The sequence below is a fragment of the Pleurodeles waltl genome, chromosome 4_2 (genome assembly GCF_031143425.1).
Source record: "Pleurodeles waltl isolate 20211129_DDA chromosome 4_2, aPleWal1.hap1.20221129, whole genome shotgun sequence".
NCBI classification, from domain to species: Eukaryota; Metazoa; Chordata; class Amphibia; order Caudata; family Salamandridae; genus Pleurodeles; species Pleurodeles waltl.
The window spans coordinates 501417410-501705767 of NC_090443.1; the positions used below are offsets into that span (position 1 = coordinate 501417410).

The 288358-nt window shown below is 45.6% G+C and overlaps 1 protein-coding gene across 4 annotated transcripts; it reads right to left on the bottom strand.

Moving 5' to 3' along the window:
* Nucleotides 1-55917: 55917 nt before the first annotated feature.
* On the bottom strand, nucleotides 55918-239064 carry GCDH (glutaryl-CoA dehydrogenase). 4 transcript variants are annotated; one of them, XM_069231968.1, is made up of 13 exons: nucleotides 238955-239064; nucleotides 189017-189132; nucleotides 180923-181024; nucleotides 171234-171269; nucleotides 168283-168423; nucleotides 154562-154624; nucleotides 153711-153881; nucleotides 121683-121812; nucleotides 81565-81781; nucleotides 73566-73669; nucleotides 72892-73017; nucleotides 68362-68522; nucleotides 55918-57423 (listed from the first exon to the last, which is right to left on the bottom strand). In XM_069231968.1, the coding sequence occupies exons 1-13, from the start codon at nucleotides 239038-239040 to the stop codon at nucleotides 57350-57352; spliced, it is 1527 nt and encodes a 508-aa protein (XP_069088069.1). In that variant the 5' UTR covers nucleotides 239041-239064; the 3' UTR covers nucleotides 55918-57349. The 4 variants fall into 4 exon arrangements, with proteins under 4 accessions (XP_069088069.1, XP_069088070.1, XP_069088071.1 ...); XM_069231969.1 differs by lacking the exon at nucleotides 238955-239064 and adding an exon at nucleotides 238055-238206; XM_069231970.1 differs by lacking the exon at nucleotides 180923-181024.
* Nucleotides 239065-288358: the final 49294 nt, after the last annotated feature.

Genomic DNA, 288358 nt, shown 5'->3' on the forward strand with positions numbered 1-288358 from the left:
CACATGAAGTACTCTGAGAGGACCTTTTGGAGTGCCAAGGTCAACCAAATAAGTGACCTCACCCTTTTTCTCCATTATGATTTGTGGTCCACTCCATTTGACTTGGAGTGCCCTTGGTGCCACAGGCTCCAGGACCCACACGCTCTTCCCTGGTTGGTACACTGTCAGGACAGTCTTCTGGTCATGCCATTGGTTCTGCAATTCTTGGCTTGCCTGAAGGTTCTTAGTGGCTTTCTTCATGTACTCAGCCATTCAGGATCTTAGGCCAAGCACATATTCCACTATATCTTGTTTAGGGGGCTTCAGGGGTAGCTCCCAACCCTCCTTTACAAGAGCTAATGGACCCCTAACAGGGCGACCAAAGAGGAGTTCAAAGTGGCTGTAGCCCACTCCTTTTTGGGGTACCTTCCTGTAGACAAAGAGGAGGCATGGTAACAGGACATCCCAATGCCACATGAGTTTTTCAGAGAGTCCCATAATCATGCCTATGAGTGTTTTGTTAAAACGTTCAGCCAAACCATTTGTCTGGGGATGATAAGGTGTAGTGAATTTATAAGTTACACCACAGTCTTTCCACATTGCTTTCAAGTATGTAGACATGAAGTTGCTACCCCTGTCTGATACAACCTGTTTTGGGAAACCCACCCTGGAAAAGATCCCCAGTAGGGCTTTGTCCACTGCAGGAGCTGTAGTGGTCCTAAGAGTTATGGCTTCTGGATACCTGGTGGCATGGTCCACCACCACCAGAATAAATCTGTATCCAGAAGCTGCGGGAGGGTTAGGTAGGCCAACAATATCAACCCCTGCGCTTTCATGGGTAACCCCAACCACTGGCAGTGGGATTAAGGGGGTCTTTGGAGTGCCACCTATCTTGACAAGTGACACAGGAGAGACCTTTGTATCTTCAGACATGTGATGCCAGTGAATGTGAGGGACTAGTCTGACCTAGGTTTTGCTTTGCCCCAGATGTCCAGCAAGGGGAGCATCATATGCCAAGGTTAACACACATTCTCTGCATTGCAAGGGAATGACCAGTCTCCTGGTTGCACCAGGTTTGGGTTATCTTGCTTCAGAATACATGAGATTGTTCTCCCAGTATGCCCTGTGGGTACCACTGATATCCCCTGCTCTTCTCTGACAGCTTGCTGTCTTAAACACTCAAGTGTGGGTCAGGTTTGCTATTCCACGCTTAACTCCTCCCTGGCAAGCTCCCCTGCTCCTAAGAGTTCCGCTGTATCAACTTGAAGTTGTTCAGGTGTAGGTTCTGTCCAAGGAGTTGACTTCTCTTTCTCAAAGGGGGAATCATCAGTAGAGGGAGGGATAGGGGATAACTTTTTACCCTTCCTAGCCCTGCTTTTGGTAAGCTCTTGGTCCATACTTTCAGGATCCAAGTTTCCCTGATCTCTTTGCTTCTTAGCCTAAGCCCTGGTTAAAGCAAAGATATGCTCAGGAATGCCCAGCATGGCCGCATGGGCCTCCAACTCCACTTCAGCCCAAGCTGAAGTTTCCAAGTCGTTCTCTAGTTGACACTCTACAGGTAGGTCTGTGGATACCACAACTTTTTAAAGACCAGTACCCCCCCCCAGTTGAGATCAACAACAGCCATAGGGTGGCTTACTATGTTTTTATGGGCATCAGTCACTTTGTACTGATGACCAGGTAGGTGTTGCTCAGGGACCACCAGTTTTTCAGTCACCATGGTGACACTGGCATCTGTGTCCCTGTAGGCCTCAACCTTAACACCATTTATTAGGGGTTATTGCTTGTACTTATCCATATTAAGGGACAAGCAACAAGGGTGGCAAAGTCAAGTCCACCATCAGAGACTAAAACAGCATCAGTGGTTTCCCTAACTAAACCACCCCCACTACATTTCCCAGAGTGAACCCTGTGACACCCTGGAACTGACTATTTGTAGTATTAGTTATTCCACCACCACTGCTATTGCTAGGGGCACTAGTTGTAGCAGTCGGAGTGGTGGTGGAGGAAGGTTTAGTGTTTTTCTTAGGGCAAGAACTGTCTCCTCCCTTATGTATAACAAATATAGCACCAAGGCTTTTTATTCTGATTGGAATGAGGACGGGGTTTAGACCCACCCCAAAATAGTTTTGTGGGCCTGATGAAGACTCATTGCTTTAATCTTTGTCCCCACCTTTGTCATGTGACTTACCATCCTTCTTTTTCCCCTAGTCAACCCTGTATGAGCTTATCACCTCACTCTTGTTCTGACCCATTTGACTGCCTTCTTTCCCAATTCTTTGGGGGAGGTCAGATCTGAGTCTACCAAGTATTGGTGCAACAGGTCAGACACAGTTATTTAAAATATGCTCTCTCAGTAACAGATTGTACAAGCCCTCATAGTCAGACACTTTGCTGCCATGTAACCAGCCTTCTAAAGCTTTTACCGAGCAGTCCACAAAGTCAACCCAATCCTGTGATGCCACTTTTATGGTCTCCCTGAATTTGATCCTATACTGTTCCGTGGTGAGACCAAAACCTTTCAAGTGTGCTGTTCTCAAAATACTGTAGTTGTCTGCATCCTCTTCTCTGACAGTGAGAAGTCGATCGTTTCCCTTGTCATAGAAGGACAACCAGAGAATAGCAGCCCACTGCCTTTGAGGGACCCTTTGAACTTTACAGGCCCTCTCAAGTGCAGCAAACCACTTGTATATATCATCCCCCACTTTATATGAGGGAACATTTTTGTGCAGGTTCATGGAATCTATAGAGTTGTTCCTGACTCTATAATCCCCGAAACTGCAGGTGCTGCACCATGCGGTGCTAACCCCAAACCCTGGCTTTCCCTCTCCACTGCCAAGGCCTCCCTATCTAGGGCTAGCTGCTGCTGCCTCAGCCTGGCCTCCTCCAGCTTAAGCTTTCTGAGCTCTCTATCTATAGAGTAATCACCTGGAGTTGTGCAGTGTGACCCCCCTCAGACACTGAGGTAACATGGGAATGGGCAGAGGTGGATCTTTCCCTAGTCTTTTGGACTCTAGCTACCTGTCCTCTGGGTGTAAAGGGAGCCCTACTTGAGTGACTTCCCCTCCCACTACCAGCTACACTAGTTGGTCTACTAGGCACAAGATCCTTGGAAGAACCCCCTTCACAACCTGGAAGAGTATCTTCTAAATCAAGGGGGTTATAGTCTCCCCCCTCCTTCTTCTGGCTACCAGCATGTTTTTGGTCATCCTGGAGAAGGAGGCTCAAAAGGAAATTCTTATTTGGATTTTTCCCCGTGTCTAGCTTCCTCTCTGAACACAGCCCGTTCAATTCCTTGAAGGTCAGCCCCTCACAGGGAGAGTCCATGACCTCAGAGCTAGGTCCAGCTTCAGAGATGATGTGTGTGTTAGGGTGGTGCAGGATGTACCTAACCTACCTAAACCTTAATCTCACAGAAAGAAAGGTAGAGACTAGATTCCTGTACTAGGTATAATGTATATATCTACGTATAGAGTAGTCTTTCCTGTGGAAAGCACCAGGTGACAGAGTGATAAGGCATTTGCAAGTAGTTAACCCACCACTGCCACCAATGTAGGAGGCTGGCCTGGTTTGTAGTGGGTACCTATGGTACTTACACCATATACCAGGTCCAGTTATTTGTGAAATGTAGGCAGTGTCCAGAAGCCAGGCTCTTTAGAGGTAGCTGTGGATGAGCAGCCAAGGCTTATTCTAGGAGACATGCAAAGCTCATGCAATACCACTGTAGTCACACAGTACTCACACACAAGAAAGAAAAGTGTTACAAAAATATAGGTACTTTATTTTAGTGACACAAATACCAAAAATACCATAGAGACTATACTCCCTTAAGAGGTAAGTAATACTCAAAGTATATACACTAGTATGCAGAAATAGGCATAGAAACAGTTAGAAAACTGTGCAATTAGCGAAAATCACAATAGTTAGAAATGGGCCTAGGGGGAGCACAAACCATATACTAAGAAAGTGGAATGCGAAAGTTGGTCCCCCACCTAAGCAAGTGTAGTGTGTAGAGGGGAGATGGGAGTACTAGAAAACCCCACATTTAAGTACTAGAACCCATCCCATTGACCAGGAAAGCAGGAGTAAAACACAGTAACTTTCCCGGAAAACACAGAAGTAAAACGAAGAATTATGCAAGAAGGGACTGCAAGACACCACCAGTGGATTCCTGGACCAGAGGACCTGTGGAAGAAGGGGACCAAGTCCAAGAAACGCAGAAGAGTCCAGGAGGAACAGGAGCCCCTGCTAACCCGGATGAAGGTGCAAAAGAAGAACCACCGGTGAAGAAGAACAGTCAGGACTGTACCCAAGAAGACGGAGTTGGGTTCCTGATTGGTGAAAATGATGTCCCACGCCAGATGGAGGATTGCAGTCTGATTTGAGTCGCTGGAGTCCGCCAACAATCCTTGACACACGCAAAGCTTGCGGTTAGCAGAAAATGGCGCTACCCGGGACCAGGAAAGACCAGGTGGACTCTACCTAAGAGAGGGAGCAAGAGGGGGCTCTCAGGAACTCAGAGAGCCCACAGAAGACCAGGCTGTGTGCACAGAAGTCCCACAGCACGGGGACAAGGAAGGTGCAAAAGAGATCCATGCAGCACTACGACAAAGGCTTCCACGTCGCTGGAGAACCACTCAGGAAGCTGTGTGTCAAAGGATAGAGTACTGAGGCCGAAGCTGCAAGATGCATGAAGAACTTTGTGGAAGGATGCCAACAAGCCTTTGCAGCTGCAAAACATGCAGTGTACGGGGGTACTGTCTTGCCTGGGGAGGCAAGGTCTTACCTCCACCAAAGTTGGACAGTTGGACATGAGGACCATCGGGACCATTTCACTCCACCACCCGTGATGCAGGATCCATGCAGCTCAGCAAGAGAGGGGATCTACGCAGCCAGTTGTTGTTGCAGTCAGGGCCTGCAGAAGCAGGGGAGTGACTCCTTCACCCCAAGGGAGATTCCTTCGCTCTTCCAATGCAGGCTGAAGACGGGCTGTGTTCAGAGGATGAATGACTGAGAAACAGTTGCAGTTGCTGGCAGAAGCTGGAGATACAATATTGCAGAAGGTGTCTTGCTTCTTTGTTGCAGTTTGTAGAGTTCCTGGAGGTTCCAGATGCAGTTTCGTCAGTGAGAAGTCGAAGTTGAGGATGCAGAGGATTCGTGCTGGAGTCTTGCAATCTGAATTTGAGGAACCACTCAACAGAGAGACCCTAAATAGCCCTGAAATGGGATTGGTCACCTAACCAGGTAGGCACCTATTAGGGGAGGGCTACGATGTCACCTGCTGGCACTGGCCACTCAGATGCTCCCAGAGTTTCCTGCCAACCTTGAATCCAAGATCGCAAAACCCAGGGGCCCTTTGGAGGAGCTCTGAGCACCAACCCTGGTGTGGTGATAGACACAGGAGTGGTCACTCCCCTTTCCTTTGTCTAGTTTCATGCCAGAGCATGGACTGGGGGTCCCTAAACCGGTGTAGACTGGTTTATGCTAGGAGGGCACCAAATGTGCCCTTCAAATCATTTCCAGTGGCTTGGGGAGGTTATCCCTCCCCAGCCTGTAACACTTATTTCAAAAGGGAGAGAGTGTGACACCCCTCTCCCAAAGAAGATCCTTTGTTCTGCCCTCCTGGGCTTGAGCTTTTCAAGCAACAGGAGTGTAGAAACCTGTCTATGAGTTGGCAGCAGCTGGGGCTGCCTGGAAAACCCCAGAAGGCTGAAATGGCAATACTGGGGGTCCTCTAAGGAGCCCCCAGAGTGCATGGAATCAGACAACCAATGCTCTCAAGAGTCTTGGGGTATGATTCCAACATGTTTGATACCAAATATGCCTATGTTCAGAGTTACCATTATGTAGCTGGACATAGGTAGTGACCTATGTCCAGTACTCGCTTAAAATGGCATCTCTGCACTCACAAAGGGGTAATGGTCCTGGAGGTCGTGGGGGCACCTCTGCTAGTGCAGGGGTGTCCTCACACACAGGTATAAGTGACCTGGTGCCGTGAAAATGGCAGTGAAAGGGTGTTTGCACCTTTTCACACAGACTGCAATGGCAGTCCTGAAGAAGCCTTTGCATAGGCTCCTTATGGGTGGCAAAATATATGCTGCAGCCCATAGTGATCCCCTGGAACCCCAATGCCCTGGGTACTGAGGTACCATATACTAGGGACTTATAAGGAGGCACTGGTATGCCAATTGTGGGTGAAATACTGTTCTGATTAGCAGGATCCCACAAGCACACCGACATCAGGCAGAAAATTAGGTAACCATGCCAGAAAGAGGGTACTTTCCTACAGTTCACATAAACGTTTAAATGCTTGTGAGATCCCAGAACACATATGAGCTGGCAATATGTTGCTGAGGCTCTATGCATGCCAGTACAGGGCAAGCTCCAGATACAGGAGACTGATCCTAAAAGTATCTCCTGTCTCCAAAGGAGAATGAGTGCCTGCTTTCGGAGGTGATATTTCAGCTGGTGTTTATTTGTGCCTAATAAATTGCAAAACAAATTTCAACCCTGTAAGACATTTCTCTCCTATACGTGGACCTTTGTCGGACAATTAAACCACCGCAAAATGGCTGTACCAATAAATTAGGTTTGCGGTGATCCTTTACAGAATTTGTAGAAATACTAGTTTGTCGAATATCTAAGGAAACAGAATGTTGCATAATTAATTTTTTTGTCCTCTTTCATAAAGTAATCTGGAAAAAGTATGTCATGTCAATTGATACCAGAAATACACACAATTCATAATCATCGTGTTTTTTACTGTTAATAGTCAAGTAAAAATAATCATCAACATGTATAATGATTCAGTCTTGTGGAGTGGTGTGGAATAATGGAGAACAAATGCATAGCAGGAACCATTTGCTTTCAATATTTGTAAATATGTAATACCTAAGTGGGTCTACTGAACTGAATCATGACTCAATTTCACAGTCAACTACAGATTAATTTTGTCATATACAGTTAATTCAACAGTACAGTGGATTGTTACAGTATATGCATAGTCTGTCTCATGCTGCCTTTCACCAGAGACCCTAATTCAAAACATAAAACACATTGAGAAGCACATATGTAGCTGCATAATGATAATATTTAAAATTTACTGAGTTAGAAAACCTTGACTGTAAAGAACAGGTCAATGTTAAGTAGGTATCATATAGGAGGTCTAGTTATGAAACAGACATATCAAGGATTGGACACTTTAGTTGTGAGCTGACAGTACCTAAAGGAATTGTTATAATTAGGTACTAGTACAGAATACTCCCTTGCTGGGTACATAGGTGGTCATTACATTACAACACTGGTGGTCGGTGTTAAAGCGGGGGTAAGACCGCCAACAGGCCGGCGGAAAAAAAATTGAATCACGACCGTCTTTAACCTGACTTTAACACTTCGACTGCCAAGGCGGTACAAACAAACAGCGCAGCGGTCACCGCCAACAGACAGGCGGAGGACAATGTACCGCCCACCCTATCACAACCTACAAATCCGCCACTTTTTCTGGGGCGGATTCACCGCAAACAACAACACGGCGGAAACAGGACTTCGAAGGGAAAATGCTCACCTCTACATACCCCATGAGGAACCAGGACGCCATGGAACCAGAGCTTCACATTTTCCCTGCCCTTATCTTCTTGCTCCTTTACCAGGAGCACGAACGCCGGCGGCGAAGACCACAGTGAGTACTGCACCTACAACACAGGGGAGGGAAAAACCAGGGACACACACACGCAACACGCAACACCCCCACTCACGACAACACACACACTAATACAGCATGATACATTACAGTTACACCCCTCAAACCCCCCGGAAGAATGCAAAGACAAAAGGAAATGAGTGTAACCAGTACGCAAAAATATATATACACTATTAACAAATATATACACCAAGAATAGTAGTCCAGGTATTGCGCCATTGAAGTCCGTGGAACACTGGGCCCACACTGCATGGGCGAGGCCCACACTCAATACTCAAACATGACAGAGAGAACACTGCAGGGGCATCAGATAGCAATAAAACAGGCACCTCAGAGGGAAGGGAAAGGGGGGGCACCTCAGCCGGTTGAGTGCACGACGCCAAATCCAGGAGGGGGCCACATGCCCACTGTTCAATCCTGGGTAGTGCAAAGCCACACTCTCAAGTCTCTCCAGTGGGTGGTTTGGCCACTGTTAAATCCTGGGGAGTACAAAGCCACAGTCTCTCAAGTCTCTACAGTGGGTGGTTTGCCCACTGTTCAATCCTGGGGAATGCAAAGACACAGTCTCACAAGTGGATAAGAGTCTCCACTGGTTCTGGAGGGGGCTTTGTGCCCAGAGTGCTTCATCCTGCCAAGGACTGTGTGAGTGGATGCCTTTCTCCACTGGTTCTGGAGGGGGCTTTGTGCCCAGAGTGTTTCATCCTGCCAAGGACTGTGTGAGTGGATGCCTTTCTCCACTGGTTCTGGAGGGGGCTTTGTGCCCAGAGTGCTTCATCCTGCCAAGGACTGAGGTAGTGGATGTGATACTCCACTGGTTCTGGAGGGGGCTTTGTGGCCAGAGTGCTTCATCCTGCCAAGGACTGTGTGAGTGGATGTTATACTCCACTGGTTCTGGAGGGGTCTTTGTGCCCAGAGTGCTTCATCCTGCTTGTGGCGGACTCAGTAGCGTCAGTGCCCTTGGCGATCATGGGCCAGCGGTGCTTGTGGCGGAGGTGTCCTGTTCAGCGGTGCTTGTGGTGGCGGTGTCCTTGGCAGCGGTGCCTGTGGCGGAGGTGTCCTATTCAGTGGTGCTTGTGGCGGAGGTGTCCTGTTCAGCGGTGCTTGTGGCGGCGGTGTCCTTGGCAGCGGTGCTTGTGGTGGCGGTGTCCTGTTCAGTGGTGCTTGTTGCGGCGGGGTCCTTGGCAGCGACTCAGCTGCTGGCGGTCCTGTCTGGCCCAGCGCGGCTGGTGCTGGCGGTCCTGTCTGGCCCAGCGGGGCTGATGGCGGCCCTGTCTGGCCCAGCGGGGCTGATGGCGGTGGCCTCCTGGCCAGCGGGGCTGATGGCTGTGGCCTCCTGGCCAGCGGGGTTGGTGCTGGCGGTCCTGCCTGGCCCAGCGGGGCTGATGGCGGTGGCCTCCTGGCCAGCGGTGCTGATGGCGGTGGCCTCCTGGCCAGCGGGGCTGGTGCTGGCTGTCCTGTCTGGCCCAGCGGGGCTGATGGCGGTGGCCTCCTGGCCAGCGGGGCTGGCGGTCCTGTCTGGCCCAGCGGGGCTGATGGCGGTGGCCTCTTGGCCAGCGGGCTTATGGCGGTGGCCTCCTGGCCAGCGGGGCTTATGGCGGTCCTGTCTGGCCCAGCGGGGCTGATGGCGGTGGCCTCCTGCCAGCGGGGCTTATGGCGGTGGTCTCCTGGCCAGCGTGGCTGGTGCTGGCGGTCCTGTCTGGCCCAGCGGGGCTGGTGTTGGCAGTCCTGTCTGGCTCAGCGGGGCTGATGGCGGTGGCCTCCTGGCCATCGGGGATAATGGCGGTGGCCTCCTGGGCAGCGGGGATGATGGCAGTGGCCTCCTGGGCAGCTGGGCGGATGGCGGTGGCCTCCTGGGCAGCAAGGATGGTGGCGGCGGCCTCCTGGGCAGCGGGGCTGATAGCGGTGGCCTCCTGGGCAGCGGGGATGATGGCAGTGGCCTCCTGGGCAGCGGGGCTGATGGCGGTCTTCTCCGCCGTGCTGCTCTTCCCAGACTTGCCGGGTTTCTTGTGGCCCTTCCCCACCTTGGAAGGTGTCGCAGCTGACTCCACACTCCCACCTGTACCCCTGGAAGCGGCTTTGGTGGCTGGAGTCTTCCCCCTCTCCTGCCCGGCACTGGCCAACTTTTGATGCTTGACAGGTGGGGGACTGTCCGTGCTGTGGCTCCTTGCCACACTGGCTGCCCTGCTGCCTGGTGCACTCCAGAATCCGGTGACTACTGGCACCACTGGTCCTGGAGATGTTGTGGCTGAGGTGCTAGGTTGGGACCTGGAGAATCTGGCCCTAGGAGACTGACAGGTGGTGGAGGTGAGGGAAAGAGGTGAAGGGTGGACAGGAAAAGTTTCTTGGGAACACTGGGACGGGTAGCTGGAGGGGGTTTGGGAGTGGAGGAAGAGGTTGTGGTTGTAGGAGGTGTACGTTTGGTGACTTTGGGTGAAGGTGCATGCGCTGGAAGCTGTTGTGAGGTGGATGGCTGTTGGGTGGGTGTGTACCTGCGTTTGTGTATCTTGGGAGGTGGCGTCACAGACACACTGGGAGAGGACACAGGGGACGTGTGAATGGTAGTGGGGGTGGTGACTGCACGTGAGTGGGGTGTGGTGGTGTGTGTGCTGGTGATGGAAGTAGTGGCTGTAGATGTACTGCATGCAGGTGTGACTGGAGACGAGACTGGGAGGGAGGGAGGAGGGAGACAAGGAGGAGGGGGACACAGTGGAGGCAGTGGATGTTGGTGTGTCTGCATGTGTGTGATGCTTGCGTGATTGCCTGTGGGATGTGTGATGCTTATGTTTGCCAGAGCGTCCCTTGTGTGTTGAGGTGTGTGCATGTTGGTCTGATGGTGTGCTTCGGGTAGGGTGAGGTACCGGGGTGTGGGTCTGGGTAAGGGAAGTTGGAGGGGGGAGGCTAGAGACAGGGACAATAGCTGCCATCAGTGGTGAGGCCAGAGTCTGAAAAGCTCACTGAAGGGGTGCCTGACCAGAATGAATGCCCTCCAGGAATGCATTTGTTTGTTGCAACTACCTCTCTACACCCTGGATGGCATTCAAAATGGTAGACTGCCCAACAGTGAGGGACCTGAGGAGGTCAATGGCCTCCTCACTGAGGGCAGCAGGGGTGACTGGGGCAGGGCCTGAAGTGCCTGGGGCGAAGGTGATGCCCACCCTCCTGGGTGAGCGGGCACAGGGCAAAGGCTGAGGGGCTGCTGGGAGGGCGGTGCTGGTAGGGAGGGTGGCGGCTGTACCTTTAGATGCGGGGGCACAGATGTGGCCGCCACCACAAGGGATCCGCCATCAGAGGACGAGTCCGTATCACCGGTGTCAGCTCCTGTCCCCGCCGTGGAGCTCCCCTCGCCCTCCGTCCCACTGGTGAATTCCAAGTCCGTAGTCTCACCCTCCAGGGCCATGTGGGATGCAGCTCCCTCCTGCTCCTGTGCCACTGCTCCTCCGCCTGATGATGCTAATGCACGCAAGAACAGGAAGACCACAAAAAGGGGGGGGAACGACAGAAGAAAGACATGTTGAGTGCATGCATTACCGCTGCCGTTGGCGGACACGACAGACACAGAACCCCTTGGCACTACGTCGCGCACTTGGGGTCCACTGTTCAATCCCTGGGACATGGCCTACAAGGCTTTGGCTGACATCTGCACACATGGATGCCACAGGAGTCTGACTAGGTGTAGTTGGCACTGTACACAGGTGGGGTGGGGTACCACAGGGTCTGCCAGAAGAAGGGGACCTAACTAGCACACTCGCCCTGGCCTAGGGAAACCCACAGCCTACCTCCCCCACCCAGACACCTCCACTGCGCGCTGAATCAGCTGAATGAGAGTGTACTCAGCCCCTTGTGGCTGCTGTGATGCCCTCAAGTTCCCATCCAACTCCGGGTACGCCACCGCCAGTATCCTGAACATCAGGGGGGTCATGGTGCGACAGGCACCCCTCCTACGTTGGGAGGCTATCCCCAGCTGGGCCTCCGCCATCTTCTTGCTCCAGCGGCGAATGTCCTCCCATCTCTTATGGCAGTGGGTGCTCCATCTGTGATAGACCCCCAGGGTCCGGCCGTCCTTGGCGATGGCACGCCAGATGTCCTTCTTCTGGTGGGCGGTGACCTACATGAATTGTACAGGGGAAAAAGAAAAGTTATTACCAACTGCACCGTCACAGTCATTGGCCCCCATCCCTACCCATGCCATGTGGCACATGCACTCACCGTTGTTTCATGCACGTCTCAATCTACCCCCCACCATCTTTCATCCACCCCACTCCACTCAGGCATAGCCCATAGAGCATGCTCCCAGTGTACTTACCTGTTTGTCTGGAGGACCGTAGAGTAGCGTGAACTGGGGGACGACCCCATCCACGAGTTTCTCCAACTCTTCTGTGGTGAAGGCAGGGGCCCTTTCCCCAGACGCACGAGCCATTGGCTCTTCCAGACTGAGGTCACAGCAGCACTTGCAGTGTAGGTCCTCTCCTGTCAAAGATCAGGTATCAAGTGATTGACCACATAGAAAATAGCCGTCACGTCCGCAGCGGTGCGTACCATCACCGCCGGCGTACATCGTCATTGGCTCCTGGGACCGATAGGGTCCAATGTTAACCAATGCAGAATTGCGCTGCGGTCTTAGACCGCCTACCGCAACGGTGTACAACGCCAGCGCAGTTACCTCACATCCCATTGTCCCACTTTACAGGTCAGGCAGCTGCCATTTCAGGGGCCCACATGGCGTAATTTTTAACTGCATCACACATACCTAGGCCTTGCCTCAACACACACACATGCAAATTTCGGATTATGAATCGTGTTCTGTGTAAGCTGTGGGTACGTACCTCTGAGTTGGTTGACTCTGTGCTCACTGTTGTCCTTCATAGGCACCGTCCGCTGGGACATGTGAGGAGATGGCGGCATCCTCCGGTGTACAGACTGCTGGTGGACCTTTCGACAATGGAGAAAAGACATGTGATCATCACCTACAGGCTTGATCGTGCCACAATCCAGGAACTGTGTGCCCAGTTGGAGCCAGACCTGATGTCAGCTATCCGCCATCCCATAGGAATCCCCCCTCTAGTGCAGTTGCTGTCAGTACTCCATTTCCTTGCAAGTGGGTAATTTCAAACAACAGTGGCCATAGCATCAGGGATGTCCCAGCCTCTGTTTTCCAACGTATTGTCCAGAGTGTTGTCTGCCCTGCTGAAACACATGCGGAGCTACATCGTTTTCCCTCAGGTGGAGGATTTGCCTACAGTGAAAGGTGACTTCTATGCCCTGGGACATATCCCCAACATCATAGGTGCCATTGATGGGAAACATGTGACTTTGGGCCCCCCCGCAGGAGTGAACAGGTGTACAGAAACCGGAAGAGTTATCATTCGATGAATGTGCAGATGGTGTGTTTGGTAGACCAGTACATCTCCCATGTGAATGCCAAATTCCCTGGCTCAGTGCATGACGCTTACATCCTGCGGAATAGCAGCATCCCTTATGTGATGGGTCAACTCCAGAGGCACCGTGTGTGGCTATTAGGTGAGCACCTGGAAGCAAGTCAGTTGGAATGGTTGTCTGGGTATATCTCTACAGGTTAGTGTGTGTCTAACAGTTGTCCCTCGCCATTTGCAGGTGACTCTGGTTACCCCAACCTGTCATGGCTACTGACCCCAGTGAGGAATCCCAGGACAAGGGCAGAGGAACGCTACAATGAGGCCCACAGGCGAACTCAGAGACTTATAGAGCGGACCTTCGGCCTCCTGAAGGTCAGGTTCAGGTGCCTCCATATGACAGGTGGATCCCTATTCTACTCACCAAAGAAGGTGTGCCAGATCATCGTGGCCTGCTGTATGCTTCACAACTTAGCTTTGTGACGACAAGTGCCTTTTCTGCAGGAGGATGGTCCAGATGGAGGTGTTGTGGCAGCTGTGGAGCCTGTGGACAGTGAAGACGAGGAAGCAGAAGAAGAGGACATCGACAACAGGAACTCGGTGATCCTGCAATACTTCCAGTGAGACGCAGGTAAGAATACAAACCTGCCTACTACATGTTCTTTAACACTACTACCTCTCTACTGTCTGTCGTTTTCATCCAGTGTATGGTCACTGAGTTGCCACTTTCCCTTACGATTTCACAGATGTGGGTCCCACTGTGTGACATCTGCTTTGTTTCCTCATGGACTAGAGCTGTGTGACATAGGTATGTTGACATTACAATTGAAAGAGCATTTTGACACTGTAATTGCTTATACACTATTTCAAAATCACAGACAGACTCCTGATTGTTTTATGCTTTAAGGATGTTTATTTAAGTACTCAATATTGGAGGGTGCTGTAAAATGGAGAGGGGTGATGGTGGAGGAATGTCCATGGCAGAGTCCAGTCTATTAGACTCACAGGTGCATTGCCCAAATGGGCATAGGAAGTTGAGCTGGGGCAGTTTGAGGATGGGCAGTGTGAGAAGGTGGGACAGAAGGATGACAATCAGGGTGGTCTCATTTCTTGGCGGGGGTCTTGGCATCGTTCTCTGTCTTTGTCCTGGATCTCAGGGACCGTTTGCGGGGTGGATCTCCCTCTGCAGGGGGTGGGGTGCTGGTGTGGTGGTCCTGTGGCGGTGCCTCCTGTCCTCTAGCGCCGGCAGAGGTGGTGGGCAGTTCATCGTCCAGGCTAGTGTCAGGGGCCCCTTGTGCCACAGTGTCCCTCCTGGTGTTGAGGACTTCCTTCAGCACCCCTACGATGGTGCCCAGGGTAGAATTGATGGATCTGGGTTCCTCCCTGAAGCCCAAATACTGTTCCTCCTGCAGCCGCTAGGTCTCCTGAAACTTGGCCAGTACCGTTGCCATCGTCTCCTGGGAATGATGGTAGGCTCCCATGATGTTGGAGAGGGCCTCGTGGAGAGTGGGTTCCCTGGGCCTGACCTTCCCCTGTCACACAGCAGCCCTCCCAGTTCCCCTGTGTTCCTGGGCCTCTGCCCCCTGGACCGTGTGCCCACTGCCACTGCCCCCAGGTCCCTGTTGTTGTTGGGGTGGTGGGTTAGCATGGGTTCCCTGTAGTGGTGGACACACTGCTGATTGACGTGTCCTGGGGACAGAGGTATGGGCCCGCTAGGTGGGTGCTGTGCTGGTGTTTCCAGAGAGGGGAAGCTCTGTGGTGGCCTGTGACTGTGTCAGGGAAACCAACTGTCCAGAGGTCCCAGATGGGCCGGGCTGGTCATCTAGATCCAGTTGGACAGAGCTGCTGTCATCACTGTGGGCCTCTTCTGTTGGTGGTGTGGACATGTGTGGACCCTCCTGTCCGGTGACGTTGGGTAGGGGTCCTGCAGGGGTATAAAAGGATGTTTATTGCATCTGTGTGTGCCATGGTGTGCAATGGGTGGGTGACCGTGTACCCCAGTGCTTGCATTCCTGTGTGGGACCTTGTTGGATGGTGGTTTAGGGGGGAGTATGGGTGTGTGCAGTGGCCATGCTTTGGTGATGGGTGTCCATGCTTTGTTGTTGCATGCAGGGCTTGGTGTTGGGATGTGTGGTTTGTGATATTGGAACATTTGTGAGGAGTTGGAGTGATGGGGGTGAGGGCGAGGGTGGGGGTATGTGATGGCATGCAGGTAGGGTGGGGGATATAGTAGTAACGCATTGCCTTACCAGAGTCCATTCCTCCATCTACTCCTGCGAGGCCCTCAGGATGCAGAATTGCCAAGACTTGCCCCTCCCATGTTGTTAGTTGTGGGGGAGGAGGTGGGGGTCCGCCGCCAGTCCGCTGAACCGCAAGGTGGTGTCTTGAGATCACATAACGCACCTTCCCCCGTAGGTGGTTCCACCTCTTCCTGATGTCATCCCTATTTCTTGGGTGCTGTCCCACTGCGTTGACCCTGTCCACGATTCTTCGCCATAGCTCCATCTCCCTAGCTATGGAGGTGTGCTGCACCTGTGATCCGAATAGCTGTGGCTCTACCCGGACGATTTCCTCCACCATGACCCTTAGCTCCTCCTCAGAGAACCTAGGGTGTCTATGCCGTGCCGTGGGGTGGTGTGGGTGATGTGTGGGGTGGTGTGTGTAGTGATAAGTGGGGTGATATTTAGTGGTGTGTTGTGTGAGGTGTGTGGCAGTTATGTGGGTGATGGTATTGTGTGCCTGCGGATGCTCGGTAGTAGTTTGTAGTGTCTTCCTCTGTGCTTCTTTCCCAATTGTGGTCGTAGGGGTTTGTGGGTGATGTGGGTGTGTGTTTTATATCGTAATGGGTGCGTGGGAGTGGTGTGTGTATGTGTATCAGGTGTGTGTATTTCGAATTGTCCAATGTGGATGTGTTTTGCATATGTGTGTGTATTTTGAGCGCGGCGGTGTGTACCACCAATGGAATACCGCGGTTAAAAGACCGCCGCGTGGATTCGTGGGTCGTGATAGTGTGGTCGTATTTCTGTTGGCGTCACAGTGGAGGTTTTGTTTTCAGTTTATCACTGACCTTTGGTGTGGCGGACTTGTGTGGGTGTCTCAATTTTGGCGGATTCCGAGCAATGGGTCATAATGACCGTGGCGGAATTCCGCTGCTGCGGCGGTGTGTTGGCGGTCTTCTGCACGGCGGTAAGCGGCTTTTGCCACCATTGTTGTAATGAGGGCCATAGTGTTTTGTAATATTCATCATTGTAGTAACTCAGAACTGCATACAAATACACATCAGTAAAGCCTCTAAATAGTCTGTGTACTTCCATGAATATTAAGTTGGGGATGTGACTGTTACATACTAGCGAGATGTTGAAGAAGAGATGCACATGATGAAGAATGAGAGTGAAACTCTAAGGGCTTTTGGTCTGGAAGAAAATAAATCATCCAAGACTCAATTTGGGCAGAAAAAATTTCACTTATCGGTGCCAGGTGGTTAATTCGCATTGGTTGCTGTTGTGGTCCCAGACTCTGTTAGTTGAGTCACCAAAAAGAAATCAATGCGTACCTTTACTTATACGCCCAAATCCAAGTCAGTATACGAGACTCCAGAACGAAACCACAAGTCAAGGCCTTGCTCCCACGTCATCCCCATGGAGCCTGAGCCTGTGTCCGTGTCATGCCTCCCTGAGTTTCCTGGAGTAAGGACCCAGCCCAACTGAAAGAATGTTATGAGACCATGAACCTCTTTTTTGGGCAGAAGAAATCTCCTGTGGAGGGCCTTCAGGCCCCATCAGTCCAAGACGGGCCCCCAACTGGGTTTCTGCCAGTAGGGTAACCTCAGTGCCAGTTGGCCCTCTGAATCTGTTTCTGGATCCAGACTGACCACAGTCTCAAGTCTACAACCTCCACCGGGGTGCCTTCCAGTGGTGCCATTACTGGTGGTGCTAATCGCATCATAATTCCTGACTCAGATATGGAACCAGGCCAGCCTCATACTACGCTGGTGCCAACCAGATCTAGACAGTCTGAACTGAAGATAGAGCCTTAGCTTCCTGAAAAGCCCTGCAAGGATTATGACTTGTGGGATCTGAGTGTCTCAATAGTTATCCCAACCTGCTAGAAAAGACCATGGCTGAGGATCACTAGTAGGAGGAACTGGCTGATGCCACTGGTCTGCATACTTTACCAGACACTGGTCTCTCTCCTCCTACTGTTGCTGTGGAGGAATAGGCCTCATTTGCACTGGTAGTGCAGATGGTGGTTGAGGCTCCGGACCTCTCACTACCCTTGGTGCTTCAACCCGGGTATCCAGCTCAGAACCCTTAGTCCCTTTTGATGAAGACTTCACTGATGTCCTGCTCAGAACCTCAGCTAAGCCCTGCAAAGGCACTCCTTGGCAAAGGACCATTGCACCAGGCCTGGGGATCCAGCCTTCCTCACCCAGCACCCCGCCCCTGAGAGCCTCGTGATCCAGGCCCCTATGGCCATGGGTTTCACAATGTCCAAGTTTATCCCTGGCAAGTTCCCTACCACATCACCGGATAGGGAATCCAAGAGGCTGGATATCTTTGGGAAGAGGATTTTCTCTTCCACTAACCTTGCACTGCCGTGTTTGAAACATTTGTGCTAATTGGGCCAATACTCCCATATGGTATGGAATTCAGCTGCGCAACTGCTGCCCATGGGCTCGTTGGAGAACCGAGCCATACTCTTCCAAACAAGTTCTGATGGCTGACGCAGCAAAGTTCACTATATGCTGCGGATTGGATACAGCGACTCGTGGGAAAGTCATTACTTCTTCGGTGGCGCCCTTCGATGGCACTCACCTGTTTGGTGACAAGGAGGATTCGGTGCTTGAGCAGTTCAAGGATGGCAGGGCCACTGCTAGGTCACTGGGGCTCACCATGGCCCTGCAGCAGCTGCATTCCACCTTCCACTCTGTCCATGGCTAACATAGAGGCTGTCCATTCAATCTTTTCACCCCCTAGCCACCAAGGCCAACAGGCTCCCCAGTCCTTTTGTGGTTGTGGAGGTGGCTCCTACAGACCTTGTGGGACCCTTGGTTAGAGGCTTACGCAGTCTGTCATCCCTGGGCAGCCTCAGCCTCAAAGCTCTTTTGATATACCCTCACAACATCAGGGAAAGCCGGTTGGTGGCAGGATCTAGCACTCCCTGTTCCAATGGCAAACAATAATATCGGAGAAATGGGTGCTTCTAATTGTTCAGTAGGGTTATGCCCTTCTTTTTACAGAAACCCCACTGATCTTGCCACTGTCCTCAGATCGACTGATAGAATTCCACCTTTCGTTCCTGCGACATGAAGTACAAGTTCTTTTGGCCCAAGGAGCCATCAAGAGGGTGTTGACAGTAGAAGTGGGTTGTGGTTGCTATTCCTGCTACTTTCTACTGCCGAAAAAGAACAGAGGCCTCCATCCTATTCTAGACCTATGCCTTCTTAACTACTTCCTGAAAAAAAGAAACGTTTAAAATGCTCATCGTGGCTCAGGTCCTGTCTGCCATGGATGCCAGAGACTGAATGATAGCACTGGATTTGTGGGATGCATATTTCCGTTATGCCAGCCCACAGACATTATCTGTGGTTCATTGAGGGTCAAGAGCATTTACAGTTCACTGTGCTCCCTTTCAGCCTTGCCCACGCCCCTCAGGTGTTCACAAAAGTGATGACTGTGGTTTTAGCCCACCTACAGAGGATAGAGGTGCCAGTCCTCTCCTATGTCAACAACTAGCTGTAAAAGGTGAGCGCACCGAAGGCAGTCAACACCCACCTCCAGACTTCAAAGGACCTCCCTCATTCATTGGGGTTCTCTGTCATTGTGCCAGTCACACCTGACTCCCTCTCATATTCTTCCTTTTATAAGAGCCATTCTGGATACAGTACACTTCCTCACATATCCTAATGAGTGGTGAGTTGAGGATATTCAGGTTATGATTCTAATGTTTCAGCCTCTATCCTGGATCTCGTGGGACTTACTCTTGAGGCTACTGGACCTCTTGTATCCTGCTGCTAAAGCATGCCCATTGGCATATGTGGGCCCATTGGCATATGTGAGCCTTGCAGTGGGACCTGAAGTTCCAGTGGACTTAGCATCAGGGGAAATAGCTCCAATCTGGTCCAGCTATCAGAGGAAGTGGTGGCTGATGAACAGTGATTGGGTCATCAGAAGTCTCTCTCCCTTCCCCACCTGCAACTTATAGTAGTCACAGATGCATTACCTTTGAGTTAGGGCGGTCATCTGAGAGAGGTGAATATCAGAAGACTGGCCTCGGCTCCACATGTACCTGTTCGAGTTGACAGGGATGTGCTTGGCAGTGAAAGCCTTCTGTTGGGATGGGAAAGTCCTCTGCATGGTAAGAGACATGCAGCCCTGCCCTGAGTGCCTAACTTTACTGTTGTTTTGATCCTTAATGTTGATATTTTTCATAGATAAACATAGATCATGCGTGTGCGCCAATGCAAAGGTCTGTCTCACAGATTGCAGTCTTATTGGACCAGGACGTGTGCCCAAAATGCTACCCTCATAGTCGTGGAAGGCTACAGCCTTCACCAAGAGTTAAGTAGTACATGCATGGTGGTAGCAGCATATTGTGCAGTGAGCAGTAGTAGTGAACATGTCCTTTTCACTCTGTGTAACTGGAGTGCGGCCTCCAGACTCACTCACCTTTTTAAAAGTTCTGCCGCTGTGTGCTTAACTCACCCTGACCTACATCAGGTAGCTGTGGATCGCTGCTCAGCACAGGAGTAGTGACTCTGTGCTGGATGTATGAATGCCTGGGAAGGGTACAGTTCAGGGGTGAAGCGGTGATGTGCACTATATATGTCTTTAGTGCATGCACTGAGCATATGTACGCCTGCTGGGAATACATAACATGAGAGATGCAGTGCTGCGCAGTGCATGCATAATGGAAGCATGTCCTGGGTGTATATATGCTTGTGTGGAGTTCAATACATGAAGGGTGAAGTGTTGTACACCACACACATGGTGAGTGTGTGTGCTGGTAGTGTGTGTGTTTGCAAACAGCACACCCATCATACAATACAGAAAAGCTACAGTACTTAACAGTGCACTCAGACAATGTGTGTGCTGATTGTATGTGACTGCATTGGCACAATGCATGGAAGTAACAGTGCAGGACAATAAGTGTGGTGTGAATGTACACTGATTGCAAATGTGCCTGCAATGGTACATTATACATAGGACCTACAGTTCCATTTTGGGAAGCCCAGGCCACCTGGTGAAGACATGAGTAGAGTAATCCCCCCAGACAGTTTTGTGTGTTTCTACATTACTATGAACTGGGTTGGACACACCAGAGGAAAGGAGGATGAGAGTTCCTGTTTACACTTCAAAAGTATGCCTTTTGATTCAGTTATAGATCATAAGGAAGGGGCCTGGGCATATCTCAGGAAAGAGATTGGGCGGATAAGGGAACCATTAAGAGTAGAGCTGGGAGCTTGGGATTAACCTTTTGATGCACATATCACTGTGGCTAACATCCAGGTATGAACTGAGGTCACTCCCATGAACTGTGTTGTGGGTCTATCAATTTCAGAGTCTTTTCTGCTGTGACAGACACCCTTTCAAGAGGGAAGAAAAAAAGATGACACTTTCAAAGAAGCAGAACCCCAACATAAAAGTTCAAAGACTCAGACCCTAAATCACACATGGGCCCATATTTATACTTTTTTATGCAAACCAGCGCCAGCGCTGGTTTGGGTCCAAACATTTACCGCCGGCTAACGCCATTCCAACGCACCAGGTGGGCGCCTTATTTATGGATTGACGTTTGCCGGTGCTGCGGCCTGGTTAGAGTAAAAAATCATGGCTCTAACCGGACTTGCGCCATTTTTGGCGTGCAACCCCCATTGAAACGACTCTTATCTTAGGAAAGACAGGAGTCATGCCCCCCTGCCCAATGGCAATGGCCAGGGTACTTCTGTCCCCTGGGCATGGCCATTGGGCACAGTGGTATGTAGGGGGGCCCAAGTTAGGCCCCCCCATGCCACTTAAAAAAAAAAAAAATTACCTCTAATTACCTGTACTTACTTGGGATGGGTCTCCCATCCATGGGTGTCCTCCAGGAGTGGGCGAGGGTGGCAGGGGGTGTTCCTGAGGTCAGGGAAGGGCACCTGTTGGCTTCTTCCATGGTCAGAGACCATGGAAATGAGCCCACAGGACCCTTAACGCCTGCCCTCACCCAGGCATTAAAAAACAGGGCAAATCAGGTTGGGTGCCATTTTTTTAAGGCCCGCCCCCTCCTGTGCATCAAAATGACGCAGGAGTATAAATAAAGCGCACATGCCTGAAAGTCATTTTTTGGATGGGAACGCCTACCTTGCATGTCATTAAGGCAAGGCGGTTTCACGCATCCAGAAAATGACGCACACTGCTGACTTTTGACGTTCGCGGGGTCGGGCGTCAAAGTATAAATATGGTGTTAGGTTTGTGCCAAATTAATTCAGCCCAAACAGAGTATAAATATGCCTCATAGTGTGTGGAAAAGGGCTATAAGAAGGGGAGGTTGAGACTTCAAAATTTGCCATCTGTCAAGCAGCCAGGCAGGCTGTTTGAGAAGGGAAAGCTTTTCAAGACTTCTGCCTGTCACCAGGACTGGGGCAAGGGCATGCTAGTCTCCCTGCTGGATGTGGGGCCATCACCCAGGGAAACCAAGATCACGTGCGCTAGAGCTTTTTTTGTATACTTTAGTTAGTCATCATAAGTGGGGTTGGTATGCCCAGATGTGGGCCCTGTGCCTCTGGAACCAAGCCGTACCCTGCTGATGAGCCTATAATTAGGGTGAAACTGGTGCTGGGTTGCTTGTGTTCTGGTTCAGTGAGGACCTGGCTTGGCAGTTCAGACGGGAGCTTTCTGATTGGAGAAGGGTCAAGAATGATTTGCATATAACTGGGTCCAAACTGAGGTGACATGGTGTGCAAGATAACAATGGATCGGGATGTGGCCTGGAGTAACTACCAGTGGCTAAGTGTAATTCAAGCATTCCATCCATCATGGTTTTTGTATACTTTAGGAGTCTGGAGCACCAGCGCCTGCAGCTAGCCAAAATCAAAGTGCCCTGTGAGGAAGAGGGCAGTGTTGGAAGCTGCAAGGTGCAGTGGGGAGCGTTAGCGAGAGGACTTTATAGCAAGTTGTGAGGGAACAGTTGTGCACCGATCGGGTCATTGCCTGTGTTCAAGAGCTATCTTGTGACCACCCAGTTGCCAGGAGTGGGTCATCGTGACCTTAGCTGTGTACTGAGGGCTGTGCGTGAAGCGCCAGCCCGCTTCACTTCACTGTGGTCCCAGTATGTGTGTTGAACTATTTGCTGTTAGAGCGTTGAGACTTGTGTCTGCCTTAATTGGTTAACGTCTACACCATGTGGGGCCCTTGTAGTGAGGGAGAGTGCACGGGAGGAGTCTGCACCTCAACTGGAAGTACTGCAGCAACAACGTATGCCAGAAAGAGCTGCCGGTTCCAACACTGTCAGATGTTTGGGACGGTACCCGGATGGAAGGTTGCTGCTGTGACCTGTACACCAAGACCTGAACCTGACTGATTCCCCCAAGGACCATTACGGATGCAGTTGGAGACATTTTACATTCGCTGGACTCCAGTTGGCAGTGGGAGGATTAACTACCCACCAGCCTCCCACCATAAGGCGAAGAGTGACCTCATCTTCGCGGAGTGGGAACAGCTATGAATCCTGGAACAAGACTGCAGAGCTTCTCGATGGAATAGAGCCTCTGCCATGTACCATGATCATCCTGACTTCACAAACAGGATCAGGACATGCAAACGCCCGTGGAAAGGGCCCTTATTGCACTGCTGAATGTTTCCATGCTACTGGAATGGGTAAGACTAGAACTGGGCCTGTGGGGCCCCAGGGGACTCACAGCTGATGGGGCTGTGACACCATAGACACTTTTGACCAATTCCTAAAGAGTCAAAGGGAAACTCATGAGTACAGACTATTAGTGAGCATTCCCTAGATTGGACCACCAGTGAACCCTGACCATGTTATAAGGAAGAGGATAGGACAGGGATTTGTTTGACAAGTACTAGAGCCCTGACCATAAGGCGATTGTATTTTTCTTCATCAATGTTATTTCTTTGAATGTGTAGAGTTAGAAATAAAATATTTCTTTTTCTTATAAAAGTAAGTATTTGACTGGACCTCAATTTATTATTAGTACTCTGTGCAGTTTGAGTTATGAGTCATGTTCACCCACCTGTAGCTACAATTCACCCTTCCTCCTCCCAGGGGGCCTTCAATTGCATGTCCACAGCAAGTCAATTGCAGAAGGGCTACTTAGCCCAATTGCTCGGGATCCATAGTAGGTCAGGCCCCAGGACATCAAGAGTAAAAGGTCTCAACCACCATGGTTGGGCCCATTAGCCTTTGTGTGCCCTGTGCTCATTTGAAAGGGGTTCTGACTCCTTCTTTCCAACTATCAAGGGGAGGCTAGTTCAGGTGTTCATGGATGAGAACACCACCGTGTGGTACTGCAGTGGAGTGGAGTGCTGGACCCTGTGCCAGAAGACTCTACACCTCTGTACATGGCTGGAACATCAGGACATTTTCCCAGCCGAACAGCACCTGGTGGGATTTCTTAACGCCGGGGCAGGTGAATTCAGCCGGCGATGCCTCACAGATCACAAATGTTGTCTCCACCTGAAAGTGGTTCAAAGCTTCTTCAACGATTTGGGAGCACCTTGGTTAGATCTAGTTGCCACCCCTGAGAACATGCAATGTCAGCACTTCTGTGCATTGACTTTCCAAGGCGGCTCTCACTTTGATTCACATTTTGATTCGGGTGGAGCTCAGGACTCCTGTACACCTTCCTACTAATACCACTCCTGCCCATAGTTCTGAAGAAGATCAGGACCGACTGGGCACAAGTCATCTTACAGGCTCCAGATGGATTATACATCAAGATATGCTATTCATTGGCCAAGAAACAATGCTTAGTCAGGCTTATTGCACCAGAGCTAAGGCCGGGACCACTGCATTTGCTCACGGTGTCCCAGTTCTGGTTATTTTTCAGGCAGTCACGTTGGCATCATTGCACATATTTACCAAGCACTACTGCCTAAACAGTCAGGTCCGGTGTGATTGGCATTTCGTCTGTTCGGTCCTCCAGAACTTTCTAATTTAACAGGTTCACAGACCCACTTCCAGGAAGGTATAGCTTAGGTATTTATTCTACATAAGGAATGTGTGACTTAAAGTTTCTATTAGATGAACAAGTTACTTACCTTCAGTAATGTTTTTATCTGGTAGAGACTTCAACAGCAGATTCCCTATTGACCCTTCCATCCTTCCCACTCTGCACACGTGGTTTCCATTTAAAGAGGTCCTTGAGGAACTCACTTTGGCACACTGGTCATATTACTTCTGTGCTTCTGGTGCAGAAAGTAGTCACGAAAATGAGGTCGGCCTCTGGGGTAGCACCTATATAGGAATTGCGCATGTAATTTGCGGCACGGATGACACCTACAACACAAGCGCAGAGCCGATTGGCACCACGAACTGGGGTACAAAAGGGACTGCTCAGAAAAAAACTGACACCTGGGGAATGTTCTAAAGTAAGGAATGTGCAGCTAAATAGGATCTCTACCAGATGAGGCTTCAATGAAGGTAAGTAACTTGTTCTTCTAGATCATTGGAAAATGCCTCTAAATGCACTTTCTGCACAAAAAGGAAAATACCAGACCCACACACCTGTTTCTGGAGATTCAAAATAAATAGCATAGGCTACTAACCAGAGGTCTTGTGGGAAAAGCAGGCAGCTTACCACAAGAGCAAAACCAACAGGCAGACGTTTTAAGCAGGTTTTATGAAAAAAATGACAACCAGGTGTTAGTTCTCTGTAAAATGCCATCTTGGTAGACTGAGCACAGACATTTCTTTAAGCTTTTACAACTATTCCGCTATTAACATCCTTCCTTTTGAGACTTTGGAACTCAAGCAGTGATTGCCCTCACTGCTCCGCAGTGGTAGTTTTCTGATGATCTTCAAATGTCACTAACAACACTCAAAGCTTTCATGGAAACCAAATCTATTGACTGGACTGCACGAACAAATATTACATGACAATCTTGTGTCACTGAAATTGACAGCATGGCTCCCATAGAGGATTAATGTGCCTGCACAGTCAAGCCTTGTCAGTGTTAGTAAGTGCTATATAAATACAATTTAAAAATTGTAGAGCGTGCAGGTCAAACATTGGTATGCTATTTAGATAGGTAAGTGGCTACTGCTATTCACGTTGAGACCATTTTGTTACTTCTAGTTCACAAGTTGTAAGCGCTCTAATATAGCAGTGATCTATCGGCAACAAGGAGAGGCATGCAAAGTGCAAGTCATTGGTTTAAATCCTTATTGGTGTTTTCTTATTCTGTTATTCTAAGACTGCAAAAAAGAGTTCAGTTGGGAAGTACAGACAACGACAATCAGCGTGTTACGTTTCATACCCTTTGTTTCCCCACCCATTCATCCTTAACATATAATGTTAACACGTATGGATGATATGTTCTTCCTACACCTGGTAATCCTCATTCTCTTATGTAACATTTCCTGTAAATTGTTTACAAACTTGTATGATTTATTGTGCCTCTGTGGGTGATGTAACGTGCTCTGACCCTCTATACTGTGATGAGTACCACCATAGAAGAATTAAATAAAAAATTGGCTATTTAAATAAATATTTGTATAATAATTACTCATACCGACCAGTAAATCCTGTATTCTTTCAGTGTAAGCACATCTTGCATAGAGAGTTGAACAGAGTTAAAACCCTGCCTCCGATAGTTTCCCTTAAGCACTTGCGAAGTGGCCCTGAGTGGTGCACCTTTGTTTGCTTCCATTTTAGTGGCATCTAGGTGTTAGGCTCCAGATAGCTCCGAGCACGGATGTTTGGTCCCCAGTGTAGGATTCCATGCATGTTAGGGTTTATAATTCATCATACGCTTACTAGAAGCCTTTAGTCTGATTCAAAGTACTCCTAACTTGGATAAAATGGAAAGAGAGAAATAAGGACTGGCTGGAAATGATCCGAGGTGGTTGTATGTCAAGATATAATTAAAAAAATATTGTTTTACCATAATATCACAGGGGAAATATTGAGCACTGAAATATCGAGACAAAAGGTGCATACTGATTACTATATTCTTGGGGCCTAATATAGAACTTGGTGGACGGGTTATTCTGTCACAACTGTGACAGATATCCTGTTTGCCGAAACCTAAACCCCAATATATCTAATTAGATTTTGGTGTAAGGGCTATCCTTCACTGTTGTGATGGAGTAACCTGTCTGCCAACTTCTTCTAAATCAGGTCCTTACTATTCTTAACTACATATCTTAATACAGTGAAGACATATATATATATATATATATATATAATTCACCAAAAATGATCACTGCACTCCATGAAGTCCAATTAGTGCCTATTTATTGATGGCATCAATAAATAGGCACTAATTGGACTTCATGGAGTGCAGTGATCATTTTTGGTGAATTATATTTTTCGAGACTGGTCCTCTCCGTCACGGGCACCGGCAGTGGAGTGCACCACCCAGCAACTTTTAGACCATTCTTTGTTTGAATATATATATATATATATATATATATATATATACATGAAGTTAAGCAAAGTAAAATGATACTTACCTGTATAGTCTCACATTGTCGAAGTTTTGGGGCTCAATATTATTCCACAGTATTATGGTAGCACAATATATATATATATATATATATATATATATATATATATATATATATATATATATATATATATATATATATTTATTTAAAATATATATATATATATATTTGAAATTATATTTATATGGAACACCCCACAAGGGTGGGCCAAGTCAGTGGTTTCTGGCTGAATCTGTAGTTAATACTTTAGTTTACTATTGGTGTCTGATGGCCTAAGACACTATGGGCCTCATTTGGACCTCGGCGGTCCTTTAGCAAGACCACCAAGGTACTGCTGTGCTGAAGACCAGCAGTGCAGGCGATTTTCCGCACAGCGTATTATGACTGCTGGCAGCCCTCCGCCCTTTTCCGGACGGAGAGCCACCACCAGCCATACTGGTGGTTGGCGGTGAAATGGAGGCTGCTCCACTCCAGCAGCCCCAATGGATCCCGTTCCCTCCCGGAGGATCACCGGAACAGGTAAGGTGATCGTCTGTTAGGGGAGAGGGGCAGGGGGGTGTTGTGTGTTATGTGCGTGCATGGGGGTGTGCGTGTGAGTGTGTAGAGGGGTTGTGTGAGTGCGTGTATGCATGCGGGGGTGTTTTGTGTGTATGGAAAATGTGTGTGTGTATGTCTGTGTGTATGTGTGCGTGTATGTGTGCATGTATGTGTAGTTATGTGAGTGTGCGTGTAGAGCGGGTGTGTGTGTCAATGTTGGAGGGGTGTGGGGTGGGGGGTCCTACCACCTTTGGGGAGTGGTAGGGGGCTTGTGGGTTTGGGGGAGGAATCTGGGGAGGGGGATGGGGGAGACCCCTATCAGTGCCAGGGAACATATTCCCCGGCACTGATAGTGCCTACCGCCATGGATTTTGTGGCGGTACAGAACCCCACGAAATCCATGGTGGTATGCGGGGTCGTGAGCCCAGCGGTCGTTACCACCCTGGCGGTCGGAGTGGAGAAGTGGCGGTTTTGCATGGAGGTCACCGCAAATACTGATTCGGTATTTCAAGTCGGAAATTGCGAGACGCAAAATGCGACACGCAAAACCATGTCACAATTCGATGCATCAAAAATTTGCAAATTGCAAATTTTTGCAGAATGGCCTTTTGCATATGCAAATTACCACGGAGTGAAACCAGGTGGTAACCAGGTGCAACCTATATAAAGAGGACCAGAATGCCTCAGACTCTTTTCCACAATGGCTGCATTCTATGTCATGGAGAGGAGAATGAGGATCTTGGCAGGTTTGAGGAGAGGGAGGAGGAGACAGGTGCGCATTTTCAGAGTGCGCATTACCCTTTTTGACCAGACTGAGGAGGAGATATATGATAAGTACAGGTTGAACTCAGCCATGATACTTGACCTGATAGCTGAGCTACAACCCATACTGCAGCGCACAACTCATAGGACAAATAGCATACCCACCCATGTGCAGGTATTATGCTCCCTCCACCTACTTGCCTTAGGGAGCTATCAAGGGGTCATAGCAGCAGCTGGAGGAGTATCACAGAGTGCCCTCTATAGATTTGTCAATGCATTTATCAACGCCATGCTGAGTAGGATACACCAGTACATCAGATTCCCCCACACCCCACAGGAAATACAGCAGACAAAAATAGATTTCTACCAGATAGCACAGTTCCCCCACGTCCTAGGAGCCATAGATGGGACACATGTTGCAATCTGTCCACCATCGGCCACAGAGTATGTGTACCGCAACCGTAAATACCAACTTTCCATGAATATACAGGTGATATGCAATGCCTCCTACATCATAACTGATCACGTGGCCAGGTAACCAGGGAGCACACATGATTCATACATCTTTCGTCACAGCGGTATTCACACGAGACTGCTAGCTGCGGAGTTTGGTGAAGGATATCTACTAGGTATTGTCCCTCTGTACACTGGTGCATTGATGGCGTTGTGACGTCAGATGGCTCACTTACTCATTATACCCTCTGTTCCTTCCAGGAGACAGTGCCTATGCAGAGCGCACCTACATGATGACGCCCTACCTAAATCCTACAACACCAGCAGAACAGAGATACAATTCAGCACACAGGGCAACCCGCAATGTGGTGGAGAGCACCTTTGGCCTGCTGAAGAGTCGCTTCCGGTGCATCCACAAAAGTGGAGGGGCACTACAATACAGCAAGGACACAACCTGTAGAATAGTGGCCACATGTGCAATCCTGCACAATATAGCTACCACCAGGGGCATATCTGTGGAAACAGCTGATTCAGACTCAGATGAGGATGATGATGATGATCTCATACCCCCCTACAGCCAGCAGACAGGACCAGTGCAGCAGAGGGCAGGCAAAGGCGTGCAAACATCACGCACAACCATTTCAGATGTAAGTAATTACAACACAACTTCACTGACATGTGTACTGGTAGTTAGAACCTTTATTACCTTAACGTCAGGTAACATAAGTGTCACTAGCAAAAAAAATAAACGGGTCATAAAATAAGCAGTTAACAGTGTCTCACTATTTATTCATAGTTCACTGTAAAACTAAAAAAACAGACAGTCCCCTGTGCCCATTATAGTCACTTATTACGGCCACGCAAGCCACTCGAGTGCGCAGTGGCCTCACCGGCACCTCTGGTATTTACCTCAGTGGCAGTGCTGTGCCTGGCACTGCGATGCCTAGGATCTGTAGTGGGTACTGCTATGCTGCTGAGGCTAGATGAGTCCTCAGTCTCCCCTAGTCCAAGTTCACTGGGTGTAGCAGAGCGGTTACCCAGCATATTATCCAGCACATTAGTTATCTGGACCAGTCCCTGGGCTACTTCCCTAATGCTTTGCGCTGCCTCCACCTGTGCGGCCACAGGACGCCGTGATATGAGGGACATTGATGTTGCAAGGTGATTGACCGATCAACAGAATCCACCAAACATGCCCATAAATCGCCTCTCATGCCTGCGGTGCCTGACTCTTTCATGCCTTAGCTCTGTGCAGAGTTCCCTCACTGCATTGGTCAGCTCCCTGGTGTTCTCGGAGGCTGTGATCTGTCCCTCATGCAGCTTTGAAATGTTAGAATCAAGGCAGCCCCCCCATGTTGGCATTGTGTGCCTGCATCTGCCTATGCATTGCCGTTATCTTCTTATTTTGCAGGCGCTACAGTTTCAGCATAGAGGATTCCAGGCCACTGAATACTGATGGGCCCTCTCTTGCTTCCACGTGCTGTGTGCATGCATACTGAGGCCTCCTGTGGGGTGTTGAGTTAAGCTGGGGCTGGGACTCCTGCATTACAGTGGATCTGCCGTCTGTGGATGGAGTGTGGCCGTCATCCCGCATATCATCTGAGTCCTGGCTCAATTCAGGGAGCGGTACAGCCCTTGCCCTGTGTCTGAGAGGCGCAATATTCACTGACTCACTGGTGTTGGAGTCTGATGGAGGATGGGTTTCAGCATCCCCCACAACGGCAAATGCTGATGCTGCTGGGCCTGGGCCATCTGCAACGACAATGTGCAGCATGTCATTTATGTATGTATCACCAAAGGCTACACAATGGTAATAAATGTACAGTTACATCATATCACTATGTAGTGGGTGTTGTGTTCTTCTGGGTGTCGCTCTACTTAATTACATTCTATGTGTTACTTTCAGCTCTGGGTTGTGGACTACCACTCCCATAAGGCATTGTTGTGCTGCTTCTAAGATGTGGAATGGACTACTTATCACAATGCTTTGCACTAATTGCTAATTCCTAAGGGGCATTTGTACATACACATATGGGGTAACATTTCAATATTGCACTTACCTTTGCTGGTGCTTGGTGTGCCGGATGTGTCTATGTCAGTGACCCCACTGACAGCTTCTGGGAGGAGTGTCGACTCCACCAGGTCTTCCATGGGGGTGGAGGGAGTCTCGGTGGATGGTCCGCCTCCTGTGCTCCTTGCCTCCTGTAGTCTTCTGGACACCCTCTCCTTGGCACAGGAACGCAGGTCGTACCACCTCTTTTTGATCTCCTCCACTGAGCGCTGCGCAACCCCCACAGCACAGATTTTTGTTTGTATGTCCACCCAGAGTTTACGCTTCTCACTCTCAGGGACCTGGAGTGAGCTCTTCCCGAACAGCCAGTCATGGCTCCTCACCACCTCCTCAGTGAGCACCTCCAGTTCCTGCTCACTGAACTTGAGTTTTCTTTTCCTATCTCCCTTCTCCTTTCCATTTGCAGAGTTGTCCATGCTGATGTGCAGTCCTGCCATGTTCACAGACTTGCTCCCTGTGGCTGGGCTGTGTCTCTCTCACTGCTCCTTTGGGTGTGGCACCTGCAAACTGCCTGGGATGACTCACTTCCTGTTTGTGATGTCATCAGGCTCTGCCAGGTGTGCGTTCTCGCAATTTGCGATTTTCAAATACTGAATCGCAATGTTTTTGTGATTCGGTATTTGGGACTCGCAAATAGCGATTTTTAAGAAATCCCTAATTCCGAATCGTAAATATGTTACATTGCATATTGCGACTCAGAAATAGCGATTTCTTAAAAATCGCTATTTACGATTAGCAAAGGTGTTTGATAATACATCTGGCCCCATATGAGCACCTTTTCTACTGCACTTCACAAATGTTTGTACGCCTTTGCCTTTAGTTATTGGGTGGCACTTGCATTTAGTTATTGGGTGGCACTTGTGCATTTTGCTAGTGCTTTATCAAATAATCCTTAAACTTGCCCTACCCGTGTGCCTATAAAGAGTCAGAAGAAATAGTCAAGAGCCTATGGCTAATATTTGCGTATAGCTCTTCAAGACCTCACATACTATCATGATCATACCTGATGGGACTGTGCTCAATCTGGGCTCCTAGGCTCCAATGGTTGATGCTTGTTATTCTTCGGTCTTCTTACCTACCATGGATGGAGACTGATAGCACATTAACAAGTGCTACAATTCCTAGTGTAACTTGGTGGCTTACTTGCATCTGTGATGTCTCCACTAATGCTTTTACATTAGTGCCGGCACTGCCTCACTACCATGCGCCATCAATGCCCCTCATCTCGGGGGCGTGTCTTGAGCAGCCAAGATGGTGGACACGGATTAGTGAGGCTCTGTGACGAAGCCCGGATTATCTGCTTTTTATCCGTTACCAGGCACGGAACCGGGCATGGCTATGTGGCGGGATGACATAGTTGAGCCTGGAGGGTGCATGTCGCGTGGACCAGCACCTCAGCGCCGAGGCCGAGAGAGGCACCTGACTTGCCGGCGCACACGTGGACGAGGCTGGAGGATGGCGGGGGCTGCGGCTGCCGTCAGGTACATCTCTGCTCTGGTCTTGGCTGGGACCCCCTGAGGCGGAAAGGCCTGCTGCGGGATTGAGGGCAGGAAGGCAGCGGTGAGGGAGCCTGCAGCAAGGGGCAGCAACTTGGGATGAGAGGCCTGAGGGGACGTGCACTCAGAGGCCTAATCAGGGCTGGAGAGCTGCCCCTGGGCCCTGTGCCATACAGTATCTTGTGCCTTCCCCGGGTCTTAATAGTGGGGGGAGCGCCGAACTGCTGCACCTGCCTTGCACTAGACCCGTTGCCCTGACGGAAGGCAGCGCACTTGGCCCATACTTCATGGGACTGGGGCCTGGACTTGTTTGACAGCCACTATCCCCCCTGCCTAATTGGAGTGCAGATGTAGACCCTCAGTGCAGATAGGGGGTCCTGGACAACCAGAAGGCAATCTCATTTCAGCCTCATAGAACAGGGAGATCGCCATGCAGGGAATGGAGGCTAGGTCATATGTGGCCATGGGAGCAGCCTTCCTGGCGGAGACCTGACCTGGGACTGGTTTGGCAACTACATAACAGAAGCAGATCTACGTGAGGTGGATCGCATAGAAGCCTACAGCGTTGACCCAAAACTTCCACCTACAGTGGGTGGGGTTTCTCGTACTGCTGCACCTCCCTGAATGCCACAGCGCGCAACCAAACGGGTCCCCGCGGCCCTGGACCCTTGTCACAGTGGCTGAATTCATCCTCATGCGTACTCGCAGCTGTAGAACTGTATGGGTGACCACCCACTTCTAGGCTGAGGACACTAGTTGACTGGCTTGTAGTGGGCAGGACACTGAGGCCCAGGTCACCGTGGGCCAAAAGCTGTTGCACCTAAATTTTTTAACACTTAGCCCCACCAGCCTTGGCCACTTGGACCCCGCGGTCAGTGACAGGGCCGTCTCCATTCTGGAACAGGCAGCAACCCTCAGGAGCTCAGACCTGATGCCTCAAATTCCGCTAGCCATAAGCTAGACTCGGTGCTGGCGGCGGTGGAACGCACTGGACCAGACACGAACATCACTAGAGAACAAAATTGATAAGGTGACTAACGACATCACTCTACTCCAGGCAGATCATCGAAAATCAGGAGATAAGACCCTCTCCCTTGGATTAAACTTGAACAATCTCGCTCCCAAAACTTTCCAACTGGAAACCTCAGTGCAGACATCACTTGGCAGGGTAACAGCGTTGGAAAGTCGAGCAGAAGATGCAGAATGTAGGAAAGTACCCACTTTCTTGGCATGGTTATCCCCATTTTCTGCCTGTTGTCAGTGTGTTTGACAGTGTTCACTGGAATCCTGCTAACCAGGACCCCAGTGATTATGCTCTCTCCCTTTAAACTTGGTTACTTGAACCACACACACCCCACATTTAGCATACTGGTGCTTGCCCCCATGTAAGTCCCTAGTATGTGGTACCCAGGGCATTGGAGTACCAGGGGATACCCATGGGCTGCAGCATGTATTGTACCTCCCATGGGGAGCCCATACAAAGTGTATCTGCAGACCTGGCATTGCACCCTGCGTGAAAGAGTGCATGCACCCTTTTCACAACAGGTCAATGTAAGTCACCCCTATGGGAGGCCTTTCTAGCCCAGATGGCAGGCTACAAGTGCCTGTGTGGGAGGGCACCCCTGCAGAGGTGCCCCCACAAACTCCAGGTCCATTTTCCTGCACTTCGTGAGTGCGGGGACGCCATCTTGTGCGTGTACTGAACATAGGTCACTACCTATGTCCGGCTACATAATGGCAATTCCAAACCTAGGCATGTTTGGTATCAAACATGTCAGGATCATACCCGAATACTGTTGCCAGTATTGGGTTATGACTCCATGCTCTCTGGGGGCTCCTTAGAGGACCCCCAGCATTGATCCTACCAGTCTTCTGGGGTTTTCCGGGCAGCCCAAGCTGCTGCTACCCCTCAGACAGGTTTCTGCCCTCCTGCTGTTTGATCAGCTCAAGCCCAGGAAGGCAGAACAAAGGATTTTCTTTGGGAGGGGGGAGTAACACCCTCCCCCTTTTGAAATAGGTGTTGCATGACTTTGGACGGGTAGGCTCCCCAAGCTACTGGTATGCTTTGAAGTGCACATTTGGTGCCCTCCTTGCATAAACCAGTATACACCGGTTCAGGGATCCCCAGTCCCTGCTCTGGCCCGAAACTGGACAATGGAAAGGGGAGTGACTACTCCCCTGTCCATCACCACCCCAGGGGTGGTGCCCAGAGCTCCTCCAGAGGGTCCCGATGATTCTGCCATCTTGAATCCAAGGTGGGCAGAAGCCTCTGGAAGCATCTGAGTGGCCAGGTCAGGCAGGTGACGTCAGAGCCCCCTCCTGATAGGTGGTCACCTCACTAGGTGACCAATCCCCCTTTCAGGGCTACTTAGGGTCTCCCACAAGGGTGGGTCCACAGATTTGGCTTGCAAGATTTCAGCAGGACTTCTATGCAACCTCTGCTTTGACTTCTGGCCAATGGAACTGCGACTGGACTCTCCAGGAACCGACAATCTGCATCCATGACGAAGACTCTGCTTGCAGCATTGTTTTCACTTCTCCTTCCAGCTTCTGCAACATTTCCCTGGCTGTGCATCCTCTGAGGACAGCAAGTCTTCAGCCTGCACAAGAAGGAAGAAGGAATCTCCCTTGGAGTGAAGGAGTCACTCCCCTGCATCCGCAGGCCCCAATTGCAACGACGACCAGCTGCATAGATTTCCCCTCATCCTGAGCTACATGGAACCTGCATCATGGGTCCGGAGTAGTCCTCTTGGTCCTCTCTGCCAGCTGTCCAACTTTGGTGGAGGTAAACCTTTGCCTTCCCACACAGGACAGTACCCCCATGCACTGCGTCTCTTGTAGCTACCAAGGCTTGTTGGCATCTCCTCCAAAGGATCTTCAGGTTCGTGTAGCCCCAGCCCCCAGCACTCTTCCCTGTGACACACAGCTCTCTGTGTGCTTCTCCTGCAGCGTGGGGCCCTTCTCCAGTTGTGCTGCATGGGCTCCTCTGTGACTCCTGGTTCCTCATGCAGTGGGTCTCCTGTGGGGCTACCTTTCCTTCTGTGGACTCTCTGTCTTGCTGAGGGTCCCCACAGGTCTCCGCCAGGGGTTGAGTCTTCCTAGACCTTGTTGGTCCCTGGCAGCTCCACTAACCGACTGCAATCTTCCATCCGACATAGGACGTCGACTGCATCCTCCAGGAACTCTTCTCCAGCTCCCGGGCTCCATTCCTAACCGTCTTTGTCCTACCGTCGACCAACTCCTGTAATCACAGACGGGTGGGTAGTGGCTCCTACCACCACTAGACACTACTGCGACTTATGGACTTGGTCTCCTTCTTCCACAGGTCTTCCTTTTCAGGAATCCACTGCTGGTTTCTTGCAGTCTTGTCTGGGTGGTGCATTATCTTCTTATTAGTCCTTTTGGGTGGTTTGGGGAAAATCCATTAACTTACTCCTTTCTTCCTGGTCACTGGGGGCACTGTGGTACTTACTTTTGGGGTTTTCTTTTTCCTCCAGCTCCCTGCTACACATTCCACTTACCTAGGTGGGGGTCCTCCATTCGCCTTCCATTTTTTAGTATATGGTTTGGGCTCCCCCTAGGGTCACTGTTGTCTGTTGCTGTTTGCACTGTTATCTATTGCTTTTGATGCCTATTTCTGATTACTAGCGTGCATATCTCATGTGTTACTTACCTCCTATTGGAGGTTTGCCTCTATAGTAGTTTTTGGTAATTGTATCACTAAAATAAAGTACCTTTATTTTTGTAACACTGAGTGTTTTCTTTCATGTGTGTAAGTACTGTGTGAGACCAGTGGAATTCCATGAGCTTTGCATGTCCCCTATATAAGCCTTGGCTGCTCATCCACAGCACCTCTACAGAGACTGGCTTCTAGACACTGCCTACACTAAACTAATAGGGGATACCTGGTATAAGGTGTAAGTACCTTAGGTACGCACCACATACCAGGCCAACTTCCTACACAGAAGGATGCACTAAGAAATAACATTCGCGTTGTGGGCCTTCCTGAAGGAGCAGAGGGTGCACATGCAGAAAAGTGTGTATGTAGAGAAGCGGATCCGTAAGCTGGTCCCTGCTGAGTCGCTTACACAGTTCTTCTCAGTTGAGCACATCCATCGCGTTCTTGCGTGGCCTCCGCCACCAGGATCAGGCCTGGACCCTTCTTGTTTCGGCTGCTACACTATGTGGACATAGACGCCATTTTGCATATAGTTAGATCGCTCCTGGACCTCCAGGTAGATATGCCGAAGTAATGATGTTCCCTGACTATACCATTGCTGTGCAAAGACAGAGAGGCTCCTTCTTATCCATGAAACGCAAGCTAGAAATCCTTAATTTGAAATATTCCCTCCTATTTCCCACCCGAGTGTGGGTTGTGGCTCAGGGAATGACACCATTTTTTGACACCCCTGACACTGCTTGGAAATGGTTGGAGTCAACGGGACTGGCTCACCAGCAGGAGATATCAGCGGAGAGTGAGGAGTTGTGGGTCTCAAGGCCTCACAAATGCAGAAGTAGTAGGTGCCACAGAACGCGACTGGTCATGCCCCTGATTTACAGCAGATCATAAAGGAGCAATGCTGCGCCCTGCAAACTGTGGCAGCTATCAGAGAAACAGCAGCTGCTTCAGACACTGAAAGAGAACTCAACGACCCTGGTAGCGAAGATGACTTTCTTGGTGGAGAACTTTCAGAGGCTGAGTCCATGTCCCCTAACTCCCACACCCAGCCCACGTTGTGACGCCACAGACGGCAGACAACATAATATGACTCTGCAGTTGTATTGCATGCTTATTCTCAGGCATGCTCTGTTACTTAGTACTGTTGTCTTAAAATGTTGAGCCTATGTCGAGCTGTACAATTACAACTATACTAGACTTCGGGGGGAATCGCTAAGCTTGCCTTTTCCTTCCATCTTTTCCTTCCCTCTCTCTCTCCTCCTCCTTTTGTCCCCCTCCCCTCTTCATTTAATCTATCACTTCCTTTTGCTCCCTTCTTCCCTGGCTGCGCTGCAGGTGATGGATCTGTGTGCAGCTTGCTGGGCTGTTGTGGGGCCCATCATAGCGCAAGCTCGGTTTCTGCTTGGGTATATGACGTAACAGGGGCATTTGCCACTGGGCATTCTTGGAGAAACAAACCCTCCCTCACTTTTCCTGCTCATGTGTATCTTCTTTCCTCCACTAGTTACGCCGGATTGGCAGGTTTGACGGTTTGGGCAGACACTGGTTTGCCCTCTGCTCTGATGGTATTCTATTGTTTTAGATCTGCGGCACTCATTTATTTTATGCCGCACTTGTTTGTAGTTGAATGGAGTCCGGTTTCCTACTATTCCCATCCCCTCAGCGGCCTGGCTCACTGTTGTGCAGCGCTGCTTTTCTTAGGGAGCAGTATTCTAAGTGTCTTTTACCCCTGTTAGAGGCCTATGACTCTCACTAATATCCTTACGTGGAATGTGAAAGGCATACACATGCCCACACGCAGATATTCCATCTACTTATACCTTAAGCAGCACTTAATCCACATAGCGCTCCTGCAGGAAACGCATCTGGCACTACCAGAGACTACTAGGCTGCAGCAGCACTGGCGGGGACAACTGCTCACAACTAATTCTCCTCATTTGATGCTGAAGGTTTGTTATGAATTTGTGTGCGCTATGCTGGGTTGGGGGCACACTGCTATTATGATCAATTTAAGCACCAAAAACAGACCAAACCTCTTTCCTCTGTCTGTTATCTGGCACTCTTTCTCGCTGGAGTGGCCTCCCGTGGATCGTGGGAGGGGACTTTAATAGCATTCTTGACCTGGAACTTGACCGTTCCTTCCCACCACTACCTACTGCACCAACAGTAGCCGCTGTGCGCTGGCTGCGAGAGTGGCTTCAGCATTTGCAACTGATAGACCCATGGTGCCAACGAAATGCTGCGGTAAGAGTCTATTTGTTTTTTTCAGCCCCGCACCAGTTGCATGTGCAACTTGACAGAATTCTATGCACAGTTACCTTGAGCTCTGCGGTACTACAAACCGATTACCGAGGCCGCAGTGACTCTGATCATAATCTGCAGCTCCTGCAATTAGGGTGGGACAACTCCACCCCCGCTGTCCCCATTTGGCAGTTACAACCTGAGAAGTTGGAGGATGCACCCTTCAGGACATTGTTGGGCACTGCCATGTCTGAATATGTTTACCATAATGATGGCACTGCATCATCCGGGCTGATTGAGCGGGATGCGTTCAAGGTCATCATAAGAGGGCACTGTTTGGGAGCTGTTAAAAATGGGGACTCTAGTTGACAGAGGTAAGTCACACACAATCCAAATTATCCTGTGCCCACCCTCTGGTAGCTTGGCACTAACCAGTCAGGCTTAACTTAGAAGGCAATTTGTAAAGTATTTGTGCAATAAATCATACAGTAACAGAGTGAAGACACCACAAAAATACACCACACAGGTTTAGAAAGATATAATATATTTATCTGGTTAAATTAAGTCAAAACAATAAAGTTTCAATAAGCACAAGTTGAAATATCACTTTTGCAAGATTAAAAAGAGTCTTAAATCTTAGAAATCAAAGGTTGTCTCTTCTTTGCACAAAGGACCTGGTTTGCCTAAAAAAATAACACGCACAGAGACTGCAGAGGAGGAAATGATTGGAAAAATAGGGTGCGTCCGATTTGCCGACACAGCACAGACGATGTGTTGTTTCTTTCCACGCTGCAAGGGACTTTGCGTCCATATCCGACGCTCAGTCTTGGTTCCTCACTGCGATGCGGGGATCTTTTTGATGCCCAGGGACCATGTGGGGAAATCCTGGGCGTGTGGGATGAAGTCACAGGCTTTGCGTTGATCTGGTCTGGCGATGTGCCAAATTTTCTGTCGCTCGGCAGGTGCTGCATCGACTCTTCACTCAGGAAGTTGGGCTGCGTCATTCCGGTTCGGCTGTGCATCGATCCAGTAGGGCTGTGTGTAGAATTTCTGGCCGCAAGGCAGGCGCTGTGTCAATTCTTCACTCGGGAAGTCAGGCTGCTTCGCTCCGGTTCAGCTGTGTTGCGATTTCTCGGTTGTACCACGGTTGTGTGTTGTTTCCGGCAGGCTGTGCGTCGATTTTCGGTGCACAAGGAACTTCCTGAAGAGATGAAGTCTTTTTGGCCCTGAGACTTCAGAAAACAGGAGGCAAGCTCAATCCAAGTCCTTGGAGAGCACTTCTCGGCAGAGCCAGAGAGAAGCAAGGCAGCAGAGCAACAGCAGGGCATCAGTCCTTCGCAGCAAAGCAGTCCAGATGAGTCATTTGGGCAGCCAGGCAGTTCCTCTTGATAGGTTGCAGGTTCAGGTCCAGAAGTGTCTGATTTGGTGGGGTGAGGGACCCAGTGTATATACCCAAAAGAGAAGTGGGGGAGACTTCAAAGAGTGATTTTGAAGTGCACAAGTTCCCCTTTCAGCACAGGTCTGTCTGCCAGGGTCCCAGTAGAGGGTTTGGCAGTCCATTGTATGAGGGCAGGCCGCTAGCCTTCGAAATTTAAGTGTTAGTGAGCGTTTTAGGGGTACATGGTAGTGTCCAATTATACACTTACCCTTCGGTGGCTACACCCACTACAGTGACCACTTTCCTATGGGAAGGGTCACTTCTCTAAACCTTATAGGACATTTTCCTGCCATCCAACGTGGAGGAAAAGGAAATGAAAGGTCCACTTCACCAGCAAGCCACTAGGGGTGGTGCATGCTCAGTGAGGCCACTCCTACTACCCTTTGTCTAGTTTCCCGTCTTTGCTCCTGCCAAAAGTGGGGGTTTGCAAAGGGGGAAGCCATCTGCTGCTAGCTGCAGGACTGGAGGCTCAAGTTTCTTGGGCATTAGCCTTTTGAAGCTCACCATCACCGGTTGCACATTCCTGAAGGAGGGGGTTTTAGCTCTTCTACCCAGGAAAGGCATTGTTTTACAAACCAGAGAGCCATGGCTCTACCCCAGGTTTGTATATTGGCTATCTGGAAGTGGCAGGCTGGATGGAACCAGTCAACAACTATGCCAGTTAGGTTAGCTTTTGCAGGGGGCCCCTCTAAGGTTGCCCCTGGGTACATTTAGGGTTAAATCCAATACTGGTACCAGTTTAGAATTATCATTCTGAGTAGTTTGATACCAAACAACGCAGGATGCATAGTGGCCATCATGTAGCTGGGGAACTTGTGTTTGACCAGTGTCCAGTACATGTATTTAAAATGGCTGCTCTGTTCACTCACTAAGTCCCAGGTTTGGCAAGGACACAGTGGGGGCATATTGCTCATGCAAATATGACTTCACATATAGTATAGTGCACCATGCCTTTGGGCTGTAAGGCCAACCAGAGGGGTGACTAACCCATATCGTATGCAGTGTAAGGTGGACAGGGCACACAGGGAATGTGCCATGTCTTTTTGGGTTTGCCCCAGTACACTGAGCCTGCACTTGCAGTGCTGGGTGCATCTGGATGCAGGGCCCTAGGGAGTGGCACAATCCGTGCTAATGCCCTCAGGGGCCTACTCATACTATTCCATGCCCTGGGTACTGGGTACCCATTTACTAGCATCTCACAGTGATATGTAAGAGTGTATCCAATTGTGCCAAGCATCACAAAAGATTTAGGAAAACAGATCTGGACCAGGGAACCTGGTTAGCAGGGGCCCTGGGCACTACCAACGTCTAGAACACATCAACATCAGGCAAGAAGTGGGGGCTAACCATGCAAAAAGAGGCCTCCTCTCACAGTGGATCCTCAGATTCGATGTACAAGATTCCAGCAGGACTCCTCTGCAACATTTACTTCATCTTCTGGCTACTGGAACTGCAATTGGACTTCACATGAACCTAAAATCTGCAGCCCCAGCGAAGACTTTGCTCTGCAACTTTGTTTCTCCAGCTCCTTACAGCAACTGCCACATTTCCCCAGCTGTGCATCCTCTGAGGGTGGCAAGTCTTCAGTCTGCACCAAGGAGCAAGAAGGAATCTCCCTTGAAGTGAAGGAGTCACTCCCTGCATCTCCAGGCACCAACTGCAACAATCACCGGCTGCGTGGGTCCTCTCTCCTGCAACTCTTCATGAATCCTGCAACACAGGTGGTGGTCTTGCGTGGCCTCCCAACAGCTGTCCAACTTGGAAGGTGGTGATTCTTTGCCTCTCCTTGCAGGACAGTACCCCTGTGCACCCCGACTATTGCTGTTACCAAGGCTTGTTGGTTCTTCCTCCAAAGGATCTTCAGCCTCTGTGTAGCCTCGGCTTCCAGCACTCTCCTCTGCAACGCGTAGTCTCTTGCCTGCTGCTCCAGCGACGTGGGACTCCTTTCCAAGTGTGCTGAGTGGGCCTCACTGAGACTTGTGTGCCTGCAGCTTGTGAGTTGCCGGTGGGGTCTGCATCCTCGACTTCTGTCTCTCCTTGCTGCTGAAGGTCCCCAGGGACTCCTTTCCTTGGGTTGAGTCCCCTCAGACCTTCCTGGTCCCCATCAGCTCTGTAACTTCTCTTCTACGACTCTTGCCTTTGCCAAGGCTTGCTGGTGGTTTTTCCACACCACTGACGGACTGCAACTCTTCTACTGATGTGGGATATGGACTGCATCACTTCTGGGAAAATTTCCTCTGCTCCTGTGCTGGATAGCTGACTCCTGGTCTTCACCGTTGATCTGGTCCTGCATCTCCAGAAGGGTGGGTAATGGCTCCTGCCCCAACCAGACACTCCAACTGGAAATTGACTTGGTCCCCTTCATTTGCAAGTCCTCTTCTGTCTGGGTCCATCTTCTGTTTCTTACAGTCTTGCTTCAAGTCTTGCACAGTCCTTTTACAAAGCTCCTCTGGGGGTTTAGGAAAAAAACAGGCACTTACCTCTTCTCTCCTGGTCGCTGGGGGGCACTCTAGTAGTTACCTTTTACGGTTCCTTGTTCCTCCAGCTCTCCTTTACATATTCCACTTACCTGGGTGGGGGTCTGACTTTTGCATTCCATTTTGTTTTAGTATATAGTTTGGTCTCCCCTAGGGCCTCTATTCTTTATTGTTATTTCACTGTTTTCTATTGCTTTCTATGCCCATTCCTGATTACTAAGGTGTATATAATAGTATGTTTACTCCCTGCTAATAGAGTATTGCCTATATAGTATTTTAGTATCTGTGTCACTAAAATAAAGTACCTTTATTTTTGTAACATTGTGTGGTCCTTTCATGTGTGTAAGTGCTGTGTGACTATAAGGGGTAGTGCATAAGCTTTGCATGGCTCCTAGATAAGCCTTGGCTGCTCAAACACAGCTACCGCTAAATGGCCTGACTTCTAGATATTGCCTACACTTCACTAATAGGGGATACCTGGCCTGGTATAGGGTGATAACACAATAGGTGCTCACTACACAGCAGGCCAGCTTCCTACAGAAAGGTTACATAAAACAATGAGGATTACAAGGTGTATAAGTCACATGTCACCAATACTAGTAGGCACTATATTTTAAGAGTGTTTGGTCTGGAGAAGCACAAACTCAGGATTTTAATGCATTTCTATCCAAATGAACCCTTTTTAGCATCATTAGGATGAGGAATAACTGAGGGGAAACATAAGATTCTAACCTATGCAATGCAGTTTGCATGCAGCTCTTTGATGACAGTTCAAAGCTCACTGTGCTATATTGTAGCTGCAACTTACGAACTGCAAGAAACAAAAGGATCTCTGTGACATAAGCAGTAACCCATTGAGCGATCCCCATAAAATACAGATCGGTGATTTCAGTCCTGCATGTGTTTTTGCAAAAGGCATATCAACTCTCTGTGCCACCTTATCATGCCATTAGAAAAACATCTGATTTCTCTCAAGCAGGAACACTAGTAGCCAGACTTACCTAGACATCAAAAACTTCTAAACTGAAGGAACTCTGCAGCATGTGCTTTTTAAACCAGTTATTCAAAACACGACGCCCTTCTCGAGGTCAGCGTCAGGTGCAGTCGCACCGGTGGCGCCGTCCCAGAGCCGCACTGTTTTACATAGACAGTAAGATGTGGCCTAAAGGCCCGAAATGACAACTTTGCACCTGGGGAACCAGGTCGGAGTCCCGGCGTTGGTTAAACAACCAGTGATTTTAGGTAAATCACTTAATCTCCCAGGTACCTAAAATAAGAATAATAATAATCCAGCTGCGTGTAAAGCAATTTGGTGCTCCTTAATCGCCATGGACGTAACGGTTACGTCCGTGGCTTTGCCTCTCAGGCGTCACGGACGTCACCATTACGTCTGTGTACCGGCCCTCAGGGGAAGCGCTAGCGCTCCCCCCGAGGACCACCCCCCACCCCTCAGGTCAGGGCTGGAAGGGGAATCCTTCCAGCGCGATTGTGGAAGAGAATGCTCAGCATTTCTCTTCCGCTTGGGAGGAGGGGGCCAGCAGAGGCACGGAAGGAAAGGAAAGACCTTTCCTTTCCTTTCATGTCTCTGCAAGCATTTCTTCTGCCCGATCGTGATGCGATCGAGCAGCAGCAATGCCCACTAGACACCAGGGATTTTAGTTTTCTTTGGAAATGGACATAAGGGGAGCGGACCCTTGGGCAAGGGCCGCTCCACAGGGGGGCAAATCTTTTTTAGGTAATTTCTGCCCTTTGGGGGGGACCGAAAACCCCTAGACACCAGGGATATTTTTTTTTTTTCCTTCTTTTATGTGTAAAGAGCGACCCCTTCGGCAAGGGTCGCTCCCTGGGGGCCCAAATAGTTTTAGGCCATTTCTGCCCCCCTGGGGGCAGTACAGCCTAATATAATTAGGCCGATCTGCCCTCGGGGGGGCAGAAACCACTAGATACCAGGGATTATTTTTGTTTTTTTTACTTTGAAATGGACATGAGGTGAGTGGCCCATTGGGCAAGGGCAGCGGCCCAGGGGGGCAAATCATTTTTGCCCCATTTCTGCCCCCGGGGGCAGATCGGTCTAATATAATTAGGCCGATCTGCCCCTACGGGGGGAAAAGAAACCCTAGACACTAGGGATAATTTTTTTGGGGGGTGTTTATTTTTCTTTTATGTGTAAGGAGTGACCCCTTCGGCAAGGGAGGCTCCCTTTTAGGCCATTTCTGCCCCCAGGGGGTGGGGGCAGAAACCACTAGACAAGAGGGAGTTTAAAAAAAATTATTAAGGATTGGTGTGTGTGTGTATGTGTGTGTTTTGTCTGGGGGGGCTGCCCCTTGGGCAAGGGTCGCTCCCCATGAGGGCACATTACTGTTGGCTATATCTGCCCATCTTGGGGGCAGATCGGCCTATTTTTGGAAGGCCCATTTGCCCCCAAAGGGGGCAGAAAGCCCACCAGAGAAGATTTTTTTTCAAAAATAGAGGGTGAGGGAATGGCCATACCCCCCACCCCAAATAAATGGGGCCAAAGGTGTTCTGCCCACCAGTGGTCAGATTGGGCAATTACCCCGATCCACATCCCGGGGGGGCAGAAAGTCTACTAGAGGGCATGGAATTTAAAAAAAAAAAAAAAAAAAAAGAGTGGGGTGTTGGCTACAAACCAGTATGGGCTTGGTTATGCCCCCACCCCAACTGAAGGGGGTGACAGTCTTTCAGCTCTCCCCGGCACACTAAAACATCTTACCCCACGGCAAGCAAGAAGACATTTGATTATTTTGGGTTTTGGTTTTACATTTGGGCCATGAGAGCTTGGTAACTCTCAAAATCGTCCCACTTGGAATAGTGAGGGCTGCACTTTTTTGACTTTGGGACGCTGCCATGTAGAAAAATTCACAAGACCCAGACACATCTGAAAACTAAACATCTGGTTTATTCCAGGGTGGTGTGCTTCACATGCACCCTGGTCCATTTTCTTACCCACAATGCCCTGCATCTCCAACTTTGCTGGAAATTACACATTTTTCCCACATTTTTGTGATGGAACCTTCCGGAATCTGGAGGAATCCACAAAATTCCTACCACCCAACATTGCCCCATCTATACTGATAAAAATTCTGCTGTACTTGTCAGTCTAAAAATGTTTTTTTTCAAACTGCCCTTTTGGACCCGCTTTGGTTCCCCATCAATTTTGACATGTTTTTGGCTCTTCCCTGTCACAGGCACTTGGCCCACCTACACACGTGAGGTATCATTTTTACTGGGAGACTGAGGGGAATGTTAGGCAGTAGTAAATTTGTCCTGGTGCGGTGATCCCACACTGAAATGAGGGGAAAAAAGTGATTGTTTAGCTAAATTTCAGGATTGCTGAGGATTCTGGGTAAGAAATCATTGGGGGATCCACGCTAGTCACACCTCCCTGGACTCCCTCAGGTGTCTAGTTTTCAGAAATGTCTGGGTTTGGTAGGTTTCCCTAGATGGCTGCTGAGCCCAGGACAAAAAACGCAGGTGCCCTCCCCCACCAAAAAAATCCCAGGTAGTTTTGTATTTGATAATTTTGATGTGTCCAGATAGTGTTTTTGGGCATTTCCTGTCGCGGGCACGAGGCCTACCCACACAAGTGAGGCATCATTTTTATCAGGAGACTTGGGGGAACGCTGGGTGGAAGGAAATTTGTGGCTCCTCTTAGATTCCAGAACTTTCTGTCACCGAAATGTGAGGAGAAAGTGTTTTTTAAGCCAAATTTGGAGGTTTGCAAAGGATTCTGGGTAACAGAACCTGGTGAGAGCCCCCACAAGTCACCCCATCTTGGATTCCCTTGGTGTCTAGATTTAAAAAATGGGCAGGTTTGGTAGGTTTCCCTAGGTGCCGGCTGAGTTAGAGTCCAAAATCCACAGCTAGGCACTTTGCAAAAAAACACTTCTGTTTTCGTTGGGAAAATGTGATGTGTCCACTTTGTGTTTTGGAGCATTTCCTGTAGTGGGCACTAGGCCTACCCACACAAGTGAGGTATCATTTTTATCGGGAGACTTGGGGGAAACGCTGGGTGGAAGGAAATTTGTGGCTCCTTGTAGGAGGCTGGCCTGGCTCATAGTGGGTACCAGTGGTACTTACACCTTGTGCCAGGTCCAGTTATCCCTTATTAGTAGATTAGTAGTGTTCTAGCAGCTTAGGCTGATAGAGTTAGCTATAGCAGAGCAGCTTAAGCTGAACTAGGAGACATGCAATGCTCCTGCTATACCACTTACATCATATAGGTACTATATCATAAGAAAGAATACTCAGGGTTACTAAAAATAAAGGTACTTTATTTTAGTGACAATGTGCCAAAAATATCTAAGAGGATATACTCCCTTAGGAGGTAAGTAAAATACACAAAATATACACACAAACCAAAATCAGGTAAGAGAAACAGTCAGAACGTAGTGCAAACACTGTAGACTACAATAGGATGCAATAGATCTAGGGGCAACACAAACCATATACTAAGAAAGTGGAATGCAAACCACACATGGACCCCTAGGCTAGTGTAGTGTGTAGAGGGTTGTTGGGAGTGTAAGAAAACACTAAGGGTGGCTAAGATTCCCCACCGCAAGACCCTGGAAAGTAGGAGTAAAGTACTACTATTTCCCCAGAAACACACTAGAGTTGTGATAGAGGATTTTGCAAAGATCACAACAGACTGCAAAGCACTGAAGACGGATTCCTGGACCTGAGGACCTTGAAAGGAAGGGGACGAAGTCCAAGAGTCGTGAAAGTGTCCAGGGAGGGCAGGAGCCCACTAAAATCCAGATGAAGGTGCAAAATGGCTGCCTCCGGAAGAAAGAAGCTGAAGATTCTGCAATAACGAAAGGTGCTAGGAACTTCTCCTTCGTGCAGAAGATGTCCCACGGAGGGCTGGAGGATGCAGAGTTGTTTCCTTGGCAAAAGACTGTAAACAAGCCTTGCTAGCTGCAAGAGTCGCAGTTGAAGAAAAAGGGTGCTGCCCGGGCCCAGGAAGGACCAGGATGTCGCCACTTGGAAGAGGAGACTGAGGAGGCCCTCAGCAACGTAGAGAGCCCACGCACAAGAAGGAAGCACCCGCAGAAGTCCTTGAACACGGGTTCAAGAAGTCTGAACACGGCGGTCGTCTCAACAGTGCAAAAGGGGGTCCCAAGACACCGGAGATCAACTCAGGGAGCTGAGCGTCGCAGGACAGAGTGCTGGGGACCAAGGCTTGGCTGTGCATGAAGGATTTTGTGGAAATGTGCACAGAAGCCCTTGTAGCTGTAGTTCACACGGTGCACAGGATTACTGTCTGGAGAGGGGAGGCAAGGACTTACCTCCTCCAAATTTGGACAGTTGGACCACTTGACAGTCTGGGTCACTAGGGTCCACGACCTGTGTTCCAGGGGCCACACTCGTGAGGATGAGAGGGGTCCCAGAGTACCGGTGACGCTGAAGTTTGGTGCCCGCTGAAGCAGGGGGAAGATTCAGTCGACCCACAGGAGATTCTTCGTGGCTTCCAGTGCAGGATGAAGGCAGGCAGCCCCTAAAGCATGCACCACCAGGAAACAGTCGAGAAAGCCGACAGGATTAGGCGCTATAATGTTGCTGGTAGTTTTGTTGCAGTTTTGCAGGCATCCTGGAGCAGTCAGCAGTCGATCCTTGGCAGAAGTCGAAGAGAGAGGTGCAGAGGAACTCTGGTGAATTCTTGCAAGTTGTTATCTGAGGAAAAGCCCTCTGGAGAAACCCTAAATAGCCCTCAGAGTAGGATTGGCCACCTAGTCAGGTAATCACCTATCAGGAGGGGACTCTGACGTCACCTGCTGGCACTGGCCACTCAGTGGCCTCCAGAGTGCCCTCACACCTCTGGATCCAAGAAGGCAGAGGTCTGGGACACACTGGAGGAGCTCTGGGCACCACCCCTGGGGTGGTGATGGACAAGGGAGTGGTCACTCCCCTTTCCTTTGTCCAGTTTTACACCACAGCAGGGACTGGGGGTTCCCTAAACCGGTGTAGACTGGCTTATGGAAGGAGGGCACCATCTGTGCCCTTGAAAGCATTTCCAGAGGCTGGGAGAGGCTACTCCTCCCCTGCCTTTAACACCTATTTCCAAAGGGAGAGGGTGTAACACCCTTTCTCAGAGGAAATTCTTTGTTCTGCCTTCCTGGGACTGGGCTGCCCAGACCCCAGGACGGCAGAACCCTGTCTGTCAGGTGGCAGCAGCGGCAGCTGCAGAGAAAACCCCAGAAAGCTGGTCTGGCAGTACCCGGGGTCCACAGTGGAGCCAGTGGGGTGCATGGAATTGTGTCCCCAATACCAGATTTGGCATGGGGGGGAAATTCCATGATCTTAGACATGTCACATGGCCATGTTCGGAGTTACCATTGTGAAGCTACACATAGCTATTGACCTATATGTAGTGCACGCATGTAATGGTGTCCCCGCACTCACAAAGTCCGGGGAATTGGCCCTGAACTATGTGGGGTCACCTTTGCTAGTGCAAGGTTACCCTCACACTTTGTAACTTTGCACCTAACCTTCAGCATGTGGAGGTTAGACATATAGGTGACTTATAAGTTACTCAAGTGCAGTAGAAATGGCTGTGAAATAACATGTGCATTATTTCACTCAGGCTGCAGTGGCAGTCATGTGTAAAGGGTTGTCTGAGCTCCCTATGGGAGGCAAACAAAATGCTGCAGCCCATAGGGATCTCCTGGAACCCCAATACCCTGGGTACCTAGGTACCATATACTAGGGAATTATAAGGGTGTTCCTGTGTGCCAATTGAAATTGGTTTAAAGTGGCCACTAGCCTATAGTGACAAATTTAAAGGCAGAGAGAGCATAAGCACTGAGGTTCTGGTTAGCAGAGCCTCAGTGACACAGTCAGTCACTACACAGGTATACACATTCAAGCCACAAACTATGAGCACTGGGGTCCTGGCTAGCAGGATCCCAGTGAGACAGGCAAAAACAAACTGACATACATGTAAAAATGGGGGTAACATGCCAGGCAAGATGGTACTTTCCTACACTACTCTCAGATTCCAGGACTTTGTCACCAAAATGAGAGGAAAAAGTGTTTTTTTTAACCAAATTTTGAGGTTTTCAAAGGATTCTGGGAACAGAACCTAGTCAGAGCCCCACAAGTCACCTCATCATGGATTCCCCTAGGTCTCTAGTTTTTAAAAATGTGCAGGTTTGGTAGGTTTCCCTAGGTGCCAGCTGAGCTAAGGCCAAAATCCACAGTTAGGCACTTTGCAAAAAACACCTCTGTTTTCTTTGGGAAAATGTGATGTGTCCATGTTGTGTTTTGGGGCATTTCCTGTCGTGGGCACTGGCCTACCCACACAAGTGAGGTATCATTTTTATCAAGAGAATTGGGGGTACGCTGGGAGGAAGGAAATTTGTGGCTGCTCTCAGATTCCAGAACGTTCTGTCACCGAAATGTGAGGAGAAAGTGTTTTTTTTAGCCAAATTTTGAGGTTTGCAAAGGATTCTGGGTAACAAAACCTGATGAGAGCCCCACAAGTCACCTCTTCTTGGATTCCCCTAGGTGTCTAGTTTTCAAACATGTTCAGGTTTGCTAGGTTTCCCTAGGTGCCGGTTGAGCTAGAGGCCAAAATCCACAGTTAGGCACTTTGCAAAAAACAGCTCTGTTTTCTTTGGGAAAATATGATGTGTCCACGTTGTGTTTTGGGGCATTTTCTGTCGCAGGCGCTGAGCCTACCCACACAAGTGAGATACCATTTTTATCTGGAGACTTGGGGGGAACACTGAGTGGAAGGAAATTTGTGGCTCCTCTCAGATTCCAGAACTTTCTGTCACCAAAATGAGAGGAACAAGTGTTTTTTTTTTTGGCCAAATTTTGAGGTTTGCAAAGGGTTCTGGGTAACAGAACCTGGTCAGAGCCCCACAAGGCACCCCATCTTGGATTCCCCTAGGTGTCTAGTTTTCAAAAATGCGCAGGTTTGCTAGGTTTCCCTAGGTGCCGGCTGAGCTAGAGGTCAAAATCTCCAGCTAGGCACTTTGCAAAATACACATGCAAATTTAATGTAAAAATGTGAGGTGTCCATGTTGCGTTTCCTGTCGTCAGCATTAGACCTACCCACGCAAGCGAGGTATTATCGGGAGACTTTGGGAAACACAGAATAGCAGAACTAGTGTTATTGCCCCTTGTTTTTCTCTTCATTTTTTCCTTCCAAATGTAAGACAGTGTGTAAAAAAGATGTCTAATTAAGAAATGCCCTGTAATTCACATGCTAGTATGGGCACACTGGAATTCAGAGATGTGCAAATAACAACTGCTTCTCAACACCTTATCTTGTGCCCATTTTGGAAATACAAAGGTTTTCTTGCTACCTATTTTTCACTCTATTTCAGCAAATGAATTGCTGTATACCTGGTATAGAATGAAAACCCATTGCAAGGTGCAGCTCATTTATTGGCTCTGGGTACCTAGGGTTCTTGATGAACCTACAAGCCCTATATATCCCCGCAACCAGAAGAGTCCAGCAGACGTAACAGTATATTGCTTTCAAAAATCTGACATCGCAGGAAAAAGTTAGAGTAAAACATTGAGAAAAATTGCAGTTTCTTTCACCTCAATTTCAATATTTTTTATTTCAGCTGTTATTTTCTGTAGGAAACCCTTGTGGGATCTACACAAATTACCCCTTGCTGAATTCTGAATTCTGCCTACATTTCCAAAATGTTTAGCTTTCTGGGATCCAGCATTGGTTTCACACCCATTTCTGTCACTAAGTGGAAGGAGGCTGAATGCACAAAAAATAGTAAAAATGGGGTATGTCCCAGTAAAATGCCAAAATTGTGTTGAAAAATGTGGTTTACGGATTCAAGTCTGCCTGTTCCTGAAAGCTGGTGATTTTAGCACCGCAAACCCTTTGTTGATGCCATCTTCAGGGGAAAAACCACAAGCCTTCTTCTGCAGCCCTTTTTTCCATTTTTTTTTTTTTTTTAAACAACAAATGTTTCGCTGTATTTTGACTAATTTCTTGGTCTCCTTCAAGAGAACCCACAAAGTCTGGGTACCTCTAGAATCCCTAGGATGTTGGGAAAAAAGGACGCAGATTTGGTGTGGGTAGTTTATGTGGACAAAAAGTTGTGAGGGCCTAAGCGCGAACTGCCCCAAATAGCCATTAAAAGTCCTGGCACCGGAGGGGGGAAAGGCCTAGCAGCGAAGGCTAAAGCGCTCTTACTCCCTTGGGCCATGTTCACACTATATGAAATGGCAATAAATACATCTCGGCTGTCTCTGGAACATGTAATTATTTGTTATACATGAACCTTTAATCCTTTGTTGTCGATGATATATGTGAGGGTTATGCTAATTTCATATTTTCTTTGCCTCTTTGGAATTATAACACAAAGTTATTTCTGAATCTGTGTATACAAATGCACGACTTATGTTTTCGTTTAGTATGTTACCAGCATTTGTATGGCACATTTCAGCCATTTGCATGGTCTTATAAAAAATTTCAATCCACATAGTTGTCTGATTTCACATTAACCAGTATCATGGTTATCTAGTGTCATTGGCTTTCCACACTTACAATTCTGACTCCATAGCGTCGGATTTTGGGAACGGAGGTAATATGATATATCACAGTCACTTAATGGTAATATTGCCAGGAGCGCAGTGCTGGCCTTAAGCACCTGCGAGCTAGGCCCATGCGCGGGAAATGTAGACACTTAGGGCCAGATGTAGGTAAGTTAAATTTTGCGACTTGCAATTTGCGAGTCATACCGACTCGCAAATTGCAACTCGCAAAACCAAATGCAGAAAGGTGTCTCAAACACCGTCTGAGACTCGCTATGGGGTCGCAAAGACCCACCTCATGAATATTAATGAGGTGGGTCGCAGTTTGCGACCCCATAGCGAGTCCATGCACTCACAGGGATGGTGGCCTGCTGGAGACAGCAGACCTCCATGTCTGTGACTGCTTTTTTAATAACGCAGTTTTTTTTTTTTCTTTTTGCAGCCCGTTTTCCTTAAAGGAAAACGGGCTGCAAAAAGAAAAACTTCCAAAACCATTTGGTTTTGGTTATTTCAGAGTATGCAGTGGTCCATAGGACCACTGTCTGCTCTGAAAAAACATTTTATTTGGCATTCACAATTGCGAATGAGTTACCACCCACTTCAAGTGGGTGGTAACTGTGAGATGATTTGCGACCGCATTTGCGGTCACAAAGCAACTCAGCATGGCGATACGGTCGCAAATAGGAAGGGAACACCCCTTCCCATTTGCGAGTCGCAGCCTCAAATTGCGAGTCGGTACCGACTTGCAATTTGAGGTTGTGCATCGCGTTAGGCCTTTTGCACGCCGCAAACTGCGTTTTTCACAGTTTGCGACGTGCAAAAGGCTTCCTACATCTGGCCCTTAAAGAGGACGAGCGGGAGGAGGCATCAAAACTGTTTTCGCCCAGCGCGCTCTCTGAGCAAAGACCAGCTTCGTTGCATTAAAATGTGTCTTATTATCTAAAACTATTAGTACAAGGTGTTCTGATCTAGGTTCTGGCCCAGATTGTAGAACTCTCCGTGATACTGAGACTTTTTGATACTTGTTGTGTTACCTTTGTCTACGCGTCGTTACTCAAAATTTATTGTTCGGCGCTATTTAAAGCCCCTCATAAAAAATATACAAAGGCATTAACTGATATTTGTTATAATTACACAACTGACAAGGAGAGCTATGCTTTGCTTCTACATAGATACCTAGGCGGTACTATACATATTTAAATATTCATTTTCAATTAACAGAAAAACTAAAGTGATCAGTTTTGTCTTTTTGGCAGCAACGCATAAAACAATCAACCAGTATCAGCTGCCACTACCTTACAATAAAGGGCACTGCAATTATGCGGCAAGAAAAAGGCAAATCTGCCTAGTATTTGTCCTCATTGATTAAAGCACCTGAGGAAAGGAAGTCTACTGAGAGGAGAGCCATTACAATTCAGCACACTTCCCCATGCCCCTTGATCGATGGCACATTCCCTGGGGTGGGAGCGTGGCTCACCCTTCCAGGGTGATGAGTGAACGTAGGAATTCAAAATACTTTGTAAAACGTCTCTAGCTAGTAAGTACTGAAACAAATGGGACGAGTTCACTCCAGCGGTGTCCCAAATCGCAAATACCTCAGGAGAAAAAGCAATGGGGCAAGCGGATGGGGGGAGAAGAAGTAGACACGAAGGAGGATGGAGAGGGGTGGGTGGGAGGTGTGTTATAAGACGAAACAGGGATAGGAGTAAGGGGAGAGAAGTAACAGACGAGGGAAGGGGATTGGGAGGGGAAAGAAGCAACATAAATGGGATATGGGAGTGCCTCAAAACACAAGCACACATGTAGAGTGCTTGAAAACAAAATAGTTACTCCTAAAAACTGGAGCAGTGGAAGGGCACGTACTTAGTCCATGCTCCAAGGGTGGGACAAACTCAAGAGACAATATGATGCATACATCCTGTGCCAAATACAAAAGAAGCAAATGTGAGCCATGCTGAAACTAACCAATAGTAAGTCTATGAGCAGGTTGTAGCCCACTAAAAGTAAACAAAATACCTTGAACAGACAGCGCATGCCCTGTCTATGCAAAACCTAAAAAATAATGTGATCCTTTTATATTTTATATGTCCTGACCGTGAAAATGTGGAATTGTCATTTTCACTGTAGCAAGGCTGGTAGTCTCAATGGCTAACCTGGGGTTACATCAACATCTTAGAGGCTGCCACTTAAGCTAGGCAGATACAAGTCACACCTTAGCCTGCCCACTCCTTTGTGAGGTAGACAGGCTGGCATGTCTTCCAGAGGGCGAATCCATTGCAGAGCCGGTTCTTCATAAGGGGTGGCTTAGTATACTCAACACATCTCAGGGAGTGCCCATACCTCTGACCAAGGGAAGAAAAGTTGTTTAGTGCCAATCTCCAAGAAAGTCATGCAAGAGTGGGTAGGAATGCCCCATAGGAATTTGCCTTCATTTTGTAGGAAGTCCTCACCACCCCAAATTGAAAATTGGCATTAAAGTGGCACCCCTGTCTTTCAGCTTCATAACACAACTGGGCTCGGAAATAACAGAACTAGGACTGCACCTGCTCAACCTGTGGACGTTAGAAAGAAAGGCTGCACCCAAGAGGACTGCAACTGCTGAACCAAGTCAAGACTTCTAAAAGAGAAGGGTTGCAGCTGCTTTTGAGCTTGGTCAGAGAGATTCCAAGCGCTGGACCTGTTCCCACTTGTGCCAAGGACCAGTGAGTAGTCTCCAATGTCTAGATGGCTAGCCTCCTGTTAAGCTTAAGGGACACAAAAGCTAAAAAATAATTCATGTACCTGCAAAGTGCCCAGCTGACCAGTTGCCACTGTATCTGCCCTGTGCTCCACTGCTGTAGCCTGAGAGATCGAGTCCTAGACCCCAAGAGGTTCCTCCCAGGTTCTGAACCCTTGGCTGGTGCTAGAATGTACTCTTTCTTCTCACAGAATTGCAAATGGGGAGTCTAAAGCAAAAGTTAATGTTTTTTGGGCACAGACTTTGAGGCTCTTACACTACTGCTACTTGCCAGTTAGTAGGTAACCTCAAACGCAGTCAAGATCCAAGGCTTCTACCGGACTGCTGTATTTCGCCTGTCTGTTGATGACGAACCCTACTCAAGCTGCTGAGGACCACGCAGATGAGCACGTCTTCGAGAAAAAGAAACAAAAACGTTCCCAAGTGTGAAGGCAAAAGTTTGACTGAGACCAATCAGGCCCCAGTATCCAACCCACACTCCTTTGTAGTCTGGCTGTAACTTTGATTTTGGCCCAGACTACCATGTTCGAGGCACACAGACAACCTCTAAGAGTGAAAGGCAGTGATTTATAAAGTGTTTTGCGTGAACTGGAGTGGTTTATGAAAACACTGCAAAAATCATAACTCAAGTTCCCTTCATCAGATTTTTGTCGCTTTTGTGTCAATATAAAGATGAAGATAAAGATATATAATATTTGTATACATTGGAATGGGATTTTTATTTTGTACTGTTTCTTACTTATTGACTGTTTTGGTACTTGTAAACACTTTACACTTGTTTTCCTTCGACTTAAGCCTAACTGCCCTGTGCCACAGCTATCCAGGCCTGAACTAAGCTTTGATTTAAATAAATTCAACTGGATTTGATAAAGAATAGTGCCATTATTATTTGGTGAGGACTCACAGCTTCCCCAGCTAATAAGCAGTTTCTAACAATCGCTAAAGCCAAATTACAATTTGCTTCAAGAATATTCCACCATAATTCTATAACAGCATACAGGAAAAGGCCCGACCAAGGGCCTGATTCAAAGTTTAGTGGATGGGTTAGTCAGTCACAAATGTGACTGACATCCGCGCCACCTAGTTACAAGTGGCATAGGACACAATGTACGTACGTTAGACAGAATATCTGTAACGTTTGTGCTGGAGTAACCTGTCTGCCACAAACTCTAAATCAGGACCCAGGTTTTCCTTTTCAAAGTTTCACTGATAAAATCTTCCTGGAAGGTCGAAGTACATTTTTAACCCCAAAGTCCACTGTCTCGTCCGTGGGAGCTCAACCAGGTGCTATCTAAAGTACTGAGTTCTACATCTGAGACCATTCACAAAACTTAATTTCACCATCTCTAGTGGAAGACAGGATTTTTAGCAGCTATCACCTCAGCATGCAGAATTATTAAGTTGCGGGCTTTCTCTGCTGTCGAACCATGTACTAGTTTCCATTTTAATTGAGTGGTCAGGAGAACTCGTTCTTTCTTCCTTCCTAAAATAGTTTTATAATTCCATATTAATCAGAAAGTTACACTCCCAGTCTTCTTCAGTAATTCAGCTACACCAGCAGAGTGTGCCTTTCTTTTGTGTTTCTCGCTGGATAACACCAAAACCTTTAGAAAATGTAAACATATTTTTTTCCAACTATGACACCAGACCTACAGGTTGAGCTACCTTGAAACAACCTATTCCTTGTTGGATTGTTTCTTCTTGGATCTCTTTTTCACCAGTTGGCTAACCAGCCACTGCCACATAAAGCCATTCACCAGAGGAAAAGATGGTAATATAGTCTGGTTGAGAAACATACCTTTAATGGATTTATACAATGTAGCCACACATATATCTGTCCATACATTTATAAGACATGACACTCTCAATTCTGAAGGCGTTACTCTTAGAAATATTTTCGGTTGAGGTTTTACTGCATACAGTTGCCAAGTTCTGCCTTGTAGGAATCACCATTGAAATTATAAACAATGCTCCCTTCTCACTGGTTTGCAAATTCACCCATTTGGTATATGTCTGCAGTTTACTATCTATTCAACTCAGAATGTTCTCCATGAGGCAACTGCCAGTACAAGACCAAGATATCATGGGTTTTGGGAAGCCCAAGGACTCTTAAAGAGACACGATACCTTTTTAACTCTCCTAATGGGAAAAGGCTATCAGGCTGCATTTTCAGCCATTATATTAATCATGATAGACAGCAGTTGTGTTCTAGGTTCTCCAAACTAATTTTGAGAAAAGGATTTAGTTTAAAAAAGCATCTTGCTTTGATGGACTCTGGAGGAATTCTCTCTGCACACACATTATCTAGGGATATGACTTTTGGGGCGTAGCATCCCTCATTTTGTATTGTATGCAGAGTATGAGCAACACGATGATGCGTTTCAGCCTCGTGGCACTGAATACATTGGTGTAATGGAAGCTTAAGTGAGTGTGTGTATATATATATATATATATATGTGTATATATATATATATATATATATATATAGTGGATATACTGTTCTGAGGTGCCTGCGTGCACCACTGAATTACAGTAAAGTTAATTACTCTAATCCGGATTGTACGATGCAAAAACAGGCCTAAAAATTATCATTTCTCCCTTTCCGCTCCTAAAACCCACTTTTTGAATTGACCACCTGCGGCAAAACAGTTAATCTCACAACAAAATCTGGCATGCTGCAGAATGTATAACATGGCTTAAAGAAAGACAAGGTAAAACTGTTTTATTTGGACATGACAGTTACATTTTCAATCACTTGACCCTCTTTTGTAGTAATTAAAAACTGAAGCGTGGCTCTTAGTTGCAAAGGATTCTGTACATATTTACCACTCACTAGACCGTAGGTGTAATTAATGTGGGTTCAAAGGGTTCCTGTTGATAATACAGTGTTCATAAATTCCCCCTATCCTAAAAAGAAAATTGATTAACACAAAAGCCAATTTGTGCTGAGGCATATTCATTTCTACGGTCTGAATGTATCTCAAAATGTTATTGCACCTGACAAAGCTGCCTGAACAGCGGTCTAAAAGGGGACAGTTTCTGGTTTTGCATATCCTCAATGCAGGGCGCTCAATTATTCACAGAAAATGCTTGTGCTTTATCCTGCTGTTGAACTATTTAGAGGACAGCTTGGGCTTCGTCCTGCTTGAGTGCAAAACCTTGACTGATGACTCATCAAGAAGTGCTGCAGAACGAATTTGTGTCAAAAAGGCTTATTTTTCAACTGTGAACGCTTGCAGGCCTGTGATCGCCCTCCCAAGGATCAGTGCGTGCACATCATGCGTCCCTGGAAGGAGAAAAAAAAAATCAAGAAAATTATTAACTAGCTATATTTTATTATAGTTCGCTACACCAGAGATACCTGGACATAATACAGCAGCATACTTAGCAGGGTGGTATGGGCTTGAGTTAGGTAAACAAAACAGATTAGCTGTTTTTTTATTTTTTATTCCAGTATTTAAGAGGAATGGACACTAGAAGAGTTGCACATTTCCAAAGCAATTAACAAGGACATTTAAAAAAACATTGTTTTGAGGTATATTTTTAAAGCCCTACAGATTTGGACGCGGATATCTCAAAGCTCTACCAAAATTCTGGGACAGTGTATCGAAAATTGGAATATAGCACGAGGTTGCCCCTCTATTAAGCTTCGACAGTGATGTAAATTGAGAAGATATACATGGTGTGTAGCAAATTCTACTTGCATTTAAACATAACATTACTAGTGTTATTTTTTTGCAAAGTAGCCTGGCATTGATGCATACAGAATATTTACACTACAATAGAGGATTATCATCATATCTGTAATAATAAGTAGGTAACAGTGAGCAAAGTCAGAATTTCTCTTATTTGGTAGCCCAGCTACTAGGCACAATCCAAAGGCCATTGTTTTTATTTGTATTAGCAAATCCAATACTTTAAATGTTCAAAAATTCAAAAAGATTGAGCACAATCTTACCACTAAAGCCCAATTTAGGTGAGGACACGTTTTGTGAAGTTGGGTAAGCTTGTTTTGCTTTTAAATATCATTACCATTGATTATTTCTACGCTGAAGTAGCCCTTTTTCTGCCCAAGATGTGGTTGTGGCAGGGAGACATTCTTACAGACGCACCCCCAACTTGGGAGGGGCTCACTTATCTCACTTATGGTAGGGAGCTGGGGCCAGAACCATGGTCAGGACGCTAGGCGCCGCAGGCTTGCAGGCTGGCCGGGTGCGATTAGCTGGCTGGGCGTGGCACCCAGAAGCACTAACCAACCACAGAGTAGGGTCAGCCCGCCCCCTTAAAAGGCATGGCGCAGCAGTGAGCGGTTCTCTTTGGTTCCCGCTCACAGTCCGAGATACATGATTAGGAGACCACTCTATTTCCCCACCCCACCAGCGGACTGCAGCATTGGCACGCTTCGCACTGTGGCGACTCTACACCATAACCCCTGCACAGCCCAAGGACCCCCTGGAACCCGGCAGGGACTTGAGGTTTGCTTTTCAACAACTCAGCACCAGCACACAGTCCTTGTATGAGGACTTTAAAGATTGTTTCAGGATCCCAGGGGCAGAATGTGTGCGGTTCCCATACTGCAAAAACCAACAATCCCTTAGGGCTAACTATAGCGTGGCCAGGGCTAAGCTACGGAAGGAGAGGAATCTGGGGAAGGTGGCGGGTCCTTCTGAATCCGTCCCACTTGAGAATTTTGTCTGTTCCCTGTTAGAAGTGGTCCCTTTTGGACCTGGCCCTTTTTGCAGGGACATCCACTAATGTTTTGCCTCCTTTCTCCAATTATTTTTGACCAGGTTTTGTTGGCTTTAGGACTCTGGGCACTTTACCATTGCTAACCCATGATAAAGAGCAAATGCTCTCTGTGTAAATTGTATTGGTGATTGGTTTATCCCCGATTGACATACTTGATTTACTAGTAAGTCCCTAGTAAAGTGTATTAGAGGTGCCCAGTGCCTGTAAATCAAATGCTACTAGTGGGCCTGCAGCACTGATTGTGCCACCTACATGAGTAGCCCTGTAAACATGGCTCAGACCTGCCACTGCAGTGTCTGTGTGCCCAGTTTTAAACTGCCAATTGGACCTGGGATGTGTACCCAAATGCCAGGCCCAAACATTCCCTTTTTGTAGATGTAAGGCACACTTAAGGGAGGCCCTAGGTAGCCCCATGGGCAGGGTGCAGTGTATGTTAAAGGTAGGACATGTACTGATGTGTTTTACATGTCCTGACAGTGAAATACTGCTAAATTAGTTTTTCACTGCTGCAAGGCCTATCTCTCCCAGAGGTTAACATGGGGACTGCCTTTAAATATCTTTTAAGTGCTGTTTCTCATTGGGAGAAGCTAGAGATGTGGAGTTTGGGGTCTCTGAACTCACAATTAAAAAAATACTTCTTTTGGTAAAGTTGGTTTTCAGATTGTCAGTTTGAAAATGCCAATTTTAGAAAGTGGGCATTTTTGTGCTTAACCATTCTGTGCCTCTGTCTGCTTGTGTATTGCACGTCTGGGTCAGACTGACAGATGGGCTGTTGTGAATTACCTCTAGACAGTGACACAAAGCGAGCTGGGATGTAGTCTGCATTTCCTGATGGGTCATCTGGGCTAGAGAGGAGGGAGGAGCTGACACTTACACCTGAAAGGAATGTACCTGCCCTCACACAATAAACTCTCCAGCCCCCTAGTGTGTATCTGGCGCCAGGCCTGGGCAAGGCAGAATCTTGTGAATAACATAGTCTTTCCTTTGACGTTTGCCAACTTCAAAGGCCGAAAGCAGTATAGGTAGTAGACCCAAAACCCCAGATTTTTAGATTACTTCTGGATTCAACAGGAACCTCTGCCAAGGAGATGAGCTGGAGAAGGAGTACTTCCCCTTTGCCTGTGACTGTGCTTTATTGAGTTGGCCTGAAGTTGCTGCTCCTGCCTGAAAGAGGACAAAGACTGGACTTTGTGGATTGTTCCTGCTTTGAAGTGTCTCCAAGGGCTTGGACTGAGATTGCCTCCTGTTTGGAAGTCTGAGGGCCATCAAAGACTTCCTCTGCTAGCACCTGGACTCTCTGCTGAGACTCCTGCGCCCTGCCAAGTGGTGCCCTCTCCAGTCCCAGGGCCCTTGAAAGGCAAAGCTGGTGGAACAAAGACTGAAATCCACGCACAGGAACTGTGCGGGGAAAATTTCAACGCACTACCTGCAACATGGCTGTAAAAATGACACACCACCTGCATTGCGGCTGGGAAATCGACGCATCACCTGCATCGCGGCTAGAGAAACACAAAACCTGCTTGCTGAAAACGATGCAAAGCCCAGACAGCGCGATCATCGTCATCCTGTGACCGGAGTTCGGACGTATCATCGCTGGATATCAAAATCTATGTGAACCTGCCTGGATTCGAGCTGCCTGGACAGAAATCGACACATTGCTCTCTTGCGGGAGAGAAAAATGACGCATTGCCTACCCGATTGGAGAAGAAACATTGCACTGCCTTACTTGCGAGTAAGGAATTTACGCATCGCTGACTTTTCTGATACATGCACGCCTGTGCAGCTTTATTTCTGACACAAACCAGGTACTTTGTGTAACAACAATGCACCCATTGTTTTCTATGGAGTAAGACTCATATCTTTACTTGTGTATGTTGGATTTTTGTTGTTTTGGTCTTGGTTGTTTTAGATAAAAAATGCTATTTTTCGAAACCGGCGTGGTGTCCATTTTGTAGTGTTTTCGCTGTATTACTGTGTGTGTTGGTACAAATACTTTACACATTGCCTTTGAGATAAGCCTAACTGCTTGTGCCAAGCTCCAAAGGGGGGTGAGAGCAGGGGTTATCTTAAGAGTGTATATCCTTTGCCCTGACTAGAGTGAGGGTCCCTGCTTGGACACAGTGCAAACTGACTGCTAACCAGAGACCACATTTCTAAGAAAGACGCAGGAGAGTACCGCTTTGATCCACAACCTATCTGCACATAGGGGTCAGTTTGGTCTCCAGTTCATACTTCGAGAAGTTCAGCACCTTTCTGGAGAGGGTATTCAGACAGAGGTCGGGGGACAGATGGGTACCGCATTATTTGGATGACTTCCTTTTTGTGGGTTCCCCTGGTATGAGAGAGTGTGGTGGGGCTTTACAGTCTTTCTAGGAATTGATGGGGATCTCTGGAGTACCCCTGGCGCACAGTAAGACCTATGGCCTAGCTACATATATTGAATTCCTGGGGATTAAACTGGACTCAGAAAGGCATATCTAGGCTAACCCCAAGAAAAAGTAAAGGCCTTCTCACAGGCATTGGAGGCCTGCCTTGCAGCCAGGAAGATGCCTTTGCATTAGTTACAGGAGGTAGTGGGGCAGATTCATTTTGCTCTCTGCATCATTCCAAAGGGCCGCCCATTTCCCCAGTCAACTGCCCAGGCCACGTCAGGGCTGAAGTCGAGGCACCACTATACTAGGTTGTCTGTTGAGGTCTGCCAGGATATGAGGATCTGGGAGGCATTTTTGAAGGACTTCAATGGTATAGTAGTTTGGCAAAGTCCTGCCAGGTCTAATGAGAAGATAGGCTTGTTTACACTCTGCAGCAAAGTTTTTGGCGCCATTCTGGGTACCTCATGGTGTGCTCAATGGTGGCCAAAGGAGTGGGTAGAGTCTGAGTTGGTGCCAAATATTGGTTTCCCTGAACTCTTTCCCATTGTGGTGGTTGTCAGTTTGACCAGGGCAGCTGCACAATCACTATAAAATATTCCAGTCAGATAACATGATTGTTGTTGAATGAATTAATCAATGGGCAGCCAAGTGCAGGATGATCCTGAGGCTATTGGAAGAAATTGTACTTCTGTGTTTAAAATTGAATGTCTTCTTTAAAGCCAAACATGTACCGGGTGTATTAAAAAATGCAGCGGATGCTTTGTCTTGTTTTAAGGTGCAGGCCTTTAGGTCCCACCACCCAAGAGCAGCAGAGTTCCTTACACCGTTTCTGGAGCGTCTGCGGCAGCTTTATGCCCCAGCTTATCAGACATCGTGGTTGCCAGCTTGGCACCTAGGATGAGGCGTGCCTATGAGGGGGCATTGTGCACATGTAGGAAGTTTCAGGAGCGCACTGGGGTCGGGGATTGATTCTCGTCCAAGTCGATAATAGCTTTTATGAGGTCCTTGGGAGAGGAGGGGCATACGGTATACTAAGCCAGGTGCCATATTGCAGCAATATCCTTCTTTCCAAAGATGCTGGAGCACACAGACGTTACAAACACTTTCCTGGTTCAGAGGGCGCGGAAGGGTTGGCAGCATTTAGAAGAAGGCAGGTCGGACTGTAAGCGCCCCATAGACTTGGTAATCTTAGTTGACATTGTTATCAGCTTGGATGGCATTTGCAGGTCTCAGGATAAGGTCTGATGTTTCAGGGCTGCCTTTTCCCTGGCATTTTATAGGGCACTGCGGGTTGGGGAGCTAGTGGCCAAGAAAAAAAGGAGATAGAATTGGGTGTCTACAGCGGGCATATATTCAATGGCCGATTGGCTTGATTGTGGTCACTATTGCTCATTAGAAGACTGACCAGATCGGTAGGGGCAACCATATCCTGCTACAGAGGGCCCTAAATAATGGGTGACACCACTCACTAGGTTTCAGTATTCCATAGTGCTCAGGGGTGCCCTTAGGGCTGCAGGTTTGGACCCTACTGAGTACCTATTCATTTAGGATTGGGGCAGTCACTGTGGCTGCAGGGATAAGGCTAGCAGGGTCAGCAGTACAAAGGATTGGCAGGTGGAAGTCTGACTACTACAAGCGATACATGCTATTGAACCTTTCGTAGGTGTTCTGCCACTAATAGCTCATTCCGTTTCTGTATTCTTCTGTCAACGCAGGTGGAAAACATGAGGAATTGTTGGGGGCCACTGGATACTTCATTGCCTCCATTCAACACGGAAGTGTTACAGAAGTGCTGGTGTTGGGCCACTTGTACGTGAGGTATGAAAGGCTTTCTATTTCACAGATGACTATGCAGCCAGGGCAAAGGAAGAGTGATATCTGCTGACTTTCTGTGGCCAAGGAGGGCTATGCTTGGCCACTTTAGGATTGCATTGGGCAAACTCTTCCCCCTCGGGGCTTCCGGCCCAGGAGTTATAATCATGCATCTTGGAGGCAATGTTTGACGGAGCTTAGGAGGAAAGCCTAGTTTGAACTGGTTATTTCTGAGACTGGTTAGCCAAGAGGTTTCTTTCCTGAGACCATAACAGCATGGTCCAACACGGTGCCCAGGTTAAGTTGAATAGGTGGTAGGTCTGTCATAGCCCTCAACGACCCTGTTAAGCGTTTGAACAAGAAGATTGGTACGTTTTTCAGGATGGCCTGGTTGTCACCTATATCACATGGGTGCATCAAGGGAGGCCGGTTTCTCTTGCAGGATGGAGTCCACATGTCTAAGGAAGGTAATGTAATGTTTCTTGAAACTTTGTTGGCATGGTTATTGCAGCATCCACGGTGTGGTGGGGATGCTGGGGGCAGACAGTAGGTGAACTATGCTGGCCCATGGTTGGTGAGGTCATGATTGGTGGGGATATTTACGGTTCATGTACGGCATCCTTTTAGATTAAAATTAATAGCGGCGTTAATGGACCCTCCAAGTGGTGCTCGCAGCAAGTCAAAAGGAGATTGCAGTGGTGCAAGGGGATGGGGGTGGTCACTGACACACTGTCCTTACCTGGCAACCATCCGTGCAGGCGCAGTTGGCGCAAGCTAGCACAGGTCCTTGGGGGACAAGGAATGTATGTGTATGAGGTGCCCGAGGTAGGTAATCCCTAAGGGCAGTCGGGCCCCCTGCACAGGAACTACCAGTATTGGAGCGCGGTTGGTGGGGTCCTCCCATAATGAGGAACCTATCCATTGTCCTTTAGGAAGAGTCCTGAAACCAGTCATGATCTGACTCAGAATGTTTATGTTTTTCTTTGCTGCACAAGCACCCACCTTAGTTATGGTTAAGTAACTCCTATGTGCTAACGTCTATGTCAAGGCTAGGTCTCAATCCACTAAACAAGATGCCATTATTGTGGGTAACTGTGCAATAATGTTTAAAAGTGTGTGTTGTGTATATGTATAATAAATAGGGCCAGGGATCTTACGAACCCTAACCCAAAAAGAGAACTGGACTGGGGCTTTGTAATTTGAAGTGGGCATGATTGGGCAGATGGTTTGTTTTGGGACTTTCAGGGGACATAGGCGACTACCCGCCATATTACAGAGGCCCCACCAACTTTAGGGGCCTCACTTATGGTAGAACCAGGGTCGCAGCGCAAGGCTCTGCAAGCTTGCGGGCCAGCTGGGTGTGATCAGCAGTCCGGGTACTGCCCCCAGAAGGACAAAAGTGCTTGCGGGGTTGCGACCACAGAGCAGAGTCAGCTCTGTCCCTTAAAAGGCATTGCCTGAGCAGGTCTCTTTTGGTTCCAGCTCGCCACATGAGATGCATCATTGGGAGTCCTCATTTCCCCACCGTCACACTGTAGCATCGGCATGCCTCACGCTGCAGTGAGATGGCACCACAGCCCTGCACAGCCCGAGGGTGTCCCGGGAGCCACACAGGTATGAGCTTTGTTTTTCCCAACTGTAGAAGGCTGACCTGGCTTATAGTGGGTACCTTGTGGTACTTACAGCTAGTGCCAGGTCCAGTCATCCCTTATTGGTAGATTAGAGGTGTTCACGCAGCTTAGGCTGAACTAGGAGACATGCAAAGCTCCTACTATACCACTTATATCATATAGCACTATATCATAAGAAAACACAATACTCAAGAGTTACTAAAAATAAAGGTAATTTATTTTAGTGACACTATGCCAAAAGTATCTCAGAGGATATACTCCCTTAGGAAGTAAGTAATATACACAAAATGTATGCACACAAACCAAAAATCAGGTAAGTAATAGTTAGAAAAGTAGTGCAAACAATGTAGAATCACAATAGAATGCAATAGGGAGAAATAGGCCTAGGGACAACACAAACCATATACTCCAAAAGTGGAATGCGAACCACGAATGGACCCCAGGCCTAGTGTAGTGTGTAGAGGGTCGCTGGGACTGTAAGAAAACACTAAGGGTGCCCAAGATACCCCACCCCAAGACCCTGAAAAGTAGGAGTAAAGATACCCTACTACCCCAGAAAGACCGTAAAGTCGAGATAGGGGATTCTGCAAGGACAACAACTGACTGCAAAACACTGAAGACGGATTCCTGGACCTGAGGACCTGTAAAGGAAGGGGACCAAGACCAAGAGTCACCCAAGTGTCCAAGGGGGGGGGGGGGGGGGTAGGAGCCCATTAAACCCCGGATGAAGATGCAAAAGGGCTGCCTCTGGATGGAAGAAGCCGATGATTCTGCAACAACAGAAGGTGCCAGGAACTTCTCCTTTGGTCAGAAGATGTCCCACGGCGAGCTGGAGGATGCAGAGTTGTTTCCACGCAGAAGGACCGCAAACAAGCCTTGCTAGCTGCAAGAGTCGCGTTGAGGATTTTGGGTGCTGCTAGGGCCCAGGAAGGACCAGGAGGTCGCCCCTTGGAGGAGGAGACAGAGGAGGCACTCAGCAACACGGAGAGCCCACGCAGAAGCAGGCAGCACCCGCAGAAGCACCTGAACAGGCACTTAGAAGATCTGAGGACGACGGTCGACTCAGAGTCACAAAAGAGGGTCCCACAACGTCAGAGTCCAACTCAGCGAGTTGGGCAATGCAGCTGGGGACCTGGGCTAGGCTGTGCACAAAGGAAGTCTTGCAAAAGTGCACAGAAGCCCGAGCAGCTGCAGTTCACGCAGTACACAGGATTACTGTCTGGCGTGGGGAGGCAAGGACTTATCTCCACCAAATTTGGACAGAAGGGCCACTGGACTGTCAACACCAGCTCCTGTGTTCCAGGGACCATACTCGTCAGGATGAGAGGGGACCCAGAGGACTGGTGATGCAGGAGTTTGGTGCCTGCGTTAGCAGGGGGAAGATTCTGTCGACCCACAGGAGATTACTTCTTGGCTTCCAGTGCAGGGTGAAGGCAGACAGCCCTCAGAGCATGCACCACCAGGAAACAGTCAGGAAAGCCGGCGGGATGAGGTGCTACAATGTTGCTGGTAGTCTTCTAGCTACTTTGTTGCGGTTATGCAGGGGTCCTGGAGCAGTCAGCGGTCGAAGTCGAAGAGGTAAGGGCAGAGGAACTCTGGTGAGCTCTTGCATTCGTTATCTGGTGAGATACCCACAGGAGAGTCCCTAAATAGCCCTCAGAGAAGGATTGGCTACAGAGAAAGGTAAGCACCTACCAGGAGGGGGCTCTGACGTCACCTGCTGGCACTGGCCACTCAGAGCTGTCCATTGTGCCCTCACACCTCTGCATCCAAGATGGCAGAGGTCTGGGACACACTGGAGGAGCTCTGGGCACCTCCCATGGGAGGTGCTGGTCAGGGGAGTGGTCACTCCACTTTCCTTTGTCCAGTTTCGTGCTAGAGCAGGGCTGGGGGGATCCCTGAACCGGTGTAGATTGGCTTATGCAGAGAGGGCACCATCTGTGCCCTTCAAAGCATTTCCAGAGGCCAAGAGAGGCTACTCCTCCCAGGCACTTCACACCTATTTCCAAAGGGAGAGGGTGTTACACCCTCTCTCAGAGGAAATCCTTTGTTCTGCCTTCCTGGGACCAGGCTGCCCAGGCCCCAGGGGGCAGAAACCTGTCTGAGGGGTTGGCAACAGCAGTAGCTGCAGTGGAGACCCCGCAAAGTTAGTTTGGCAGTACCTGGGCTCTATGCTGGAGACACGGGATGTATGGAATTGTCCCCCAATACCAGAATGGTATTGGGGGACAATTCCATGATCCTAGACATGTTACATGGCCATGTTCGGAGTTACCATTGTGACGCTACATATAGGTATTGACCTATATGTAGTGCACGCGTGTAATGGTGTCCCGCACTCACAAAGTCCGGGGAATTTTCCCTGAACAATGTGGGGGCACCTTGGCTAGTGCCAGGGTACCCACACACTAAGTAACTTTGCACCTAACCTTCACCAAGTGAGGGTTAGACATATAGGTGACTTATAAGTTACTTAAGTGCAGTGTAAAATGGCTGTGAAATAACGTAGATGTTATTTCACTCAGGCTGCAGTGGCAGTCCTGTGTAAGAATTGTCTGAGCTCCCTATGGGTGGCAAAGGAAATGCTGCAGCCCATAGGGATCTCCTGGAACCCCAATACCCTGGGTACCTAGGTACCATATACAAGGGAATTATATGGGTGTTCCAGTGTGCCAATGAGAATTGGTAAAATTAGTCAATAGCCTGCAGTGACAATTTTAAAAGCAGAGAGAGCACAAACACTGAGGTTCTGGTTAGCAGAGCCTCAGTGATACAGTTAGGCACCACACAGGGAACACATATAGGGCATACTTTATGAGCACTGGGGTCCTGGCTAGCAAGATCCCAGTGACACCTAGGCAAAAACAAACATACATACAGTAAAAATGGGGGTAACATGCCAGGCAAGATGGTACTTTCCTACACCACAGTCCCAAGAGCAAGGAGCACAGGGATGTGCTCAGGTGGAGGGTATAGCCTATGGAAACAGATGTATAGTTAGTCAACTTTGTTTTTTGTTTTCAGGAGTCATTGTGATTGTGTGACATAAGGTTCAACATTGTTTTCCTCTTGCAGGTCATAATGGTATGTTGTATTTATGGGATTGTGGGGTGATGTCTTGATTGGTGGGGATATTTAAGGTTCATGTGCAGCACTCTTTTAGACCAAAATTAACAGAAGCGTCACTCTACCCACCAAGGGGTGCTGGCAGCAAGTCAAAAGGAGGTTGCAATAGCACGGGGGGTTGGGGGCGGTTGCTGACGATGGCTCCTTATCTGGCAACCAACCACACAGGCGCAGTTGATGCAAGCTAGCACAGGCCTTTGGATTACAAGGATTGTGGGTGTAGTAGGTGCCTGAGGTATCCTAAGGTCAGCGAGCCCCATGCACACAAAATCCCAGTATGGGAGGGCGGTAGGTGAGGTCCTCCTATAAGGAGGGATCCATCCATTTTTCTTCAGGAACAAGGGGTCTTAAGAGGAAGGGTCCCGAAACCAGTAATGATCTCACTTGGAAAACATATTTGTTTCTTGGCTGCACAGAAACAAATATTTAGTTATGGTTAGATAACTCCCATGTACTAGCGTCTTTGTTAAGGCTAGGTCCCATATGCCGACATTGAGATAGATGTCCAGAATGCAGTGTTCAGACACGACATACCTTCATAAGTGTTAACTGCTTCCAGGTTCATGACATGTCTGATTACATGATACTCATCCGAGATCCCGTTACCACCGAGCATGTCCCGGGCTTGCCGGGCAATGTCCAGGGCCTTTCCACATGAATTCCTCTTCAGCATGGAGATCATTTCTGGGGTGGCCCTGAAAAGAGGCGGCAGAAGAAAGGTAAACAGGCAACCCAACACAACAGCCACCTGGATGGGCAACTAGAGTGCCCTTGCTAAAACACATGCACTATGTGTATCATCATCATTTTACAAGGGTTATGCAGGTACAAGTCAACAATCTCTGCCGCATATAAATTAACCCTTGCTTGCTTCCAATCTTCTGGAGAGCTTACTGAATGCAAATACCAAACATCTATAAGTTTAATTTCAAGCACCCAAGAATGCTCCCTCAATGGTATTTACACGCAACACTCCAAATCAGACAAAGCTGGGTGCATTATCCTGCCATCTAGTGTTGGGCTCGGAGTGTTACAAGTTGTTTTTCTTCGAAGAAGTCTTTTCGAGTCACGAGACCGAGGGACTCCTCCCTTTCGGCTCCATTGCGCATGGGCGTCGACTCTATCTTAGATTGTTTTCCCCGCAGAGGGTGAGGTAGGAGTTGTGAATATACTAAATGTGCCCATGCAATGGAGTAGGTATGTATGTACATAATGTGTATTAAACTAATATTTATTTACAAATTTACAGTTTTTATCCAACTTCTAACGGCTGCAGGCTCCCGGGGAGGTGGAAGGGCGCATGTGAATCTGCAGCGTCTCATGCCACGAACGGATGTACACTGGGTAAGTGACATTTTCTGTTCGATGGCATGTGTAGCTGCAGAAACACATGCTGTGCATAAACTAATAAGCAGTAATCTCCCCAAAAGCAGTGGCTTAGCCTGTAGGAGTTGAAGTTGTTTGAAATAATGTTCTTAATACAGCCTGTCCTACTGTGGCTTGTTGTGTTGTTAGCACATCTACACAGTAATGCTTTGTGAATGTATGAGGCGCAGACCAGGTGGCTGCCTTACACATTTCTGTCATAGGTATATTTCCCAGAAAAGCCATTGTGGTGCCTTTTTTCCTAGTGGAATGTGCTCTTGGTGCAATAGGTAAATCTCTTTTTGCTTTAATATAGCAAGTTTGAATACATTTTACTATCCATCTGGCAATGCCTTGTTTGGATACAGGATTACCTGCATGAGGTTTTTGGAAGGCTACGAACAATTGTTTTGTTTTATGAAATTGTTTTGTTCTGTCAATGTAATACATTAGTGCTCTTTTTATGTCTAATGTATGTAAGGCTCTTTCTGCCTCGGAGTCTGGTTGTGGAAAGAAGACTGGGAGTTCCACTGTTTGGTTTAGGTGGAATGGTGATATAACCTTTGGTAGGAATTTGGGATTTGTACGGAGAACCCCTTTATGTTTATGAATTTGTATAAAGGGTTCTTGTATAGTAAATGCTTGTATCTCACTTACTCTTCTAAGTGATGTGATAGCTATTAGAAAGGCTACTTTCCAAGTTAAGTATTGCATTTCACAAGAGTGCATGGGTTCAAATGGTGGTCCCTTGAGTCGTGTTAATACAATATTAAGGTTCCACGAAGGTACTGGTGGTGTTCTCGGTGGTATGATTCTTTTTAATCCCTCAATAAATGCTTTTATGACTGGGATTCTAAAAAGCGATGTTAAATGTGTAATCTGCAGATAGGCAGATATTGCTGTGAAACGTATTTTAATTGAAGAAAATGCTAGCTTAGACTTTGGAAGTGTAATAAGTAGCTTACAATGTCCTTTGCTGAAGCATGTAGTGTATGTGTTTGTGGGCTAATAGTGGTTGAAATGCTTTTAATGCTAGAAACACTGCCAACAGTTCTAAATGATTTATGTGGAATTGTTTTTGTTGATTGTCCCATTGTCCCTGTATGCTGTGCTTGTTGAGGTGTGCTCCCCACCCCATCATGAGAGCATCTGTTGTGATCACATCTTGATGCACTGGGTCCTGGAATGGCCCCCCCTTTGTTTAAATTTATAGGGTTCCACCATTGAAGCGAGAAGTGTGTCTGGCGGTCTATCAACACTAGATCTTGGAGTTGACCCTGTGCCTGTGTCCATTGTTTTGCTAGGCACTGTTGTAAAGGCCGCATGTGTAATCTTGCGTTTGGGACAATGGCTATGCATGAAGACATTATGCCTAGAAGTTTCATTACAAACCTTACTTGGTAGTGTTGGTTTGGCTGTATGTTTGATGTTATATTTTGGAACGCTTGTACTCTTTGTGGACTTGGCGTGGCAATCTCTTTTTGTGTGTTGAGTGTGGCTCCCAAGTATTGTTGTATTTGGGATGGCTGCAGATGTGATTTCTGGTAATTTATAGAAAATCCTAGTTTGTGTAGAGTTTCTTTAACGTATTGCGTGTGAAGAAGACACTGTTGTTGAGTGCTGGTTTTTATTAGCCAGTCGTCTAAGGATGGGAATACGTGCATGTGCTGTCTCCTTTTGTGAGCGGCTACTACTGCAAGGCATTGTGTGAATACCCTTGGGGTTGTTGTTATCCCTAACGGTAACACTTTGAATTGATAGTGTACGCAGTGTATTACAAACCTTAAGTATTTTCTGTGGGAAGGATGTATGGGTATGTGAAAGTAGGCATCCTTGAGATCTAACGTTGACATGTAGTCCTCTTTTTTTAGTAAGGGTACCACGTCTTGAAGTGTTACCATGTGAAAGTGATCTGACTTGATGAAGAGATTCAGTGTTCTGAGGTCTAATATAGGTCTTAATGTTTTGTCCTGTTATGGAATTAGGAAATATAGTGAGTAGACACCTGTTCCTTTCTGATGTTTGGGTACTAACTCTATTGCTTGTTTTTGTAATAATGCTTGGACCTCTAGTTGTAATAGGTCTAAGTGTTGTTTGGACATATTGTGTGCCCTTGGGGGTACATCTGGCGGGAAATTTATTAATTCTATGCAATAACCATGTTGGATATTGGCTAGGACCCATGCGTCCGTAGTTATGTGTGTCCAGTTTTGGTAGTATGTGGTAAGTCTCCCCCCCACTGGTGATAAGTGGTGGGGTTTTGTGACACTGAAGTCACTGTTTGGTTTGATTTGACTTAGGTGTTTGGAATTTTCCCCTTCCTCTTGGGAATTGTAAACCTCTGTATGAGCCACGAAACCCTCCTCTCTGGTATTGTCCCCGATAGGTAGATCTGGTTTGCGAAGTGGAAAGCTTGGTGTTTGCATTCGAAACCCCCCTCTAAATTGTGGCTTTCTAAATGTGCCTCTGCTCTGTGGGGAGTAGAGCACGCCCATGGCTTTGGCCGTGTCCGTGTCCTTCTTTAATTTTTCAATTGCAGTGTCCACTTCCGGCCCGAACAATTGTTCCTGGTTAAAAGGCATGTTTAACACAGCTTGTTGGATTTCTGGTTTAAAGCCCGAGCTTCGTAACCATGCATGCCTGCGAATGGTTACATCAGTGTTGACTGTTCGTGCTGCTGTGTCTGCAGAGTCTAATGCGGACCTTATTTGGTTGTTGGATATTGCTTGTCCTTCTTCCATAACCTGTTGGGCACGTTTTTGGTGTTCTTTGGGCAAGTGCTGTTTAATGTGTTGCATCTCGTCCCAGTGTGCCCTGTCGTAGCGAGCCAGCAGGGCTTGTGAGTTTGCGATCCGCCATTGATTGGCTGCCTGTGCTGCCACACGTTTGCCCGCTGCATCAAACTTCCTACTCTCTTAGGCAGTGGTACGTCTCCTGATGATTGAGAGTTTGCCCTCTTTCTTGCTGCTCCTACAACCACCGAGTCTGGTGTAAGCTGCTGTGTTATAAACACAGGGTCCGTTGGGGGAGGTTTGTATTTTTTCTCCACCCTAGGCATAATAGCCCTGCCTTTAACTGGGTCTTGGAAGGACTGTTTTGCATGCTTGAGCATGTCTGGGAGCATTGGCAGACTCTGGTATGAAGTGTGGGTGGATGCCAAGGTGTTGAATAGGAAATCATCCTCCATTGGCTCTGAATGCATTGCTACATTGTGGAATGCAGCTACCCTTGATAGTACCTGCGTATATGCAGACCTGTCCTCTGGAGGTGACGGCCTTGAGCGCGAACAATACCGTCGAATTTTCGTTATTTAGCTAACTTTCCTGATTCGAAATACGGAGCGAAGAGGAACACGTCCGAACCCGATGGCGGAAAGAAAACAATCTAAGATGGAGTCGACGCCCATGTGTAATGGAGCCGAAAGGGAGGAGTCCCTCGGTCTCTTGACTCGAAAAGACTTCTTCGAAGAAAAACAACTTTTAACACTCCGAGCCCAACACTAGATGGCAGGATAAAGCACAGCATGTGTATCTGCAGCTACACATGCCATCGAACATATATATATATATATATATACATACACATATATATATATATATACATATATATACACACACACACACCTCTGTACATACACATATTAAAGCTTTATAGATGTATAGAGCTTTAGACATTATATTACTACACAAAAAAGCATACTTCTCTTCATCCTTGAGACGTCCGAGCTGCAAGCAGGCTTGGAGGCCGATCGTGATCTCTGTCAGCATATCTGCCAGCTTTTTTTGGATGAGCTGGTTTCTTGCTAGGGGTACACCAAATTGGATCCTAGAAGAAAAGCTCCACAATCAGTGCTGCATCACCACCGAAGAATTATGCACCAAGAAATTCCCCAATGAAAGTGCACAGGGCATGCATTTTCTAACTCCATTTGTGTCTAGCACTCCCCATGTGGCAATATTGCCGTATGCAAACTAAACTACTGTTCAAGTATTTAAAAGAGAATGGCAACTGAAGTCATGACACTGACAGCTTCGGTGTTTTAGAGTTAGTATCTAACGGTACTATGTTTGACAGTGCATATACTGTGTGAAGACAACCCCTGTGAAATTAAAGGGCACACAGCGTACCTTTGAGACCTCAGGACAGATTCCCCAGCCCGCATTAAACTCTGAAGCCTCATCTAGCACTGCACTATACTGGCCGTCTTCAGAAGTTGTGACATTTAAAAAAATATCAATATTGCTGTTTGTGCTATTTAGAATAAGCAACAGTATAAAAGACACCAGGCGACTCTAGTCCTCCTGCCCCAACAAATCGATGAATGAAGGAATCCTCAAAAATTGAAATGCCCGACTCCCTATGTTTTTTTTTACCTGTCTAAGGTGTACTGCCTTGCTGCGTGCAAACAGTACTCTGCTGCTCCAAGTGCCCCCCAAGAAATACCATAGCGTGCATTGTTCAGGCAACCAAAGGGACCCTGTGGAAATACAAAAAATAACCTTAGCAAGGAATTTACTGAACGCACCAACAGATAATGTACAGGAGACATCACAAGTGACTACACCGTGCAAACCACCGGAGATGTTAGCAAATAGTAGCCCCATTTGCCACCAGTAATGAACCGGACACCTTACCCTTGGATATGCTGTGGATGCCACAGTATAAGTACTACTTACCACTGAAAATACCTTGAAATTCAGTAAATAACTACGCTGAACAGCCCACTGGAAAAAGACTAGATACTTTACTTTCATGCTATTACACTACAGAGTAATGAAAAACAACTGGGTACCCTAACAAAGACTACAATGAACATGCCTCTTGAAAAGAACTAGTGACATTACAAATAAATAACAGTGCACACACCACTCAAAAGAACTGGAAAGAATCGGCAGAGCAGCCAAGATTCAAGGTTAATGTAACTAATGAGTAGGCCTGATGTCGAAGACATCAACCATCAGACCATCAACACAGTCATCCAGCTATGCCCTTGAGGATTTGTTCACTGTAAACCATACAGCATTACCACACCCAGGTATTACTGGGGCAGTAATACTGCACCTCTCGTGATTCTTGATGGAGCTGGTAACAGTATGTATGAGCACCCTTTGGGAATAAAGGACCAATCATAATGAAGGCCGCTGTCATTCAAGATGACGAAAAAGAAAAAAATATAAAGAAATATTGGTGAACAAAGACCAATAACCCTAGAGACTTTTGGGACTGACTGACCTTCTCCAAAACCAAACCTACAAGGATAATTCCGTGTTCTCAGTCCCTTGCCCTGTAATCAAGTATCAGCAGTTATACCCTTAAGTACTTGTCCTTCTATTTACATCCTCCATTATCATTCTTCACGTCTGCAGTTGAACTGTTTGTTGAATTTGTGGACCATGTATTTTGTGATTACTACGAATGCGTGCACAAGGATATAGGGCTCTTTATCACTGCCTGCAAGATGTTTTGACAGTATGGTATGCATTGACCAACTTGCTTTACTATTGACAATAAAACTCCAATAAAGATGCTTTTAAACAAAAAGTAGTTGTCCTTGCTTTCACAACAGTTTTGCCAAGACCTACACCTTAAGGAGAACCATTTTCAGCTTTGTGGCCTCCACCCTTTTCTGATATCTAGCCAACAACAGTGTACTGACAGAGACTAGTTCGATAAAATCTTGTCAAAGGCCCTATCTGTTCAGACTGGGAGAGTTTCAGAACTAAAACAACTCTACGGGGTCCTCAGGGATAGTATAACCACCAATTTCTTCAGTGTAAAGCAGGATTTCCAAGAAAATATGAGTATGAGATGTATCCTTGAGGAATCGAGGGAAAAATGTAGTCTGGTTCACTTTTATGCAACTCACTTCACATGTCCAAATCGAGAAATCATTCCTAAAAGTCCCTCAATGTCACCTTTGAGGAGGCCCGCCCGCCCACCTTTGTGCAGTTGCGTCTGGTATGTCTCACAACTTAGGTCACCATCTACATCAGCAGCTTCTCACACTCACTTTCCTCCTACTCAGGCTATACCTGCCAAACCGTCCACCAATGCAAACATTGCGTTTATGGACCAGCAACAATACCTAATACATGTTTGACTTTGCTATGGAGTGTAATCATAGGTAACTCATATAAGCCAACCCACATCCCTTTCATCCATGACTACTTTGTTAACATCCTCCCACCAAAGGAAAGAGTGGATTCTGATTTTCAAAGTTGTCACCTTCAGTCTCTTATCGTTCAATAGTAAAACTCTGGGCCACAAAGCTTTACTTTAGTACCATTCCACAGCCTCCTGTGCTTCTACCTTAACGGCTTTCTGTGAGCACATCCCAGTAGACCAATTACTTCCATTCTAAAAGATAACGAACACAACAAAAACGAATATGGGCCGACAGGCAGATTGCACAATCTCTTAAAAAGAACTAATTAGAAACTAAATATGAACCCTAATTCTCCATTTGACGCCAAAAACCCTTCCTGATCAGTCGAATCATAGAAGGGTTATCTTGAAAACACAGGGCCTTTTTTGATAGATTCCCACTAATTATACACATTGACGGGTATCACGTGCATACATCTCTTATAAGTGCTGGCATCGGCAGGGTTAGAGAGGAGCTGGACAATGCTCACTGAGTAAGAACTACTTCTGGCAGAAGGGGTCTCTCACTAACGTGTGGAATGGCTTCATCCACTGATTAGACTGACACTGGTCGGCTTAGCATCTGCAGTATGATAAGTGACAGCTAAGCAATCAGCAAGAGCTTCATGAGGTGGTGTATGGTATAAGGGTGACTATGCGACAGTGGGTGCTTTTGGGCACCTGTGATCATCACTGGTCCTGTGTATGCATACGCTTATAAACACTCTTCCTCGTTACATATGACCCTCCCCAACGCGTAAGCAAAGCTCTGGTGTGGAAAATCCATTTTGAGACAATCTTGCTTCTTGGTTGGCACTTCCAAAAGAGTCTAACAGTTGGTGTTACAGATATTGTAAAATGCGTCAATGAAGTGGAAAAGATAGCTGCTGCCTCCAGCCCCCCACCCCTGAGCCTACGCAGCTGGTTCGCCAACTAAAGTTGTTCCTTAACAGGAGGACTACAAATTGTATAAAGAAATACTGAGAGCCCACTCACTCCCAGAGTAGCCACTAAAAGACAATAATCATCAATGTGCATGATTATACAGGTCTTTGGGACCGTTTGCCTAGGAGGACAAGTCCCCACAATCCAGCAGCTGTATACAATATTTCTTCCTTGTTTGGCCTGGACTTTTTACACATCATTATGGAGAAACGCTGGTGCCTGAGCACGACTTGTAAGTGCATGATACTACAAATAGATGCGAGCTTGCAAGACCCTGCCAGATTGAAAGCGACTTATAAAGAGCAGACCAGATTCTCCAATACAGCACAGTTGACAAGCACTGAGCTAGTGAGAGTTCAGAAAGGCAAAATGAAACCCCAGCAGAGCAGGTCTAAGGTTGGTTGATGAATCAGAGCTGGGTAGCACGCCTTGCTGCTTTTCAGTTACGGATTAGGGTCTGTCCAACAGGGAGCAATGAGAGACCAAACTAGAACTGTTAGTTTAATTGCCTATAAAAGGAGCGGGTAGACTAATGGGTAAAGGGTTGGCAAGTCGACGTATCACAGAGTTTCACATATTGAGGTTGTTTTATGACAGACATGAAACGTCTATTTTGCTGAATATAATCTGATTCAGAGCATGACAATTGACAGGCATCTTGGAGTAGTTTATTAGAAGCACAATAAGGGAGAATGTAAAGGACTTGAACATTAGGCACTATATATTAGGAATTAGGAAGCAACAAATCGATTTATAATTAATCAAGTACTCATGTTTATTGTTGAGAATGATGGTAAATACTGTCCTACATGGGACTCATATCAGGGTGATAATATGCTTCGTGACAGAATGTAGGATGGGAGCAATACGTTAGGTATCTTTTGGAGTCCATGTGTACCCTTATGAGAAGGAACTCTGAGGCATGATGGGGATTATATTTTGTTTAATCCTGGGGTGTTGAATTGCCTAATTTAAATTCAGAAATTAGTGGAGGGTGTGGGGTTTCATTGAAATTAGATTCAGAACAGTTCCCTGTATGTCTAAGTGTGGCTCGACATCAAGAAAAGTTTCGAAACACAGCATAGTGCATTCTACTAGCATTCCCGTGGGGAATGTGAACATGTTCATAATCTTTGACAAGACCTATTGCTTTTACTGACAAGTAGTTCAAGACTGGAATAAATACTTTTTTCAAACAACTGGATGCACTTGATACAATTAAGAGAATACAGTGACTTCTAAATTTAGCTCTCTTAAATATTTACAAACATGGGACTATATGAATAAGGACTCCTCGATACAGAGGGGGGAGCTTCTCTGGAAGTCCCTTCAATTAATTACTTCTTCCATCAGACAGCTTCAAGTATTTCAAACTTATGTAATTGCACAGGAAAGGACAAATAACTTGATAAGCTGGGGAAAGAATTGGTTAAACTTGATAGGGACACCAAACTATCAAAGCAACATAAGGGAAACCTGGTTGAATGTGCATAGCGCTCTTAAGCCAGCCACTTAAGGCCTTCTAAGACAGGCATTTTTGACTTTTATATGTATGGCCAAATGGAAAACATCAGTTTTGGGGCCATGTCCATGTAGTTTTGGTGTGGGAGCCAGAAGGGTCCACATGTCTGTTGCATTTCCAGTACAACAGGTATGTTTGGGACAATATACTCTTTCTATTAAATCAACTGACCAGATGCAGCTGTAGCCTAGACTTTGTTGACGTTCTTTTCGGTGACAACTACAATCCTATGCTATTACAGTTGCCAAGGACATGATCACCAGGATATGTAAAAAGGAGTCATTGGCATTTTAGGATTGGTGGAAAGGGTCAAATGCAGCTCATACAGTTGATTGGGACATGTCACACAGGCTAGAGGCAGCTGGAAGAGAATCTGAGGAGCTTTTAAATAAGATGCCCGCTGTCAGCAGGTCTATGGATTAGAATAGTTGTCTATATATGTGTTTAGTATTTCTTAAATGCATGCAACTATAATTCTTCATTTGCTGTGCAATTCTGTGAACTTGTATGTATTTCTTATTGTAATATTAAATTGATCAAATAAAAAAGGAAATTATTCCTGGCCAATTCCATAAAGAATGTTCTTGACCTAGTCACTCTTTTAAAAGGTAACTGGCTTTCTTTGAAGCAAATAAGTAAAATTCGGACAAAACAGAAGTCTAATATTTTGGTTTCAAAGCTAAGTAAATATTGATATTTGCAGCCTCAAATAGCATTTTTATAAGAATGTTCAATAATGTGTATCAGCAACAATGAAACTGCTGAGTCCTATAGGTCACTGCGAATTCCTCGTGGACCAACACATGATCTAGTAAATTAAGGATGGCTTGCTACACTCCAATGCTGAAAATGTAGATCTTTAACATATAAAGGTATTGAGGCTTATTATAGAAGGTGCTCTCTCCTACCCTATGATCTAATAAAAGTACCTATTGTAAATATTTTATTAAAGTATTCCACTATCCTGCCCATCGGAGGAACGAGTCCGTGCTTGTGATTTCAATGTAGATTCCCCAGAAGGAAAACTAGATAACCGGTAAGTAACTTTTCCATAACGGTGTCTCTGGACAACAAGACTACTGTATTTCAGATCTGAGATTAAAGACAGAACATTATACATAGGTTGAACTCTGCATCTGTAGAACGGGTGCGATGCAATATGCTGTATTAGACCACAGCTTTTATGTGAGCCTAGTGTTGTTGTGTAGCCATTTTAGTTATAGCTCCATGCACGTTAGTTTAATACACTAGGCCGCTGTGCACTTTGACCTAGATATATTTTGTTCGGCTTCGCATTGTTATTTTTTACAATAACCAGATTTACGGTCTTGTTTTTATTTCTTCTATCTAACTGTTTTGCTTAGCCCAGCACTGTGTTCTCAAACAACACATATTTGATCACTTTGTGCTTCAGTCAAGGCTACGGTTTGGTACACTGCCGGTGAACGTGTTAGAAGTTCAGTCTCCAACATTCTTAGAAAATACACATCTTTACGTAGGGACATTTTCTTAGAACATTAGCTGTGTTATTATAAAAACACTTCCTAGTCCCATTACACGTCAAGAGGGAGATTCCAGCCAGGGAACCACGACTGTATGCTGATTGCTGAATGCTTCGCTACAGATGCTAACGCAGACTACAGGCCTTTGCTCAGGTATGAGGGTCGATGTCCTCCCGGGGGAACCTGAAGGGCAGGATTAGAGCTTAACATAGTGTGCTCAAATTATGATTGAGATAGAAAATAGTCCATTGATTCTAGTGGCAATATGATAGCGTTATTCTTATGCTTCACCCTCATCGTCACCATTTTAATATTGTCATGTGTCGTTCTGGTTATTGCAGCTCACGCTTTGCTATCTAAAATGCAGTTGTTTTTATTAAACCAGTCTTTAAAACCTATACTGCTTTCATTGTCATTTATATATGAGACCGAATTGTTAATGAGAGAACCGGATGCGACCAGTGTGACCACGACTTCCCTGAGAAGTATGATATGTCATGCGCTCGGCTGCCCAATCATCTCTACCTTTCGGGAAAGACGAGGCACTGCTGGTTAGCTGGAGCAAAACCTGGATTTAGAGTGACAGGTGTCTCCCACAGTGGGTCAGACTCAGTCTCCCACACCGTGGACGATCGTGCTGCTCAAAATCCAGTAGTCTCAATAGAATAATGAGAGCCTACGCGACAGTGTTAAGCAGGGGTGGCTCCTCCATTAGTGCGGAGGAGCGTTGCTCCCGCCAGCAGCAGATGCTGCAACCCTTTTACCACGAAGGGATAATAAACTAGGTTTATTTTCCCTTCATGGTGAAAGGGGCAGGGCACTGGGGATGACAGCCACGGAGGGGAGAGCACAGAGCACGTCCCTCAGAGCGCATGTGTGTTTGGCCTGCCTTCTTGGAACGGCCACACACATTCGCAGTAGGCTCTTTCCAACCCGACAACACAGGCTCCCAGTCTGTCTAGGAGCACCCTGGCTGGGTGCTCCCAGCCAATCCTGATGCTGCACTGAGCAGCGTCAGGATTGGCCGCAGGGCAGGCTGGGAGCCTGTGCCTGCAGCTGGAGCGACGAGGGACAGAGGAGCGGCGGCAACAGAGAAGGTAAGTTGTATTCTTTTTTTTTTTTTTCATTTATCACTCCCCCGCGTGCCGCACCCACCCCGCCCATTTAAATAGGAGTGAGCCGCAACTGGTGTTAATGGCTTCTTTCTAAGAAATTAATGTAAAACTCTAACTTTAGAGATAACTCTATGTTGTTTGGGGCCTGACTGTGACGTCTTTTAACTGAGGAACTGTTGTACTGTATGAGCACTATGTTTGAATGATTCCTGTATCCTGAGGGAGACTTCAGCTATCTTAGCATGTAAGATTTGTGGAACAGCTCTGCCGACTGACTCAAAACGATTGGCATTACCTGAGTAAGAGCTCTGCTGCACATTTTATTTGCCATCAAAATCGATGCACTTACTAATTGGTAAAGGTTTAGCCATCTGATGCCTTAACCAGGAAGGCAGTGACTCCTGCGCTCAGCCAGGGGCAATGGAAAACCTATGCATAGAGCAGTGCAACAATGACTAAGTCCTGCACTTCAGAAGTCTGTGAAGATGCAGTTTGCCAAGGTAGGAATTTGTGGAAAATAGAAGCAGTGTTGAGTATGATGGTGTGGGGGCATCTGTTGATGCCCTGGAATATACTAGGTCTACCGCAGATACCTCTATTACTAGTGAGAGCACTGGACAAGCCCAAAACACTAAACACCCAGAGGAAGGTGTTTTTCAGTTTCCCTTTGCGACCCTGAAAAATGCATCAGAACAGTTGTAGCATGTGTTAAGAAACTGTCTTTCTCCGCATTGGTTTGATTTCTTTTCCTGCAACTATCTTTTTGCCATCCTTTACCTCTTTTCCAGAGTTCTCGTCCTCAGCCTTGCTTAGTACTGATCCACCTAGTGTTTTACAGCCTGCACATCCTATGTTGGAAACAGTATATAGTATTCCTTGCCTCAGGTCATCCTTATTCCTAAGGATGTGGTGGAAATCTTGAGGGGTTGCACTAGCAACCACCATCGCAACCTCCAAAACAGTAATCCGCATCACATCATTCCAGAACTGACTTCTGTCTGAGGCCTGAGTCTGTAAGATCACTGTAAACGCAGCAAACGTTTGAATTTCTTAATACATTAGGTTTTAAATTCTGTAAGATAACCGATAAATACTTAAGAGTCAAAGAGGCTTATTTAGGCTGTGGTAAAAAAGTTTAACATACGCCAAGCCCAGCCACGTGGGGCAGCAGGTTTGCCTCTGGCACTTCTACATCTTCCATCAGTATCATGCCTGTGGCAGAAGCTCTCAGGGAGAACTTTCCCTCTATTTTGGGGGTGGAAAGCCCTTTCATTCCCTTTTCCAGGATGAATCCTCGCACTTTGCCATCTTCACACACAGCCCACACCACACAGAGATCAGCCATCGGAGAGTTGGTGATCCTGAAATAGAGAAAGAGACAAAGAAGCCTCAGTTTACTGGTGCATCCTATGTTCAACGTTATATGTCAATAGTTGATGACAACAGTGTAGCTCCTAACGTTGTGTACCAATAACCTCACTCCTTCAGCAGCGCAGCCTCACAGTAAAACACCATGCACACTGGAGGTCCTCCATCTTACTCTACTCTGCATTTGCTTTGGGAATTTTTTTCTGAAATGAGGAGTATGTAAGAAGAAGATGGAGTCTACTGGTTAAGTTACTTCTATTGAAACATGGGGCATGTTGCTCTAGTCCCAGTGCACAAACAACAAGTGATGGACGGAATGCTGAACATTGTCAAACATTCACCCCAGTCACAGATCTGGGTTTAATCCATCGTTTTTTTGCTGCCCATGCCATTCCAGTTTGGACCCAGCCATATGCAAATCAGTCTTGACCCTGTTCCCCATGGGAACAGTCCAGCCCGAACTGCTAGGCCAGGTCTTCCCTGGACTGGAAACAAGCATCCTGGGACCGGTTTCGGGGTTTCACCCCTCATCAGCCAGGCTAGCTTGAATCCAGTGGCATGGGAAGCACGGGACCCACGTCTGGGCATACCCTTCCCACTTAGGGCGACAAATGCAAAAACAACAAGTGATGGACGGAATGCTGAACATTGTCAAACATTCACCCCCAGTCACAGATCTGGGTTTAATCCATCGTTTTTTTGCTGCCCATGCCATTCCAGTTTGGACCCAGCCATATGCAAATCAGTCTTGACCCTGTTCCCCATGGGAACAGTCCAGCCCGAACTGCTAGGCCAGGTCTTCCCTGGACTGGAAACAAGCATCCCGGGACCGGTTTCGGGGTTTCACCCCTCATCAGCCAGGCTAGCTTGAATCCAGTGGCATGGGAAGCACGGGACCCACGTCTGGGCATACCCTCCCCACTTAGGGCGACAAATGCAAAAACAACAAGTGATGGACGGAATGCTGAACATTGTCAAACATTCACCCCCAGTCACAGATCTGGGTTTAATCCATCGTTTTTTTGCTGCCCATGCCATTCCAGTTTGGACCCAGCCATATGCAAATCAGTCTTGACCCTGTTCCCCATGGGAACAGTCCAGCCCGAACTGCTAGGCCAGGTCTTCCCTGGACTGGAAACAAGCATCCTGGGACCGGTTTTGGGATTTCACCCCTCATCAGCCAGGCTAGCTTGAATCCAGTGGCATGGGAAGCACGGGACCCAGGTCTGGGCATACCCTTCCCACTTAGGGCGACAAATGCAAAAACAACAAGTGATGGACGGAATGCTGAACATTGTCAAACATTCACCCCCAGTCACAGATCTGGGTTTAATCCATCGTTTTTTTGCTGCCCATGCCATTCCAGTTTGGACCCAGCCATATGCAAATCAGTCTTGACCCTGTTCCCCATGGGAACAGTTCAGCCCGAACTGCTAGGCCAGGTCTTCCCTGGACTGGAAACAAGCATCCTGGGACCGGTTTCGGGGTTTCACCCCTCATCAGCCAGGCTAGCTTGAATCCAGTGGCATGGGAAGCACGGGACCCACGTCTGGGCATACCCTTCCCACTTAGGGCGACAAATGCAAAAACAACAAGTGATGGACGGAATGCTGAACATTGTCAAACATTCACCCCCAGTCACAGATCTGGGTTTAATCCATCGTTTTTTTGCTGCCCATGCCATTCCAGTTTGGACCCAGCCATATGCAAATCAGTCTTGACCCTGTTCCCCATGGGAACAGTCCAGCCCGAACTGCTAGGCCAGGTCTTCCCTGGACTGGAAACAAGCATCCTGGGACCGGTTTCGGGGTTTCACCTCTCATCAGCCAGGCTAGCTTGAATCCAGTGGCATGGGAAGCACAGGACCCACGTCTGGGCATACGCTTCCCACTTAGGGCGACAAATGCAAAAACAACAAGTGATGGACGGAATGCTGAACATTGTCAAACATTCACCCCCAGTCACAGATCTGGGTTTAATCCATCGTTTTTTTGCTGCCCATGCCATTCCAGTTTGGACCCAGCCATATGCAAATCAGTCTTGACCCTGTTCCCCATGGGAACAGTCCAGCCCGAACTGCTAGGCCAGGTCTTCCCTGGACTGGAAACAAGCATCCTGGGACCGGTTTCGGGGTTTCACCCCTCATCAGCCAGGCTAGCTTGAATCCAGTGGCATGGGAAGCACGGGACCCACGTCTGGGCATACCCTTCCCACTTAGGGCGACATTAACAACACAAAAGAATGATGGACGGAGTGCTGACAATGCAAACACTCTCCCCCAGTCACAGATCTGGGTTTAATCCATCGTTTTTGTTGTTTTTGCTTTGTCGCCCTAAGTGGGAAGGGTATGCCCAGATGTGGGTCCTGTGCTTCCTATGCCACTGGATTCAAGCTAGCCTGGCTGATGAGGGGTGAAACCCTGAAACCGGTCCCAGGATGCTGGTTTCCGGTCCAGTGAGGACCTGGCTTGGCAGTTCGGTCTGGACTGTTCCCATGAGGAACAGGGTCAAGACTGATTTGCATATGGCTGGGTCCAAACTGGAATGGCATGGGCAGCAAAAAAACGATGGATTAAACCCAGATCTGTGACTGGGGGTGAATGTTTGACAATGTTCAGCATTCCGTCCATCACTTGTTGTTTTTGCATTTTTCGCCCTAAGTGGGAAGGGTATGCCCAGACGTGGGTCCCGTGCTTCCCATGCCACTGGATTCAAGCTAGCCTGGCTGATGAGGGGTGAAACCCCGAAACCGGTCCCAGGATGCTTGTTTCTGGTCCAGTGAGGACCTGGCTTGGCAGTTCGGTCTGGACTGTTCCCATGAGGAACAGGGTCAAGACTGATTTGCATATGGCTGGGTCCAAACTGGGGTGGCATGGTGAGCAAAAGAACGATGGATTAAACCCAGATCTATGACTGGGGGTGAGTGTTTGACAATGTTCAGCATTCCGTCCATCACTTGTTGTTTTTGCTCTAGTCCCAGTGAGCACAACTGTGCGATCCTCTGCAAATCCTTTTATCTCCCCTACCCAGGTCCCATATAATACAAAATTGAACGTGCCTATATTAAAGGTAAGACAACAAACCAGTATTAAACACTATGAAATGTTAAAACAGCCCACTACTCGAATCCCACCTCCGTCTCCCAGAATAACCGAGGCCTGACCCCTCCTCCTGTCACATCCAGGATGACTCCTGTATCAAATGTAGCAGGGCCTCCTTTGGATGATCCTACGTCATCGGACGGTGACAGAGAAGAGGGGGGAATTCCTGAAAACAATCCACCCACAATGAATGGGATGAAAATTTGATTCTCAATCCATCTCCTCCAACATCACCACCTGCAGACTATCCTCTTGAGGACATAAGAGGGTTTCACAACATAGTAAGAGCAGGAAAAAGATTTCAACTACCAATATCAGTCAAACAGCCTGACTGTTGTCTTCATGATTTTAAAGAGCCAGCAAAGAAATCGGTATGAGTCATCCCAATAGTAGACTAGATATGGGAAGGCGACACAAAGATCATGCAGAACACTGCGACCATAGCAGCTGTTTTACAGTGTATGGATGATAAATATAAGGCACTGGAAGACTCACCTGCCTGCCTAATCGGACATCCCAAACCAGACTCAATGATTTCTTAAGCGGCTCATCGCCGCTCCAAAAACTCATCCACGCCATCTCTGCTCCACCAGACGAAGAGGAAGGTGCTTGGACAATATAGGTAAAAAATTCCCGACCATGTCTGCCATCACAGTTTGTGCGGCCAACTTACTAGCCATTTTGGGTTAATACGCTAGACACATGTGGTCTGATATTAGTGCAATCATAGACCTGGTGCCAGAGCACAGAAGATCTGAGGGGAAGAAGATCCTACAGGAAAGGGAATGCACATCATCTGAGATTACAGACCATGTGATGGACATAGCCTCAACGGGGTTTCGGCAGCTGGCAGGCACTACGGTCTTAAGGAGGCAAGGTTGGCTGAAAGCTACATCTTTCCAGCCTGAGGTACAGTCAAAAGCTCTTGACATGCCCTATGCTGGAAAAGCCCTCTTTGGGAAACACATGGATGAGGCCTTACAGACAATCAAGGCAGACACCAACACTGCTAAATCATTAGGCATTCTGCAGTTCCGAAAAGTACCCTTTAAAGGAGCATGTGAAAGAGGTATCAGCAGCAGCCCTATCAACAACCACCAGCAGCGGCCTATAATAATATACAGGGGACGAGAAGTAAGCCCTGACCATGCTAGCCAAAGGAGCAATAGAAAAAAATTCCTACTCTGGGTTTTCTTAATAAAAAAGGAAACAGGAAAATTGCGACCTATTCTGGACCTCTGTAACAAACAAATATCTACAAAAGCAATCCTTTTGTCTGGTAACCCTTACAGACATCACGCATCTCCTAAACCACGGAGACTACATGACAACACTGGATTTACAGGATGCATACTTTCACATCCCATACACCTCAAACATCACAAATTTCTACTTTTCACAGTAGCCAGCACCCACTGCCAGTTTAAGGTCCTCCCATTTGGTCTCAAGTTAACTCCTTGCATTTTTACAAAATGCCTGGCGCCTGTGACAGCTCCTTTAAGGAAAGACGGCCATCAGGTATTCCATTACCTCGACAACTGGTTAATAAAAGCACTTACGACTCGTCAAGCATCGAAGGCTACAGAAGCTTGCCTAATGTTGTTCCACAGATTAAGCTTCACTCTAAGCTACCAAAAATCATCAACTATCCCATCCAAGAGAATAATGTTCCTGGGAACAGCTTTAGACACCATCCAAGACAAAACCTTTCAATCCCAGGACAGACATCAAAGACTCAAGGAACTAGCTCTCAAACTCGAGAAAAAAGTATTTCAGTGCGTCTGTTTGAATCGCTCCTAGGTATGATGTCCTCAGCGATCAATCTGGTACTCTTCACACATCTGAAAATGAGACTGTTACAGGAGGAGCTGGACAAACAATAGATACAGACAGAAGGATTGTTTGACGATATAGTGACGATTACTCCAGGTATGATGAAAGGGCTAACCTGGTGATCACAAAGCAACTACCTTTCAGAGGGCCTCACCTTCCTTCCTTGAATACCCGATTTCATATTTGCCACTGATGCCTCCTTAGGGTGCTGGGGTGGTCAACTACAGGACCTAACAATTTGAAGAAAGTGGGCTCCAATCGAAAAGATCATGCACATCAATTGCTTGGAGCTCGAAGCCATCCACCTCATTCTCCAAGCTTTTCTGCCAAGGATAGCAAGGTCATTAGTGTTAATTTGCACAGACAATAACACCAGAATGCACTATCTGAAGAAAGGGACACAAGATCACTTGCTCTTTCCAGCGATGCTCAGGAAATCTGGAGCTGATTAATAACACACAGGATAACACTTCGGCCAGAACATGTTCTTGGGACAAGCAATCTTTTAGCAGACAAGCTAAGCAGAACTCGGAACAGCTGCCACAAAATCAGTCGGCGCTAAACAAGCTCTTCTCTCTCCGGGAAAAGCAGGCACTACATCTCTTTGGAAAAAGTGAGAACCATTAATACAAACTCTACCAAGTTTGAAATTCACATCCAAGGTCATGGTGGAATGCCTTTTCAATCAGATGGGCCCCAAACCATCTATGAATATGCGCCCTCCACAATACATCTTATACCAAAAGTTCTCCAAAAAACAAACAGTGAGGTGTTGCATCATCCTGATAGCCCCCAGGTAGCCCAGACAGCATTGGTTCACGGAGCTGCTCATACAATCAGAATCCAACCACATTCACTTGCAGCCATCCTGAACACTCTTGACCATGATCCAAGGCCAGTTCTTTCATGCAGGCCGACTTCTCTCCATTTATGCGCATGGCTCCTGAATTCCATGAATTTGAGTTTCTAAATACTCCTCAGAAGGGACATTCTTTCAAAGGCAAGGGCTGATGCTGATATAAAGACATATAGGCTGAAATTGAAACGTTTCTGCCTATGGTGCCAGAAATGAAATGTACATCCTATGCAAGCATCACCTAAAAAAATACTAGCTTAGCTTCTTTTGCTAGCACAGTCAGGATTGGTATATGTGTCCATTAAAGTGCATCTTGCTGCAATATCAAGATTTAGAGACACTTGTCAAATTCTATGTGTTTGTGGTCAAACAGGATTATTAAACAATTTATGAAAGAATTGTTCAGGGTTTTTCCTCCAGTGAGAGCTTCTCCCCCTTAATGGCACGTCAGCATAGCCCTATCACAACTCATGAAGTGTCCATTGGAACCCATACACAGAGCAGACCTCAAATTTCTCTCATAGAAGGTCTCACTGCTACTGGGGTTGACTTTGGCCAGGAGGGTGAACGAAATGCAGGTGCCTACAACTAAAAAAACATTTCTTATGCTTTACAGATGATTCGAAGTTTGAAATTCACACCAAGCAATTCAGGAGAACAGACTAGCTGCTGATTTCATATTGGCATAGACATAAGAGTGCACTAGTAACAAAAGCAATCATTGCTCAATGGATCTCAGCTGCAATTCAGTTCTGCCATTCAAAAGCTGGCAAACCACTGATGACAAAAACCAAGGGACCCTCAACTAGAACAGTTTCCCCGTCAACTGCTTTGTTTGCTGGAGTGCCTCTAGAGATGATATATTGTGCTGCGACATGGAAGAATGCACACATATTCAGGCAGCATTATTGCCTAGAATTGCCGCAGCGAAGTGATGCAGTTGTTGGACAGGTGGTGCTTTGCCACTTATTTCAATAGGGTGAGCCATTTGTTGAATAAATGTGTTTTTATGTATATAAGTGTGTGTGTATATATATATATATATATATATATATATATATATATATATATGGAAAATGTAACTTACCCAGTGTGCATCTGTTCGTGGCATGAGACGCTGCAGATTCACATGCTGTGCACATCCCGCCATCTAGTGTTGGGCTCGGAGTGTTACAAGTTGTTTTTCTTCGAAGAAGTCTTTTTCGAGTCACAAGATCGAGGGACTCCTCCCCTTTCGGCTCCATTGCGCATGGGCGTCGACTCCATCTTAGATTGTTTTCCCCGCAGAGGGTGAGGTAGGAGTTGTGTATATAGTAATAGTGCCCATGCAATGGAGTAAATATGTATGTACATAATGTGTTTAAAAGTAATATATTTACAAATGTACAAGTCTAATTTTTTCTCAACTTAAAATGGCTACAGGCTCCAGGGGAGGTGGGAGGGCGCATGTGAATCTGCAGCGTCTCATGCCACGAACAGATGTACTCTGGGTAAGTGAAATTTTCTGTTCAATGGCATGTGTAGCTGCAGATACACATGCTGTGCATAGACTAGTAAGCAGTTATCTCCCCAAAAGCGGTGGTTCAGCCTGTAGGAGTTGAAGTTGTTTGAAATAAAGTTTGTAATACTGCTTGTCCTACTGTGGCTTGCTGTATTGTTAACACATCCACGCAGTAATGTTTGGTAAATGTATGAGGCGTAGACCATGTGGCTGCCTTACATATTTCAGTCATTGGTATGTTTCAGAGAAAGGCCATGGTAGCACCTTTCTTTCTAGTTGAGTGTGCCTTTGGTGTAATAGGCAGTTCTCTTTTTGCTTTTATATAACAGGTTTGAATACATTTAACTATCCATCTGGCAATGCCTTGTTTGGATATTGGATTCCCTGTATGAGGTTTTTGGAACGCAACAAACAATTGTTTTGTTTTGCGAATTTGTTTCGTTCTATCTATGTAGTACATTAGTGCCCTTTTAATGTCTAATATATGTAATGCTCTCTCAGCTACCGAATCTGGTTCTGGAAAGAATACTGGGAGTTCCACTGTTTGATTTAAGTGGAACGGTGATATGAATTTAGGTAAGAATTTAGGATTTGTTCGTAGAACTACTTTATGCTTATGTATCTGAATAAAGGGTTCTTGTATAGTAGATGCTTGTATTTCACTTCCTCTTCTGAGAGATGTGATAGCTATCAGAAAAGCTACTTTCCATGTTAAGTACTGTATGTCACATGAGTGCATGGGTTCAAAAGGTGGACCCATAAGTCGTGTTAAGACAATGTTGAGATTCGACAAAGGAACCGGTGGTGTTCTTGGTGGGATAATTCTTTTCAGACCCTCCATAAATGCTTTTATGACTGGGACCCTGAATAATGAAGTTGAGCGCGTAATTTGCAGATAAGCTGAAATTGCGGTGAGATGTATTTTAATGGATGAAAAAGCTAACTTTGACTTTTGTAAGTGCAGTAGGTCGCCAACGATGTCTTTAGCAGATGCGTGTAATGGTTGAATTTGATTATTATGGCAGTAATAAACAAATCTTTTCCACTTATTTGCATAGCAATGTCTTGTGGTTGGTTTCCTAGCTTGTTTTATGACCTCCATACATTCCTGTGAAAGGTCTAGGTGCCTGAATTCTAAGACTTCAGGAGCCAAATTGCTAGATTCAGCGATGCTGGATTTGGGTGTCTGATCTGTTGTTTGTGTTGAGTTAACAGATCTGGTCTGTTTGGTAGCTTGATATGGGGCACTACTGAGAGGTCTAGTAGTGTTGTGTACCAAGGTTGTCTTGCCCAAGTTGGTGCTATTAGTATGAGTTTGAGTTTGTTTGGACTCAATTTGTTTACTAGATATGGAAGGAGTGGGAGAGGGGTAAAAGCGTATGCAAATATCCCTGACCAACTCATCCATAACGCATTGCCCTGAGAGTGAGCCTGTGGGTATCTGGATGCGAAGTTTTGGCATTTTGCGTTTTCTTTTGTTGCAAATAGGTCTATTTGCGGTGTTCCCCACCTTTGGAAGTAAGTTTTTAGTATTTGGGGATGAATTTCCCATTCGTGGATCTGTTGGTGATCCCGAGAGAGGTTGTCTGCTAACTGGTTTTGAATTCCAGGTATGAACTGCGCTATTAGGTGAATGTGGTTGTGAATCGCCCAATGCCATATTTTCTGTGCCAGGAGACACAACTGTGTCGAATGTGTTCCTCCCTGTTTGTTCAGATAATACATCGTTGTCATGTTGTCTGTTTTGACAAGAATGTGTTTGTGGGTTATTATAGGTTGAAATGCTTTCAGCGCTAGAAATACTGCTAGTAGTTCTAAGCGATTTATGTGAAACTGTCTCTGCTGAGTGTCCCATTGTCCTTGGATGCTGTGTTGGTTGAGGTGTGCTCCCCACCCTATCATGGAGGCATCCGTTGTTATTACGTATTGAGTCACTGGGTCTTGAAAAGGCCGCCCTTTGTTTAAATTTATAGTGTTCCACCATTGAAGCGAGGTGTATGTTTGGCGGTCTATCAACACTAGATCTTGAAGTTGACCCTGTGCCTGTGACCATTGTGATGCTAGGCACTGTTGTAAGGGCCGCATGTGCAATCTTGCATTTGGGACAATGGCTATGCATGAGGACATCATGCCTAGTAGTTTCATCACTAATTTTACCTGTATCTTTTGTTTTGGGTGCATGGCTTGTATTACGTTTTGAAATGCCTGTACCCTTTGTGGACTTGGAGTGGCAATCCCTTTTGTTGTGTTGATTGTTGCTCCTAAGTATTGTTGTATTTGACACGGTTGTAGGTGTGACTTGTTGTAGTTGAGTGAGAAACCTAGTTTGTGAAGGGTTTCTATGACATACTTTGTGTGTTGTGAACACCGTTGTTGCGTATTGGTTTTGTTTAACCAATCGTCTAGGTACGGGAACACATGTATTTGCTGCCTTCTGATATGAGCAGCCACTACTGCCAGGTATATGTAAAAACTCTTGGCGCTGTTGTTATCCCGAATGGCAACACTTTGAACTGGTAATGTACTCCTTGGAATATAAACCTTAAGTACTTTCTGTGGGAAGGATGTATAGGTATATGGAAATATGCATCCTTTAGGTCTAGTGTTGTCATGTAGTCTTGTTGTTTGATCAGTGGGATCACGTCTTGCAGTGTCACCATGTGAAAGTGATCTGATTTGATGTAGATGTTTAGCGTTCTGAGATCTAATATAGGTCTTAGAGCTTTGTCTTTTTTGGGTATGAGAAAGTACAGGGAGTAAACTCCTGTTCCTCTTTGATGAATTGGTACTATCTCTATTGCATCTTTTTGCAACAACGTTTGGACCTCCAGTTGTAAGAGTTCCATATGTTATTTGGACATGTTGTGTGTTTTCGGTGGGACATTTGGAGGGAATTGTAGAAATTCTATGCAATAACCATGCTGGATAATGGCTAGGACCCACATGTCTGTTGTTATTTCTTCCCAGTGTTTGTAGAACTTGGTTAGTCTCCCCCCCCACTGGTGTTATGTGTTGGGGATTTGTGACGTTGAAGTCACTGTTTATTTTGTGGAGTTTTGGGACTCTACTCTTTGGGAACTGTCCCCCTCTATATTGTCCCCGAAAACTTCCCTGCTGATATTGACTCTGGTAAGTGGGCCTTGTTTGTGAGGTTGAGGGTTCTGTGCTCTGTCCCCGAAACTCCCCTCGAAACTGTGATTTCCGAAAAGTGCCTCTGCTCTGTGGGGAGTAGAGTGCGCCCATGGCTTTAGCCGTATCTGTGTCTTTTTTGAGTTTTTCGATAGCAGTGTCCACCTCCGGCCCAAACAACTGCTGTCAGTTAAATGGCATATTCAGCACGGCTTGTTGTATTTCCGGCTTGAATCCTGATGTACGCAGCCATGCGTGTCTTCATTTGGTCACTGCTGTATTTACAGTCCTAGCAGCTGTGTCCGCTGCATCCATTGCTGACCGTATCTGATTGTTCGAGATACTCTGTCCTTCCTCCACCACTTGTTGTGCTCTCTTTTGGAACTCTTTGGGCAGGTGTTCTATCAAATGTTGCATTTCGTCCCAATGAGCCCTATCATATCTAGCCAGCAAGGCCTGTGAGTTGGCAATGCGCCATTGGTTGGCTGCTTGTGCCGCAACCCTTTTCCCCGCAGCGTCGAACTTGCGACTCTCCTTGTCTGGAGGTGGTGCGTCTCCTGAGGTGTGTGAGTTCGCTCTCTTGCGAGCTGCCTCTACTACCACTGAGTCTGGTGTTAATTGCTGCGTGATGTACACAGGGTCTGTTGGTGGCGGTCTGTACTTCTTCTCCACCCTTGGAGTAATGGCCCTGCCCTTCACAGGCTCCTGAAACACTTGTTTGGAGTGTTTCAGCATTCCCGGTAGCATAGGGAGACTCTGGTACTGGCTATGTGTGGACGATAGTGTGTTAAATAAAAAGTCATCCTCGATATGTTCTGCATGCAGGGTGACATTATGAAACGGCGCTGCCCTTGACACCACCTGTGTGTAGGCTGTACTGTCCTCAGGTGGTGACGGTCTCGCTGGATAACAGTCGGGACTGTTATCTGATACTGGTGCATCATAAAGATCCCATGCGTCGGGATCATCCTGACTCATTCCAGTATGAGTTGGGGACTGCATCATTGGTGGAGTGGCTACCGGTGATGGTTGTGGTGAGCGCTGTGGAGATGGTGGCGGGGTTACTTGTCTTGCCACCTTTGCCTGTGGCTGCTTGTCTTTCTCTTGGAAGGCAAGTTTTCTTTTCATTCGAATTGGGGGAAGAGTACTGATCTTCCTTGTGTCTTTTTGTATGTGGAGCCTTCTTTGAGTGTAATCTGGCTCTATTGTCTCTAGTTCCTGTCCGAATCTGTGTCCTTGCATTTGTGAGGACAGGCCCTGTTCCTCTGTGTAGGAACTTGATTTCGGTTCAGAGGCCGGATGTTTCGGTACGGAAACTTTTTTGGCTGTCTTTTTCGGTTCCGACAACACTTTTTTGATCTTCGCCGTACTGATCTCTCGGTGCCGACACGTTTCGGTGCCGCCCTCTCGGTGCCGAGATTGCTCTGACCCGGTGTCTCGGGGTCGAGTCTGCTCTGTGCCGGTATCTCGACCGGAGTCGGATGACTTCGACACATGCATGCCCTTTTTCGGTGCCGATGGTCGGTCACCTACTTTTCGGGTTAAGCCATGGCCTGCTGGCGGTGGCGTCCCCTGGGCTTTAGTGGTTTTTTCGTGAGTTTTGTGTATTGACGTCTTACTCACGGTTTTCGCCGTCTGTTCGGGATCGACCTCGTCCGAGTCCGAATCCTTGATGGAGAACGTTTCTTCTTCCTCTTCCAAGTGTTTTTGTCCTGTCGGCACCAACGCCATTTGTAGTCTTCTTGCTCTTCGGTCTCTTAACGTCTTCCTCGACCGAAACGCTCGACAGGCCAACCAGGTATCCTCTTTGTGTTCTGGAGACAAACACAAATTACAGACCAGATGCTGATCTGTATAAGGATACTTGTGGTGACATTCAGGGCAGAAGTGGAATGGAGTCCGTTCCATTAGCCTTGAAGACGCACGTGGTCGGGCCGACCAGGCCCCGCCGGGGAATCGAAAACCCCGAGGGGCCACCGGAGCTCTTCAAAATTCGGGTTGATCTGTTGTAACTAACCTGATACCGAACGCAAAAAAAAATTCCGAGATTTTAACTAACTTTCCGAACCGAAACGCAGAGCGAAAAGGAACACGTCCGAACCCGATGGCGGAAAGAAAACAATCTAAGATGGAGTCGACGCCCATGCGCAATGGAGCCGAAAGGGGAGGAGTCCCTCGATCTCGTGACTCGAAAAAGACTTCTTCGAAGAAAAACAACTTGTAACACTCCGAGCCCAACACTAGATGGCGGGATGTGCCCAGCATGTGTATCTGCAGCTACACATGCCATCGAACATTATATATATATATATATATATATATATATATATATATATATATATATATATATATATATATATATATATGGAAAATGTCACTTACCCAGTGTGCATCTGTTCATGGCATGTCCCGCTGCACATTCACATGCTGTGCATATAATTCTGCCATCTAGTTTTGGGCTCGGAGTGTTACAAGTTGTTTTTCTTTGAAGTGTTTTCCAGTCACAGGATCAAGTGACTCCTCCTCTTCGGCTCCATTGAGCATGGGCATCGACTCCATGTTAGATTGTTTTCCCGCAGAGGGTGAGGCAGGAGTGATAGATTATAAAGAAAAGAGATGTCCATGCTAATGGAATGTTAAATATATATATATCTACATAGGTACAAATGTTGTTAAGTTAAACGACGACAGGCTGCCGGGGAGGTGGGAGGGTGCATGTGAATCTGCAGCAGATCATGCCATGAACAGATGTACACTGGGTAAGTGACATTTTCCGTTCGATGGCATGTGTAGCTGCACATACACATGCTGTGCATAGACTACAAAGCAGTTAGTCCTCCCATTAAAGCTGTGGTTAGCCTGTAGGAGTTGAAGTTGTTTGAAATCATGTTCTGAGTACAGCTTGACCCACTGAGGCTTGCTGTGTTGCTAAAACATCTACACAATAGTGTTTAGTAAATGTATGTGGTGTTGACCAAGTAGCTGCTTTACATATTTCAGCCATTGGTATGTTTCCTAAAAAAGCCATTGTAGCACCTTTCTTCCTTGTGGAATGTGCTTTAGGAGTAACTAAGAGTTGTCTTTTGGCTGTAACGTAGCATGTTTGGATGCATCCTACTATCCATCTTGCTAATCCTTATTTTGAAATGGGGGTTACCAGTATGAGGTTTTTAAAAGGATACAAATAGCTGTTTAGTTTTTCTGAATGGTTTTGTTCTATCTATATAGTACATTAGTGCTCCTTTAATGTCTAATGTATATAGAGCTCTTTCTGCCACAGAATCTGGCTGTGGGAATAAGACTGGCAGTTCCACTGTTTGATTGATATGAAAGGGTGATACTACTTTTGGAAGAAATTTGGGGTTAGTTTGTAGTACGACCTTATGTTTGTGTACTTGTATGAACAGTTCTTCAATAGTGAAAGCTTGAATTTCACTGACTCTTCGCAATGATGTAATTGCGACTAGGAAGGCAACCTTCCATGTTAATAATTGCATTAGACATGAGTGCATGGATTCAAATGGTGGGCCCATAAGTTGCGTAAACACTATGTTTAAATTCCAAGAAGGAACTGGAGGTGTTCTGGTTGGAATGATGCGTTTTAAGCCTTCCATGAAGGCTTTAATAACAGGAACTCTAAATAAAGAGCTGTGCTGTATATTTTGTAAATATGCTGAAATTGCAGTAAGATGTATTTTTATAGAAGAGAATGCTAAATTAGATTTTTGTAAATGAAGTAAATAGCATACAATATCTTGTATTGATGCTGTAAGAGGGGCAATCTGTTTAGATTGACAATAATATACAAATCATTTCCATTTGTTAGCATAGCACTGTCTAGTAGTAGGTTTTCTTGCTTGTTTAATCACTTTCATACATTCTGATGGTAGTTGTAAATACCCAAGCTCTATGACCTCAGGAGCCAAATCGCCAGATTGAGTGTTTTGGGATTTGGGTGTCTGATCTGCCCTTTGTTTTGTGTCAACAGGTCTGGTCTGTTTGGGAGTTTGGAGTGTGGTACTACTGATAGGTCTAGTAAAGTTGTGTACCACAGTTGACGGGCCCACGTTGGTGCTATGAGTATCATATTGAGTTTGTTTTGATGCAATTTGTTGACTACAAATGGAATGAGTGGGAGAGGGGGAAAAGCGTAAGCACATATCCCCGATTCATTGATATATAGAGCATTGCCCCTGGATAGGGGATATGGGTGTCTGGATGCGAAGTTTTGGCATGTTGCGTTTTCGCTTGTGGCAAACAGATCTATGTTTGATGTTCCCTATTGTTGAAAGTATATTTGAAGTACTTGGGGGTGAATCTCCCACTCGTGTGTTTGTTGATAGTTTTCTGCTGAGAACATCTGTGAGTTGGTTGTGTATCCCTGGGATGTATTGTGCTACCAGGTGAATTTGGTTGTGTATTGCCCATTTCCAAATTTTCTGAGCTAAGAGGGGGAGTTGGGACGAATGTGTCCCTCCTTGCTTGTTGAGGTAATACATGGTGGTCATGTTGTCTGATTTGATTAGGACATTCTTCTGAGTGAGAAGAGGCTGAAAAGCTCCGAGTGCTAGGGAAACAGCTAACAACTCTAAGTGATTTATGTGTAGCTGTTTGTGTTGGGCATCCCATTGTCCTTGGATCTTGTGATTGTTGAGGTGAGCTCCCCAACCGATCATTGATGCATCTGTTGTAATTATGGTTCTGAGGCACAGGGTCTTGAAAAGGCTGCCCTTTGTTTAGATTTGTGGAATTCCACCACTGAAGGGACATGTATGTTTGGCGGTCTATCAACACCAGATCTTGAAGTTGACCGTGTGCCTGTGACCATTGTTGTGCAAGGCACTGTTGTAAGGGCTGCATGTTTAGTCTTGCATGTGGAATGATTGCAATACATGATGCCATCATCCCTAATATTTTAATGACAAATCTGACAGTGTACTGTTGACCTGTGTGTATCTGTGCAATTATATTTTGGAATGCTTGTATTCTTTGCGTATTTGGATTTGCTAGCGCTTTTCGAGTATTTAGTATTCTACCTAAATATTGTTTGTGCAGGTTGCAGCTGCGACTTTCGGTAATTTGAGAACCCTACCGTGTGCAGGATTTGTATTACGTAATGCGCATGGTTTTGACATTGTGTATGACTGTTTGATTTTATCAGCCAATCGTCTAGATATGGAAAGACATGTATATGTTGTCTTCTTAGAAAAGCTGTGACTACTGCTAGGCACTTTGTGAATACCCTTGGGGCTGTTGTTATTCCGAAGGGTAACACTTTGAACTGATAGTGCTTTCCTTGAATGAGAAACCTGAGATATTTTCTGTGCGCTGGATGGATGGGTATATGAAAATACAAATCCTTGAGGTCTAATGTTGCCATGAAATTGTGTTTTTGAAGTAGTGGGATAACATCCTGGAGAGTTACCATGTGAAAGTGTTCTGACAGGATGTAAAGGTTGAGGGTCCTGAGATCCAATATTAGCCTTAGGGTGCCATCCTTTTTGGGAATCAGGAAGTATAGTGAGTAAACTCCTGTCTCTACTTGATTTTGTGGCACGGGTTCTATTGCTTGTTTGAGTAATAGAGATCTGACTTCTTCCTGTAACAGACTGATGTGTTCTGTGGATAATTTGTGTGGTTTTGGTGGAATGATTGGGGGAGTTTGTATCAATTGTAGACAATAACCATTGCAGATAATTGATAGTACCCAATTGTCTGTGGTAATATTTTGCCAATTGATGTGGAACTTTTGTAGTCTTCCTCCCACAGGGAAGGTGTGGAGTGGAAGGGAATGAAACAAGTCACTGTTTAGTGTGTTGTGAGGTTTGTTTCGCTGTTTGATATTTCCCTCTACTTCTGGGATACTGTCCGCTATATGCGCTCTTAAAACCACCTCGTTGGTATTGAGGTTGGTAAGATGGTTTTGCCTGCAATGTGGATGCCTCTGCAGTTTGAGCCCTAAATCCACCTCTAAACTGAGGTTTCCGAAAGGATCCTCTGTATTGTGTGGTGTATAGTGCACCCATAGCTTTTGCTGTGTCTGAATCCTTACGCAATTTTTCAATTGCAGTGTCCACTTCTGGACCGAAAAGTTGTTTTTTGTTGAACGGCATATATTCAACACTGCTCTTTGGATTTCGGGTTTGGAACCTGAGGACTTGAGCCATGCATGCCGCCTCATTGTTACAGCAGTGTTGACACTCCTGGCACTGTGTCTGCTGAGTCTAGGGCAGACCTAATCTGATTATTAGTGATGGCCTGCCCTTCCTCCACTATTTGCTGTGGCCTTTTTTGATGTTCCTTGGGGAGATGCTGAATTATGTCTTGCATCTCATCCCAATGGGCCCTGTCGTATCTAGCCAACAACGCCTGTGAGTTGGCTATCCTCCATTGATTGGCTGCCTGGGATGCAACTCTCTTCCCTGCAGCATCAAATTTCCTACTCTCTTTGTCTGGTGGGGGTGCATCACCTGATGACTGTGAGTTTGCCCTCTTTCTGGCAGTGCTTACCACTACTGAGTCTGAAGGGTGTTTGCTGAGTTATACAGACATCATCCAAGGGAGGTGGCTTGTATTTCTTTTCTATCCTGGGAGCTATTATCCTTGCTTTGACTGGCTCGCTAAATATTTGATCAGCGTGTTTTAGCATGCCCGGGAGCATAGGGAGCGACTGGTATGTTGAGTGCATGGAGGAGAGTGTATTAAACAAAAAATCGTCCTCCAACGGTTCAGTGTGCATGGTGACACTATGGTATGCTGCAGCCCTAGCTAAAACTTGATTGTACCCTGTGTTATCCTCAGGTGGTGAAGGCTTAGAGGGATAGCAGTCTGGGTCGTTGTTGGGAATGGGATCTGAATCATAAAGATCCCTTGGGTCTACATTGTCTTGTTGCGAGTCAAAAGATTGTGATGGTGACTGCATTGGTGTAGGACTGGTAGGAGGAGAGATATGCAGGTGTGGAGATTGAGGAGGAGAAAATTGAGGAGGTGGTGGTCTCTCCTTTTGCTTTGGCACTGTAGCTGGAGGCTGTTTAGTGTCCAATTCCTCCTGAAAGGCTAATTTCCTCTTAGGTTTTAAAGGAGGTGCTGTTAAGATTCTGCCAGTTTCTTTGTGGATATGAATCCTGGCTTGCCTTTCGCCCATCACTTCAAGTATTGGCTGTACTTGGGAGTCCTCCTCAGAAGTCTTATGGCTTTGAGTGTCTTAGAAAGTCCATGCTCTTCGGTGTAACCTGTTCTTTTCGGTTCTGAAGCTAGCTTTTTCGGTATCGAAACTTATGGTGTTGTGGATGGCCTCGGCTCTGAAAGGGATTTCTGAAATTTCGACTCCGAAGAGCGGTGTCTTACTTGAGTCGGAGACGGAGCCTTTCGTCGACTCCGATTGTTTCGGAGGAGTGGCCTTTTTCAGTGCCAAACTGGCGGCTTGGTCACCGGCTGTCTTCTTTCGGGTCGAGCCATGGCCTTCCAGCAGTGGCGTACCAAGGCCTTATATTTCGGACTTTGTGATGGTACAGGGGCAGGCGTACTCCTGTGTTGTCCTGCAGTGACCGGTCTGTCTTCCTCGGATTCCTGGTCGGAGTCGGAACCTCGAACAGAGACTGCTGTCTGAATGATCTCTTCCTCTTCGATGTTGAGATGTTCGGAGCTTTTAGATGCCATCTCGAGCCTTCATGCTCTTCTGTCTCGAAGTGTCTTTTTTGGTCGAAAGGATCGGCAGGCCTCACAATTTTCTTCCCGATATTCTGGGGAAAGGCAAAGATTACAGACGAGGTGCTGGTCTGTATAAGGGAATTTGGCGTGGCACCAAGGACAGAATCGGAAAGGAGTCTGATCCATGAGGCTTCCACGCAGTTGACCCGACCAGGCCCGCGTTGGGCACGCGCACCCCGAAGGGTGAGTAGAAATGCCTCTTCCGATGGTACCGAACTGTCGATAGAAGATGTAACCCGATCAATACAATACCAACAAAAAATTAAGCGTTTTCAAAGTTTTCCAAATCAAACTATCGGAGCGAAAGGAAACACGTCCGAACCCGAAGGCGGAAAGAAAACAATCTAACATGGAGTCGATGCCCATGCGCAATGAAGTCGAAGGGTGGGCTGTCCTACCATATCAGTTCCCCATAGCGGCGACCTATTCCTCCAAAGAACTATTCAGGGTTGCAAGGGCATCGAGCATGTGCATGCCTTCCGACTCAGAGGGCCCTCAGTACCAAGTGTAAAACTAGTCAACAATAACAATAACAACAAAAACTCCCAACTCCTTCTCCCAATGACAAGAAGTAGAACCCCTCTCATCCAAACCTGAAAGCGAAACAAGTCATTCATAGTCTTTTCAGGGGAGAGCAGTGCAGTTTGACCCCAAAGCTGGCCATCCTGGCGCCCCACCTACTCTTGAAATCAACATATAGGGGGTCATTCTGACCCTGGCGGTAATTACCGCCATGGCGGAGGTTGGCGGTAGCACCGCCAACAGGCTGGCGGTGCTCCGCCGGCACCGCGCCAGAAGCGGAAAGCCGGCGGTGTACCGCCGACTTTCCGCCGCCCATGGGAATCCGCCATGCGCCGCCATGGGGATTCTGACACCCCATACCGCCATCCTCTTCCTGGCGGTTCGCCCGCCAGGAACACGATGGCGGTGTGGGGTGTCGAGGGGCCCCTGGGGGCCCCTGCAGTGCCCATGCCAATGGCATGGGCACTGCAGGGGCCCCCGTAAGAGGGCCCACAAAGATTTTCACTGTCTGCTTTGCAGACAGTGAAATTCGCGACGGGTGCCACTGCACCCGTCGCACCCCTTCAACTCCGCCGGCTCAATTCTGAGCCGGCTTCCTTGTTGACGGGGCTTTCCCGCTGGGCCGGCCGGCGGTCTTCTGGCGGTCGCCCGCCGGCCCCGCAGGAAAGCCAGAATGACCGCCGCGGTCTTTTGACCGCGGAGCGGTCTTTCGGCGGGAACCGCTTGGCGGGCGGCGACCGCCGACGTCAGAATCACCCCCATAGTATGGTAGGTGGGGGAGTTCTAGGGGAACCCAGGCACCCTCTTAGTAAGGATAACCTGTATGTCCCAGGCCCCCTCAGTGCACCCACGGCCCCAAATTAAGGTATATACATTTAGATTAAGTCATCTTCAGCTCTGGGGGGGGGTCACACTTGGCAGTATGACACTCGAGGATTCCGCAACCGAAGACTTGCACTCCGAGTCAGACCCTTCATCCTCCACACACTGTGGTGGAGAAGGCAGACCAGAGCTGGATCCACTCATTGAACCCATCGCCTCCACTACTCAGTCTTTCCTGTCGTGTCTCAGCCTCCGTCTGTGCCGCTGTCTTCTTTGAGGTTCTACACCTGCAAGGTTGAGGACGGTGCATCGACAGTGCTGCCTGGGGTTCTCGACTGGGTCCGATTCTTGGTTGAAGGTCTATCCAGGATCATGCCTCCTGGGGAGATTGGAGGAAACAGGCACCCTTGGCGGTAACCAGCCTCAGATGAGCAGGGAATTGCAATTAGTATTAACTTCTGAGTTTGCACAGTTTTTTTCTTTGTCTCTGCAAATGCATTTCGCTGTCTCTGCAGGTCTTGAGAGAAGTCGGGGAAGATCCTGATTTTACTGTTCTCTGTGGTGAGGGTTCCCTGCAATCTTGTTTGCCTCAGGAGCGGTACTTGTAGTATAATAGGTGGGCTCCTACTGGGACTGGGGGAGTCCCCAGGGGCAGGGGCCGTGTGGGAACAATGTGGGCCCGCTTGAGGGTGAAGAATGTTGAGAGGCCTTCTGGGGCCACTTTGGTGCGAAGCCAGCCTTCCAAATACAACACCATGTCTTTGCCCTCAATCAGTTCAGGGAGTCCGTCTATACAAATGTTATTGTGCCACAATCTGTTCTCAGTATATTCTGCCTAGGCTTCTAGGATTTTCAGGCGTAATTCCATGGTGGAGAGCTGCCTTTTAGTGGCAGCCAGCGCAGGTGGAAAATCTCTCAACAGCCCCAGGTCTGAGCAAGAGTGTCTATTTTAGTTTCTAAGGCCTCACACAACACCATGATGGCTTACAGATGTCCTGCAGAGAGGGGGTCAGTGCAGAGCCTCTGGGGTCTGGTTGGGACATATCTCCTTGTGGGGTATTGGCCGATTCAAGTTGGGTCATCTCACTCAAGTCATGCAATCGTTTGTGGGGATTTTCCCCCAAGGAGTCTCGATATGTGGATCTGTTTGAGTATTTAATGTCAGGAATTCTCGACTCTTGAGGGGAGGAATCCAAATGGCGGCTCCAAAGGGCACTGAATCAGGCTTTTATGCCCTAGAGGCCATGTCAGCAGACTTTCAAGATAGCCAAGGGAGGGCCCCGCTCCCAGACGGGACGTACATCCCTGCAAGGCCTTTAAAAAACAGTAGAGGCGGGGCAGACTCAAAGGTGTATGGTATTCAATAGGTTGCATTAAAGGCCCAAGAACTGTCAGAGGAGGCCCCCCATTGGGGCAATGAGCCCTCCCCCCCCCCCCCCCCCACCAAATGCGTTCAGATTACTCTGGGAACTGTTGTAGGGGGGAAAGCACTTGTGCCACCAGCCGCCACCCCCTGAACCTGCAGGAACTGGGGAGAGGGAATCGGTCTGCTTGTTCCACCTCTTGTATCCGTCTGAATGTGGTCCAGTCAAAGAAGCAATATCCAAGAACCGCCTGGTTTGGGGCTCTCTGGCGGAGGCACTAAGGCTGTGGGTCACCTGCAGAACTGCCCGTCATCAAAGGTTGTCCTCGATCCCACTCCCCTAGGGTGCGACTCCAGTGGGTGGTTCCAATATTGGTTCAAGGCATGCAGCTACTGTCGCTATGGGCCGTATCAGGGTGGAAGCGGGCAGCTCATCTCCTTCAAGAATGGCTCCTTCAATGTATGGGGGCTCCACCTTCTTCACGTCCCCAGTGTTTCCCTAATGCTGTCAGTTGTAGGGCTGCCTGTCCTTACCGCAGCTCTGGTGCAGAATTCTTCACAGTAAAACCTTGCCCCGTGCCCCGATATGGATAGGTAGGGGCAGCTCCTCTAACGCCTGGTGCTGTCCGCTGGAAAGAGAGGCTGTGGCTGGCTACCTACTGCTGATCAAGGGCAGTGGGCCCACCGCCACCTAACGCACCTCTTGGAATGTGCCAAGATTGATTATAATAAGGGCCCTTGTTAAGTTACCCCAGAGTTCTCCATCAGCACCATACATCAGTATAAGCCCATTTCTACAGAGCGCAAAACTTAGACCATTATTATATCTGAGTTGATTATGGTGCTCACAGGAGCTATGTATAAAAAGGCTTTGGAAGAAATGGGGAGCCTGGATGGTCATGGTAGCATACGCTGGATAAAATAAGTATGGACTAAATTGCTTATGCTTGGCTTAGATGTTTTCTGGAAGTCCCTGAGAGAGGTTTATCCAATTTCCAAAGCCCAGATTAAAGAAAAGTACTGGGTATGCACACAAGAACAAGATATGCTAACTATGGGATATGGCTCCTTGACCTCTGAATTTTTAAACCAGAAATGTGGTGTGAAATTCGAGTCTTTTTTTTTTGTTTGTTTTTTTTTGTTTTTAGATTGTATTACCCTGCCTCTGGCCAAGTATCTGTACCTCAAGTTCAGATGACGAACTGTGGCCATAAACACATTTTGTAGTAAAGGCTAAATGCTCCCATAACTGATGTTACTTGTCTGATATGTAACTCTGATTCTGAGACAGTCTCTCATTTATTTTTTTGTAGCTAATACTCTACTGCCCACAAAAATGGATTGTTCCAATCTGCAGACAGCTAGGGGTTCCGCAATAAAATTTGTGTTGTGAATTTTAGGAACTAGCACTCATGAATCCATTGTATTTAGTGTATCAAGTTTTTTAACCTCAATGAGGCATATTCAAAACTCTATTATGAAAAAGGAATTGTAATATTATGTATATTTTGACTCATTATTTTTGAGTTCCTAATTCATTTTAATTATGTACATATGGAGGTGTTTTACATTTATATGGTTTTATAGGTTTTATCCCTGAATAAACTGAATTGATTGATTGATAGACTGAAATGTGACTAGATATCACTGAGCACCATGTTTATCCTTATATGATTAACTTTTAACAGCCCAAACCCACACCAGCACAGTGACCTTCCCATTGGCGGTTCAACAGTTCTTCATCCGAAACTGCTGTGACAAGGTGCTGAGAGCTAGATAGGTTTGGGTACACAAAGCTCTCAATGAACAATAACTGCATTTGTGTGTTTTAGTGTTTAAGTACAATTCTACACAATCAAAATTTCACTTAAAGTGGTAGCAAATGTTAGAAGTGTGTTATAATGAAAATGTCACTTACCCAGTGTACATCTGTTCGTGGCATTAGTCGCTGCAGATTCACATGTTTAGCACAGTCCGCTGCCTGGTGTTGGGCTCGGAGTATTACAAGTTGTTTTTCTTCGAAGAAGTCTTTTTTGGTCACGGGACCGAAGGACTCCTCCCTCTTCAGCTCCATTGCGCATGGGCGTCGACTCCATCTTAGATTGTTTTCCCCGCAGAGGGTGAGGATGGAGTTGTTTGCTATAAATAGTGCCCATGCAATGGAGTGAATACGTATGTACATAAAAAGTTTATAATAATTATTTACAAATTTACAAATGTTTACGATTTAAGATCTACTTCTAAACGGCTACAGGCTTCCCGGGGAGGCGGGAGGGCACATGTGAATCTGCAGCGACTAATGCCACAAACAGATGTACACTGGGTAAGTGACATTTTCAGTTCAATGGCATATGTTGCTGCAGACACACATGTTTAGCATAGACTATAAAGCAGTTACCTCCCCTAAAAGCGGTGGTTTAGCCTGTAGGAGTTGAAGTAGTTTGGAATAATGTTCTTAGTACAGCTTGGCCCACTGTAGCTTGTTGTGCATTTAGTACGTATACACAGTAGTGTTTAGTAAATGTATGAGGCGTAGACCAGGTTGCAGCCTTACATATTTCGCTCATAGGAATGTTTCCTAGAAAGGCCATTGTAGCATCTTTCTTTCTGGTTGAGTGTGCCTTTGGTGTAATAGGCAATTCTCTCTTGGCTTTAAGATAGCATGTTTGAATACATCTGACTATCCATCTAGCAATGCCTTGTTTAGAGATTGGATTTCCTATGTGTGGTTTTTGAAAAGCTATGAACAGTTGTTTTGTTTTCCTGATTAGCTTTGTTCTGTCAATGTAGTACATTAGTGCTCTTTTGATGTCTAATGTATGTAGTGCCCTTTCAGCCACGGAATCTGGTTGTGGGAAGAACACCGGCAATTCTACTGTTTGATTTAAATGGAATGGTGAGATTACTTTTGGTAGAAATTTTGGATTTGTTCTTAGAACTATTTTATTTTTGTGTATTTGAATAAATGGTTCTTGTATGGTAAATGCCTGTATTTCACTTACTCTTCTGAGGGATGTGATTGCAATGAGAAATGCGACTTTCCACGTTAGATATTGCATTTCACAGGAATGCATGGGTTCGAAAGGTGGACCCATGAGTCTTGTTAAGACGATGTTAAGGTTCCATGAAGGAACTGGTGGTGTTCTTGGTGGTATAATTCTTTTTAGCCCTTCCATGAATGCTTTAATAACTGGTATTCTAAATAGAGACGATGAATGAGTAGTTTGTAGGTAAGCAGATATTGCTGCGAGGTGTATTTTTATAGATGAAAAAGCGAGATTCGCTTTTTGCAAATGTAGTAAGTATCCCACTATGTCCTTCGTAGAGGCATGCAATGGTTGGATTTGATTGGTATGGCAGTAGCAAACAAATCTTTTCCACTTAGATGCATAGCAGTGTCTAGTGGAAGCTTTTCTAGCTTGTTTTATGACCTCCATACATTCTTGTGTGAGGTCTAAGTGTCCGAATTCTAGGATTTCAGGAGCCAAATTGCTAGATTCAATGATGCTGGGTTTGGATGCCTGATCTGTTGTTTGTGTTGTGTTAACAGATCTGGTCTGTTGGGTAGTTTGACATGCAGTACTAGTGAAAGGTCTAGTAGAGTTGTATACCAAGGTTGTCTTGCCCATGTGGGTGCTATCAGTATGAGTTTGAGTTGGTTTTGACTCAATTTGTTTACTAGATATGGAAGGAGAGGGAGAGGGGGAAAAGCGTATGCAAATATCCCTGACCAACTCATCCATAGAGCATTGCCTTGTGATGCGCGGTGTGGGTACCTGGATGCGAAGTTTTGGCATTTTGCGTTTTCTTTTGTTGCGAACAAATCTATCTGGGGTGTTCCCCAAATTTGAAAGTATTTGTTCAGAACTTGGGGGTGAATTTCCCATTCGTGGACTTGTTGGTGGTCTCGCGAAAGGTTGTCTGCTAGTTGGTTTTGGATCCCTGGAATAAATTGTGCTATTAGGCGAATGTGGTTGTGAATCGCCCACTGCCATATTTTTTGGTGTTAGGAGACACAATTGTGTTGAGTGTGTTCCTCCTTGTTTGTTTAAATAATACATTGTTGTCATGTTGTCTGTTTTGACAAGAATGTATTTGTGTGTTATTATGGGTTGGAAGGCTTTTAACACTAGAAATACTGCTAACAGTTCTAGGTAATTGATATGAAATTTTGTTTGGTGTACATCCCATTGTCCTTGAATGCTGTGGTGATTGAGGTGTGCTCCCCACCCTGTCATGGAAGCATCTGTTGTTATAACGTATTGAGGCACTGGGTCCTGAAATGTCCGCCCTTTGTTTAAATTGTTGCTGTTCCACCATAGAAGCGAGAGGTATGTTTGGCGGTCTACCAACACCAGATCTTGAAGTTGACCCTGTGCCTGTGACCATTGTGATGCTAGGCACTGTTGTAAGGGTCGCATGTGTAGTCTTGCGTTTGGGACAATGGCTATGCATGATGACATCATGCCTAGAAGTTTTAGCACAAATTTTGCTTGTATCTTTTGGTTTGGAAACATAGCACTTATTATTGTGGAATGCTTGCACTCTTTGTGGACTTGGAGTGGCAATTCCTTTTGATGTGTTGATGGTTGCCCCTAGATATTGTTGTGTCTGACACGGTTCGAGGTGTGACTTTGTATAGTTGATGGAGAAACCCAGTTTGTGAAGGGTTTGTATGACATATGTGGTGTCGTTTGTGCACTTTTTTACTGTGTTGGTCTTGATTAGCCAATCGTCTAGGTAAGGAAACACATGTATCTGTTGTCTCCTGATATGTGCTGCTACTACTGCTAGACATTTTGTGAATACTCTTGGTGCAGTTGTTATTCCGAATGGCAACACCTTGAATTGGTAATGTATTCCTTTGAATACGAACCTTAGGTACTTTCTGTGAGAAGGGTGTATCGGTATATGAAAGTACGCATCTTTTAGGTCTAATGTGGTCATGTAATCTTGCTGTTTGAGCAGTGGAATGATGTCTTGTAGTGTGACCATGTGAAAGTGGTCCGATATGATGTAGGTATTTAGTGTCCGGAGATCTAATATTGGTCTTAATGTTTTGTCTTTTTTTGGAATTAGAAAGTACAGGGAGTAAACTCCTGTGTTTTTTTGTTGTACTGGTACTAACTCTATTGCATCCTTTTGCAGTAGTGCTTGTACTTCTAGTCCTAAAAGTTCTAAATGTTGTGGTGACATTTTGCGTGTTTTTGGAGGGATGTTTGGTGGGAATTTGTGGAATTCTATGCAATAGCCATGTTGGATTATTGCTAATACCCAATTGTCTGTTGTAATCTGCTGCCAAGATTGGTAGAATTGGCTTAGTCTTCCCCCCACTGGTGTTGAGTGAAGGGGTTGTGTGACTTGAAAGTCACTGTTTAGGAGGAGGTGTTTTTGGAGTCTGGAATCTTCCCCTACTCCTTGGGAATTGACCCCCTCTATATCCCCTGAAACCTCCCCTTTGGAATGAACCCTGATATGGTGTGGTTCTTGTTTGTTGGCTGGTGGTGTCTGTGGGTTGGCCACGAAACCCCCCTCTAAATGGAGTTTTTCTAAAAGAGCCTCTGCTCTGCGGGGAGTAGAGTGCGCCCATGGCTTTGGCCGTGTCTGTGTCCTTTTTAAGTTTTTCAATGGCTGTGTCCACTTCAGGGCCAAAAAGTTGTTTCTCGTTGAAGGGCATATTAAGGACAGCCTGCTGGATTTCAGGTTTGAAGCCTGAAGTGCGGAGCCAAGCGTGTCTCCTTATGGTGACAGCAGTGTTGACTGTTCTCGCTGCAGTATCGGCTGCGTCCAGTGAAGAGCGGATTTGATTGTTTGAGATTGTTTGTCCCTCTTCAACTATTTGCTGCGCCCTTTTTTGGTATTCCTGGGGAAGATGGTCTACGAGAAGTTGCATCTCATCCCAGTGTGCGCGGTCATATCTGGCCAGCAGCGCTTGAGAATTTGCGATGCGCCACTGGTTGGCTGCCTGTGATGCGACTCTTTTTCCTGCCGCATCAAATTTTCTGCTTTCTTTGTCCGGAGGTGGGGCGTCGCCAGATGTATGGGAATTTGCTCTCTTGCGAGCTGCCCCTACTACTACGGAGTCAGGTGGTAACTGCGAAGTAATAAACACTGGGTCTGTGGGTGGTGGTTTGTATTTCTTATCCACCCTTGGGGTGATGGCTCTTGATTTTACGGGCTCTTCAAAAATTAGTTTTGCGTGCCGTAACATCCCTGGTAGCATTGGGAGACATTGATATTGGCTATGTGTAGCCGAGAGGGTGTTAAATAAAAAATCATCCTCTATAGGATCGGAATGCAGTTGGACATTGTGGAATTCTGCAGCCCTAGCCACCAGTTGCGAGTATGAGGTACTGTCCTCTGGCGGTGACGGCTTTGTGGGGTATGAATCGGGATCATTGTCCGGCACTGGGGTGTCATATAGGTCCCAAGCGTCTTGATCCTGATTATCTTGACTTATGGTAGTTTGCGCTGGTGAGTGCATTTGTGGCGGTGTTTGTGCCGGCGATGCCTGTTGTGGTGGAGAGGGCGGAGGCGTGACTTTTTTAACCACTTTGGCTTGTGGTTGTGCGTCATCCTTAAGAAGTCCGATCCTTCTTTTCCTTATTATTGGGGGAAGGGTTGATATCTTCCCTGTGTCTTGCTGGATGTACAGTCTCTTTTGTGTGTAGTCTGATTCTACACTTTGGAGCTCTTGTCCAAATCTGTGCATTTGGCCACTTATTCCTTGTTCCTCTGTGTAGGATGAAGGTGTGGAACTTTTCGGCGCCGAGAGAGAATCTTTTTTCGGCTTCGGCACCAACAGAATTTTTGTGGATTTCGGCAGTGTGTCTCGGTGCCGAGGTTTTTCGGTGCCGGCATCTTGTTTTTGCCTCTCGGAGCCGCTATCTCGGCTCCGAGGTTGCTCCATGGCGGTCCCTCGACCGGAGTCGGGTGTCTTCGCTATGGGCGTGCCCTTTTTCGGCGCCTTCGACGGGTCGCCGGTCTTATGGGTCGAGCCATGGCCTGTTGGCAGTGGCGTCCCCTGGGCTTTTGTCTTCTCGATGGTTTTAATTTTCGACGTCTTACTCACTGTTTGTTGCTGTTGTTCGACGTCGGAGTCTCCGGATTCTGATTCCGGAACCGAGAAAGTTTCCTCTTCGTCGTCGAAACGTTGTTTTGTTGGCGTGGACGCCATTTGTAGACGCCTGGCTCTTCGGTCCCGGAGTGTTTTTCTGGACCGGAAGGCTCGACAGGCCTCACAGGTATCCTCCTTGTGCTCGGGGGACAAGCACAAGTTACAGACCAAGTGCTGATCTGTATAAGGATACTTACTGTGACATTTTGGGCAGAAACGAAACGGGGTCCGTTCCATCGGCTTCGATGTCGCACGCGGTCGGGCCGACCAGGCCCCGATGGGGGAATCGAAGCTACCCCAAAGTCTTCCAATGATCGGTGTCGATGTACCTAACTATCCCGATACCGAACGGAACAATACCGACGCTTTCTTCCGAGATTCTGACTAACTTTCCGAACCGAAACACGGAGCGAAAAGGAATACGTCCGAACCCGACAGCGGAAAAAAACAATCTAAGATGGAGTCGACGCCCATGCGCAATGGAGCCGAAGAGGGAGGAGTCCTTCGGTCCCGTGACCAAAAAAGACTTCTTCGAAGAAAAACAACTTGTAATACTCCGAGCCCCACACCAGGCAGCGGACTGTGCTAAACATGTGTATCTGCAGCAACATATGCCATCGAACCTTGCTTTACCACAAACCTTCTGAATAGTTATACCAAATCTATTTTTTATGCTCACTTTTTGCGGCATTAGTTACCACAAGTTTTACATAGCCTAAATCAATTTAATTCTACCCTTGCATTCTAATATATAAACAAAGTTTGCCATGCAGCAGGACATGGCTGGACAAAACAAATGGTGGATGCTATTTTTTCCACAGAGGGAACGGTGCATGAACCCAGGGACTGCCGCAGAGGCAACAGGGGCACTGAGCAATTGATCTCAGGATGTTTAAGTGTGACTGTTGTTGGTTCCGGCACAGACTACTGTGTGCACACAGACAGCAAAGTAAACCACTGGTGCGGCCAATGAACATACCGGAGGAGGAGCAACATGAGTGCATGGGATGTGTAGCCTGCATGCAGGGGGGGGGTCTAACTAGAAAAATGCACTGGAGACAGACAGTAGGCCACAGAAGGTATTGAGCATTGAAGAGAGTGGAAAGAGTGTAGTAAATTACCCTCCCACCCCACAGAGCAGCACTAGGGGTGCTGATGGGTAATGCATGCGGAGACGGTGCCTACTCCCGGTCCCCCACATAGCAGGAGTCAGTTCTCAACCCAGGGAGAGGTGTGTTGACAGTGGAGGACTGCAGAACCTTAGAAAGTGTGGGGAAATGCTGACCACAGGGCCAAAGGAAGACCAGAGTTTGCGCCACCATGAGCAACCCACTGGCAGCAGGCACAGAAAGTCGCAGTGAGGCCAAGCAGCACACTTGAAGATAAGTCCCACATCACTGGAGCAGCAGAGCGGCAGACTGTCCTTGCAGAGGTAGAGTGCTGGGGCTACTTGGACCCTGAAGATCCCTCGAAGCTGGCGCTAACAAGCCTTGGTTGCTGCAACAGTCGCGTGCACAGGGTTTCCATCCTGAAGGAAGGGGCACGGGCTCACCGTCTCCCAAGTGGGACAGAAGGCAGTGAGGACCGGGGGACCCCTCAGAACCACCACCTGTGTTGGAGAATCTTCGCAGGTCCAGAGGGCAGCAGATCTCATGAGCCGGATGTCATTTCCTTAGGTGCCTGCAGATGCAGGGGAGTGACTCATTCACTACAAGGGAAATTCCTTCTTGATTCGTTGGTGTAGCTGAAGTCTTGCTGACCCCAGAGGATGCACAGCCGCAGAAACAATGTTGCTGACAGGAGCCGATGAAGCAATGTTGCAGGGAGAGGTTGTCTTGGTGTTGCAGTGTTGTTTGGTTCCTGTGAAGTCCAGCAGTGGTTCAGGTGGCTAGGACCACAAGAGGTCTCTACAGAGGAGTCCTGGTGGAGTCCTGCATGCTGAATCTGGGGACCAACCCACAAGGTAGTCCCCTAAATAGCACAAGGGGCTTGGTCACTTTGCACGGTGAACACCTATCAGAGGTGCTCCTATGGGCCTCTGCCCATGTTGATTTCAAGATGCAGAATCAAGTGCGCACCTGGAGGAGCTCTGGGCGCCACCCCTGGAGTGGTGATGGACAGGGGAGTGGTCACTCCCCTTTCCTTTTGTGTAGTTTCGTGCCAGAGCAGGGACCGGGGGTCCCGGGACTCGTGCAAACCGAATTATGCAAGAAGGGCACCAAATGTGCCCTGCAAAGCAAGCTGGTGGCGTGGGGAGGCTACCCCTCTCCCACAGGAAATCCTTTGTTCTGCCTTCCACTGCTTGAGCTGGTTAAGCAGCAGGAGGACAGAATCCTGCCTGAGAGGTTGCAGCTGCGTGGGCTGCTCGCAGACCCTGGAAGACTGGTAGGAGCAATACTGGGGTGTCCTCTAAGGAGCCCCCAGAGTGCATGGAATCATGCTACCAATACTGGCATCAGTATGACCACTACAATGGCTTCCCTGTGCTTACAAAGTCCAGGGATTGGAACTGGAGTTCGTAGGGACACCTCTGCTCATGCAGGGGTGCCCACACACACACACACACACAGGGATCTGCACCCTGCCCTTAGGGCTGGAAGGGCCTACCATAGGGGTGACTTAAAGTGACCTGGTGTAGTGAGCAGCAATGAAAGGGTGCATGCACCTTTTCACACAGGTTGCAAATGGCAAGCCTGCAGACACAGTTTGCATGGGCTCCCCTGGGTGGCATAATATATGCTGCAGCCCATGGGAGACCCCTGGTGTACCAATGCCCTGGGGACCTAAGTACTACATACTAAGGACCTACAGGGGTACACCAGTATGCCAACTGTGGGGTGTAAAGGGTATCAAGACAACCGAATTTAGAGGAGAGAGCACAATCACTAGGGTCCTTGTTAGCAGGATCCCAGTGAAAACAGTACAGGCACACTGACAACAGGCAAAAAGTGGAGGTAACCATGCCAAAAAGAGTGACTTTTGTACAGATGTCCTTTGTGACAGACATGGTGGTGATGTATAAAGAAGGGAGGTATGCTCTGGTAGAGTGGAAAATTGATGGTACCAGCAGTACTGGGTAATATTTAAGCTCCCAACACTGAACAGCTGGCCTTCTATGCTACAATGTCTAAACAATTAGAAAGTTGGACATACCTCCCCATTCTTAATTGGTGACCGTTTAATATTGCTCTAGATGTCAGTTTGGATCGCTCACAACCCACTTTCAAAAACAGCAAAGGCATTGCAGGAGTGGCTGAATAACTGGTCACTGTTAGATTCCTGGGGCTGCTACAATCCTACATTGAGAAAGTTTTATTTTTATTCACCAACCCACAATCTACATGGAAGACTGGATGAAATAAAGCTTTACGGGACAATCTCTGATCACAACCCTATGCAACTAAGTCTCAAGTGACTTACACTGATACCCACATGGCATCTACAATAAGCTATGTGAGAAGATTCCACAGCACCCGGTGATAAACCATGCACAATGTTTCCATTAAAACAAAGTAACTGCTTCATCCCTTCTTGTTGAATGGGAAGCTTTTTAAACATTAGTAGTTGAATGCTAGTAATAAGCTGCAAAACAATTGAATGTGAACCAAAATACTTCTGTACACCGAGACCAGAAACATGTCTGACTTGGACAGACTTGTAGCAGGAGGAACGAGGTCGCTGTGGGACCCTGCACTGAGCCTGGAATGAAGGACTTGCATTAGGAGCTTTGCACCACCAAATCACTCACCCTCACTAATCATGAGGTGGACTACAAACTTAACCTGCTAGGAGGAGCTGTAGAGAACCTCCAGTCATTGGGAAGGTGTGACCACATTTGAAGAACTCTGCAAAAGCTGAGAACAACACACATGGGCAGCATGCAGAAAACTCACCTGTCTCTGCAGCTACTTCAGAACTCAGGTCATTCTGATTCTGTGAGGTACAGTAAGACTGATTACGGGCCATTCGGCGCCAGGGGAACTTGCTACTAGCTAGAGCTGAGGCACTGAAACATTGTTGACTTTAAAATAGAGTCAGAGAGGACTCTTGAGACTCGGACTACCAGAGGGTGTTTACCCTCTATGTTCCCTATGCTGAATAGGGAATAACAACTATAGCTACAAGTGAGGAGGAAAGGGTCCTAGTGGAACTGCTCAGTGAAACACTACAGCCCTGACCTAAGGGGTCTGTGTAGCTGATTGTGGATGTCACATTTCCCTTTGTGCTGAAAGCAGTAATATAAAATACTTCTTTTATCACAAAGGTATTTAGCTGAACAATCATTTATTGCTCCTGCTGCGCACATTTTGAGTTGTGAGCCCATGTTCAGCCACCCTGTATCCGCCTACCTCAAGGGAGCCTTGGAGTGCTCGGCCCATGCTATTCCTGAGAATGAAGTGTTGAAGGGGTAATTGGCCTAGTTGCTCAGGATCCATAGTAAGTCAGGCCCGGAGACATCAAGAGTGAAAGGGATCAACCTACAAGGTTGGGCCCAGTAACCCCTGCTTGCCTTGTGGCGCTCTGGAAGGGGTTCTGACAAACAGTTTTTACCAAAGGGCAGGTTAAGGAGATGCTGTATGACCTGCAGTTTGAAGCCTGAAACACAGAGCCAGACATGGCATCTGACATGGACGCTGGTATTGAACCTGCAGGAAGTCGTGTCCATGACATCAAGGGCGCAGGAGATAGTAACATTGTTTTACCCCGTGGAACTATCTCCTCCCTCCTCTTCCTGAACTCCTCCAGGAGAAGCTTGGGTAGTTCTTGCACCTCATCGCACTGTGCCCTGTCATAGCGGCAGAGGTGGCCCACAGAGTTAGCTATTCTCCAGTGGGAGGTGGTGCCCTACCAACACCCTCTTCCCAGCTACATCACGTTTCTTGCCCTCCTAGTTGGGTAGGGCTGTGTCACCAGTGGCATGAGCATGAGCAGAGGCCCGCTAGCCTGCCTGTGTGCATAATTAAGGAGTTTGGTGGTACTTTTCCACTATTGTAGACTGGGTTGGTGTGAGAAGGTTTATATTTTTAATGACTCAAAGTGCTACAATCCTTGTCTGTACTGGCTCTTTACAGGTGTCAGTGGCTGATTTTAACATGAAAGGCAAGAATTGAACTGTTATCTCTTATTTGGATAGTGTCTCCAACTAGCCAATCATCTTTTTCGTGCAGGGTATACATATCCACCTTATGAAAGGTGGATACCCACTGGTCTCCTGAGGGGAGGTCCATGTAATCATCCCAGAAGTCATTTGTGGGCTCTGGGTGAAACATAGCATCTTAAGGATCACCAGGGTAAAACAGGCTGCTAGAACCTTACAACAGATGTGAGGATACCTATGGCGGGTGTGGAGGAAAGGGGTGGTGGTGACTAAGGAGGTGGTGGAAGAGGAGGTGGGTGTGATCGATAAGGAGGACCTGGAGGTGGAGTGCAGGTTTGGGCAGTGATTTAATGCAAATTGATGGTTTCCCCCCCCTACAGAATATGAAGAGGGCCCCATGAGTCTCCTATAGCACACAGTTATTCACTGGCCTTGGACTCAATCGTCCCCTCTTTCCCCACCCGTGCACCTCAGGGGCTGCAGGTACTTGTATTACGCCTGTGGGCGAGAGGGTTAGTGCTCCTTTCCCTATATTGTTTGAGACTGTACTGGAGGGGGCTCTAAATCAAGTTTCTCCTCAAATGTTAGCTTCTGTTTGTCAGAGATCATTTTGGCAAAGTTTTCCCAACCTGGGGATGGTTGAATAGTCTTTTCTGTCTTGCATTCAGTTCCTCTTGAAGCTTTTGTAGGATGGTTTGTCCTGAGTCGTCGGAATAGGCCATCAATGGTAGCTTTGGAGTAGACTGTGGCCTTTGCTTCAAAAGGGCACTCAGTTTCAGGGGCCTGGAGCCTTGTTGATCTTTGGTGTTAGAGATCCTGCTGGGGTGGTGCCCATGGACATAGGATTCATTGACCCTAAGGCCTCTGGTCTGTGCTGACCAGAGCCCAAAGGCAGCGAAGGCTGTGAAGTTTTGAATGGGGGGCTCGACACCTCACTCCCATGGGAGCGGTGCTGTGCCACTACAGATGCTTAATGTGTTTCGGAGAAGAATACTGTCTCTTGGCCAGGCGACGGTTGGTGGATGGAATGTGTCTTTACCCTTGATGCTGAGTGGTGCTTGCTCTCCAAAGATGTTGGGGATACTGTCGGAGGATTGTAGCTGCATCTTCTAATGTGCCCAATGCCTCTTCCGCAGTATTGAAACGCCTTTTTCGAATCGAAGGTGAGGCAGACCATACACATAGTGACATTGTGGACAGAGAAGACGCAGAAGTTACATACCTTGTGTCGGTCAGACCACGAGTACTCTGCGTGGCACTGGGGACAGTTCTAGAAAGGTGTGCACTCTAAGGAGTCATTAAAGACGAGGACCATGTGACCCCAGAGAGGTCCAAAGGCCCTAGTGGTGGGTGTTGATCCACAAAGGTTGGTTTCTAAAGGAAATCACTAATAACGCACGACAAAAGCTTTAAAAAATATCTATGTCAAATTTTACAGTGGGGGCTCGAAGGACTGTAGGAAACTTATCAATGCTCGGAGTATCTTCGGTGCACCTCTGAACCAGATGGCAGAAAAAAAAAAACTAATATGGAGTCCATACTCGTGCACTGCCAACTAAACGTAGACCACAGTGCATCCCATGAGAAAAACAACTTACATACGTCCAAGCTCAATACAAGATTGCAGGCGTGTGCATGGCATGTTTATCTACATCAACACATCCTACAAACATGTACTTATCACCTGTTGCAAACTATGAGAAACAGCAGGAGAGCAGTATCTTTGTTATACAAGGCACTTCAAGAGATCACTGGCATCCCACTTGAAAGACTGAGACAAATGGGAGTCAGACCTGGCCATGTGGCTAAAAGAAAATGAATGGCACAGACTATTGGCTTACCCAAGCATTCTTCCACGGTATCCTGTTTTAAATATATCCAGTTCAATCTTGTACATAGGGTTTACTTGACTCGGCGTAAAATTAGTGAAATGTACCCCTTAGCATCCTGGGGTGGAATCGCCTGGTTACAGTAGGGTACTGGAAGATACTTACTGGAAACCTGTCAGAATCAGTGGGCTGATTACAGTTTGTTGGTGGTTTTCCAAAGCCCCAAAAGGGACAGACTTGCCACCTTTTATCTGGATCTTGCATTACTAATAGCTAAACGGCAATAATGATGTCATGGAAGGCTGGGCATCCCCTCCCATCACCCCTTTGTACTTGCTAAAAAGTAAAACCAATGATAAACCTCCATGACAACATGGTGATAAAGGCATTCATGATGTATAGCTCCATGGAGATGTATTTTGCAGGACTGGTTCCTATTCTTCCACATAGAATAAAACACTAATGATTGTGGGGTTACTTCAATCACATACATGTTTATTGCTACTAATGCCCCCCCGATACAGTTGATCACCACACACACACACTTTTGTTGTTGTTTGTTGATTTATTAAAGAAATGTACAATAATCAATCATGTTAAACATGCATGCGACAGACCAAACCATTGCCTATACTGCTATGAAGAGGCTTAATCCCTTGGGTGCCGGGGACGAGGTGTTTCCATCCTCGGCCGTGGCGCTCAGGTGCCACGGACGTAACCACCTCGTCCTGCGTCCCACCCCCTCCCATGGGCAGGGATGGAAGAGGGATCGGTTCCCCTTTGACCTCTCCACCCTTCCCCAGTGACGTCTGATGACGTCAGCTTGCGATTGCGTGCTGACCTCATCAGAGGCCGCCCACATCGCGCTGGAAGCTCAGCTTCCAGTGCATTCGGAAGTAAAATGAAAGCATTTCTCTTCCGATCAGGGGGCGAGGGCAGGCAGAGAGGCATCAAAGGAAACGAACGACCTTTCCTTTCCTTCAATGTCTTTCTGAGCATTTCTGCAGCCTGATCATGAAGCTATCGTGCTGCAGCAATGCCCACTAGACACCAGGGAGGTTCTTTTTTTTTTTTTTTTGGCAAAGGTCGTTCCCCTGGGGGAGGGGGGGGGGGAGCATTACTGAATAAGGGTTATTTTAATTAGGCCGATCAAACCACTAGGCACCAGGGATTTTTATTTTTTTTACACTTTTTTTTACAGATGGTGAGCGACCCCTTTGGCAAGGATTGCTCCCCTGAGGGGCAATTTTATTTGAGGCCATTTCTGCCCACCTTGGGGGAAGATTGGCCTGAAGCCCAGCAGACACCAGGGAAGATTTTTTTTTATTTTTTTTTAAAAGGGTGGGGTATGACCATACCCCACCCCAAATAAATGGGGACAACGTTGTTCTGACAACCAGTGGGCAGATGGGGCAATCACTCCCCTAGAGGGCAGAAAGCCTACTAGATGCCAGGGAATTAAAAACAAAAAATAGTGGGGTGGGTGGCTACCAACCAGTATTGACATGGTTATGCCCTACCCCAACTGAAGGGGGTAACAGTATTTCAACTCTCTCCCCGCACACTAAAAGATCTTATCCCAACGGCAAGCAAGAGGACATTTAATTATTTTGGGTTTTGGTTTGACATTTGGGCCATGAGAGCTTGTCTCTCAAAATCGTCCCACTTGGAATGGTGAGGGCTGCACTTTTTGAACTTTGGGACGCTGCCATGTAGAAAAATCTATGAGACCTAGACACATCTGAAAACCAAACATCTGGGTGAGTCCAGGGTGGTGTGCTTCACTTGCACCCCACATCATTTTCTTACCTACAATGCACTGCAAATCTCCAACTTTGCTTGAAATCACACATTTTTCCCACATTTTTGTGATGGGACCTTCCGGAATCTGCAGGAATCCACAAAATTCCTACCACCCAGCATTGTCGCGTCTATACTGTTAAAAATTCTGCCCCACTTGTCAGCCTAAACATTTATTTTTTCAAACTGCCCTTTTGGACCCGCTTTGGTTTCCCTCTCAATTTCAACATGTTTTTGGCTCTTCCCTGTCACAGGCACTTGGTCCACCTACACAAGTGAAGTATCATTTTTATCTGGAGACTGAGGGGAACGTTGGGTGGTACGAAATTTGTGTGGGTGAGGTGATCCCACACAGAAATGTGGGGAAAATGTGATTTGTTTAGCTAAATTTGAGGTTTGCTGAGGATTCTGGGTAAGAAAGCACTGGGGGATCCCCCAAGTCACACGTCCCTGGATTCTCTCGGGTGTCTAGTTTTCAGAAATGTCTGGGTTTGATAGGTTTCCCTAGATGGCTGCTGACCCCAGGACCAAAAACGCAGGTGCCCCCACAAAAACAGATAGTTTTGTATTTGATCATTTTGATGTGTCCACGTAGTGTTTTGAGGCATTTCCTGTCGCGGGCACTAGGCCTACCCACACAAGTGAGGTACCATTTCTACTGGGAGATGTGGGGCAATGCTAGGTAGAAGGAAGCTTGTGGCCCCCCTCAGATTCCAGAACTTTGCAGCACCGAAATGTGAGGAAAAAGTTTTTTTTTTTCCAAATGTTGAGGTTTGCTAAGGATTCTGGGTAACAGAACCTGCTGAGAGGACCACACGTTACTCCATCCTGGGTTCCCCTAGGTGTCTATTGTTCAAAAATGCACAGGTGTGGTAGGTTTCCCTAGGTGCCGGCTGAGCTGGAGGCCAAATTCCAAAGCTAGGCACTTTCCAAAAAATACATCAGATTTCAATGTAAAAAAGTGACGTGTCCATGTTGCATTTTCTGTTGCGGGCACTAGGCCTACCCACCCAAGTGAGGTATTATCGGGAGACTTGGGGGAACACAGAATAGAAGAACAAGTGTTATTGCCCCTTGCCTTTCTCTACATTTTTTCCTTCCAAATGTAAGACAGTGTGTAAAGAAGACATCTATTTGAGAAATGCCCTGTAATTCACATGATAGTATGGGGACCCCGGAATTCAGAGATATGCAAAAAAACACTGCTTCTCAACACCTTATTTTGTGCCCATTTTGGAAATACAAAGATTTCCTTGATACCTATTTTTCACTCTTTATATTTCACCAAATGAATTGCTGTATACCCAGTATACAATAAAAACCCATTGCAAGGTGCAGCTCCTTTATTGGCTCTAGGTACCTAGGGTTCTTCATGAACCCACAAGCCCTATATAGCCCTGCAACCAGAAGAGTCCAGCAGACGTAACATTATATTGCTTTCAAAAATCTGCCATACCTGGAAAAAGTTACAGAAGAAAAAGTGGACAGAAATGGCTATTTATTCACCTCTATTTCAATATTCTTTTTATTTTTGCTGTTGCTTTCTGTAAGAAAACCTTAAAGGATCTACACAAATGATCCCTTGCTAAATTCAGAATTTTGTCTATTCAGAAATGTTTAGCTGTCCATGATCCAGCATTGGTTTCACACCACATTCTGTCACTAACTGGAAGAAGGCTGAAAGCACAAAAAAGTAAAAATGGGGTATGTCCCAGTAAAATGCAAAAAATGTGTTGAAAATGGGGTTTTCTGATTCAAGTCTGTCTGTTCCTGAAAGCTGGGAAGATGGTGATTTTAGCACTGCAAACGTTTTGTTGATGCCATTTTCAAGGGAAAAAACACAAGCTTTCTTCTGCAGCCCTTTCATCCCATTTGTTTTTTCAAAAAACGAAATTTTAGCTGTATTTGGCTAATTTCTTGGTCTCCTCCAGGGGAACCCGCAAACTCTGGGTACCTATATAATCCCTAGGATGTTGGAAAAAAGGACGAAAACTTGGTGTGGGTAGCTTATGTGGACAGAAAGTTATGTAGGCCTAAGAATAGACTGCCCCAAATAGCCAAAACAAGGCCTGGCACAGGAGGGGAACAGGCCTGGAAGCGAAGGGGTTAAAATACAGAAACAATCAGAAGCAGGGAAAATCTGTGGGTAGACTACTAAGAAATGTGGGGTTTGATCGATCGAGGATAGAAACGTTGTACATATGTAATATGCAGACTGCTTCACATTTGAAATGTATTCACACATTTGTGCAACCATGTGTATGATAAACCAATAAAGATGGTAGTGGGTGTTATCGAATAATTAATTGGCTTGTGGAAACAAAGGTTTGGCTAAAAAAAGCAAGATGTCAGTTGGGTGATTTGAGCTCAGGTTTAAGTGCTGCATACAGATGATATTCATGGCACGCTGTTCCGCAAGCTCTTAAACCTTTCCTACTAAAAGTCTGTTTTTACCACGCAGTAGCGCTCAGCTGGATTTTACGCCACTACAAATATTCTGCTTGGGGTACGAGTTTTGGAGTTAGGCTTATCTGTTTATTAAACTCACTGTAAGTCACTTAGCCCACCATACCTGTGCATTGAGGAGACGAAAGGTTTTATGCTGCAGTGTTCACTAGCATTGTGCTACAAGATCTGTGTGTAAAAGTTAAAACACAGTAATGTCAGGATGAGGCATTTGCTTAAGTGCAGCTCTTTGCTTTCAACGTCGTCACCGATAAGAAGCAATTGGATAAGTGGCTTTCTCATTTGTCCTTCACTTAGGATCTCATTACAAGCAGCCCAATTAATTGTGATATGTTCAAAAACTCCTGTTACTGCACAATTCGCAATTGAGTTTTGTTATAAATACTGGAAGGTCAAACCTGCTGATATTTATCTAGGAAAATAGTATTTACTTGAGAATCGAGATTTTGGTGCAGATAGCAAAAACTTGTAATTGGGTGCCATTTATCACAACCCATAAATTCATATTCAGCAGTGTCTGATTTTACCAGGTGCAATAAATTCAATATCAGTTACATTGCCACTTGTAAAGAGGGACATGAAAGGAAATAACGTTTATTACATCTGTGCAGAGTAGCCATTAAGGATCTCTGCCTCATCCACACCACAGTTTCAGTCATATAATTTGAAATTCCAGCTTAAGATCGGGTGAGAGCTGGTTGGGGAAATGCCTTGACAATGACCTCAGTTGTACTGGACCCTCTCTTACCAGGTCTTGGAGCCGTTGAGTGTGTAGGTGCCGCTAGTGGGATTGTAGCGAGCCTTTGTCTCCATACTACTTGGATCACTGCCATGATTTGGCTCGGTAAGACCGAAGCAGCCAAGCAATTCTCCTTTGGCTAGAAGAAGAAACACAAACAACTTACTAACAACGATTTACATGGAAAACCTCATTTGTGAAGTAGGCAAAGTATTAGATAAATACTTTCTGGTTAATAGCACGTGTGTAGTGACTTCTTGTTGAAGTTTTGTGTGATGTGACTACTTTGTTCTTTTTTTGTGTGCCAGGTGACCAGAGGGTTTGCTGGACCAGGGCCCTTCTAGTTCTGATCAGCTGCTTCATTTGTAACTACATTTTCCGTAGTGCCAGTTTCACCTCATAAGAAACAATTGTCCAATGCATAATGGAACATAAGTAAACTTACTGGCATAACTTGCTGCATGTTTAGCACCATACTGTCCCACCATAGTGGCAGGTTTAGCTCATAAAAAAACAATTTCCAATGCATAACAGAACATAAGTAGAGTTACTGGTATGACTGGCTTTCTTTGCACCTTGTCTCCCAGAAACCAGGAGAGGGCGATGGCATTCAAAAAGCTACTACCTTTTTTTCAAACAGGACGACCACTTACTGTAAGAATGGTAACTAATTTGTTGGTCAGGCTGGCTTCTTGCACTACCATAGTGCTGCATGCCAGGCTGCACATTTGCCAATTTCAAGAGTGCCTCATGAGGCAGTGTTCACAAGCAGAATGTCAGTGGGAGAATCTAGGTTTGAAAAAGGCAAAATATCACTGCTATCCCCTGTGGTGCAGCAACAACTTGTTAGTTAGCAGGCCTTTACTTGACCCCATTCCCACAAGTGACCATTACCACAGATGCCTCACTCACAGGGTGTGGAGCTCAGTTCCACCAATAAAATCCAGAAATACGAGACTTTCATTCCCCCAGCTGACTGCTCATGCACAAGACATTTGGCACTCGGGTATTAGCAACAAAATTCTACAGTTCGTGTAGTATTTGCTGGGAACAGACAATGATTTTGCAGGCCTGCTAAGCATGATGTGACAACAAGACCACAAATGAAGATGAACCTATAGGTCCCTCCAGTGGTATTTCCATCAGTTAGACAGCCTATTGGCTTCTTCGCCAGCCCAAAAATGCAGAATGGCTAACCTTCACCTCCGGGTACCCACGGTCGATGCACTATGGATGACTAGACCAGAATATTCTTCCTCTCATTCCATATCAGGCCTTGAAAAATCTACTCCTCACTGGCTCTGGTGAGTCATATTCTATCAGGTCGGGTTATTTTTAGGACCAACGTGCCCCTTCTGGCGAGTTGACAAAGAACAAGTGTTCTGTTCAGTCAAACTGAAGGAGAAATGAAGACGCTTTTAAATCTTGTTCTTATCTTGTCACATTTGCTCTGTGTTCAAGACGTCAAAAGTCAGTTTGTCTTCTTACATTGACTTTTCCTTCTGACTGCAGGGTTCCAGAAATGTGTAATGTGAACTGTCTGACCTGATGTACAAAGAGTGTGAGTGTGAAATGAAAGGCTGTAGGGTATCAGGTTTTTCCTAACACACAATATTTAAATAAATAAGTCAACTCTACAGACATTTCAAAATATTTCAGTAGTTGTGAAAGCCCATTTTTTGTTCTTCTGTGTGATGAAAAATATTTTAATAGGATGAAAACAATTGGAACACTTTACCTGGTGATGTGCAAATAATAACTATTTTCTGAAAGTCATTTTTCACAGATTATTGATTATACATTATATAGTTTTATCAGTAAAGTTGCAAGTTAGTGGGAAGGTTTTTGGACATTTCTTGGAATTTTAATGTCTGTAAAATACAGTGCGCTACCACATCAGGCATTATTAAAATAAGTGAGTGTTTAAACATAAACTGAGAAACACTTATGCCCTGATGGCAATGCTACTAGTAAACTAAGAGGCAAGTCATGGATCATGTGTACCCTTATATTTGGGTTAGATTATTATACATAGTGCAAACGTTTAGTCTATTTAATCAAGCAAAAAAAGTTTTCTTCTGCACAGCAGAAATGCTGAGCTCACATATTTGAAGGTGCACACATATGTGGGAATGAAGAAAAAGGTGGATCACACAATTTTAGACCTGTTTACTGGTCAAGTACTTTACAATTAGGTTGAGTAGATTATTCAATTTACTGGGCCTACAGGTCTAATGACATTTTTGATTTTTTAAGGCCTGCATATGTGTTGAGGAAAATTAAGCAGTAATCCATGACCCTCATCATAGTGGCGCCACCTTGGGACAGGCACTCAATTCTCCTGGAGTCAGCCCACACAAGAAGCTGTTGCTGAAACCGGACCTTCTCACTCAGCATCAGGGTCAGCTCCGACACCAAACCCCAAACACCTCATCCAAGCAATCAGCATCTAAGGGCCTAGAATTTGGGTAGTCAGGGCTTCCAGAGGAGGGCATGCTCTGTCTTCACGAGGAGTCCACGCCTGTTATGCGGCAAAATTGAACATGTTTGTCCACTACTGTATCAATAAACACATGGCCCCCCCTCCATATCTTTGTGCAAAACACCATCTGTTAACAGTTACGACTCCTAGCAGGGTTAGCATATACCTCCATATGTCTACATAGGCCTGCAGTTCCAGCACACATGCAGTTTAGGGAACATACTTCCTTGGAAGCCCACAATGATCACAGATATTTGTCTCTTTATTTTCAACTTCTATTGTACTATACGCCTGTTTTTGACACAATATTTCACTTGCACTACTCACCTGCTGAACTGAAAAACAGTATGAGGTGGTCTTTGCCCTGGTGCATTGTGGGTTAAGGGAGAAATCACAACAGGTCTTTTGGCTCAAGTCTTCTCTGAACAAAAACATGTCTGGGCCCAACACTAGATGACAGGAGTACACAGAGCATGTGCATCTGCACATTATAAATAGATGGGTATAGGGTATGTAACATCGCCCTTACAAAGTATTAATTCAGAAACTGTTCAGTAACTGATTGACAAAAACAATATACCGTTCTGGTCTGAGATCCTCAAGCATCTTATGAAAGCAGCTGTATCTTTCTTCACTTTTCAAGGCAATCAGCAAGGCTATCCTGTAAAATGTATTATACTTAGGCAGAGGCAGTAGGGAGAGTGGCAACTCAGGCAGATGTTCCGCTCTCAGTCCTTCAGTGCTCTTATCTCCTGCTGCACAAACATACTCAGAGCTGAGTTGAAACAATTAATAAAGTACTGGCTGTGGAGGCCAGTACGTATATGTCTCTGATGACCGCAGCAAGCACCTTTTGCATGTCCAGCTGGTCCTCAAATACACTGTTACCATTCATCCTGGGCCTAGAGCACAAACTTGCAGGGTCCATGCTATACCGTCCCTTCTGAGACTAAATTAGGGTGGATGTGGAATAACTCTGTTAGGGGAGCCATTTCACAGGTGGATGGTGGTCAGAGGCAGGAAAGCGGGGGTTAGGTTTTAATCCGACATTGGAATCTCTGATATATCAAAGAACAGGGGATAACGCTAATACTAAAGTTAAGTAAGTCTGCTTCACACTGGGAAAAATCAAATGTATTTGTAATGTTTCCTTCTTAAATCCTGACCGGCGTGATGATATTGTCTCCTTTCTCTTCACTTGCAGGATCCCCCGTTGGTTGTCGCCGCCAGTACCATCAAACATAAGGAGCACACACAACGCAGCAAGTATTATGTTCCTTAAATAGGTGGCATCACAGTCACCATAACACCGGTGTTTACCTGTGGGATCTGGTTCCTTCCCTGTGTGGATAGTGATAAAAGCGGAAAATGGTGCTCAGGGATAGGTATATCATGAACAGAAAGGAGACCCAGGCACTCAGTGAAGGGAAGGGACAAAAAAAAGAAAACAAAAAGAATACCAAAAATTACATAAGGATGTTGTGGTACTTGGAAAGGTTAGAATACTCTATTAACATAAATTCTTCCTTATTTTCAGGTCTCACATTCTCCCAGCTTGTCTCTACCTCCACCCTTGCGTGCAAGTCAATTGTGGCCAACCCCCCCACAAATACTCATTGCTATAGCCACAACTCTCCAGAGTTGTGGCGGGCTCTGGAGCTTTAACTTGCTGCGTCCAGAAGTCCTCTCACCAGGTTTCCTTCACCTCTTCGACCTCATCATCTGCCCGGCTTCCTCGTCCTGGCAGTGGTTTGGGTGGCTTTCTCCCTCTCTCCACTTCGTTGTCGGCTCTGGGTGCTGCTCCCTCTCGTCATCAATCCTGGCTGGGCTCCTCCTTGTTCTCAGGGGGTTTTCTCTCCGCATCCCTCTCCAAGCACGGTTTCTCCTGTTGCAGTCCAGGGGGAAAGGACCACCACTGCAGCTGGCCTGATCCTCCTTTCATGTGTCTGACTCCGCACTGCCTCTCCTGAAAACGCAAGTCTGTCATTACTGTTGGTGACCTCGCACTAGCTTCCTTCCTGGTTTTTACTGTGGTGCCGGTCTTTTCTTTTAGGTATGCCTGACCGTGTGAGCTTGTGGAAGGGAGAGTTAAGATCTCAGTTGGACTATCCGGTAAGGAGGGGGCACGGGAGGGGGTTTCCTTGCAAGGTTATAACAGGTGCCGAAACAGCAGACCCAATTTTACCAGCCAGAAATTATGTCCAGTAAAATCACTTGAGGCTTTGGTTGCCACAGCAGCAAGGCCTCTTCCCCCTACCCTGTCTGACCTCTTTCGGAGGTGGTGATGGTGTTGTGGGGATGGGGTGGCATTGAGTTTGCTGGGAGAGAGTATACAATGCCCCCGACACTCGCCCTCCCCCACAAGGGCCTTATTTTCCCTTTGATCCCATAACTTCAAAATTCCCCTCCCTCCACCCTCGCCCCACAGAGAAGCCCCTGCTCTCATGGGATTGTTAAGCCCCTGGGAACAGGAAATTCATTGTGGCATTCCACACAGTAGTTCTGTGCCTACACAGGTATTTCCCATTCAGAGGAGTTCAACTCATAATTGCGTAGTACTGATGGGGTGATGCCACATAATACCAATAATTACAGGAGTGGACTTTGCACCTTGCCTTTACCGTGCAGATTGCAATTAGGACCTCTATAGGTATTTCTAGCCTAAGACAGTCCAGAGATTGATTGGTAATAAGCTAGCTGCTGTTCTTAGAATACTTGTACGCCACAATACTTTATCACAAAGACTGGAATCTGTGGGGTGACAGAGGATACTTAAGGCAGGAGGCAACTGGGATGATGTCATTGAAAGAACCTTCTTAATGAAGATGGTCTTGTTCCAAATATTGTCTTGTGTACTAGGAATATTTTATTAAATACATTCTGAAACAGAAAGCAGAGCAGAGGTGATGAGGCCTGAGAGCACTCAAGTTTTAGAACAAGGTAACTACCGCCTTATCTGCATTTGTAAATGCATTTATATGACAGTCCCCTTCCCTAAAACCAGAGAAAATCACAAGGGGCAAAGGATCTCAACAGTGGTCGTCTTCAGGGATATATCCAGCCAGCTCAAGGCATTGACTACACCACTTAATTTCCACAGTAAGTGATTACATTGGGTGAGGTGGAAGTAACTACTGTGAAGGACGGCAAAGCATAACTAAAGACAAATCGGTGCAAAAAAGGGTGCAATATGGATATGCACTTGGATTCAAATCTTCACCATTGGCAATGGGAGGATGCACCTGGGTGTCCTTATGCTACAAGACTTCCTGTCAGAGAGAGAAGCTCAATTTCACATTAATCCACCTAGTCTGAAAGGATTTCTTACACTATCTGATATTCAGTAGGATTCTGATTCAGACGGACAGAAACACCACCATGTATTACTTTGCTAAACAAAAGGTCATTGGGACCAGATCACTATCAGCAGAATCCGTGTGGATATGAAGATGGATTCTTTCAAGTAACTTACTGATAAAGGTAATACATCTCCTGGGGCTAGAGAACTTTCAGGCAGATGCAGTCAGTGCACTATATCAATAAATTCACAAATGGGTCATCAACAATACTGTTCAAAATATACAAAACGAGTGAGAATCTGATTAAGCAGACTTATAGGCTACAGACCAAAACATCTAAGCATTAAGTCCTGATTTCAAACAGGTACGGTGGGCAATGCACTTCAGATGAATCAGTCAGGTAAATTTCGGTATGATTTCCTCTAATTCCCTAATCACCAGTTTTTAATAGACTGAACTAGTTCCAGCAGGTGACAAGATGTCAAAGTACAAGTTTTGGTTTACAAGAGGGAGAATATAGGTCCTGTTAGGTAGTGCTACCCATAGCATAAAACGTTTGCTAAGAGCTGCTTAGCTATTACCTAATAAAACAATGTGTAAGTACACCCATCAGGAATTAAAGAAGTAGAGTTTCCTAGTCCAATGAGTAATCTCCTCTCTTATGTGTCATGCAGGTTGCCATGTTACGGTGCATCAACTGATATTTTAATCTTTTAAACGCATCACAGGAAGAAAATGCCTTTGTCATTGTGAAAGAAGAATTTCAAGAAGGAGGGGATCAAAGCTTCCGAGTTGACACTGGCCCCTCAGAGACAGTTTCTGGGATAGATTGGAAGGAGAACCAGCATGGAGTGCCTCAATGGTGCTGCAGGCTAGTTCACAGGTGCTCATTGCCTCACCAGGCAGTCACTTCAGAGGGGATTGGTGGGATAACAATAACATTTCCTAGTGCCAGTAGTCAACTTGGGTAGTGCATTTAGCACCACTTTTAGAGTGGCTTCATGTCATCCTAATATTAATGGGTTTCCTAGTCATGTTTCAAAAGCACCAAAGCAGAAATCATTTTTTTTGTTTTAACACTATGCTCCAATATAAAGGGTTTAGGAAGAAGAGACTAGGGGTCTGATTTATAGTTTGGTGGAAGAGATACTCCATCATAAATATGGTTGATTTCCCATCCACCATATTCCAAGTACATTATAGCCTAGGGCACTTGTAATATGGCGGAGAGGATATTCGCCAAATTTGTAACGAAGTATCCTGACTGCCAAACCTCAAACAAAGACGTAAATCTCTGGATAGAAACTGAGGCGACATGCCTTGATTATTCGACTTCTGCTCCACTGCAGCTTGTTTGAAATCGCACTTTATTCCCAGTCAACTGCAAATTGAAACTTTATCTTGAAGCTTTACCTTTTTCAGGTACTTTTTGCCTTAACATTTTTAATATTCATATCTCTTTAGTCAATTTTAATTGTTTTGGTGTGTTGTTGCTTATTGCATTTTTCTCTTTTTCTAAATTGTTTGGCAATGTAACAGTGTTGAGTTCTTGACTTTACAATTGTTGGTACTGCAGCTTAAGTTTCATTGTTCATTATTTCATATTCTAGACATATAACGCCAGCAACACATAGGATGATTGCACAGCGTGATATTTCCTCTAATCAAGTAATAATTCATCACTCTCTCTTCGGAACATTTTCTCTCCTTGTTTTATCCCCATGTTGTTATATATTTGTTTTATCCTTGCTTTATTACCAAATACAAATAAAAACATTAAACACAAAAAACTGTGGGTATTGCTTAAAGGAAGCAGGCATTTATCTTGGGAACTACCTGCTGCTTGTGACATAGTTGGCAGGGATTGATCAAAGTTTCATTGATACTTGTATTGAGACTTAAACAAGGTGTCTTTATCAAGTTGGTAAGCTCCGCCCCCCTTTTCCAAATTAATAACCTATTTCTGACTCACAACCATAAAAGTGAGGGGTATGCTGTTGTGTTGTTTTATTTATTTATTTTTAATTGTGGTTTAGAAAGAACATATTTGTAAATCTGGAATAAAAACTCCTTAGACAGACTGCTGAATGTGTATTTGCATTTAAACAAATGCCAGATTTCTACAACTTAAAGTTGTTGATTATATAAAAGTGTTGCAGGATCCCTGAGTGCAGGCGATTGTACTCTACTGTGTACGATTTAAATGGGGAGTCCAATCAACCAGTACTATAATTACAAGTAAGTAACTTTTCCTCCTTTCAGCCAAAGGGTTTCTAACAAGCAAGATTCCCTTTGCTTTTGCATGCTTCAGCATTCTAGTCAGCATTTCAAATCTTATGGTATGCTCAGCTATGAAGCATTTTAATTGCTTTATTTGGCCTTGTGTGCAGTAAAATTGTTACTACGCAACAGAAGAAGTGCTGTATGTAAATCCATAAAGGCACATAATTTAAAAATCTCGAAATTTACCATAAACACTTACATGGTGGCGAACTAAATTTGCAAAATCTCAAAAGTTCTGATACTACCCTGTTAAAGTGTTGAATATCATGGCAAATTTCACACCTGCTCATGTATACTGCAGCCATTCACCATAAGCATCTGCTACATATAAGGTAACTGTATATGCTCTGCAGTTAACATACACATAACAACATGCATGTAAATGCAGGGTATTTGCAGTTTGGTACCTTTCTTGTTGCTGACTTAACTTGTGATTGTCTATCACCTGAGTGTATGTCAAGCAGGGTGAGAGGGCTTCTTCCTTCTCAATGTGCACAGCCCCTTGGCGAGGTGCTCGCCACAAACTTTAAAGTGGGAGGACCAACTCTAAGGAAATACTGTCCTCTGATGATTTGCAAGAAAGTTTAGAAAAGCTCCTGATTCTCGTTGAAAAACTTTGCCTCGACCTCATGCACACCCTATAGTTTCGAATGGGATACACCAGCATTGCCCTTCACTGGTTCTCTTCGTACTTTTCCAAAGGACATCAGTTTGTTCATGTGGCCACTTCCAGGCCCCAAAAGATCTGTATCACTTGTGGAGTCCCACAGGGGTTCCATACGGTCTTCTGTTATCTTCAACATCTACATGGAGTGCCTTGGTGATCTGATGGCAGGGAACACCCTCATGATTCATCAATGTGGTGATAATACACAACTAAACTTGAAAGTCTGCTTGAGATATCCAATGCCTCAAGCACTGCTTGCACATCATCCAGACCTGGATGTCAAGCTGTAGCTTAATCCAACCGAGACAGAATTCCCGTTATATACCAAGAATAACAAAGAAGAAACAGTACAAAGTTTGATCAAAATGCCAAGTCACTTGGATTCACCCTGGACACCAACCTCACCCTCAAGACAAAGACAGGCTGGTACCAGCCCCCTCGTTTAGAGACTTCAGAATGGTTGTTCAAGTCTCTCTATTCTTACATCCTTACTGTCGTAATACCCTGCTACATGGCCTTCCAGATTCCACACTGGCGCCAATTAAGGCCCCAAACATTTCATTGCATCTCTTTGGTTAGGCTGTGCCAGCTTCACTTCCTCTTCATGTGTTTGTCCCTTTCCTGGAGCAAGGTCAAATACTGCTTCAATGTCCAGTCAGTTTCTCTCTCGCTGCTCGCTCTTTTTTTCTTGGGCTATCGTTTTTTTTTGGTTTTTTTTTTAGCTTCTAGCACTGCAACAGTACATATGCTTGCAGGCCCTCTCCTTCCCATCCTTCTTCATCCTCCCACCCTCTTTCCGCTGTCCGTCATGTTCCTTGCCCCCTTCCTTCCCTCCTCCCCCTGTCCCTGCTCTGTGTTGTTGCTTGCCCCCTTCCCCTTCCTACATTGTTGTTTCATCTGTTGCTTCTACCCCCCTATTTGTTGCTTGTTCGGTCCCCTTCCTGTGTTGCTTCACCTCACTGTTACTTGCTGCCATCCCCGCCCCAAGACATCTTGGAGAAATTAGGATCATCCCAGTTTAGGAACAAAATTAAAAGAGAGGGAAGGAGATTGGAGGATTTCGGCTTCAAGGACTGCACTAGATCTCGTCCAAAACCTCTCCAAGAGCACTCTTAGTAAATGGCACACACTGATTCCAATCAAGTTGGAGCTCTGCAATTAGACAGATTAGATGTAGGTGGTCCTTCCCCTTCGAATATGGGTTCTAAATGTGACTCTCAGATTCAGACAATTTTTACAATAGCTGAAGGATTTGAGGCTCTGGGAAAGAATGCCACTACTCCGCTGTCAGTGTCAGGAGTCACAAGGGACACGACAACGGTAGGAGAGATGTGAGAGGTTATTTCCACTAAGAAGAACCACACTCAAGATCTGAAACTGTGATTGTCCACATCGGATCACTGACTAGTAGAGTTAAGATAAAGGTTGTATAGTTGTTTACTGATACAAGGCATAGGTTGTACTAAATTACTGCAGTAGTTTGCGATTTTGGGTGAGGAATTGGAAGGTAGTCGAGGGGAAGCCCCACAGAGAAAGCTCTGAAACTGTGTTTCCCATATGCATCAAGGATCTATCTAATCCTTTCCCATGAGAGTAGTCCCACTTTCAAGACTGCAAGATTGTTCTGAACATGATGAGGTAGTTCAAAGGGAGAGGAGAAAGAGAAGGTGTTTATCAGCAGAATCTGGGTTTTAGTGTTAAGAAACAAGTCACATTTGCAATAATTTCTCATGGTTCATTACAACACCACTTAATAAGGAAACTAGTGAGATGCTACCATGATGAGGAATGAAGAGAGTAACTTGGAATGTTGAAGGATTATATTCACCTGATATAAGAGAAAACATCTGGATATTGATAAAAACTGAACACCCTGAAATAATTTGCCTTAAAAGATATGTCACCAAAATGGGATACCAGTTATAATCCTCCCAATTTTTTGCAACAGCAGAGGCTAAGAAATGTGGGGTTATAGAAGCACTGCAAAGAGCTCTTGATTACGCCGTGAACAAGGTGACAACAGACTCTAAAGAAGGGAAATCTATCCATGTATCAGGTGAACTAGGGGAGTGGGATGGGGGGGTGGAGGGGAATATCCATTCTGGTCACCTATGCACCAAATGTTGGCCGGGAAAACAGTTACACTGAATAGGTTTTGAGAGAGTTAATAGTGGTGGGAGATTTTAACCTCGTTTTCAGAGGCCAAGCTCAGTAGACAGGATAGGTTTCTTCCAGGCGCAATGTGAAAAAGAGACAAAAACTACAGGGAAACAGCAGGAACAACAGTTAGGTGACATCTGTGTGAAATGCACCAACACAAGCAGCACTGTTCATATTTCTTGCAAGTCCATAGATCATATTCACAGACAGATTTGACATAGATAGGACTTCCAATCCCCATTGCTGGCGACTATCATGATAGAATCTTGGGTGATAGCATTCTCAGATCATGCCGTGCTTAAATGGGAGGAAAACTTAGGTTTGATGCTTAACAAAAGGGACAATTGGAGATTCGCCAAATCACTCTTGAAGGTTAACTTGGTGACTCAAGCGCTGAGGGGAGCTATTGTTGAACACTTAGGGACATGATACTTGGAAGGTCCTACCTATCACCCTTAGGGATGATTTAATGCAGTTATTAGGTGCCAATCCATAGCAGCACAAACTGATAAAAAAATAAATTGGAATTTAAGTAAACTAGAAGAGGACTTGAAGAAAGAAGGTACAAGTCCACAGGTTCTCATAAATCCATTAGAACTTTCACTTTACTGAAGGGCCAACTGAACGTTTTATTTAGAAAAAGATCTGAAAAAGTACTCTTGTGCAAGATGCACAAGGTCTACACCAATGTCTAGAAAGTTGTTATCTATGTAGCACAGTGCCTTATGATGAGTCCCTTGCCATACAAGTTTTAAATAAATGTTAAGGATTCTCGAGGAATTCTTCATCAGGGCGAGCAAGCAAAAAGAGAATTTTAGAGATTATTATAAGAAGCTCTATGTCGCAAATGCCACAAACCTGGAAAAGCAGTGTTAGGCCTGGCATCCTTGCCATGGAATCCCCTTTTTTGCCTCTGCTTCACATGTTTTGACTGTGTGCTGGACTCTGTTTTTGCTGTTTTTGGTACTCTGGGCACTATACCACTGCTGACCAGTGCTAAAGTACAAATGCTCCCTGTGTAAACTGTATGTGTGATTGGCGCTTCCATGACTGGCACATTTGATTTACTAGTAAGTCGCAAGTAAAGTGCAGTAGAGGTGCCCTGGGCCTGTAAATCAAATGCTACTAGTTGGCATGCAGCACTGGTTGTGCACTCACATGAGTAGCCCTGCAAACATGGCTCAGACCTGCCATTGCAGTGTCTGTGTGTGCAGTTTTAAACTGCCAATTCGACTTGGCAAGTGTACCCACTTGCCAGGCCCAAACCTTCCTTTTTATACATGTAAGGCACCCCTAAGGTAGGCCCTAGGTAGCCCCGCGGGCAGGGTGCACTGTATGTTAAAGGTGGGACATGTATTGGTGTGTTTTACATGCCCTAACAGTGAAATACTGCCAAATTCGGTTTTCACTGTTGCAAGGCCTATCTCTCTCATAGGTTAACATGGCGACTGCCTTTAAATATATTTTAAGTACAGTTTCCCTATGGGAGCAGATAGAGATATGGAGTTTGGGGTCTCTGAACTTACAACTTAAAAATACCTCTTTTGGTAAAGTTGTTTTTTTAAGTTGTCAGTTTGAAAATGCCACTTTTGGAAAGTGGTCATTTTCTTGCTTAAACCATTCTATGATTCTACCTCTGCATTCCCTGTCTGGGTCAGACTGACAGTTGGGCTGTTTGTGAATCTCCACTAGACAGTGACACAAAGGGACCTGGGGCGTAGCCTGCATATCCTGAAGAGCCATCTGGGCTAGAGTGGAGGGAGAAGTGGTCACCTTCACCCAAATGGGCTGTGCCTGCCCCCTCACACAATGCAGTCTCGAACTCCCTGGTGTGTGTCAGGGGCCAGGCCTGGGCAAGGCAGGATCTTGTGAAAAACACAGACTTTCCTCTGAAGTTTGCCTACTTCAAAGGCAGAAAGGGGTATAAGTAGTGGACCCAAAACCCCAGATTTGTAGATAACTTTTGGATTCTAGAGGAACCTCTGCCAAGGAGAAGAGCTGAAGAGTTGGAGGAGGAGTACTGTCCCTTTGCCTGTGACTGTGCTTTGATGGGTTGCTGCTTCTGCCTGAAAGAGGACAAAGACTGGACTCTGCGGTATATTACTGTTTGTGTGGAATCTCCAAGGGCTTGGATAGAGCTTGCCTTCTGTTTTGAAGTCTCATGGCCATCAAAGACTTCCTCTGCCAGCACCTGGACTCTCTGCTGAGACTCCTGCCCTGCCAAGTGGTGCCCTATCCAGTCCCTAGGCCCTTGGAAGGTGAAGCTAGTAGAACAAGGACTGAAATCCAATCACAGGAAGCTGTGCGGGGAATTTTTTGACGCACCACCTGCATTGAGGCAGGGAAATCGATGTATCATCTGGATCATGGCTGGAGAAACGACGCAACGCCCACTTGTGGAGGCTAAAAATGACGCAAACCCCATTTAGCACGGTTTTCCAACACTGTGCAGCCGGATTTCTCACGCATCATCGCTGGGCATCAAAATCAACGTGAATCTGTGCGGACCCAAGGTGCCCTGTCTGGGAAATCAACGCATCCCTCTCTTGTGAGAGAAAAACGGCGCATCACCTAGCCGACCAGAGAAGAAACAACGCACGGCCTCACTTGCGAGCGGTACAAATACTTTACACATTGCCTTTAACTGCTTGTGCCAAGCTACCAAGGGGGTGAGCCGGGGTTGTCTAAGGAGTGTAACTCCCTTACCCTCACTATAGTAAGAGTCCCTGCTTGGACAGAGTGCATACTGACTGCCAACCAGAGACCCCATTTCTAACAAGCAGGATACTTTTTTATTTTTATTTTTAATAATCAGTTAGATGACCCTCATAGACCCCTAGTAAAAGAGATGCACTAGAGGTCCAAATCAAAACTGAAGTTTCACCTGCATTGAAATATTTAGGGCCTGATTTAGAAATTAGTAGACTGCATACTCCATCAAAATGTGTTGGATATCCTACCCTCCACATTACTTGTGCCATAGGCTTTAATGCAGTTATAATATGGCAGAGGCGACACCTGCCACATTTGTGGGGAAAAATCTAGATAAGGCAAGTAGACCTTAATAAAACTTCATGATCCGACTGCCCAACTAACATTTTTAGGGTCGAGCCTGCGTTGCATGCGCTGGCGCATTCGTATCGCAGCGAGACGCTTTTGTATTTAGAAAAGGGCTCTGAGCCCTGTCAACTTCACGTCAGTGTTTTTTATTGGTTCAGTGGGCTTGCCTAATAAAATCTGCTTGCTTTTATTAGTCGGAGGCAAGCATTTGTCATGCCTTTTCCGGTGGCTAGTCCTCCTCGAGCGCAGCAACCAAGTACAGAAAACATGCGAGGCTCGCTGTTTTCCATCGGGCTCGTGGACTTCTTTTTCTCTAATTTACGAGCGAGATCTCGCTTGGCAGAAGTCAAACGCTTTACATAGTTAATTTCACTTTTTCGGGTTGTGTACATAAATGCACTTTTGCCCGATATGTGAAAAGTCGGGTTAGGAGTTTACATCGCGATCAGCTCTAACATGCGCAAACGCGAGACCCGTTGCATTGTAAATGCTTGTTTATAATTGTTTCCATTGGTACTCGCCCCACAGCTTCTAAAGGTTTTCAGTGCTTTCCTTTAATAAAAAAAATCGTCACACCTACAATGACAGAAGCAAATATTACCTTAAATACTTAAACTTGGTCACGCTATAGACTCCTGTGCTTCTTTTAGACCAAGAGCATTGCACATTACAGACGCTTAGATTTGTCAAACAGTTAAGTGCCTCCACACGCCCTCCTTGATCCATCTAGATCAGTCAAGGTTTATCTCAAGGAGACAGGTTTTCCAACTTATTGAGAAGTCAAGCAAAGGAAGATCCCGATGGCCATATTCACAATGGATGCTGAAAAGGCTTTTGATAGGATTAATTTATATTTTTATGGGTTAAATCTCTTTATTAATTTCAGACAAAAAATATTGCGACATAGGGAGCTCGAATCACTCTCAGCTTAGAATGCTTAAAAAAGTAAACAAAACTATCCCCAAACTCCCTCCTGCCCCAGCCGAACCTCAGTTTTATAGTACATGGTGTGTAGTGGGGCTATAGGAAGTGTGCCTAAGCGCCCCCTTGTGTGTGATCCCATAACTATTGTTGATGGAGGTCTCTGTTAAATGGATGGGACGGAGGTACAGAGGACATGTAAGTTCCCAAAATTTTGAGGACAGGAGGTTGAGGAAAGGGCACCGGTGGTTAGCCTAAGTAGTGCCCTGTGAGGAAAGACTGAGAGACAGCCATTCCATACCTAAGATATCCAAAAGATGGTGGATCCAGCCTTGATAGGTGTGTGTCTGACCCGTGCCCCAGTGGGAGAAGATGTTTTGTAATGCCACCCCCAGAGCCAGACCTATCTGACGCCCCTACAAGACTAGAGCGGGAAGGTAAAGGCGTTGGGTAAACCCAAAACAGTGTATGCTAGGAACTGGGGGAGCTGCATGTCAATGTGGGTGTCTATGTCGTATAGCAGACAAGTCTAGTAGGCAGTGAGTTGGGACAGTCCGGGAGGAGACGGAGCAGCGTGCCCGAGGAGTAACAGCCCCACCAGCATCTGGGGTCATGTGTAGGGTTGCCATGGTGGAGGCGGACTGGGATAAAGTACCAGTATGTGGCAATCTTGGTGGCTGTCTCAATGCTGGTCACATTGCGAGCTGTGGGCCCTGCACGATAGTAAATGTCCCCCACTCCTCCCAAGACAATGACCGACCCAGTTCTAACTTCCACCGTCTTCGACCAGTTGACTTTACCATTGGGGTGGGGAACGGAGGAGCCTGTAGAGTTCAGTGATGAGGAGTTTGTCTGATAATTTCATGAGCAACCATTTTTCAAATTGAGTGAGAGCGTGCTGGGCTCTGGGGTGGGTGCATAATCCAGTGCCTACTCTGAAGATAGCACAGCTTTTCCCATTATGGCATACCATGTTCTGCCCAGAGTTGGACAAATGAGAGGGGGCTCTCCTCATCAAACAGATGGCCTGTGGATCTGCATCCTGCCCGTTGCAAGTTTTTAAAGGCTACAGAGCACAATCCCCTGGTAAAGTCTGGGTTACCAGCTATTAGTGTCAGTGGGGAAGGATATGAAGTCAAGCTTGCCTTCTCATTCAACCGGTCTCAGACCTCCATAGTAGAGTTGGTGATGGGGGAGATATAAAGGTTCCGTGGTCGAGCAGATCTCTGTAGGAAGGGAATCTTCCAAAATTGCTGTCCCGCTACTACTCTGTCTATAAAAAGCCAGTGATTTTCCTACTCCTCCCGGGATCACTTAGGTAACAACCAGAGGTGGGCTGCCTGGTAGTACTGTAAAAGTTCGGGATGCCCAACTGTCCTCAGCTGGAGGTCGGTAACCTAGCTCTTTGTTCATGCATGGGCGACCATTGGGCGATACAAAACGGTTTGCGCTGCATGGCGTGTAGGGTGCCCACCAGGGATGCATTTGGGTGTGCCTGGAACAAGAACAAGATTCTGGGCAGGATCATAATTTTAAGGGCAGCCACTCAGCCAAACCAGGAGAGGTGGTAGGATCTCCATTTGTCCAGATCGGTTTTGATCTGGTGATGCAGCGCTTTATATTTATGAGAGGCCGTTGCACCAGCAGTGGTAGCAAGTTGTACTCGAGGTAGGGAATAGAGGAGGATGCCCATTGTATTGGATAGCTACGGGACAGGACCTGTTTTGTATCCGCTGTGAGGGAGAGGTTAAGAGAGTGGGAATTGTGTACATTGACATGGAATCCTGCTACCTGTCCAAAATCCTCCAGTTCCTGAAGAAAGGCCAGGAGTGCAGAAAGGGGATTCTCCAGAGCCATCAAAACATTGTTGGCATACATACTGATTGCACGCTCTTCCCCCACAAAAGGGATGCCAGTTGTTCAAAGGTGATTGCGGATTCCCTGGGCAAAAGTCTCCATATTTAGTGCAAAAAATAAAGGGAAGAGCGGGCATCCTTGGCGCGTTCCTCGGTGATCAGAAACAAGGTTGTTTACTCCAACTCACGTCTCTGTTAGTCCGTAAGAACTCAAGACCCATGAGCAAAAACGCTTGCCCAGTCCAAAATGTTTAAGTGTGGCTGCAAGATATGGCCAATGGACTCGGTCGAACGCCTTCTCAGCATCCACCGCCAACAACAATCGCTCTTGAGCTGAGTGTTGTGCTTTATCGATGAAGCGCATGATCCTTTAGGCATTATAGCTACATTGGTGATGGGGAACAAAGCCCACTTGATCTGGTGCGATGAGAGACGGTAGGAAGGGGCCAAGGCGGGCTGCTAGAATACCCGTGAAAAGCTTAGCATCAATATTTGAGAGAGATGTCACCCTATATGAACACCTAAGAGTGGATATTTGCCTGTTTTGGGAATAACTACCACCGTAGCCTCCAACAACGAAGATGGGATTGAAGCTGGGTATTTAATAGAATTGAAAGCCGGGTGAGGAGGGGAGCGAGAGTCGTGCAGAAAGTTTTGTAAAACAAGGCAGGAAACCCATCCAGTCCGGTGGCTTGAGTGGTTTCTGTTTGGCGATGATAGAGATCACCTACTTGATTTGGATAGGGCTATCTAAATCAGATGCCTGTTCTGGTGCTAATCTAGATGTTTGGGCCTTTTGGAGTTACAGTCCAGCGCTGTCTGCAGGGAAGTCTTGCTGAGCATAAAGATCTTTATAAAAATCACCAAAGGCTGAAGCTATTCGGGCATCGACTCTAGCTTCTGAACCGACTGTTAGGATGGACGAGAAGCATGCGGCCTGTTGCTGCGCCCGTAGCTTTGTGGCTAACAGGCAGAAGGATCCATCTCCACCAACACAGAAGGAGTGTCACAGGTGAAGGGTTGCATACTTTGCCCTATTTCGGTTAACTCATGCCTACTGTTTGCGTCTACAGTTGGCGCCATATCCGAGGAGCCCCTGTACGTTTGTGAATGTGTTCAAAGTCCAGGACTTGGTGAGCAAGTTCTCCTTTGTCTCCCAGGAATGTATTGTCTTCTGCAGATATTGCTATTAGTTCGCCTTTGATGACCACCTTCAGTGTTTCACAGAGGGTAGATGGCGAGACCTCTGGTATGTCATTCAGTGCAAGGAAGTCCACTAGTCCTTTGTTAAGTTGGGCGGCAACCTTTGGACATTGGAGAAGGGTTTCCCGTAATCTCCACGGCCTATGTTGGGGCCGCTGCAGCAGGAAAGCTAAATCAATGGATACTTCTGCATGATTTGATAGTGAACGTGGTTCTATCTTGGAGGTCGTAACTAGGGTTTGGATGGCTGAAGAGTCCAAGAGGTAATCTATGCGGGCATGCACTATGTGTGAGAAAGTAGCCTCTTTCTAGCCTTGTTACCCCCACTTTTGGCCTGTTTGTGAGTGTATGTCAGGGTGTTTTCACTGTCTCACTGGGATCCTGCCAGCCAGGGCCCAGTGCTCATAGTGAAAACCCTATGTTTTCAGTATGTTTGTTATGTGTCACTGGGACCCTGCTAGTCAGGACCCCAGTGCTCATAAGTTTGTGGCCTATATGTATGTGTTCCCTGTGTGGTACCTAACTGTCTCACTGAGGCTCTGCTAACCAGAACCTAAGTGGTTATGCTCTCTCATTTCATTCAAATTGTCACTAACAGGCTAGTGACCATTTTTACCAATTTACATTGGCTTACTGGAACACCCTTATAATTCCCTAGTATATGGTACTGAGGTACCCAGGGTATTGGGGTTCCAGGAGATCCCTATGGGCTGCAGCATTTCTTTTGCCACCCATAGGGAGCTCTGACAATTCTTACACAGGCCTGCCACTGCAGCCTGAGTGAAATAACGTCCACGTTATTTCACAGCCATTTTACACTGCACTTAAGTAACTTATAAGTCACCTATATGTCTAACCTTTACCTGGTAAAGGTTAGGTGCAAAGTTACTTAGTGTGAGGGCACCCTGGCACTAGCCAAGGTGCCCCCACATTGTTCAGAGCCAATTCCCTGAACTTTGTGAGTGCGGGGACACCATTACACGCGTGCACTACATATAGGTCACTACCTATATGTAGCTTCACAATGGTAACTCCGAATATGGCCATGTAACATGTCTATGATCATGGAATTGCCCCCTCTATGCCATCCTGGCATAGTTGGCACAATCCCATGATCCCAGTGGTCTGTAGCACAGACCCTGGTACTGCCAAACAGCCCTTCCTGGGGTTTCACTGCAGCTGCTGCTGCTGCCAACCCCTCAGACAGGCATCTGCCCTCCTGGGGTCCAGCCAGGCCTGGCCCAGGATGGCAGAACAAAGAACTTCCTCTGAGAGAGGGTGTGACACCCTCTCCCTTTGGAAAATGGTGTGAAGGCAGGGGAGGAGTAGCCTCCCCCAGCCTCTGGAAATGCTTTGTTGGGCACAGATGTGCCCAATTCTGCATAAGCCAGTCTACACCGGTTCAGGGGACCCCTTAGCCCTGCTCTGGCGTGAAACTGGACTAAGGAAAGGGGAGTGACCACTCCCCTGACCTGCACCTCCCCTGGGAGGTGTCCAGAGCTCCTACAGTGTGCTCCAGACCTCTGCCATCTTGGAAACAGAGGTGCTGCTGGCACACTGGACTGCTCTGAGTGGCCAGTGCCACCAGGTGACGTCAGAGACTCCTTGTGATAGGCTCCTTCAGGTGTTGCTAGCCTATCCTCTCTCCTAGGTAGCCAAACCCTCTTTTCTGGCTATTTAGGGTCTCTGTCTCTGGGGAAACTTTAGATAACGAATGCAAGAGCTCATCCGAGTTCCTCTGCATCTCTCTCTTCACCTTCTGATAAGGAATCGACTGCTGACCGCGCTGGAAGCCTGCAAACCTGCAACATAGTAGCAAAGACGACTACTGCAACTCTGTAACGCTGATCCTGCCGCCTTCTCGACTGTTTTCCTGCTTGTGCATGCTGTGGGGGTAGTCTGCCTCCTATCTGCACCAGAAGCTCCGAAGAAATCTCCCGTGGGTCGACGGAATCTTCCCCCTGCAACCCCAGGCACCAAAAAGCTGCATTACCGGTCCCTTGGGTCTCCTCTCAGCACGACGAGCGAGGTCCCTCGAATCCAGCGACTCTGTCCAAGTGACCCCCACAGTCCAGTGACTCTTCAGTCCAAGTTTGGTGGAGGTAAGTCCTTGCCTCACCTCGCTGGGCTGCATTGCTGGGAACCGCGACTTTGCAGCTACTCCGGCCCCTGTGCACTTCCGGCGGTAATCCTTTGTGCACAGCCAAGCCTGGTTCCACGGCACTCTAACCTGCATTGCACGACTTTCTAAGTTGGTCTCCGGCGACTCCTTTGTGCAACTTCGGCGAGCACCGTTTCACGCATCCTCGTAGTGCCTGTTTCTGGCACTTCTCCGGGTGCTACCGGCTTCAGAGAGGGCTCCTTGTCTTGCTCGACGTCCCCTCTCTCTGCTGGTCCAATTTGCGACCTCCTGGTCCCTCCTGGGCCTCAGCAGCGTCCAAAAACGCTAACTGCACGATTTGCAGCTAGCAAGGCTTGTTGGCGTTTTTTCGGCGGGAAAACACTTCTGCACGACTCTCCACGGCGAGAGGGATCCGTCCACCAAAGGGGAAGTCTCTAGCCCTTTTCGTTCCTGCAGAAACCTCAGCTTCTTCTGTCCAGTAGAAGCTTCTTTGCACCCGCAGCTGGCATTTCCTGGGCATCTGCCCATCTCTGACTTGCTTGTGACTTTTGGACTTGGTCCCCTTGTTCCACAGGTACCCTAGATTGGAAATCCACAGTTGTTGCATTGTTGGTTTGTGTCTTTCCTGCATTATTTCTCTAACACGACTTCTTTGTCCTTAGGGGAACTTTAGTGCACTTTGCACTCACTTTTCAGGGTCTTGGGGAGGGTTATTTTTCTAACTCTCACTATTTTCTAATAGTCCCAGCGACCCTCTACAAGGTCACATAGGTTTGGGGTCCATTTGTGGTTCGCATTCCACTTTTGGAGTATATGGTTTGTGTTGCCCCTATCCCTATGTTTCCCCATTGCATCCTATTGTAACTATACATTGTTTGCACTGTTTTCTAAGACTATTCTGCATATTTTTGCTATTGTGTATATTTCCTATCCTCTCACTGAGGGTACACTCTAAGATACTTTGGCATATTGTCATAAAAATAAAGTACCTTTATTTTTAGTATAACTGTGTATTGTGTTTTCTTATGATATTGTGCATATGACACTAAGTGGTACTGTAGTAGCTTCACACGTCTCCTAGTTCAGCCTAAGCTGCTCTGCTAAGCTACCATTATCTATCAGCCTAAGCTGCTAGACACCCTATACACTAATAAGGGATAACTGGGCCTGGTGCAAGGTGCAAGTACCCCTTGGTACTCACTACAAGCCAGTCCAGCCTCCTACACTATGGACATGAGAGAAGAACGTGTAATTGTGTGTGTGCAGGTGTGAAGAGCACCAGAGGTCCTGCGAATCAATTTCCTTCAGCCAACCTGCTGAAATACTAAATTCACGTTCCCTCCCACAAGTACCAAACGTCCTGGGTAGTAATGACCTCTGCTACTGCCCGACAGACAAAGGGCTCCTGGCCTTCATTTGGAGCATATAGAGTGCCCAGAGTGAGGCTACAGTCCCCAATAGACACTGTGTGCCCCAACAATCTTCCCCCGATTTCGGCATGTTTTTGTCACGGTCTGCCTTCCGCTTACCGCCCTGGTCAGATGAAGCTGGAGTGCGCCGTCGGTTCTTGTAGGTTCCGCTCTGGCCGAGGTAAGGGCACCCCTTCTGGTAGCCACAGCGCAGCTGACAAGGGTACGCCACTGCAGTCTGTGCCCTCCAGAAGGAGTCCCGGAGAAAAAACACAAAAAGGAAAAAACCTCTTTGACAGGAACTCCCTGGAACAGAAAAGGGACACACCAGAATATCAGGACTTCAAGGCCAGGAAAAGAACAACAGTAGAACAACAGGAACATGACTGGAATCAGAGAAATAGCCAGCCGGAGCGTGGATCACCACCAAGTGAAGTGTTGCAACGCAAAGAGAACAAGAATCTGGCCGCTTATATACCATTCAACAGGAAGTGACATGCAAGAAGAAGTCAGAACGCCATCTTAGATTGGGAAAAGAGCTATAAGAAAAAGCAGCATCATAGAAAACGAAACTGATGTATGCAGGGAAAGGAGAACTTAACTCTGAAGAAGAGAATATGTCCTCACAAGGGAAGAAGAGGAAAAAAGGAAGAACCTAAGATCAGGGCACCAGGTAAGTGAAGGGCGGGGGGTGGACACCCTGTCACGAGGCCCGACACCCAACCCTGGGCCTCCGACCTCACCGTGAGAAACAATTCATACCAGGGGCGAGGAAAAAGGCTGCGGCAGGCCCAACGACCTGCAAAACAGACCGCCAACCCCACAGCGGTCCGACATTACCCCTAAAGAAGAATGAGAGCGCAACCCCCGCTGACTTGGTAGGCCTGGAGGAGAAAAACTGGTGGAATAAGGCTTGTGATCATAGCCTATGCCAGTCCTCAGCCAGCAAGTTTGTTTCTTGGAGCAGACAAATATGGGCCTCCGAGCGTTCTAGGTAGGGAAATATAGCTCTGCGTTTAACTGGGTTATTAAGACCCTTCATGTGGAGGATAAGTATCTGCAGACTCTGCATCTTGGGTTTGGGATAGAAAGTCTTGATGAGTCTCCTAGAGGGGTACTAATTGTGTGTGCCTCTGGGGTGTGTATGGGGGTGGCATAATGAAGACAATAACATACCTGCAGAAGTAAGTTAATAGAACACAGAACTGGAGGTTCCCCCAAATATTAACTAGAACATCATAAGAACATGAATGATAATAGGTGTGATAATGTCCAGAGGAGCCAATGGGTGGAATGAAGTCCAAACTGGTGGAAGTAGGAGGATGTGGAGCAGACCAGGGACCCCCGTGGTACTGCATTTAAAAGAGCACAGTCATAGTTATGGCGGGCAAACTGGCACCTGGTCACTGGAGAGCGTCTCTAGTGTTGTCTACATCTCCTGTGCCATAGCTGCCGGGTCAGGACGAAAGCTTGAAGAAGACCTCCCTGCCCCACTCCACTGCGGCGTCTGCGGGTCACCTTTTCGCTCTGATTGCTCTGTGAGGAATCAAGGAGGGTGTTGTTGATTCCCAGCAGCCTGCATGCCTCTTTAAGGGAGCGAAGTTGGTAGAGCTTGCCCTGCAACCAGTCAGAAGGAGTGGCCCCAGGAGTATGTGATGCCTTATTTTCAAAGGTGAGCTGTGACTGGGCAAAATTCTCTACATTTCTGGAGGGTAGAGGCAGTCAGATCCTGGTATAACATCGCTGTGGCTCCCCTTAAATGCACCAGGTGCTTGTCTCGGGCCATCCGTAGAATCCATTCTTTTAATTAAAAATTGTGGATGCAGACTAGTATATCTGCCGGGATGGCAGAGTCTGATCTCCTGGGCCAACCCGGTGTGCCCGGTATGTTTTGATGTCGCCCTCCTCTGTAACCTCCAGGATTGAGCAAAACAGGTCAGTCACAAATTGACTCACATAAGTTCCTTCAGCTCCAGATAGGACAGCCCTGATCCGTATGTTGTTAGCAAGGTATATATTTTCTAAATCTTCAGCATGGCCTCGTAGGTCCATTTGCTGGTCCTGGAGGTGGGGGATTTCCTGCTATAACTTTTCAATCTCTTCATTGTGAAAGGTTTCATGCTCCTCCAGAGAAGAAACCCTGTCCCCCAGGCTGCCCATGTCATGACAAACCTCCCGCAAGTCCACTGATAGTTCCTTCTTAAGTGTCTGAAGGTCCTACCGAAGTGGGCCAAAGAGAGCCACCAGGAAGAGCCAGATCACCAGTGTTTTCGCACTGCCATCTACAGTTGCGGTGTCCAAGCTCAGGGAGGGCGTTATGTCAGTGGCCTGTGCCCCTGGGGTCCAGGTAAACATCTCCTTTAGTGAGCAGTCCTTCTTGCACCGTCTGGCTGCCAGTGCCCCAATATTGCATGGGGTCCCCAGTGGCAGAGTGGAGGGGAGTCCCGGGGTATTCAGTCCTGGTGGATCACCTCCTGGGTCAGTGTGAGGGAGATCTCGGAGGCAGCGATAACCCAGTGCATGGAGGTGCTACTCCCAGGGGGGCCCTTCGAGCCAACAACAGATCCCACGTGAACCCTCCCACCCCAGGGGTGAGATCCCCACAGACGACTGAGCAAGGCGACGCACCTGGGAGAGCCCATCCTAGCCCCTCCCCGACCGTAACGGTGGTGCTAGTGCCAGCGGAGGAGGCCTTCTACCCAGGCATGCGCCGCTGGCAGGCAGGATCCAAAACTAACTGAGGGGGGGAGGCCCCCTGCACAGGCGGTGCATATTGTTGTTTGGCTGTCTTGATAAGGTGAACAGATCAACGGGGGCTGGGTAGGGGGGTGTATGCGCCTTCTGGGAGCCCGGAACCCTGGGGGGTGCAGTATGTGTCAATGGAGGCGTTGGTCCCAGTGTCTCAGTGCACGCCCCTCCAGCTCTTCGATCCCAGGTGTAGTTTCAACTTGACACTGACTGCACCCGAGGCCTTCTGAGCGGAGGCCCGACAGCTTCTTCGCTGTGCCCCACCCAGCCCATGCAGGCCCTAAGCCGGGGAACACTGCCATGGCCGTAATCACAGCTAGCCCCGTCTTCAGGTTCAAACTGTTGTGCACTTGCGCCTCCCACGTTGCGTCTCTAGTTCAGGGGAGGCTGGAGCTGCGTGGGGCTGGCTCCACTGGGGGCAGATAGACTCACTGCCTTCCTGGTACCGGTGGTCCAGCTGGGCCCCTGTCCAGGCTCTCCAGCAGGCCGCGCCTTGGCAAGGGTGCCGGTAGCCATGCGGGCCCTCAGCCGATATAGGCCTCAGCTCCCCTCCGTCAGGCCCAGCCGGGTCCATGGCTGCTCTGGACGCAAAGTGACGATCAGGGCACTCTCCTCTCAGAGGCACTGCTCAGGCGCTTCAGACTGGGTGCATTCCCCAGTATAGCTGTAGTTCAGGTGGGGCAGATTGGCGCGGGGGATGAGGAGACCAAGAAACATGTCTCACCCATCTGCCATCTTAGCCATGGCCTCTCAATTTGTCTTTTATGAGTCTTATCTTTAACATCATGGTGCTGGGACCAAATATAAAGAGGTTTATAGAAGCCAACAATAAAGCCTCAACTGCAAAAATAATAGTCAGTGGAACCCAATCTGAGACTTTGCACTTACTCAGGGCAATAAGGCAAGGCGTCCTTCTCTTCCCACTGCTGTTTGCCTTGGTAGTGGAACTGCTAGAGTTTAAAATCAGGGAATGCAAGTAAATCAAAGGTGTACCATTTGGAGACGTCCAACATAAGGTCCTCCTGTTCACGGACGGCATTTTATTAACAATGCTTGACTCAGACCCATCCATTAAAGCTGCATTGGATATTGTGCAAAAGAATAGGGAGGTCTCTGGGTTCAAGGAGAACCTGGACAAATCATTGTGAGATTCAGTCACAATGTGAAAAAATGCGTGGCTGAAATTTCTCGATTTTGGTGGGCAAGGGAAAGCATCAAAAACTTGGGAATACTGATCACTTCTACCTTGGAAAACCCACACCCTTCCCACTATTAAGGCAGACTTGCAACGTTGACAACCATCGTTTATCTCATGGTGAGGCAGAATAGCTACGCTTAAAATAAACATATTACCCAGAGTATTTTTATCAAATGTTTTAAATGACTCAAAACTTTACCAAATGTTGGGCTTCTCTGTAAGGAAAAGAAAACAAGCATTGGCCAAAGCTGCCGGTCTCACTTTGTCATTGTAGAGCACGTGACAAGAGAAACTTTCCCAATGTCTGATAGCCATGTTAAAAGGAAGCAATGAAAACACTGCTTCCTATGATTTGAAGAGGGCCGCCAAGTTGTTATCCATACTTTCAAAACGGCTGATCAAAGCTATTGGCTTTGTCAATGTCAGTAGAGTTATAAAGCCTTCAGCACTGACAAAGCTAATAGTGGCTACCAACAGGGAGAGGTGCAGCAATTAACAATTAATTGGGGCAACATCTGGGGCATCACCAAGGATGCTATCCGCCACATTGTATGCTGCAAAGAAGTGTCAGGAGGTACGTTGGCAGGAAAGAAAAAGGATAAAGAGAATATTCAGGGCATCATCAAAACAATCATCTGGCAAGATGCCAACGAGCAGCTGAGGCAGGAGCAGAAAGCTGGGTGAGAAGGGAGTTAATTTAAATAAAGTCCTCAAGCATGGTCTGAAAATCAAGACTTGCACTCCCATGGAGTACTAAGGAGATATTGAAAATAAACATGTTTTTCAATGGAAGTAGGAGTAGTGGCTACACTGTAGTCAGTTAAATCAAGGGTAAACAAACTATGCTCTGTGTGGTGGGACAAACTCACGGAAAGCCACCAATAAAAACCAGGCAACTGAGATTGAAAAGAAACTCATCTAATCAGTGTGACTGTGTAGTACAGCATACAGTGTCTACAACAGGCGGCCGCAGTTGTCTGTAGCAACATGCAAAAATGCTATGCTAATTGTACCAAAAAACCTCAACTTTTTGAAAAAACCTAGTATCTTTCAAACTTTTCATAAAAGTAAAGGAAATTAGGAAGGTTTGTGAAAGATTGAAATATTTTCAGTCTTTTAACTTTCTAACAGTGCCATTTTTAAACTCATAATTAACTATAAAAACTAGGAAAACATTTTATATCGAGTTATCACAGTTAATCGGATTTATCTGTTAATTTTAAAGTTCAAAAAAATATATAGGTTCACATGATGCAAGCCATCATCCTTTACCACTCGGCTTCACATTCACACCTAAGCGAACAACAATCAAGTAGTCCCAAAGGTCACCGGCCCGCAATGTACATTCACTAACATTGCAAGAAACCTTAACTTCACTCAGAAATAGGTGGGTGCAGGCAGCTTACAATTAATCGGAGCTAAAGGCAAATGCTTCTTCCCCAGGTCGGGAACCTAAACTTGTCTTCAAGCTCCTTTACATGACTACTCTTTTTCTGCAACCACCTACCCATTTTCTAGAGTGTGTGAATGGTGTTACAATGTTGAGGGAACTGAGGCAAATGTGATGCCATCCTTAGCCTTGAATGCCTTAACGGTGAGAACATATTTAACCAGTGCCAATGTGGGAGATTTGACACTGAGCTTGGTTTCAATGTTGGGCACAGGGGCTGAGGTTTTTACGAATGTCAGTCTTTCATGGAAACCAGGAATGATGTGAATGAGAATGTTGATGACAGTGTCCTCTTCCCTCTCTTTTTGATTTCCTGTTCCTGGATCTCCTTCTGTTAGAATACACTGGCATTGCAGGCACCATCGGAGTGGAAGCAGAGAATTGCCCGGAGATCTTGTCAGCTTTTTTCATTTCTTTCGATTTCAGATCTTCACGTTTACCTCAAAGACTGTTGTCTATCCTGTACTCCTGGGTCCTTTTTGACATCTGCACACAGAATGTGCATTCATTTACGGAATGGTAAATTGATAAACAAACCACACATGCTTGTTATGGTTCAGAGGCAGCTTTCTAGTATTCCCCGGGATGGGCACTCCACAAATAGTGAAGGCATCTTGACAGGAAAAATCTCAGGGAAAAAGCAACAACATATTTTGCACGACTTCTAAGTTGGATAAAATGTAGATATAAAAAAGGGATATTTCTCTGTGACGTTCTTCAGAGAAAACAATTTTCCGTTAGACAATTGCCCATTACAAAGCATCATAGGTAGTGGAAGCCCAAGGGGCTTCAAGGGACTGGGTGCTCTTTTTCTCTTACAATGTAAGCCTATCGGACTGGTTGTTGTTCTCATCACTTGTTCAGCAGAGGTTTGTCGTTTAGGTGCTGCAGTGTCGTTTTGAGAATTTTTTTTATATTATTGTAAAGAAATGCCTCCTTGGCATGGTTACCCCCTGACTTTTTGCCTTTGCTGATGCTAAGTTATGATTTGAAAGTGTGCTGAGGCCTGCTAACCAGGCCCCAGCACCAGTGTTCTTTCCCTAACCTGTACTTTTGTTTCCACAATTGGCACACTCTGGCATCCAGGTAAGTCCCTTGTAACTGGTACCTCTGGTACCAAGGGCCCTGGTGCCAGGGAAGGTCTCTAAGGGCTGCAGCATGTCTTATGCCACCCTGGGGACCCCTCACTCAGCACAGACACACTGCTTGCCAGCTTGTGTGTGCTGGTGGGGATAAAAAGACTAAGTCGACATGGCACTCCCCTCAGGGTGCCATGCCAACCTCACACTGCCTACAGGTATAGATAAGTCACCCCACTAGCAGGCCTTACAGCCCTAAGGCAGGGTGCACTATACCATAGGTGAGGGCATAAGTGCATGAGTACTATGCCCCTACAGTGTCTAAGCAAAACCTTAGACATTGTAAGTGCAGGGTAGCCATAAGAGTATATGGTCTGGGAGTTTGTCATGCACGAACTCCAAAGCACCATAATGGCTACATTGAAAACTGTGAAGTTTAGTATCAAACTTCTCAGCACAATAAATGCGCACTGATGCCAGTGTACATTTTATTGTAACATACACCCCAGAGGGCACCTTAGAGGTGCCCCCTGAAACCTTAACCGACTACCCGTGTAGGCTGACTAGTCTTAGCAGCCTGCCACACACCAGACATGTTGCTGGCCACATGGGGAGAGTGCCTTTGTCACTCTGTGGCTAGTAACAAAGCCTGTACTAGGTGGAGGTGCTTCTTACCTCCCCCTGCAGGAACTGTAACACCTGGCGGTGAGCCTCAAAGGCTCACCCCCTTTGTTACAGCACTCCAGGGCACTCCAGCTAGTGGAGTTGCCCGCCCCCTCCGGCCACGGCCCCACTTCTGGCGGCAAGGCCGGAGGAGATAATGAGAAAAACAAGGAGGAGTCACTGGCCAGTCAGGACAGCCCCTAAGGTGTCCTGAGCTGAAGTGACTCTAACTGTTAGAAATCCTCCATCTTGCAGATGGAGGATTCCCCCAACAGGATTAGGGATGTGCCCCCCTCCCCTCAGGGAGGAGGCACAAAGAGGGTGTAGCCACCCACAGGGCTAGTATCCATTGGCTACTAACCCCCCAGACCTAAACACACCCCTAAGTTCAGTATTTAGGGGCTCCCCAGAACCTATGAACTCAGATTCCTGCAATCTAAGAAGAAGAGGACTACTGAACTGAAAGACCTGCAGAGAAGACGGAGACACCAACTGCTTTGGCCCCAGCTCTACCGGCCTGTCTCCCCACTTCTAAAGACACTGCTCGAGCGACGTATTCCCAGGGTCCAGCAACCTCTGAAGCCTCAGAGGACTACCCTACATCTAGAAGGACCAAGAACTCCAGAGGACAGCGGTTCTGTTCCCCAAAGACTGCAACTTTGCAATAAAGAAGCAACTTTGAAACAACACACGTTTCCCGCTGGAAGCGTGAGACTTTGCACTCTGCACCCGACACCCCCGGCTCGACTTGTGGAGAACAAACACCACAGGGAGGACTCCCCGGCGACTACGAGACCGTGAGTAGCCAGAGTTGACCCCCCTCAGCTCCCACAGCGACGCCTGCAGAGGGAATCCAGAGGCTCCCCCTGACCGCGACTGCCTGCTTCAAAGACCGGACGCCTGGTAACGATGCTGCACCCGCAGCCCCCAGGACCTGAAGGATCCGACCTCCAGTGCAGGAGCGAACCCCAGGTGGCCCTCTCCCTTGCCCAGGTGGTGGCTACCCCGAGGAGCCCCCCCCCCCATTGCCTGCATCGCTGAAGAGACCCCTTGGTCTCCCATTGATTTCTATTGCGAACCCGATGCTTGTTTACACACTGCACCCGGCCGCCCCCGTGCTGCTGAGGGTGTACTTTTTGTGTGGACTTGTGTCCCCCCCTGTGCCCTACAAAACCCCCCAGGTCTGCCCTCCGAAGACGCGGGTACTTACCTGCTGGCAGACTGGAACCGGGGCACCCCTTCTCCATTGAAGTCTATGTGTTTTGGGCACCACTTTGACCTCTGCACCTTACCGGCCCTGAGCTGCTGGTGTGGTAACTTTGGGGTTGCTCTGAACCCCCAACGGTCGGCTACCTTGGACCCAAACTTGAACCCCGTAGGTGGTTTACTTACCTGCAAAAACTAACAAACACTTACCTCCCCCAGGAACTGTTGAAAATTGCACTGTCTAGTTTTAAAATAGCTATATGTCATTTATATGAAAACTGTATATGCTATTTTGCTAATTCAAAGTTCCTAAAGTACCTACCTGAAATACCTTTCATTTGAAGTATTACTTGTAAATCTTGAATCTGTGGTTCTTAAAATAAACTAAGAAAATATATTTTTCTATACAAAAACCTATTGGCCTGGAATTGTCTCTGAGTGTGTGTTCCTCATTTATTGCCTGTGTGTGTAGAACAAATGTTTAACACTAGTCCTCTGATAAGCCTACTGCTCTACCACACTACCACAAAATAGAGCATTAGAATTATCTCTTTTTGCCACTATCTTACCTCTAAGGGGAACCCTTGGACTCTGTGCATACTATTCCTTACTTTGAAATAGTGCATAGAGAGCCAACTTCCTACAATTATAAACAGTCTAAAATTCAGAAAATCTTGCCATTGATTGTCTTTTGAAAGTGCTCCAGAGATTGCCTTTTGAAAGTGTTCGGATACAGGAGGGAGGGAGTCGGGAAGAGGTAAAGGAAGCAGTGGCGAAGGAGGAAGAGAGAGAGACAGAGTGTGTATGCATGGGTATATATATGTTACACAGTGGCGGTCGCCACTCTGTAGTTATGTTTAGGTCAGTTTCCACAGGAACAGGACTTTTTTGTTTTGCTAATATATTATGGGCTATTTGATTAATCTGCAAGACACTTTCCGAAACAAAAGTGAATCAGCCTAAGCTCCTTCCTGGAAAGCTTTAGGTTAATCTGTCAAGTGGCGACCAAGAAAAAAAAATGGAGGGGGGCGCAACGTTGCCTTCCCGTGTTAATTTCCATTAGAAATGTTGGGAAGTAATACAGAAAAAAATTACTTAATGGAACTACCCCAAATTTGGCAAAAGGTTAGAACTTTACTCAGGAAGCTTGCTTTTCATTATTTGGTTTAAATCTGTTGGTTCAGACTTTCTCTAGAAATAAGGATTTAAAGCGGTGCTCAGGTGATCATAAAGGTGTTAAAAAATATGGTGGTATCTCTGGACAGTTGGTCCTGTGGTACCATAAATGTAAACAATAAGGGCCGCTAATTGGCAAAGAGAGATTTTTCTCTTATAAGCCTTTTGGTACCACAGGACCTTAGTACCGAGCAATCTGGTTGACTGGCTGCAACTTAAGAGCACAATGTTTTGGTTGCTATTACAGGAAAGAAGGGTTGGGGTGGATAGGTATTCCCTCACCCTCTAGCACTCAAGGGGTGACCAGAGAAACACCCTCCCCCAGGGGCCTAAAACTAAAATAATAAAAAAATAAAAAAATCACACTGCTGTATTCCCTGGGGGCTCAGCCAGGCCATCTGTAAGGTACTGCACTACTCAAGTGTGAGCCATACCGCAGGACTGGGCACGCTTCACAGGATGAAGTGTCTGCAGTCCCACGGTACTATGGAGCTGATGCTAAAATATTTTTGGGGTGGGGTTCCCTGGGGGTCTGGCCACTGACAGTGGCTGGGTATCTTGCCTTTGCGCTGATCAGCCATAAAAAAACTTAAATGTGGCCTTGGAAGCAGGATTTTGGTATGGAAGTGGGATTTTAATAGGGAAACTAGAATTGCAACCTATCTGTGATGATCTAAATGGGGTAAATGGATCCATCTGATTTCTCATACCAATGCTATTATTTGGGAATTAGGAATTCTGCACATTCCTACTCTCCACGAGTAACAACCCAGTCTATATATATTCTACCTTCAGATGACGTAACAGTGGTTGCACCAGAATTTAAGCTGCTCACATATTTCTTTAGGAGTATCATAAATTGTCACCGCAATAACAACAACCAAATACAGCCATTCTCAACTGATTGACTGAAATCCCAGCGCTGTATTATAATGTTGTCCACGTAATTAAATGCTTGGGGTAAATACAAACAGTAACAAGAACTAAACAAATATTGATTAAAAAAACATCCTACACCACACTCCCAAAGGACAGATAGCAATGTTTCCCCTCACCTAACTTGGGGAGATATTTCTGCTTCTGCTCTTCTGTTCCATAGGCATAGATTGGGTGCATGACCAGGGAGGACTGGACGCTCATCACTGACCGGTAGCTACTGTCCACTCTCTCGACTTCCCGGGCAAGTAGGCCGTAGGAGACATACGAGGTCCCAGCACAGCCGTACCCTTAGTATACAAGTAATAAAGGAAAAACAGAAGAGATCATCCCTTAAGACATACTCTTACATGCAATAGTTTGAGTTGTTCTCTTTTCAGAGTGATGTGGTGAGAAAAGGTTACAGCATCGTTGTGGTGGTTTCTGCCCATTAGAGAGCACTAGAGTGAAAATCTGCTCCTAGATTCAAAGGCAAATTTGGTCATCTTATGCAAATGATCCCTTCCTAGTTACAGCCAAAGTAACTGTTGTCTCGCAGTGCTTTGATGGTCTGACAACCTAAGCCTAAAGTGATCTTCTCCTCCTGTGGTGGTATGTGGCATGCTGCACTTCTACAAATTAATAGTTGAAATGTTGTAATCTTTAAGTTCTGTGGTGGGCTGACGAGAATAGAGGCTAGTTCGAACCCCAGGGATATCATGTGACCCCTAGAGGAGACTTGCTAGATTGTTTGTATTCCCCTAGTGATGCAACGACCACCTACCTATAATGGTTACAGCACTTATCTGCTTCATTGACCTGGCGGTTGCCCAGGAGTGATGACCTCTACTATTAAGGTTTGCAACACCTTACTTCTTCTGGGTACAAACAGACCACTGTCTGATGGATGAAGGGACTGAATATTTTCCTCTGCTTAACAACTGTTAAGTCTCTACTTGGACTGATCAGTTTTCAAAGTAATATGTATTACCTTTAATGGTGGATCCTAAGACTCCAAGTTCACCAAGTTCTGAAATGATTTCACGATGAAAGACTGAAATGATAAATAAAACAGATATCAAAAAAACATTTTCCACAATGTAAAACTCAACAATTTATGGGCAGGCATATGGAGCACAAACGATGGAACGACGATGTTGTTTACGTACTCACCCAGATATTTATAAAAGGCAGATTATTTTGGTGTACTTGTGGAATCCTTGATCAAATTTTTTCAGAAAATTCTTGTTTTCAAAAGTATAATAAAACTACAGACATATGCTGCATATGCAACGGAACAAAGACGTATTTTTAAGTACTTACCCTCATATTCACTAAAACGCTATTTTGGTGGTGGAATCCTAGATCAAATTGTTAAAAAGGCTTGTTTTCAAATATACAATGTCAGTAAAAACATGCACTGTTACATATGATGTACTGTTTTTTTTTTATAACTGTCTGTCAAATGTAAACGAACAGGGCATTCTGCTGAAAACTCTACTAAACTAACATTTTAGAGTACAAATTAAGGGAGAACATGAAGCCATAATACATCTCACTATAAAACCGTGCAAACTGACCCTGCCTCTTTAAGAACTGAGGAATGCTGTTACCCCCATCCCCCCCCCTCCAACATGCTCTGCCCTTTCAGGATGTTGCAGGACTCAACGTTGGATTACCAGGCTTTCCTGCTTTGCCTTGCCCTGAAGGACGGGCCATCAGAGCGCTTATATTACGCTCATATCCCGAGTGTGGTATGCGCTGACGGTCTGAGGACGTTGCTGGTGGGGGACTTCAATTACCAGGTTGCTGTGCTTTGCCCTGTAGGAAGGGCCATTGGAGCAATAATAGCGCGCTCATATCCAGTGCAGCGTGGGATGTACATGTGCTGTACCCGGTCAAAGTCCAGGCCGGCCTTCGCCCGGAAGAGGCTGGATTGGCTCAAACCTCTTGGCTGTACTTGAAGTACGTTCTTTAGTTGCAGTTCTGACTGTTGGCTTGTGAGGACGTTCTACATGCACCTTAGTGCCCTATACTCTCGCCTCCCTGAATTTGGCCAAGAAGCGAGAGGGCTAAGATCTTGTCTCTCCTCCGTAACGAAAATAGGGAAAAGGAAGACATCAGAGGTTCCCATAGGGCTCTCTTTACCAAACAAATTGGCCAATCTACCGTTCGATAACAACACACGGAGATAAATTAATCAACTGCTTGATGAAGTTGGGTCTATTTTTAAGCCTGCTTCTTCTTCTGCTGAGACATCTTCTAGTCTAGACCTAAAGCAAAAGAAAAATCTATAGCAAAAATGTTTACCAAAAAAGAGTAGTAAACCATGTAAGACTTCCAGCCCTAAGGCCAGCCATTTATCTATTGTTACTAATGAGTGCGTCTCTATTGAGCCCCTCCAAATTGAGACAACATGTGAACCTGACTCTGTGGTGGCTACTATCAGGTCACCACATAGTGGCAGCAGAGTTTACTCTAGCTACTCTCTTATTAAAAAGAAGGGCTCAAAACTGAAGTTTCAAACCCAAAAGAGACAACAAGTAAGTAAAAAAAGGAAGCATTCAGGATGTTGGAGCTTTGACAAATTTTTCCTTCTTTTTAGTTGGGGGGGAAGAATATGTGCTCTAGGATGCAGGGTGCATATTTTCATGTCGGAATTTGTATAAAACAGGATTTTTTTTGGTTCAGTCAGCAGAATCATTACTAATAAAGAATACTTCCCTTCCACCAGAAGACTATCCCAGGGCTTTTTTCGAATGATTGGCGGTGGTACCAGCTTTTCTTCGCAGAGCAGGAGTTTTCATTGATCCATATTTAGACGACTGACGTGTCAAGGCTATTTGGGCTAGATCTACTAAGCCTGAGAGCTAATACAGTACATGAAGAGTATTAGTGAAACTGGACAAAGAAAAAGGAACATGGTGTCTCTTTTGTAAGAGGGGTGTCTTTCCACTGGGCAAGGGCTCTTCACTTTTATCTGACTCAGTCTGTTTCAGTTAGGCTAGTACTGTCTGTACTATGCTCTATGGCTTTGTGCATTTCTCTGATCTGGGACTCCTCGCTACATACAAAAAGCTTGCAGACGTGTGAGAAATCAGCAGATTGGGTTGACAAAATTAGTATATCCAGATACTTGCTTTGCGGTCTCTGATGTTGTGGTGACATAGAATGGATCTATTTGCTGGAGTCTCTTTCTGTCATCCAGTACCTTCTTAAGCAACTGTTACAGCTGGGGAGCTCACATTTACAATCTCACTGTCCACGGGTCTGAGAGTTTGTGGTCTCTCTTGGAAAGGAAATATATCAATGTGCTGCAGACAAAGATGATTTATTCTGCTCTGAAAATATTCCTTACAGTTAGCAAGACCTTCAATAATCTGTAGACAGATCACCAAGGCTACACACAAAGGTAATTTACACATGTGTGTAATTTACATATGTAATTTACTCTTATACTTCAAGTAGTTTATTTTGGCTATTCACAAAACCTGAGTGTGAAGTTATTCAGAAGAGTAGAATTATATGTCTCCAGCCCTTTAAAAAGGGGGTAGAGACAAATTTAAACGTGCAACTTACTACTGTCCAAAAAAGTAGTACTAAGTCCAGCACCACACATCGTCTACCAGTAGGAGCTCAAAATAAAAACCCAGAGGAAATAAATGTTAAATTATTTAAAAGTTAAAAACCTAAGTAAATCTAATTTAATTTACAAAAAAAAAAAAAAAAAAAGACATTAGTTATTAAATAGTTTCATATGTATGTTATTGTGTAAATTAATGTAACACTATCTTTATTAAAATATAATTAAATTACTTTTAATGATTATATTTTATTCAAAATGAGGTAAGGTAATAGTGCTGTAGCTTCTTTATTTTATTCTACAATTTAAATACATGAATGAATTTACATATTTACAGTAAACTATTTTTACTAATTGCAAAGTTTGATATAGTTTTTAAATTTTCTCTACAATCTCCCATGGAGGGATTTCCAGCTTTACTGTAGAGTCTATCTACAGAAAAGTATACGAAAAAGTTAAAATAATGTGTATTTATAAATAGTAAACAATATAAAAAATATTTTGTATGTTCAATATTAACGTACCTTAATTTTTGTATTTCAAATGCAGAACAAAATAAAATGCTAACTTAATTTTGAATTACATCTTTAATTTAAATCAAACAAGTTTTGAAGTGTAAATTAAAAAATAAATCCCCACCTGAAATAAATGAGTTATTATGCATAATTATTATAAATGATGTATAGAATCAATTAACATACATTCAATATAATTATATTTTAATAAAAATTATTGTTACATTAACTTAGAAATTAAAAGGGGGTTAAAAAAAAATACATCTTTTTATTTGCAAATTAACATTAAAATATGCTTAGTTACATTTGTAACTATTTTAAATAATTTAACATTATTTCCTTTGGGTTTTATTTTCAGTCCCTACCGCCATTATTTTCTATGGCGGGTGTTGCAGTAACAGTGACTGGCCATGGGAGGCACTAGACTTACTCCTGCTCGGAGCCGGAGTAAGTTACTACTGTACTGGGTCCCTTTTTGGCTGAGAAGGGCAGTTTGTAAATAACAATGGGCTCAGCCTTTTGTGGGGAGGGGTTGCATATTGCTCCCTAAACCCCTACTTATTCCTCCCTAAAAACACACCCTCTCATTTAGTAGGCAGAATGCCTCTTTTTCCAGTCACTTCCTCTGATCGCTCCCACATTTACTGCTAAGTAGTAAACATACATGTGCGAGGATTTCCCAAAAGAAAAGATAGAAGAGGTGAAGTGCAGATATACACTCGTAGGTTTGTGGACATTTTATAGTACTTTAGTAGTGCTATTGTAGCACTGCCAAACATGCCCCTGGGAACAGGCCCTCATAAGTCCACCCTGTACTTCATAAACAAATAAGGGGTAGTAGATCTAGTGGTTTCTCCCAGCATGTTTTGACCATCTGACTTTGGATGTCAGTGAGGACCACTCACCTAGCTGTAGCACAGCTACCAGGATGCAAAACATAAGAGAAGATATAAACCATAATATAATAGAAAAGTATAAGTGGTTTTTAAACAGCGAAGTACTCGTGACACTTTCCTCATGATGGTGGCCAGACAAAGTCCATTTTTTGACTGAGAAGAAAAAAAACAAAATTCCTCACCTTTACCTCCAGATTTCCAGACTCATGATCTCTGGAGAATGCTCTTTCAATAAAATGGTCACTTATACCCTAATTCCTCTTGCTTCCCAAGGTGATTAACAGAACAGACAAAGCAAACAGAAGCAGCTTCTGCCTGCACCAGACCGGCTTTGACTGTGGTTATACCAAGACTTTTCAGATGTATTTTCTGTCACACAAAGGGCCTCTGCTCTCCAGAACATCGGGCAGAATATCTCACCACAGTCTTTCACCCTAGCTGAAGTTGCCTTGCAAGTTTTACTCTGTCAGAGTGTATTTGTATGTTATCATTGCTTTTCAAAAATCTAATTTCCGGGCATATTAACAAAAAAATGGACGAAAACAAAAATTCCTGGAACACACATGGAGTGTTTCCCTCTTTCAAGGAAGCAACCAGCTTCCTGGGAGCTCTTGAGTGTTCCTTCTAAACCAACCGGCCCTCCTTTGAGTGTTCGCATAGGCATCTAACTTAGAAAGCTGTTTTTTCCAGGTAGCTATTACTTCTGCCAAGAGGATGCCTGAGCTATGTCCAGAGGAACTGAATATGGGTTCCTGTTACAACAAAATGCATAGACTTCTGCTACATAAACAAAGTGCTCACTCCACAAGAAGGTAAGCAGTCTGCTACTCTGATAATAAATGTCCCAATTCCTGAGATTTATAAATCTGTCACATGGCATTAGGGTCACACCTTTGCTAAGCATTATTGTTTGGACTCCGACTCCCTGAAAGTTACATTGGGGGCTTATTTGCATATTACTCATAAAGTGGTACTTACAAGTTTGAGTCAGCTTGCTACTCTATTCTACTGTACTGTACTGTACCGAGACAAACGGCCTAGTTTCTTTGAATCAATAAAAGCCAAAACGACCTCTCCATTTTTCAAGGACACAAGACCCATGCTGCACATGATAAGATACTGCTGCCTTTAAAAGTTCTTAAAAGGGCAGTGGCAATCTGTGCTGTTTTAGAGTGATAACTATTAGGACACCGTTTCTTGCTTTTAGTTTGACTTTACAATGTTACTTGGCAGAGGTGTTTTCAGCAAGTGGCGAACAGATCAACTGTGGGTGTCCTCTATTTCTTGAAATACTTTTAAATACTTAAAGGCTCATTTCCCACTTGTGTACTTGTCGATGCATCCTGCTCAGCAGATTTGTGAGGTCAGTGTCCAACCCCGGCAAATGATCCACTAGGAGCAATGTTTGATGATGATTTGCCCAATGCCGAAATAGTTATGCCAATGTTGACAGCTGAGGTTAGTGAGCTACTTCCTGTTTTTGGATGTAACATATTGCAATCATGTTGTCTGTCTTCACTAGAATAGTCTTGTTGCTAATTTGTATAAAGGAACGTGCTGAGTTTCTTTTGGTCTGCTTTTAGCACTAAGAAATTGATATGCATGTTCTAAAGTTGTCCCATTCAGGTATATTTAGGTTTCGCCTGCACAAGCGCTTGCGCACAATGTTTGCGGAAACTTTTGTTGATGAAAAAAAAAAGATAGAACCTGCCCCTTACTTACCTGAACTTTCCATTGGCTTAATCCAATGTCGCTCTAATTTACGTGCTTCTGATTGGCCAGCACGTTTCTGCTTTCACTTCCTGCTCTTCTGCTCTCTTCTATGCTATCGATGCCATTGTGTTGCCTCGGGAGCAAGTACTCCTTCTGGTCACTTGCCATTGGCTACTGGCCAATGCCCTTTCTCTCGCTAAGACACTGAAGGTACTTCCTTTTCTTCATTTCTTGTCAAGCACTTATACACGCTGCATGCAGTCATCTTTTTCTGCATGCCGGCTTCTTTCTTTGTCACATGCTAGTTTCACTTACTTCCTAGCACTCCATATTAATGCATGTATTGGTAATCAGTCTCTCTTTTCTGCATTGGCCCTGTCTTCTTTCTGCACTGCATTTCTGTTTTTCTTTTTGCTGTTCAACATGTACTCTCCCTGGGGACCGCTCACATGTTTTTCATCCCAATTAAAGACCTGCCTCAAACGATACACCGCCAAATCCTCAGTTCGTTCCTGTGCACAGTCCAAGTTGTGTACGGATACAAAGCCATGACCACTTTGCTGCCAGCTCTGTGTGCGTGTACAGATAAACAACTGGGCTAGAAAGACAACACAAAGCAGCAAACCTCTAGTTCAACAGGAGCGGGCAGGGGGCCAAGCCCCGCTGTTTACCACCACAGCAAATGTTGCACTGAAATAATAACCACTGCACTGTTCCTGCCGCAACATCATAATATACTTTTAAAAATTAGACAAAATATTGGGTTAAAAGAAGTGAGGATGTCGTCAGCGCCTGGAGTGAAAGCATGCGGTTTAAACCCCCATGTGCAATCTGTAAGGTGATGGTGAACACAGCAATTAACAGAAGTGAGGTGGAGCTAGAAAGCACAGTTTACCATCCAATGCCGGTGGGAAAAAAAGTCGTGGGGGCCTGAAAAGTTACTCCTTCTCCCTCCCATGCAGTCATCCCTTCTTTATAAATTTGCCCAGCTCATTCGCTCCCATAGAGATAATATTCGCTAGGTAAGGAAGTGGATTATTAAAATGTTCAAACTAACACAATTGTCATACCGTATTTTCCACAGATGAAAAAGATGTGTAAGAAAAAAGTATTCACTCTGAGTCCTGACCATACTGACTTCTTTTCTGAGATTAACGAAAAGTGCAAACAATTGGATATTTTTAAGAGACCAGTTTACTGGTACCCGATGGCCAAGACAAATAGTGCAGAAGCTTCCTGTGTTTGTAGGAATCTAATCAACAGTACCTTTTACTGGAGACTGATGCATGCGCTACTCCTCGGGCTTTGTGCACTTTATTTTTTAAACAAAATGCACTATTTCGCTTTTAAGCAAATTCCACTTGCTTCCTGTGAGTGAAGAACGACATTTTTCATTTTATGCTTCCTAAAACAACTTCGCTGGATTTGATTTTTTGGGGGGGTCTGTAGCTGGTCTCCCACCATGGTCAAAAGAGTTAAAAGAACTACAAATATGGCAGGGCTGGTGCCTGCTGCTAGAGGCTGTTTTAAGAGCGTTCAGAACCATCAGCCCTCCAAAGCTCAGGGTCTGAAGTAAGCATTACTGTTATATGCCGTAAATTTCCTCTGATTACAACGTTGACTAGTAGATCGATTCTCCTTGATGGGGCAATCGATGAAAGGAAATGAGGCATTTCCACCAGCTTCTACATCTCATGTTATCTAGCATATTTGTTTTTTATTTGGTTCAAATACAAAAAAGTAAAACAATTTACTTTTTTCTATAGGATCTATAGGATAAGCAATTGGAAAACTTCTTTGACAATCACTGTGTTGACCCTCCGTATACGACAATATGCCTTGCTGTAACACCAAGTATTAATGTTTCATATTGCTGAGGGGGGCATACATCCAATATATCAAACAAACAAAAAGAAAAACAGAAAGCACACAATTGATCCTGTTATTTAAATACAATATTAATACTGCAACATTAACATTCTCCGGAAAGCATGTTTATCAAATGTTATATTGCTTCACAAGTCATAAGTGCAGTTACCCTGCAGGCACTAGGGTCATGATTTGAATGGTGCAGTGGCACCAGGGTCAAAAGTTGTCATAGATTCTCTAAACACCAAATATTGCTATATTTTACTACTAAACAGGCAGTCATAATGGTGGTTACCTTGCAGTTAAAAGGCGCAGGATTTGAATGGTGCAGCAGATGCAGTTGCACTTTACTAACTGTGCATTATCATACTCTAATACAATGCCATATTAAAAAAGGTACAAATTACAAGTGTGGAACTTTGGGATATTAATTCAACATACATCTCAACATAAACAACTATTAACGGTTTATCAAATGTAAATCAAACATTATTATAATTATTTTCTAATGTTTATTATCCAGTTAGATAGTAAGATAGAATGTAAAAGAAAAAAACAAAGGCGAAACCTATTGGCTTTGCCAAATGCTTTTTTCCTTTTATTGAGAATGTCAACATTTTCCAACCATAAAATACCACCATATGTCACTTTCCCCCCATGCACTGTACCCATCTGAGTCAAAATACTGCTAGAATAGGAAGCAAGGTGTAGCAGATTAACTTACATCAGTCATATAAGTCAACAATTTTACACTAACTCATTGATCACCACCTCTTCCTGTAAGGACCCCATCTATCTGGCAACGTCTCAGCACATCTAGCTATCTTGAATTGTGAAACTGTCTAGATGCACTCTCTACCCTTCAACTGAGATGTTTCTTGTGGTGAGGATCTACAAACGATATGTCCAGTGACAAGTTATTTTCGTTCTATCATTTGCTACTGTGCTGTACTCTGGGCTGTACCAACACTAGCTCTTCCCACTGACTCCTAGTTTGTGAAGGGTTGGATCTGCTGCCGGCTGAGATGTGATTTTTTGGCATTGACTGTCAAGACTAACTTGTACAATAGTGACATGGCTTTCTGAGTGTGCGCTAGGCATTGCTGGTAACTGCATTGCTTTTATCAGTCAGCCATCCAGATAAGGAAAGGCATAAATGGAGTTGTATTGCAGATCTGGTGTGACAATCACCAGACATTCCTTGTGAGACTGAGACTTCAAATGGTAGCACTTTGAACTGGCAGTGATGTCATTTACCACAAACCTGAAGTATTGATAATGTGCTGGAGGAATCGGGACATGAACGTAGGCAAGAACGAGTGTCACCTTGTGGTTTCCTGTGCACAGAAGCAGAATGATGTCCTTTAGGATGGTCCTTTTGAAGTAATCCAACAGTATATAACAGTTTTTTGGGTAGCATTTGAGGACAGGACTCAGGGTGCCATCTTTCTTTGGAATGAGGAAGAATAGAGAATATATTCCCTGACACAATTTGAGTGAGGGAACCAGTTCAGTTACACACTTGCTGAGAAGTGCTTGGACCTCCTTTTTTCGGTAGTCTTTGATGTTCCTGACTGACAGTGTGACTGTAAGGTGGTATGTTTGGTGGGTTGGGGTGAAATTCCAAGCTATATGCTTGCTTGAAAATGGATAGGGCCCACTTGACTGTGGTATCCCCCAGTGTAGTAGCAATAAACTGATTATTCCCTTGACAGTTACTGTGTGATTGGGGGAAAGGATGGCTAGGTCACTGCTTGGAGGTGGAGGTGCCTCTTTTTAGTCCACCTCTGCCTTTTTCTCGGTCCTTGTCTTTAAAGCTTAAGCCTTCTGGGTTGGTTTCTCCTAAAAAGGCTGTTGCTGGTGGAAGCCGAAATGCAGCTCTGTTGCTGTTGTTGGCAAAATCCAGACTTGCATGTTTCCATTTGGAATGCTCTTGCGGCTCTCGCTGTGCCTGTGCCCTTCATGATGTTTTTTCCATCAATGTGTCTCACTGTGCCCCAAAAGGTGTTCATCATCAAAAAAACAGACATTGAAGATCTGCTGTTAGACCTTGATAAGGAATCCGGACGCACGGGGCCAGGCATGCCTTCTAGGGATGACATGTGTTCATCCCCCTTGACGCTGTGTCTGCAGCATCCAATGCCCAGTGGGTACTGCCTATGGACATAATTTTCCACTACTGAATAGTTAACTAGTGTTGCATCTCCTCCCAATGTTACCTATCATAGCTTGAGAGGAGGCCGACAGACCAGTCTATAGACCATGCTTTGCAGCACCTACAAAAACATTTTCCAACAGTGTCTAGCTTGATTTACTCCATTTCTGGAGGTGTTGCATCACTTGTCACATCAGCAAATGCCAGCTTCCTGGCCTTGTGGACTTATGTAAGAGTCTTGAGGTACATGACCCCCGATGTAAAGTGGGTCATCAGATGTCAGCTTGTATTTTTCTCACTTCTGGGTGTAACCATCCTGGCCTTGACTAGCTCCTTGAAATTCTCATCAGGGGAAGGAACTGTACTGACCTTTCAGTCACCCACAGATTTCCACCGGGAAACCCTTGACGATGTGGTGCTTCACCTTGTGGTGATCTGTCACCCTCATAATTATGGCATGATATGCCATAGAGTTGTCAGGTGGCAAACCCTGTCAAGGTAAAACTCATAGTTTGCATCACCCTGAGGATCTATGTTGTAGTCTTGGTATGGATCTTTCCCAGAACTGCTCCAGAATATAGATAATGTGGGCTATAGTGACTTTCATGATCAGTGTCAATAAGTGTGCGTAGCAACTCATAGTATTCAAGATGATGGCTATGGTGAATGCAGTGGCGAAAGAATGGATTTTGGCGGTGGCTGAGAAGCAGGGAGGCTGTTTTGCTATTTCCATTTAAAAAAAAAAATCAGAAACATTTGGAGCTTTTCTCAGATAGCATCCTCAAAGTGCGAGTATCCTTTTCTTAAAGGCATATGATCTGCTTTCTGTTGTGGAGGTTAAGCCAGAATTTTCCCATATGTAAGGTGGATACAGTTTTCTTGTGAAGGAATGTACCCTCCTTCTTGGCATGGTTACCCCCATTTCTGCCTGTTTTCAGTGTGTTGCACTGTATCCACTGGGATCCTGCTTTCCAGGACCCTAGTGGTTATGCTCTCTCCCTTCTAAATTGGTGACTGTACCTTTTTCTTCCTACAATTGGCATACTGGTCCACCCATGAAAGTCCCTATTATATGGTAGCTAGGTACCCAGGGCATTCGGGCTCCAGGGAATCCCTAATGACTGCAGCAGTTATTCTGCCACCTATACGGAGCCCAAGGGTTCTGCAGGCCTGCTATTGCAGTCTACATAAAACGGGTGTATGCACCTGTTTTCACTACAGGTCACTGCACTAGGTTACTATAAGTCACCCCTATGGTAGGCCCTCTCAGCCCAAAGGGCAGGGTGCAGATAACTGTGTGTGAGGGCACCCCTGCAGATCCTCAGAAGACAGCAACTTAGTCTGCACAAGAAGAAGGAATCTCTCTTGGAGTGAAGGAGTCACTCTCCTGCAACCGCAGGCACCTACAGCAAACGATGACCAGCTGTGTGAATCTCCCCTCATCTTCAGCTGTGTGCATCCTGCATCACGGGTGGTGGTCCGCTGTAGTCCTCTTGGTCCTCTCTGCCAGCTGTCCAACTTTAGTGGAAGAAAGCCTTTGCCTTTCCATGCAGGACAGTACCCCCGTGCACCACATATTTTGCAGCTGCCAAGGCTTGTTGGCATCTCCTCCAAGGGATCTTCAGGCTACGTGCAGCTCCAGCCCCCAGCACTCCTTCTTGCAAAGCACAGCCTTCTGCGTGGTTCTCTGGCAGCGTGGGATCCTCTTTTTTAGTGCTGTGTGGACTACTTCTGCGACTCATGTGTCCCTGTCCTGTGGGGTTCCTGTGGGTGCTGCCTCTGCTCCTATGGACTCTCTGCGACGCTGAGGTTCCCCTGTGACTCCCCCTCCTAGGTTGAGTCCTCCTGGGCCTTGCTGGTCCCCCGCAGCACCCCATTTCCACTAACCGCAAGTTTGCCTTTGCCAAGGCTTGTTGGTGGAATTCCTACACCGACACCCATCTGCAATCTTCACTCCAGTGTTGGACTTCTTCTGTATCCAACAGGCATTCTTCTCTGTCTCTAGGGCTGCAGTGCTGACCTGTTCTTCCTCACAATCGACCAAGTCCTGGAAGCACAGCTGGGTGGGTAATAGCTCCTACTCCTCCTGGACTCCACAGTGACCTTTGGACTGTGTCCCCTCTCTCCACAAGTCTTCTTCAGGAATCCACCGCTGGTTTCTTGCAATCTTCTCTGGGTGTCTTCTTTTTCTCCTTTTGAGTGGTTTGGGGAAATTCCAGTGATTTATTCCTGCTTTCCTGGTCGCTGGGGGGTACTGTGTTACTTACCTTTGTGGTTTTCTAGTACTCCCAGCTCCCCTCTACACATTCCACTTACGTAGGTGGGGGTCCTGTTTTCGCATTCCATTTTTTTAGTATATGGTTTGTGCTCCCCCTAGGGTCACTATTGGTTACTGCTATTTGCACTGTTTCCTAACCTTTTCTATGCCTGTTTCTGATTGCTAGTGTACATATTTAGTGTATTACTCACCCCCTTTTAGAGCGTGGCCCTTCTAGTATTTTGTTGTATTGTCTTCCAAAAATAAAGTACTTTTATGTTTGTACAACTGAGTGTTTTCTTTCATGTGCGTAAGTGCAGTGTGACTACACTGGTATTGCAAGAACTTTGCCCTAGATAAGCATGGGCTCCTCAACCACAGCTACCTCTAGAGAGCCTGGCTTCTAGACACTGCCTATGCTTCACTAAGAGGGAATACATGGACCTGGTATAAGTTGTAAAGTACTCAACACACACCAGGCCAGCTTCCTACACTTTGCCGGTCATCAGGCTGTTCCAGAAATTTGATGACCAGTGTTGTATCACTTGGCATCGAGGCTGGTATCAAAATCCCTTTTTTTCCTGGCTTTTGAATTGACTTCAATGCCTCGTGGCCAAGAAGCCTTCGAGAACAAATGCTGAAATGGGCTCAAGGTGTATGCGTGACTCGAGGCCAGCAGAGTCGTAACGTGTTCTCAATGCCGATTTGGTTTGTGGGCAATGACTGGAGTCAAATATTGAGGCCTCTCTGACATTGTCTCTTGGCTCACAGTCTGACTCCCTCAAGAGGTGTGCTGAGGGTGGACCCAAGACTTTTGTTCAGACTGAGTCCCCGAGTATGGTGGGTGATTATCAGTTTCTTCTGTGCAATCTATGTCCTGGATGTGTCCTGGATGCAGGTTTGTACTGAGTCACCAAAGTATATTGTTCCTCATTGTCCTCAGAGGAGAGGGGTTTCAGACTGTGTTCTGGTTGGAACCTCTTCCCCCCAAATTCTGGACCTCTTAAGCCTGGACCTCTTAAGCCTCCTTCTGAATAGGTCCGCTCAATGCTATAAAGGCTGGTGCCAGGCCAGAAGGATACTGACACTACATCCTATAATGCACTTAAAGACATCCACAACTGTAGGTAGCAGTATTTTAATTGTTGAAAGCATGACAGGCCAAAAAGGCCAATTCTTCGTGGTACCAAGGTAAACAAATTGCAAACCCAGTAATGGTCCGACCATATGAACTTACAGTTACACTAGGTGCAAAATTGAATGAGCATATTCTCCATAATCCACCCATCCATGGCCTAATCTCATATGATCTGACAGCAAGAGAAACCCTTTGATCCCAGAAGAAGCATCATCAATTGTAGTGGTTCTTTTGATGCTGTGTAGCTTTTGCTCCCTAGAACTGAATGCCTATTGACTGAATTTGACAGCCCGGGAGCTAAAGAAGTGTATCTGAATCTGATGACGAGAAAAAAAAAACACAATCTGAGGTGGAATGTTGCCCTGGTGCATTGTGAGTTTCAAGGAGAAATCCTGATTTATCACAAGATCAAAACTTGAATTTAAAAGAAAAGCAACTTTCAACATCTGCAACTAATACTAGATGGAAGGAGTATGCAAAACATATGATCTACAGCTACACCTTCTACAAACACACAATTACGTAAGCAGCTCAGATCTGTTAGATGTGATGCAACATAAGCAAAGCTCTCTGGTTTTCTCTGTACCTTCGTTACGATTGGCCATAAGTATGCGTGGCATGAGTTTCTGCTGGCAGTAGGTGCGAAATGTGTCTCGGATCATCACCTCCTCCTCAGTCAGCTGACTTTCCAATAGCAATGGGTCCTGCCAATCAAAGTGAACTCGTTCTGGAGGAAAACAAGAGGAATGCATTTAATCTTTGACTCCATTTCCAGCATTCAGAGCTTCTGATGTATATGCTTATTTTAAAATTTTGTACAGAGCTTTATGATGGGGTTCAGCGGCCCTGTATCATAGGTTTAACAGTAGAGATAAGTGAACTTTTCAGTGAAGGATGTGCTCTCTTATTGATCAGGCACAATAACTAACATTCATGCTAGGTTGTAATGTCAAAATGTAAGACCTCATCAAGCATAAGGTTAATAGAATATTCTTACAGGTTTTCATCTAAAATTAAATTTGTTGTTTCTCTGGTGAGTCTGGCTGCATGTCTTTGGCGTCCCCTAGATATAGTGGCTTACTTAAGGATTGTGTCGTTACTTTTCCTCCCCCTAGGAATGCATTGCTTTATATGAGAAACTGCATGGTCTACTTTAAATTCAAAAGTATTACTAACCTGAAAACTGTTTTATCTGTGAATTTCGAACTAAGTGTTTTTTTTTTATACTTGAACGTGATACGTTCTTGAAACTGTACTTACCTGCGACAAAGATCCTTTTGGTTCTAAAAACAAAGTAAGAAAGTGTATTTTTCTATACATAAACACTGGCCTGGAAGTGAGTGTGTGCCTCATTTCTTGACTATGGTGTCCAACAGATGCTCAGCACTACCCTCTGATAAGCCTAACTTCTCGACCAAATATCTACCTTATACTCTGTAAAGCCTACGGGGACACACTGGACTCCATGCATACTTAGCCTTACTTTGTCACAGTATAGACAGAGCCAGAGCCAGCTTCCTAAAGGTAAGCATGTACATGAACACTTAACACTAATACTTCCAAGGGGAGCATATTTAAAAAAAAAAAAAAAAAAAATGGGTACAACTGAGAATAAAATACCATACCAGCCATAACAAATATTACACAAAAACCTAATCTTTTATTCACAAGAAATTAAGTTAAAAATCTTATTTAAAACAATCCTTTTCCAGAAGGTAGTGAAGATCTCCTTCTACAAGACTGCTAGTTAGACAATGTCCTCAACATTGCGTTGCTTGAAGTAGACACAAATCACAATGCATTTAAAAATTTAAACTGTATGATCATACCTCAAACTACTACAGATCAAGCCAAAGTTCTTCGGGTCGACATGGCGATTAAACTGCATCCTTGAAGTCACCACATATCCAAGGAGTTATCAAATACAATGATTGCAGCACAACATAGAACTACTCATAGATCGATCCAACACGTGTTTTGTTGCAGCCTGTAGCTTCTTCCAAGCTGTGTCTTACAATATATGTTCTAAATAGCTAAAATAGAGTCCACGTTCCGCTACATTTTGAGGCATCTATTTTCATCATGTTATATTAGGATCCTGAAATAATTTAGCTCGAAAGAATAGAATCACTCAAACGTTCTGGGGAAAAAATGCTGGATGCTGTGAAACATGTGTTGGCTCGAACTACGAGTGGCTCTTTGTTGCACTATAATCATCTCCTTTGATAAGTACTTAGATGTGGACCTGAAGGAATATGGCTTGATATATAGTACTTTGAGGTGTATTTTGATCATATATTTTTAAATTGTGAAATGCGTTCTGATTTGTGTGGACTTCAAACAACACAATGTTGAGGACATTGTCTAACTAACTGTTTTGTAGAAGGAGATCCACACTACCTTCTGGAATAAGATTGTTCTTAATAGAATTTTTATCTTAATTTCTTATGTTTAAAGATCATATTTTTATGTAATAGTTGGTATCTCTATTGCGTTTCTCATTTATACTAATTGAATGTTTTTTTTCTGAAAAGTAAAGGCGTACTTGTATTCTGTAAGTCAGCCGGGTTACTGGTTGGCTGTGAGGGTTTGAGTTTACAGCAAGGACTATGCATACAGGTCTAACCCCTACTTTTGATATAAGTTGACAGTGTCACCAACAATACAGCTGAGACGTGGTATGACAGGAGACAGCATGAAAGCATTTCAGTGATACCATATTTACGGAGTTCATTTTCCAAAGAAGAGAGAGAAGGCACTCGGGCCAGGTCATTCACTCTAAAGCCAAACTTTTGACTTTGGAGCAACTTATGTTACAAAAACCATATGCTTTTTACCAAATAAAATGTATTGTTGTCCTTCATAATAGTGTTTTAGCTGTTGCTTCACTCTTCCCATCTACATACTCTAACTTTTTTTAATGCTGTACAGCATTTGGTAGGCTATCCCACCTTTCGGAACAAAAATAATGCAGTGCAGTGTGACATTCCAGAAACAAAGGATAGATGTAAAAGGCTGCCCTTTATTTTGATTTCTACCAAGAAATCGAACATTTATCTGTGAACGTTTGCCACCTTAATTGACCTAGAGACTTCCAGTCCACAAGTTGATACCACTTCCTGTTTTAAGGTGGAAGCAATTAACTAAGTGGGTGCCACATTAACTAATAAAAATATGTAGTGTTAAAAATAATATATACAAAAATAACTAACTATCAAAGCAAGGTGATGACAAACATGTAGTAGTAGAGAACAAGGTTCATTAATGTATGTCTCCTTTCCTTAGAGATTATCTTCCACATGGTACAATTAATTCTTCTATCCTTGTTATTATGATCGTTGGTGGCACCAGTAAACACATCTGTTTAAAGCAATTAATATTAACGGTTCTCAGAGACACAACACAAGGTGATCAACTCCATCCACCCCCACCCCTCGAGGTTTAACCAACCAGCATCATGGTTAAAAACAAATATGGCTTAATATATGCTATTTCTCAACTTCCTAAACAAAAACAATGAAAAAAGCAGATCCATACCTTTAGTGGCTTTTCCCGGGGTTATAGATGGGGCCTCTGCATAAAAGGATACACCACATGTTTTGTTAAGTATTTAATGACAAATTCTGTTCAGAGTATAAAATGGAGGCATATTCATTCCACCTGTCTGATAATCAATGAGGTAGGTTTTTCTTTAAATTAGCTCTGCATTAGAAAATATACATTGCCATAAATATCTGAATGCTGTTAACTCATTCTCCCTATCTTGTTATCAAGGGTTGTGCTCTCAGAATCAAAGTACACGCAGCAAGCACATTTTCAATGAAGTCACACTTTTAGTTGTAATGATTCCTGGCAAAAAATCTTAATTGAAGTTGGAGTCAGATAGGCGCTACTTTAACTTCAACTTTGTCAGCCAATGAGCGAGATTTCTAAAGGTTCAAGCATCATGATCACAAACATTCAGCAAACTGGCAATCTATCATTTGAAGCAAGGGCAACAACAGTAAGTGCAGGAGTGCTCATTCTGTGAAAGAACAACAGGATGTCCGCATCATGTTAAGTGTATTTGTGACAAGATAAGTGCAACAAGATACATTTTCACAAAACCATACATATTTTAATAAAACCAGGGCCAGCAGTTCTATATTGTGACGTAAGACACAGTTGCCGCTGGTTTTTATGGGCAAAAGGGGAGGAGCACAACCATTCAGGGGAAGAGAAACGAGGTTGGAATATACAAGCAGCACTGCAGAATAAGCCCTGGATGCTCAGTTTTAAATTAGGCTCTTTTGAGCGATTCTTCTAACTAAGCATGTGCCAGGCGGCAGCAGTCTCCCTCGCCCTTGAGGCATAGACCGCTGTAGTTCCATCACATGTGGGGTGGGGCCTCGTTCTAGGCATTTTATTAATGTGTGCCTTTGGGCCTTCTATTTTTGGCCCGGGATGGGGCACAAGCTCAATCTTCTTTGAAAAGCTATGGGCAAGGAAAGTCGCCAAGTCGAGCGGGGAGTCTCAAGGTGGGAGAGGTTAGCTCTTGCAGATTGGACATGGGCACTGTGCTCCACTCATCCTCATGTTTTCCTCAATTTGGTTTTAAATTAAATGAAGTAGTGAGCACAGTCGCGGCTCGCATGACACTGAAGGGGAGGGGGGTTAAATAAAAATAAAAATAAACCACTTACCTGTGCCGTCGCCTTCACCATTGCGATGCTCCTCTCCTCTTCTCTCCCTGCAAGCACAGGCTCCCAGCCTGCCCTGCGCCAATCCTGATGCTGCTCAGAGCAGTGTCAGGATTGGCTGGGAGCACCCAGCCAGGGTGCTCCCAGGCAGACTGGGAGCCTGTGCATGCTCTCTCCAGCACAGCAACTGTGTTGCTGGGCTAGAGAGAGCGCTGTTGGCATGTCTGTTTGGCTGGCCCGAGATGCCGGCCAAACATACATGTGCTCTGAGGGGGGAGTGAGCACTCCCCTTAACACTCGTCACCCCCTAAGCCCTGTCCCCTTTCCATAAAAATGATAATAAACAAAGTTTATTATCGTTTTTGTGGAAAAGGACTGCAGCTGACGCTGCTGGCGGGGGGCGACCCTCCTCCGCCCTTATTGAGGAGCCACCCCTGGTTATTTGTTACCTCTATGTGGCCTAGGTAATAATACATCAAGCAACACTACAGTCCATTAAATCAAACACAAAAAGCACACTACTTGAAGTCCTATGTGTTAAGGTGCTTTAATATGGAATAATGAAAAAAGGAAGAAAATGAAATTAACAAATTGCGTAGGATCACACAATTTGGTTCAACGGGGAAGCCTGGATAGATCATAGGTTTTCTTATTTCACTCTGTGCGATTCGGCCACTAGATGGATATTTCTTTCTAACCCACCTCAAAGGTTACTGCTGTATCTTTAAATATTTACACATGAGGTTATAGGGGCAGAAGCCACCTAAAGATTTGGCTCATTTGGGGTTCAAGTAGAGCTTGAGCCAGGCATCTTTCTACGGACTTCAGTGGCTTGCTTAACTCTACAACTGATGCGGTTTGGATAGCAACCTTTACGCCCCATCACTTTCTAAAGCCTCCAGCCGCCACTGCAAATAACTGACTTGTCTTTTGTTTTACGGATGACGTCTGCATGCGGGCGCAGGAGGAGGGGAGAGCAAGACTGTTTCTAAGTTGATTTTTAAAAACGACCTCTTCTAAAAAATAAAAAAAATGACACTCGCAGCAATTTGGTAAAATGTTTCTGTTTCTTAAAGGAATATGCTTCTGAACTTTGAAGAGCCTGTTTGTTGCATGATTTGTATGTCAGCAGTTTTATAGTTTGGATCGTGTTGGGGCTGTTAGAGCCATGTAAGACCATTGGCATGGCTCTTCCTGTTAATCTGTTATTCCGCACACGCTCACCCTTAGCAGGGATACATACACACATGCACTTCTACGAGCAGTCTCTCATGATACAGATACACACGCATGAAGACTCGCACATACAGTTTTACACAAATACACACACACACACAAGACAAATGTACACAGGCATGCAGACATAGTGGTAGTCTTCCCCCATTACTCTGGTGTAACCAGGATCTCTGATCCTAAAAGACTGCCGCACGGAGTGTGACGCCAGGGGTGACGCTTCCCAGCAACCACAGCAACTCAAAAGAGAGAAACCCCTGGCTCCGCACTCCAGGCTGTAGTCATTTGGAAGCAAAGAGCCTGATTCAGCACAGTAGTGGATGATGACTGCCACACCCCCAGGGCAAAGGTAAACTGCACTGGAGTAGAGAAGACTACGAGAATGAGCACTTACCACTGCATGAGTGACTCCAGCCAGCAACCGATAGATCAATCTATTCTGCCACACCTGTGAAACTTATTAGCCGGGAAGTGTACACAGGCAGCAGTTCCTAAGACTGCAGCCATACCACACATCCTAGTGCAGTACAAAATTATTAGAAATAACCTGAAAATGGCATATTTTTGCCAAAAGGACTAACAATCTTCCCTCTACTCATGCATACAACAAACCTAAGTGGAAACCACTTACATAAATAGTGGTTATCTGAACCTCTGGCATGGATCTGATGGATTCCTACCAGGTTTAGCTTGTCTATGCCAAATGGTTGGTCCCCCTAGGTAACTGCACAAAAGAGCAAACAAAATGGATGGGCTGAACTCAGAGTAGTTACCAATGGTCAAATTAACTGAAGTATTCCCATCTTTCAATTTTTTCTTTTTTTTGCTAAGATAGGGTATCACTTCAAACCGGCACCAGTGTTGAAATTTACACCCTGGCTCTTTTAACTCACGTAATATGGTTATCTAATGCTACCTCAAGACTGCACGGACATCCATCCACCATGGCAGCATCTGGCAAGTAGGAATGTGATTCAATCATCGGCTCAGGGCTGTAGACGTTTTAAATAACCTGCATCTGCAGCATTCAGGGTGTTTATAAACATCTTACATAATCATTTTTTTCAGGCTTTTTTAACTAATGACTTTTTTAATAAATCAAAAATGTTTCTTCCAATCAGGCTCTCAAGGCATACGCAGCACCAATTTTTGAACTATCCATTAAGCTTCATTAAAGCATCCTATCCTGAAAGCTACCCTTATTGTAGTGGTCATTTCAGCCTTTAGAGCTAGCAAAATGCAAACATTTATGCTATCTAAAACCATATACGAGAACTCATACAGGTTTCCTTCCCTAGCAAATCTTAGACTCATATGTTAATCTGTCCATTCACTTACTAACCTTTTTTTCAAAACCCTTCTTCTCCATCATAAAGGGTTCTTAATACACTGGATGTCAGGAAAGTGTTAAGATTTTATCTAGACAAAACTAAGGGCCTGATTCCGACCCTGGCGGTCATAGACCGCCAGGGCCGGGGACCGCGGATGCACCACCAACAGGCTGGCGGTGCATCCAGGCCAATTCTGACCGCGGCGGTAAAGCCGCGGTCAGAAAAGGGGAACGCCGGTTTTCCCCTGGCCTGAAGAATCCTCCATGGCGGCGCTGCAGGCAGCGCAGCCATGGGGATTCCGACCCCCTTCCCGCCAACCTGGTTCTGGCGGTTTTGACCGCCAGAACCTGGCTGGCGGGAACGGGTGTCGTGGGGCCCCTGGGTGCCCCTGCAGTGCCCATGCCAATGGCATGGGCATTGCAGGGGCCCCCTAACAGGGCCCCACAAAGATTTTCAGTGTCTGCATAGCAGACACTGAAAATCGCGACGGGTGCAACTGCACCCGTCGCACCCTTTCCACTCCGCCGACTCCATTCGGAGCCAGCATCCTCGTGGAAGGGGGTTTCCCGCTGGGCGGGCGGGCGGCCTTCTAGCGGTCACCCGCCAGCCCAGCGGGAAACTCAGAATGACCGCCGCGGTCTTTTGACCGCGGTACGGTCTTCTGGCGGTTCCCGCTTGGCGGGCGGCTCCTGCCGCCCGCCAAGATTGGAATCACCCCCCAAATGTCTTAGGAAACATCAGCATATATTTTTCAACTGAAGGCTCATTCATGCAGATTTAACCATGTTCAAAGGGTGTAGATGAAAAGACTCTTGCATTTTTCTATATTACCAAAATGCTAATGCAACTTTAACTTGTACATCAAAGCTAACTTTACCAAAAGTAAAGCAGTGACTGCAGTTGTGTTGACAAAGATGCCTAGAGCAGAGCTCTGCAGACCTTTAGAAGACATTTCTGCCTCGACTCAGGTTCCACAGCTGGCACCCAAGCAGCTCAAGCGCCCATCAGGAAGCTCTTTACCTAGAGCATGATTTTCTGTTCCATTCTACCATCTTTTTAAAGTGTGGGCTTGCTATTCTTCTATTCACTGTTTATGACAATGAATGAAGATCGCCCAAAGGAGAAGGAGGAAGGAGTTACTTATCTACAGTTCTAGGCGGCCTTCAGTGTATTCTTCATTGAACTCTCCCTCTTCCCTGGTGGAAGGACCAGCAAAGATATTGTTTGTTAGGGAGGTTCCTAAGATTCCATATAAACTTTAGCAGAGGTAACTATGGGTGACAGTGCATGGTGGGATACTGGTGGTTCACGTTTTTGTAAAGTAACAGTGTCAGTTTAAAGTGCTAAATGCTGCAGTTTATGTGGCCTGTTTTTCCTCTACACAGGCTTTGAAGAAAAAGGCAGCACAGCTGGGTACGTTCAAGCTAAGAATGTGTGCATTTATCTGATTTTGCTTACAAAAGTATGATCCATGTGATCAAAAGTGCAAGTGCTAAGAAAATATGGTAATGCGTTTCAGCAACAAGCCTTCCACTGACCATAAAGTGAAGGTGAGTTAAAAAGAGTCATATGGCCCACCCTTTAGTTGACACAGAGGAGTTACTCTACACACATTTTTATGGCATCATGGGAAAACAAAACCACTTTTTGCGGAATATCACTAGTTTTTCTTTTTCATTTATTTTTCTTCAAACATCAGAATCAGTAATCTTTTGTAAATACGTGTAAGGGGAAAAACAATCAAACAATAATATACCTGTGACAGTAAAGCACCCGATCTCTATAGGTAAGGGACACAATCTCTATCAAGGCAGTATTATAAGTCAGTATAATGCTTTTGATTATCCAGAGATACTTCATAGAGGCTGGCCTTGCAAAATCATAAAAATATTAGTAGAAGACATGCAGGTCGAGTAACTTAAATAATCTACTCAACCTAACCGTAATGTACTTGACCCATAAACGGGTCTCAAATTGCATGATCTTAAGCAAACAGTTTAGAGTCAACTTTAAATTATGATGTGGTAGCATATTGTCATCTACACTCAGTACATTTTCAAGAAATGTCCAAAAACCTTTCCAGTAACTTACGATATAGTGTATTAACAATCATTTTTTTTCAATTTTATTGCACATCAACTTGTAAAGTATTCTGGTTTGTTTTCATCCTATTACCATATTTTTTTAATCACAAAGAATTAAAAAAAATGGGCTCTCAGAACTACTGAAATGTATTTTGAAATGTTTGCACAGTTGACTTAGTTGATTAAATGTTATGTGTTAGGAAAAACCTGACACCCTATTTCGTTTTTTACAGCAGGTCACACAGTTCACCTTACAAAGTCATGGAACTCTGCAGTCACAAGGAAAAATAATTCTAAGACAAACTGACTTCTGACCTGTGAATACATAGCAAATGTGACATAAGAACAAGATTTAAAGGCATCTTTCATTGCCCCTCCAGTTTTCAAATGAACAGAACACCTGTTCTTTGTCAACTCACCAGAAGGGGCGAGTAAGTCCTAAAAATAGCTTAACCTGATCGAATAAGACTAGCCACAGCGAGTGGTTGAGTAGATTTTTCAAGCCCTGTAAAGGGGATCAATCATATACAATATTAGACATTTCCCTAAATGTTAAGTACACAATTCATTTCCCCCTTGAGGGTGTCATATCTAATAATCGAAAGTCAATATTCTAACTTTAGTCATAACAACCATAAATGCCACTGTTTTTCATATCAAGTACAATCTTCACACTAGCAACGGATATCATTAGTTCATCTCACATTATATATATTTTATTGTTGCCCCTTCCTTAAATAACTCGTTTACATCCTGATATTCCTTAAAAACCTAGATTTCCACCACAAAAGAAACAAAAAGTATATATGATGAAAAAAGGTATATATAATAAATGTATCTATTGTGTGCAGGACATTTCCAACCCAAGTCTCTCATGCATAGGCCAATTATTCCCCACTTGATCAAATATCAAGTATTCCTTGGATCCTTTTCATTCTTATATTGCCACCTTCACAAAATCCCAAATTTTCACATTTATTCAATACACTGAGCAGATGTCCACTATTTCATTGTAAAAAAAACATGTAACTCTGCATCAGAGTTCAACCCCCACGGGGTTTCAGTCCCCATCAAAATAATCCATCTGGATTCTGACTTTCTGACAGCTAACTCTTGGTCTCTTCCTCTTGGTGCTCTAACGATGTGATGGATCCCAAAAAAAACACTGTGCTGTTTTGTCTTCTCCATGGTCCTCCCATATGTTTGGCCATGGCATATGTTATGTCCTTATTTTGTATAGCCCGGATGAGCTGTAAAGATCCTAAATTTAGGTTTATTAACTGTCCCCCGAATATACCTTATCCCACAGCCACATTGTAGGACATACACTACAAACGGTGTTTTAGAGTTGATGCTGTTTTAAATCACAAACCTTCTTCCAGTCATTGATTCAAATTCACCTGTATTCTGTCCAAAGGTACATACTTTACATCTCCATTTCCAGAATCCCTCTGACGGTTCGACAGCCAGTTAGAATCAGTATTAGGAACATCTTACATTAAACTATGTACTAAGTAGTCTCCTAATGAGGCTGTCTTACTGTAAGTTACCCTTAGTTGCAATGGTAATGCTGATTTAAGGGTCTCATCCAGGCTCAGTATTTGTCAATTCCTCTGCACAACGTTTTTCACATGAGCATTGGACTGATCAAATTCCATGATGTATCTGTAAGGTGTCTCCTCAACTCCTCTTGGTTCAAACTGTTCAAAAGTTAACAATTCTTCTCTCTTTCATGATGATGCCCTCCTGAGAGCATCCTCCAGGGCACTGCCTGGGTACACTCTAGCTTTAAATCTGTCACACATCTCCTTTACTTCACAATGGAATTCTATTTTCTCTGAATGATTTCTTCTTGTGCTAAGCAATTCTCCATACGGAATGCTCCATTTTAGAGCCTCTGGGTGTCCACTATTCGCATGCAATAAATTACAGCAGCTAGTAGGTTTCCTGTGGATGCAGGCACACACCTTTTCCACCTCGATGTATACTATGATGTCTAAATACGTGATACTCATTGTACTGATTCCATACATGAATTTCAGTTTTCGGGAGTTATTTTTCCTGATTTGGTGAAATTAATTAGATCTTCTTCATCTGAGGAACAGGTCATCTATAAATCGTACCCATAGTACGATACGTTTGAGGACTTCATTATTCTCCCTCTCTGTATGTTCAAGGAGAGTCAATGACTGAGATCTTAAGTAGTACTGGCATGCCTCTATTCCATGTGTGTGATCAATCAAGGTATTTAATGAAACATCAACTGTAGCCTTAAGATATCCCTTCTTCCAGGGGATATTATTTATACGATTCAAGAAATCCACTGAGTCTCTGTTGTATGAAAATATCACTAGTACATATAGAAAAAGGAAGATAGCTATGAACCTTGAGGAATTTTCCAACAAAGAGCACATGGCACTAATTATTGGCCTGCCTGGTGGAGTGTTTGCATTGTTTGCATTTTTACGTACTTTGGGCAGGTGTCACAGGTTGGTCATTCCTCCAGCAATTATATTTATAATCATCAATCAAGCATCGTTCATGCCAGTCTTGCAGTTTCAATTAATATGCTTTCGCATATTCCTCCGTAGGAGTTTTTTACTTAACATTTGATAATTATCCTTATCCCTGAGCTGTCTCATTGCTTCCTTGACATATTTAACTCAATCCATTATTACGATGTTGCCTCCTTGTTTGAAGGCTTGATGATTATTCTTTGATCTTTCTGCAGTTCTTTCAGAGCTCCCCAATCTTCCTTACTCACGTTAGTTTTATACCTTCTCTTTGTTAGTTCATGTGCATCTCCTTCAATCGTAGCTATTCTGGTCAATTCTTCCACCATTATCTCCTGAAAATTATCTATTTTGTTCCCTCTAGAAAATTGAGGGCAGAATAGTGATTTTGGTCTATAGCCACTCTTTGGGGATACAGTCAGTACTGAGTGCAGCCACGTCATAAAGATCTTTTACTGACAAGTTATCCACTTCTAGAGTGGTAAGAATACCATGTGGTTCTTGTTTAAGGCTTACTAATGTTCTCAAGTTTTCCAATCCAGCTGTAGAAATTTTGTCGCCCAAATCCAAACATATAAAAATATGCCTGTGAACAGGCACACTCAAGGATCCTTCAATGAAGTTTATTCCAACAAATCCAGCCCCTGCAACGCGTTTTGGCACTAAGCCTTGTTCACGCACGCCGGGAAGTGCTACAAAACACCATTAAATAACACGTGAATATACACACCCAAGCAACATAGTAGAAGGACTTGTAGTACATTAAATGCACTGTAAATAGGCAGCCATATTGGACTGGTAAAACCACAAGATAATGTGCAAAATAATTATACATTCCTAAAGTACTTTTGGAACTGGCTGCTCAGTAATTATTGACAATGATCATCCATAATATCTAATGGAATTCCCAGAACAATGTATTCTATAATACAAAACACGATAAATGTGCACAATAAAGCATAAAACCAGACACTCCTAAAGCACCTTGCATGTATCTTGAAATAAACAAAAGTATTTATTTAAGCAAATATCTTATAGCATTGCGAAATGAAAGCTCAATTGCGCCTGTGCAAGTAGCATAACAGTTTAATTGAAGCCCTGATAAGACGTATTGGCTATGTTTGTTACAAGATATTATATGTGACCATATCTCTTAGAATAACATAACTTGAGCCCCAGAGAGTTAACAACATAACAAGAAATAGTATAACCGAAAATTATGTAATAACAAAATGTGTATCTATAAAACGTAGCCTAAATGGGCAAACTTTTAGATATAAACAAAACAGCAGCAAGCCTACATTACTGTATGTCCTTAAATCATAAAAGTCCCCCTATACACAAGAAATAATAAAGAATGAAAATAAATATACAAATCAGTATCACCCAAGTGACTCCAGTGAGGGCCGGAAGAAAAGGGTAGAGTGCCCCAGCCAGGGCCCCCTCTCGTGCCAAGCACGTCAGGTGAGAGTCCCTTCCCTCTCCTCCCTGAAATAAAACAAAACAGTAAAACCGGTAACACACTTCTGCAAAAAGAGTATACACATTTACAATTATATACATTATAAAACACTAAAGGCCTCCAAAATGTATACCTAATCCAAGTGTAGGTGTAATTCCTCATCCAAGTTCAATCCCCCTTGTACCTTGGTATTATGTAATATGATTATTCCTGACTCCAATTTTCTCAATGCCAAGGTCCTGTCCCCACACCTGGGATCCATAGCAATATGGTCAATACCAATGTGTCTCAGAAGATTCCTACCACTGAAATGGTGGGTTTTGAAATGTCGAGCAACTGGGCAATGATCATCCTCATTGCTAACAGCTCTTGCATGTTCTAAAATTATTTTCCTTACATGATGTATAGTACTGCTCACGTACCACAATCCCCCAGGGCATTCTAGAATACACACCACAAAAGCTGTACTGCATGTGATGAACTTGGTGATGGGTCTCTCTGTCTTCTTGCCAGGGATACTGATTTCCTTAACATTGGACGAGTGAGTGCATGCTTTGCATTTGCCACGCATATAAAATCCAGGCATGGATTTATCTAAGATATTTACACTCATATCCTGACCCCCAATATTACTTTTGACAAGGAGATCTCTGAGTGATCTGGTCTTATAATATGTTATTCTGGGTCTGTTCCTCACAGTGTCCTCAATCACTGGATCACACTGTAGGAGACCCCAGTTCCTGCCCAGAATTTCACAAATACCCTTGGCGTTGTAAGTGGTAATCAATCTCACACCAGTGTCCTCGTTGTTGGTTTGCTTATCGAGCTGCTTCTTACAATAAAAGAGAATTTCATATGAGAGTGTGAATTTATCACTCGCCTTGTCTAGTACCCACTTGGGACATTCACGTTGGGAAAACTCGTTCAATATAATGGTCTTCTCTTGATCAAATAGCTCACTTATTAATACTCATATATCCCCCTGAACCAGCTCACGGGATAATGCTTAAATATATCGGGCAGAGACACTAAATATACACCATGGAACACATGGAGACTTACCCAAACCTTTTCTGGTGTGCAGTGCGCCCTCCGACTTGTTACAGTACCGGTCCTATGCTGGTACTCCAGTTAGATGCCAGTGCCTGTTACTTAGCCTAAATACGTGCATCCAATTGTGTGCCTTACAAGCGCTATTTTCTGTTGTTGCTCTGTATCTGAGTTATGCAGCGCATCCACTAAACAGCTGCAGCTTCCAGCACACAACTCGCTACAGTTACCAGTAGTGTGCTAGTACTCCAATGAGTTGCCAATGCTTATTGCTGAGCCACATGCTCTTTATTCAGTGTCTTATGAGCGATGTAGATCTTTGTTACTCTGTGTCAGAGTTATGCAGCGCGTCTGCCGGACAGCTGCAGCTACAAGTACATATAATATACTTGTGCCACCTAATACTGTGTCTACCTTAGATCCATTGCATGTTCCATAGTTTGGGCCATCGAGCGCACTTCACCGCTCCTCCTCTGTTGATCTATGTAAGTCGTCAAATGATTGAAATTCTAATGGGACACTGGCAGCTCAGTACCTAATATGGCTCGTAGCAAACCAAACGGTGCAGAACCAAGCTGCCACAGTGGGAGTGGCGCGTGTAAAGGGGTGCAGCTCTCAAATTAAAATATATGAAACAATGCCTGCAAACAGATGTTCAAGCGCATTAAAGGATCCTTCAATGAAGTTTATTCCCAAAAATCCAGCCCCTGCGATGTGTTTCATCACTAAGCCTTGTTCACGGATTGGGGTGGGGGGGTGCTACAAATTGGCAATAAATAAAACATTAACCTACAGAACCAAGCAACATAGTAGAAGGACTTGAAGGGGAAGGCAGCAGAAAGAGTAGCCGAAAGAACCTTGGCTACAAAAGTGTTATTTTCAGAAGCTAGCATATCTAATACCACTAGCAGCAAAAGTAAGGACGATGGCACGCAGCCCGGACAACTGAGTAGATTAGAGAAGTTGTCAAGACTTTAATTGAGTAAATGGTGGGACATAACCTAACTACAAAACTATTTGAACTCCAATATGGTTCTGAGAGGTCTAAGAATGTTTATAGTACCTACTTATGAGGATCCAGATCCCTCTATGAGTGATGAATGGGTGGATAATCTAACAAATTGTTCCAGAACAATGCTGACTATCCTAATCAAACATGCATGGTCAGACTAGGAGAAGGCCTTGAAAGAAACAGCGGAGATTGAAGTATGGCTTGGAACCCAACAAGATCAGGAACAAATAAATAAATTTATAGCTGAAATGGAAAAAAGACTGGACAAGTTTGAAAGTGACATTAAACTCCGTGAACAAAGTAGGTTTGTCTGAGATGCAGCAGACTATCAATCAGGATGTATTTTAACTTTCAACAAGAAATTTGATCATATTTACAACACAAACAAAGGACAGATGGATGAGAATGTGGTCATCTCATAAGCAATCACAGACAAGCAATTAGATGTAAATGACACGGATACATCAGAAACGGAGGACACCAGCCTCTCAGAGGGAGAAAGCAGAAAGATTTTTTCTTACAACAATTCCACCTTTTGAACAAAGGGCGGAAGGAAAATCAGTCATTGAAAGGAGGATCAAGAAGAAGAGGCGTAGGCAGCAGAGGAAAAAGAAAAGGAAACAAAGAAGGCAAAGATTTTGAGGCAATCCCCATGGGAACGAGTAGGGGTTCAAAGCAGAAAGGACAAGGATGGCAGGTAATAACACAGCAATAAATCACTTGAATAGAGTGCTAACACAGACAGAACTCTAAGTACTGAATTTAGGACTTTCATTTTGCCATACTGGACAATTTGACTTGGTGTCCACCAGGATTGATATATTCAAGTTTGTATGACATTTGAGGCTCCAGAAATACTTTAAAGTCAATGAAGGTAAAACTCGTCAGAGTAAGGCATTTTCAACCAGCGAAGGATCTCCCACCAGCCGAGGTCTTCTGTATGCGGGGTATGGTGGCTTGTGCTTGTTGAGCAGAGTGGAGAGGTCTCGTGGGGGAGTTGATGGTGATGCAGTGGTTGAGGTAGGTGGGTCCTAGGTCGTAGAGGGCCTTGTAGGAGTGGATGAGGAGCCTGAAGTTCATTCTCCTCTCAATAAGGAGCCAGTGGAGGTCTCTTAGGTGATTGGAGACATAATTGTGCAGAGGAATGTCCAGGATGAGTCTGGCATAGGTGTTTTAATTGTGCTGTAACTTCCTAAGGTTCTTCTGGGTGCTACCGGCATAGAGGGCTTTGCCATAGCGGAGTTTGCTGGTAACCAGGGAATAGGTTACAAAATGATAAGATTTTGTTTGACTAATATTATCTTCCTCTTGCAGGATACATTACATAGGCAGATACAAGGGACAGCATTGGGTACCACCTTGGCTCCCAGCTATGCAAACTTTCTCATGGACTGGTGGGAAGAGCAGGTATCCACTGCACCCAATCTGGTTAGGGATATGGGATGTGTGGTCTTCTGGCTACTCTTTGATGACTTGTTCCTAGTCTGGCATGGGAATGAAGATGAGGGAATTAATTTTTTTGAAAAGCTCAATGACAACGCTTTGAATTTGCAGTTTACAGCCAATGTACATAGGGAACACATAGTACTGCTGGTTATAGAAATAATGGTTGCTAACGGTAAGATTACGCCCAGATTGCATTATAAACCCACTGCGGGTAATAGCTTATTGCACACGCAGAGTAGCTCCCCCAACCATCTGAAATGGAGTACCCGGTATAAGGAGCTTGTTCGGGCACTTAGAAATTGAGGTAAAGATGTTACATTTGAGCAAGAGAAGACCATCATATTGAACTGGTTTTCCCAATGTGGTTATCCCAAGTGGGTACTTGGCAAGGCCAGTGAGAGAATAAATTCACGCACTCGTAATGAAATTGTCTTTCATTGTAAGGAGCAGCACGATAAGCAAACCAACAAAGAGGACAGTGGTGTTAGATTTATTACCACTTATAACACCAAGGCCAAGGCCATTTGTCAAAAATAACATTGGGGGTCAGGACATGAGTTTAAACACCTTAGATAGACCCATGACGGGTTTTGTGGCAAATGCAAAGCATGCACACACTTGTCCAATATTAAGGAGCTCAGTATCCCTGGCAAGAAGGTAAAGAGACCCATCACCAAGTTCATCACATGCAGTACAGCTTTTCTGGTGTATATTCTTGAATGTCCGTGTGGCTTGTGGTACATGGGCAGTATGATACATCCTGTAAGGAAAATAATTTTAGAACATGCAAGAGCTATTAGCAATGAGGAGGATCATGACCCAGTTGCTCGACATTTTAAAATTCCCCATTTCATTATTAGAAATGTTCTGAGATATATTGGTATTGACCATATTGCGAAGGATCCCAGGGGTAGGGACAGAACCTTATCATTAAGAAGATTGGAGTCAAGAATAATCATATTACTTAATCCCAAACTACCACGGGGATTGAACTCAGATGTGGAATTACACATACACTTGGATTAGGTGTACATTTTGGAGCTCACTTGAGTGTTTTATAGTGTATGCAACTGTAAATGTGCAGTCAATGATTATGCTGAATTGAATACTCTTTTTGCAGAAGTGTGTAACTGGTTTGTTTTATTTCAGGGAGGAGAGGAAGGGACTCTCGCCTGGCATGCTGGGCACGAGAGAAAGCCCCGGCAGGGGCACCCTACCCTTTTCTTTCGGCCTTCACTGGAGGCACTTGGGTGATATTCATTCGTATTCTTATTTTTATTATTTCTTGTGTGTAGGGGGACTTTTATGAAGGACATACAGTAACGTAGGCTTACACATTTTGTTATTACGTACCTTTTGGTTATACTATTTCTTGTTATGCTGTTGACTCACTGGGGCTCAAGTTATGTTATTCTAAGAGATATGGTCACGTATAATATCTTGGAACGGACACAGCCTACACAGCTTCTCAGGGCTTCAATTAAACTGTTATGCTACTTGCACAGGCCAACCTGGGCTTTAATTTCGCAACGGTATGAGATAGTTACTTAAATAATTATTTCATGTGTTTATTTCAGGATACATGCAAGGTGCCTCAGGGGTATATTGTTTTATGCTTTATTTTGCCCAATTATCATATTTTGTATTCTAGAATACGTTGTTGTGGGAATCCTATTAGGTATTACGGGTAATCATTGTAAAAAATTACTGAGCAGCCAGTTCCAACAGTACTGTAGGAATGTATAATTGTTTTGCACATCATCCTGTGGTTTTACCAGTCCAATATGGCTGCTACATTTACTGTGCATTTAATGTACTAAAAGTCCTTCTACTATGTTGGTTGGGTGTATAGGTTCACGTGTTATTTAATGGCATTCTGCAGCAGCCTCCCCAACCCAAATGCGTGTACAAGGCTTAGTGCCAAAATGCTTAGCGGGGGCTGAATTGGTTGGAATAAACGTCATTGAAGGATCCTTGAGAGAGCGTGTTTGTCTGTTTACAGGTGTTTTGCATACATACATGAATGTTATTTCTACTCATTAGTTTTAAATCCTATGATTTTTCTAAACTTTAGATTGCCTTTTTAAAAAATCTAAAAATGACTTAAATCTGGCTGATACAGACTGTAGTTTTACTGACATTATTTTTGTGACTTTCACAAGGTTAAATGGAACTCCAGTATTGAATCTTTCATAGACGTACATGAAGTAATCCCAGACATAAGGTGGGAATCCTAAATAGTCAATCTTAATACATCAGATTTCCAATACAGCAACCAATACTGAAAGTAAATTGGAACCAACCATGGATGTCAAGTAGCCCATCCACCTCATTTTATGTCCCAAAGTCCAGCTAGTCAGAGAGATGGGCTCAGAACTCCAACAATCCACACAGAGAACTGTTAAAGTTTTGTAGTTTGTCTCCTGGAAATATTGTTAGCACTGGAAGTAGGGTGGGTGCAAGTAAATCTAAGAAAGATACCAGAGATGAACTGTTGTTACAGATAACTTTATTTTTCTTGAACACTAGATCTTTCATTGAGCCATGTGATTAAGATTACAAGTAGCAGTGCATTTCATTAGGCATAATGCAGAAGTGCAAATGAGGCTTAACTTAATTAAGTAGATTGGATAGCAACACTTGTCCAACCGCTGTCTCTGATTAAAACGGACTGTCAAGAAACAGCACTTCTTGAAGGTGTTCATAAATCCCCATGTTGCAAGTTTACTTAGGTCTGTAAGTGGTACCGGCAAAGAGTGCAACAGAGGTTGCCAGGACTCTCATCAAGTGAGCTTACATCTTTTGTCATGAGTGAGGAAACAATTCAGTGTGAGATGACCTGCTTTGAAATGGGAGATGTTTAGTCTGGTTAGAAAATTATACAAAAAGTTGGTCTAACTTTCAGAACTGTTACAAAATTATTAAAAAAATATTTTGACTTATGGAATGGACTGGTTTAATGTAAGTAATTTTTAAACATTGCTTAATGTCTAAGGAATGCAGAGGCACTTTTCTCTGTCGCGGAAGGTTGAGCGAAAAAAGGCTGCAAGTTAAACTTTTCTTTTAGGTGGAATGACAAAGGAACTTTTGGAATGAAACATAGGTTGGTGGGTAAGGTAACCTTGTAATTATAGAACGTCTGCAGAGGTTATTACAGCTGGAAAACAGTCTTCCATGAGAGCATCAGAACTGGACATCTGTAAAGAGGTTCAAAAGAACTTCTGATGAAAGACCCTAATTCAGTGCTCTGCATCGAGGCCTTGAGTTATTTGATAAGTGAAGGAAAAAGTCTGACTAATCTCTTCTTAAATTAATTTACTATTCTTGAGGACAAAAGAGCATGTTTAGATGGTGGTAGTAAGATACTGGATAAGGCTACTAAATGAACTATTATTAAATTGTAGAAAAATCCTGCTTCACTTAGTTGGAGTAGAAATGGCAACAGAACCGGATGCAGAATCCTTTCCACTTCAGTGTATATGTTTTATTCACAGAATCAGCCCTTGCTGCTAGCAGCATATTAAAACATTATGGAGGTATATTCAGCCACCCAAATTCTATGTCTGAAGAAGCCAGCCAATTAAGTGGGTTGTGATCTAACAATCGTCAATTTGAAATGTCAGCCGGACTCTTGGTGAACGTGCTAAACCTCCTTCTCTACTACCCTTCGTTCTAACACTCTAAAAATGATTTGGCTTTTTGCATCGCTGTATACTCCTAAGATAAATATCAGGCTGATAGAGAAATGGTCAGGCTGGTAGAATATCTTGAAGATATTGGTCTCTAGCTTAAAGAAAGGTCTCCATTTTTAAGTATGAAACAGAGAATGAAAGGTAAAACCTGGCGATTTTTTATGGGGGGAGGGCGCATGCACAGCCACCCAGAATATGAAAAAATGTGATTGTAAATGTTTCATGTGTATCAGTCCTTAACACTCCACCTACCTTCTACTGAAATATACAGTATTTATCCAACGGTTTAAATATTATTGGTTTGACTTTCTTTGAAAAAAAATCCAATCACGCACTAGGCTTGACATAAAAATGAGTCAGCAGCAGTCCACGAGGGTGGCAGACCAACACTGTCAATGAGGCACACCATTTTTAGGTGGATTTGCACTTGTGATCAAGCTAAATGCTGTCACTCAAATTGCAATGCAGACAATGGCTGAAATGGGCTAACCTCCTGGACAACGCTGATAACTGTTTTAGGGTGGAAGCAAAATGTGAATGTCATTTGAACAGATCAGTGAATGAAGAGGGCTGACCCAAAACCCTAGTTTGTGTGTAATTTTGTATTGATTTATTACATCAGGTTAGTGTGACAAATCTGTTTGTAGATCACACATAAAAATTAGGAGCTGAGTCATATTCGTTGTTCCTCCCCTCAACTTCCAGGAGAGCACTCGTTCTTAAGTAGAAGATGAGGCTAATGTACTAAAAGAGAGGCTGAAAGACAACTTGAAAACACAAACACTAACTGTCGGCACACTGCTGCGCATGCGCCTTACCTTTCTGCCTGGTAGCATTGCTTTGAGTCCGAGTGAAACCCATCATTACCCCACTGCAGCGGGCTCTGTTCAGGAACCTCCATGTGGCCACTGGCAGTGTCATGTTTCTTACGTTCCTGCAAGGGGAAAATAAGTTTTGGAAGATGGATTGGTCACATTATGTATCAACAATTCTGAAGTTTCTTTTAGTGTGACCATGTTTGTAGTTGCAAAAATAGCACTCCTCTGTTTCTTGACCTAGAATATCTGTTCTTGACCTAACATAACCATATGTTGCCCCTCAGGGGACATACATTTCTGCGGAAACTAACATAACGGAGGCTGCAGACCTGTTTCAGACCTCACATAAACTAGACAGGCTATTTAGCCACTAACTTCACAAACAGCCACCTGTCACTGCACGTGGGAAAGGAAATGCTTTTCTCTTGCCAGTTAGAAGTGAGGTGATTTGGGGAACTGTGCGTGCATATTAGAAGTTGCTGCAGGATAGGCTTGAGGTACAGCAGCATAACTCTATTTAGAGCGCTTTTCTCTTTTTTTACCACCTCATCATCTGAAAAATAAGAAAAGCTTTTATTCTAAAGTACTCTTAAATAGCTACCCTTTCTCATCCAAAATTTGTTTGAAGAAAACTAAGAGCTAAAATCTCCAGGCAGACTTTGACTTCAAGTTTATTTTGAACCATGCACCTGACGTACATAGTGAATGATTATAAGTTATCTCGGAGGTGCCTGCATACATTCCTATTATTACTGGTGTTACCATTGGCCCGACGTCAATAAAATCACAACTGCACAACAACCCACAATAGACTGATAAGGTCCAAGGTTCGCAAGCAGTATCTCACATCAAGCACTGTTGCCAAATAGACCCCATGTGATCTGACTCTTACACCTTATTCCCCAATAGCTGGCACTCATTCTGTTACATTAAATTGAATTAGCTTGCAGTTATGAGTGACTTAAAAATCAACACTGGTGAGACATTTTCTAGTTTTGCACCTACACAACCAAATATTCCATTAAGTGCAAATTACTCAGATATTCAGTCATCCTACAACAAGGGTCAGACAACTTAATCACAAGGCAGGATTGAGGAACCAGCTAAGAAATGACAGTGGGATCCTTGACCAAGGTGAGGATGGTGGGCTGATCCCACAGCGAAGACCTGCTCCCCCTGTTCACCCACATGAGCCAACTGCAGAGAAACTGCCCAGCTGTGATCACTAGCGCCCGGCGTGACCAACAGTTGCAGGCACGGCCTGGCAAATGACTTACAAGCATAACTAAAAATGTACACTTGGCGGCACATCAGCCCTGGATGGCGTTCCGGCCCGGCATCGGCTTCAGGCTCATTCTGGGCTCTGCCCGGTGGACTGTGGTACTGGCTGAGGCAGTCTGGCGGCAACATGGGACCAGGTTCCAGCACACTCAGAGGTGGCCGCGAGGATGGACCTCAGCACAGACTCGTCCTTAGTCAGACCGACCGGGAATTACAGACAATAGACCACATATGCAGCGGACCTAAGAGGACCATTGTACTTCACAAGTCGGGCGCCCAATACTTCAGCTGTTGGTACAGCCTACTTCAAGCTTGCACCAGGGAATCCCTCACTGCTGGAGATGAAGTCTCCTTGACAAGTGCTTTAATGGCAGCGGCCCCCACCAGGAGAATTACTTCACTCACCCCGCTCGTCACTACTGGCAGTCCTCTAGAATGCAACAATGTTATGGAGACAGGTGCCTTGGAGCTGGCCGCAGTGCAACATAGTATCAGCTCCCCGCTGCATGTGCCTCAGGACAGCTCAGGTCAGCGAACCCCCTCAGAGGTGGCAGCAGCAAAGTCTGTGCTTTGGCTTTTGCTTCAGCCCCGGTTTTGGACTCGGGTGACAAAACCGTGAGTACTCCAGGTATACATGGAGGTGGTGCGGGAGGGAGCCGCGGTGCAATGGATATTATAACATCGAGGGGGGGGCCTGCTCTGACTGCTGTCTGTGATTCTAACTTGTTGCTGCATGCCCAAGACATTACTGAAGTTTAACCTATTATCTTTGTGCCGAGTTTAACAACTGTCCATGCTGATAAAGTTGACTCTGCACACTCGGACTTGATTATGAACATTAATTCAGGGGCTACGGACGAGGCTTCATAAGGCATCCATGAAAGGACAGCAGTTGCTAAGTGTTTGGGTCAACCCTAGAAAGCTGATAGTGGCATCAAATGGAATTTAATGAGGCAAGTGGCCAGCTACACAGGTTAAGAACCAGAATGGCAGCAGTAGTCACAAGGGCAACTTATTACATGGCTGGGCGGTGACACTGGTAAAGCAAAAACTTCGATATTTCGTTTGTCTGCTACTAATATTGAGGCTCAATCTTCAGCCAGGGGGGACATACAGCAGAAAACAGGATTATCCTCTGCAGTGACATTTAAAGATGCTGGACTATCTCCCACATCAGCCTTGATTCCTCTGGTGACAGCCATCCTCCTACCTGCTCCTCTCTTGAGGGCTCAGATGACCTATTAGCTGTGAATGAAACTCAAGAGCCATCTCTGCGGGCAATTGTGCAGTTATTACAGGCTCAGCGGGCAGAGGCATAGAAGCACTACGCATAAATCAGAGCAGATAATGCAGTAATCCAGCAGTCAATGGTAGAGGTTAACAGCAAAGTCACGTCTCCTCCAACAGAAGTGGCAGAGTTACATCAACAAGTCGCTGGCACAGAAGAAGTGGAAACGGCCAGAATAAAATCTATTAATCTTCAAGGTCAGCTGACTTTGGTGCAGTCTAAAATTGAGGATTTCGAAAATCGCCAGAGGAGGAACAATGTGCACGTGTTTGGAATATCAGGAGGAAAGGAGGGTGACAACCCCTGCCAGTACATAGTGCAGCTGTTCGGGAAGGTCTTCCCTGAACTTTTGGACTGGGACATGGATTCACAGATCCAAAGTGTGTACAGTCTACATTAAATCGAGACAAAGCCAAGACTTCTTTTATCCCACGTACAGAACATCCTCGTCCTATCCTAGTGTATGTAGGTAACTATCTGCTGAGGCAGGCAATATATGTGAAAGGTAGACAGGATTCACCAGTGGCAGTGGATGCTTTGTCGATTTTGGTCTGTTTGGATTTCAGCAAGGCCACAATGGTTAAGCGATGGAGACTGCGCCAGTTGACTGATCCTCTAAAGGCAGTCGGAACACAACTCTTCTTGCAGGAGCTAACAAGGCTCAAGATAACCCATAATGGGCAGACCCAGATATGTCTCATGGAACAAGATGCCATGCTGGCTCTCAGTAATTTCAAAGGTTCTTTGAAGTGACCAAGATGCGGACTATCAGAATACTTGTATTGAATGAAGCTGTCCTGAGCATATTTAAGAATATTTTAGGTCTGGGCTTTTATGCCTTTTCTTCACAGGGCTGCTTTGTTTTTGATTTTGTTTATGTATTATAGGGCAATCTGGGTGGTTGGTGGGTGCCCAGGTGGCACAGGGAGGTTGTCTCTCAGGGCTGTTTAATGTCAACAGTAGACTGAGGGTGGGGATGATTACCCTTGCTAGACACGGGGGTGGGTTGGTGGTGCTGGCCGAGGCCATGTGTGGTTTTCGGGTGGGGCATATGGCTAACACACATGGGTAAAATACCCATACGAGGCAGGTTGGGGGGTCAGTGGGGTGCAACTAGTCAGATTACTCAGATTAATCAGAGGTTGCCACTTAAACTGACATTATAGGAGGTGCACATACGCATTGTTTTTTCTAGGACAGTCTTTTTGAGGCTGGAGATTATGTAATATGAGTAGATTATGATCAGATTTAATTGTATGTGCTGGAATGTATCTGGCTTGAACTCCTCCAATAAACAGGTGGTACGGGAGGAGATTAAAATGCATAACTCACACATAATAGCATTAACAGAGACACACTTCGTCTATAAAGATAGTCACTTGTTCAAACAGATGGGCTATAATCTGGTTGTAAGCACGTCTCACCACTCTTATAAGAGGGATGGCTATATTGGTTGCGAAAATCTGCCTCCGATGCTAGGGGCAAAGGGCGATTGGCCACCTCCTGGTAATTTGTGCCACATATGGGCCAAATCAAGATGACCCTGAGATGTTGTAAACAATGTGGATTTATCCAATTGGCCCAGTGAAATACTATTAATGGGAGACTTCAACTGTGTAATGGATTACGCAATAGATCCAACTAATCACCTTGCTCTCCCTCGTATGGTTAAGACTAGGGCATCCATTTTTTAATTGGCCCAGTTGCAAGGACTTGTGGATGTCTGAAGGACATTATGTCCTAATATACAGAGTTACACCTTCTATTCACACCCACATAGGACCTACTCTAGGATCGATATGATATTTATCAAGATAGGTCTTACCGGAGATGTGGAAATGAAGGTATGTCCCAAAGTATTGTCTGACCACAACCCTATATTGCTATTGAATAATTTAACAGGTTTAGCTGGGCGATGGCGCCAGTTTTCATTCCTGCGACACTTGCTTGCTAACCCTGATTATTGTAAGGTTATGGCAAATGCTCTCACAGAATTACTGAGGGTTTAGCTTCCCCACTTGTGGTGTGGGACACAATGAAAGCTTACATTAGGAGTATCAAAATGCAGTTTATATGTTCACTAAACAGGGACATGTAAAATGGGGTCAACCAGCTTGCTCAGGCAATCTTGCAATTGGAAATCTCTCATGTATTGGCTTTTAGATCTGGGAGCCCAGAGGAGCAAGTCCTTCATGTTCAAAAAATGATCTCAGCTGCGTCAAAGCTATAGGGAGAGGGTAGCTGCCAGTTATCCTAAAAATAAGGCCCTACAATATGAGTATGGAGAACAGGTTGGTCGAGTTTTGGCTCATCAAATATCAGATAGAAAGGTCAGATGTTCAATTAAGCTTATCAAAGGCTGTGATGGGTTGGTACATACTCTCCATCAAGCTACTGAGGAGCAGTTATCTGTATTCTACCAGAACTATATAGCCAACACCAAATGTCATGCTCGGCAGAGCTTATTGCTTATGTTCACGGTAGAAAGCTTTGGAAATTGGAGGAATCACATGTGTTAATATTACAAGACTGATTTCACTGCTGGGGAAGTAGAGGTTGCTCTCATAGCTTAGCTTTGCCTTAGGGCAGAGCGGCAGGAGAGGATTCAATTCCGCTGGAGTTTTATCAAACATTTAAGGACAGTATAATACCCCCACTCTTATGGCTATTACAGTTTATTGATGAGGTAGGCAAAGTACCCGATACTTGGAACATGACTACAATTACAGTATTTGTCAAGAAAGGTAAACATCCAGAAGAGAGGTGTTTGTATTGACCCATTTCTCTTAATAATGCTGATGCTAAAATCTATGCCAAGGTTTTAGGCATTCCGCTTGCCCCTGTTTTACCATATCTAGTTTGAAAATAACGGCATAGCTGTACAAACAGGAATCTACTGGACATCATCAACCATCGCAATATTATAAAAATGAATGTCGTCTCCAGGTTTTTATACTTGTTTCAGACAGTTCCTTGTGAGGCCCAAATGTATTTTTCAGAAGAGGTTAGAAGGGGTCATAAGTACTTTTATTTGGGCTTACAAGGGGACAAGGCGTGCCATATATTTCCTAGAACTGTCATACAGCTGGAGGCGAGAGGGGTAGTTGGGCGAGGGGGGGCGGTGGCTGCAGTTTCCTGATTTCAAGCTATATTTTTGGGCGATATTTGCTGGTCGTTTGCATAGTTTGCTTACTTTAGCTGATCCGGACTCATAAGTACTTGGTCACCACCTGGCCTTAGGCTCTGAACATAGGCTTTTTCTATATACTGTTACAGACCCCGAATTATAACAGCTGGTAAGATTTACGTTTGTTAGGGTTACGGTAACTATCAAGCGAGAAATCTGTGCTACGTACTCCAAAAAGCTAATTCATAAGAAAACACTACTTTGGGATAACCTGGCGTTTCCGTGAGTGTTTCATGATGCTATTTGCAAAGCTTGGGTGAGATCCGGAGCGCTGACAGTGGGACGGCTCTTTGATGTGAATGGTTTCCACTCATTTGTGGAGTTACAAGCTACGTTCAACCTTCCTTATCATAATTTCTTTAAATATCTCCAGTTGAGGGATTACTTACTTGCTGGTTGCAAGGGCTCTATTGATCTGGAAGGTTCTGATGTTTGTTAAACATTCTCAAAACTAGTCGGAAGCCATTAATTAGTATGCCTTATCAAGGGTTCTGCGAGCATAGGAATGATGATAGCCTCCATCTGCCCACCAAATGGAGCAAAGTGCTCTCTGGTGAGGTGACAAAATCAAAAATATATAGGGCCTTGGAGATGGTGGAGGGCATGGTGCACTCTTTACATCTGAAATTGCACCAATTCAGGACCATATGCTTGCTATATAATATGCAGGAGAACTTCATGAGGTAGGGCGCAAATCTGAATTCTGATAAAGTTAGCTGTTGGATGTCAAGCTGCTGACATTCTCCATATGTTATATGCCTGTCCTTAAGGAGTTTTGGGAAGGGGTGAAGAGGTTCTGAAATCCAGCTTACATCTAAGGAGATAATGTTAGGCTATAGTATGGAATATGATATTGGGTTAAGGAGGTTGTTTGTTTATACTCATAACTTCTGCTAGACTTTATATTGCCAGATCTTGGGTTTCAGTTGTTTACCCACAAGCTACTGAATGTTGGGGAACCATTCAGCATATATATGGTTTGCAACAGGCTTTAGCTAGAACAAAGGGAGACCGCTCGCTCAAGAAATCTGGAAAATATTTGGGGGGATGGGGGGGTGTTAACAGGGAACTCTAGATTATTCTGTTAGAACAATGATTTCTGTATAGACAATTTTCCTACTGTATTACCATCCCAGTTGAATCTATCCATGGTTTTTCTTTTTGCTTATACTGTGGACCTCTTATTTTTTCTATTTTGATTTAGGTGACCTGATTAATTCAGATTTAATGAAAATAATATGGAACAAAATGACAGTGGATTGGACAGGCAAATCAAATGAGGAAAGAAATTAATAACACAGCATCACAACAGCTAAATAAATGTACTTTATAAACCAAAACTTACTAAGCAATCCATCACTCAGAGAACTTATTTTAAACTGTAATCACACTGTGAAGTAACCTTTTTGCTGCTTGCTCAGTGAAAGGTGGCAAAAGCTGACTTGGTCTCATACTCAGTCTGAAGTATTGAATCCATTTCTTCTCACTGTTCCAGCAAAATCAACTATCTTTGTATTTTTTGCCCTTCCACAAAATGTACTCTTCCGGAAATTGCACTTTATTATAGTCTATTTTCGACAAGCAGCAATGGTGCAAAATGTCTATTCTCCATTGTATACACTGATACAAAGCTGTACACAATATGTCATTGAATATCCACTATCATTTGATATTCTAAGTCTCTTTCTTATGCAAACCCTTATCAGTGACACTAAAAAAATCTGTGACTTCTCAACATAATAAATCCTCTCAAGAACACATCAACCTTATTAATGGCAGTTCCAACACCAGCCTACCACTCCTGGACAACAATAGTGAAAATGTCTCCTTATCACTACAGAAAAGACGTAAGAAAACAGCTCTTTAGGGACCATCAGCCATCACCCACACAGGAAGCAGCTACGCATGATGGACGTCGGCAGTGTCAAACCCAACATATTGTTTTCAACTACAAAGTAAAATTAAACACGTTAGTCCAAAATGTTTTAATCAGAACTGCAAGGATGTACACTATAATGTGAAGGACACTGAGCTATATGTGAAGGTACCGTTTGTCTGAGACATCTGCCACCTAAAGCTCTGCCAAAGCGGACTGAGAAATGGAAATCCTGCTGCTTTCTTTAAGTCAACATATAAAAGTTTTAATTATCATCCTGAACCCTGCCAATTCTCATTTTAATTCTAGCTCTCTAAGTAGCTATGGGGTGTACGGTTCCGAAAACAAGATGGTCCTGGATGTCTCTTATGACTAACAGACCTTTTTTGGGGTCAGGAACAGCGTAGCTGTTTAGTAGCAAATAATCCCTCACCAATGTGGTGGCATACGTAATCGCTTGCTGTAAGTTCATCGTAGGGTTGGCACTTTGATGCCCTATAGGTCCCTTGGGGGAAGAGGAGGTATTTGCCAGAGATCTTTTGTCGTTTGGCCAAGGAGTCTACGTACATGGACCCCGTATAGCATGTCGACTGGCTTTAAAGATGGATGAGAGTGATTAAAATTAACTAAAGAACCCCTTCAAAATAGTTCTTAACCCACAAGGGCCTTTGTTAAGGTTTAAGATGCTCTGCCTAATCTACCAGGGTGTTGGGGGAGGCTCTAATTAAGGTCCTGTTGTTCAAGAGTTACCTTGTAGTAGACCCACACATTGTGTTATATACACAGACTATGGATGTCTAAGGGAATATATATGTATGCCCCTATTTTTGAGGTTATGATGCTGCAACAGAACGTAAAATATAGAAAACACCACAAGACATACAGCATAAATACCCACAAGCACTTTAGGAAATGTAATTACATTGTTTCTTTGAGAATGTTCATGCTAGTGTGATGTTGCTCAACTCGCAAAATGTGTGCTTCATGCAGACATTGCATGCCCTTGACAGTGAAAAGCGTGGGTATGTAAGCGTCTCTCCTGTGACCTCAGAAAGATATAAACCCTTCTGTTCAAGGATAAAAGTAAGACCACCCTGATAGCCTCCTACGTTCAGGACTAGAAATCCCAGACATCTAAAATTCTAAGGCATGACAGTGCCAAAAGCATAAACCAAGCGTGTGCACAACTCTCACATCCATGATCGCTGTTGGGGGTCTAACCCTTGTAACCTCATGGGAGTTATACATATCCTGTGTAGAAACGTAAAATGTGTTGGTCTGTGTCTGTAGTTAGTCGATATAAGAGCAGTTGGCTAACAACAATATGCCCGTTTACCTTCTAAACATTGTTCATCAACATCTGCAGCCCATCTTCTCAGTACCGGCAGCATCACATCTGTTCTGTTGTCAGCAACCCAGTTTATATAACCCAGCAACCCAACCCCTCGTGCCTTTCAACATAATTAATCTGGTAAGCAGATCTAGAACCCTAGGTTCTTCTGGAAAGGAAGGGTATTCAGCTTTCACGGCAGTCTGTTATGTTATTTTGTATCGCACATTCATCACCAGAGGCTATCCAGGTGCTTGAGCAAGGTGTGTAGTAGTGTGCTTATAAGAGCCAGGTCTTCAGCTTCTTGCAGGACTCAAGAATTGAGCAGGAGGGACTGATGTGTTGAGAGAGGTCGTTCCATGTCTTTTGTGCGATGTAAGAGAATGAGCAACCTCCAGTTCTGCTTTTGCACTTTTGCAGATGCTGGAGTGTGTGCAAGTGACAGTGAGGTAGAGCATAGGTGTCTGGTGGGTTGAAGAAAGTGTGTGCAGCAATTCAGGTATTCTGGTCCTGTGTTGTGTATGGTAAGTATATGTGAGTGGGATGTCTTAATTGGCTGCAGTTGTAAATGATGAGCCAGCGAAGCTTCCCGAGGTGTTTTTGTGATGTGGATGTAGCATGGGAGGTCGAGTCTTAATCTTGCTGCTGCGTTCCGAATGGTCTGGAGTCTGTGTAAGAGTTGTCTGGAGATTCTGGCATAGAGGGTGTTGCCATAGCCCAGCCTGCTTGTGATGAGTGCTTGTGTGACGGCCCATCTGGTGTTCTCAGGCAACTATTTGAAGATCTAGTTCAGCATGTGTAAGATGTGGATGTAAGAGGGGTACACTGCATTGATCTGAGCCGTCATGCTGAGCTAGGATGATCTCTAGAGTTCTTACGTGGTCTGTGGGTGTTGATCCTAGCTCCAATGGCCACCAGGTGGAATCCCACTGGGACGTCTTGTTGCCAAAGACTAGTACTTTCTTCTTGTCAGAGTTGAGCTTCAGGCAGTTGGTTCGCATCCAGTCTGCCACCATGGTCATGCAGTTGGGGAAGTTGGTTCTGATGGTGTTTGACTTGTCTTTCAACCCGAGGATGGGTGGTGTGTCATCGGTGTAGGAGATGATGGTGATGTCTTGTTATGGATGATGTGGCAAGCAGTGTCATGTAAATGTAGAAAACAGTGGGGATGGGGGGCGATCCCTGAGGGACACTGCACATCACAGTTTTTTGGTCTACGATATGTTTAGCGACAGCCTGACCCTTTCGGTTCTCACCTGTTAAGGCAAAACAGATCAATTTGAGAGTGGATCTTTGTATGCCAGTTTCGTGGAGTCTTCGGACAAGGGTGTTGTGGGAGACAGTGTTGAAGGCCACAGAGAGGACGAGCCGGATGAGGGTTATGTTTCTCCTTGGTCCAGGATGTTTCAAATGTCAGTCGGTGGCCGCCATAAGTGCTGTTTCAGTGCTATGGTTCTTTCTGAATCCTAACTGTGTGTTGTCTAGAAGATAGTGAATTTCGAGGTGGGTTGTGAGTTGCTTGTTAACGGCCTTCTCAATCACTTTGGTTGGATAGGGGAGCAGAGAGATGGGTCAAATGTTGCTCAGTTGATTCAGGTCAGCTGTGGGCTTTTTGAGGGGGACGTTGATTTCTGCAAGTTTCCATTCATCTTGGAAGGTGGCGGACGTGACGGAGGTGTTGATGATGTGGGTCAGGGTTGGGCTGATTGGCGATGTTCCCATATAGTAGATGCAGTGGGGGCATGATTCCACTGGGGCCCTGGAGCAGATGGTCTGCATGATTGCGACTAAGTCATTTCCGATGAGCGTTATCCATTTCGTCAGGTGGCCATCTTGGTTGGTGGTGGGTAGGTTAGCAATGGGTTTTCTGGGGTCGGCGCGTGAAGTTGCTGTAGATGTTTGCAATTTTGATGTGGTAGCATACGGATAGGTTGTTGCAGAGTTGCTGGGAGGCAGCAATGTTGTTGACAGTGGCTAAGGGTGAGGTGAAATCCTTGACAATCGAGATCCCCTTTGAGCTGTTGGAGCCCTCTTCCATGCTATCCACTAGTGCTTTTTTTCTTAGTGTCTCTAATTTGCTGCTGATGGCGTCTGAGTACAGCCTCGTAGTTAGTTCTGTTGGTGGTGTTGTGGCTGGCTCTCCAGTTCCTTACTAGCTGTAAACAGTGTTGTTTGGTGTCTCCGAGGTCTTCTGGGTATCAGCTGTCATGCTTTTTTGATCTTCTAAGTTTATTGGGTTTATTTAATGGGTTGAGGGAGTCCATGCAATTCTTGATCTAGTTGTGGCAGTATTTGATGTCCACGTCAAGGTTGTCTGTGGGGCTTGGCTGATCAGGGCGCTGAGCAAGTCTGCTTCTGAGATTTTGCCCCTGCTGTGGCTTGGAGTGCCGAACCTGGTAGGGGTATTAACCTCAGTTATGTGGATTTGAAAGTGGGTGATTGAGTGGTCAGTCCGTGTGAGCTGTGTTGTGGAGTTGTATTTGATGCTGTCGCTTGTGGTCAAGATGAGGTCCAGTGTGTGTCTTGCGGGGTGTACTGGTTCTGCGAGGAGCTGGGGGAGTCAATGGTTCCTTAAGTTTTAGAGGAGTGCTACGGAGCAGGGTTAGTTTCAGTGCTCGAGGAGAAAGTTGAGGTAAATGAGGAGAATGTAGGCTCTGGATTCAATTGTGAACAGAGCAACAAAGTTGGTGATTATGTTGGCAAAGGTGGCTCATGGGCCGGGTGGTCGGTAGGTAAGAGTTGTGTTCAGGATTCATTTTTTGGGGGATTTGCAGCTTGAAGAGCAGGTGTTCCATGAATGAGATTTACCTTGTAAATGATAGAAAGTCCTCCTCCTGACATGTGAAGGTGGCCCTGTTGAGCTATCTTGTAGTCTACTGAGATTGCCGTAGTGATGTCAGGAGACGATGAGCGGTTGAGCCATGTCTCTGTGATGAAGCGGATGCCAAGTGTGTCGCTGCTCAGAAGGTCCCATATTTTGGTTGTGTGTTTGCTGAGTGATCGTGTGTCGAGAAGCGTGCATGCCAGTGGGAGTTAAAGTGAGGGTTTGCGCTGGTGTGTAGTGTCTGGTGGGAGTGTAAGTGTTGGTTCTTGTGTGGTGTGAGTGTGTTGGGAGGAGGTGTTGAGGGCATTGTTAGTATTTGTGTGTGTGGGGAGGGTGGCTGCTGGAGAACCTGCAGTGGGTACAAGTGGATGCTGCTACCATGGTGCGAGTTGCGGCAGCAGTTGGGGAACCAGCGTCTGGGATCTGGCAACCTAAGGAGTGCTGCAGAGTATTGCTAGGTGGTGACTGGACCAGGGTTGCTGGCACTGGGTGTGGTCCATGCACAGATGAATACGGATGAGCATGCATTTGGAGCATCTTCAGCTGGCCAGTGATGCACCCGTTGCATATCCATGTTGCAGCTGTCACTGAAGATGTCCTGAGTGGGGAGAGGAGTCCAGGGTGACATGATGTAATTTCCTGGGCTGTTGGGAACTTAAGTGATCTTGCTTGGCTTCTTCAGTTGGAAGTAAACAAATATATCGAGAGGATTGCTAGGAGTTAAACCCTTGAAATGCTCCAATGATATGAGGTTTAGTGACAAAATAGCGGCTCCTCTTGGATTAAATTATGTTTTTTAAATGTGTTTTTGTACTATATTTTCCATGGTTGGTAGAAAATCAGGGTTATTCCTGAGAGTGCTCTTAGGCGAATATAGAATCAGGAGCCCACTTTTCTCAAAAGAGATGCCTAAGACCTAGTGTTGCAAGCCAACATGGATATTAACTTATCCCATTTAATATTTATCTCTGACATGAAACCAAAGCACACACTTTTATGGATTACTGGCAGTAAGTTGACGTCAAAGTGCTTGATGAACAAGAGGAGATTTGCATATAATGACAGTCAGGCACCTCTTTGTGTAGATAAGCTCATTCTACCAATGATGTTATTTGATCATGCCAGATAAAAGATCCACCAGAGTAGGCACAAAAACCAGGGCTGATAATAAAAGGGACGTGAGATAAACCCAGTATTCCTGACTCTGACAGTGGGGTCAGTATACAGCAGTCTGATTAATTTAAAGAAGGGTTATCAGAGGTCAATTCAATTACGAACATAGTAAATTTACTCCCATCCAAGGGAATAAAACGTCTCCTCAGCATTCTGTCAATCTTCATTCAGCAAATGCCATAAAAGTAAATACATAATATTAATTCATAGATATAAGCATGCAACACCTAAAATATTTAAAATCAATAGTCAAACAATTCATAAAAGTATATCTAGGATGATATTTTGCACTGAACTACATGAAATTTAAATACATATATCTTCATAACAATTCCTATTTATCAGTGCCAGTGAAATTCTTATAAAATGTATGACTGCATGACAGATATCTGTTGCATGTAGCAACACCATACCGTTCTTATGCTGTAAAAATAGATACCAAATAAGTAAAACTGGGACCAAAAAAGAAGTCAGTGGGGCTGAGTACAGTGGGCAAAACAGCACAGACTGAGTTGTACATTGTTTGGAGGAGTTGTCACATGGGACCCGTGTATGATCCTGTTGCCAGGTTCCTTGCAAAGGAAAAACTACCTTAAAGTTCACTGTGTATAATCTAAAAAGAGTCAAATAAAGTCGTTAACTGGGATTCAATATCCATTCTAAATAAGGTTCCACTCCCCTTGTAGTTGACACAGAGGAGTACCTGACTACTGTTTCCTTATACTAGGCCTTTTCCAACCGCAACTTCATGCAATTATCGAGGTATCGCTGTCTGTTTCTTTACAGCTAAGATTGTTGATTGTGGGTGTTTATATAATTTAGAGATACAGATAATCTCCAAGGTTTTCCTTAAGTATGTAAATCAAGAGATTGGCTCTAGTTTATCAAGTGTGATGCAATCGATAAGAAGAATTCTAACCAAGCCCATTTCCGGTTTGGCCTTGCTATTGATTCATAACATCAATGGTGCTAACCCGTTGATATACTACAGATGGGTTAGCCATAATTCCTTGTGGCAAATTAAAGTAGCAGTGCCTCTAGGTACCAACAGTAGTTGGTAAGCAAAATCATTTTCAGCATGTTGAAGAGTTCTTTCACAGGTTTGTGGCGTAGTCTATGCGCAAACCTAAAAATGCCCTCAATAGTTCTACTAAATTATTGTACTCCTAAGGTTAAAAGGGAGGCCCAGCTTAGTGAAGAATTAAAAAGGATCCCCAAATAGTTAAATGTTTTTGTCTTTTCCAGCTGTACCACTTGGACTTAGTATTGAGACACTCAAAATCAAAATAAATGGCATTGAAAGGTTCACCTTCCAATCTTGGTCCACCATAAAAGTAAAAAAAACAAAAATAAAAGTCCAGCAAAACTTGTAGGCCATTAGCTATTTAAGCAATGAGGACTGCATCATTCATATACAGTAAAATTGGTTTGGACTGATTTCCTTGCATACATGGTTATTAATCCCCTTCATATACAGTAAGATTAGAAAAGGGATCAAAATCCACCTGTATCTCACACCGCTAATTTGGGAGGTACAATCACCAAGTAAACCATAACAGACCTTAACAGATGTGTCGTAATGTAAACATCTTGTTAAGGTAGGCATGGATGCAATCGGTTGACAGAGCTGCAGAGATCCATAAAGGCTAGATGTAAAGCACACTCTTTGGCCATAACATATGTCCCTGCCAAGAGAGAGACTGAGACACCGTTCCACAGTGCCAATTCCTGGACGAAGATCAAATTGGACCTCTGTAGGAATGTTATTTTCTTTAGCCCAGGCCTCCAGGGGAGATAAAAGTACTTAACCCAAGATCTTGGCATTAGAATCAATTAAATAAATTGGACGGTAATAGCACAGTAAAGATCTATCACCCTTTTTAAAAATAGGGACAATAGTAGCTGTCTTCCACGAATCAGGTATAGGGCCTGTCACTGTAGTTCTTAACCCGTTCTGTGCCCAGGACGTAATGGTTACGTCCTGAGGCACAGTGCTGCTGTGCCCAGGACGTAACCATTACGTCCTGTGCACAGAGCCCAGAGGGAGCGCTAGCGCTCCCTCTGTGGGGTTCCCCCCCATCCCCCCAAGTCAGGGATGGAAGGGGAAGCCCTTCCCCTTCCACCCCCGACCCCCACAACCCCCCCCTGTGACATCAGCGCGCGCTGATTAGTCACAGGGTCTCGATTGAAAGAGAAATGCAAAGCATTTCTCTTTTAATCCCATGGGGGAGGCCCGGAGGGGCTTCAAAGGGAAGGAAATGTATTTCCTTCCCTTTGAAGTCTCTCACAGGGTTTCAAAAGCCGGATTGCTTGCAATCCGGCTTTTGAAACCCCACTAGACACCAGGGATTTTTTTTTTTTTTTACTGAAACTGTAAAAAGTGAGCGACCCCTTGGGCAAGGGTCGCTCCAAGGGGGGGGCATTTTTTTGGGAAGGCCTTTTCTGCGCAGATCGGCCTATTATTAGGCCGATCTGCCCCCAGAGGGGCAGAAACCTCTAGGCACCAGGGATCTTTTTTCTTTTTGTTATGTTTTCTTTTTTTTTTAGGTGGGGAGTGACCCCTTAGGCAAGGGTCGCTCCCCTAGGGGGGCAAATTATATTCAGGCCATTTCTGCCTCCCTTGAGGGCAGATTGGCCTATTTTGATGAGGCCAATCTGCCCCCAAGGGGGGCAGAAACCATTAGACACCAGGGAGGTTTTTTTTTTGCGTGAATTTCACGCAAGGGGAGCGACCCCTTAGGCAAGGGTCGCTTCCTGGTGGAGGGGAATTATTTTAGGCCATTTCTGCCCCCCTGGGGGCTAGATCAGCCTATTTTGATTAGGCTGATCTGCCCCCAAGGGGGGCAGAAACGACTAGGCACCAGGGATTTTTTTTTTTTTTTTTACAGATGGGGAGCGACCCCTTCGACAAGGGTCGCTCCCCTGGAGGGGCAAATTGTATTTAGGCCATTTCTGCCCACTTTGGGGGCAGATGGGCCGATTTTAGGTCAATCTGCCCCCAAGGGGGGCACAAATCACTAGGCACCAGGGATCTTTTTTTTTGCGCCGTCACGCAAGGGGAGCGACCTTGTAGGCAAGGGTCGCTCCCCGGAAGGGGGTGGGGGGGCAAATTTATTTTAGGCCATTTTTGCCCCCCCTGGGGGCAGATCGGCCTATTGGTATTAGGCCAATCAACCCCCAGGAGGGGCAGAAACCTCTAGGCGTCAGGGCAAATAGTTTTTTTGTGTTTTTTTTTTTTTGTTTCTTAGTTTTTTTTTTTTTTAGAGATGGGGAGCGACCCATCAGGCAAGGGTCGCACCCCTGGGGGACATATTGTATTTAGACCATTTCTGCCCCCCTTGGGGGCAGATTGGCTGAGTGTAGGCATATTTTTTTTGCGCCGTCACGCAAGGGGAGCGATCTTGTAGACAAGGGTCGCTCCCCGAAAGGTGGGGGGGGCAAATTTATTTTAGGCCATTTCTGCCCCCCCTCCGAGGGCAGATCGGCCTATTGGTATTAGGCCGATCTGCCCCCAGGGGGGGCAGAAACCTCTAGGCGTCAGGGCAAATAGTTTTTTTGTGTTTTTTTTTTGTTTGTTTGTTAGTTTTTTTAGAGATGGGGAGCGACCCATCAGGCAAGGGTCGCTCCCCTGGGGGGCAAATTGTATTTAGACCATTTCTGCCCCCCTGGGGGGCAGATTGGCCGATTGTAGGTCAATCTGCCCCCAAGGGGGGCAGAAACCACTAGGCACCAGGGATCTTTTTTTTGCGCCGTCACGCAAGGGGAGCGACCTTGTAGGCAAGGGTCGCTACCGGAGGGGCTGGGGGACAAATTTATTTTAGGCCATTTCTGCCCCCCCTGGGGCCGGCTGAGCTAGAGGCCAAAATCCACAGGTAGGCACTGTTTTCTATGAAAAGATGTGATGTGTCCACGTTGTGTTTTGGGCCATTTCCTGTCGGGGCGCTAGGCCTACCCACACAAGTGAGGTATGATATTTATCGGGAGACTTGGGGGAATGCTAGGTGTAAGGAACTTTGTGGCTCCTCTCAGATTCCAGAACTTTCTGCCACAGAAATGTGAGGAACATGTGTTTTGTTAGCCAAATTGTGAGGTTTGCAAAGGATTCTGGGTAACAGAACCTGGTCAGAGCCCCACAATTCACCCCATCTTGGATTCCCCTGGGTCTCTAGTTTTCAAAAATGTGCTGGTTTGGTAGGTTTCCCTAGGTGCCGGCTGAGCTAGAGGCCAAAATCCACAGGTAGGCACTGTTTTCTATGAAAAAATGTGATGTGTCCACGTTGTGTTTTGGGCCATTTCCTGTCGCGGGCGCTAGGCCTACCCACACAAGTGAGGTATCATTTTTATTGTGAGACTTGGGGGAACGGTGGGTGGAAGGAAATTTGTGGCTCCTCTCAGATTCCAGAACTTTCTGCCACAGAAATGTGAGGAACATGTGTTTTTTTTAGCCAAATTTTGAGGTTTGCAAAGAATTCTGGGTAACAGAACCTGGTCCGAGCCACACAAGTCACCCCATCTTGGATTCCCCTAGGTCTCTAGTTTTCAGAAATGCACAGGTTTGGTAGGTTTCCCTAGGTGCAGGGTGAGCTAGAGGCCAAAATCTACAGGTAGGCACTTTGCAAAAAACACCTCTGTTTTCTTTCAAAAATTTGGATGTGTCCACGTTGCGCTTTGGGGCGTTTCCTGTTGCGGGCACTAGGCCTACCCACACAAGTGAGGTATCATTTTTATCAGGAGACTTGGGGGAACGCTGGGTGGAAGGAAATTTGTGGCTCCTCTCAGATTCCAGAACTTTCTGCCACAGAAATGTGAGGAACATGTGTTTTTTTAGCCAAATTTTGAGGTTTGCAAAGGATTCTGGGTAACAGAACCTGGTCCGAGCCACACAAGTCACCCCATCTTGGATTCCCCTAGGTCTCTAGTTTTCAGAAATGGACAGGTTTGGTAGGTTTCCCTAGGTGCTGGCTGACCTAGAGGCCAAAATCTACAGGTAGGCACTTTGCTAAAAACAGCTCTGTTTTCTGTGATGTGTCCACGTTGTGTTTTGGGGCATATCCTGTCACGGGCGCTAGGCCTACCCACACAAGTGAGGTATCCTTTTTAGAGGAAGACTTGGGGGAACATAGAATAGCAAAACAAGTGTTATTGCCCCTTGTCTTTCTCTACATTTTTCCCTTCCAAATGTAAGACAGTGTGTAAAAAAGACGTCTATTTGAGAAATGCCCTGTAATTCACATGCTAGTATGGGCACCCCGGAATTCAGAGATGTGCAAATAACCACTGCTTCTCAACACCTTATCTTGTGCCCATTTTGGAAATACAAAGGTTTTCTTGATAGCTATTTTTTACTCTTTATATTTCAGCAAATGAATTGCTGTATACCCGGCATAGAATGAAAACCCACTGCAGGGTGCAGGTCATTTATTGGCTCTGGGTACCTAGAGTTCTTGATGAACCAACAAGCCCTATATATCCCCGCAACCAGAAGAGTCCAGCAGACGTAACGGTATATTGCTTTCGAAAATCTGACATTGCAGGAAAAAGTTACAGAGTAAAACGTAGAGAAAAATTGATGTTTTTTTCACCTCAATTTCAATATTTTTCTTTTTCAGTTGTTATTTTCTGTAGGAAACCCTTGTAGGATCTACACAAATGACCCCTTGCTGAATTCAGAATTTTGTCTACTTTTCAGAAATGTTGCGGTCTCTGGGATTCAGCGTTGGTTTCATGCCCATTTCTGTCACTGACTGGAAGGAGGCTGAAAGCACAAGAAATCGTAAAAATGGGGTATGTCCCAGTAAAATGCCAAAATTGTGTTGACAAATTGGGTTTTCTGATTCAAGTCTGCCTGTTCCAGAAAGCTGGGAAGCTGGTGATTTTAGCACCGCAAACCCTTTGTTGATGCCCTTTTCAGGGAAAAAAACACAAGCCTTCTTCTGCAACCCCTTTTTCCCACTGTTTTGAAAACAACTAAATTTTCAATGTATTTTGGCTAATTTCTTGGCCTCCTTCTGGGGAACCCACAAAGTCTGGGTACCTCAAGACTCCCTAGGATGTTGGAAAAAAAGGACGCAAATTTGGCATGGGTAGCTTATGTGAACAAAAAGTTATGAGGGCCTAAGCGCGAACTGCTCCAAATAGCCAAAAAAAAGGCTCGGCACAGGAGGGGGAAAAGGCCTGGCAGCGAAGGGGTTAAAGCATTTGCTAACAATGTTCCCCGTAGTTTAATATTTCTCTTAAAGATATCAACTGGAACACCATCTGGCAACGGGTGTCTTCCCGGGGATACTCTTTTTGATCGATGAGGCCACCACCTGAACCTCTACCGAGTTATGAAGACCCTGCAGGTTGTACAGATTCATATGAATCTTAGTATCTAATTCGATTAGGTGATCCTCCATGTTCTCCGATGAAAGATAGTTGAAAAATGGGTCACCCATAAATCAAAAGTAGTTTTATATTTTTGCCAGGCATCTTTAATTTGACTCAAACATGGATGAGCTTGAAGTGCTGCTTTCAACTGCTTGTGAGTAAGTGTACAGGACGCTTTGAACTAGCTACAAGACGGTGCCTCTGATTATACCAAATTGAGGTTTAGTTTGTCTGAAATAAACATACAAATATCTTTAAAACCATTCAGAATAGTACTGGGATTTGATTAATACGATATGCAGGCTAAAATAGAATCCATATTAGACCAATGGAATGTTGAGCACTCCTTTGGAGACAATGGAGTAGCTCCGGGCTTCTAATGGCTGGTACAAACCCGGAGCTCCAACATTCCAATGTTTGTTTTTCACAGCAACAGCTGTGAACAAAGGCCTCAGGAAGCCGGGGGGATTTCAAGCCCCTTGGGCTCCGAAAGGCCTTTGTTTTACTAATTAGAAAATTCTGCCCTGATAGAGCGGAATGTTCTAACTGCCTTGTAGCCCCATAGCTGGGCTATACCAGCCATTAAAGGCCTGCTCCCTTGTTAAAGGCCCGAGCCAACGCTAGTGCTGGTCTTTAATGGCAGGTATAGCCTGCTAAAAGGCTATATTCTCTCAAACTACTATTTGAGTAACAATTACCGGCTCAATCTTGTCCCATTTTATTCTTAACTCTTTATCCTTTTACTAATCCCCTGGTTTTGTGATTAAATTCAATACAGCAGTAAAGAGGGTATCATCGCTAGAACATTTACTGGCTATTTTAAAATCCACAAGTAAAATAGAGAGATCAACCAACATTCTAATAAAATTCAATAGTATTCCCCTTGGGATTTCCAGTGAAAGACGGGGCAATATTGCTTTCCCTGTGAATGTATAGCTAGTGAAAACTAAATTATATTTCAATATGAGTGTTAAGGCCTCACCCTAAACAGTATGCTTAAAATGTGTCACATTTTCCTTCTCCAAATTCTTATGACCAAATACTGATTTAGCATTATATTCACATGTGGAGATATTATAATCCCCTACCCAGTTTAAGAAAACAATATGGTTATTTCTCAGATAAAAACTATTATATTGATCTATTACATTGCTAATGTCATGATTAAAACTGTTAAAATAAAAGTTAATCAGCAATATATCAGGTTCTTTGGGAATGGAAAGTAGTGTAACCAGGAAGTGTGGGGGGGGGGGCAGACTTCTGTTGCTTGCAGTGTACGAATTTTGAGGCTTGTTGAGTAAAGGCATAAAATCTATCAATGTGAATCTTTTCTTTCATTCAAGTTTCTTGGCAACATATGATATCAAAATCACTAACATACGACAGCCAATAAGCATTTACAAATTTAGTACGAGCTCCCGCAATGCTGCATTAAATGAAACTTAAACCCCCAGGAGGCAAAAAGTGTCTTTTTATTTGAAGAACACTATTTCAGCCAGGGGTATATGAGAATTTTGAAACAAACTATCAGATCTAGTTTCCAACTGATAATTGCACTGATTCACCTTTGTATGGAATAATAGTCATTCACTGACATTCAACCTTTAAATTGCCTCAAAACGGTTTCTAGCAGGAACATTATAACAATCCTGCACTCCAGTTTGTAGTCTTGAATCCATTCCATAACTAAAACAGTTGTTTATTAAAGCTTGATTTGGTCTATAGAAGAAACAAAGGGGGTATGCCCGTATTCCATCTTGTTTTTTTATCAGGTAGTTAAGATGTTGGAGTAAATGTTTAACAAAATGTGGGTTCCTAAAGTTTATCACAACAGAATCCACTTCTGATTTCTTACTAGCTTGTCTGACCAATCTAACTCTATGCCTTATAAGGATCTCTTTGTACAAATCATTGTAATAACCTGTTTTAGTCCTTAGCCATTGAGCAGTCTTACATGTCAACGCCAGGCCATCCTCGTCTGACCCACTGATTACCAGTGGCACACGTACTAGCATAACCACATAGGGGGTACAATCTGGTGGTAGTTGCAAAGTCTCTTTTCAGGTGAAATGTTTAGGAATTACCACTCCTATATTTCAGGGATTTCATCAAAGTCCTTTTTTTGCAGGGTATTCCTTTGATGGCATTCACCACGTGATTGCTTCTCTATTACATTTATGCCTGCATTATGTGTGGCTAGGCCATCAACTGGCATTACAGAGTCTATGTGCTCCAGTTGTTGAGTTCTACCAGCTTCACTCCTATGTTTATGGTTAGAAGTTGTAGGCAATAAATTTGCTTGCGCAAGTGACTGCTTTAGCAGGACCATAATCTTGGCTTCTATTTTAGTGCAAAAAGTATTTATTAGGGATTTTGTTTTCTTCAAAAATTAATTACAAAGTTTCAAAGCACAATGTTGTGTATCCTTTATTGCCCCATTTCTATCACTGTTTGCCATTCATCCATCTGGGAGTTGTTCACCATAAAGGCTTGAATTCCCTGCGGCCATAACAAGCGGGCATTGTACGAGTGCTGGCTTTTGGGGCACTCTGCATTAACCTTTCTTCACTTCTTTTTAAAGGAGGTGGGCTTGCTATGATTGAGATACTATCCCCAGGGTAACCCTCATTTTCTAGTCTAATACATGAGATAGAGGGTCTAGACTCATTATACAAGTGTGTTCCTAACTTTTCCCCAGGTATATCAGCTTCAACACTTTTCTGGGGATCCTTAAAGTTCTCTTCAATATTAAGTACAATAATCTATGCTTCCTAAGGGGATTCTGTGTTTGTGGATGTGCAGCGTCAATCGTTTCATCCACATTTTCAAGTTCAGATGATATCACTCTCCTTACAGTAGTAAGGTAATTAGTGATACAGGTCTTTTTAACAGATGAATCTCTTTTCCGCTCTTTTAAAGATATGGTCTTTCTTTTCCCCATATTTGCACCAAAAACTACACTAAAACAAGAAAGGTCTAACTTAGGGTCGTGCAGATTACCAGGGTAGATTTCAATATCAAGGCCAAGAGGGGTGGCCCAGCTCAGCATCTTCTGGGTTCTGATGGGCCCACTTTTGGATGCGCTGCGAGCTTGAAGGGTTGAATATATGTGCCTGCTCCACGCTCCAGGCGCCGATTCCTGGGCTAGCAGCAGAGGTCTGGGATGTGTAATCTCTGCCCCCAGGTGTCCCATGCATCTCCTGCACTGCAGGCGTGAAGAGCTGAATGTATGTGCCCGCTTGGTGCTCCAGGCCTGCCTCCTGGGCCTGCAACAGAGGTCTCGGACGTTAAGTCCCTGTCCCTAGGTGTTGCCATGCATCTCCCGCACTGCTGGCTAAATATATCCACCAGCTCGGCACTCCAGGCCTTGCCTCCTGGGCCAGCAGCAGAAGTCTGGGTGGTGTAGCCCATGCCCCTAGGTGTCTCTGTCCATCTCAATATTCAAAACACAGGTACTGTGGTCAGATCAGGGTCCACTTGATCCACAATACCAAATAGGGTGTGCATATTAAAAGTCTTCCTAACAAGAATGAAACCTGTATGTTCCGAGTGGACCTTTAAACGCATCAGAGGTGTTAGCCTGTTTGTCACAATTTGTGCTAAATCTTGACATCAACAATTAGAAGTTACAATGACCTGTATGACTAGGTCTTAAGGAGATCCTTGTCAGGCTTAGCCAAGGATATTATAATTACTTCCCAGCATGTCTTAGTAAATCAGACAGAACTACCTCTACCTCAGTAAAGTCAATTTAACTGGGATGTCCAGCCATAAAAACAAAGATGTGTGCTCAGATTTTGTACATGGGAGGTGTTCTAACTCCCAAATCCAGTTCTATAAATGTACTGAACATAACCAGAAATCAATTTGTGAAAATGTGTGCTGCACCACCAATAAATGTGTGCAGACACCCTTCAAAGTATGTACCATATGGTGCAAAAAAACTATTAATGCTCCATCTAAAAGCAAATGTAGGCCATTTATTGGGGAATAGTGTGTCTTTGGAGCAGGGATTTACATATGTGTCTTTCCAGTATGATCAGTACTTTTCATTGTTTCTGGGAGGCATTTTGACCCCTCACATTACATGTAAGGATGTTACAATTAATAAGGCTTTGTCTATTTGTCACCCCACCCACAAATATACATACAACATAAGCCCGCCAGCAGGTTAGTGTAAAATATAATAACATCATTGTGCATACATCATGATGTTCAAAGTCAGATAGGTTTCCCACTATTTTACCCACACCAACCTCAAGCACAGTCAGTAAATGCCCGTAACTCTCAAATAAAGCACAACAGAAAACCCAGTGATTCCCAAACTTGTAGCAGATATACACCACAGGGCAGTAGATAGTAGCCATCCACTTCCTATCGGAATATCTTAACTTAGTTGCCCCATCTGATAACTACTTATTTATGCACAGGTTTTTAGCTAAAAGCTAAAGAGCAGCTAGCTTTCAACCCCTCCGACCCCGCCCCCCCCAAGTAACTTTAAGTGGCAATCCATACCCAGATGACTGCTTCCATTGATGATTGGTAGCCTCAGCACTACATGGGGTTGAGCAGGTTGGACCCCATGACCATCTCTTCCACCATACACTTCCAGCAATTCAGATTAACCAGATGACAGTGGCCCTGCTAAATGTGATTTCACAACAAGTTAAAGATTAAGCATCTTTAAATAACCTAACAGGGTGTAAGAGTCATTGCTGATGAGTTCTGTGGGATTTCCAGTTGTTGCTTCAGTCTCAAGTGGCTCCTTCTTTCTTGCCACATGCTTGGTTGAGTTCTTTGCAGTGTGATGCTTGAAGAACTTTCCAGCATCCTCAGGCATGACAAGGATGTGCATCTTATCTCCCCATCCGACTCTTAGTTTTGCCAGATAAAGGATGGAGTATTGTACAACGTAATCTTTCCGCTGTCTCCTAATTTTTGTATTGGCTTTCTGGCCAGTTGAACAGCCTGTGTGAAGTCTGAATAAAATGGCAGGGTAGCATCTTGATACTGTATGTGCCATTTTCTCTTGACAGACATGATGTGGCATCTGAACCTCTGAAATTTACACGTTTCACGATTGGGAGGGAAGGTGCCCCAAATCTGGCTTGCGGCTCTGAGACCCATGTGCCCTTTCAATTATGAACATTAGGGAGAGGTCATTTTGCCCAAAGACTTCTAGAATCTGTTTATCTATGTGTCTTTCCATATCGGTGATGGCTATTGACTCTGCTAGGCCAACCACGCTGATGTTACATCTATGAGATTTGACTTCTAAAGACTTGTTTTCGTTTCGAACCAGAAGTAGTGTTTTCTCTGGCATTTTCATCTTTTCTCCCATTGATGTGCAGGCCTCTTCAACATCATTAGTACACTTTTCCACCCATTCATACAGGCTTCTTTTCTGTCAAGCCTGCTTTGTATTTGATCAGGGCACAAGGTGAGATTTTCTAGTTTGCCATCTATTGCACTCAGACTGTTCTTCATCTCAAATAGCAGGCGCTTCACATCCATACCGGCCTCTACAATGAGCAAGACTTTCCCCCTACTCTGGGCCTTAAGTATTTTTGTAGTGGGCAGATTTTGTGGACTCAAAGGTCAGCTTACCATGCCAGTTATCACCTTCCCATGCCTATGGTACCAATCACTCATGACATGTGTTTGGGAACAGTGACTACTGTGGCTCATTGGCTCAATGCGCTATCTTCTCAGTTGTATGACTCCCACAGGTCAGATCTCACCCGATTAGTCATTCCAGTTCACATCAGTACTGCATCAGTATTATTTAATTGGTTTGATAGGCCCATAGGTAAATCTTATAAATTCAAGGCAGCAACTTCTTTATTTAAACCGCAACATGGATATGTCCAGCCACAGGGGGATCTCTAGCAAGACTTGCTCTTCGGAGTATTACAAATAAGACTCAAAAGAAAGCCATCGGTGCTGTCGCCACGACTCAGGTATCCACTTTTGCCCCAACACTGGCCTAGCGGAAAGTACTAGGCTCACAGGCATACGTACTAACTGCTGGTGTGTGTCACAGCTAGCCTACTGAAGGATTCAGACCTCGTGTCACATTGAGCTCATAACTACCACTTGTTCTGGGCCACAGTACAAAACAAACATCCAGTCTGTCCCTGACAAAGCAGGAAGGGAGGGGAACCTCCTGTACCAGGTGTGAGCACAGCTCCACGCTCCCCTACATCAATTGCCGCAGCCAGACCACTTTGGCGGTGCCTCACCTGGATGCACCTAGCATGAGCAATTTTTATCAGGGATACCTTTCCCACACCCCTCCAGTCTATTAGTGCATAGTGCTGACAAACGAAACCTGCAGTTAGCCCCTTGATGGAGCTGTGTGTTTATGTAGCCATCTTGGATCAGGCCCAAGCCCCACACCCTTGGTTGTATACCTAAAAAGGTGAAATGAATATGAACTTCAGTAATTGCATTCTATATGAATCCCAGAAGGTCTAGTACTCCAAATTAAGATCAATAAATGTTGACCCAGTTCCAACTACAGGAACATTAAAAAAACACAAGCATTGGCAACGTGATGTGTCGGGACAGGATGTATAACTATGTCTCTTTGGACAAAGGTAAGTTTAAGCCCTCAATGAGTGACATGAACTCTATTCCTCATCCTTGAACTCATGCATTAATGCATCCACCTACCAACTCATTCTTGTTTTCACCCACCCGCAAAAAGCATATCCAATGTAAATTGGAAGAATGAAATAAAATAAAAGGCTGCTTCAAGGTGGCCAGCACTTGCCTGCAGCAAAGAAAAATAAATAAATATAGCAGCAAGAGGCCTGCTTGGAATGGCATTGTGCTTAGTCTAGCATTTTTTTAAAGCTCTGAAATGGCCACCAAATTTGAAAGCAACATGTTAGCCATTTTCAAACAGTAAAACAATGATACACTATGCACAAAAGAATTTAAAGATGGACATTCTGCATTCTGTCAAAATCACTGTAGGTGGCAACCTTGGAATGATATTGTGCTTAGTGTTGAATTGTTGTATCAATCTAAGCTGGCCTACATGTTGCTTCTAAATTTAGCAGCCATGTTGAAATGGTACAACTATGATACACAAGCAACTGTACCATTCCAAGGCTGCCGTTTTGGAAGCCGTAGCCATGCAGACTACTGTGCACTGCAGACAACACAAGAAGCAAGTAACTGGCTGAGTATTACTGTCTTGAGAGTTGTTAGGAGGTGAAAAACAGTCATGTTGATTCTAAACTTGGCTATCATCTTGAAATTGTAAAACAATCATACAAGAGACAATAGCATTCCAGGATAGCTCCACCAGATGCTGCACACTGCAGGTGCCATAAGTGGCAAGCAAGTGACAAATTAGCACTGCCATATATGGTGCCAGTTGTTAAAAAAAAACAGAATAAAAAAAGGGAGAAATGCTGTATTCATAATAGTACTGGAATGCAGGTAGGAGGTAGCCTGTGACGTGGCAGATGGAATGTAGAAAGCCAAAAGAAGGGCATGTGTATTTGGAAGCAGCTTCTAGTGGAGTCGATTGGAATATGGATGTAGAACTGGTTGGAAGTGTTCGGCGGAGTCTAGCTGATTGTTATCCCGAATGGGAACCTTGAGTCTTTGCGGACACAGTCGAATAAGGACTGAAACCATTAATTTTTGCTGACCTTGCCCAGTTGCTTTGAATATTGAAATCCACAGATCTCACATGCCTACCGGAAATCCTGTTAAGAAACACAAGACATTGGGGAAAATAGGTATACCTAAACTCCAAGTGATACTTCTACTCTGTGAGGCCGACTTGGGTAGGCTGTGATGAAATATAACAATACAGGGCCCTTTCGAGACCCTGTAATTGGAATGGGTACACTTTAAATCCTTTAAAGAGGATCCACTGGAGGGCACATCTAGTGAAAGAAGACAGTGTTCCCAGCTCTTGAGGAAACTCTTCTTTGAACAAAGATGAAAGGGAAAGAAGTTTACAACTGGTGTATTTGGTACATCTACCAACGGGAGGACAAAACAACATGATTTTCAGTAACAGGAAGTATAACGTTATTCTATATGGACTGCAGATACAAGGTGGCATTCAGTTTCCTGGGTCTCTGGAAGATGTGTAAGCAATGATTTCCTATATAAAGGCTTGAAGTCTGATCCTCCAGGCGTCTCAAGTTTGAGAATTTATTTTCAAATCCCACTACACATTATTCCCCTGTTTCTGCTATTAATTATCTAATTTGTATTCCTGTGGTAGGATTTTTGCTAGTCTATTCTACTGAGTTGTATTTAGGATTCTTATTGGGATTTAGTTTGTTTTTGTTTAAATTTAATGTGTATATTTTAGAGGTTTATTTGCTGCAACTTCTCTGCTTTTTGTACTTTTGATTTACCTCTATGGTGTATTTGCCATCTTTCACAACTTTCTTGGTGCCTTGCTTGGTGTCTCTTCACTTTTCTTTCAGTGAATCTGGAGGACAATGGTAAGACTTCTGAGGGAGGTTGCACTTATCCTCCCTCTCTCAAGAAGAAAGAGTAGATATAGGAAATGTGACTTGCCATTCACAATGTTGCTCCTTTTACTACCTGAATACATTTTATTGGATTAGAACTTGTGGAACTTCATGCTTTGCCCCAGAAAAAGATAAAAGAGGCAACATACAAAAGATAAAAACCTGGTGCATTAGCCCACCGGCCCTGGTATTGAGGCACACTCATCTTCAGGCGAATATGTGCATGTAATCAGGCAATATGTCATCCGCCCTAAAGCTGTATAGCCAATGGATGAAGTGTACTGAACTGTTGTCTCATACTGTATGCTCTCAATGTGCAGAGGCCAAAAATCAATGACACGTGAACAGGCCAATGGCTGAAGAGGACTGACCCAAAGCCCCTCTATGCATATTTGTGTTTTGAGATTTAGGCAGGCACCTAAAGCAGTAAGGCCTGTCCTAAAAAGTATCTAATAAGAGACACAGCTAAATACTACAGATAAAATTACAAATATGTGCTTTACACAACAAAGAAGCTATTCCTATTGCCTTTGTCATAATTGATCCTAATAAACAAAATGTATGGCATATAACAAAACGATTCCAGTGAATCAATCATTGATCACTGGATAGTCCCCATAAACAAAGCAGGCCTACTGTATTCAGTGAAGATGCTCCACAATGCAAAAAGTGCAGTACCAAAGATGCAGTACAAGTGCAACCACACAACTTCCGAACAATCAACAGCTTGTAGAGAAGACCATCACCATATTGGTGGAAGCCATGCCTCTCTATACAGCTTCTTATAGCTCCTTATCTAGTAATCACATAAGGCATGGTTGGAGCAAGGCTGCTAAGCCTGACCCATTAAAAAAGCAAAGGAAGAAAAGATATCCCGGATTGAGGAAATGCTGAAACAAATGCCATTCAACACAAGTTCAAAACTGGGAGAGTTGTGAAACTCGGCCATTTCACATTGATTAGGTTTGATAACTTACTCTTTGGAATTATCCCAAATCATGGTTACAAAAAAAGAATAAACAAAACCAAACAATCAAACAAAGTGAGAATATGCGGCTGTAAACAATGGAATATGGAGAGTAAACATTCCAGAACACTGCAAGAAAACCAAGACATTTTCAAAGACAGACCTCAAGAAGGAGGTACCACCAGCTGCTCCTTGACCTAGCATCAAGATGCATCATCACATTTTTCACACTCTCTTCTGTGTGCGATGTAAGGATATGAGACAATGATTATTGCTGAGGTCTTCTAATGTATCAACAGAGCTGGTAGCCTGCCTCCCATTAGTTCTTGATGAAAGTGATGATATTCTGTTCTTTACAGCAACCAGAGACATCATCAAGAATACTGTAAAGACTATGGAGTAGTGACTTGACACAATACAAGCACATAAGGTCTTTGACAACCTTTTCACACACAAGGGTCTATTTTCGGGCTCAAGAAAGTATAAAAACATTACGATAGGAGTAACCCCACAGGGTGCATCAGATGTGATGACTGTTCTCTATAGGATCAGCATCTAAACATCTGGTGATGCTTACAGAATATATCTGAGAACGCCTGAAAATGGCCACTTTAAACTCCAAGGTTTTCCAAACCACAAATGCTGCCCTTTCTGGGGAACACACCCTGACTACAAACCTGACCACCTAAAGTGCTTTTAGCAGGTGCCAGTGGATGTCACTTGTGTATGCTGCTGTTATAAGAGGATGACCATGGATGTCATTTCAATAAGAGGCCTAAGCAGTCACATCACTGACACCATTTCAAATCCTGGCCTTTAACCTACAAATCTTCTCTAAAGCTTGTGCACTCTAATTAGTTCAATGGAAGCAAACCATTTACGAATATTTGGGAACATCCACGTAAGAAGTCAGTGTCCATTTAGTGCAAGGTCTGAGAAGTAAATGGTGCAGTTTTGGGGATTTCTGCCTGAGAGACAGCTCCAGCCTGTTGCCGACAATCAGCAGACTGCGATGGCCAACTCCACCAAACAACGCAGAGCAGCTGACAAGGCAGCAAAATACTGCATAATTTAGCAGGACTATAGAATTTAGGGACCTTGGCTGGGAAAGGGCCGTGGATTAGAGAAGACTTTTCTTTAGCTGGACAACAAATGTAGTATTGCTTTGGTTTAACTGTACCGTAAATCTTGGAATGTTTTGCTGCAATAGGATGACATATTCCAAAATAATTTTGGTGTGACGTAGCTTGCGAATTCCTGAATGTTTGAAGTGCAATTACTCTAGCAAGCACTGCTTTTACTTCAGTGCAACCACTACTAGTTTTGATCAGCTGTTGATGGAAATAATGTATATACTCTGACTGCAGACCAAACCTGTGCTTTAGGCGGGGGCAAATGGATTGGAATGCCAGACCCACCCAAGGAAGTCCATTGTTTTACCAAAGTGTAGGTCTAAGTTCAATAATGATGCAAGACAGGTGAAGAGTTTACTGGAAAATAGAGTGCAAGGTCTTAGTTAAAGGAAACCCTGTGTTTGCAAGCTTTGAGGTTACGGTCACAGCACACAAACACATATTCTTTGTTCTCAGTAAATTGAAAACATGAGTGAAAATTGTGAGGAGAAGATAGGATTAGCTAGGTACACACAGAATCTGATAAGAAGTCTTTGGAGCAGAGCAAGAAAACACATACATGGATACGAAAGAAGTGAATAAATGGTTTGTTGAGTATTGTTAGAATTACAATTAAGAATGTGTTGAGAAAAGGTTAGGAGTTTGAGAACACAGGTGATGTGATGATCTTGTAACAAATATGTGTTTGTTAAGTATCCTATTATTTGACCTTCTCTAAAAAACAAAAACAAAAAAAACATTGTTCATGTAACTCCATAAGGGGCTGTCTGTGAAGAGCCATTTGAGACTAACTGTTTACCTGTGTGGGGAAAGGTACTCTCCCTGCCGTGAAAGTAAACCTGCTTTATGCCTTGCCAAGTGGAGTTCTGTTTTTATTTAGTTCAGTTTCTGTACAACAGTTTACAAGCCAGATAGGAGTCTCTTTTATCTTCAACCTACTGCTGCTGCCTGAATACTGCCTAACCCCGCTGCATAGACAGTTGCGCATCTTTGATTAGGTAAGCAGACACCAGGTTGCCTAAAGTGCTGCCTATTCATGGAGGTGGGTAGGAACAGGAGTTGACATCTTTTAGGTGGGCATAATGCAACTCCGTTCCATGTTTTGTATATTATGTGACTTGCCTCTGAGGCACTGGTAAGTGTAGATATAATGTAAATAAAGTTATTGTATGCAAGATTGTGTACAATGGTTACACAATATTAAGTTAAGGTGCTGCGTAGTCGGTAGAGTGTTTATCTCAATGTAAATTTTAAGTTGTCAATGTGGGTGATTTGAAGTTGGGAGTCCATTATGTTTCACAATATTTTGACAGAGGGACGACTGAAAGGTTGATGTCACTAAACTTTACCTCCAAATACGATCTGAGCACTCGAATCACCTCCCTGAACCTAATGTCATTCTATGGTCTATGAGACATATGGTTTGAGGGTTATCCTCTCCTTAGAGGGGAGAGAAGTGACCAGTTGCTACCGACTTAGTTTACAATTTGGTGACTAAACAACTGTGATTAACATTTAGAAGTAGTTGCAGTGCTTATATTTTTTAAATATGTTGATGATGAATATGTGTTTGCATGTAAATAAATACGTGGCCACAAAGTGATGTGTTTGTGTAATGCTGTTGTGACTTTTGAAAGACAAATTGACAAATTGTTCTATTGTATTTTTGAGGACCAGTATAAGAAATTAAAAAACACTGAATAGACACATAAAAGATTTGATTATAAAAGCTGCTAGGAATTACGGGGGACTATGAAGACTTCCTTAGAATACATAAGAAAGACCTTTCCAGGTGATCAGAAATGGTTACAAAAGTATTGTAAGGAATAGTTTAAGGCCACTCAGAAACACATGTATCTCTGGCCAATAGAAAGGACATTTGATGATAAGATATTAGAACACATAGTTACACATCTCAGAAAATATGCAAGAGTTAAATTACAGAAGCGAGAAGCCACTTTAGCCTTATGGCGTGTCTTGTGTGAAAAGTCTAAAGACTCCTCAAATGCCGACACATCTAGTACCTGGTCTGCTCCCCCACCTCCATTTGACTATACGAATATTTCCCCAAAGGTATCTGTTATTTATCCATGGTCACAGCTACAGGAAGCTACAGTGGGATTGGAGAATCCGGAGATTGAGACCCCTTCATAATCTCTGAAGGGTTCCCCTAGTATTACCTCACAGATGTCAAAATCGAAATGCATAAGCACTCCAGATAACAAGTAAGGGTGAGAAACTCTCAGTTTTCAGGACAATTAATAGCACAATTCACACTACATTTAGAACCAGCCTCTCCCCAAGAGGACAGAGGTGAAGAGCAGGGTCCAGGAGACAGTGACGATCAGTCGCTTGTTTCATCAGCAACATCACACTTGTTACAGAGGATAAATATAACAGGAAGAGTAGGTAAAGAGTGGATGTCTGAGCCGCAAATGAGAGATGTCGATGATGCTAGATGGAATTACTAAGTAGACAGGACTGTTAGTACGGTGCGACGGCCACCATCTCAAGAAAGACATGAGGATTTTAGAAGGACATAGGATAATCTACCACCTTGGCAGAAGGAGATGGGGGAGTGTAATAGTTTCACCAGAGAGAGATCAGGACTGGTTATCACAAAGAGAGGATAGAACACATGCAAGGGAATCAAGGAGAGAAGGATATTGTGATAATTTGTCAGGACAGATTCAGGGAAGTTTTGGGACGATGGTAAATAGTCAATACATAGGCATGTAGACAACATGGGTGAAATATTTTGATTTCCAGAGGCTAGGCACTCTACTTAAGACATTAGCACTCGAGAAAGGTTCCTTATTAATCTTGTCCATATGAAGAAAGCAAAGGGATTGCCTAATTGCACCAGTACTAGAGAAGGAGCACAGGATGTGCTCTCTAAAACGAGGAAACCCCTAGCAATAGAGCTTGAGGGGTTGCGATTTCAAGGCACACAGTCAACCAGATTTCAGGATGGGATCTTATGTAGCTCCAAGAGGATTGACACAACATGATAGACCACTGCAGCAGATGAATGTTCAATCAGGTCTACGTGGTGCTGATCATCGCAGAAGGGTAAAATAGTTGGTACAAAGTTGTAATCTATGTGAATAATTTAGCAGGATGGACTGAAGGTTTAGCCCAGCAGATGACTCCATGACCAGGGAAAGGAACTTATTATCCACGTGACATGGCAAATTCTTAGGACTGCATTCTTTATGGTGATCCAGATTAGGACTATCCTTATATGCGGAAATGTTTCCGCATGTGGCAAAAATATGCTAGGCAGCACAACCCTCAACATTTGTTTTACTCCTGTATATCAGATGCCCCCGATATGTAAGGAACCTGGGGCCCCTCATTATGGGCCATATGTACGAGCACATTTTCCCATAGACACAGAATGGGTAAAACGGTTTGCTACATCTGGCCCTATGTTCCTTGGCCACAAATGGACAAGGAGAACCTTAAAACATTGTTCCAGCCAATTACAGAGGGAGCAGAGAAATGGATTAGGCCTTGTAGGAAACAAACTGTAGGCATCACCCTGGCAGTAGGGGACATAAAGAGTTTCCTTAGCTCTCTTATAGGAAAAGAGACAGATACAGTTTTCCATAAGGTTGGAGTGAGAAATGCCATCCTCAGAGAGACTAGGTGTAATGGTTCCCCAGTCAATCTAGTTCAGACAGTAGTCTGGGATCAGTTGAGGAAGATGTACCAGACAATGGGTCCCTCATAACTCAATAAATGCAGCCAAATGAGCAGCCAAATCAGTTTCTCAGTAGGATGAAAGAAAAACTGATTCAAGAAAAAGGTAAAGGTTGGGAAGTAACAGGGACAAATGCTGTATTGTTTTAGTATGTGGTGAATAATGGTTTACACTCTGATGTGCAGAATAATCTTGATAATATAGTGGTATTTGAAGCCAAAGCCTAGACAGATACAGGCACATATAATATAGTTTTGGCAGACGAAACAGTAAAAAGAGAGAAACAAGCAAACAGTGACACAGAAGGCAGCAGCCAAGTTTGTGCAGAAAAAGTTTTCAAAGAAGGGAGCCATTGAGGGGGCAGTTGTAGCAGTCACCACTCAGATGACCGCAATGTCTATGGGGACGGCCCCAGGGACTGCCCAACAACATTAACCACAACAGCAGGATAGTGTAAGAGCACAAGGAAGTAGCAGAGGATGAGGAGGTAGAGGAAGGGGCAGGATAGATCCCAAGAGGATGGATCAAATATGTTGTTATTGTCATAGACACAGACATTTCACTAAAGATTGCAGGACTAAGAGATGGGCTGAATAGAAATAAACACAGGGCCTTACAGTCAGCCAGGGAATCCAGTAGTGCAGCGACAGTTAAACCCGCACATAATATATGTACCTCAAACGCCAGCAAAAAGTGTGCAGCAACCAGTAATGCCTCAAGTACAACAAATACTGCCACAGTAAAGTTGCCAAGTACCCAAAATGAAAACCCCACCTCAAAGTGGACAGGGAGATGTGATTGTAAGGGGAGGAAACACCTTCCAAACAAATTATGCAAGTATATAGGCAATGAAAGTGCCCACAAAATAGTCCTGTGTGTCCAGTATTGTCAGAGATGCACAGCCCAGATGAGAAACCCATTGAGACAGTAGCTATCAATAATAATAAGTATGAATTCCTCATAGACACAGGAGCTACCCGATATTGTAATAGAAAAGGAGACCTTCCAACAGATCAATGGACTTACAAGGATTCTCTGGCGTGGTAATGAGTGTTCCATTTACTAAACAAGTAGACATTGATATAGGAGGGAGCTATATTGACGGCTGTTTACAGTTCTCTCCAGCTGACCAGACTAATCTATTGGGGAGAGATCTTATGGCTAAATTAAACATGACAATTCATTCTGAGCCTGCTGGTACTATGATTTGCTCTACTCTTGGAGTTCCTCCTTCTAGGATCCTGGCGGTAACAGTAGATTCGTCTACTGGAGATGAAATTAGATATAGAAGCATTCACCATAAAGGTATACACAATAATAGCAGAAATGCCAAAGTCATTAGGAAGGGAGGTTCAGTTACACAAAGAGTTCCTTTTCTGAAAACAATATCTTGGATATTTGACAATGAGTTGAAACTGCAAGTAGGGACCTTAGAGATAACGCCAACCAATGGCACTCTGATAGCCTGAGATCACAACCATATCTTATGGGGTGTGCTACATTAATTTAGCCAGGTAAAATGGTTAAGGAAATACTGGATGACCGATTGCGTGATGACGACTAAGAAAATGGTTATAGTCTAGTCTTTCAGGATGACTTATCTTTAAGGACAATATTGGAAGTCCAGACGCTCACACCAGGTAGAGCCTTTGATTCTGTTAGGGATGCAGATCTTTCCAAGCACAAGCCACCTTATGGACTAAGGGTCCCCCATGATGTAGGCCTTATTTGTACTGCTACTCCATTCAGAATTAGATTAAAGGAAGGTGCTACCCTACCTAAGGTGAGACAGTATATCCTTTATAAAGAAGCAGATGAGGGCATCACCCCTACTATACAGGCGCTGCTACAGCAAGGAGTAATTTACCATAGAGTGTCTCCTTGTAACATCCTGATTTATCCGGTCAAGAAAGCTAACGGTAATACTTGATGTATAGTTCAAGACCTGAGTCCCCTGAACAATGTAGTATTACCAGAATAACCAATTGTTACTGACCCATTATTTTGACAAATATTCCTCAGGATGCCAAACTGTTCTCTGTCATAGATCTCAGGAATGCTCTCTTTAGCATCCCTCTCCATCCAGCCATTATTTGACAGTGTTCTCCCATCACTGTACTCAGTATTTGAATTCTCATTTGCCACAAGGGTATTATGAAACCCCTAGCATTTTCAACAAGGTGGCAAAAGATGATCTGTTAAACTCTCAGTGTGACAGTACGCATCACAGACATTAAAAGAGCTTTACAGAGTTATACGTGGTGAAAGAACAGTGTAGGCCTAAGAGCCACAATGATGCAAGACAGGTGAAGAGTTCATGGGGAAATAGAGTGCATGATCAGCAAGGTCTTGGTTAAAGGAAAACCTGTGTTTGTAAACTTAGAGGAATTTATGGTTACAACACACAAGCACATATTCTTTGTCCTTGGTAAACTGAGCATGTAACTGAAAGAATGTGCGCAGGAGATCGTGCTAGCCAAGTACACACAGAATCTGATAAGAAGTCTTGGGAGCACAGCAATAGAATACACACGCACAGTCATACATGCATACGAAAGAAGCAAAAAAAATGGTTTGATAGGCATTGTTAGAATAACAATGAAGAATGTGTGGAGAAAAGGTTAGGAGTCTGAGGACATAGTTGATGTTATCGTCTTGTAAACAATATGTACATGTTGAATAATCTATTATTTGACCTTTTGTAAAAACAAAAAAAGCATTGTTCATGTAGCTATTTAAGGAGTTGTCTGTGAATAGCCATTTGAGACTAGCTGTTTACCAGGGTGGGAATAGCTACGCTCCCTGCCTCAACAATAATCCTGCTTTTTGTCTTGTCTATAGGAGTCCTGTTTTTATTCATTTCAGTTTCCCTACAACACAGCCACCAACATGAGAGCTGAGGGAAAGGACTTTGTTGCTGCAAAGAATTCTATGCTTTCTTAAACTTCTCATGAGGATGGGGCACTCTGAAAGGCAGTGGGGGGGTAGGGTTTTCAGTGTCTAGAGCTTACTCTGTGCTGTACTGGGCTGCAATTTTTTTTTCTGTGAAAAATACTAGCCATTTCTTACATTAATAAGATCCCGAAAGGGCCTGAAAATAAATGTCTGTACAATTCTTTAATTAATTTTTAGCGTAGCAATGCACCCCCATTTCATTTAAATATTTTTTTGAAATAGTTTGTAAAACTCTAAAGAACTTTTGAAGTGATTTATTTATGTAAGTGGTGTTCTATCTTTGTCACAAGGTAGAAGGAAGCACAGTTTTTGTTTTATTTTCCCAATTGTTATACTGACCTTAAAAATAAATGCAGGCCTGGCCCCATAAAATACTGGCAAGGTGGTGACTTATTGACTAATGATTAATAATGAGACAGGGTGTAAGGAAATGGCCTAATAACTGCGTGTCCTGCATAAGTAATGGGTTTACAATTACCCCCTCACTGGGATCCAAACACCCCATTGTAACACTTGACTCTCTCGGGGTAGCAAAGCACAGTAGTTCAAGGTGTACTCGGGGGGTGTTGTGGACTAGTAATCAACATTATCTGGCACGCAATAATAACATCCAATAAATGACGGTCCAGCATGTACTTTTTCTTTAGAATAGGTAAGTACATTTATTATGTGCACACTACTTAATACTATGCAGTACTTACAAATATACATAAGCCTAGTGGAAATACGTTTGATTACCTTACAATTGACCTCTAAAGGGTCATGTCCCAAAAAAATCACAATATCCCCCTCTCTGTACAATATACCACATAACCATTTGGGGGGGGGGAAATGAAGCAAGTGTATTGGCTTTGTCAATGCTGTCTTACTTAAAGACCAGAATCACACATCTACTGCATCACTTTCTTCAGTAACCATAATCCACAACTAATCCTTATAATTAAACACTGTAACCATTTGCAATTAATCAAATTAATAGAGTATTTCAAACTGTCCTAAAGAATCACAACTGTCCGCATTCATAACACATTTGAGTAAAACTTGCAAAATAACAAAACATATGCCTGTGTTTTTCTTTGACAAACTTAGGTCACAAACATGGAGCCATAAAACCAACCAATCAATATCTCTACATCCCCAGGCTGCAGAACAAAGGTTACAGCCTTGGGAATATTCAAACATAATCTGGGAAAGCCGGGGGGGGGGGGGGGGGGGTCATCCTTTCTCTAACCCTGCAGAGTCACAGTACATTAAATTCCTTGGGGGAAAAGGCCACAGCACTCCTGACGTTCCCCCACCCCCCAAACGTCTCTAGAACAAACTGTTGGTGAGGCTTCTAACATCTTGGGGCTACCATATCCTGGGGAATCTTTGGGCATTCATAGCATCGCAGGGCATTATGGGGTGCTCTTTGGAAGGAAGCATGAATACTGAGAGGTAGGCTCTGCATTTGTGCACTGCTACACAGCCTCACTGCATGCAGTTTCGCTCTGTTTCTTTCTTTTTATTCCACCAAAGAAAAAAATAAATAAAGGGAGTCCCACCTGAGCACCTGGCACTGCTCCCTAGTTGGAGGCAGCTCGGGTAGCCAACCCTGGTTGCCCTGGCATGCTCCACGCCCAGCTGGCATTCTCCACTGCTTGCATGGGAGTTGGCAGTGTGCTTCTACCCTGTCCCCTCCATGTAGGCAGGGTGTATCTTCATGGTGGTCGCCCTGTTCCCTCCAGACATGGGCACGAGGAGCAGCAAACAAGCCCACTCCAGCTGGGGGTGCACAGTGGCTCTTCCCATTGATCCTTTATTGTTGGGGGCTTGGAAAATGGGATCTTGAGCCATTTGGGGGGCCACAACTGCGCTCCCCAATCTTCCATGTGGTGTTGGCCTGGAGAAGGGTTCTCTTGGTTGGGGGCACAACAGCGCTCCCCTGGTCCTTGGTGCATCAGGGGCCCGATGATTGGGTCCCAGGCCCCTTTGTTTCTTCCTTGGAGGGGGGGGGGTGAGAATGCACTCCCCAGTTTCTTAGCTTTAGCTTGCTGTGACCCATAAGATGGGGTCCCAACCAATGGCCTTTCCCCCTCCCCTCCTCCTCCTCCCAGGCGAACTCTGCCCAGGGGTTGGTATCCCCAGGCCTGGAGAGCTCTGGGGCGGGACCTGCACACACACACACACACACACACACACACCCTCTGGACTTGTTAGTTAATAATGAGTCCTGGCCTCTAAGGTGGCACGCTTTGCAGCGAGATGGTTGAACTAACTCCCTGAATCAGCTTTTCTTGTTCCGCTTCTCCTATGGAGCTTCATTCCTGTGTGGGCACAGAAGTCCAGTTCTTTCCCAATTGGTCCTTAAGGGTGTAAATGGACCAGCTTCCCTGGAGAGCGACCTGATGGTCCTGGGTCAACTGCAGGCAATGTCCTTAGTCCAGGAGATCATTAGAGGGTTTCTCCTCCCAGTTGTCTATAGCAGTCGCAGTGCAGTCCCAGTGCCCAGCACCAAGAAAAAGGACCCTCTTTCCCTTGTACAAGAGCTTTTAATTGAGGGTGAAAAATGCTATAAGTCAGGCACTGCTGGCCAGTTCTACGGTGCCACATCACCTCTCCACTCCTGTCCAACCCCCTCTGCACAGTAATCTGGTATAATTCAAGATGGCATCATTCAGGAGTCACTGGTCAAATCTCCTCTGGGGGCCTCAGCTGAGCCCCTCGCTAATAACACTGCCAGGGCCTTTCTCACTAAAACTTCAGAGACGCTCCTTACTGTGATGGCTCCAAAGGTCTGGGCTTCCTCCTTTGTTCAGTGGGCCTGGGCTATCCCAATCCTGGTACAGTGGGACAGCTAACGAATGAAAACTTTCTTCCCCAACCCTTCCTCCTCAGGAGCTAAGTGAAGTATTGTTAATTGTTCCTTCTGTGTGGGAAGGCCTTTGTTCTTCTGATGGAAAGCAGCTCAATTAACTTGAGCCAGCGAGGTGACAAAAGGCCTGGGTTCTGACCCTGAGCTGAGCCACAGAAATATGACAATTCTTGATGACCTATAAGGTGTAAATATAACTTCTCTGGATGTACATATTTGAACTGGGCACAAACATTTCACCCCAGGGGAATATCTTTCTGGACTTTGGATGCCAAACGGAAACCAAAGGGAGGCAAAACTGAAGATTATCCCATATGTGTATAATAAAGTGTACTGCACACAAAACATTAAACCCTACCGGCTTTCCTTATGAGTGTCCAACAATATTATAAGGCCTACCCTGTAGGAAGCTGGCCTGGTGTGTGGTGAGTACCTATGGTATTATTACCTTATACCAGGTCCAGATATACCCTTATTAGTGAAGTGTAGGCAGTGTCTAGAAGCCAGGTTTTCTAGAGGTAGCTGTGGATGAGCAGCCAAAGCTTATATAGGAGACTTGAAAAGCTCATGCAATACCACTGTAGTCAGACAGCACTTACACACATAAAAGAACCACACAGTGTTACAAAAATAAATGTACTTTACTTCAGTGACACAAGTACTAAAATACTAGATAGGCAACCCTCCAATAGGAGGTAAGTAAACACACTATATATGTACAATAACAATCAGGAATAGACATAAAAAGCAATCAAAAACAGTGAAAAGCAATAGGCACTACTGAAGGCCTAGGTGGAGACCAAACCATATATTAAGAAAGTAGAATGTGAAGATCGGGTCCCCACCCAAGGAAGTGGAATCAGTAGAGGGGAGCTGGAGGTACTAGGAAATCACAAAGGTAAGCACTGGAGTACCTCCCAGCGACCAGAAGGAAAGAGGTAAGTAACTGGTTCTACCCAAACCAACCCACAAGACTTCAGAGAAGGATATTGCAAGACCCAGGCAAGACTGCAAGGAACCAAAAGGTGGATTCTGGAAGAGGAAGACCTGGGAAAGAAGGGGACCAAGTCCAGTTCCATTTGGAGTATCCGATGGTGGCAGGAGCCACTACTCACCTGTCTGTGGATGCAGGAGTTGGTCGAAGGGGAGACAAAGACATCAGCAATGCCGCAGTGGAGCAGATGAAGAGTTCTTAGGTGATGCAGTCGACGTCCAACGCCGGATGAAGGATTGCAGTCAGTCTGTGGTGTGGGAAAACCACCAACAAGCCTTGGCAAAGGCAAACGTCGCGGATGGGGGGAAAAGTGGAGCTGCCAGGGACCAGCAAGGTCCAGGTGGAACTCAACCCACGGGGGAATCCCAGGTGATCCTCAGCAGTGCAGATAGTCCAAAGAAGAAGAGGCAGCCCCCACAGGTGAGGAGCCTAGAAGTCGCAGATAGGCCAATGCAGCACACCAAAGGAGTGGTCCCACGTCGCAAGAAAGAGTGATGGGGGCTGGGGCTACACGGAGCCTGAAGGCCCCTTGGAGGAGCTGCCAACAAGCCTTGGTAGCTGCAAGAGATGCAGTGCACAGGGATACTGTCCTGCGTGGTAAGGCAAGGGCTTACCTTCACCAAAGTTGGACAGCTGGCAGAGAGGACCAAGGGGACCACTCCAGACCACCACCTGTGATGCAGGATCCACGCAACTCCGGATGAGAGGAGATCCATGCAGCCGGTCGTCATTGTAGTTGCTGCTTGCGAATACAGGAAAGTGACTCCTTCACTCCAAAGGAGATTCCTTCTTGTTTCTTGTGCAGACTGAAGACTTGCCGCCCTCAGAGGATGCAAACAATGTTGCAGTGCAAAGTCGTCGCTGTTGCTGCAGATTGTAGATTCCTGTGGAGTCCAGTTGTGGTTCCAGTGGCCAGAGGTTGAAGTAAACAGTGCAGAGGAGTCCTGCTGGAGTCTTGCCCCTCAATTCTGTGGACCGACCCAAGAGGGAGACCCCAAATAGCCCTGGAAGGGGGATTGGTCACCTAGCCAAGTGACCACCTATCAGGAGGTGGCTCTGACGTCAATTGCCTGACCTGGCCACTCAGATGCTCCCAGAGGCCTCTGCCCACCTTGGATTCAAGATGGCAGAATCAAGGGACCCTCTAGAGGAGCCCTGGGCACCACCCCTGGGGTGGTGATGGGCAGGGGAGTATTCACTCCCTTTTTTATTGTCCAGTCTCGGGTCAGACAGGGACTGGAGGTCCCTGAACTGTTGCAGGCTCGTTCATGCAAGGAGGGCACCAAATGTGCCCTTCAAAGCATACCAGTGGTTTTGGGAGGCTCTCCTCCCAAACTATGTAACACCTATTTCCAAAGACAGAGGGTGTTGCCTCCTCCTCCCAAAGGAAATCCTTTGTTCTGCCTTCCTGGGCTTGAGCTGTTCAACCAGCAGGAGCGTAGAAACCTGTCTGAGGGGTGGCAGCAGCTTGGGCTGCCCAGAAAACCCCAGAAAGCTGGTAGGAACAATGCTTGTGGTGCTCTAAGGAGCCCCCAGAATGCATGGAAACATACAACCAATACTGGCAACAGTTTGATACCAAACATGCCGCAGTTTGGCGTTACTATTATTTAGCTGAACATATGTAGTGACCTATGTCCAGTACACATGTAAAATGGCGTCCTCGCACTCACGAAGTCGAGGAAAATTAAGCTGCAGTTTGTGAGGGTACCTCTGCTCATGCACACAGGTACCTGCACTCTGTCCTCTGAGCTATGATGGCCCACCATAGGGATGACTTGCGGTGACATGGTGCAGTGACCTCTAGTGAACAGGATGCATGCACCCTTTCACGCAGGCTGCCGTGGCAGGTCTGTAGATATACTTTGCATGGGCTTCCCAGGGGTGGCATAATATATGCTGGAGCCCATGGGGGAGCCCAAGTGCCCTAGTACCCTGGGTACCATATACTAGGAACTTATAAGGGGGCACCAGTATGCCAAATGTTGGGTGTTTGTGGTCCAAGCAACCATGTTTAAAGGAAGAGAGCACAGTCACTGGGATCCTGGTTAGCAGCATCCCAGTGTACACAGTCAAAACCATACTGACATTAGGCAAAAAGTGGGGGTAACCATGCTAAAAAGAAGCTATTTTCCTACATACCCCAGGTCAATAACCTTGAAGGGTCCCTTCAGCGTCATGCCATCTGTGTGTAGTTAATGGGCTGAGCATGATATTAGTCTTATATGTGCAACCCTCACACACATTCATGTGTAACCAAATGTTCTTTACCCTTGCTGCTCTTCAGTGGCCTTATCTTGAATGGAGGACAGTTGCTATAACAAGACACAGTCTTCTCCCCCACAGTATGTTTACTGTAGGTGAGACATCAGTTGTGAGGCCCATTCACAGTAAAAATTCCAAAACTAGGTGATCTAGAATCAAAATATCAGGGAGGGTTTAAGAGACAGAACCCATTTCGCTACAAGTGGTGTCTCTGAAAGGCTAACAGTGCTGGTTCAGAATCAATCATCTGTTCAAGAATACCATAATTATATTGTTGCTGGGCACTTGATTGAATCCGTCCCAGCACCTTGACACCTTTGATAGGCAGTCTCTTAGTACGCTTCACAACAGTTTTCGTTTATGTTTTTTTTTGTGAAACCTTAGGATGTTCTGAATAATGCTACTGCCCAAGTGCTTTAAGTCCACTGTGCCTTTGGTGTAAGCAATCACTGGAAATAAACTACGTCCCATGCAAAATTGTATTTAAATATATCCTGTTGTTTTAAGCTTTGTTGCTGACCTGTATGCATTAAAATGCACCATTCTCCGTTTTCCCCAAATGATTAGGGGAACAAACTTACCACATACCTATAAATCATATTTTGTTTTGATCAATGTTACTTAAATACACTGTTTTAAAAAAAGATCCATTTTAGGCTTCCCATGCTTCTACAGTATGTGAAAAATTGGTCAGGTTGATGTATGGCTTTCTGAACTCTGAGGTGATCACTAAAGAAGACAGAGAAAGAGTGAAAGCCATTTGTCTCCCCACACAGGTTAAGGGTGGGCCCGCTATGAAGAAAGCTTCAACAGTTGTGGAAACTGGCTCTTGTGATGTTTTACCTCTATGAAACTTGTATTTGTTGATTAAAACAGAGAAACACAGAGAAAAGGCTGGACGTACAAGGTCTGAGGAAGGAATCTGTACAACTGGACGCAGAGGTGGCACTGATGTACCCAGAAAAACTCAATTGAATGAAGAGTGGATATGTTTGCAAAAGCTGGCTCTGTCCCAGCCTTTCTGGCAGACTAAATGAGATAGCATGCTCAACCAGGGGCAGGTTTTGTGTGCAAGGGGCATCACTCTCAACCACTTCACTACATTTGATACTAGTTTTGATATTAGTTTAGCATATAGGTAGTCAGAATTAATTGAATGAAAAAACTCCACTAAATGTGATGTGACTGAGATGTTTGAGATATATATAGGTCATATGGTCACATACTTATGCTGTACTTATAATTTGCTCACTTGGGCATAATTTCAGCAACTCAAATATTGGAAAATGTAGCCTTGAAAATTTCGCGTTTAAAAATAAATGTTTACTATACATATACATTTTTCTGAATCAAATAGAAGTTGTGTTGAGCATAAAATTGAAATAAGAGTGAATGTTATCAGACATGAATTCATTTAGTATTGTACTTTTCAATAGTAGACTTTTAGAATTAAGCAAGTATTTTGTTTAGGTCTAACATAACCAAGTGATTTTGAAAATATATTGTGAATTGCGGGACGCCAGAAATGATCAATTAATTGAATTTTGTTGTATTGTCAAACTATTTGTTAATCGTTAATTTTTTCACATGGACTTTATTGACAATAAGAAGGTATCATGATTTGTAGTATTTATTTGTTGTGGCATATGAGAATCATGTGATTGTATAAACAATACTCCCAAAATGGCGTTTGTAGTGTCATCAAGGCCACTGAATCAGCTGAAATGCATTGTGGTGACTTTGCACAATAAAAGAAATTCTACACAGCCCAAGTTTTGTCTGAGCCTTGTTTGGGACAGTGGAATGGCTTTTGACAAAATATTCAAATTAGTTGCTGGTACCGTATTTCTGATGCGCCTCTTGGTCAAGTGCACCATGGCTTGTACGAGTGAAATATGAGCCTAACAAAAACGTCTTGGTTACCTTTGCTATTTTCAGTGAATGTATGTGTGTGTGAGTGTGTATATATTTTTATATATATATATATATATATATAGACACACACACACACACACAGTAGCTGAAACGTGTCCAGTCATTGTCTAAATAAAGACATTTGTTATTAATAATCTTGGCATGATGGCAATTCTTCTTTTGTGGAAGTTTTTGATCTGACTTCCAGAATCTGCGCCTGCAGTGTGCGTGCTGTAGGTGTAAGGAGCTGTGACTGCAGGCTTGTTGCAACTATATATACAGGCCTTGAAAAATCATAAAAATGTTACCAGACCTGCAGGTCGGGTAACTTGAATAATCTACTAGACCTAACTGTAATGTACTTGACCAGTAAATGGGTCTAAAATTGTGTGATCCTAGGCAAAATTTAGTTTACAGAGTCTCTGTTTTCTTCATTCTCACATATGAGTGCACCCTCAAATGTGTGAGCTCAGCATTTCTGCTGTACACAAAAAAATATTTTGTTTGATTAAGTAGACTAAACGTTTGCTCCATGCATAATAAGAATCTAGCCCAAATATAAGGATACACATGATCTATGACTTGCCTCTTAGTTTACTAATAGAACTGCCATCAGTGCATGAGTGTTTCTCAGTTTATATTTAAACACTCACTTTCAATAAATATATTTATAAAGCATGATGTGGTAGCACACTGTCATTTACAGACATTAAAATTCCAAGAAATGTCCAAAATCCATCCCACTAACTTGCAGCTTTACTGATAAACCTGTATAGTTTATTAACAATAATTTGTGAAATTTGGGTTTCAAAAAACATATTTATCATTTGTACACCACCAAGTAAAATGTTCGGATGTGTTTTCATCCCATTAAAATATTTTTTAATCACACAGAAGTACACAAAAAAAGGCTTTCACAACTACTGAACTATTTTGAAATGTCTGTACAGCTGACTTACTTATTTAAATACTGTGTATTGAGAAAAACCTGACACCCTAAAACCTTTCATTTCACACTCTTGGTACAGCATGTCAGACAATTCACCTAACTAAATTCTGGAACGCTGCAGTCAGAAGGAAAAGTAATTGTAAGAAGACAAACTGACTTTTGACCTCTGTCTCTGAACACAGAGCAAATGTGACAAGATAAGACCAAGATTTAAAAGTGTCTTTATTGCTCCTTCACTTTCTGATTGAATAGAAAACTTGTTCTTTGTCAACTCACCAGAAGGGGGGAGTAGGTTCTAGAAATAACCCGACCTGATAAAATATGACTTGCCATAGCGAGTAGGTGAGTAGATTTTCCGAGGCCTGATATAATACAACTCCTACAGTTCTTTAAAAACGACATGAGAGAATCACCATACATAGATTGCATATTACAATGACTTTTCACAAGGAAACAATTCCAATAGTCACAAGGCTTATTCAATGTACTTTTTATCTTTTTGCACAAATGTAACGCCTTGATTCCTGGTTTTGGTTAAATGCCTTTTTAAAAACAAGCCTACATAAAAATGCCATGACATAAACCATATATATATATATATATATATATATATATATATATATACACACAAAGCCTACCTGCAACTTTGTGCTGGCTCCACTCTGCCTCCCAGGGCACCACTTGCTGGCACTATTCCATGGAAAGGGTCAGTACTCTAGTGAAGGTGCCATAGGCTCTGGTGCAAGCAAGGAGGATGTGCCCTCAAACTAATGGTTTGATAATATAGGCCTCGAAAAATCATAGAAATGTTACTAGACCTGTAGGTCGAGTAACTTTAATAATTTACTCAACCTAACTCTAATGTACTTGACCAGTAAATGGGTCTAAAATTGTGTAATCCTAGGCAAATATTTTAGTTTACAGTCGCCTTTTTCTTCATTCTCACATATAAGTGCACCTTCAAATTTGTGAGCTCAGCACTTCTGTTGTATAAAAAAAACTTGTGTGATTAAATAGATTAAATGTTTGCTCCATGTATACTAAGAATCTAGTCCACATATAGGGGACACATGATCCATGACTTGCTTCTTTGTTAACTAATAGCATTGCCATCAGGGAAAGAGTGTTTCTCAGTTTGTGTTTAATAAATACATTACTAAAGCATGATGTGGTAGCACACTGTCATTTTTGGACAGAAATGCCCAAAACACTTCCCACTAACTTGCAGCTTTACTGATAAAACTATATAGTGATTTAACAATAATCTATAAACATTGAGTTTCAGAAAACATATTTATCCTTTGCACATAAACAAATAAAATGTTCTGTTTTGTTTTTATCCTATTAAAATACGTTTTCATCACACAAAAGAAGAAAAAATTGACTTTCACAACTAATTAAATATATTGTGACATGTCTGTACAGTTGACTTAGTTATTTAAATGTTGTGCGTTAGGAAAAACCTAACACCCTACCGCCTTTCATTTCACACACTTTGTACAAGAGGTCAGAGAGTTGCCTGACAAAATCCTGGAACACTGCAGTAAGAAGGAAAATTAATTGTAAGAAGACAAACTGACTTTTGACCTCTGTCTCAGAACACAGAACAAATGTGACAAAATCAAGATTTAAAGGCGTCTTTATGCTCCTTCACATTCTAACTGAATAAAACACCTTTTCTTTGTCAGCTCTCAAGCAGGGTCCAAAGACAACCAGACCTGATAAAATATGACATGCCATAGCAAGAAGGCGAGTAGATTTTTCTAGGCCTGTAATAAATGACAGCCAGAGCTTGAGTGCACTCAGCCCCTAAAGCTCCTAGTGACATTGCACCGGAACCACTATTGACAGCTATGCCACTGAAGAAGCCTCCTTGACTTTTCTACACACTAAGGACCTCCTGGCTGCAAACAATGTGTCCTGCTTCCTACTGGAAGGGAAATCAGCAAGAGCCCCAGTACAGTGCAGCTTCTGTCATTTTACATACCTCCCACCTTCCCTCATGTTTATCCCATCTGTCTGCTGCAGTAGGGGCATAGTTTTTGAATGAGGTGGGGTGGAGATGGGCAGTTCCATTGTGAGTTTAATTTTGAAGCAACTGTCCATGAGGGTAGTACTCTACAATACACAGAGGCAGTATCCCTCCAGACAATATACTGAGGGGTATGTTACAGAGTGTTTCTAAAGACATGGGGTTCTTGACATTTTATGCTTTTCTGTGTATTTTATGTAAAGGTTTTTGAATAAAAAGAAAGTTCAGTGTGTAATGTATGCTCCTAGAACCCCTTAGCACCTACTGAATACCTACTAACATCAGGATATGCAATGACACTCCCACCGCAGCAAATGTGAAAACTCGCATTTGAATCTATATGGTTTAGAGTTGAAGACAATAAAATGAGACCTGGGCAAGGTCAACAGTGAAAGCATTAGATTAAAGAAATGTAACTTTCACTTCTAAGACACCAATATTGCTGCCAGTGTCTCGATGGCATATCTCCCCAAACCCTTGTTGATTTGTGCGCACTTCCCCTCTGCACTTTCACGGCCCACATATGTGTTTTCATGGCTCTCCCAGGACAACAATCCTAGAGCCAAGCTTGCTGAAGACATCCACTAAGATTTGCTCTGCAGATCTAGCACATACATGACAACAGATCCAAATCAGACGAGACTTCCGATTTTCGAAACGAAACATCGCTTTATTTTAGATGTTTCCTGTCTAAATTGCCTCTGCTTCAATATGAAAAAAATCCCTGCTTTTTTTCATAATCGTTCACTTTCCCGAAGCAAAAAAAGATGGCATGTAAGCTAATACCAATTTACTCTGAAATTATTGCAGATAACGTGTTTTGGCGTTAAAAGATAACATATGCCCAAATGCAAGTTTCTGACTGAATCGCTGGCTTCACAGCAACCTCAAAACATGTAACTGGGTCCCCTAACGCCGTTGGGGGAACTACAGATCCCTTAAGTGTATCTGTCTCTGCCAGCCTACTCAATCGAGCACACTTTGACTGGTACATTACACATTTGCTTTGACGAAACAGCCCAGAACTCTGTACATAGACACAGGTCCTCTTCCAGGGCTTTAAGTGGGATGAAAAAAGTGGGGAGTCCCTGAAAGGGCGGTGCATACATGACTAAGGGCGTGATTTAATCCCCTACACTAACATTCATGTAGAGTGCCACCTTACCCCAAAAAAACTCATCATCTTGGGAAAAGTAAATACTCGTAAGGAATATAGGATTAACTAAACCATGTGGAATATACGCAGGAACGACATGCATTACCTGAACGTGTTTTACACCCAGTGTTCAAAAATCGATCAGTATCTCTGCATGAAAAGCTAAGGACATGAATACAGGGCCGGAACGGCACCCATTTCAATGTCCTTTTGAAATTACTACCAGGTTTGAGACCCGGTAGGACCCGCTCTACTTAAAGCTCTGGTTTTCTCACCTGTAGCAGCACTGCCGGTGCCTCTTGAACTCTTAAGTAACAGTGACAGCAGATGCTCTGTCGCGTGCTACTCGTTCAAGTGACGTCAACACACCCGGGAGGACATTAAAGCCGCCATCTTGAGTGTGGCAAATTCCTGCGGTGACTGGGTATCTCGAAAAACGCTGGTATAATAACCTTCCTAAGGTCCATGACGTATTTGCGGTTTCGTGGCAGCAAGAACAGAGGGAGGCTGCATGAATGATAAGAAATAGCGCGCTGTTACCTGCCCCGAGATGTCAAAAATGTAAAACGTTTATCCTTCCGCGACCCCGCAAAGAGGCCGTGCCACGTGCGACATTTTTATACAGTACTATCTAGAGTCCTTGGAATAGTTTCGTCTATAAAATCAAAAATTCCCCAAATATTGTAACACTGGGTCCAAGCAAGTGGTGTAATGTGGCCAGCCTCTCACTGCTGTTCCTAATGCTGTTGCATTTTCCGAGGCTGTCACGTTTTCCAGGCAAATGCGTAAAAAGCTCGCCCATGCCAGATTTTTGCTTAGCATTATCATAATAACAGTCTCATTTTAGCCCTTTAAAAAGCAAACACTACAATTCCCAGAATGCACAGGAAGAACATCGGCTGGACGAGTTACGAATGGTGATAAGAAATCTGAGAGCTCAAGCCTCAGAACCCTCTTGCAGTTCAGAAAAAAACAGAAACATATGCACTCCCGGCTTTTTAACTTGCAGCACATACTACATTTGTCGCATAGGTTTGTGATTTTCCAAGAACTATCACAGGACTGGCGTTATAATACTTAATACGCTTCCTGTACTACTTTGGGGGAACACGAAAGACTAATTCTCGCTGTATGCCACTGCCGCACTCTGTACAGCTGTTCCCCACCTATGTTACCTTGCACAACAAACGTATTGACTGCTGATGGTCTCTGCCACAACTAGTATGGCAGCCCAGGCTGGCCACCTGCAGGCTAACGTCATCAATGCCTCTCAGCCTATGTTGTAAGGGGAGTATTGTGATTGGTTCTCATGGGGGGTGTGGATTTATGGATTTTCTCAAAGGGTAACTGGCGTCCACAGCTGGTTAACTATTTTTTATAAAGTAAGGGAGGCGTGTTTAAAAGCTCTCCCAGTGAAAGGACATTCAGCTTCCTTTAACCCCTTCGCTGCCAGGCCTTTTCCCCCTCCTGGGCCGAGCCTTTTTTTTTGGCTATTTGGGGCAGTTCGCGCTTAGGCACTCATAACTTTTTGTCCACATAAGCTATCCACGCATAATTTGCATCCTTTTTTCCCAACATTCTTGGGATTCTAATGGTACCCAGAGTTTGTGGTTTCCCCTGGAGGAGACCAAGAAATTAGCGAAAATACAGTGAAAATTTCGTTTATTTCAATAAAATGGGAAAAAGTGGCTGCAGAAGAAGGCTTGTGGTTCTTTTCCCTGAAAATGGCATCAACAAAGGGTTTGCGGTGCTAAAATCACCAGCTTCCCAGCTTTCAGGAACAGGCAGACTTGAATCAGAAAACCCACTTTTTCAAAACAAATTTGGGATTTTACTGGGACATACCCCATTTTTACAATTGTTTTTGCGATCAGCCTCCTTCCAGTCAGTGACAGAAATGGGCGTGAAACCAATGCTGGATCCCAGAAACCTAAACATTTCTGAAAAGTAGACAAAATTCTGAATTCAGCAAGGGGTCATTTGTGTAGATCCTACAAGGGTTTCCTACAGAAAATAACAACTGAAAAAGAAAAATATTGAAATTGAGGTGAAAAACACATCACTTTTTCTCTACATTTTACTCTGTAACTTTTTCCTGCAATGTCAGATTTTCTAAAGCAATATACTGTTACGTCTGCTGGACTCCTCTGGTTGCGGGGATATATAGGGCTTGTAGGTTCATCAAGAACCCTAGGTACCCAGAGCCAATAAATGAGCTGCACCCTGCAGTGCGTTTTCACTCTATACTGGGTATACAGCAATTCATTTGCTGAAATATAAAGAGTGAAAAATAGCTATCAAGAAAACCTTTGTATTTCCAAAAAGGGCACAAGATAAGGTGTTGAGAAGCAGTGGTTATTTGTACATCTCTGAATTCCGGGGTGACCATACTAGCATGTGAATTACAAGGCATTTCTCAAATAGACGTCTTTTTTACACACTGTCTTACATTTGGAAGGGAACAATGTAGAGAAAGACAAGGGGCAATAACACTTGTTTTGCTATTCTATGTTCCCCCAAGTCTCCCGCTAAAAATGATACCTCACTTGTGTGGGTAGGCCTAGCGCCCGCGACCGGATATGCCCCAAAACACAACGGTGACACATCACAGAAAACAGAGCTGTTTTTAGCAAAGTGCCTACCTGTAGATTTTGGCCTCTAGCTCAGCCGGCACCTAGGGAAACCTACCAAACCTGTGCATTTTTAAAAACTAGAGACCTAGGGGAATCCAAGGTGGGGTGACTTGTGGGGCTCTGACCAGGTTCTGTTACCCAGAATCGTTTGCAAACCTCAAAAGTTGGCTAAAAAAACACGTTTTCCTCACATTTTGGTGACAGAAAGTTCTGGAATCAGAGAGGAGCCACAAATTTCCTACCACCCAGCGTTCCCCCAAGTCTCCCGATAAAAATGATACCTCACTTGTGCGGGTAGGCCTAGCGCCCGCCACAGGATATGCCCCAAAACGCAACGTGGACACATCACATTTTTTTAAAGAAAACAGAGGTGTTTTTTGTAAAGTGCCTACCTGTAGATTTTGGCCTCTAGCTCAGCCGGCACCTAGGGAAACCTACCAAACCTGTGCATTTTTTAAAACTAGAGACCTAGGGAAATCCAAGATGGGGTGACTTGTGGGGCTCTGACCAGGTTCTGTTACCCAGAATCCTTTGCAAACCTCACAATTTGGATAAAAAAACAAATTTTCATCACATTTCGGTGACTGAAAGTTCTGGAATCTGGGAGGAGCCACAAATTTCCTTCCACCCAGCGTTCCCCCAAGTCTCCCGATAAAAATGATACCTCACTTGTGTGGGTAGGCCTAGCACCCGCCACAGGAAATGGCCCAAAACACAACGTGGACACTTCACATTTTTTCATAGAAAACAGTGCCTACCTGTAGGAAGTTGGCTCTGTATGTGCTATTTCAAAGTAAGGAATAGCATGCACAGAGTCCAAGGGTTCCCCTTAGAGGTAAGAGTGGCAAAAAGAGATAATACTAATGCTCTATTTTGTGGTAGTGTGGTCGAGCAGTAGGCTTATCAAAGGAGTAGTGTTAAGCATTTGTTGTACATACACACAGGCAATAAATGAGGAACACACACTCAGAGACAATTCCAAGCCAATAGGTTTTTGTATAGAAAAATATATTTTCTTAGTTTATTTTAAGAACCACAGGTTCAAATTCTACATTTAATATCTCATTTGAAAGGTATTGCAGGTAAGTACTTTAGGAACTTTGAATAATTACAGTAGCATATATACTTTTCATATAAAACACAAATAGCTGTTTTAAAAGTGGACACAGTGCAATTTTCACAGTTCCTGGGGGAGGTAAAGTATTGTTAGTTCTTACAGGTAAGTAACCCACCTACAGGGTTCAGATTTGGGTCCAAGGTAGCCCACCGTTGGGGGTTCAGAGCAACCCCAAAGTTACCACACCAGCAGCTCAGGGCCGGTCAGGTGCAGAGGTCAAAGAGGTGCCCAAAACGCATAGGCTTCAATGGAGAGAAGGGGGTGCCCCGGTTCCAGTCTGCCAGCAGGTAAGTACCCGCGTCTTCGGAGGGCAGACCAGGGGGGTTTTGTAGGGCACCGGGGGGGACACAAGTCCACACAAAAAGTACACCCTCAGCAGCGCGGGGGCGGCCGGGTGCAGTGTGCAAACTAGCGTCGGGTTTCCAATGGGAGTCAATGGGAGACCAAGGGGTCTCTTCAGCGGTGCAGGCAGGCAAGGGGGGGGCTCCTCAGGGTAGCCACCATTTGGGCAAGGGAGAGGGCCTCCTGGGGGTCACTCCTGCACTGGAGTTCCGATCTTTCAGGTGCTGGGGGCTGCGGGTGCAGGGTCTTTTCCAGCCGTCGGGATTTTAGAGTCAGGCAGTCGCGGTCAGGGGGAGCCTCGGGATTCCCTCTGCAGGCGTCGCTGTGGAGGCTCAGGGGGGACAACTTTGGTTACTCACAGTCTTGGAGTCGCCGGAGGGTCCTCCCTGAAGCGTTGTTTCTTCACCAGTCGAGTCGGGGTCGCCGGGTGCAGTGTTGCAAGTCTCACGCTTCTTGCAGGGATTTGCAGGGGTCTTTAAATCTGCTCCTCTGTAACAAAGTTGCAGTCTTTTTGGAACAGGGCCGCTGTCCTCGGGAGTTTCTTGTCTTTCTTGAAGCAGGGCAGTCCTCTGAGGATTCAGAGGTCACTGGTCCTGGGGAAAGCGTCGCTAGAGCAGGTTTCTTTAGAAGTCAGGAGACAGACCGGTAGGACTGGGGCCAAAGCAGTTGGTGTCTTCTTTTCTTCTTCTGCAGGGGTCTTTCAGCTCAGCAGTCCTCTTCTTCTTGTAGTTGCAGGAATCTAAATTCTTAGGTTCAGGGGAGCCCTTAAATACTAAATTTAAGGGCGTGTTTAGGTCTGGGGGGTTAGTAGCCAATGGCTACTAGCCCTGAGGGTGGGTACACCCTCTTTGTGCCTCCTCCCTGAGGGGAGGGGGGCACATCCCTATTCCTATTGGGGGAATCCTCCTTCTACAAGATGGAGGATTTCTAAAAGTCAGAGTCACCTCAGCTCAGGACACCTTAGGGGCTGTCCTGACTGGCCAGTGACTCCTCCTTGTTTTTCTCATTATCTCTCCTGGACTTGCCGCCAAAAGTGGGGGCTATGTCCAGGGGGCGGGCATCTCCACTAGCTGGAGTGCCCTGGGGCATTGTAACACGAAGCCTGAGCCTTTGAAGCTCACTGCTAGGTGTTACAGTTCCTGCAGGGGGGAGGTGTGAAGCACCTCCACCCAGAGCAGGCTTTGTTTCTGTCCTCAGAGAGCACAAAGGCTCTCAGCACATGGGGTCAGAAACTCGTCTCTCAGCAGCAGGCTGGCACAGACCAGTCAGTCCTGTACTGAACAATTGGGTAAAATACAGGGGGCATCTCTAAGATGCCCTCTGTGTGCATTTTTACTAAATCCAACACTGGCATCAGTGTGGGTTTATTATTCTGAGAAGTTTGATACTAAACTTCCCAGTATTCAGTGTAGCCATTATGGAGCTGTGGAGTTCGTTTTTGACAGACTCCCAGACCATATACTCTTATGGCTACCCTGCACTTACAATGTCTAAGGTTTTGCTTAGACACTGTAGGGGCATAGTGCTCATGCACATATGCCCTCACCTGTGGTATAGTGCACCCTGCCTTAGGGCTGTAAGGCCTGGTAAGGGGTGACTTACCTATGCCACAGGCAGTGTGAGGTTGGCATGGCACCCTGAGGGGAGTGCCATGTCGACTTAGTCATTTTCTCCCCACCAGCACACACAAGCTGGCAAGCAGTGTGTCTGTGCTGAGTGAGGGGTCTCTAGGGTGGCATAAGACATGCTGCAGCCCTTAGAGACCTTCCCTGGCATCAGGGCCCTTGGTACCAGGGGTACCAGTTACAAGGGACTTACCTAGGTGCCAGGGTTGTGCCAATTGTGGGAACAATGGTACATTTTAGGTGAAAGAACACTGGTGCTGGGGCCTGGTTAGCAGGGTCCCAGCACACTTCTCAGTCAAGTCAGCATCAGTATCAGGCAAAAAGTGGGGGATAACTGCAACAGGGAGCCATTTCTTTACACAAGCCCCCCCCAGCCCACAGGCCAGGAGACTCAGCCAAAGCTGGGAGAGTCTTCCTAGTCTGTCAGGCGAGGAAGAGTAGAGGAAATAGGCTGGTTTGTTGCAGGGCCTACTCTGCCTTACATCCTCCTGTTCAGGTCATTCCCTATGGGGAACTGACCCACTTCCACAGTTATAGGACCTAGTCTGAATTGCCTCTTGTCTGTGCTTTTAATGTCTCCACCCATTCTCTCTATTTTGGGGTTAGAGGTATCCACCTCTGATAATCTTATCTTAGCCAGGGTCACCCCTAGCTTACCCAAAGAGGTTACCCAGAGCTGGAGTAACCCCACCATGACCAACAGGGTCAGGGGGCCTAACTTGCTATTTGGCATGGGGTCAGACCACCATGCCAAGGATAGTGCAGCCATAAAGGCTAACACCCAGCAGAGGCCACTGACAGCTGTCAGTGCCCAGAACCACACCTTTAGCTCTTCACCTACAAGAGAAGGGGCTAAGTTACAGGCTTCTTTGGGTTCAGGGTGCCTGTCTGCTGTATTAGAGTGGGGGGTTACCACATCTTGTAGTAAACACCCTTCTTCCACTCTTTCTTCTGTTAGCTGAGGAGCCACCCACTCAGGCTTAATAGTTGCCTGACTAGCCAGGACTTCTTGTGGGTCAGGTTGGACTTTATCAGTGCCACTTCTGGAGTTCTTCCCTACTGGAGCAGAATCTCCTTGGCTTGCTGGAACCTTGGCTAAAGGTTGTCCACCCTTCCTACACTGTTTTCTTTTCTTTTTTTCTGGGGCCTGCTTGCAGTTACTGCAGGGGCAGGACCTCCAGAATCCTTGGGATAGGACTGGCACTGGACCAGTTCCTCTCTTGGGCTCTGACTAACCTCTGGGTAGTCATTTCCAAGGAGACAATAAAGGGGGAGGTCTGTACTGACTACAACCCTTCTCCAGCTAAAAGTCCCACCCACTTCTATGGGCACAAAAGCCACAGGCCTATCAGTGACCCTGTCTGGGGTAACTCTTACTCTGGCAGTCTCACCTGGGATGTACTGGTTTGAGAACACCAGCCTGTCATGCACAATAGTGTGACTGGCACAAGTGTCTCTCAGGGCAGTGGCTGAGATTCCATTCACCAGTAGGTGGTGGAAGTGTCTACTTCCCTCTGGAATCTCCAACTCACCTGTTGGGCCCTTTTTCCAGTTGAAGGCTATGAAGACCTCCTCATCTGAGGAGTCACCCCCAATGGCTACACTGGTTACCCCTGGGATTTTGCTAGGGGGTTTGTTTTTGGGACAAGAAGTGTCCTTGGTGTGGTGCCCTGTCTGTCTACAGTTATGGCACCATGCCTTAGTGGCATCCCAGTTCTTACCCTGGTACCCACCTTTGTTTTGGGTTGTGTCTCGGGGCCCACCCACCTGGTCTGGTTTTTGGGGGCCTACAGAGGACTCTTTTTCTTTGTTTCTAGTGTCACCCACTTTCTCCTGGGGAGGCTTTGTAACCCCTTTCTTTTGGTCACCCCCAGTGGAAGTTTTGGTTACCCTAGTCTTGACCCAGTGGTCTGCCTTCTTTCCCAATTCTTGGGGAGAAATTGGACCTAGGTCTACCAGATACTGATGCAACTTTTCATTGAAGCAGTTACTTAAAATGTGTTCTTTCATAAACAAATTATAAAGCCCAACATAGTCATGCACTTCATTTCCAGTTACCCAACCATCCAGTGTTTTCACTGAGTAGTCTACAAAATCAACCCAGGTCTGGCTTGAGGATTTTTGAGCCCCCCTCAACCTATTCCTGTACTCCTCAGTGGAGAATCCAAAGCCCTCAATCAGGGTACCCTTCATGAGGTCATAAGATTCTGCATCTTTTCCAGAGAGTGTGAGGAGTCTATCCCTACACTTTCCAGTGAACATTTCCCAAAGGAGAGCACCCCAGTGAGATTTGCTTACTTTTCTGGTTACACAAGCCCTCTCAAAAGCTGTGAACCATTTGGTGATGTCATCACCATCTTCATATTTAGTCACAATCCCTTTAAGGATTTTTAACATGTCAGGAGAATCTCTGACCCTAGTTATGTTGCTGCCACCATTGATGGGTCCTAGGCCCATCTCTTGTCTTTCCCTTTCTATGGCTAGGATCTGTCTTTCCAAAGCCAATCTTTTGGCCATCCTGGCTAACTGGATGTCCTCTTCACTGGAGTTATCCTCAGTGATTTCAGAGAGGCTGGTCCCTCCTGTGAGGGAACCAGCATCTCTGACTATTATGTTTGGAGACAGGGCTTGAGAGGCCCTTTTCTCCCTAGTTAGGACTGGTAGGGGGGAATTTTCCTCCAAGTCACTATCTTCATCCTCTGTGTTGCCATCCTCAGAGGGGTTGGCCTTTTCAAACTCTGCCAAAAGCTCCTGGAGCTGTAGTTTGGAAGGTCTGGGGCCCATTGTTATTTTCTTTATTTTACAGAGTGACCTTAGCTCCCTCATCTTAAGATCGAGGTAAGGGGTGGTGTCGAGTTCCACCACATTCATATCTGTACTAGACATTATGCTTCTAAAAGTTGGAGTACTTTTTAAGAATCTAAAACTAGTTCTAGGTTCTAATTCAAACTTTCACAAACTTTTAAACACTAAAAGAAATGCTAACAGGGACTAACACAAGGCCCTAGCAGGACTTTTAAGAATTTAGAAAAATAGTTCAAATTGCAAAAATCAATTTCTAATGACAATTTTTTGAATTTGTCGTGTGATCAGGTATTGGCTGAGTAGTCCAGCAAATGCAAAGTCTTGTACCCCACCGCTGATCCACCAATGTAGGAAGTTGGCTCTGTATGTGCTATTTCAAAGTAAGGAATAGCATGCACAGAGTCCAAGGGTTCCCCTTAGAGGTAAGATAGTGGCAAAAAGAGATAATACTAATGCTCTATTTTGTGGTAGTGTGGTCGAGCAGTAGGCTTATCAAAGGAGTAGTGTTAAGCATTTGTTGTACATACACACAGGCAATAAATGAGGAACACACACTCAGAGACAATTCCAAGCCAATAGGTTTTTGTATAGAAAAATATATTTTCTTAGTTTATTTTAAGAACCACAGGTTCAAATTCTACATGTAATATCTCATTTGAAAGGTATTGCAGGTAAGTACTTTAGGAACTTTGAATAATTACAGTAGCATATATACTTTTCATATAAAACACAAATAGCTGTTTTAAAAGTGGACACAGTGCAATTTTCACAGTTCCTGGGGGAGGTAAAGTATTGTTAGTTCTTACAGGTAAGTAACCCACCTACAGGGTTCAGATTTGGGTCCAAGGTAGCCCACCGTTGGGGGTTCAGAGCAACCCCAAAGTTACCACACCAGCAGCTCAGGGCCGGTCAGGTGCAGAGGTCAAAGAGGTGCCCAAAACGCATAGGCTTCAATGGAGAGAAGGGGGTGCCCCGGTTCCAGTCTGCCAGCAGGTAAGTACCCGCGTCTTCGGAGGGCAGACCAGGGGGGTTTTGTAGGGCACCGGGGGGGACACAAGTCCACACAAAAAGTACACCCTCAGCAGCGCGGGGGCGGCCGGGTGCAGTGTGCAAACTAGCGTCGGGTTTCCAATGGGAGTCAATGGGAGACCAAGGGGTCTCTTCAGCGGTGCAGGCAGGCAAGGGGGGGGCTCCTCAGGGTAGCCACCATTTGGGCAAGGGAGAGGGCCTCCTGGGGGTCACTCCTGCACTGGAGTTCCGATCTTTCAGGTGCTGGGGGCTGCGGGTGCAGGGTCTTTTCCAGCCGTCGGGATTTTAGAGTCAGGCAGTCGCGGTCAGGGGGAGCCTCGGGATTCCCTCTGCAGGCGTCGCTGTGGAGGCTCAGGGGGGACAACTTTGGTTACTCACAGTCTTGGAGTCGCCGGAGGGTCCTCCCTGAAGCGTTGTTTCTTCACCAGTCGAGTCGGGGTCGCCGGGTGCAGTGTTGCAAGTCTCACGCTTCTTGCAGGGATTTGCAGGGGTCTTTAAATCTGCTCCTCTGTAACAAAGTTGCAGTCTTTTTGGAACAGGGCCGCTGTCCTCGGGAGTTTCTTGTCTTTCTTGAAGCAGGGCAGTCCTCTGAGGATTCAGAGGTCACTGGTCCTGGGGAAAGCGTCGCTAGAGCAGGTTTCTTTAGAAGTCAGGAGACAGACCGGTAGGACTGGGGCCAAAGCAGTTGGTGTCTTCTTTTCTTCTTCTGCAGGGGTCTTTCAGCTCAGCAGTCCTCTTCTTCTTGTAGTTGCAGGAATCTAAATTCTTAGGTTCAGGGGAGCCCTTAAATACTAAATTTAAGGGCGTGTTTAGGTCTGGGGGGTTAGTAGCCAATGGCTACTAGCCCTGAGGGTGGGTACACCCTCTTTGTGCCTCCTCCCTGAGGGGAGGGGGGCACATCCCTATTCCTATTGGGGGAATCCTCCTTCTACAAGATGGAGGATTTCTAAAAGTCAGAGTCACCTCAGCTCAGGACACCTTAGGGGCTGTCCTGACTGGCCAGTGACTCCTCCTTGTTTTTCTCATTATCTCTCCTGGACTTGCCGCCAAAAGTGGGGGCTATGTCCAGGGGGCGGGCATCTCCACTAGCTGGAGTGCCCTGGGGCATTGTAACACGAAGCCTGAGCCTTTGAAGCTCACTGCTAGGTGTTACAGTTCCTGCAGGGGGGAGGTGTGAAGCACCTCCACCCAGAGCAGGCTTTGTTTCTGTCCTCAGAGAGCACAAAGGCTCTCAGCACATGGGGTCAGAAACTCGTCTCTCAGCAGCAGGCTGGCACAGACCAGTCAGTCCTGTACTGAACAATTGGGTAAAATACAGGGGGCATCTCTAAGATGCCCTCTGTGTGCATTTTTACTAAATCCAACACTGGCATCAGTGTGGGTTTATTATTCTGAGAAGTTTGATACTAAACTTCCCAGTATTCAGTGTAGCCATTATGGAGCTGTGGAGTTCGTTTTTGACAGACTCCCAGACCATATACTCTTATGGCTACCCTGCACTTACAATGTCTAAGGTTTTGCTTAGACACTGTAGGGGCATAGTGCTCATGCACATATGCCCTCACCTGTGGTATAGTGCACCCTGCCTTAGGGCTGTAAGGCCTGGTAAGGGGTGACTTACCTATGCCACAGGCAGTGTGAGGTTGGCATGGCACCCTGAGGGGAGTGCCATGTCGACTTAGTCATTTTCTCCCCACCAGCACACACAAGCTGGCAAGCAGTGTGTCTGTGCTGAGTGAGGGGTCTCTAGGGTGGCATAAGACATGCTGCAGCCCTTAGAGACCTTCCCTGGCATCAGGGCCCTTGGTACCAGGGGTACCAGTTACAAGGGACTTACCTAGGTGCCAGGGTTGTGCCAATTGTGGGAACAATGGTACATTTTAGGTGAAAGAACACTGGTGCTGGGGCCTGGTTAGCAGGGTCCCAGCACACTTCTCAGTCAAGTCAGCATCAGTATCAGGCAAAAAGTGGGGGATAACTGCAACAGGGAGCCATTTCTTTACACAAGCCCCCCCCAGCCCACAGGCCAGGAGACTCAGCCAAAGCTGGGAGAGTCTTCCTAGTCTGTCAGGCGAGGAAGAGTAGAGGAAATAGGCTGGTTTGTTGCAGGGCCTACTCTGCCTTACATCCTCCTGTTCAGGTCATTCCCTATGGGGAACTGACCCACTTCCACAGTTATAGGACCTAGTCTGAATTGCCTCTTGTCTGTGCTTTTAATGTCTCCACCCATTCTCTCTATTTTGGGGTTAGAGGTATCCACCTCTGATAATCTTATCTTAGCCAGGGTCACCCCTAGCTTACCCAAAGAGGTTACCCAGAGCTGGAGTAACCCCACCATGACCAACAGGGTCAGGGGGCCTAACTTGCTATTTGGCATGGGGTCAGACCACCATGCCAAGGATAGTGCAGCCATAAAGGCTAACACCCAGCAGAGGCCACTGACAGCTGTCAGTGCCCAGAACCACACCTTTAGCTCTTCACCTACAAGAGAAGGGGCTAAGTTACAGGCTTCTTTGGGTTCAGGGTGCCTGTCTGCTGTATTAGAGTGGGGGGTTACCACATCTTGTAGTAAACACCCTTCTTCCACTCTTTCTTCTGTTAGCTGAGGAGCCACCCACTCAGGCTTAATAGTTGCCTGACTAGCCAGGACTTCTTGTGGGTCAGGTTGGACTTTATCAGTGCCACTTCTGGAGTTCTTCCCTACTGGAGCAGAATCTCCTTGGCTTGCTGGAACCTTGGCTAAAGGTTGTCCACCCTTCCTACACTGTTTTCTTTTCTTTTTTTCTGGGGCCTGCTTGCAGTTACTGCAGGGGCAGGACCTCCAGAATCCTTGGGATAGGACTGGCACTGGACCAGTTCCTCTCTTGGGCTCTGACTAACCTCTGGGTAGTCATTTCCAAGGAGACAATAAAGGGGGAGGTCTGTACTGACTACAACCCTTCTCCAGCTAAAAGTCCCACCCACTTCTATGGGCACAAAAGCCACAGGCCTATCAGTGACCCTGTCTGGGGTAACTCTTACTCTGGCAGTCTCACCTGGGATGTACTGGTTTGAGAACACCAGCCTGTCATGCACAATAGTGTGACTGGCACAAGTGTCTCTCAGGGCAGTGGCTGAGATTCCATTCACCAGTAGGTGGTGGAAGTGTCTACTTCCCTCTGGAATCTCCAACTCACCTGTTGGGCCCTTTTTCCAGTTGAAGGCTATGAAGACCTCCTCATCTGAGGAGTCACCCCCAATGGCTACACTGGTTACCCCTGGGATTTTGCTAGGGGGTTTGTTTTTGGGACAAGAAGTGTCCTTGGTGTGGTGCCCTGTCTGTCTACAGTTATGGCACCATGCCTTAGTGGCATCCCAGTTCTTACCCTGGTACCCACCTTTGTTTTGGGTTGTGTCTCGGGGCCCACCCACCTGGTCTGGTTTTTGGGGGCCTACAGAGGACTCTTTTTCTTTGTTTCTAGTGTCACCCACTTTCTCCTGGGGAGGCTTTGTAACCCCTTTCTTTTGGTCACCCCCAGTGGAAGTTTTGGTTACCCTAGTCTTGACCCAGTGGTCTGCCTTCTTTCCCAATTCTTGGGGAGAAATTGGACCTAGGTCTACCAGATACTGATGCAACTTTTCATTGAAGCAGTTACTTAAAATGTGTTCTTTCATAAACAAATTATAAAGCCCAACATAGTCATGCACTTCATTTCCAGTTACCCAACCATCCAGTGTTTTCACTGAGTAGTCTACAAAATCAACCCAGGTCTGGCTTGAGGATTTTTGAGCCCCCCTCAACCTATTCCTGTACTCCTCAGTGGAGAATCCAAAGCCCTCAATCAGGGTACCCTTCATGAGGTCATAAGATTCTGCATCTTTTCCAGAGAGTGTGAGGAGTCTATCCCTACACTTTCCAGTGAACATTTCCCAAAGGAGAGCACCCCAGTGAGATTTGCTTACTTTTCTGGTTACACAAGCCCTCTCAAAAGCTGTGAACCATTTGGTGATGTCATCACCATCTTCATATTTAGTCACAATCCCTTTAAGGATTTTTAACATGTCAGGAGAATCTCTGACCCTAGTTATGTTGCTGCCACCATTGATGGGTCCTAGGCCCATCTCTTGTCTTTCCCTTTCTATGGCTAGGATCTGTCTTTCCAAAGCCAATCTTTTGGCCATCCTGGCTAACTGGATGTCCTCTTCACTGGAGTTATCCTCAGTGATTTCAGAGAGGCTGGTCCCTCCTGTGAGGGAACCAGCATCTCTGACTATTATGTTTGGAGACAGGGCTTGAGAGGCCCTTTTCTCCCTAGTTAGGACTGGTAGGGGGGAATTTTCCTCCAAGTCACTATCTTCATCCTCTGTGTTGCCATCCTCAGAGGGGTTGGCCTTTTCAAACTCTGCCAAAAGCTCCTGGAGCTGTAGTTTGGAAGGTCTGGAGCCCATTGTTATTTTCTTTATTTTACAGAGTGACCTTAGCTCCCTCATCTTAAGATCGAGGTAAGGGGTGGTGTCGAGTTCCACCACATTCATATCTGTACTAGACATTATGCTTCTAAAAGTTGGAGTACTTTTTAAGAATCTAAAACTAGTTCTAGGTTCTAATTCAAACTTTCACAAACTTTTAAACACTAAAAGAAATGCTAACAGGGACTAACACAAGGCCCTAGCAGGACTTTTAAGAATTTAGAAAAATAGTTCAAATTGCAAAAATCAATTTCTAATGACAATTTTTTGAATTTGTCGTGTGATCAGGTATTGGCTGAGTAGTCCAGCAAATGCAAAGTCTTGTACCCCACCGCTGATCCACCAATGTAGGAAGTTGGCTCTGTATGTGCTATTTCAAAGTAAGGAATAGCATGCACAGAGTCCAAGGGTTCCCCTTAGAGGTAAGATAGTGGCAAAAAGAGATAATACTAATGCTCTATTTTGTGGTAGTGTGGTCGAGCAGTAGGCTTATCAAAGGAGTAGTGTTAAGCATTTGTTGTACATACACACAGGCAATAAATGAGGAACACACACTCAGAGACAATTCCAAGCCAATAGGTTTTTGTATAGAAAAATATATTTTCTTAGTTTATTTTAAGAACCACAGGTTCAAATTCTACATGTAATATCTCATTTGAAAGGTATTGCAGGTAAGTACTTTAGGAACTTTGAATAATTACAGTAGCATATATACTTTTCATATAAAACACAAATAGCTGTTTTAAAAGTGGACACAGTGCAATTTTCACAGTTCCTGGGGGAGGTAAAGTATTGTTAGTTCTTACAGGTAAGTAACCCACCTACAGGGTTCAGATTTGGGTCCAAGGTAGCCCACCGTTGGGGGTTCAGAGCAACCCCAAAGTTACCACACCAGCAGCTCAGGGCCGGTCAGGTGCAGAGGTCAAAGAGGTGCCCAAAACGCATAGGCTTCAATGGAGAGAAGGGGGTGCCCCGGTTCCAGTCTGCCAGCAGGTAAGTACCCGCGTCTTCGGAGGGCAGACCAGGGGGGTTTTGTAGGGCACCGGGGGGGACACAAGTCCACACAAAAAGTACACCCTCAGCAGCGCGGGGGCGGCCGGGTGCAGTGTGCAAACTAGCGTCGGGTTTCCAATGGGAGTCAATGGGAGACCAAGGGGTCTCTTCAGCGGTGCAGGCAGGCAAGGGGGGGGCTCCTCAGGGTAGCCACCATTTGGGCAAGGGAGAGGGCCTCCTGGGGGTCACTCCTGCACTGGAGTTCCGATCTTTCAGGTGCTGGGGGCTGCGGGTGCAGGGTCTTTTCCAGCCGTCGGGATTTTAGAGTCAGGCAGTCGCGGTCAGGGGGAGCCTCGGGATTCCCTCTGCAGGCGTCGCTGTGGAGGCTCAGGGGGGACAACTTTGGTTACTCACAGTCTTGGAGTCGCCGGAGGGTCCTCCCTGAAGCGTTGTTTCTTCACCAGTCGAGTCGGGGTCGCCGGGTGCAGTGTTGCAAGTCTCACGCTTCTTGCAGGGATTTGCAGGGGTCTTTAAATCTGCTCCTCTGTAACAAAGTTGCAGTCTTTTTGGAACAGGGCCGCTGTCCTCGGGAGTTTCTTGTCTTTCTTGAAGCAGGGCAGTCCTCTGAGGATTCAGAGGTCACTGGTCCTGGGGAAAGCGTCGCTAGAGCAGGTTTCTTTAGAAGTCAGGAGACAGACCGGTAGGACTGGGGCCAAAGCAGTTGGTGTCTTCTTTTCTTCTTCTGCAGGGGTCTTTCAGCTCAGCAGTCCTCTTCTTCTTGTAGTTGCAGGAATCTAAATTCTTAGGTTCAGGGGAGCCCTTAAATACTAAATTTAAGGGCGTGTTTAGGTCTGGGGGGTTAGTAGCCAATGGCTACTAGCCCTGAGGGTGGGTACACCCTCTTTGTGCCTCCTCCCTGAGGGGAGGGGGGCACATCCCTATTCCTATTGGGGGAATCCTCCTTCTACAAGATGGAGGATTTCTAAAAGTCAGAGTCACCTCAGCTCAGGACACCTTAGGGGCTGTCCTGACTGGCCAGTGACTCCTCCTTGTTTTTCTCATTATCTCTCCTGGACTTGCCGCCAAAAGTGGGGGCTATGTCCAGGGGGCGGGCATCTCCACTAGCTGGAGTGCCCTGGGGCATTGTAACACGAAGCCTGAGCCTTTGAAGCTCACTGCTAGGTGTTACAGTTCCTGCAGGGGGGAGGTGTGAAGCACCTCCACCCAGAGCAGGCTTTGTTTCTGTCCTCAGAGAGCACAAAGGCTCTCAGCACATGGGGTCAGAAACTCGTCTCTCAGCAGCAGGCTGGCACAGACCAGTCAGTCCTGTACTGAACAATTGGGTAAAATACAGGGGGCATCTCTAAGATGCCCTCTGTGTGCATTTTTACTAAATCCAACACTGGCATCAGTGTGGGTTTATTATTCTGAGAAGTTTGATACTAAACTTCCCAGTATTCAGTGTAGCCATTATGGAGCTGTGGAGTTCGTTTTTGACAGACTCCCAGACCATATACTCTTATGGCTACCCTGCACTTACAATGTCTAAGGTTTTGCTTAGACACTGTAGGGGCATAGTGCTCATGCACATATGCCCTCACCTGTGGTATAGTGCACCCTGCCTTAGGGCTGTAAGGCCTGGTAAGGGGTGACTTACCTATGCCACAGGCAGTGTGAGGTTGGCATGGCACCCTGAGGGGAGTGCCATGTCGACTTAGTCATTTTCTCCCCACCAGCACACACAAGCTGGCAAGCAGTGTGTCTGTGCTGAGTGAGGGGTCTCTAGGGTGGCATAAGACATGCTGCAGCCCTTAGAGACCTTCCCTGGCATCAGGGCCCTTGCTACCAGGGGTACCAGTTACAAGGGACTTACCTAGGTGCCAGGGTTGTGCCAATTGTGGGAACAATGGTACATTTTAGGTGAAAGAACACTGGTGCTGGGGCCTGGTTAGCAGGGTCCCAGCACACTTCTCAGTCAAGTCAGCATCAGTATCAGGCAAAAAGTGGGGGATAACTGCAACAGGGAGCCATTTCTTTACACAAGCCCCCCCCAGCCCACAGGCCAGGAGACTCAGCCAAAGCTGGGAGAGTCTTCCTAGTCTGTCAGGCGAGGAAGAGTAGAGGAAATAGGCTGGTTTGTTGCAGGGCCTACTCTGCCTTACATCCTCCTGTTCAGGTCATTCCCTATGGGGAACTGACCCACTTCCACAGTTATAGGACCTAGTCTGAATTGCCTCTTGTCTGTGCTTTTAATGTCTCCACCCATTCTCTCTATTTTGGGGTTAGAGGTATCCACCTCTGATAATCTTATCTTAGCCAGGGTCACCCCTAGCTTACCCAAAGAGGTTACCCAGAGCTGGAGTAACCCCACCATGACCAACAGGGTCAGGGGGCCTAACTTGCTATTTGGCATGGGGTCAGACCACCATGCCAAGGATAGTGCAGCCATAAAGGCTAACACCCAGCAGAGGCCACTGACAGCTGTCAGTGCCCAGAACCACACCTTTAGCTCTTCACCTACAAGAGAAGGGGCTAAGTTACAGGCTTCTTTGGGTTCAGGGTGCCTGTCTGCTGTATTAGAGTGGGGGGTTACCACATCTTGTAGTAAACACCCTTCTTCCACTCTTTCTTCTGTTAGCTGAGGAGCCACCCACTCAGGCTTAATAGTTGCCTGACTAGCCAGGACTTCTTGTGGGTCAGGTTGGACTTTATCAGTGCCACTTCTGGAGTTCTTCCCTACTGGAGCAGAATCTCCTTGGCTTGCTGGAACCTTGGCTAAAGGTTGTCCACCCTTCCTACACTGTTTTCTTTTCTTTTTTTCTGGGGCCTGCTTGCAGTTACTGCAGGGGCAGGACCTCCAGAATCCTTGGGATAGGACTGGCACTGGACCAGTTCCTCTCTTGGGCTCTGACTAACCTCTGGGTAGTCATTTCCAAGGAGACAATAAAGGGGGAGGTCTGTACTGACTACAACCCTTCTCCAGCTAAAAGTCCCACCCACTTCTATGGGCACAAAAGCCACAGGCCTATCAGTGACCCTGTCTGGGGTAACTCTTACTCTGGCAGTCTCACCTGGGATGTACTGGTTTGAGAACACCAGCCTGTCATGCACAATAGTGTGACTGGCACAAGTGTCTCTCAGGGCAGTGGCTGAGATTCCATTCACCAGTAGGTGGTGGAAGTGTCTACTTCCCTCTGGAATCTCCAACTCACCTGTTGGGCCCTTTTTCCAGTTGAAGGCTATGAAGACCTCCTCATCTGAGGAGTCACCCCCAATGGCTACACTGGTTACCCCTGGGATTTTGCTAGGGGGTTTGTTTTTGGGACAAGAAGTGTCCTTGGTGTGGTGCCCTGTCTGTCTACAGTTATGGCACCATGCCTTAGTGGCATCCCAGTTCTTACCCTGGTACCCACCTTTGTTTTGGGTTGTGTCTCGGGGCCCACCCACCTGGTCTGGTTTTTGGGGGCCTACAGAGGACTCTTTTTCTTTGTTTCTAGTGTCACCCACTTTCTCCTGGGGAGGCTTTGTAACCCCTTTCTTTTGGTCACCCCCAGTGGAAGTTTTGGTTACCCTAGTCTTGACCCAGTGGTCTGCCTTCTTTCCCAATTCTTGGGGAGAAATTGGACCTAGGTCTACCAGATACTGATGCAACTTTTCATTGAAGCAGTTACTTAAAATGTGTTCTTTCATAAACAAATTATAAAGCCCAACATAGTCATGCACTTCATTTCCAGTTACCCAACCATCCAGTGTTTTCACTGAGTAGTCTACAAAATCAACCCAGGTCTGGCTTGAGGATTTTTGAGCCCCCCTCAACCTATTCCTGTACTCCTCAGTGGAGAATCCAAAGCCCTCAATCAGGGTACCCTTCATGAGGTCATAAGATTCTGCATCTTTTCCAGAGAGTGTGAGGAGTCTATCCCTACACTTTCCAGTGAACATTTCCCAAAGGAGAGCACCCCAGTGAGATTTGCTTACTTTTCTGGTTACACAAGCCCTCTCAAAAGCTGTGAACCATTTGGTGATGTCATCACCATCTTCATATTTAGTCACAATCCCTTTAAGGATTTTTAACATGTCAGGAGAATCTCTGACCCTAGTTATGTTGCTGCCACCATTGATGGGTCCTAGGCCCATCTCTTGTCTTTCCCTTTCTATGGCTAGGATCTGTCTTTCCAAAGCCAATCTTTTGGCCATCCTGGCTAACTGGATGTCCTCTTCACTGGAGTTATCCTCAGTGATTTCAGAGAGGCTGGTCCCTCCTGTGAGGGAACCAGCATCTCTGACTATTATGTTTGGAGACAGGGCTTGAGAGGCCCTTTTCTCCCTAGTTAGGACTGGTAGGGGGGAATTTTCCTCCAAGTCACTATCTTCATCCTCTGTGTTGCCATCCTCAGAGGGGTTGGCCTTTTCAAACTCTGCCAAAAGCTCCTGGAGCTGTAGTTTGGAAGGTCTGGGGCCCATTGTTATTTTCTTTATTTTACAGAGTGACCTTAGCTCCCTCATCTTAAGATCGAGGTAAGGGGTGGTGTCGAGTTCCACCACATTCATATCTGTACTAGACATTATGCTTCTAAAAGTTGGAGTACTTTTTAAGAATCTAAAACTAGTTCTAGGTTCTAATTCAAACTTTCACAAACTTTTAAACACTAAAAGAAATGCTAACAGGGACTAACACAAGGCCCTAGCAGGACTTTTAAGAATTTAGAAAAATAGTTCAAATTGCAAAAATCAATTTCTAATGACAATTTTTTGAATTTGTCGTGTGATCAGGTATTGGCTGAGTAGTCCAGCAAATGCAAAGTCTTGTACCCCACCGCTGATCCACCAATGTAGGAAGTTGGCTCTGTATGTGCTATTTCAAAGTAAGGAATAGCATGCACAGAGTCCAAGGGTTCCCCTTAGAGGTAAGATAGTGGCAAAAAGAGATAATACTAATGCTCTATTTTGTGGTAGTGTGGTCGAGCAGTAGGCTTATCAAAGGAGTAGTGTTAAGCATTTGTTGTACATACACACAGGCAATAAATGAGGAACACACACTCAGAGACAATTCCAAGCCAATAGGTTTTTATATAGAAAAATATCTTTTCTTAGTTTATTTTAAGAACCACAGGTTCAAATTCTACATGTAATATCTCATTTGAAAGGTATTGCAGGTAAGTACTTTAGGAACTTTGAATAATTACAGTAGCATATATACTTTTCATATAAAACACAAATAGCTGTTTTAAAAGTGGACACAGTGTAATTTTCACAGTTCCTGGGGGAGGTAAAGTATTGTTAGTTCTTGCAGGTAAGTAACCCACCTACAGGGTTCAGATTTGGGTCCAAGGTAGCCCACCGTTGGGGGTTCAGAGCAACCCCAAAGTTACCACACCAGCAGCTCAGGGCCGGTCAGGTGCAGAGGTCAAAGAGGTGCCCAAAACGCATAGGCTTCAATGGAGAGAAGGGGGTGCCCTGGTTCCAGTCTGCCAGCAGGTAAGTATCCGCGTCTTCGGAGGGCAGACCAGGGGGGTTTTGTAGGGCACCGGGGGGGACACAAGTCCACACAAAAAGTACACCCTCAGCAGCGCGGGGGCAGCCGGGTGCAGTGTGCAAACTAGCGTCGGGTTTCCAATGGGAGTCAATGGGAGACCAAGGGGTCTCTTCAGCGGTGCAGGCAGGCAAGGGGGGGGGCTCCTCAGGGTAGCAACCATTTGGGCAAGGGAGAGGGCCTCCTGGGGGTCACTCCTGCACTGGAGTTCCGATCCTTCATGTGCTGGGGGCTGCGGGTGCAGGGTCTTTTCCAGCCGTCGGGATTTTAGAGTCAGGCAGTCGCGGTCAGTGGGAGCCTCGGGATTCCCTCTGCAGGCGTCGCTGTGGGGGCTCAGGGGGGACAACTTTGGTTACTCACAGTCTTGGAGTCGCTGGAGGGTCCTCCCTGAAGCGTTGTTTCTTCACCAGTCGAGTCGGGGTCGCCGGGTGCAGTGTTGCAAGTCTCACGCTTCTTGCGGGGATTTGCAGGGGTCTTTAAATCTGCTCCTCTGTAACAAAGTTGCAGTCTTTTTGGAACAGGGCCGCTGTCCTCGGGAGTTTCTTGTCTTTCTTGAAGCAGGGCAGTCCTCTGAGGATTCAGAGGTCACTGGTCCTGGGGAAAGCGTAGCTGGAGCAGGTTTCTTTAGAAGGCAGGAGACAGACCGGTAGGACTGGGGCCAAAGCAGTTGGTGTCTTCTTTTCTTCTTCTGCAGGGGTCTTTCAGCTCAGCAGTCCTCTTCTTCTTGTAGTTGCAGGAATCTAAATTCTTAGGTTCAGGGGAGCCCTTAAATACTAAATTTAAGGGCGTGTTTAGGTCTGGGGGGTTAGTAGCCAATGGCTACTAGCCCTGAGGGTGGGTACACCCTCTTTGTGCCTCCTCCCTGAGGGGAGGGAGGCACATCCCTATTCCTATTGGGGGAATCCTCCTTCTACAAGATGGAGGATTTCTAAAAGTCAGAGTCACCTCAGCTCAGGACACCTTAGGGGCTGTCCTGACTGGCCAGTGACTCCTCCTTGTTTTTCTCATTATCTCTCCTGGACTTGCTGCCAAAAGTGGGGGCTGTGTCCAGGGGGAGGGCATCTCCACTAGCTGGAGTGCCCTGGGGCATTGTAACACGAAGCCTGAGCCTTTGAAGCTCACTGCTAGGTGTTACAGTTCCTGCAGGGGGGAGGTGTGAAGCACCTCCACCCAGAGAAGGCTTTGTTTCTGTCCTCAGAGAGCACAAAGGCTCTCACCGCATGGGGTCAGAAACTCGTCTCTCAGCAGCAGGCTGGCACAGACCAGTCAGTCCTGTACTGAACAATTGGGTAAAATACAGGGAGCATCTCTAAGATGCCCTCTGTGTGCATTTTTTTACTTAATCCAACACTGGCATCAGTGTGGGTTTATTATTCTGAGAAGTTTGATACTAAACTTCCCAGTATTCAGTGTAGCCATTATGGAGCTGTGGAGTTCGTTTTTGACAGACTCCCAGACCATATACTCTTATGGCTACCCTGCACTTACAATATCTAAGGTTTTGCTTAGACACTGTAGGGGCATAGTGCTCATGCACATATGCCCTCACCTGTGGTATAGTGCACCCTGCCTTAGGGCTGTAAGGCCTGCTAGAGGGGTGGGTTGGCATGGCACCCTGAGGGGAATGCCATGTCGACTTAGTCATTTTCTCCCCACCAGCACACACAAGCTGGCAAGCAGTGTGTCTGTGCTGAGTGAGGGGTCCCTAGGGTGGCATAAGACATGCTGCAGCCCTTAGAGACCTTCCCTGGCATCAGGGCCCTTAGTACCAGGGGTACCAGTTACAAGGGACTTACCTAGGTGCCAGGGTTGTGCCAATTATGGGAACAATGGTACATTTTAGGTGAAAAAACACTGGTGCTGGGGCCTGGTTAGCAGGGTCCCAGCACACTTCTCAGTCAAGTCAGCATCAGTATCAGGCAAAAAGTGGGGGGTAACTGCAACAGGGAGCCATTTCTTTACACTACCTGTGGATTTTGGCCTCTAGCTCAGCCGGCACCTGGGGAAACCTAGCAAACCAGCGCATTTTTGAAATCTAAAAAGCCAGGGGAATCCAAGATGGGGTGACTTGTGGGGCTCTGACCAGGTTCTGTTACCCAGAATCCTTTGCAAACCTCAAAATGTGGCTAAAAAAACAAGTTTTCCTCACATTTCGGTGACAGAAAGTTCTGGAATCTGAGAGGAGCCACAAATTTCCTTCCACCCAGCGTTCCCCCAAGTCTCACGATAAAAATGATACCTCACTTGTGTGGGTAGGCATAGCGCCCGCGACAGGAAATTACCCAAAACACAACGTGGACACATCACATTTTTTTCATAGAAAACAGTGCCTACCTGTGCATTTTGGCCTCTAGCTCAGCCGGCCCCAGGGGGGGCAGAAATGGCCTAAAATACATTTGTTGTCCCTCACCCCCCTAAACCCCCCCCCCCCCCAGAGCAACCCTTGCCTATGGGGTCGCTCCCCCTGCGTGACATTGGCGCAAAAAAAAAAAATCCCCGGTGCCTAGTGGTTTTTGCCCCCTTGGGGGCAGATTGACCTAAAATCAGCCAATCTGCCCCCAAGGGGGGCAGAAATGGTCTAAATACAATTTGCCCCCCAGGGGAGCGACCCTTGCCTAATGGGTTGCTCCCCATCTCTGAAAAAACAAACAAACAAAAAAGAAAAAAATTGCCCTGGCGCCTAGAGGTTTCTGTCACCCCTGGGGGCAGATCGGCCTAATACCAATAGGCCGATCTGCCCCCAGGGGGGGCAGAAATGGCCTAAAATAAATTTGCCCCCCACCCCCCAAACCCCCACCGGGATCGACCCTTGCCTACGGGGTCGCTCCCCCTGTGTGACATTGGCGCCAAAAAAAAAATCCCCGGGGCCTAGTGGTTTCTGCCCCTTGGGAGCAGATTGACCTAAAATCGGCCAATCTGCCCCAAGGGGGGCAGAAATGGTCTAAATACAATTTGCCCCCCAGGGGCGCGACCCTTGCCTAATGGGTCGCTCCCCATCTCTGAAAAAAAAACAAACAAAAAAAACCCACAAAAAATGTTTTTGCCCTGGCGCCTCGAGGTTTCTGGCCCCCCCGGGGGCAGATCGGCCTAATAACAATAGGCCGATCTGCCCCCATGGGGGGCAGAAATGGCCTAAAATAAATTTGCCACCCCCACGCCCCAACCTCCCCCGGGAGCGACCCTTGCCTACGGGGTCGCTCCCCATGCGTGACATTGGCGCCCAAAAAAAAGATCCCTGGTGCCTAGTGGTTCCTGCCCCCCTTGGGGGCAGATTGACCTATAATCGGGTGATCTGCCCCCATGGGGGGCAGAAATGGCCTAAAATAAATTTGCCCCCCAGGGGAACGACCCTTGCCTAAGGGGTCGCTCCCCTTATGTGAAAAACAAAAAAACAAAAAACTCCCTGGTGTCTATTGGTTTCTACCCCCCTTGGGGGCAGATTGACCTCATAAAAATAGGCCAATCTGCCCCCAAGGGGGGCAGAAATGGCCTAAATATAATTTGCCCCCTATGGGAGCGACCCTTGCCCAAGGGGTCGCTCCCCACACCTGAAACACAAAACAAAACAAAAAAAACAAAAGTATCCCTGGTGTCTAGAGGTTTCTGCCCCCCCTGAGGGCAGAAAAGGCCTTAAAAAAAAATGCCCCCCTGGGAGCGACCCTTGCCCAAGGGGTCGCTCCCTTATGTCACTTCCCTTGTGTCTAGTGGGGTTTGCAAGCAATCCGGCTTTTGAAACCCTGGGAGAGACTTCAAAGGGAAGGAAATACATCTCCACAATGTCCAATCAATGTGAAGGTGTGTCTTACAAAACTGAAAATGTGTTGGTATGACTGAGGGAGGAGGAGTGGTAATGATGGATAAGGAGTAGGGATGATGGCTGAGGCATGAGAAGTAGGAATGGTGGAAGATGCATGAGAAGTAGGGATGAGAAGCAGGGATGAGAAATGAGAAGTAGGGATGATGGAAGAGAAGTAGGGATGATGGAAGAAAAGAAGGGGTAAGAAGTAGGAATAAGGAGTAGGGATGATGGAAGAGAAGCAGGGATGATGGATGAGAAGTAGGGATGATGTATGATGGTTGAGAAGCAGGGATGATGGAAGAGAAGCAGGGATGATGGATGAGAAGTAGGGATGATGTATGATGGATGAGAAGTAGGGATGATGGATGAGAAGTAGGGATGATGAATAATGGATGAGAAGTAGGGATGTTGGATGAGAAGTAGGGATGATGGAAGAGAAGCAAGGATGATGGATGAGAAGTAGAGATGATGTATGATGGATGAGAAGGAGGGATGATGGATGAGAAGTAGGGACGATGTATGATGGATTAGAAGCAGGGATGATAGAAGAGAAGCAGGGATGATGGATGAGAAGTAGGGATGACGTATGATGGATGAGAAGTAGGGATGATGGATGAGAAGTAGGGATGATGAATGATGGATAAGCAGCAGGGATAATGGATGAGAAGTAGGTATGATGGAAGAGAAGCAGGGATGATGGATGAGAAGTAGGGATGATGTATGATGGATGTAAGGATGATGGAGGAGAAGCAGGGATGAGACGCATGGATGAGAAGTAGGGACGAACGAAGAGAAGTAGGGATGGTGGTTGAGAAGTAGGGATGATGGATAAGAAGTAGGGATAATGGATAAGAAGCAGGGATGAGAAGTAGGGATGAGTGAGGAATAAGGATGTCCTAAAATGGATGCTGTAGAGGTGGGTTCCTTTTTAGGCAGATGACACAAGTTGTGAAACTAAAATGTCATCACTCATATTGAAGAGAACCAATGGCTGTATGCTGTTGTGGGCAAAAAGATGGGGGTCTTGACGGTGGGACCCAAAGGTGTCAACCCCCAGGATTCTTTGGGTAGGTGGCGTGCTCCAGACCAGGGGGTCCCCAATTGTTAAGTTTGGGTGTAGGGTTTGAAGTAGCAGGTAGGTGTCCTGTCACCACAGTGATGTCCCACTTAGATCGATGTGGTTCTGGAGGTAGACTAGAGGTTTGTGTGTCCATTAAGGTAGGCCCAAGACTAGTTAGTTTGTTTGTGGTGCTTAGGCCATAAATAGTGTTCAGTGAGGTCAAGAGAGATTTCTTGTTAGCTACAGTATATTCTGAGGGAATGGTTAGGAAGGCCACCATGTGTGCGTCATATTTAAAATACGGTGGACCCTGGTGGTAGTTAAGGGACTAGTGTCAGAATTTTTTACGCTAGTCTGGCACTCTGCAGGATTAGCGTAAAACATGTTGACGCTAATCTTGCAAAGCACCCAGAGGCCCATTGTAACCAATGGAAGCATCCTTTTAATGCCTGATCTGAGAAGGTGTTAGAAGTGTCGGAAAAAAATTACACAAAGAAATGTGACAGATTTCTTTGCATCATTGTTTTTGGCCCCCCCTAACAGGGATGTTCCCTTTGCATATATTATGCCTGACGCAGGCATAATGCAGCGCAAAGGGTTACAAAGTGGCAAAATGCATGCATTGCGCCTCTTTGTAAATATGGCGCAACGTTTTTGGCCTTCTAATGCCACATTAGTGTAAAAAATGACTCTCATGTGGCGTTAAAATGGCACTAGGTGCTCTTAAATATGCCCCTATCGCAGTGCTTAATTTGTGCTTGTTGTTTCCGATGCAGAGCACCAGCACTTATTTTTGAGGGCCGGTGCTTATTTTTTTGCCTCAAGCATTTACTGAGAGAATAAGACACATATGGGAAAGACGGAGGAAGAGAAAAACAAAAAAGTGGCACAATGGGAAAAAGCAGAAATCCACAAGAGTGAGCTGAAGGGTCAGGGAGTGCCTGTAAATGCCTGTAAATGGCCTTCTAACACAACATTAGCACAAAAAAATGACGCTAATGTGGCATTAGAATGGCGCTAGGGGCTCTTAAATATGACTCTATATTTTATGTGTGAGTGGATTAGTAAAGCCAGCCTTTACAAGTGCTTTGAAACACATAAATGTATGTGAAAGGGAAATGATGGAGAGATGAAGGGCACATTTCCCGGGTGGTAGTGAGTGAAACCGAGGAGGTCATGGGATGGGGGGGCGCCACAATAAAATGCCGCACAGGGCGCCACCAGTCCTAAAGCCGGACCTGGCAGGGTGAGAGGTCCTCAAAAGGCTAGGGGTTCTCTTGCAGGCTTGGATAGAAATGTCTCGCCTCAAGCGTTTGGCAGTCAGTGGTGTGTCGGCTGGCTTTCTGGCATGCTCACTGCAGCAGGCCAAAATTAAAGTGAAGGCAGCGGTAATTGAGCATGTGCTGGTGGTGCGGGGACTGTGAAGGTGCGAGGGAAGGCGAGCACAGTTACCTCAGAGAATGAGTGGGCTCTTATGCAGGTGGGTCGCGGGAGAGCATGTGAGCGCGTCTGGCCTTATTTGGTCTTTGGTAATTTATTTATAAGGGGACGCATTAGAGGTTCAATGAACACAGTTACACACCCACGCCACCCACCCTGCAACGCACTCCCAACCCCTCACACCATCCCAAACCATACACACCAGAATAAGATGTACTTACACGACATAAGGCAACAAAGACCTGCACCAAAGTTCACCCATGTACACACCACACCCCCACAATGAAAGGATGAACCACGTCACCATATCGTGCCAACAGCACCACTGGACACTCAAAGTTTAATAAAAATAGAAAAATGTATTGTCCAAATAAGGCTATTGGCCAGCTCATTATAAATACACTGAAGGGCCTAAATAGGCCAGACTTGACTCCCACATGTGCTCAGGGTACTCCATTGTAAAGGGACATCAATGGGGCAGCCAGGCACCTCAGGGAACAGGGGCAGGGGGTGGTGGGGGTGGGGACTTAAGTATGGAATGGGGGGCTTGGGCTTAGGTTTGGGAGGTGGAGGGGGTTTGGGCTTGCTCTTGGAAGGTGGGGGAGTGGGCTTGGACCCAGGGGTGGCAGAGAGACCTGGGGCAAAACGGGGCTTCTTCCTCCCTGGGGCAGGGGCACAAGAATGGGAAGGGCAGACTCGGGTGGCCTTGGACGTGGAAGGAGTGGACTGGGATGGAGATGAGCACGTTTAGGGGCGAGACGGGGTGGGCCAGTGGGTTCAAACAGGTCAACACGGGAGAGGAAACGCTTCTTAGGGGCAGTTGGGGGGATTTGGAGGAAGGCCTCAGAGGGAAGGTTGAGGGAGTGCTTGTACCAGGTGTAGGTGTGCCAGATGTGGATGCTGGTGCCTGTAAAGTATGCTGATGCGTGGTGGATGTGTGTTGTGTGGGTGTCTGTGAATGTTTCAGTGTTTTTGAAAGAGGGGGTTGGGCACAGTGGGACAAGACAGGCTGCCAGTGTACATGGATGTTGTCTGGGTGTCTGCAGGTCTGGTGAGTGTGCTGCAAGTGTCTCCCAATGTAGTTGTGGTGAGTGCAGGCGTGGTGTATGGGGTGGATGACTGGATGTCAGATGTTGCGGTGACTGCAAGAATGCGGGCAGGAGCAGTGACTGAGGGTGCAGTGCTTGTGGGTGTGCATGGTGAGGTGACAGACAGGGAGGCGGGAGAGGTGGAAACAGTGGGGGAAGTGGATGTTGTTGTGTGTGCCTTTGTATGTTGGGTGTGTGTATGCCTGTGGTGTGAAGTTTGATGCTTGTGTTTGTCTGTGTGCTTCTTGTGTGTTGATGTGTTTGCATGGCTGTCTGTACATGTGCTTGGGATGGATAAAGGGAGTTGGGTGCTGGAAGGGGTAGAGGTGGTGGGAGGGGTGATGGAAAGACCAGGGCACTGGCTGCCGTCAAGGAGGAGGCCAGAGCTTGAAAAGATCTCTGTAGGCCAGACATGGCACTGTGAATGCCTTCCAGGTATGCATTGAATTGCTGCAACTGGGATGCTAGCCCCTGGATGGCATTCACAATGGTTGTCTGCCCTACAGAGATGGTCCGCTGTAAGTCAGTAGCCTCCTCCTTGAGGGCAGCAGAGCTGACTGGGGCAGGGGATAGGGTTCCTGGGGCGAAGGAGACGCCCACCCTCCTGGGTGAGCGGGCACGGGCAACTGGGTGGGGAGCAACTGGGAGGGTGGGGATGGCTTGGGGGGTGGTGGAAGATGACATAGAATGGGTGTGCCCAGTAGGGTCCACCACCACCAGGGAGCTTCCATTGGAGGAGGTATTAGAGTCACTACCGCCAGAGTTAGTTCCCTCCCCGTGGTACTGCCCTCACCCTCCAACCCACTGGTCCCCTTGGAGTCCACCGACTCTGCCTCCTTGGAACCGTGGGCCTCTGCATTCCCACTCGCCGGTGCCACTGCTCCCTCGCCAGATGATGCTGATGTACACAAAGGACACAAGAGCACAGGGGTGGCAAGACAAAACATCGGAGAAATCCATAAATACCTGAATGAATGTACATCTCTGGCTCAAACGCACTCCCATCCAGGTCACACACCTACATGCAGCACCTACAACAATAGTCATGACTGTGCCTCTGAATAGTGGCCACAACCCCAGAATACACCACATTACCCACAGGAAACACGGACCTGATAAACTGGGTGGAGTACACACATGGGGGCCCATGCCCAGCCAATGCACCCACTAGTCAAGGAGCCCACAAAGCATCCAAGATTACAGAAAGGTGAACCCCCATGGGCCTTTTGGGACCGTCCACACATGCCCTCACACCATCCCTGGGTCTATGAGGGGGCAGGACTGCAGGAACACACCTGTCTGAGTGCCTGGCACTAGACAGCATACATACAACAGCACCCAAACACATCCATCAAAGTAGTTTTTACAACAGTGTTGGTACTCACCCCCTTGTGGCTGCTGTGCTGCCTTCAAGCGCCCATCCGAATCTGGATAGGCCACTGCTAGAGTGTGGCCATTAGTGGGGTCAGGGTCCGACAGGCACCCTTCTTTGTTGGGAAGCCTTCCTCAGCTGGGCCTCGCCGGTCTTCCTGGCCCAGTGCCTCAGGTCCTCCCACCGCTTCCTGCAGTGGGTGCTCTGCCAGCTGTAGACCCCCAGGGTCTGCACTTCCTTGGCAATGGCTTGCCACAGTCCTCTTGTCGCGTGGGCTCTCATTATCCTAAATGAGACTACTGGATTTCTAGGCAGCAGGATCGTTCACGGTGTGGGGGACTGAGTCGGACCCACTTGGAAGGACCTCTGTCACCCTAAACCCGGTTTTGCTCCGGCTAACTAGCAGTGCCTCATTTCTCTAAAAGGGAAGAGATGAATGGGCAGCCGAGCGCATGACATCTTTGGAACTTCTCAGGGAAGTCGTGGTCACTCAGATCCAAACCAACTCTCTCATTTACAGTATGATCTCATATACAAATGATAAAGGCAGTGTAAGTTTTTATATAATGTTTTAATAAAATGACCGCATTTTAGATATTAAGGCGTGAGCCGCAATAACCAGAACCATACAACACAGTAGGATTGAAATAGTCACGAGGAGAGTGAAACATAAGAACAACGCTATCATGGTGTTTAACAATTTCTACTCTCCCTAGTTCTATTTCGAGCACAGCATGTTAAGCTTCTAACTTCCCTTTCTGAATCCCATGGGAGATATCAGCCCTCATACCTGAGCAAAGGCCTGTGATCTGGTTCAGCATCTGCAACGAGGCATTCAGCGTCTAGTTGTGGTTCCCTGGTCGGAATCTCCCTCTTGCATGTATTGGGACAAGGAAGTGTTTTTATAACTAACATGTCAGCGTGATCACAAAATGTCCCTACACAGGAATGCCAGAGACTAAACTCCTACCACGTCTATCGGTAATGTACCAGACTGTATCCTTGACTGAAGCACAGCGTGAACAGGAATGTGTTTTTGAGGACTCTAGTGCTGAAGTAGGCTAAACAGTGTGATATGAAAAAATAAAACAAGACCGTAGAACTGGTTATTTGAAAAATAACAGTACGAAGCCGAATAAAAGCATTTAGAGCAAAGTGCACAGAGGCTCCAAGCTGCGAGCAAAGGAATAAAATACATCCAGGGCAAAATGTACAAAGGCCTAAAGCCTGAAGCTAATGCTCAAAGGATACGTAAAACTGACCAAACTACACCCTCCCCTTGTCGGTAGCAAGTGGTTCCAATAATATAAAAGTATGCCCCAGATATAAACAATACATCAAAATATATATTTCGACAAGGTCAGAGGACAACAAAGTCATAAATTTGGGAAGCATGTGACGATAAAGCCAAATTCAATATAATGTCAATTTTTGTTTAATTAAAAAAAAAAAATCCAATTGTCAGACAGAAGCAATAGAAAGCAGGAGTTCCTCCGCATCTATATATGTCAATATTGGAAGATCCGCGCCAAAAAGTACCATGGAGCAGGTGTGTTCCAAAGCCCCAAAACCATTCAGGGCGGCACCCCGTGCCGGGCCTATGAATGAGACAATACCATCTTCCACCAGGAAGGGAATCTCATAAACTACCTCACGAAGCAAACGCAACCGTAGTGCACAAGTCTGGGAATGAGCCCTAATCGGGAACATCAACAGATCAGCATCGACCACTGTGGGGCGCTGCAGTGAGAGACAGAGAGCCAGTGCATGTTCAAACGAGCACCAGAGGTACCGAAACACGGGTTGCACACAATCCAAAACCGGCCAGAATGTCAGAGACCAGTCGCACTCCAATTGTCCCAGGAGTGTTGCTCCAAAATGCTGCATCATGCGTTCACGACACAGCTGCGCTGACGGGAGCGCCAATATGGGATCTCGTCGCGGCAGGACAGCCATTGCGGAAGAACAGCAGCAACAGCAAAACCCCAGCCAATAAAGCCAAATTAATCGGGAAACCCCCAAAAATGCTTCCGAAAATAGAGTGAATAGCCAAAGGTAATAAACCGAATATAGAAGAGAAGGTGTGAGCAAAACCAACACCAACAGCTTAAAAAAAATATGCAATTCCAGCAGTGCTGGACGCATTAAATATACGTCCCACAAGTTCACCAAAGTGACTCGGAAAGTTAGTATACAAAAGGGACTGTATTTCCGCCGATGACCTTGCCACCTGAAGTGCGTAGGTCTCGCTAGCAGATGTGAGGGCCACATGCTTTTGAAACAATAGAGCCTTTAGTCGACTCAACCTGTCGAAATTTACCTTGGAAGTAGCAATATGAGGCCAGATGTCCGCTACCTCCCTAATCTGAGTGGGGGGAAACAACACATTCCTGCAGCACGTAACGGCCTTGGTGACAACGACTACGTAAACTATTCCGGCACGCATGCCACAACAGGGTTCACTGTTAAGAAGGACGTAACTGCCGTTGGAAAACACCTGGAAAGTGTTTTTAATTACTGGGACTGGAACTCCCTTCAGATAACAAGCTAAGTTAGCAATTGAGGCATTACACGCCCCGTGCAAGGACAGCTGTTTACAAACCATGGAATGGCTGACAGAAGTTTCACATTCGCTACCGCTAAGAAAAACCTCCCTCAAACCATTAATACATCTGTATAGAAAGGGAAGCTCCCACACCTTGTGTATGTAACTGTCTCCCAACCGTTCATATCTACCCACCGGAATGTGCTTTAAACAAGAAGTAAATTGCAGAGTGGAGATAGGCAGATTAATAACCCCATGAATCAACCACTCAGCTGACTGAATCTCAGCAACCGTAAAAGGCAGTTTCTCCAATTTTTCAATATTTAACATAACATATGTTGCTTCCTTTTTAGCCATCAGCTGTTGTTGACGAGTCAAATTAAAGGAAATAAATATCTCCCTGGCACGAATGTGCTGCCACGGGACGCGACCTGCCTTCAAGATCTGTAGAGTCCAACCCAGCTGCATGATGGACCGCGTTTGACTCTGCCCATGATATAAAGAAGACATATCCGATTTAATAATGTCTATAGCAGAGGAAAAAATGTTGTCAATTGTGTAAACACGGTCTGAAAGGGTATGCATCCCATTATCCACAACAGACAAAGCCTGTATCAAATTTTCCTGATCAATTTGTCTCAACCGGGCCGCTGCCTCTTGTTGTGAAAGCTTCCAAATCTCATTATATACTTCATATAAAAAACGCTTCTTCCGCAGCATCCTTGGTCCTGACAAAAAATCTTGTAAGTCAGTATCATTAGACAGTAACGTGAGATGTGACTTAACTGCATCCAGCGTGGATGACTTCAACCATTGCTGACAAAGCTTCCCCACGCTGTATGTAGTAATGATATCAGCATGTTCTGGTGATATGTAGCGAGGGTCTGCCCTACTAGTCCTGAACACCCCTGAAGAGGTAACAAAACGCTGATGACACCCATTAGTGTCTATGGGCCATAATAACCACCCGCCCGGATGTATCAATGAAGTGTTAAGCGTACCATTCTGGACCCAGTGTGTAAACTCACTAAACGTAGCATTAACATATCGCTGCCAATTGTTCAATTTGGAAGGGACAGGTATACCAGGCAAATTCAAATTCCCAATCGTTGCTAAGCCCAGACAGCTAGTCTGTTGCACAGTGTCATTGAGGAAAATCATTTGGACAGGAATAATACATGCCCTAAATAAAGTGTCCCTGCCTCGCATTTGCCAATTTTTCGTTCCCCAGACACTTTTCAAGTCAACAGTCTTGGACCAATATTCATACCCCTCAACCGAAAGTTTAGATACAAACAAATTTGAATACAGTAATTTAGTATCGGTCAATAACATTTGCTTATTAGCATATGGAGTAACTTTAAAATAGTAAGACTTAGCATTCTGTTGATTATGCTCAGAAAAATATGCAAATTTATCCTAATACATTTTAGAACTCCCCTGTGGAGGAGTCGGGCAATGTTGCCACTGCACATATTCAAACATCGACTTAGGGCTACTCGCTTTATGAATAAAGTGGTGTCCATAATAATTGTAGCAAAACATGTCACCATGATTATCTCTAAATAGGTAAGCATCTTCATCGTCATAGACAGTATAATATTGCAATTCTGTCATCATAGAATCTACTGTCTTCACGTCCCAATCATCAGAAACAATGCCTGGTATAACAATATCATTCATTGATAACTTGAGAACATACGGTATTTGAATCAATTCAGTGGGACCATATATATCAAACATTACTTTATCCCACACAATCCCATCCGGAATCGGTATTGCAGAAATGTTCACATTGGACAAGTCTCTTAGAACCATATGAGACGAAAAATGTGGTTTCAACACCGTCTCCACATGCTCAATGTCAGATCGTTCAGTAAGAAAATGACCATGTATTACCAAAAACAAAGTAACCACAAATCCCAACCACAAGATAAGAGTCATTACAGTCATCAAAAGCCACAAATAGTTCCAAGGAAAAACAAAATATGTGTGTTTAAGCCAACACAGCAGCTTACGTGGACCCCGGGTTGAAGATAGAGAGGACGAGGAGTCTGACACGACATCATCAGTGTCATTGAAGCAGCCAGAGGCAGTTCTCACAAAAGGTGCAACCGTGAACAAAGAAGCAGATGGTGGCTCTCGCCTTGGCACGCTATAAACCACATGTTCAGAAATATCATTAGAACGTACAGCAATTTGATCAAAAGATTCCAAATCAATCGTCGTCTGTGGAACAATCGCAAGATCAGCTTCCACCCTCCCCAAGCTCGGAGAGGAAACAGCATCAGTGCAAATCACCTGCAGCAGGACTTCTTCCCCAGTAGTGAGAGGGATTCCGGAACTACTGGGTGTCCCTCTTGGTCTGCTGTGCAGAATCGGCCACATGTTGTAACTTTACATTATCAATGGAAACAAAGCGATTTCCTTTGGCCCCGTGCAGCGGCGGTAAAATTACAGTTCTCATGCCGCTAATCCCTAACACAGGGACAGGCACCCGATAAGAAGGACCAAATTCTTTCTTTACTGCGACCTTTTCACGCACAAGTTCCCCAATCCTGGGTATCCAACCAGTAGACGTTACTGGCTCATCCTTAATTCCTGTGGAGGCAGCACTTGCAGAAGAGTTATCTTCACAGAATTGTTGTAAATCCTGCAAAACAGTGACACGATCATTTATGTCAAAGGGCGTATCTGCCGTCTCCACACCAGGACCATCTAGATCAGGAGCATACAATTGTGTTCCAAACAGGCACTCATATGAAGTACGACCCCCCAGGGACCTTCTAGGCAAGTTATTAAGTGCTCTCTGTACTCCATACAGGTGGGCTAGCCAACTACGACCTGTACCTATAACTCTGGCCGTTAAGGATTGTTTTAAATCGCGATTTAAACGCTCCACGACAGAATTTCCCTCGGGATGAAATGGAGACGAGAACTGGAGTTGGACTCCCAACGAAGCCATGGTGTCCCTGAATGCCTTAGAGGCAAAAGCAGGGCCCTGGTCCGAATGAAAAGCCGCAACCGCAAATGTATCGACAAAGATGCGCAAATCTTTAATAACAGTTTGAGCGTCAGCCGAGCGCTGTGGCCAGACCCACACAAATCTGGAGCACGAACCTACAGCAACCAATATATATTTGTATGCACTATCTGGTGTCAGCGGACCACAATGATCCAAGTACACACACTGTAAAGGTTTACTTGAAATCAGAAGGGGCGTCTGCTGCGGGCGTCTAGCCGTTGAAACTTTAATTTGCTGACAGACGTCACAACAAAGGACATACTGCTTTGTCTCTTTATAGAGACTAGGCCACCGGTAACAAGCCTGTAAAAGTGAAATCGTGGCAGCCACACCAGCATGTGCAGATGCCGCCCCCTCATGTGCTGCAGATATTAATCGAGGTCTCTCAACTTTATTGGGCATTTCACGTACACCAACGCCTGGAATTTTAACTACAGCGTTTAGCATACTACCCATGCAATAACTATATTTTGAAAGGAATCCTTTAGGAAATGGCGTGCCATCAGCCGTAGCTTTTATGGCAGCCAAAATCTCTGTGTCTGGTTTGGAACTCGAACGAGTCACTGCTGCCACAGTGGCAACCGCCACTGCTGATATTGCGGCTTCATCAGCCAAAGTATTACCAGCAACGTGTATTCCAACACGCTGGTGTCCAAGTGTATGTACAACATGGACCTTAGGAAGCGTTTTTTTCAGATTTGCAACCTTCCCCCACAGCAATTTGTGTTTAATGGTGTTGCCTTTGGAATCTCTGAACCCATTCAACCTCCAGTAGTGCAAATATTGATTGAAAGATTGAACACAGTAGTAGGAGTCACAGACCAGCAAGGTAAGTATCGCCGGATCCGTATGTTCTAAGGCTAACAATAGAGCCTTGAGTTCAGCCAACTGTGCCGTACAATCTCCCAAGGTCTGTGTAAAGGTATGTCGGGGCAGAACACTTCCCCCTCCATAGTGCCGCTCACCACCGCACATGCAGCAGAATACTGTTGTTTAGTCCCAACCGCTGGCTGCACAGAGCCATCTGTATACATGACCATCTGGTACTGGTCAATAGGCAACGTGCCAGCAGGAACTGGGTACTCCATTTCATATTGAAGAAATTCTTGAGTCTGCAGTTTAGGGTCAAATATGTAATCTACATCAGTGGCTGTCAATGACGTAGCCCATTGTATCCATCGTGGGTGTAAAGCTTTCGAATTAGGAACACTCGCTTTCGTAACAGCCTCTAAGGCCGGAATTGGGGAAACGACAATGATGCGTTGGCCCTGGGCAAGAGGTCTTTCTTTAATCACAGCCATCTCTACGGCAGTGAGTATTTTCTCAGTTTGGGCAAATCGTTGTTCTGCAGCCTAATACAAGCGTGATTTGTATGCTATCGGGATGGTCTCATCCTCATTAAAGGTGACATATGTAAACCCAACGGCACCAGGTATTACCCTGATGACTAGATGCGTTTTATTGTCCCGAGTGTGTAAATGTTTAACTGCTAAGAGATCAGTTTGTAGATCTTGAAGAATATGTGTATGCTCAATTGTCCAAAATGTACTTGAAAAATTTGGGCGAATCAACTCGTATAAGGGTTTTATACGTGTAGCATAATCAGGAATGTAAGTTCTGCCAAAATTCAGAAACCCCAATAATGACTGGAGCTTCCGAACCGTATTAGGAGGCTGCAATTGAGCACAGTTCTCCAAAAAATGTGGCGCTAATCTCTTGCCCTCATTAGACAACTCATATCCCAGGAAAATGACGCTGAGGAAGGCAATCTTCGATTTCTTAAAATTAAACTAATAGCCAATTTCAGCAAACCCCATAACAATGCGTGCTACACGCCTCAGATGTTGCAGAATCTCATCGTCCATCAAATATATGTCATCCACATATGATAACGCCTCAGGGTCCAACTCATGCAGAATTTCAGTTACACGAGACGAAAATAGTCCTGGGCTATTCTTATACCCCTGAGGAAGACGACAAAACTTTTGTGAGAGCCAAACGCACTGAAACTGGTATAGTCCCGACTTTCGGGCGCTGTATTTTGGCAGAAGAATCCATTCGAGATATCCAATGTTGTTTTGTATTTTTTACGCACAATATTATTCATAAGCGCTACGCTGTGTGAATTCTGTATTGCATATGTGCGTGTATGTCCATTTAAATGTCTGTAATCCACCACTATCCTATATGAATGGTCCGGTTTAGCAAATGGAAATAAGGGATTATTCATCGGCGAGACACAGGGTTCAATTACTCCTTGGTACTCCAATTGTGTAAGAATTTTCCTAACCGATGCCCTTGTCTCAAATTTTATAGGATACTGCGGCTGCGGCTGAGGTTCGCCCTTTATTGGAATTACATGATGAGGTGATTGTCTATCCCACCCCACGTTATTTCTATATAGGGCGGGGGCCTGTGCCAGAGCCCATGATTTACTATAGGACTCCGCTAGTTCTCTCGGAACAAGTGGCGAGAATGAAGGTGTAATAACCTCCTCCCCAACTGGACAGTCGCAAACAAAGTCAGGTGGCCAATCTTGGTCGGCCAGCAGAACGTCATACGATTTTACCACATGGTCCCAAAAGATGGCGTGTACAATGCGGTCAATGTCCCCTTCTAATTGCAAAGTTACATTATATACTCTATCGGGATCAGAGACACGCATATCTGCCATTTCGACCTGTATGAAGTCATCAGTTGCTTTCACCTCCAGATGCTCTAGAAGACTCCGGCGAACTATTGTGACCTCTGCTTCGCTGTCTAACAGTGCTAACGCCCATGTCTTGTTCGTCAAGAGAACTCTCTCCTTGAGCGGCATGTCTAACTGAGACTGCTACCACTTTCTTCTTTTTAAATTGTTGCTTTTGTTGGAGCGGTTTCTCTTCCTGTTTAACAGAAACCTCAGTTGAGCGTTGTGATTCCTGTCTCGGTTTCACGTACTCAATTCTCCGCTCTGACCGCCCATCTCTCTCACTTCTCTTGTCCAAGGAGTCCTGAAAGGAACGAGATTGGCGTGTATCAGTATATTGATATCTATCAGTCGTCTTCAAATTATCCCTATTCCTGAGATTATACCTATTCTGCGGGGTCTCCGGTTGCGGAGACTGCCCCCCATCCTTCTTAGGTGTCTGTTGTTTTTTCTCCCAGCGCTTCTTAGTACCCTCAGGCTGCTGTTGTTTAGCATTATCTTTATTATTTTTACCCTGCAATTGGGGTTTTTGCGGTCTAGCCCCTAGGCTATCACGACCGATACTTGAATATGTTTCTGCTATTATTCTCAGCAGTTCCGCCTCCTGATTAAGTTGCGGAATGTCTCGAAGACGCATACGCACGGCCAGCGCTACTGCCTCTCCCTTGAGATTACTCAAAATAATAGAAGAAACTGAGGCAAAATTGCCCATCAGCTGCATCCCCAAATCTAAAGCCGGGGCAGCCCCATATTCATCTTGAATCTGTTTAAGCACTTCCGGTAGATTAGCCAATGTAAGAGTACTGTGTGCTGTAGTGTAGAGCGCAGCAAACACCGTGCCCCAGGTATTACAATGGTCCACAGGAGGAACCATTCCATACGGCAAACACATCGTCAATATTCTATGTTTATTCTCAGGTTCCGTATGGGGAAATACTGCTTCCAGCGTATTAATTTTTTGCGCCAGCCAAAATGGAGTTTCCTCACGTTTAGCCAGTACCTTACCCATAACTGAGTGTACAGTGGCCGGATTGATACCCGGAACCACTGCCTGTGGGTGCGCCGGAGCAGCACGCGCCGCATTAGTCTTTAAAGTCTGCATTACAAACTGAACCAGTCTTCTGTATGTAGTTGTTAAGTCTATATATAATCGACGAACGTCAGCCACTGCCAAGTTAGCAACCGCAGGGTATGGTGTATATGTAGCCAATAAAGGCCAGGTCGGACCATCATTACTCAGTGGACCTAACCTAACCTGTGCTACTGTATGTGGGAGGGCGCCATCAAGCCAATCATGGTGTTCTTGATAAGATAAAGGTATCTCTCAGTATGCATAAGCCCTGTACTGTCCAGGGACATTCGCAACAGTGTATTCGTGAAAAGTGTTAGTACCCCTATCAACTGCTGGAAATACGACCCAAGAATAAAAAAGTTCTGTTCTATAGGCTGCATGGGCGTCCACCACAAAAGTGACCGGACCCCCCTGGACCGTCAGTCCATGTGCTATCAGATGTCCTGTGAGCGGTTGGCGCATATTAAGCGCTATGTTCACTACCTGAGGATTCGCCATTATACAAATAGCACTAGGGCAGAGAAGGCACACCAATATCGGGGTTTTCCTTTCAAAGTTCAAGCTTGAACAACCGACCACTAAGTAATAGGATGCACCTATCCCGTGGCGGCGGAAATCCTCAGCCCCACGGACGTCTCCGCTGACGGAACTGAGGAGTCAATATATATATGAGACCGAGAGAGTCAGCTGGATCCAAAAATTAGAGCCAGACCAATGGTTGGTGGCGCCATGTCACGTGGGCTCTCATTATCCTAAAGGAGACTACTGGATTTCTAGGCAGCAGGATCGTTCACGGTGTGGGGGACTGAGTCGGACCCACTTGGAAGGACCTCTGTCACCCTAAACCTGGTTTTGCTCCGGCTAACTAGCAGTGCCTCATTTCTCTAAAAGGGAAGAGATGATTGGGCAGCCGAGCGCATGACATCTTTGGAACTTCTCAGGGAAGTCGTGGTCACTCAGATCCAAACCAACTCTCTCATTTACAGTATGATCTCATATACCAGTGGTTCCCAATCTGTGCGCCGCGGCTCGCTGGTGCGCCATCAAAACTAGCCAGGGGCGCCGCACACAGTTTGGGAACCACTGAGCTATTTATAGCCCTTGGGCCAGTTCGTACAAAATAAAACTACTCAGTTGTAGCAGCTCTTTTTTAATTTTGTCCTTGAGCGCCCTCTGGTGGTTAAACACAACTAAAGGGATTCTACATTTCACAATATTTAAACAGTTATGTTATAACTACATAAAAATGAGACCTGCCCATTTTACTAGGGTTACGTCAACCAATAATTTCCCCTTACTAAAAAACCCTATGCATGCTGTAATTAAACAACTGTTACATTTTTATTTTTTACAGTTATATATAGAATTACAATACCTTCATTGGCGTCATCCCAATTCTTTTCAGGGAGAAAAATGGATTTACTCCCTAGGCCAGGCTTACATCCCCCACCCGCCAACAAAAAGTAACATAATGGGGAGCCGCAGCCAGTGGCCAATAGATCAAGGGAGCCGTGGGTCGAAAATGTTTGGGAACCACTGTCATATACAAATGACAAAGGCAGTGTAAGTTTTTATATAATGTTTTAATAAAATGACTGCATTTTAGATATTAAGGCGTGAGCCGCAATAACCAGAACCATACAACACAGTAGGATTGAAATAGTCACGAGGAGAGTGAAACATAAGAACAACGCTATCATGGTGTTTAACAATTTCTACTCTCACTCAGCTAGTTCTATTTCGAGCACAGCATGTTAAGCTTCTAACTTGCCTTTCTGAATCCCCTGGGAGACATCAGCCCTCATACCTGAGCAAAGGCCTGTGATCTGGTTCAGCATCTGCAACGAGGCATTCATCGTCTAGTTGTGGTTCCCTGGTCGGAATCTCCCTCTTGCATGTATTGGGACAAGGAAGTGTTTTTATAACTAACATGTCAGCGTGATCACAAAATGTCCCTACACAGGAATGCCAGAGACTAAACTCCTACCACGTCTATCGGCAATGTACCAGACTGTATCCTTGACTGAAGCACAGAGTGAACAGGAATGTGTTATTGAGGACTCTAGTGCTGAAGTAGGCTAAACAGTGTGATATGAAAAAATAAAACAAGACCGTAGAACTGGTTATTTGAAAAATAACAGTACGAAGCCGAATAAAAGCATTTAGAGCAAAGTGCACAGAGGCTCCAAGCTGCGAGCAAAGGAATAAAATACATCCAGGGCAAAATGCACAAAGGCCTAAAGCCTGAAGCTAATGCGCAAAGGATACGTAAAACTGACCACACTACACTCTCTTCTAATGAGTGCTGACCTGCATGGGTCACACAGAGCAGAAAAACAGACGTCAGTATGAGTGCTCCTAATACAGATGACATGTCGTCCCATATGGAACGGACATTTTAAAAAGTCATGTTACCAACTCACAAACAGTACATGCCACACAGTCTACGGCTGTGCAGTTACAAATCGAACACACATGCATACAGACATTCGCCTCCATCACACACATCCAAGGAAGACAGTCTCCAACTCACCTGCTTCTCTGGTCGCCCATACATCTTGGCATACAGGGGTATGACCCCATCCACCACCTTCTCGAGCTCCTCCGTGGTGAAGCCTTGGTCCCATTCCCCTGTGACTCGTGCCATCTCAGGGACCAGAGTCAGGACACAGCAGCTCATGCAGTGGAGTACTGCCCTGCACGGGAATCAGGAGTCAAGTGACAAGGGACTGACGACATGGCGTATGTTTCGCGGCGGTGTGCACCGTCACCGCCAGCGGTGATCATGATAGGCCCAGGTTCCCCATTAATAACCAAGTAATCCAATGATTGGATGCACGGTGGTGAACACCACCTTCCGCCATGACGACTACCCCCAGTGGAATTATGTCACTTCCACTCCCTCAGACCTGGATGGCAGGAGGCTGCCATCTTGCTATCACCACGTAAACATATCCTGGCCAGGGGCCACATTTAGGGCCTCCAAGTCTCTAACCTTAGTCGCTTGCTGACATGAGTGTCTGATCCTCACATGCACCCATCTTAGGAAATGTGTTCACACTGGGATGCTATTACAACAGAGTTGACTCTGCATGCATGTGCCTGACTTTGTACTTAATATGTAGCATCTGTGTGTGTAACCTACGGGTCGCACATCCATTGATACAGTAAAATCATGTGTTGCAGGTGTATGTGTGCCCCTCATATGTGTTCTTTCCTCCCCCATAGGACCAGACACATGTGGCGAGGGAGGGCCCCATCTGTGTACAAACCTCTTGTTGGTTTGGAAACCATAGATGAACGTCACATCATTGTCACCTACAGCCTTAATTGTGCAACAATCCATGACCTATGTGCTTTACTGGATCCTGTACTGAGACTGCATAATCAGAAGTGCAAGTGCTATCTGTACTCCATTTTTTGGCTACAGGCTCATTTCAGGTGACAGTGGGCATTGGTGCAGGGTTCTCACAGCCAATGTATAGCCTCATCCTGTCCAAATTCCTGGATGCATTCGTCGTCCAACACCTGCAAACATATGTCCAATTCCCCCAAAGGGCTGAACCTCCTGCTATCAAGTCTGGATTGTATGCCTTTGCTAACATCCCCATGTGATAGGTGCCATTGATGGAACCCACATTGCTCTCATACCCTCAAGAGTGAATGAACAGGTGTACAGGAATCGAAAGAACTTCCACTCCATGAATATACAGTTGGTGTGTACTGCTGACCAGTACATATCACATGTCAATGCCAGGTTCCCAGGATTAGTCCATGATTCCTTTGTCCTGAGAAACAGTAGTGTACCACACTTAATGGGACAACTACAAGGGGACAGAAGATGGCTCACAAGTGAGTGTGTATGACAATGGTTCTGTACATAGATGACAGCCAGCCAATATGCATGTGCAGACAATTCATTATGGTCCTGTTTACGTCCACTTTTGCAGGTGAGTCTAGCTGCTCCAACTTGCAATGGCTCATGACACCTGTAAGGAATCACAGGACAGATGCAGAGAGGAATTATAATGAGGCCCATGGACGTACTAGGAGGGTGATTGGGCGCACTATAGGTCTCCTGAAGCTAGATTTTGTTGCTTCCATCTCTCTGGGGGATCCCTGTGCTATGGCCCTGAGAAGGTGTGTAGGATAGTGGTGACCTGCTGCATGCTGCACAACTTGGCTGTGAGGAAAGCCATCCCCCTTCTAGAGGAGGAGGGTGCTGTCCTACCAGACCAGCAACCTCAGAGAAGGGATGAGAGTAATGGTGAGGAAGAAAAGGGGGGAAGATATCAACTCCAGGAACCAGCTGATCCGCCTATACTTCCTGTGACTATGAGGTACTGTTCAATGATGCTGTTGTCTTCACTGCATAGTGTCAGTATGACTCATGTGATTGGTGATGTGGTTTCTGTAGTCATTGACACTGTTAAATGAGTACTGAAGTGGCATGTGCCAGGGAACCCAATATTGTGTACATTGTGACTTACTTCAGACACTACAGTGCGTGGGATCCCCTCCTGCAATTAAGGTATGAATATGACATTGAATGGCTAATGCATACACACTCTCAATTTTAAACTCATAATGACAGGGGACATACAATTTGGTGCATATGTGTTTTTATTAATTGTCACAAATTTGAAATATCACTGTACAGTGATATGGAGTGGGCTCATGGTGCATTTCCATACTCTGGTGCATGGACTCAGCTGTTGGTGGCAGTGGGTTTTGGTCCATTTGTCCCTTGGTAGATGGTGTGTTGGTAGTGGCAGGTCAACACGGTAGCACAGTGGCACATACGTGAGACAGTTCAGGACAGAGTCACTTCTTAGTGGGGGCCTTGGTCTTGGCAGGTGTTGCAGTGCCATGTCTGGGTCTGAGGGCACGTTTGCGTGACTGGATCTGGGCTGTAAGGCTAGGGGTGCTGGTCTCCTGTGGTCCTCTGGCAGTGCCACCAGTCCAGTAGCTGCTGCAGATGTAGATGGCAGGGTAGTGCCCTGGCTAGTGGTAGGGGCTTGCAGGTGGGTGGAGGTCTCAGGCTGGCTAGAGTAGTGGTGCTGCAGCACCCCTGCAATGGTGGCCATGGTGGCATTGAGTTGTTTCCATTGCTCCCTGGCCTCTTGGTGGTGTGCTATCTGCAGCCTTTGATTCTGCTTCATGGTGGCCGGGATCTGGCCCATCCTGTCCTGGGTATGGTGGTATGCTCCCAGCAGGACCTCAGCGATCACCTCCTTGGCTGCAGCATCCATCCTTTGGCTTCCCCCTGGGCCACTGATGCCCTCCCACTGGCCCTTGCCCCCTGTGCCTGTGTCCCCTGCACGGGTCTGGCAATCCCACTTGCACTGGGGCCATCATCATCCTGCCTGTTGGTGTGTGGAGACTCTGGCCTCTGTACATGTGGGCTGCCAGTCTGTGACCAGGAGACACTGGTGTGGCGTCACTCGGCCATAGCTGATGGTGGTGGCTGGTGGTAAGGCTGTCAGTGGTAACCTGGGTGGGGCTGCTGGAGGGTGACAGTCTAGGACTGTGGGACGGGCCAGGGTATTCCTCACTTTTCATACATCCCTGTCCAGTCTCCTGAGTGGGGCCTTGGTCTCCGTGTGAGGTGCTGGCACTCCTGGACCTATCTGTCCGGGTGGCATGGGTGGTGGTGCCTGTGGGGGGGGGGGGAATGGATATGTATGTTTCATGTACTAATTTGGAAATGGATGCACAGCTCTGCCCTATTTTGTGCTTTTATTCCCCTGTCATGCCATGCAGAGTCCTTTTGTGGAATTATCCTTTCATTTTGCGTGGTGTTGGAGGTGCATTGTGGGTGCTGTGGTGCCAATGTGAATCCTTGCAGGGGTAGGTGACTGTGCACAGTGGGCAGGATGGGGGCCTGTTAGTGGGATTGTGGGCATGCAGGGTAACTGGATGTGGGTGTTGTGGCCTGGGTGGAGATGTGGTCCTGGTGGTAGTGGGAGGGGTGGGGTGGTACATGCATCACAGGTGTGGTGGATATGAAGAAATTGTAGTTGACTTCCAGTCCAGTCCTCTAGTGAGTCTAGTGAGGCCCTCCGGGTACAGGATAGCCAATACCTTCTCCTCCCAGTCGGTGTAGTCGGGGGTGTAGGTGGGGGTCCTCCACCAGTCTTCTGTACCGCAATGTTGTGCCTGGATGCCATTGAACTCACCTTCCTGTGCAGGTCATTCCATCTCTTGTGGATGTCGTCCCTTGTGCGTGGATGGTTTCCCACTGCATTTACCTTGTTGACAATCATCTGCCATAACCCCATCTTCCTGGAGATGGTTGTCTGCTGCACCTGTACCCCAAATAGTTGTGGCTCGACCTTGAGTATTTCATCCAGCATGGTCCTTAGCTCCCTATCTGTGAAGCGGGCTGCTTAGGGGGTGCTATTGTGTGTGTTGTGGGTGTGGTGTTATTGGTGTATTGGTGAGGGTGCTGTTGTGTGGTTGGATGTGTGGCTTGTGATGGTGTTTGAGGAATGTATGGGTTTATATGGTGTATTTGTGTGTGTGTGACCTTTGTTATGTTGTGTTCAGTGTATGCGTGTTGTGTTGTCAGTCTCATTCGTGCTATTGGAGAAGCAAAGGATTGTTGGGGTGTGTATGTGAGTCTTTTATAGTGTTGTGGATGTGTGTCAGGTGTGTGGGTTACAAAGTTGCCAATGTGTGCATTTGTTGTTGTTGGGTCCCTTTGCTGGCCGTGGTGGCCTGTACCGCCATTGGTTGGTCGACATCCACTATCCGCCACGCTGATTTGTGCATCATTATTTGGTGGGTGGAGGATTTGTCTGCATGGCGGTCACGGGGTGAGGTGTACCGCCTTTCCGCCTTCATAGGCCCTGGTGGTGGGTGGAGGTTGAAGGATTTTTAAAGGTTTTACTTTTTGGCATCATTATACAGCGGTGGGCTGTTCACCGCCACTGGTGGTCTTCTGTGCTGCCATGTTCATTATGAGGACCTAAGTCATGATTTTAGTAAAAATACTGTATGTACTCTTGGTTATAGAACCTTGTTAATAGAAGACTGCAACTAATTCCATACGTTAGTGGCAGGTTATGGTAAGTTAATTCCCTCTTTTAAAGAAGAAGGAATTTGCGTGCAAACATAATACTCTCTCACAGTCATTGTCTTGACATATTCATGCAGCAAGCAATAGAAAACATTAGAGAAAAGATTTCCTCGCGAACTATCTACGTGTAAATATATGTCATCCTTTTTAAACCTGTCTAACTCTGTAAGTATAGTAGTAGTCTCTACAGCAGAGGTATAATTAGCTACAGCTTTATTGAGAAAGCTCATGCTGACAATCAATAGCAAACATACTATCATGCCTACAATTGCTAAGCCAATACCTTTGGATTTACAACCTGCTTGTTGTAGTTACTCATGATCTGTAAAGAATAATAAGGTAGAAGGAAAAATATAACTATGCAGCAAAACAAAACAAAATCTTCTTTTAGATATTTACAAATTCCAATTTATTTTCCAGAACTTCTGTCAAAAATCAGTAACTGTTGTCAAAATAGTCTTTTCAGGTTACTTTCCATGTCTCCTTCTCTTTCAGTTTCATAGAATCTTTCTCAAAGTTCAGTTTATTGACCAACTTCATGTGCCAAAATATTGACCTGGAATCTCACAATCAAAACAAAATGACAAAAATTCACTTTGCCAGACACTAGTTGTTGCATACGCCTTTTCAGTACCTGCGTACCTTCGATTTGCAGTTCTTTTTCTTTTCAGTCTTCGATCTCCACTTAATTCTCCATCACTCAAGTATTCTCTTCTTGTGGTGTCTACTTCTTCTTCGATTGTTGACAATGTGACTGAGTCTTTTCTTTTTGCTTGCGATCTTGGCCACTTGTCTTCTTAATGTGTTTCCTTTGTCAGTGCTCTTTTCTGTGCTGGGTCTACAGCTTCTCCTTGTTCTACAGGATTTTTACTTGATGTAGCTGCAACTGGCTCTGGATGAGTCAGATCTGTTTGACTCTGATTTGACTCAACTCCCTCCACTGGGTCAGTGGGCTGTTCTTCCTGATTTTTAAGATTGTCTGCTTCTGGGAGTCACAACTTCAGAGTACCATTTATTTGTTCTACAAGTCCTGAGGCTTCAGGACGGTAACTACAGTGCAACTTGTGCTCAATGTTTAAGGCTGAACATAGTAATTTAATTACTTCTTTGTTGAAGTGACTTCCTTTATCTGATTCTAAAGAGACCAGAAAACCAAAGCATGGTATCAGTTCCCTAAGCAATAACTTTGCTACATTAAAGCTGTCATTCCTACGTGTGGAGTAGGCTTCTGTAGGAAGTTGGCTCTGTATATACAATTTCAAAGTAAGAAATAGTGTGCACAGAGTCCAAGGGTTCCCCTTAGAGGTAGGATAGTGGCAAAAAGAGATAATTCTAATGCTTTATTTTATGGTAGTGTGGTCGAGTAGTAGGCTTATCAGAGGGTAGTGTTAAGCATTTGTTGTACACACACAGCCAATAAATGAGGAACACACACTCAAAGACTTACTCCAGGCCAATAGGTTTTTATATAGAAAAATATATTTTCTTAGTTTATTTTAAGAACCACAGGTTCAAGATTTACAAGTAATACTTCAAATGAAAGGTATTTCACTCAGGTATTCTAGGAACTTTGAATAATCACAATAGCATGTACAGTTTTGACAAAAATGGCAATAAGCTATTTTAAAAGTTGACACTGCAAAAATCAACAGTTCCTGGGGGAGGTAAGTATTTGTTAAGTTCACAGGTAAGTAAAACACTTACAGGGTTCAAAGTTGGGTCCAAGGTAGCCTACCATTGGGGGTTCAAGGCAACCCCAAAGTTACCACACTAGCAGCTCAGGGTCGGTAGCTGCAGAGGTCAAAGTGGTGCCCAAAACACATAGGCTTCAATGGAAATAGGGGTGCCCCGGTTCCAGTCTGCCAGCAGGTAAGTACCCACGTCCTCGGAGGGCAGCCCAGAGGGGTTTTGTAGGGCACCGGGGGGGACTCAAGCAGGCACAGAAAGTACACCCTCAGCGGCACAGGGGCGGCCGGGTGCAGAGTGCAAACAGGCGTCGGGTTTCAGATAGGAATCAATGGGGAGACCCGGGGGTCTCTTCAATGATGCAGGCAGGCTCAGGGGGGGCTCATCGGGGTAGCCACCACCTGGGCTAGGCAGAGGGTCGCCTGGGGGTCGCTCCTGCACTGAAGTTCGGTTCCTTCAGGTCCTGGGGGCTGCGGGTGCAGTGCTGGTTCCAGGTGTCGGGTTCCTTGTTACAGGCAGTCGCGTTCAGGGGGAGCCTCTGGATTTCCTCTACAGGCGTCGCTGTGGAGGCTCAGGGGGGTCAACTCTGGCTACTCACGGGCTCGCAGTCGCCGGGGAGTCCTCCCTGTAGTGTTAGTTTTCCGCAGGTTGAGCCGGGGCGTCGGGTGCAGAGTGGAAAGTCTCACGCTTCCGGCGGGAAACGTGTGGTCTTTAAATGTTGCTTCTTTGTTGCAGAAAGTTGCAATTTCTTGAACAGGGCTGCTGTTCTCGGGAGCTTCTTGGTCCTTTAGATGCAGGGCAGTCCTCTGAGGCTTCAGAGGTCGCTGGACCCTGTTGGATGCGTCGCTGTTGCAGTTTTCTTCGAAGTAGGGAGACAGGCCGGTGGGGCTGGGGCCAAATCAGTTGTCGTCTCTGTCTTCACTGCAGGGCTTCAGGTCAGCAGTCCTTCTTCTTCTTTAGGTTGCAGGAATCTATCTTCCTTGGTTCTGGGAGCCCCTAAATACGGAAGTTAGGGGTGTGTTTAGGTCTGGAAGGGCAGTAGCCAATGGCTACTGGCCCTGAGGGTGGCTACCCCCTCTCTGAGCCTCCTCCCTGTGGGGAGATGGGGGCACATCCCTAATCCTATTGGGGGAATCCTCCTTCTACAAGATGGAGGATTTCTAAAAGTAGGAGTCACCTCAGGTCAGGACACCTTAGAGGCAGTCCTGACTAGGGGGTGACTCCTCCTTGTTTTCCTCATTATCTCCTCCAGCTTTGCCACCAAAAGTGGGGGCAGTGGCCGGAGGGGCGGGCATCTCCACTAGCTGGGATGCCCTGTGGCGCCGTAACAAAGGGGGTGAGCCTTTGAAGCTCACCGCCAGGTGTTACAGTTCTTGCAGTGGGAAGTGAGAAGCACCTCCACCCAGTACAGGCTTTGTTCCTGGCCACAGAGTGACAAAGGCACTCTCCTCATGTGGCCAGCAACATGTCGGGTGTGTGGCAGGCTGGCAAAAACTAGTCAGCCCACACTGGAAGTCGGGTATGTTTTCAGGGGGCATCTCTAAGATGCCCTTTGGGTGTATTTCACAATAAATTGTACACTGGCATCAGTGTGCATTTATTGTGCTGAGAAGTTTGATACCAAACTTCCCAGTTTTCAGTGTAGTCAATATGGTGCTTTGGAGTTTGTGTTTGACAGACTCCCAGACCATATACTCTTATGGCTACCGTGCACTTACAATGTCTAAGGTTTTGCTTAGACACTGTAGGGGCATAGTGCTCATGCACATATGCCCTCACCTGTGATATAGTGCACCCTGCCTTAGGGCTGTAAGGCCTGCTAGAGGGGTGGCTTACCTATGCCACAGGCAGTGTGAGGTTGGCATGGCACTCTGAGGGGAGTGCCATTTCGACTTAGTCATTTTTTCCCCACCAGCACACACAAGCTGTGAAGCAGTGTGCATGTGCTGAGTGAGGGGTCCCTAGGGTGGCATAAGACATGCTGCAGCCCTTAGAGACCTTCCCTGGCATCAGGGCCCTTGGCACCAGGGGTACCAGTTACAAGGGACTTACCTGAGTGCCAGGGTTGTGCCAATTGTGGAGACAAAGGTACAGTTTAGGGAAAGAACACTGGTGCTAGGGCCTGGTTAGCAGGGTCACAGAACACTTTCAAATCATAACTTAGCATCAGCAAAGGCAAAAAGTCAGGGGGTAACCATGCCAAGGAGGCATTTCCTTACAGCTTCAATCTAGTGACTAAAATGCAGACAATCACCAGCACATATCTCAGTCCTCCACACACAGGCATCTCAATGAAATCCATTTGCATTCTGCTAACTGGACCTACCGCTCTCCCAATGTGGCTCATTGGTTTGCTTTTCACTAATGGCAGAGCTGACAAAAATCTCTGAAATGCACTTCTTAGTCCAAAGAAGACATTTATTATTTCACTAAGCAAGGTTCATAAAAGAAGATTAGCATGTTGAAAGCACATGTTTAAAAATAGTCACAACAATGAAATGAAAACATACACGACTGATTCTCCACTGCAACATACACAGCAAATATAAGTATCTATATTATAATGCAAAGCAAATAATTAATAAAAATGCATCACTGTAGGGCTTGTCAGGTGCTTCATCTTTCTCATGCCAGCAAGCCAATGACCCTGTTTGACTGCGAAAGAGAAAGAGATCTCTACCCTCACGGAAAATCTATATCAGGCATCAGACGTCTGAATCCTGATTGAGGCAAATACCATAAAGCAATGGAAATTGATTAACGTATTGCTCTTATAAACAGTTAAACCAGACATACCTACAATGAAACGAATGAAGCTTATAAAATCTGATTGGAATAATAACTGATTGAATAGTGTCTCTAAGATAGCAAGTTGGTATAGAATTATATGGAAACATCATAAGTCCTAATCATGTAAAGGTCCACGGTCCACCTGTAATGTTTCCTGGAATATAAATAAAAGTGAGGTTCCCATACAAGAATAGTCAGCCAACTGGCAACTTAAACATGCTTGATGAGACGGGCAGCAGTCATCAGATGATAACAAGCCATGTAATAGATCGAGGAAAAATATACTCAAACTGGTTGACAGAACATCCATGGTACTCTGAATTGTTCCCATGCAGAACTTTGATCTGTGAAGCACAATTAGCGCTAAATGGATCCATAGGTTTTGCGCTTTAAAAGCAGCAGGAGC

What these genes read in the sequence shown, in the direction of transcription:
- GCDH (XM_069231968.1), bottom strand. Translation starts at nt 239,040, where the DNA reads ATGACGTTAGCCTGCAGGTGGCCAGCCTGGGCTGCCATACTAGTTGTG. An exon ending in CAATGCTACCAGGCAGAAAG is followed by an intron (nt 181,025 to 189,016) that starts GTAAGGCGCATG and finishes GTTTTATTTCAG; the next exon opens with GGAGGAGAGGGAAGGGACTC. An exon ending in CTCAACGGCTCCAAGACCTG is followed by an intron (nt 81,782 to 121,682) that starts GTAAGAGAGGGT and finishes TCTCTATTTCAG; the next exon opens with GATCACCAACTCTCCGATGG.